The sequence below is a fragment of the Oncorhynchus clarkii genome, chromosome 17, assembly GCF_045791955.1.
Source record: "Oncorhynchus clarkii lewisi isolate Uvic-CL-2024 chromosome 17, UVic_Ocla_1.0, whole genome shotgun sequence".
NCBI classification, from domain to species: Eukaryota; Metazoa; Chordata; class Actinopteri; order Salmoniformes; family Salmonidae; genus Oncorhynchus; species Oncorhynchus clarkii.
In genome coordinates, this window is record NC_092163.1 from 53,894,618 (window position 1) to 54,181,706 (window position 287,089).

A 287,089-nucleotide genomic window follows, 5' to 3' on the forward strand; every position below is an offset into this window, starting at 1 on the left:
TTGTTTCCGTGTCTGTGTTTTTCACCATACGGTACTGTTTTGGTTTTGTTATTTCACGTATTCGTTTATTGTTTTTGTATTTTATAGTGTTCAGTGCTTTTGTTATTAAACTGGTCATGAACACTTACCACGCCGCATCTTGGTCCGATCCTTACTCCTCTTCGGACGAAAAGGAGGAAATCTGCCGTTACAGTAAGTATATTTTCCTTTATTATTTCCCCTAACTCTACACACACTCTCCTAATTTGAGTAAACTAATGGACAACAACACTTAGCCTTCTACTTGCAGTTTATAGATACTATATAAATTTCACGGACACAATGCACCTTACAACAGTTATCGTTTGTTTTTAATCCCATCCTTCAGCTACCAACAACCCCTCCCATCCATCTCTGAAGCCCATCCAGCTTGATTTCTACTTTGCCATATATTTTCAACTGTGCTGTTTCACAAAAGTTCCAAACCCGTGTACATTTTGCGCACACAGCATATTTTACATTAGTTATGTTGTTTTTAATCCCATCCTTCAGCCACACTCAACCCCTCCTATCTATCCCCCAACAGCATCCATTTTTTATTTCTATTTGCCATATATTTTTCAGCTGTAATGTTTCACAAAATGTTGTAAACCTTTTATATTCTCATAGTTTCTACAGATTGTAAATGAAAGAAACATATTTGCCAAAAGTATTATTATATTATTGATCGACTGACTATGGCTGTTCAAATCAGTCAGTTGGCTCCAGGTAAATGTTGCACTTCTTCAACCTTTCCTGGACCTGCGACCAAAAACAAGCTACATATGGACAGAACCAAAACAAACGATCTAATGATTGTCTCTTTGCAGCACAATCGGCAGAGCTGGGATGGTTGTATTCCCCATATGCAGTGCATGCGGAAAGTATTCAGACCACTTCCCTTTTTCTACATTTTGTTATGTTACAGCCTTATTCTAAAATTGATTAAATAAATAAAAACATCGTCATCAATCTACACACAATAACCCATAATGACAATGCAAAAACAGGTTTTAAGACACTTTTGCAAATGTATTAAAAATAAAAATCATAACTTATTTACATAAGTATTCAGACCCTTAGTTATGAGACACAAAATTGAGCTCAGGTGCATCCTGTTTCCATTGATAATCCTTGATGTTTCTACAACTTGATTGGAGTCCACCTGTGGTAAGTTCAATTGCTTGGACATGATTTGGAAAGGCATGCACCTGTCTATAAGGTCCCACAGTTGACAGTGCATGACAGAGTAAAAACCAAGCCATGAGGTCGACGGAATTGTCCGTAGAGCTCTGAGACAGGATTGTGTTGAGGCACAGATCAGGGGAAGGGTACCAAAAAATGTATGCATCACTGAAGGTTCCCAAGAACAGTGGCCTCCATCATTCTTAAATGGAAGAAGTTTGGAACCACCAAGACTCTTCCTAGGGCTGGCCGCCCAGACAAACTGAGCAATCAGGGAGAATGGCCTTTGTCAGGGAGGGGACCAAGAACCCGATGGTCACTCTGACAGAGCTCCAGAGATCCACTGTGGAGATGGGAGAAGCTTCCAGAAGGACAACCATCTCTGCAGCACTCCACCAATCAGGCCTTTATGGTAGAGTTGCCATACGAAAGCCACTCCTCAGTAAAATGCACATGACAGCCCTCTTGGAGTTTCCAAAAAGGCACCTAAAGGACTCTCAGACCATAAGAAACAAGATTGTCTGGTCTGATGAAACCAAGATGGAACTCTTTGGACTGAATGGCAAGTGTCACGTTTGGAGGAAACCTGGCACCATCCCTACAGTGAAGCATGGTGGTGGCAGCATCATAATGTGGGAATGTTTTTCATCGGCAGGGACTGGGAGACTAGTTGGGATCGAGGGGAAAGATGAACGGAGCAAAATACAGAGAAATCCTTGAGGCAATCCTTCTCCACAGCACTCAGGACATCAGACTGGGGCGAAGGTTCACCTTCCAACAGGACAACAACCCTAAGCGAGAATGGGAGAAACTCCCCAAATACAGGTATGCCAAGCTTCTAGTGTCATACCCAAGAAGGCTGTAATTGCTGCCAAAGGGGCTTCAATAAAGTACTGAGTAAAAGGTCTGAAATTGTATGTAAATGTGATAAATCAGTTGTTGTTTTTCTATACATTTGCAAACATTTCTAAAAACAGTTTTTTGTCATTATGAGGTATTGCGTGTAGACTTAGGAGGGGGGAAAAAAACAATTTTAATCAATTTTAGAATAAGGCTGTAACTTAACAAAATGTGGAAAAATTCAAGGGGTCTGAACTTTCCGAATTCACTGTATAACATTCTATTGGTTGCAAGAATCAAAGTTTGAATCTTGTGTGGTTTTGCGTATCAGTTCATAAACCATGTGCCGTGGAATCGAAAGTGAGAGGTTGTAATCTGAAAAAGGGGAAAGGCCATTCTTGAACATGGCCATTCTTACATTCTTACAACCAAGAGGTTGTCAGTTCTAATCCCAGGGGAGGACATATTAAATAATAAAGTACTGTATACATGCACAATGTGATCAAGTGTGTCAAATATATAAATTGAAAACACTGTATGCTAAATGCATTGTTTGTGTGTGATTGTCCCTTGCCAGCAAACAAAGAGCTGTGAATGAATCAGTGGTTCATCAATCAGAGCATTGATGGCTTGGCTGCAGTAACAAAGTGCTTTGGGACCATCAGGCAACTGATACACAGGTATTTTCTTGCAACGCTCCCATAAAACATGTCTAGAACATTAATATCTTATATTTTGAGAAGGTGGCAATCATGTTCTGTCTGTTTGGTGGGACGTTGATGGAATGTTCTCCTAACCATCAGAAAAATTCATGTTTCCAGTTTCTTGCAACGTTCCCATAAAAGATGTCTAGAACATTAATATTGAATATTCTGAAAACATGTCAACCACTTTCTGGGTAAGTTCAGTTTGACATTAAAGGAATGGTCTCTTGGAAATGGTCCTTGCACGTCACTGGAGCATTACTATTAAAACGTTAGATAATAACCTAATGAGACTCTAAAACAAACATTCTTTAAAGTTTTGGGAACGTTTGTTTTCTGGGTGACACCAGAACATCAGTTGTTCCCATGGTGCCATCCTCATTTTGAGCTCTGATTGGGTTTACCATAATGCCAACTGGCTAATAAACAGACTTATTAAAGCATATCACACATTTGACAGTTGGATAGGGTTGAATTAGTGGTTTGTTTGTGTCAATGAGGGCTTTGTGTCCTGTAGAGCTCACTCATTTTCCCCATTCTGTGGGTTTCCTTTGACTTTTCCAAATCCAATACAAAAACCCTCTGTGTCGGCTCAGAACTGAGCACAGATGCCAAAGCTCTGAAATGACAAATGTTTTGATGGTTTTCACAACAGCAGCTCTTAGCCTTTCTCTCTCTCTTTGTCTGTCGGTCTGGTCTTGTCTATGTCCTTTCTCTTGCTGTGTGGTGAAAGGAAATGCAGGTAAGGCTAGATTTGTAGTTTACCAATAAACTGCACCAAACACTTACTGTTTTCCTTTTTGCAAGTGCTTATGATACCCTGATTTTAAAGAACAGTGTCTACACAAAAAGCCAGTTACAACATGACATGCCATAGGGTTATGTCATGTTTACCTATTGGACAGGTAACTTATTGTTTTGCATAGGGATACACAATATGTGTCTTCTTTTCTTACAGACATACATTGCAAATTTACTGTATGCCCTGACACAAACTCCAGGGAAGTCCTTATATCAGTGTGCTTAGTTAGGGGGAGGGTACTGCAGGCCATGACAGGAAGATATACATTAGGCTACAGTATGAGAGTAGGCATGAAAAGAGAGCATGAAGTTTCCAACATCCCTCAATTAGACAATGCTCTTCTGAGAGACATCGCCTCTAACCAGAGATTAGGTAAAAGTGCTCGCTGCATGCTATTTTGTTGAGAAATGTTCTTGACAGCTCCATCAAGGTCGATGACACTTGATGTGACAATTCCACAAGAAAAGAAAATAGGAAAGATTCAGTGTCAAATGATGTCAGTGACATCCTCCAGACAGTTTCGCTATGGTATTTCCGTTCAAGGGTAATTCTAAACTAGGTATCCTTAAACCCTTTAACTATTTGACAAAGGGTTCCAAATCCCCATGTGACATTTATCTCCTGTGAAGGAATAATCCTCCATCTCCTTGTCAGTCAAGACAACAGGGAGCCTGGGAAGATGATAGCATGTTAACATGACAGTTACAATAGCTCTAGAGCAGCATTTTATCATTATAGTAGTAGTTTTGATTGTAGTGCTCACGAGCCAGAACGGGTCAACGAAAATTGTGCACAATTGTGTAGAACGTCATCCATTTCACGTCATCTATTTATTTTCTTGCAAGAAAATAAATATGTTTTGCAATTCGTATGATATGTTACAATTTTCAATTTATACAATATGTTACAAATGTTTAAGTGCTTAAGATCCTGGACTGTATCTGCCAGTGGCAACCTAATCAGCATGTAAATAATACAGTGGGGCAAAAAAGTATTTAGTCAGCCACCATAATTTGCAAATAAATTCATAAAAAATCCTGCAATGTGATTTCTGGATTTTTTTTCTCACTTTGTCTGTCATAGTTGAAGTGTACCAATGATGAAAATTACAGGCCTCTCATCTTTTTAAGTGGGAGAACTTGCACAATTGGTGGCTGACTAAATACTTTTTGCCCCACTGTACATGTTAAAAAAACATCACATATCCCTCCACTTCAGACTTGCTCTGAAACCCAGTTCAGTTTTTCTTTTTTTTACACAGTCCAATGCTAGAGCTTTGGATTTCATAATTCTGCACTTCTGCCCTGATAATAGAGTACCACTCCATGGTGAACTCAGAGCAAGAATTGAACCCCTGTAGGAATTCATACAAACTCCTTTAGGGGTTTTAAGCATGCACGCATATACATACGCTCTTACACATATGAACACTTACACACACACACACCAATTTACTCTGAAAATGGTATGTGAAATATACCCCAGTGTATAACTCCCAGTCTCACATGAGGAGAGTGAGAGGAGACCAGAGCGTTGCCTTATTTCCATTCTAAATTAAAGTTATTTTCACTGTCCTCCATGGACACTAAGCCCATAATGAGCAGCAGATGTGGACTGAGAAAAAGAAAACACACCCACGTGCACACAAAGGCACACACACTTTTTATTTAATTTATTCCCTATTTTCCCACGTGTGTGGACTGAGAAGATACATTCTCATTTACAGAAATGACCTGGGGAAAGCTATAAAGCAAAGTAAAAATACAGGTAACTGACAAAATAATGACACTATATGAGTGATACAAAGTATAGTTTAAGCAGGTGCTCCCACATAGGTATGGTTTCTGAGTTAATTAAGTAATTAATATCCCATCCACTTAGGTTCCTATAGAAAATTGTTGCGCCTGGCCATTATTTTGGCTACTGTCACGATCGTTATGAGAGACGGACCAAGGCGCAGCGTGTGTAGAGTTCCACATCTTTATTTCGGTGAAACTTCAAAACAAAACTATAAATCAACAACGTAAAGTGAAAGTAGTGGTGCACATGTCACGACTTCTGCCGAAGTCGACGCCTCTCTTTGTTCGGGTGGTGCTCGGCGGTCGACGTCACCGGTCTTCTAGCCATCATTGATCCATTTTTCATTTTCCATTGGTTTTGTCTTGTCTTCCTACACACCTGGTTCCAATCCCATTCATTATCCTGTTGTGTATTTAACCCTCTGTTTTCCCTCATGTCCTTGTCAGAGATTGTTTGTTCATGATCGTGTAGTTTTGTATTGGTGCGCGGCGGGTCCTCGTACCCACTTTGCTTTGTATTATGGTTTTGGAGCTGTGTTTTTAAGTTATTAAACTACTCCATTATACCAAGTTCGATTCTCCTGCGCCTGACTTCCCTGCCACCTATACACACGTCGATGACAGCACATGCACAAACACAAAACAATATCCCACAAACACAGGTGGGAAAAATGGCTACCTAAATATGAATCCCAATTACAGGCAACAATTACCAGCTGCCTCTAATTGGGAACCATACAAAACACCAACACAGAAATATTGAACGAGAACACCCCCTAGTCACGCCCTGACCTACTACACCATAGAGAACCAAGGGCTCTCTTTGGTTAGGGCGTGACAGTACCCCCCCCAAAGGTGCGGACTCCGGACGCAAAACCTGAAACGAAATGGGGGGGTGCCTAGTGTTGGTGGCGGCTCCAGTGCGGGTCGTAGCCCCCCCCAGACCCTGGCTCTGGCCCTGGAGCTGGGTTGGATGCCGTGCCTGGACTGGGCACTGGCGCAGAGGGAGGCCATGGCGCCGGGCTGAACACCGTGGCTGGACTGGGCACCGGCGCAGAGGGCTCAGGCCCTGGAGCTGGGTTGGACATCGTGCCTGGACTAGGCATCGGTACAGAGGAAGGCTCCGGCCATGGAGCTGGGCTGGCCGCCGTGCCTGGACTGGGCTCCGGCACAGGGGAAGGCCACGGCCTTGGAGCTGGACTGGACACCGGGCCTGGACTGGGCATCGGCGCCGGCCTTGGAGCGGGACTGGACACCGTGCCTGGACTGGGCATCGACGCAGAGGAAGGCTCCGGCCTAGGTGCGGGACTGGAGAGAAGCGCTGGAGACCTGGTGCGTGGAGGTGGCACAGGACTGGTGACACGCACTTCAGGGCGGGTGCGGGGAGCTGGCACAGGGCGAACTGGGCTGGGGAGATGCACTGGAGGCCTGGTGCGTGGAGCCGGCACAGGTGGCACCGGACTGGTGACACACACTTCAGGGCGAGTGCGGGGAGCTGGCACAGGACATACTGGACTGGGGAGGCGCACTGGGGGCCAGGTGCGTGGTGCCGGCACAGGTGGCATCGGACTGGTGACACGCACTTCAGGAAGGGTGCAGAGAGCTGGCACAGGACTCACCAGATTGCTGACAGGCTTTTCAGGTCGGATGCCGTGCAGAACACACCTACATAACATTTCTCTCATCTCGCTCTCTCTCCCAACTTCTCCATTGCCTCCCTGACGGTCTCTGGCTCTTCACAGGGAGCTGGCACAGATGGCACCGGACTGATGACCCGCTCTTCCACTCTCCGCTACTCCGCCGACCACCCCGCCGTGGCCGCTGTCCCCGGCGTCGTCGCTGTCCTTCCACCTTCCTTGGTGTCTCCTTCCAAGGAAGGGTCTCACAACCTCCCATAATTTCTTCCCAGGTCCAAAACTCCTTTACCTCCGTCACACGCTGCTTGGTCCTTGCTTGCTGGGATATTCTGTCACGATGGTTATGAGAGACGGACCAATAAATATGTAGAGTTCCACATCTTTATTTCGGTGAAACTTCAAAACCAAACAATAAACCAACAACGAACCGTGAAAGTAGTGGTGCACAAACACAAAACAATATCCCACAAACACAGGTGGGATAAATGGCGACCTAAATATGATCCCCAATTAGAGGCAACGATTAGCAGCTGCCTCTAATTGGGGACCATACAAAACACCAACATAGAAATATTGAACGAGAACACCCCCTAGTCACACCTTGACCTACTACACCATAGAGAACCAAGCGCTCTCTTTGGTCAGGGCGTGACAGCTACCATGGCTATGATCCCATAGGATGACAATGCCCACATCCATAGAGCACGAGTGGTCACTGAATGGTTTGATGAGCACGAAAACAATGTAAGCCATATGCCATGGCTGTCTCAGTCACCAGATCTCAACCCAAATGATCACTTATGGAGGATTCTGTAGCGGCACCTGAGACGCCGTTTTCCACCACCATCAACAAAACATCAAAATATGGAATTTCTCATGGAAGAAGGGTGTGGTGTCGCATCCCTCCAATAGAGAACCAGACACTTGTAGAATCTATGCCAAGATGAATTGAAGCTGTTCTGCCTCATGGTGGCCTAACACCCTGTTATTATCATACTTTATGGAGTGGGAAGGTGAACGGAAAGGCTCTGGAGCAACGAACCGCCCTTGCTGTCTCTGCCTGTTTGGTTCCCCTCTTTCCACTGGGATTCTCTGCCTCTAACCCTATTACGGGGGCTGAGTCACTGGCTTACTGGGGCTCTTTCATACCGTCCCTAGGAGGGGTGCGTCACTTGAGTGGGTTGAGTCACTGATGTGATCTTTCTGTCTGGGTTGGCGCCCCCCCCCCCCCCCCCCCCCCCCCCGTGTGTGCCGTGGCGGAGATCTTTGTGGGCTATACTCGGCCTTGTCGCAGGATGGTAAGTTGGTGGTTGAAGATATCCCTCTAGTGGTGTGGGGGCTGTGCTTTGGCAAAGTGGGTAGGGTTATATCCTTCCTGTTTGTCCGGGGGTGTCCTCGGATGGGGCCACAGTGTCTCCTGACCCCTCCTGTCTCAGCCTCCAGTATTTATGCTGCAGTAGTTTGTGTCGGGGGGCTAGGGTCAGTTTGTTATATCTGGAGTATTTCTCCTGTCCTATTCGCTGTCCTGTGTGAATTTAAGTGTGCTTTCTCTAATTCTTTCTTTCTCTCCTTCTTTCTCTCTCTCGAAGGACCTGAGCCCTAGGACCATGCCTCAGGACTACCTGACATGATGACTCCTTGCTGTCCCCAGTCCACCTGGCTGTGCTGCTTCTCCAGTTTCAACTGTTCTGCCTTATTATTATTCGACCATGCTGGTCATTTATGAACATTTAAACATCTTGGCCATGTTCTGTTATAATCTCCACCCGGCACAGCCAGAAGAGGACTGGCCACCCCACATAGCCTGGTTCCTCTCTAGGTTTCTTCCTAGGTTTTGGCCTTTCTAGTGAGTTTTTCCTAGCCACCGTGCTTCTACACCTGCATTGCTTGTGGTTTGGGGTTTTAGGCTGGGTTTCTGTACAGCACTTTGAGATATCAGCTGATGTACGAAGGGCTATATAAATAAATTTGATTTGATTTATGTTGGTGTTTCCTTTATTTTGGCAGTTACCTGTATATTAGCAAGCCAAAAACATAAACACAATAATAAAACATGTAACATAAGATCAAGAATATAATCATAAGAAACAAACACATTCTTTCTTAAAAAGGTCCTCACACAGCTGTCTGAACTAAGAGGCACCAATTCATCCAATTTCAGTGAACTCGGTAGAGCAAGGTGCAAAATAGCTAAAGGCAGACATACCTAAGTCTGTCGAGATCGAAGGGATCTCCAGGGTTAGCCATCCCTGAGACCGTGTCTGATAACCTTCAGAAATACAAGCTAACAGAGAAGTGGGGTATGGTGGTAGTTTATGGGCTTTATAAAAGAGTGTTAAATGCATCGATCTAAACTTCAGAGGGCCAGCCTAATATTTGATACAGCGTGCCGTGATGTGTGCTGAAACTACTGCCCATAATAAAACTGTGTCCAGTGGCTTCAATACAGTTGCACCTGCACTCATATAGACAATATCACCATGGTTTAAGACCAGAATACATTTTTACATATTTTTTTATTTAACCTTTATTTAACTAGGCAAGTCTGTTAAGAACAAATTCTTATTTACAATGACGGCTTACCCCAGCCATACATGGAAGACGCTGGGCCAATTGTGTGCCGCCCTATAGGACTCCCAATCACGACCAGATGTGATTCAGCCTGGATTAATGTTGACTGAATGATTTGCTTTCTGCTATTTAATGAATGCCATGGCCTCTTCCTATAAAATAAGCCCATAAACCCAACTTTATATTTTTAAGCGGGCACATGATCAATGAAGGTACCATCCAATATATGTATGCATAAATGATCAGATACATTTTTATGTGATTTGGAAAATATGTTATTTTATCTGCATTAAGCACCAATTTCAGTTCAACAAAGGCCTTCTGCAAGGCAATAAAGCACAGCAACATACCACTCTGGCCAGCAGAACACCACCCTGCATCCCACTGCTGGCTGCTGGTCCTGGATGAGAGACCAGATGCTGCTGGAAGTGGTGTTGGAGGTCCAGTAGGTGGAACTCTTTTCTCTGGTGTGAAATAATATCCCAATGCCCCAGGGCAGTGATTTGGACATTGCCCTGTGTAGGGTGCTGCCTTTCAGATGGGATGTTAAACAGGTGTCCTGACTCTCAGTGGTCACTAAAGATCCCATGGCACTCATCGTAAGAGTAGGGGTGTTAACCCTGGTGTCCTGACTAAATTCTCAATCTGGTCCTCATACGATCATGGTTACCTAATCATCCCCAGCTTTTAATTTGCTCATTCATCTCCTCTCCCCTGTACATATTCCCCAGGTCGTTGCTGTAAATGAGAATGTGTTCTCAGTCAACTTACCTGGTAAAATAAAAAAAATGACATATCTAAGTCTTTATATTTAGGCATGAACGAATCCCCATATTTTCCGAAATGCAACATATTGGGCCTCCTGACTGGCGTAGTGGTCTAAGGCACTGCACTGCAGTGCTAGCTGTGCCACTAGAGATTCTGGGTTCGAGTCCAGGCTCTGTCGCAGCCAGCCGCGATCAGGAGACCCATGGGGGGGCACACAATTGGCCCAGCGTTGTCTGGGTTAGGGCAGGGTTTGGCCGGCAGGGATCTCCTTGTCCTATCGTGCACTAGCGACTTCTGTGGCAGGCTGGGTGCAGTGCACACCGACACGGTCGCCAAGTGCACAGTGTTTCCTCTGACACATTGGTGCGGCTGGCTTCCAGGTTAAGCGGGCACTTTGTCAAGAAGCAGTGTGGCTTGGTTGGGTTGTGCTTTGGAGGGCGCACGGCTCTCAACATTCGCATCTCCCGAGTCCGTACGGGAGTGGCAATGGTGAGGCAATTGGATACCATGAAATTGGGGAGAAAACAAGGGTAAAAAAATAAATAACGAAAAGTATATCTGTAGTCATTACCTGATCATTTATCTATCTGTATTTCTCAAAAAAATCATAATTTCAATAAATATCCTTACATGATACAGTGGGGCAAAAAAGTATTTAGTCAGCCACCAATTGTGCAAGTTCTCCCACTTAAAAGATGAGAGAAACCTGTAATTTTCATCATAGGTACACTTCAACTATGAGAGACAAAATTAGATATAAAAATCCAGAAAATCACATTGTAAGATTTTTAATGAATTTATTTGCAAATTATGGTGGAAAATAAGTATTTGGTCACCTACAAACAAGCAAGATTTCTGGCTCTCACAGACCTGTAACTTCTTCTTTAAGAGGCTCCTCTGTCCTCCACTCGTTACCTGTATTAATGGCACCTGTTTGAACTTGTTATCAATATAAAAGACACCTGTCCAACCTCAACCTCAAATAGTCACACTCCAAGCTCCACTATGGCCAAGACCAAAGAGCTGTCAAAGGACACCAGAAATAAAATTGTAGACCTGCACCAGGCTGGGAAAACTGAATCTGCAATAGGTAAGCAGCTTGGTTTGAAGAAATCAACTGTGGGAGCAATTATTAGGAAATGGAAGACATACAAGACCACTGATAATCTCCCTCGATCTGGGGCTCCACGCAAGATCTCACCCCGTGGGGTCAAAATGATCACAAGAACGGTGAGCAAAAATCCCAGAACCACACAGGGGGACCTAGTGAATGACCTGCAGAGAGCCGGGACCAAAGTAACAAAGCCTACCATCAGTAACACACTACGCCGCCAGGGACTCAAATCCTGCAATGCCAGACGTGTCCCCCTGCTTAAGCCAATACATGTCCAGGCCCGTCTGAAGTTTGCTAGAGAGCATTTGGATGATCCAGAAGAAGATTGGGAGAATGTCATATAGTCAGATGAAACCACAATAGAACTTTTTGGTAAAAACTCAACTCGTCGTGTTTGGAGGACAAAGAATGCTGAGTTGCATCCAAAGAACACCATACCTACTGTGAAGCATGGGGGTGGAAGCATCATGCTTTGGGGCTGTTTTTCTGCAAAGGGACCAGGACGACTGATCCGTGTAAAGGAAAGAATGAATGGGGCCATGTATCGTGAAATTTTGAGTGAAAACCTCCTTCCATCAGCAAGGGCATTGAAGATGAAACGTGGCTGGGTCTTTCAGCATGACAATGATCCCAAACACACTGCCCGGGCAACGAAGGAGTGGCTTCGTAAGAAGCATTTCAAGGTCCTGGAGTGGCCTAGCCAGTCTCCAGATCTCAACCCCATAGAAAATCTTTGGAGGGAGTTGAAAGTCCGTGTTGCCCAGCAACAGCCCCAAAACATCACTGCTCTAGAGAAGATCTGCATGGAGGAATGGGCCAAAATACCAGCAACAGTGTGTGAAAACCTTGTGAAGACTTACAGAAAATGTTTGACCTCTGTTACATACCCTTTGTTGGCAATGACAAAGTATTGAGATAAACTTTTGTTATTGACCAAATACTTATTTTCCACCATAATCTGCAAATAAAATCATTAAAAATCCTACAATGTGATTTTCTGGATTTTTTTTCTTCTCATTTTGTCTGTCATAGTTGAAGTGAAAATGATGATGAAAATTACAGGCCTCTCTCATCTTTTTAAGTGGGAGAACTTGCACAATGGGTGGCTGACTAAATACTTTTTTGCCCCACTGTATGTAATATTCATCCTCACATGTCTGATCGAAAATGGGCTAAATCCTACTCCAGCGCCCAAATTATTTTACCTGTTCAGGCACCAAAAGTCATTGCGCTTCTTCACATGATGGTGGCATATCTGAGCATCCATTTGCACATATTCAGTAGCAGGCTCTACAAGGCACGGAAGGGCAAACATATTTAATCCACCTAGCTATTTCCAAAGCACATCTCTGTGCTTATTATTTCTGTTAAAAAATGCAACAGCAAATCCTGAGCTCCAATCACAACATGTTTTCTGTAAAGATGCAAACGTAGGCCAATCTTTTTATTTGATTTAACAGAAAATAAAAGTTGCACACTGTCGTGTCTTTACTATCATTAAATTGAAGACTTTAATCTTGTCAAAGATTCTCTGTAATTAGTATTACACGATCAACTGATTAATTGTGTAACTGTAATTAACTTGGAAGTCGGGGCACCAAGGAAAAATATTCAGATTACAAAGTTATCATTTCCTAATATAACCTTTCAGATATTTTCATATCTGTTCCATAGTCTTCTGATTAATGAATTATTTACTTTACCTCACGTTAGTCTCATTCCAAATTGTTGGTTATCTGCACGAACCCAGTCTTCACTATGAGTCATCCATACATCAATTGTATTAAATCATTTATTTTTTACTAAGTAATTCACAGAAATGCATAAACAAACAATAAATATGGTTACAAGAAATGATAGGAGAATATGCCCTAGTGGGCTAAACAGGCATGGCGGCTTGTTAGACAAAAGGGGAAATGGGGGTCAACTAAGAAGTCACTACAGAGTTAATAATTATAACAATTGAAATGCTAACCCTTTACAGATGAACGCTCACTCATTCAGGAAAAATTCCAATCAATATATATATTTACGCTCAGTGTGTCATCTTGATCGCTGGTGAAAAGTTTGTTTCTTTTGTAGAATTGTCCGTCTCTCTCCCACTCTCTCTTGGTTGTGGTTAGAGGGGATAGTTCAGAGTGACATTCATTCGTTTCGTTATGGAATGGATGTTTCGGCGGTTGTTGTTCTTCGCGTTCAATGATACCGAATTCCTAGCTGCAGACTAGTAATTAATATCAAAGACTTGTTCTTATTCTGTCGGTATCGATAGTCTAAGAGTTTAACCACGTGGTATGGTTAAAAGATTCAGCAATGGTCAACAACCTTCATCCTCTCCTAATGGAGAAAAACATGGTCTGGTGATAATTTCTCCAAGTTGGGTTTTATTCGGAATTGCAGAAAAGGGGCTGTCCCAGGATGCCTGACCCTCACTGTGCTCAGGGGCAGTCTTCTGATTTAGTTCAAATCAAAAGGGTATTGTACTTTCCTTCATTAAACAGTCCAAAATCATATTACACAATTTTACAAACAGTATCATACTCACTCATTCATCTTATACAACAATTGTAAACATCATATCTGAGGCTATTATATAAACAGCGTTATGGTAATATGGCCACACCGTCTACCATGAGCTTCCCCAAGTTGTAACAAACAAACCAGTTCGTAGCTGGATTCTTCACTGATCTTTTGTACTTTCTCCAGAACATGAAATTTGTTCGTACCTCAAGTTCTGTGTGGTGGAAGAAATTCCTTTGTGCTCTATGAAAATCTGCCTCTTATACTATGTGGCCATGTGGCAGGGTCTTCTCAGGAATTTATGACCTCTCTCTGACCACAGCAGCCTAGTTGAAGGAGGCAAGAGGGAGGCAGGGAGAGGGGGATGGGGCTTGCTATACCCAAAGAGGACAATGGATGCGTCAGTGGCAGTCCCTCACAATCCAGACCCAATGAGGTAGTGTTGGTCTGTGATCCACTCCAAACAGTCAATGCATTAATCAAAATTGTGTCGATATTGCACAAAAATACTGTAATTTTACATAACCATACCACAAGGTAACTAACCTGCTTCATTCATGACGTGAAAACTAACTGGAAAAAGCTAGCTAGCCATGTTGCTAAATTAGTTAGCTAGTTAGCTTATATTAAACAGTAATACAAAATAGGCCAAAATCTTTTAAAACGTTAGCTGTCACCTTGGGGCTTGAAAGGGGGTAATAATGTTTTTCCCTGAAGGGAAGGGAATTTTGTTATTTGTGAGCTACCTAGTCTAACAGTTAGCTTTAATTCCCATATCAGGACTAGCTACCTAGACCTACTGGCTGCTTGCCAAATTAACTAACATTCTTGATTCTAGTTACTAAGATAAATAAAATATCTCAAATTAACTACTCACTATAGCATTAACTTCTTTGAGGTATTTTCTTAACAGCTACTCACTTCTTTGTTTCTTCAGTTGTCAGTTCCACCAAACACTGTTTACACAATCATAGGCTACTAGTTACAAATCAAATTAAATATTATTAGTCACATGCGCCCAATACAACACCTTACAGTGAAATGCTTACTTATGAGCCCCTAACCAACATAACAATATGAATATAAATAAGAAGTAAAAGTAACAAGTAAATAAAGAACAGCAGTAAAGTAACAATAGCGAGACTATATACAGGGGGGTACTGGTACAGAGTCAATGTGCGGGAAGACCGGTTAGTCAAGGTAATTGAGGCAATATGTACACTACTGGTCCAAAGTTTGTCGTCACTTGGAAAGGTGCTTGTTTTTTTTAAAGAAAAGCAAAACATTTGGTCCATTCAAATAACATAAAATGTATCAAAAATACAGTGTAGACATTGTTAACGTTGTAAATGACTATCGTAGCTGGAAACAGATGATTTTTAATGGAATATCTACATAGGCGTACAGAGGCCCATTATCAGCAACCATCACTCCTGTGTTCCAATGGCACGTTGTGTTAGCTAAAAAAAATATCATATTAAAAGGCTAATTGATCCTTAGAAAACCATTTTGCAATTATGTTAGCACAGCTGAAAACGGTTGTGCTAATTAAAGAAGCACTGAAAATCATCAGTCTATTCTTGTTCTGAGAAATGAAGACTAAATTAAATGAAGGATATGCGAAAAATTGCCAAAAAACTGAAGATCACATACAACGCTATGTACTACTCCCTTCACAGAACAGTGCAAACTGGCTCTAACTAAAATAGAAAAAGGAATGGGAGGCCCCGGTGCACAACTGAGCAAGAGGACAAGTACATTAGTGTCTAGTTTGAGAAACAGATGCCTCACAAGTCCTCATATGGCAGCTTCATTAAATAGTACCTGCAAAAACAAGGACATTTCTAAGTGACCACAAACTTTTGAACGGTAGCGTACATGTAGGTAGAGCTATGCATAGTCACTTTCATAAATGATAACAACCGAGAGTAGCAATAGTGTAAAAGTGTGGGGGGGCAATACAAATAGTCTGGGTAGCCATTTGATTAGATGTTCAGGAGTCTTATGGCTTGGGGGTAGAAGCTGTTTAGAAGCCTCTTGGACCTAGACTTGGCGCTCCGGGACCGCTTCCCGTGCGGTTGCAGAGAGAAAAGTCTATGACTAGGGTGGCTGGAGTCTTTGACAATTTTTAGGTCCTTTCTCTGACACCACCTGGTATAGAGGTCCTGGATGGCAGGAAGCTTGGCCCCAATGATGTACTGGGCAGTACGCACTAACCTTTATAGTGCCTTGCGGTCGGAGGCCGAGCAGTTGCCACACAAGGCAGTGATGCAACCAGTCAGGATGCTCTCAATGGTGTAGCTGTAAAACCTTTTGAGGAGCTGAGGACCCATGCCAAATCTTTTCAGTCTCCTGAGGGCAAATAGGTTTTGCCCTGCCCTCTTCACGACTGTCTTGGTCTGCTTAGACCATGTTAGTTTGTTGGTGATGTGGACACCAAGGTACTTGAAGCTCTCAGCCTGCTCCACTGCAGCCCTGTCGATGAGAATGGGGGCATGCTCGGCCCTCTTTTTCCTGTAGTCCACAATCATCTCCTTTGTCTTGATCACCTTGAGGAAGAGGTTGTTGTCCTGGCACCACACGCCCAGGTCTCTGACCTCCTCCCTATAGGCTGTCTCGACGTTGTATCATCGGCAAACTTAATTATGGTGTTTGAGTTGTGCCTGGCCGTACAGTCATGAGTGAACAGGGAGTACAGGAGGGACTGAGCACGCACCCCTGAGGGGCCCCTGTGTTGACGGTCAGCGTGGCGGATGTGTTGTTATCTACCCTTACCACCTGGGGTGGCCCGTCAGGAAGTCGAGGATCCAGTTGCAGAGGGAGGTGTTTAGTCCCAGAGTCCTTAGCTTATTGATGAGCAGTGCTTTCAGCTTGATGTTTGTTTGCTCCTTTATCCAGAGGGAATACAAAAATTATAGCTAGTGTCTGAAAGAATGATATTGTTTTAATATTTGTCTAATTATTGAGCATGTCCTCAACTCAAATAAGGTTCAGAAAATGTCCTGGTTTAGCATATCAAAATGCATATCTAGATCCTGATATGGACATGTCAGCCTACTGTCAGAATGTTTCATCATATAGAGAAAATAAGATGTCCACATAGACATATCTCAGGATATCTAATGAGTCAATATCCAGCCATACCATGTATGATATCCAGAGGGAATCTAAAAATGATTTGTGCATGAAAGAAAAATACGGATTGCATATTTGTCAAATTATTGAGCATGTGCTGAAAACTCAGAAATGCATTAGAAATCATACGTATTTTCAACATATCAAAAAGCATATCAAGATCCGAATATGGACCTCAGCCAACAGAAGGATATCTGGAATCAAAATAACTTCATATTTTTAATGTGCTGAGAAAACACAGATATGCGATGTATACAGTCAATATTTGTCAACATGACAAGATAAAATAGGATGTCGTATGTCTCAGGATATTAAATGAGTCCATAGGAAATGTCCATGTGTGATATTCGGAGTAATCCCAATATCATATACTGGGATTACTAGGGTACTTGGGGTGGCAAGTAGCCTAGAGGTTAGAGCGTTGGACTTGCAACCTTTGCAAGATCAAATCCCCGAGCTGACAAGTTAGAAATCTGTCGTTTTGTCCCTGAACAAGTAAGTTAACTCACTGTTCCTAGACCATCATTGACAATAAGAATTTGTTCTTAACTGACTTGCCAAGTTAAATAAAGGTAAAATAAAAATAAATATACAGTGCATTCAGAAAGTATTCAGACCCCTTGAATTTGTCCACATTTTGTTACGTTACAGCCTTATTCCAAAATTGATTAAATTGCTTTTTTCCCCTCGTCAATCTACATACAATACCCCATAATTACAAAACAAAAACAGATTTTTAGACATTTTTGTCTATGTATAAAAAAATAAAATAAAATAGTGAAATATCACAGTTACATAAGTATTCAGACCGTTTACTCGGTACTTTGTTGAAGCACTTTTGGCAGTGATTACAGCCTCAAGTCTTCTTTAGTATGACGCTACAAGCTTGGCACTCCTGTATTTGGGGAATTTCTCAGATTGACCATCTGGTTCTTGGTCACCTACCTGACCAAGGCCCTTTTCCCCTGATTGCTTTGTCTGGCTGGGTATCCAGCTCTAGGAAGAGTCTTGGTAGTTACAAACTTCTTCCAATGATGGAGACCACTGTGCTATTAGGGACCTTCAATGCTGCAGACATTTTTTGGTACCCTTCCCCAGATCTGTGCCTCGACACAATCCCGTCTCAGTGCTCTACGGACAATTCATTCGCCCTCATGGCTTGGTATTTGCTCTGATATGCACTGTCAACTGTGGGACATCATATAGACAGGGGTGTGCCTTTCCAAATCATGTCCAGTCAATTGAATTTACTACAGGTGGACTCCAATCAAGTTGTAGAAACATTTCAAGGACGGTCAATGGAAACAGGATGCACCTGAGCTCAATTTCTATTATCATAGCAAAGGGTCTGAATACTTATGTAAGTAAGGTATTTCAGGCTGGTTCCGGCCAATTGAAGAAAGCATCTGAATAAGTAATGAGTGATCCACAGTGTCAAAGTCTTAGACAGGTCAAAAAAAAGGGCCGCACAGTGTTTCTTCTTGTCCATACAATTAATAATTTAATTTAAAACCATAGAAGCAGCAGAGATGGTGCTGTGACCAGGTCTGAAACTGACTGATGGTCTTTTAGAATACAGGAACATTCCCTGTCTTCTTGGTAAGCAACTCCGGTGTAGATTTGGCATTGTGTTTTAGGTTATTGTCCTGCTGAAAGGGGAATTCATGTCCCAGTGTCTGGTGGAAAGCAGACTGAACCTGGTTTTCCTCTAGGATTTTGCCTGTGCTTAGCTCCATTCCATATTATTTTTATCCTGAAAATCTCCCTAGTCCTTAACGATTACAAGCATACCGATAACATGATGCAACCACCACTATGCTTGAAAATATGGAGAGGGGTACTTAGTAATGTCTTGTATTGGATTTTCCCCAAACATAACACTTTGTATTCAGGACAAAAAGTGAATTGCTTTGCTACATTTTTTAGCAGTATCACCTTAGTGCCTTTTTGCAAACAGGATGCATGTTTTGGAATATTTGTATTCTGTACAGGCTTCCTTCTTTTCACTCTGTCAACTAGGTTGGTATTGTGTAGTAACTACAATGTTGTTGATCTATCCTCAGTTTCTCCTCACAGCCATTAAACTCTGTGTCCTTCCTCTCCGGCAACTGAGTTGGGAAGGACGCTTGTATCTTTGTAGTGACTGGCAGTATTGATATACCATCCAAAGTGTAATGAGTAACTTCACCATGTTCTAAGGCTTATTCAATGTCTACTTCTTTTTTTTGTCGTTGTTGCCATCAATAGGCATTAGAAAACCTCCCTGGTCTTAGTGGTTGAATCTGTGTTTGAAATTCACTGCTCTACCGAGGGACCTTACAGATAATTGTATGTGTGGTACAGAGATGAGGTAGTCATTCGGAAATCATGTTAAACACTATTATTGCACACAGAGTCCATTCAACTTATCATGTGACTTACTTAGCAAATCTTTGCGCCTGAACTTATTTAGGCTTGCCATAACAAAGGACTTGAATACTTATTGACTCAAGACATTTCAGATTTTCATTTTTTACAGTTCATATAAGAAAATCAGTCAATTGAAATAAATTCATTAGGTCCTAATCTATGGATTGCTCATGACTGGGAATATAGATATCCATCTGTTGGTCACAGATACCTTTAAGAAAAATCAGAAAACCAGTCAGTATCTGGTGTGACCACCATTTGCCTCATGCAGCACAAAACATCTCCTTCGCAAATAATTGATCAGGCTGTTGATTGTGGCCTGTGGAATGTTGTCCCACTCCTCTTCAATGGCTGTGCAAAATTGCTGGATATTGGCTGAAACTGGAACACACTATCGTGCACGTCGACCCAGAGCATCCCAAACATGCTCAATGGGTGACATGTCTGGTGAGCATACAGACCATGGAAAAACTGGGACATTTTCAGCTTTTAGGAATTGTGTACAGATCCTTGCGACATGGTGCCGTGCATTATCATGCTGAAACATGAGGTGACGGTGGCGGATGAATGGCATGACAATGGGCCTCAGAATCTCGTCACAGTATCTCTATGTATTCAAATTTCCATTGATTAAATGCAACTGTGTTTGTTGTCCATAGTTTATGCCTGCCCATACCATAACCCCACTGCTCTCATAGCGCACTCTGTTCACAATGTTGACATCAGCAAACCCCTCGCCCACACGACACCATACACAATGTCTACCATCTGCCCGGTACAGTTGAAACCAGGATTAAACTGTGAAGAGCACACTTCTCCAGCGTGCCAGTGGCCATTGAAGGTGATCATTTTCCCACTGAAGTAGATTGTGACGCCAAACTGCAATCAGGTTAAGACCCTGGTGAGGATGGCGAGCATGCAGATGAGCTTCCGAGACGGTTTCTGACCGTTTGTGCAGACATTCGTCAGTTGTGCAAAGCCACAGTTTCATCAGCTGATAGAAGGAGATTGCGAACTCAATTCTTCCCAGTCTGATATTGACGTTCTGAAATAGTGCATTCTATTTTCGTATTTACAATGTGTACGAGTTCATTATGTTAGATATTGGGGGCTTCCTGCGATGTGCTTTTGCATGTTGTTGCTGTAAGAGTAAGTTAGCTAGCATGCTCTAATTGTAATGGTTACATTAGCTCCCTGCTAACTCAGGGAAAGGGGATACCTAGTCAGTTGCAGAAATGAATGCATTTAAGCGAAATGTGACTTTTAAGCCAACCCTTCTGAATCAGAAAAATACGGGGGGGTTGCCTTAATCGGCATCATCGGCGCCCAGGAAGCAGTTGTTAACTGCCTTGCTCAATAGCAGAACAGCAGTTTTGCACCTGTCTGGTTTGGGGATTCGAACAAGCGACCTTTCGATTACTGGCCCAACACTATTAACAGCTAGGCTCTCTTCACCGTTAATTCCATGGTAACAGACAAATCACGAATCTACAGCCATCCTGCACATCTAATGTGCTTCTTCGTGTTTATCATCAGAAATAGCAATCAACTGGGACCGCTGGCTGGGCATTCCTTTCTTTAAAAACACAATGCAAGAGAGAGTAAAGATCAGATAAGTTACATTGGCGCCAACACCCGTCTTCTTGGCTTCGTGGGACATCTGTTACATAGACAAAACATAGACCATAGCTGCAGCCACCTCTTCCAGTTCAGCTTGAGTTAGTGGCATGTGGCATCCATCCAGCTCACTCATGCAAAGGAATAAAGGAAAAGCAGTATGAATCAAGACATGTAAAACCTTCAGTGATTCGGGGTTAATGCCTAAACTTAACCTTTAACACTCCAAAATTTGACATTTGAGAAACATGGATGAATGCCTAATTCAGACCATGGAAAAACTGAAACATTTTCAGCTTCCAGGAATTGCGCACAGGTCCTTGCGACATGGAGCCGTGCATTATCATGCTGAAAGATGAGATGATGGTGTCGGATGTATGGTACGACAATGGGCCTCAGAATCTCGTCACAGTATCTCTATGCGTTCAAATTGCCATTGATAAAATGCAATTGTGTTCCTTGATGGTAGCTTATGCCTGCCCATACCATAACCCCAATGCTACCACGGGGCACTCTTGTACACAACGTTCAGCATCAGCAAACCGCTCACCCACACGATGCCATACACACTGTTTGCCATCCGCCCAGTACAATTGAAACCAATTGAAACCAGGATCCATCTGTGAAGAGCACACATCTCCGGTGTGCCAGTGGCAATCAAAGGTGTGCATTTCCCCACTGAAGTCTGTTACGATGCCGAACTGCAGTTAGGTCAAGGCCCTGGTGAGGATGACAAGCCCGCAAATGAGTTACCCTGGAACGGTTTTCTGAAAGTTGTGCAGACATTGTTCGGTTCTGCAAGCCCACAGTCAGCATGCCAGTTACACGCTCCCTCAAAACTTGAGACCTCTGTGGCATTGTGTTGTGTGACAAAAATGCATATTTTAGAGTGGCCTTTTATTGTCCCCAGCACAAAGTGCACCTGCGTAATGATATGCCACATCTGTCAGGTGGATGGATTATCTTGGCAAAGGAGAAATGCTCACTAACTGGGATGTAAACAAATTTGTGCACAAAATTGGAGAGAAATAAGCTTTTTGTGCGTATGAAACATTAAAGGGATCTTTTATTTCAGCTCGTGAAACATGAGACCAACACTTTACATGTGTGGAACACACTCCTACCAAATACAATACCACCACATACCTTTATAACATACGAGCGTGGCTAATTGCATTTTGAGGTCAAGTGTTACAAATATTACAAAGAAAATTCCACCACTTTATAACCACTGCTCAAAAAAATAAAGGGAACACTAAAATAACACATCCTAGATCTGAACGAATGAAATATTCTTATTAAATACTTTTTTCTTTACATAGTTGAATGTGCTGACAACAAAATCACACAAATTATCAATGGAAATCAAATGTATCAACCCATGGAGGTCTGGATTTGGAGTCACACTCAAAATTAAAGTGGAAAACCACACTACAGGCTGATCCAACTTTGATGTATTGTCCTTAAAACAAGTCAAAATGAGGCTCAGTAGTGTGTGTGGTCTCCACGTGCCTGTATGACCTCCCTACAACGCCTGGGCATGCCCCTGATGAGGTGGCGGATGGTCTCCTGAGGGATCTCCTCCCAGACCTGGACTAAAGCATGATGTCCCAGATGTGCTCAATTGGATTCAGGTCTGGGGAACGGGCGGGCCAGTCCAGAGCATCAATGCCTTCCTCTTGCAGGAACTGCTGACCCACTCCAGCCACATGAGGTCTAGCATTGTCTTGCATTAGGAGGAACCCAGGGCCAACCGCACCAGCATATGGTATCGCAAGGGGTCTAAGGATCTCATCTCGGTACCTAATGGCAGTCAGGCTACCTCTGGCGAGCACATGGAGGGCTGTGCGGCCCCCCAAAGAAATGCCACCCCACACCATGACTGACCCACCGCCAAACCGGTCATGCTGGAGGATATTGCAGAGGGCAGAACGTTCTCCACGGCGTCTCCAGACTGTCACGTCTGTCACATGTGCTCAGTGTGAACCTGCTTTCATCTGTGAAGAGCACAGGGCGCCAGTGGCGAATTTGCCAATCTTGGTGTTCTCTGGCAAATGAAAAACGTCCTGCACGGTGTTGGGCTGTAAGCACAACCCCCACCTGTGGACGTCGGGCCCTCATACCACCCTCATGGAGTCTGTTTCTGACCGTTTGAGCAGACACATGCACATTTGTGGCCTGCTGGAGGTCATTTTGCAGGGCTCTGGCAGTGCTCCTCCTGCTCCTCCTTGCACAACGGCGGAGGTAGCGGTCCTGCTGCTGGGTTGTTGCCCTCCTACGGCCTCCTCCACGTCTCCTGATGTACTGGCTTGTCTCCTGGTAGCGCCTCCATGCTCTGGACACTACGCTGACAGACACAGCAAACCTTCTTGCCACAGCTCACATTGATGTGCCATCCTGGATGAGCTGCACTACCTGAGCCACTTGTGTGGGTTGTAGACTCCGTCTCATGCTACCACTAGAGTGAAAGCACCGCCAGCATTCAAAAGTGACCAAAACATCAGCCAGGAAGCATAGGAACTGAGAAGTGGTCTGTGGTCCCCACCTGCAGAACCACTCCTTTATTGGGGGTGTCTTGCTAATTGTCTATCATTTCCACCTGTTGTCTATTCCATTTGCACAACAGCATGTGAATTTTATTGTCAATCAGTGTTGCTTCCTAAGTGGACAGTTTGATTTCACAGAAGTGTGATTGACAATAGTTACATTGTGTTGTTTAAGTGTTCCCTTTATTTTTTTGAGCAGTGTATGACTCCCAGACTGCATTGCAACTACTCTAAATATACATGCTATTCCACATTTATTTTGGGTTATAATAATATTATAATTCTCGCATGAATATAATGCTGAATATATGTTCATACCATTGTCACCCAACAACAGCATTACACTCAAAATAATTCAAATGTTAATCTGGCTGACAACAAACCCATTATGATTGTTAGCTAGTATGCTAGCTAACCTGACTGCTACTATAATAATTGTGTTTGCAACAATAAAAGCAGAGTTTAATCTTAATGAATGTCTGAAACAACAGTCCAACACAACATATAAGCCTTAGAAAAATATATATATTATGAAATGTAAATGAAAAATAATGCTAACTACTATGGAATCAGTCCAGCTGGTTACACTTCTTCATCCAGTTGACCAGTGGCTCTCCTTGATGGAGACGTCCTTGCATCCCGTTCAACATCCACGTCTCTGACACAGACAAAAGTCCAGCTCGTTTCAATTATACATCCCGCTCAACATCCACTAGTGGGCTCTCATTGTACGTATAGCAAGCAGTTTAGCAGTTACACAGCGAAACCCTTTGGAAATAAATTCTTAAGACCAAACGCTAACCTTGACTTGGAAAATTTCCAGTGTTGGATAGCCTTAGTCAGCTAGCTAACATAAATAGTATTCCTCTCTGTTTGAGATGGCTGAATTAACTAGCTGCTACGCCAGGAAGTGCTGTTGAGGCCTCCATAGACCTTCATTGCAAAACAGTGTGTTTTAATCAGTTATTTGGTGATGTGAATATATTTTTTTTTATTATTATTTTAAGCAAGTCAGTTAAGAACAAATTCCTATTTTCAATGACAGCCTAGGAACAGTGGGTTAACTGCCTTGTTTAGAGACAGAACATATTTTTACCTCGTCAGCTCAGGGATTCAGTCTTGCAACCTTCCGGTTACTAGTCCAATGCTCTAACCACTAGGCTACCTGCCGCCCCAAGTTGAATCTAAAAAGGATAACTTAATTAATGTTTCACAATTTACTATTTTTTTTAATTCACTGAGTAGGATTTGTCCTCCCCTTCCTCCTCTAAATAGCCTCCACTGATATTGACACAATTACAATCTTTATGGAATAAAAATCTAATTTCATTGGATTTATATTTTGGAGAGGCGCATGTGCGTACCGATACTATGGGTGTATGAAGAAACCAGACAATTTATCTTAAATTAAGCCTTAGAATTGATAGATTAATATGTCACCAAGTAACCGGGAGTGAGTGATCAGTTATTCACAACAGCAAACCAGTCTGTGAGTAAAGCAATGCTGAGACTCAAAACCAAAACGTCATGGCTATGGAGATGCAAATGAGAACAGCGAACAGCTGCAGGATTTTTAGGAAAACATAGCTAAAGTGCTCTCAATGCTCACCAAAATAAACAAACTGTTACAATCTGTTGTTAAAAAAGTAGATTTGCTCAAAAGAAAAGTAGTCTATCGAGTCAGATATGTATGTATATGGTGGGCTCATGGATGAACAAGACAACAAAATGGACCTCCTGGAAACAAAGGTGCAAACTTTAGAAGATGAACTGGATCAGCCAGAAATCAGATCGAGACTAAATAATATGAGAATTTTGGGAATCTTTCCAGCTCCGTGATCAAGCTGATATCAGAGGATCTGGAGCGACGCCATCGGATCGGCGTGAAGCAGAAGAACGCTAAATACCCTTGCATGGTAATCTTTAATCTGTGGAACTATCAGACCAAATTTAACATTCTGAGGGAACAGAGATCAAGGTCCAGGGCCAGTCCATTTGATTTGTCCAGGACGTGTCTGCTAGACTGAGGAAAAAAACTCCAGCAATTCATTCTGATCATACAGGTACTGGAGGAAAAAGGAATCAAGTCTAAACTCAGATTCCCGGCAGTACTGTGGAAAGGGAACACAGAGATTAGATTTCACACCGCAGATGAAGCCCTGAACAGGATGCAGGAAACATTTCCAGTTGAAAAAGAGCCCAGTGCGCTGAGGAGAGGCAGAAGCGGAAAAAACAGATAAACACACTAGGCTACATACAGTGATGCCCAAGACCGGCTTATCGTAAATTGAGGCAATATTCCTTTCCGTCCCCCCAATATAATCTAGACTATTGTCCCCAAGTAACTGTTCTTCTCTAGGAAGTAATAATAGAATTGGCCGATGCCAATGAGATACATGGACATTGAAAAAAAATATATTAAATAGGAAATGTAGCATACAGTGCATTCGGAAAGTATTCAGTATTCCCCTTGACCTTTTCCATATTTTGTTAAGTTACACCCTTATTCTAAAACGTATTAAATGTTTGTTTCTCCTTATCAGTCTACACACTATACCCCATAATGACAAAGCAAGAACAGATTTAGACATTTTTGCTAATTTTTTTGCAAATAAATAACTGAAATATCACATTTACATAAGTATTCAGACCCTATACTCAGTACTTTGTTGAAGCACCTTTGGCAGCGATTACAGCCTCGAGTCATCTTGGGTTTGACGCTACAAGCTCGGCACACCTGTATTTGGGAGTTTCTCCCATTCTTCTCTGCAGATACTCTCATGCTATGTCAGGTTGGATGGGGAGCGTTGCTGCACAACTATTTTCAGGTCTCTCCAGAGCTGTTTGATTGGGTTCAAGTCCGGGCCCTGGCTGGGCCACTCAAGGACAGTAAGAGAATTGTCCCGAAGCCACTCCTGCGTTGTCTTGGCTGTATTCTTAGGATCGTTGTCCTGTTGGAAGGTGAACCTTTGTCCCAGTCTGAGATCCTAAGCTCTTTGGAGCAGATTTTCATTAAGGAATTCTCTGTATTATGCTCTGTTCACCTTTGCCTTGATCCTGACTAGTCTCCCAGTCCCTACCGCTGAAAAACATCCCCACAACATGATGCTGCCAGCATCATGCTTCACGGTAGGGATGGTGCCAGGTTTCCTCCAGACGTGACGCTTGGCATTCAGGCCAAAGAGTTCAATCTTGGTTTCATCAGACCAGAGAATCTTGTTTCTCATGGTATGAGAGTCTTTAGGTGCCTTTTGGCAAACTCCAAGTGTGCTGTCATGTGCCTTTTACTGAGGGGTGGCTTCCGTCTGGCCACTCTACCATAAAGGCCTGATTGGTTGAGTGTTGCAGAGATGGTTGTCCTTCTGGAAGGTTCTCTCATCTCCACAGAGTAATTCTAGAGTTTGACTATCAAGTTCTTGGTCACCTCCCTGACCAAGGCCCTTCTCCTCCGATTGCTCAGTTTGGCCGGGCAGCCAAACTTCTTCCATTTAAGAATGATGGAGGCCACTGTGTTCTTGGGGACCTTAAATGCTGCAGAAATGTTTTGGTACCCTTCCCCAGATCTGTCTTGACACAATCCTGTCTCGGAGCTCTAAGGACAATTTTTTCGACCTCATGGCTTGGTTTTTGCTCTGACATGCACTGTCAACTGTGGGACATTTTATATAGACATGTGTGCGCCTTTCCAAATCATGTCTAACCAATTGAATTTACCATAGGTGGACTCCAATCAAGTTCTAGAAACATATCAAGGATTATCAATGGAAACAGGATGCACCTGAGCTCAATTTCGAGTCTGATAGCAAAGGGTCTGAATACTTATGTAAATACGGTATTTATTTTTTAAATAGATTTTTTATACATTTGCTAACATGTAACAAAATATGGAAAATGTCAAGGGGTCTGAATCCTTTCTGAAGGCACTGTATGTAATTTGTACAATAACTATGTATGTATACTAGGATCTTCCCATTCTATGGAATGCCCACCGCACTCTGTTAATTTTTTTTATTGGGTTCTTCAATGATAGACAGAACAGATAAGAATAAGTTTGATTGTATACAAATACAGACCAACAAAATCCAATTTATCACATGAAATGTCCAAGGGCTCCATGATGGGGGAAAATAGCAAATAGTTCCCGAACACCTAAAGAGATTGTCAGCAGATATGTTTTTTTTGCATGAGTTACATAAAAAATAAAAAAAGAAGTTGAACATTTACAGAGCAGCTGGGTTGGAGAAGCCTATACCGCCAACTACTGTAGTAACAGCAGAGGTGTAGGTATCCTGATAAATAAGAATAAACCATTTTCCCTTATATCCCAGCATATGGACCAAGAAGGCTGTTTTCTAATATTGAATTGTACCTTACATGGTGAAAAATACACATTGATTTCATTGTATATCCCACCAGGAGCCATATCTGGTGTTTTTTATAGAATTCAAACTATATTAGAACAAATCCAGACAGGAAGTATTATTTTAGCAGGTGAACTAAGACATACATTTGATAAGATTGACAGACGTCGTAAAGCTTTTTTTACAGTCGCTTACACACTGAAAGTGGTACTTGAGGCACACTCAGTGAAACCATTAACTCATGTCCCTAATCCTCAGACCAAGTCTGCAAATCTGCAAGCACAGTATCTGCTTTACACTCCGTTTGTAATTGTAAAACACACTTTTTGCAAAACACTAAACACAGTTCTCTACATTAGACACATCATTCAAAACTAACAGGTCTTGTGTTTTATTTGTAAAACAGTGGCATTCCAAATGCCACACTCATTTACCGATTACCTTCACCCAGGACTCACGTGTGAAAACACTTAGAGCTAATTTCTTCACTTAGAAATCAGAGCTTGAGCACTATAAATAGGCTTCAGGTTGGCTTTCTTGGTTTGGACAACAATGGAGGCCAATTTTGGAGAGAGTTAGAGGAGGAGGAGAAGGACGACCAGGACGAGGACGAGGAGTGGGCCAAAGAAGAGGAGGAAGAAGAACAATTGCAGATGAGATCCAGGCCACTTTGGTTGACCGTGTGGTCAACCATGGTTTGAGTTTCAGGGGGGCTGGGCAGAGGGTCCAGCCTAACTTCAGCCGCAACACTGCAGCAACTGTCATTTGGGCATTTCGAAATGAGAACAGGTAAGTAAACCTACCCTCCATACCATGCTACTGTACGTACAGCACTGCAACACTTACAGCACTACAGTAACATTTTATTTCATACTGAAAGAAATCTTGCACCCTAACCATTCACATCATGTTTTTGCAGAATTGCTAGATGACCCTTTAATGGAGGAAGAAACCGGCTGTTGACAGAAGAGCAGGAACAACACATAGCGAATATGGTCATTTCAAACAACCGCATACGTTTACGACAACTGCAACACCACATCACTGACAACACAACATTCAGTAACATAAATAGGGTGAGTTTATCCGCACTTGGCCGTCTCCTGAAACGGCATCAGATTCATATGAAGCAGCTCCACAGAGTACTATTTGAGCAAAATTCTGACAGTGTAACAACTGCGCTATGAATACGTAAGCTATACTATCCTGTCATTGGTACTGTATTCCCGTGTATTGTGCTACATATTGACTACTCTATGTCTATTCATACTGTCATCCAATAATGTTTTGTCTTGTCTGTTTCAGGTGGTTATGAAATTAGATGCTGCTGCAGAGCATCATGATTTCGTCTACATTGATGAGGTCGGCTTCAACCTAGCCAAAACAAGATGCAGGGGAAGAAACCTCATAGGACACCGCGTCATTGTCAATGTCCCTGAAAAGCGTGGTGGCAACATCACAATGTGTGCAGCCATTAGTTAGAACAGGGTCCTTCATCATCATGCCACTCTTGGTCCTTACAATACTGCCCACATTATCACCTTCATTGACACCCTGCATAAAATTCTCATTCCCAATGACCAGAGGAATGGGCCAGAGCAGTCCAGGTTTGTTGTCATCTGTTGTCATCTGAGACAACGTAAGTTTCCACCGGGCTACTCTGGTCCGCAATTGGTTCATTGACCATCCGCAAGGTTTGATGCTCAACCTGCCACCATATTCTCAATTTCTAAACCCAATATCCTGCCTGTTTGGCCCTGTCCGGGGGTATCATCGGATGGGGACAGTCTCTTGACCCCTCCTGTCTCAGCCTCCAGTATTTATGCTGCAGTAGTTTGTGTCGGGGGGCTAGGGTCAGTCTGTTATATCTGGAGTATTTCTCCTGTCTTATCTGGTGTCCTGTTTGAATTTAAGTATGCTCTCTCTAATTCTCTCTTTCTCTCTTTCTTTCTCTCTCTCGGAGGACCTGTGCCCTAGGACCATGCCTCAGGACTACCTGGCATGAGGACTCCTTGCTGTCCCCAGTCCACCTGGCCGTGCTGCTGCTCCAGTTTCAACTGTTCTGCCTGCGGCTATGGAACCCTGATATGTTCACTGGACGTGCTACCTGTCCCAGACCTGCTGTTTTCAACTCTCTAGAGACAGCAAGAGGGGTAGAGATACTCTCAAAAAGAAAGTAAAAGCCAACTGACATTTACTCCTGAGGTGCTGACCTGTTGCACCCTCGACAACTACTGTGATTATTATTATTTGACCATGCTGGTCATTTATGAACATTTGAACATCTGGGCCATGTTCTGTTTTAATCTCCATCTGGCACAGCCAGAAGAGGGCTGGCCACCCCTCATAGCCTGGTTCCTCTCTAGGTTTCTTCCTAGGTTTTGGCCTTTCTAGAGTTTTTCCTAGACACAGTTCTTCTACACCTGCATTGCTTGCTGTTTGGGGTTTTAGGCTGGGTTTCTGTACAGCACTTTGAGATATCAGCTGATGTAAGAAGGGCTATATATATACATTTGATTTGAATAGAAGAGTTATTTTTGGCGTGGCGTTGGAAGGTATACGATCACCAACCCCACCAACGCATACCCCATTTCTAGGCGATGGAGGGGGCCTGTGGTGACATAGAAAGGGGGCATGCCAGGGCTGAATACGCCACTCCAGACGCTACTTCCCCCGCTGTTTAGCCAGAGAGAACATAGCTTGTGATGTTGATGAGGTGCTGTGGCCAGACCCAAATAGGAGACAGGATGCATTGTTTTTTCTTTATAGTAACTAGCCTATTTGTTTATCTTGTACTGTATTTGTTTTGTCTGTTACTGTTCATCCTGAAATATGGATGAAAATAATGTTTTGAGAAATAAATCAATTGTTGCATTTCTGTTTATAGTGTAAATATATGCTGAATATGCATACATACGGAATATATTTGTGTACGTGTGAGTGCTATGACAAACTGCCGTGAACTCCACTGAACATGGAAAAGACACAAGATTTTACATTTGTCACTTCCGTATGTAGTTGATGTGTATAAGAGCTTATCATTTCATGGTTTGTGTGTAGAGTTTTGATGCGAAAACACAATTTTGAGAAGAGTTAAAATAGTTTTGAATGAAGTCTTTGGTTTTGCAAGAGATGTGTGACGTTTTGCATGTTATGTGTGTGTTTTGGGGTTTTGTGTGTAGAGTCATAGAAAAGGAGTCATAGTTTCAGAAATCATGTGTCTGCATTTGTCAAAAACTGTAATAAGAAAAGCACATTTAGGGAGACTCCAAAGAAGCTGAAAAATGAAATCTCTACAAATAATTTACAGGACACCTAGAGATTACTATTCCCAACTACAAAATCCCTTTTTTTTTCTCAAAGTAAGAAAAGCTATTCAAGAATTGACTACATTTTTACTTCCAAAAATGCACTTAACAATTTACTTGATTCAAAATGAATTATATAGTGATATCGGATCATTCCCCGGTATAATGCTTAATTGCACCAATAGAAAATACATTTAGAATTGTATTAAATACGTAAATGGAAAAATAAAAATGTTTACCATTACAAATGTAGACAGAGGACAAAGAAAAGCCGACCCCCGAAATCATTTGGGATGCCTTTAAAATATATATTAGGGGAATGATATCATACTCTGCAAAAGTTTTATCTGATTTAGAAATTAAAATTTCAAAAATCTTTACAGGGTAAAGAAGAAAATAAAATGTCTGAACATAAGCAGGAATAGGATCCTTTACTGCTGAAGAGAGCCAACAACTATAGGTTCAACTCAAATAAAGCATACTATTTATTGGCAAAAAAACCTGCTAAATATCTTGCAGCTCTTACAGAATGAATACATGCTAAACCAGTCATAATTGTAAAAGATACAACAGCGGTAATTACAAACAACAATGTGATTAATGACAATTTTAAAAGTTTTGATGAAAATGTATATAAATCTGAATGAAACAATAGTGGGACGGATCCTAGAGCCTTCTTAAACAATCAACAACTCTGAAGCAACTATCAGCAGACAAAAATAATAATTAAAAACAGAGATAACCCAGAAATAAATATTAGATACTGTTAAAACATTTGCACGGAGAAAAGCACCCGAAATGGATGGCTTTCCCATAGAATTCTACTCAGCATTTTGGGACAAAGTAGCCCCCCTATTTACAACACACATTACTTAATTTAGTACTTCCTAGTTCCATGTATCAAACAGTTATTTCAGTTATATTAAACACCAGGAGGATTTGGAGAATCCCCTGCTGATTATAGACCCATAAATTTAAGAAAATGTGACAATAAATAATAGCAAAACTTATAAGCAAAAGAATGGCAAAGGTCTTACCAGACCTGATACATATCAATCAAATAGGGTTGATTAAAAATAGACACTTACAAGCAAATACAAGAACATGTTTCAGTTTAATACAATACATCAAGAAAACATATATAGATTTATCAATAATAGTTGTTGAGGCGGAAAAGGCTTTCAATCGTCTTGAATTGCCGTTTCTAGTCAAAATTTTGGAAGCTTTTCCATTTTCCAGCTAAAATTATAAATGAAATACAGATATTGTATAATGATCCTAAAACTAAAATATACACAAATAATACATCATCTGATTAAATTGCTTTAGAAAAGGGTACAAAACAAGGATTCCCCCTCTCCCCCCTCTTGTTTGCACTGGCAATTGAACCGCTTGCAGAAATAATCAGGATTGGTAAACATGAATATAAACTAAACTTATTTGCAAAAAGCCCTGGTTATAAAACTGGGGAAAGTGGGGGGAAATGAAATAATGGCAATAATGAAAATTCTTAGTAATAACTCACGATTTACAGCAATCCTTCAAGTGGACCACAAAAACATATTAAATACTTAGGATGCTTAATAAGTGACAACAAATATATAAAGATAACTTTATTCCACTACTCAACCATAAGAAAGCAGATTTAATTCAATGGAAGAATCTTCCCATAAATCCTCTTTAGAATAGCATGGCTGCCAAAGTTTGGTATTTATTTTCGGTAATACCAATTGCCCCACCAAAGACATTCCTTAAAAAAGTATACTCGGTCATAAGACTTTATATATATATTTTTTAAATGTAACCTTTCTTTAACTAGACAAGTCAGTTGAGAACAAATTCTTACAATGATGGCCTAGGAACAGTGGATTAACTGCCTTGTTCAGGGGCAGAACAACAGATTTTTACCTTGTCAGCTCAGGGAGTTGATCTAGCAACTTTTCAGTTAACTGGCCCAATGCTCTAACCACTAGGCTAGCAGCAGGTAGGGCAAATTAAACTCATAGAATAAAAAGTCTGAGGGTGGTTTTCAAAGGATAAAGCTGAGAACATTAAAAACTTCATAGTTAAGAACACTATAACTATATGGGAAAAATGAATTTTACAAGAACCAATATCCCTCCCTAGAAACACAACCTTAAGGAACAATCCTTGAATAGCTTTTAAGAATGAATCGACAAATTGCCCCACATGGAAAACTGAAGGCAAAGAAACCATAAATGACTTGGTAATGGGATAGATATATACTTCCATGACAGCTTTACAGTTTTTCCCAATTGTTTACACACTAAAATTGGACCTTGAAACACAATCACCGAAACCTGAAACTCTAAATCCCTACACCAAGTCTGCAAAATTGCAAGCACAATTCCTGCTTTACACTCAGTTTTCAATTCTATATCACACCTTTTGCAAAACACTACACACAGTTCTCTACATTAGGCACAACATTCAAAATTAAAATCTCTTTAGTCCCTTTGGAAAGCAATGCCAATCACAATGCCAAGCTCTATACACCAATTGGCAACACCCACTCCTCACAGGTGTAAACACTAGTTCCTGAATTGTTCACTTAGAAATCAAAGCGTTAGCTCTATAATAGGCCACAAATGAGCTCTCCTGTTTTGGAGGAAAATGGAAGTCAATGGTGAAACAAGAGCTAGAGGTGAAGGAGTGAAAGTAAGAGGAGGAAGAGGAGGACGAGGACGAGGAAGGACAGTTGTCTCAGACGAGATCAGGGCCACATTGGTTTACCGTGTGCCCAACCATGTATTGAGTATGAGGGAGGCTGGGCAGAGAGTTCAGCCCAGCCTGAGCCGCTACACGATTTCATCTATCATCCGTACATTCAGAAATGAGAACCAATAAGTTGCCTACCATCTACACTATGCTCTTTATGTATGTATACCGTAGTATACAGCAGTCCGGCATATCAGTAGGCCTATGTTACTCAGTGATTGTTGGCCAATGTTACGCTAATGTCATTTCATAATGAAAGAAAATATATTATTTTAGCTCACTGAAACCAGTCATATCATATTTGTGGATCTTCTTCAGAACTTAGATCAAATCAAATCAAATCAAATTTATTTGTCACATACACATGGTTAGCAGATGTTAATGTGAGTGTAGCGAAATGCTTGTGCTTCTAGTTCCGACAATGCAGTAATAACCAACGAGTAATCTAACTAACAATTCCAAAACTACTACCTTATACACACAAGTGTAAAGGGATAAAGAATATGTACATAAAGATATATGAATGAGTGATGGTACAGAGCGGCATAGGCAAGATGCAGTAGATGGCCAGACTATGGTGGAAGACACCGGCTGTTCACACCAGAACTGGAGACCGCTTTTGTGAACATGGTGGTGGCAAACAATACCATTACACTACGGGAAATCCAAAACCACATAATTGCAGACAACACAATATTCAATAACATTCACCAGGTGGGCTTGTCTACACACCAAATCCGGATGAAGCAGGTCTACAGGGTGCCATTTGAGAGAAACACAGAGAGGGTTAAGGAACAGCGCTATGAATATGTGCAAGTAAGTACTATACTGTGAATTTACTATCATATCGGCACTGTACAGACACATTACAGTACCGTAATCCAGTGTTTTGTGCCTCACCATATTGACTGCTCTAGGTCTATGTCACAATTCAGCACGTTTATATTTACATTGATAAGGCTGGCTTCAACCTAGCCAAAAGAAGGGGACGGGGACGGAACATTATTGGCCACCGTGCCATTGTGAATGTCCCTGGACAGCGTGGAGGGAATATCACCATGTGTGCAGCCATTAGACAGCAAGGCGTCCTCCATCACCATGCCAACCTTGATCCCTACAACACCGCCCTGGACACACTACATGTCATCCTCATTCCAGCCGAGCAGAGGGGTGGACCAGAGCAGCCCAGGTATGTTGTCATCTGGAACAACGTGAGTTTCCACCGGGCTGCTCTGGTCCGCAACTGGTTCATCGACCACCCACAATTTATTGTTCTATACCTCCCACCATATCCCTCATTCCTAAAGAGTTTTTTTCAGGACTATGACCTTCATCCCCTCCATGCCTCTTCACTTGTGATGTAAATGAGGTGATGTTTAGCCAGGGAGAACATCACTTGTGATGTAGATGAGGTGCTGTTTAGCCAGGGAGAACATCACTTGTGATGTAGATGAGGTGCTGTTTAGCCAGGGAGAACATCACTTGTGATGTAGATGAGGTGCTGTGGCCAGGGAGAACATCACTTGTGATGTAGATGAGGTGCTGTGGCCAGGGAGAACATCACTTGTGATGTCGATGAGGTGCTGTTTAGCCAGGGAGAACATCACTTGTTATGTAGATGAGGTGCTGTTTAGCCAGGGAGAACATCACTTGTGATGTAGATGAGGTGCTGTTTAGCCAGGGAGAACATCACTTGTGATGTAGATGAGGTGCTGTGGCCAGGGAGAACATCACTTGTGATGTAGATGAGGTGCTGTGGCCAGAGTGAACATCACTTGTGATGTAGATGAGGTGCTGTTTAGCCAGTGAGAACATCACTTGTGATGTAGATGAGGTGCTGTGGCCAGGGAGAACATCACTTGTGATGTAGATGAGGTGCTGTGGCCAGGGAGAAAATCACTTGTGATGTAGATGAGGTGCTGTGGCCAGGGAGAACATCACTTGTGATGTAGATGAGGTGCTGTGGCCAGGGAGAACATCACTTGTGATGTAGATGAGGTGCTGTTTAGCCAGGGAGAACATCACTTGTGATGTAGATGAGGTGCTGTGGCCAGGGAGAACATCACTTGTGATGTAGCTGAGGTGCTGTGGCCAGGGAGAACATCACTTGTGATGTAGATGAGGTGCTGTAGACAGGGAGAATTAATTTTGAAGTCATTCGGACATCAGAGCAATCTTGAGGGAATCCTATTCGAGTAAGAAAATTATATTCATATGATAGGTAAGCTATACAAAAGCTTGCAGAGAGCCTTTCCAACTGACAATCTCTTAGATATAAATATAAACTATTGGAACCAATATTTTAAAAGAACAAGATGGAGAAAATGTCAGAACATCACTAATGAGATTACATTTAACAAAAATGTACACTTAATCCAGTATAAATGAATGTACAGAATGTATTATAGAAGAGAAATTCTACAGCACAGGGGCAGAGTCATGTCTGAAGTGTAAAACTACTAATGACTCAATATGCCTTCTGGGAATGTTACAAAATTCAAAGGTTTTGGGTGGAGGTAGAGAGATAGATGTCAGAGGTATTGCAATGTAAATGTACTTTTATTTTGTCTGTCTGTATATTTCAAGACATGACATGTGAGGGTGCACTGAGATACCCGATGGGTTGGACAAAACTCTTTTCATCAATTATCTTTAAAAAACGTTGACTCAAACTGAAAATGAGCCAATCCTCTGTCGTTCATGCAATGGAAAGGTCAACTGCTTTATCTAAAAATGTAAAGTGCGTGGGCGACAGAGAGAAACAAAATCGTGCAGCTTGTGGCCATGTGGAGGAAAGTGATTAGGGCGCTGGACATAGGGGTGGAGGCTAGTGGGTCTGGGCAGGTATGCTTTGTTTATAAAATATGCTAATTCAATATTGTGTGACTGTGTAGAGTCCTGTGAGTGTGCATAGAGTCAGTGCAACAATCAAAATAAAAGGCTCTTAGGTGTTTATTGCAATGAATAGTTTGCTGCCACTCCACCCTGTTAGCCTGCATTGTCTCAGGACATGCCCGAACACTGCTCCTCCCATCCCTGAGTAGAGCACAAACCCTTTTACTGAAGGGGGTTCAGGTATTGCTATATATACAAAAGTATGTGAGGACCCCTTCAAATTAGTGGATTCTGCTATTTCAGCCACATCCGTTGCTGACAGGTGTATAAAATCGAGCACACAGCCATGCAATCTCCATAGACAAACACTGGCAGTAGAATGGCCTTACTGAAGCGCTCAGTGAGTTTCAGTGTGGCACTGTCATAGGATGCCACCTTTCCAACCAGTCAGTTCATCAAATTTCTGTCCTGCTAGAGCTGCCCCGGTCAACTGTAAGTGCTGTTATTGTGAAGTGGAAATATCTAGTAGCAACAAGCTCGCCACCATTGGACTCTGGAGCAGTGGAAACACGTACTCTGGAGTGATGAATCACACTTCACCATCTGGCAGTCTGATGGACGAATCTGGGTTTGGCGGATGCCAGGAGAACGCTACCTGCACCAATACATAGTGACAACTGTACATTTTGGTGGAGGAGGAATAATGGTCTGGGGCTGTTTTTCATGCTTTGGGCTAGGCCCCTTAGTTCCAGTGAAGGGAAATCTTAACAGTACAGCATACAATTACATTCTAGATTATTCTGTGCTTCCAACTTTGTGGCAACAGTTTGGGGAAGGCCCTTCCCTGCTTCAGCATGACAATGCCCCACTGCACAAAGCGCGGTCCATACAGAAATGGTTTGTTGAGTTCGCTGTGGAAGAACTTGACTGGCCTACACAGAGCCCTGACCTCAACCCCATCGAACACCTTTGGGATGAATTGGAAACACCGACCATTAGCCAGGCGTAATCACCCAACATCAGCGCCCGACCTCACTAATGCTCTTGTACCTGAATGGAAGCAAATCCCCGCAGCAATGATCCAACATCTAGTGGAAAGCCTTCCCAGACGAGTGGAGGCTGTTTTAGGGGGGACCAACTCCATATTTGTATTTTTATTTAACTAGGCAAGTCAGTTAAGAACAAATTCTTATTTACAATGATGGCCTACCAGAAGGCAAAAGGCATCCTGCAGGGACAGGGGCTGGGATTCAAAATAAATAAATAAATAAATAAATATATATATATACAAAACACAGCAGCACAACATGGTAGCAGCACAAAACATGGTACAAACATTATTGGGCACAGACCACAGCCCAAACGGCAAGAAGGTAGAGACATCAATACATCACAAGAAGCGTGTCTATGATTGAGTCTTTGAATGAAGACATGGAGATAAAACGGCCCAGTTTGAGTGTTTGTTGAAGCTCGTTCCAGTGGCTAGCTGCAGCGAATTGAAAAGAGGCGCGACGCAGGGATGTGTGTGCTTTGGGGACCTTTAACAGAATGTGACTGGCAGAACGGGTGTGTATGTGAAGGGCTGCATTAGGTATCTCAGATAGGGGGGAGTGAGGCCTAAGATTAATGCCCATGATTTTGGAATGATATGTTCGATGAGGATACTTTTGGTCATGTAGTGTATGAGTGTAGAGCGACCATAATAGCCTACTAATGAAGTCAATAAAGTTTTAATCACATTTGTGCTATTTAATGTGAAGTATCCTGGATAATGTCCGAAACAGGGACGAAGTCCAACAAAAGTGACGCCGAAAAACTATTGACTGTTGAGGGGAGGACGCTTGAGAAAGGGAAAGAGAAGGGGCAGTAGAGGACCAAAATATATTGGAGGGTGAAACAGTAGCAGAGCCGAGGAGGACATTAAATCGAAGAAGCACTTCCTTATCAGTTGATCTTGTGGAGAGGGGGGTAAATTCGTGCTGTGGTAGTGGGAGTGTCGCGCCTTCTAATACGTTTTAAATTAGGTAGTGTGGATAACGCGGTCTCCGCTGTCTGTGTGTGCGCACGCGAGTGCCCTTGTGTGTGTGTGTGTGTGTGGAGGGGGGGGGGGGGGGGGGGTAGTAGTTCGTAATGACTTTTCAGCCTTGATACAATTAGGCTGTACAACTAAAAACGGACTGATCCCTTGGCGCATGAGAAGCTCGAGGGAATGTGAAAGGGAAGGACAACAATGCCATGGACAGTGACATGGGAAGATCCCGTTGAGGGTGCACTTGTTTGATCAATTTCATCATAACGTATTTATCCAATTTATGATGGGGTGGTTTGGATTTTCCTGTTTGCTGTTCGGTGTGTTACTCCGGCCAAGCAACACACAAAACGTTGTGCCTGACGCAGGTGAGTTTAGCCTACCTTATACAGGTGTGTCACGGTTAGAGAGATGGCTTTTGCATATTTGGCGCTGATTAAAGTCGGGATACTCAGTCACATCATTAGATAATCATTACTTTTCGAACAATGACCTTAGGATGCATCGTAATATTTATCTGATCACATGGCCTATTAGTGTGGTATAGCCTAAACCCGCAAAATAGTAACTTATTTACTGGGTATAGTATAAGTGTATTGTATTATTGACAGAGTTAATATTTTTCATGTAAAGTGTTTGTGTGTGTGTGTGAGTGAGTGAGTGTGAGAGAGAGAGAGAGAGAGAGAGAGAGAGAGAGAGAGAGAGAGAGAGAGAGAGAGAGAGAGAGAGACTTCCCGTTCTTGGCATTACAGTTGAAAGGGAGACAATGGAAGCTCTGTCTTTCATTGATATTGCTGTCTTCAAGAAAAACATTTGCCCTGCTGACTTCGGCCAGAATTGTTCTGGAAACAGGTAACATTCTGTTTGCCAAATTACAGTAACAAAGCTGTAATAATATATCCACGCTTATGGTAGTCCCCAACTAATTAAAAGTAAACATTTGGATCTATGACTCAGGTTTATTTGAAAAATATTAAGCAAAGCCTTTGGAGACATTTTTGTACAGGTCATAAAGGTGGGAACAAAGCTTAATGGGTTTTTTAGCTACTTTTTAATTACATAAACAGAGACTTAGGGTTTGACGGAAAAGCCATACTTCTTCTCTATTACAACCCTCACGCAGTCTCTCTTGCTCACAAACAGCTCACTGTGGAATGCAGAGGGAAGAGAGCTGCAAATCCCTTTGATCTCTCTCTCTCATGATCCTTCTCTTTTTCTCGCAGTACTTACACTGTCCTTTCTCCAAATATTTCACGAAGCTTCTATCTATTTTATAAGGGGTTAATAGGAGATACCGCCTCTGCCTCCATTCCCATCCCTCCCTCGCTCTCTTCTCCTCTCTCCTCTCCATCTGTGTTAGTTACTATTGTATGGTTGTTTTCAGACATTGGCTGATACCTTTCTCCTGATTGCTCTGCTCTCCCTCATCTCTGTTCTCCTTCATTTCCTCTCATCCCTCCCTCCCTCTCTCTCCCTACCACCACCACCATCATTTTCTAGCGCTCTATACAAGTTGAATGATTGTGGAATGTTGTTCCAAGAGGGCTCTCTGAAAGGAACAGAGAGCTGAAGATTATGTGGGTGACAGAGAGAGAGAGAGAGAGAGAGAGTGAGAAAGGGATAAAGGGAGATAAAAAAATAACAAAGGCTCTGCCGGAAGTAGAATAAAATGTGTGGAAGAAGTGACGCAATATGCATAATATGTATATGTGCCTTTGGATGATGGCAGTCATCTGTGTATGTCTTTGTCTGTGCGTCTGCGTCTGTACCTCCATCAGGCGTCAGCTTGTGATTGAATGATACCTGTATTGTTCTTACTAGACCAGAGCATGTCAGTGCATCACCCCAATAGCATGTTAGAACAGCAAAATCATTGGGTTGCTCCTGCATTCCTGCAGGGTTATACACCTGTTACAACAGGTCATGACAGCTGATGGAAAAATAGATGGGTTTCATCTGACATGCCCTTGTCTCTGAGGTGACAGAGGTATGTCTACTGTTTTACCAACTATATACTGTATAGCTGTTGCCAACCTGCTTTGGCAGTCAGCCTCGTGGGCGTTCTATCACACCAGTAACACACAGCAGAGAGCTGAGTCAGACACAGGACAAATGAAAATGTATGAGCTACTATATTTGAATTTACTGCAAGTGTGTTTTTGTTTTGTTAGTAGAAGCTGGGGTGTAGAAACTGGAGTGTTAGGAGAAGCGATTTAGATTTTACTGGAAATGATTATTGTATGTAGACGGTTGAGAGAGCAACTGGGGCTAAATTGTTTCTGAGAATAAAGATCCAGTGACCATTATAATGTGCTCATCAGAGTGCGTCTGGCCAGACTGTGGCTATTCTCTGCACATAATGTTCTCTGTCTCTCTTTTTATATTTCTCTCGCTCTCTCTCTGTTTTTTTTTCTCTTTCTCTAGTTTGTGTCCGTTTTCTTCCAACTATCCTCAGTTTTTAATCTGTTTAATTTCTCTCACTCCCCTTGACAGTCATCTCTCAACCACATACCTTTATCCATATTTTAGCACTCGTCTCGTCATCCCTCTTTCCTTTCCTCTCTCTTGTCCTGTGTTGTCCTGTGTTCTATGGCTTGGATCCCAGTCTGTGTTTGAATAAAATGGCTTAAACCAATAAAGTTTATTTTGACTGATCACACAAAGAAGAGCTAATATTTAGATTTGGACATAGGAAGATTAGCAAGTAAAGAACTACCACGACAGGTAATAACATTGGCAAACAATGTGTTTTGAAAAGCTTTTCATTACAAATGTTTTTTTGTTGCCTTGTGGAATCTGTTCCTGGGCTTGCAGCCACATGCCTGCTTACAATTCTCTCTGTAGATATACAGTATCAGGGATAAATAGCTTTAGTGTGATCGCTCTCTCTCTCTCTCTCTCTCTCTCTCTCTCTCTCTCTCTCTCTCTCTCTCTCTCTCACTCTCACTCAGCTTTGAACTGTTGTGAAGGGGACATCCTGCTCCTGTTGGATTCTTCAGGAAGTGTGTCATCCTATGAGTTCTCTCGCCTGCTGCGCTTCCTGTCTGAGCTGCTCCTCCCCTTCTCACTTGGGCAGGGCCAGGTAAGGGTGGGGTTGCTGCAGGTGGGCACTGAGCCACACCTGGAGTTTGGTCTGGACACCCACAGCACCCAGCCTGGCCTACAGGGGGCACTGCAGAGGACCAGGCAGCTCCAGGGGGACACCAACACTGAGGCTGCCCTCATACTGGCACAGGGGCTGCTAGCCAGGACTGGAGTTGGGGATGAAACAAAGCTCCCTAAGGTGCTGGTGTGGCTAACGGATGGGGTAGAGCCGGGCGTGGTGGATGTACCAATGGCAGAGCTGAGAACGGCGGGCGTGTCCGTGCTGGCTGTCTCTACAGGACACGGGAACTACCAGGTGCTGCGGAGGGTGGTGACCGCACCCATCGAGTCCCACCTGTACTTTGTGGACATCGATGACATCAGCATCATCACAGAGGACCTGAGGGAGGCCATCATTGGTGTGTGGGGCGGGGGGAGGGAGGGAGGGGGTAGTGACTCACAAAGGGTGGATACAAAGACAGAGGAAATAGATGACAATATATGAAATAAAGCAATTTGCCCTTCAAACAGCACAGCATTGTATAAAACCATTCTGCACACATACCGTTTTCACTTCTAACACTACAGAGGTGGGACTATACTACTTGACTAGAACTGAGTTTCTAGACTCAAGTATTTATAGACAGTCCTGAGATTGCAGCCTCTGTAGTGTCCATGCAAACTCCCCACCTGAGGTGTATATCTCCCCGCACCCTCCCCCCCTCTTTCTCTCTCTTAGAGCTGATCCGTGCTGAGGGCCTGCGGGTGGTAGAGGTGTCCTCCCACAGTGCCGTGCTGCAGTGGCGTCCTGTCCTCAGCGCCAACACAGGCTTCTATGAGGTCCACTATAATTCTATGCTGCCAGGTGGCGGGAAGGGTCAGCCTAGTGGCGGGGCCAGCAGCGGGGTGCAGTACCACAGACGAACCCTCCCTGGGGATGCCAGCTGGATAAAGCTGAGTGGTCTGCAACCAGACACCAGCTACACTGCCTCCCTCACCCCAAAGTCCAACCAGGACTACCTCAACACCCTCAGTGCCAACTTCACCACACTACCCGGTGAGAGGGCAGGAGGAAGAGAGACTGGGAGAGGAGGAAGAGGGGATGGAAAGAAAGGGATTGGAATAGATGTCAGGAATGTGGGAGTGGAATATAAAGTTCAGTGATGCGGTAGAAATATGAAATAAGAATAGTCTAATAGAAAATCATCACTGGTAGACAATCTTTTTACATTATTGAACAACTTGTTGTGCATAATAATAATCTATTTTATTTTTCTGTCATCCCCCTCCCCTCTCCTCCCTGTCCTCTCCTCTCACACACCCTAGAGGTGTTGAGCCCAGCAGTGGTCACGGTGTCAGACTCAGGTCCTGACAGGGTGCGAGTGAGCTGGGGTCCTCTGCAGCCTGAGCAGGTCCAGAGGTACCAGATAGAGTATGGCGCTCTACCCAGTGGACAGGTCCACATGGTTATGCTACACGGACATCAGAATACCACTCTGCTCACTGGTCTAGAGCAAGAGACACAATACCTGGTCACCATCAGCGCCCTGTACTCCACTGGCAAAGAGAAGGCTTTGTCTGTCAAGGCCTGCACTCAGGAGGGTAAGATGTGTGTGTTTTTGTTCACCCTCTGAATGGCAGACATACACAATCCATGTTTTAGTTGTCTCAAGGCTTAAAAATCATTATTTAAACTGTCTCCTCCCCTTCATCTACACTGATTGAAGTGGATTTAACATGTGGCATCAATAAGGGATCATAGCTTTCACGTGGATTCACCTCGTCAGTCTATGTCATGGAAAGAGCAGGTGTTCTTAAGGTTTTGTATACTCTGTGTATTTATCGTAGTCATTTATAAGGAGTCCATCCCTCCCACTTTTACCTTTGGGCCTGGCCCCTCTCTTTTTTTGTTCTGTGATTTATGTATTTTATAACAAAGCACAGACACTAACTTGTCCTCTATCTCTGTGTGTATCTCAGTGCTGCCTGCCCTGGCTGACCTCCAGCTGACCCCAGTGGGGCGAGATGAGGTGCAGGTCCGGTGGCGAGGCCACGAAGAGGGTCTGAGGGGGTACTGGCTCAGCTGGGAGATGGGTGAGACAGAGATCCCCTCCCGCCCTGCGTCCTCTTCCCTATACCTGCTCCCTGGCTCCTTGTCCACGCTGCTCACACACCTGGCCCCCAGCAGCCGAGTGTGTGTGTCCCCTGTCTACCGCACGGCCCTGGGAGAGGGGCTCTGCTGCACCACACACACACAAACTGGTCTGACACTACGCACACAGACACACACACACACAGGTCTCCCAGCCTTATATTGGACTTGAACGATTTATTGAATCGACACATTATAGTCATTGTAATTATAAGGAAGTAGTCGTCTTCATATGTCTAACTGCACTCACTTTTTCTCTCTCTCCCTCTCTCTCACTTCGATAGAGCAGTATTTTGCGGTTATCAATGAGATTTGCCTGCAGTCAGAGAGCTGAAGTGGAGGAAATGTTTGAAATTTGATGTGCTTCATTGCCACATCAATGTGGTACAATGGAGTCACATCTCTATGTCGCTTCAAACCACTTGATTATCCAGTATTCACACCCCTTGACTTTTTCCACATTTTGTTGTGTTACAGCCCCAAATTAAATGGATTACATTTAGATTTATTTTGTCACTGGCCTACACACAATACCACATAATGTTTTTCAACATTTTTACAACTTATTTCAAATGAAAAGCTGAAATGTCTTGAGTCAATAAGTACTACAAAGATACAGGCGTCCTTCCTAACCATTTGCCTGAGAGGAAGGAAACCGCTCAGGGATTTCACCATTAGACCAATGGTGACTTTAAAACAGTTACAGAGTTTAAGGACTGTGAGGAGACAACTGAGGATGACTCAACAACATTGTAGTTACTCCACAATACTAACCTAATTGACAGAGTGAAAATAAGGAAGCCTGTACAGAATAAAACATATTCCAAAACATGCATCCTGTTTGCAACAAGGCATTAAAGTAATACTGCAAAAGTAATACTGCAAGCAATTACATTTTTGTCTGAAGACAAAGTGTTATGTTTGCGGCAAATCTAATACAACACACTACTGACTACCACGCTCCATATTTTCAAGCATAATTGTGGTGGCTGCATCATGTTATGGGTATGCTTGTAATCGTTAAGGACTGGGGGATTTTTCAGGATAAAAAATAAACGTAATGGAGCTAAGCACAGGCAAAATCCTTTGTCAGTCTGCTTTCCACTGGACACGGTGAGAGGAATTCACCTTTCAGCAGGACAATAACCTTAAACACAAATCCAAATCTACACTGGAGTTGCTTACCAAGAAGACAGTGAATGTTCCTGAGTGGCTGAGTTACAGTTTTGACATAAATCTATTTAAAAATCTATGGCAAGACCTGAAAATGGTTGCCTAGCAATGATTAAGAACCAATTTGACAAAGCATGAAAACATTTGAAAATAATATTTTTGTATTTCATTTTCGAAAATGTCTAAAAATATGTTTTCACTTTGTTATTATGGGGCATTGAAGGTACACAATACATTTAAGCCATTTAGAATTCAAGCTGTAACACAACAAAATGTGTAATAAGTAGAGGTATGAATACTTTCTGAAGGCCATGTAAGTGGATTATGTTGTCATTTCATAAGGGTCCTGGGTCATCTGGGTCAAGATAAAGAAGTGTAGCTTCAGCATAGAACTGTTGTGATCCAAATGGATGGATTCCATTTCTCTGACTCCAATGAGAAGGATTGCCACTGATGGGGGATAGGTAGATGAGGATGAAGAGAAAGAAGGGTGGATAGAGGGGAACAAAGAAGACATAGAACCTCCTAACTTTCTTGAATAACCGTATCTTCTCTCCCATCATCCATCTGGTCATAGTGTGGGCATGCTGTTACACATAGGCATTTTAACTATTTCTGATAACAATATAACTATATTCACTTCATAAACAAGATGTAAAATCAAAATGTACTTGTATGCTTTCTCACATATTTTTTATATTCAGTTTACAGTTTAGCTTCCACATAATAGGCTGCAGTCAACATATGAACCCATCAGCCTGGCTCTTGTGAACTTGCTTGTGAAGATCGCCATCTAGTGGGACACATCTTTTACCACAGGCTGTGACAATCAGGCCTATGTTCAACTTTTTCAACTCTTTCTCTGCTGCACAGTACACCCCTAAGTGTGAATATAATGCAAAAAACTAAGTCCATTTTCCAATTGAACAGCAATGCATTGGTCTCATATAGAGGGTAGATAAATTGCAATATCTGAAAACAGGAAAACATTTCCTCTCACATCTCATCTCCTGGGTCGTTCCATGTAATTTCAGCAAGCCATGACACAAACCATCTCAGATTGTTCCCGAAATAGTTTCTGTAGTAAAAAAACAGATTAGATAAGAATTCCAGCAAAAATATTTTGTTTAAATATAATTTTATCTCTGAGAAATTAAACTAATTGATTGCATCCAAATTGGCCATTTAAATGTATAGGATTCATATAATATTTAATAAATATAGTACCTAACATCCAAAACCTTTTTCTAACAATGAGTAAAACACGAGGAATCCAAAGAAATTGTCAAAAGTCACCCACAGACTCCCCACACCCCACGACAATCCAGAGAAGGCTGGTGGAAGGAGCCATAGGAGGACGGACTCATTGTAATGGCCGGGATGGAATCAATGGAACGGAGTCCAACCGGTCGTTTCCATGTGTTTGGTACCATTTCATCCATTCCATTCCAGCCATTATAATGATCCCTACCTTCTATATCTCCTCCCACCAGCCTCCTCTGCGCCAATCTCACCTCCAACAACTCTATGCAGCCTCAATGTTAATAAAGGGATAGTTCACCCAAATTACAAACTGATGTACTGACGTATTGGTTTCCTTACCCTGTAAGCAGTTTATGGACAAGGTATGACAAGGTTTTGTTTACCGAGCCACTGTTTCTTTTTAGCATTTGTGGCACATATCCAATGCAAGTCAACGGTACCTATATTAGCATTTTTACACTTCATATCTAAATAATCTGTAACTAATAACAGGAACCACATTTCCATCCACAATTTTTAGGCCAGTAAATTCCTAAATATTTAAAAAAACAAACATGACAGCTGTAATGGAAACAGGAAGTTTCGTTACAATTGTATAAATGCAGACAGATCATTAATTCGTTCGACATGGTGGGATCTTTTTGTGTATGAAAAATTAATTATGCAAGAAAAGGTGGTGCAAATTACAAATATCCATCATATCGAAGTAAACTTAGAGTCACAAAGTGATATGGTGTGTGGTCCTCCCTAGGGTTGTGGTGGTCATGACATTTTGTCAGCTGTGATTGTCAAGCGAATAACTGCCGGTTTCACGGTAATGGACCGTTAATTAACATAAACACATTTAGCATCTCCTGGCTTCCACGCATAACCTACAAGCCACTGATGCAGACCTTTGGAACATCTACATTTTAAAAAGTCTAATAAATCCATGTAGACGGGTCTAAAGAAGTCTATTTCAGAATAACAGAATAGCATACTCTTGAGTTGTCCTTGTGATAGGCCCTGATATGGCTATGCCATATTAATTTAGCAGACACGATTTTCTTAGAATTCCATTACATTATTTTATAGTATGAAGAAACCAATTGAATAAAATAGAAAATATATTTTCTCCAAAGATTTAAGGGTAAAATATTTGGTGGAAATCGGATTTGAAGTACTATATTTATTGAATATTATACGAATCTTATACATTTAAATGGCCAATTTGGGTGCAATCAATTCGATGCATTTCTCAGAGATCAACTAAATAATTTTGCAGGATTGCTAATCTAATCTTTTTCTATCTACAGAAATGATTTAAATACAATCTGAGATGGTGGGTGTCGAAATACTTTCTTGTACTTTTTCAAGTGGAACGACCCTTATATTCTATGTACTCAGTGTTAATATCATATGAGGTAATAAAACGAGTGTAAATTGCTTCTCCTTTTTTAAGTAATTTTATTTTGGAGTGTAAAAATCAATACAACACACACACACACACACAAGCAACTGTATGATTGTTGTCAGGTACAGTATGACCATTAATATCTCTAGACACCATTGTCAAATTGTCACATGCTGTAGCCTTGCTGCCCCAACATAAATTGATCTGCATTAAGATTTAGCCTATTAAACGGCAATTATTTTTTACACAAGTGAGCCCATTTTATCAATGATAGGTTCTTCCCTCAAGAGACAATAACCTTTTCAACTGCAACACGCTTAGAAATAACATTATGGTATCAAAACAATGCAAACTTTGACAAAACGATGAAAGACCGGAATTTGCAGAAATAAAAATTAACCGCTTCCACCCGTTTAAAAGATACTGCTATTATTGGTTTACGCAACGAAATTCAAGACCACAATAACCAATCACAACCCGTATGAAGAATAGCAAGGGGCGCGGTTTACATACGGCCCATCCAATCCGTAGAGGCTGTACTGGAGTCCCGTGCTGGACTGGGCCTCGGTCTTGCCTGGTGTCATGCAACCGACAATTGAATATGTGATGGCGGCAGAAGACTTGAGAATTCCCGGGGAGGGAATTCTTATAGGGGATAAGATATACTCTGGTGTAACCCTAACTTTAGATAACTGTCTCCTGCCACTGGAGCGACTACAGCAGAGTCCGTCCGCTGAACATGGGCTCTCCGCGGATACCGAGGAGCAGCTGCGAATGCGGGGCTGTGAGTTGATACAGGCCGCGGGTATTCTGCTTAGACTCCCGCAGGTTGGTAACAGCTATCTAGCTAACTATTGTGCCGAAGTTAAGTAGAATTTGCATTCAAAGTCAGACAAATCTAATTATACAGGTCAAACACGAGACCATGTCTAGAATCAACAGCTAAGTTAAAGACGCATGTTGTTTACCAATGAGGCAGGCCATGCGATTGATTTAAATCGTAGTTAGCAAGTTAATTGATAAACGTTCTCTCCAGGTAGCCATGGCCACGGGGCAGATCCTTTTCCAGAGGTTCTACTATTGCAAATCGTTCGTCAGACACTGTGCAGAGGTAGGACCCTCATTATCATGCTCTGTTTGGCAACAAGTTCCATTGCAAAAATCCTTTATCAGACTTAGCTCAAACATTCACCCCTTTACTATTTGTTCACACTGTTGCTGTGACAAACTAATCTCATGATGCTATTTGTCCTCTTTCCCCTTCTCAAAATACCCATCTACCTCCCTGCCTGCCTCTTTCCAGATGGTTGCCATGGCTTGTGTGCACCTGGCTTCAAAGATCGAGGAGGAACCGCGCAGGGTACGAGATGTTCTCAATGTGTTCTACCACCTCAAACACAGCAAAGGCAAAAGGTAAGGGGTTCTGAACTCCTCTTCCAGTTATCACAACCCTCTTGCGGTATTCTGTATATCGCTAACCATGTGTATCTTCCAGGGCCCAGGTCCCCATGCCTTTGGATGCCAGCTACATCAGTGCCAAGGCTCAGGTGATCAAGACGGAGAGGAGAGTACTGAAGGAGCTGGGCTTCTGTGTGCATGTCAAACACCCCCACAAGGCAAGCAGCAGACTCCTTACCTCACCACCTTCAATACATTCAGTGGCGCATTTGATCTAAAACAGGACAATTGATAACCACTGTGGTTTAGGCCCTGTTTGCTCTACTGGTTTCTTGTGATTGCTACTGTAGGCTTGGATTTGTATTACCATGACATGCCTAACAAATTATCTTGTCTACGGCAATTTACATTGCATCTGGTCTTGGGAACACATCCCTAACAGTTTTTGTGCTCCTCTGTCACAGATCATTGTGATGTACCTCCAGGTGCTGGAGTGTGAGAAGAACACCAAGCTGGTACAGACAGCTTGGTGAGTATCTTCTTGATATTTTGTTTAATCATTTCTCAGTGTATCTCAAATGTCATATTAGGAAGAGTTCTTATTTATCTATTTTTATCTCGCTCTCCACCTCTCTCTGCTGCTATCTGTTTTCTAGGAATTACATGAATGACAGTCTGAGGACAGATGTGTTCCTGAGGTTCAGTGCTGAGACCGTGGCCTGTGCCTGTATCTACCTGTCAGCCAGAACACTTCAGGTAGGACACTACAGTGTACACTTGTAGTGCTTTTAACATGCTAACACATAAGGTATTTTACAGTAATATACCATCCCAGGTTGTCATTCATACACCTGCACATATCAGCACACCTACTACACAAACCAAGATTTTATCTAAGGACATATGCTCAAACATGATTAGCTGGTCTATCTATATAGCTCCCAGATGTCCATAACAGCGACATGACCACCTGTCTGATTCCTCACCCTCCTCCCGTCTTCCATGCAGATCCCTCTGCCGGACCAGCCTCCCTGGTTCCTGCTGTTTGGTGCGTCTGAGGAGGACCTGAGGGAGATCTGTGGGCGGATCCTGAGGCTGTACTCACTGCCCAACGTCTCCCTCCCCAGTATGTTAAAAGAAGTGGACCAGTGTCACCTGGCCCTGGAAGCACGCATCGCCAAGGCTAAGCTGGCAGGAGGGGGACTGCTGGCTGTGGGCACCCCCACCCTGGACGTCCCCTCCAGCTTCTCCCCTGCCTCCAAAGCAGGTGAGACAGACGCACACCACTCACCCATAGGAAACACACTGTGTAATAAGTGATATCTTAATGTTTTATATCATGCTTTTTTGTTTCTATTTCCTTATTTTTGCATCCTGGCATCTTTAAAAAATATATATTATTACCATCCTCTCCACTTCTGTTTGTCTCATGTGCTCATCATTTCCTTTAGCAACCCTTTGACTTTGTAACCATTTCCTCCTACAAAGTTCCTTATTCTCATCTGTCTTTGTCCTAGCGTCGCCTGCTGTACCACAGACCAACAGGGAGTCTCCCCTAAATCAAGTCGCCCTAAAAAATGCCTGCCGGAAACTCACTAACGGAGACGAGTAAGTATTCTTCCTCTACTGGAGTATGGGGATATCTGTACTGAGTATATTTGTGCGATTGAATGGAGCTGCTTTCCCTCATGAAATGAAGACTCTTCTATTTTTCCTTTTCTTCTTCTTTTTTTTCTCAGGAAGAAAAGAGGGAGTCGTAGTGATGAGAGAAGAGAGACTCAGTCCATGTCTCCTTCCAGAAGAAGGTATGGAAGAAGCACTGTGCCTTACTCTGTTTCATACGGACTCCATATTGAGTCTCAGCTCTGAGACTAACTTCACTCTCTGTTTTCAGACGCAGTCGCAGTGTCTCTTCTCCTTTGCGCTCTGTCTCTCCCACCCACCGCCAGAAAATCAGTCGCCGGGATAGAGAAAGGGAAAAAGAGCGGGAGCGTCGGCGGGAACGGGAGAGGGAGCGGGGAAGAGGAAGGAGAGATGAATACTCACGTAGAAGATAACTCTCGTAGGTGTTATCAAGGAAGAGCTATCGTAAATGACCTATGGAACAGCACATCATGGACCAAATACAAGCCAGACTTTCCAATGTTTTCACTTTTGTAGATTGTTTGTGTTACATTATAATTTGGGAAACTATGCTCTAAGATCATAGTCCAAAGCTTTTGTCTGAACAATATTTTTGAAATAAAAATGCTTTTAGATGATCTGTTGTCTTGTTTTATGAATGGCATCAAGTGATTTAGATCACTTCATTGGTCAACCTCACACAAGGTTCAACTGAAATGTGACTTCCGCTTTTAACCCAAACCCTCCGAAAGGTTTTGATGCTGTTGTGGGGGGTTAAGTACCTTGCTTAATGGCTTCTAGGATTTTGATACCAACAACCCTCCGGTTGCTAGCTTTACGTTCTGCCAGGTTTTCCAGTCGTACCCGGGATTCAAACTGGCAACCCTCTAACTGCTAGGCTACCTGCCACCCATTCAGCGCCACAACCAAACACACCTCTACATCCCTCCCTAGGGAAGCTAGACATGATCATGAACCTAGCTGCTAAGGAAGCATGTTTTAATTAGGCTGACTGATGAATCTCTCGTGTAGCTGAACTCTGGGATTGAAACCCCCCACAATATCTCTGGCCTAGCAGAAGTTAGTTGAGTAACTAGGGAAAGTTACTCAAAGTTACTCATCTAAAAAAAAAAAAAAAAAAACTTTGAAAATAGGACCCTGGATTAGGATGCAGAGAGACAAAGTATTCTACCCAGGACTCAATCTAATTCAGTAGCTGAGATGGAGGCCCCAATGCCGGAGTTGAGAGGGCAGGGGCCGGTGGGGATGGGGCTCTCTGTCACCATGTCTCCCACTCAGACCGCCTTCTACATTATTCTGATCCTGCTGGGTATCACGGTTAACACCACAGTGGTTGGTGTGATCGGGGAGAATGTGTTCACAGACCCCAGTGGAGTACATAACTCAGACATCAACCTGGTGAACATGGCCCTCTCCAACCTGCTCATGTCTGTCCTGACGAACGCCCTGCTGGTCATCGCTGACCTGGAGCTGGATTGGTCTGGGACAGGTGTCGAGCACTGGAGTAGAAGATGCTGAAGAATAATGGCTTTATGTGGGTGCTCGAGACAAGGGTGAGGCAAGTATGGGGATTGTGTGTGGTTTGGGCTCTAAGTAAAAGGTTTGTGATTATGGGATTTGGTATTTAAGATATCAGAGGGTTTTGGGCTGATCTTTGAGAAATGGTAGTTTAAAATGCAAGCGCAAGGGAGGGTGGTGTGGTCTGTGATTGGAGATATGCTATGTGAAATGAAAGCAAGCTGACAATATACCGTGCCATAATTACTGGAATTAGTATTGTTCCGGTTGACACTATTGTGTACACACACACACAGACACACACAAAAACTGACACCCAGCTCTCTCTCTGTAGCTGTCCTCCTCCAGAGACTGGTGTTGCTTCCTGATGGGGGTGTGGGTGTGGCTTCACTGCCTTGTCTCCTCTCCCCTCCAACACTTCCCACCCCTCTGCTCTTTTCTCCTATCTTCTCATCCCCTCCCCTCTTCTCATCTCCTCTCTCCTCCCCGTCCCATGCAGACCCTGATGTTGTTCAACAGCACCACACACGCCCTGCTGGGCTGTTTGTGGAACTTCCCCTCCAGCTACGCGGGCCTGGCCTAAGCCACCACCTCCATGGTGATCCACAAGACAGTGCCCATTATGCTGATGGCCATCAACAACCTGGCCTCCCTCTACACGCTCTACGCCCATAGCAGGACCCGCTACCCCACACACATGACCACGGACGCACCCGCCCTGAAGAGGGTACCGTCCGAGAGACGAGCTGCCAAGGTGAGAGAGGCTGGACAGGATTCAGAATTATGCCATGTTATATGTACCCTGCTTACTATGGATGGAAGGATGGAGAAGTACAGCACATGTAATGTGTACCTGTAACATGAGGAATGTTGGAAAAAATAGCTTATGGGTTACCAAGGTGTTTCTGTACAGCACTCTGTGACATCTGCTGATATAAAAAAAGGCTTTATAAATAGATTTGATTGATTGATTGATGATCTAGGTTCGCTTTTAATTAACAGTGTTATTACAGAAAATGCATGTTTATGTGTATGTTTTATGACCCTTATGCTGAGAGAAGAAGAAAACAAGTAAATAGTTTCACAGTATTTCCCCTCCCTGCCCTCCCTCTTTCTCTAGGTGATTCCAGCCCTCATAATGCTCTTCAATGGGTCTTGGGGAACCAGCCTCATCTCTATAAACTACTTTAACTACAACCAAGGTTTGTCAGCCGAGTTCCTCCTGGTTACAGCTCGCTTTGCCAACACCATCTTCAATGCCATTTCGCCCATCGTGCTGGCAGTGGGTCACCGGCGGCTGCGTGCTGTCATTAAGTCTATTCTTACTCACTGACAGAGCCCACACTCTGACACACACACTGCAACTGACATAATGGGGAAGTCAGTGGAAAGATATTATACTTGCCCTCAACCTAACAGTAACATAGAATTATATGGTTGTTAGCATTCCTCTAACCATTGGCATCCATTTTGATCCTCTTCCTTAGGCATGCTATTTTAATATGGCCACTATGAGAGACAAACCCATTCATGTTTATGACCATTTCAAAGGATGCAATGATCAGTACTGAGGAAGAGCACTGTCACTTGTTTGGAGGGGTTTTGTAGTAAAGATTGTTGACTTCTTAATTGAAATAAAATGTGATACTCTGTACTTGTCAGTGAGACTACATTAACACAATTTATTTCTGGCAAGCTGACTTTTTGTGAGTGAGAAAATGTTTTTGATGTATTGACTGTACTTAAGAGGGCACTCCTAGCTGTAGATAGTTGTTGTTACATGTTCTGACTTGTTTGCTCTTTAATAAACAGTCAAATCCCATCTCCCAGCCTCTGAGACAGTTTATGCCCTGAGGTTCCTCTACATCAGAGTTTCACAAACTTCACAATATTTCAATACTCCAAATGTAGTAGAAGATCTTAAACATTCCAATACTTTAAAAGTACTATGGTATTTATTGGGTGGTTTATTACATATTTAGACAGGGTTTTATATACATGTTGACATTTAAACACAGACTGAAGGGGAGGTAAGCATTGGTATGATACCATACAGTGGTATGCCTTAATTCATTCATTCATTTATTTGCTTTAACTCTCTCCTCTTATTTGATAACCTCTCTCTCCTTCTGAATAGTGAAAACGGTTTGTTTTGCAGTCGTCTCCCTTGTGTCTGGAGCTTTGCTTTCATCTATTATTTTCTCCTGTTGACATTTCACTCTGTCAGCACAGCCAGCGATCATCTTCATGATCCTCTTCCTCAGCTTGCCGTGTCCCAGAGCCACCACCATGGGACTGAAGCCCACAAACACAGAAGCAGAGAAGTGGGCCACAGTCAGCAGCTCCTCCGCATGGAGCCCCCTGTTATGGTTATAGTATGTCACCGCTGCAACTTGCAGGACCCAGCACACCACAAACAGCATCACCAGCAACATAATCACATGACTGGCCTTGCGTTCACTGGACACATGTCTGTCCAGCTCGCCATGCGTCCCTCCCACTGCCTCGCCCGTCGAGGTGACGGCCCGGATGTGTTTGGCCAGCGAGTGCAGCGTAGCCAGGTTGGTGCCCACCATCAGCATCAGGGGAACCACCTCATTGAGGACCAGGGAGGTGGAGGCGAAGGCCGAGCCCTGCTCCTCCGAGGGGAATTCCCACATACAGCCCAGCAGGGGCCTGGTGGTGCAGCTGATCACCATCAGCTCCACCGTGGCATTGCCTTGGACATGTGTGGTGTAAACCAGCGCTGGCAAGGAAAAGGCGAGATTGAGTCCCCAGACAAGCCCCAGAGCCACCCACACCTTCCTCCTCTCATGCTCCTGTGCAAGGGGGCCCATGGCTACATGCTGTCGCTTCAGGGTGGCACAGTGGAAGGCACTGAGGGTCAGAGTGACCCAGCAGCCCACGGCCCGCCACCACACCCACAGCAACATGAAGAGGCGGCACCAGCCCTGGGACAGTGACACGTCCAGACCCAGATCAGACACAAAGATGGGTACTGTGCGGAACAGAGACGTCAGCAGGTTGGCCAGCGACAGGTTCACCAGGATGATGTCAGAGGGAGGGAGCCGACGAGACAAATTTCCAATGGCCGACTGGAACACCTTAGAGAGAGGGAGAGAGAGAGTATAATTAATTATTACACTTAACACTGTGTGATGTCCTCTTAAGCTGATATTCCATGGCTATCGGCAGTTAGGGTTCCATTTCTTTTTTTGATAGTTCTCTCCTCACCACATGGATGACCAGTATGTTTCCCAGGATGCCAGAGAAGACCAGAAACCCAAACAGAATAGCATCTACAGTGAGGACCTCCGACATCGCATCGTCCTCAGCATGGCGCCACTATTTATTTCTTATTCATTGCATGGATGTGTCTCAACTATCAAGAGTGGTGAGAGCTACTCTCCCTACTCTGTTACTCTACCAGGGTATCCATTGTATATCTGCCTTTATCCTGTTCATTGTGAACTATTTATATAGACACACACACTCATACACAAACAAAGCCATACCGTTGCTGACCCAGCTCAGGGTCAATTTACTCCAATAATTTGTCGCCTAGATACCATGCCCTTACCTGCTGCTAAGGTATGCAGATTTTTCACTCCATTGGCCAACTGCAAAAACACACACCTCTTATCAACTCATACCCCACAGACAGGCCACATCTACAAGAAATGTGAGGCTGACTAACACCTGAGACCATAAAGATATACAAATAATTTCAGCTCATTTCAGTGGGTGTCCAGACATGTATTTATTTTTTTGCCCTGTTACACAGCTGGCTGTAAATGGTTCATTCAAACAAATAAAACATAGTGAAATCTTCCTATTTTAACAGGGGTATGTTATTGTGTCAGATATCTGTTGGCCCATACATGTATATTTAGATGTTTGTTTGTTATGTTATAATCCATTCGTTTGTGCCCCATCCCATGAGTGTCTCTACCCCCTCATCGTTAGCTCCCATTGTTCAGATGTAGAGAGGCATCATCAGACTAATTTACCCAGCATACCCCAGGGGCTTCCCAGGGGTCTTATTAAAACCATCCCATCCACTGATGCTGCAGTATTATTAATTAATCACACTGTTCCTGTCCTCTCCCTTGGCCCTACTAGCTTGCCTATTGTTTCCTTTTGGGAATGGAAAAATAATAATTATCTCCAATAACCTTGTCAGTGAACTGCTGAGTCGAATTGATCAGAAATTAAAATTAAATGCTCTCAAATTCAAGATCTTCATATATATGAAGCTTTTTTGTGACCATTATATCTGCCAGTAGGTGTTGTTAGACTTGGAGTTGTATTACCTATAGGATGATTAGGCTCCTCATCAACACAGCAATCAATGTGTATTTAGATTGTTGTAATCGAGCTCTGGTTATCCATTATCTGATCGTTCTAACGATGATACTATTTTAAAGAGGTTAAAAAGAGGTTGTACAACTAACCAGAAATTAATGTTTCCGAAAAAAATCTTCAGAAGTGTTTGAGTGTGAGCTAAAGAAACCTAGCTCTCTACAAGGTCTGCCGTTTAACTAGCGCCAGAATATTGTGGAACGTTATAGACCTATTATCAACTATCACCACTTGAGGTCGCTGTAGGTTTGGAAATAGCATCACATCAAAACCAACTACAGCCCTGGGTTACCACTGACAATATTCAAATGTCCGCGTAAGTAACATATACTAATCTCATTAATGTGTTAAAAACTGTTACCAGAGTTAATTGCTGCAAGTTTCATAGTCTTCTACAATACATTTTTTTCCTGAAAATAGGGCATTTGTTTTACAGGATAAAGATGCACAAGACAATATCCTCTAATGCATTTCCAATAAACTGCCTTGATAGCATGGACAAAAGACTACACACATCAGCCTTGAAGACTACATACAGCCTAACACCAAATGTGGGAAAGAGGAGAGGGAGGAAGGACGGATGGGTGGAAGGAAGGATGGAAAGGCACAAAAAAGTAACGGAAATGGTGTCAGGGAAATTAAGATTGGAGTGGGGATTTGAAATGATGACTCATGATGTAATTGACTGCTGATGACTAGGCTACAAACATTCTGACAGACACACACAAACACACACTTCCTCACAACAACCATCAAAGAAAGGAGGACAAGACTGGGCCAAATGTGATTAAAAAGATAACTGCCGCGGTCCTCGTTCTCGAAAACCCAGACATGTAAGTTATTTTCTCAAATAGCCAAAATGCATCTTACATTGATTTCCGTTACATTAACAATTGTAATCAGCGATGTGACCTATTTATTGGTTGGTTTAGTTGTGTGCATAACTAACATTACGTGTATGGATAAACAGATCAAGCATGCGTATCCAAGTGATAGCAGTCTGGCTCATTCTGTAATAGTGTGGATTGTAAACTATCAATCATCCAACTAGGTATATGATTGTTATTGTCTGCTTTTGTTGCAGATTGTTTTCGTGCTCTGCACCGGGGAGAGGCTACACCGCATTGTTGGTGTAAGACTGTTATGGAAGCCACATGACCCGGTACCTCTCTTTCTCGCCTCGGATCTCCGCTGACAATAACGGCGTAGTCCACTATCAATTTGCACTAAATACAGTGAGAGTGAACCTGTAAAACGGGAAGACATGAGAGGCCAACCGCGGCTGTCCCTGGTCGCCTTCTCGGCAGTGCTTCTCTGTCTGTGTCGCGCAACAATCGCAGTTTCCAACCAGACACGCGGCGGCCGCGATGCGCAATTACCATCAGCGTCAGCATCTTCATCAGACGAGGGAAGCGAGAAGGACGTGGATGTCTCCCCAAACTCCTACCAACACCATAACTACGGTATTGATTATTTCAGTAAGAATGAAACTATGAGCACACCAAAGCTGGAGGGGGACCTCAGCTATAGGAATAGCACTTCATCCATCAACATCAGCAGAAGCAATACTGGAACCACTGTGATATCTGGCAGGCCAGACCATGTGCAAGGTGAAACAAGGTGGGTCAAGGCCATGGAGGGAGAAGTGGCACCAATATGTGCCTACCGGGTAACAGATGGGGGAATCGGGGGGCGGTTGTGTTTTCGACACACACAGCAGGGGTTCAGGTGTCATCATGGAGACTGCCGGACTGTTCCGTCTCCAGGAGGGTCCCTGGTGGCCAATGTTCTGACCAATGGTAGCGTGCTGCTACAGTGGACATACGAAGGTCTGAGGGGAGAGGTTCAAGGGACAACCAAAGGAAACACAGCTGGATATGACCTAGATAAACAAGAGACTAAGACTAGAGGAACAAGTGTAGAGGGACAGAAAGGGGCTCCTAGGACAGGGCTTGGGGTAGAGAGCAGGATTTTGATTGCACCACCAAAGAGGGTATTCAGTGGACGACGAGTCAGAAGAGGTGGGTTTGCGCTGAGCTGCTGGTGGAATGGGAGCTACACCCAGTTTGAGTGCGCTGGTCTTCATCTTGGCTCCGGTTGCAGGGACTTCCTGCTGACTGAGCTCCATGAGAACGTCCCCTACCGCATCTGCCTACATCCGCTGGCCTCCACCCTGACCCCACCGCCCCACTCAGGAGGAGCAGGCCAAAGACAGGACCTGGGAGACTGCTTGGAGTTCACCGTCTCACCATTGGGCATGCAGGACATTGTGATCGCCATGACAACAGTGGGAGGAGCCATCTGTGTGATGCTGGTCATCATCTGCCTGTTGGTGGCATACATCACTGAGAACATCATGAGCCCCACGACACAGCACTCACACTCCACATACCACACACACTCTCACCACTAATGTCACGCACGCACACACACGCACACACACGGGCACACACTTGTATCCTTGTTAAGCAATATCACACAAATTTATTTTACTCCCACATCTAAATCAATACACTAAAAACACATGTATGTAACATACAGTGATTGAACAACCACACACACATAATAGAAATCTCACACAGATTCAGGGCATCGCACCTTACACACGACTAAAATACATCATACCTGTGCAAGCTTGTGGAAGAACAATGAACTAAGCCTCAGAATAGACCACCACACTTTCAAATACTATTAAATACTTTTCAAATGATAGGGCTCAGATAATTACATCTCTGTTTGTGTGTGCATATTTTCCTCTCATGTGTATTTATCTCATTAGCCTTTCTGCTAGTAATCAACGTGTGCTGTGTTAGAGATAGTAAGATGGTAGTCGGTAGGCCTACCTAAGAGTGAAACATTGTCTACAGTTGAGCAGAGGAAAAACAAATGTGTGCCAACCAGTAAAAACCAGCATTTCTAAAGATGTCTCTATTTTTTTGGAGCCCAGTTATAGATTGGTTATGATTACCTCTGTTAAGTGCCAAATAATAAGTGCAAGCACAGTAGGTCATTTAATTAGTGCTTTCTTCATTTTTACCTCAGAGAGGATTCATTTAATTAATGTCAACAATTAACCCCCAGGCAGCCAAGAATGATTCCTATTGCCATATCTTGTCATGGCTGTATGTCATAGACCTTCAACAGGCTGGTCTGCTCTGCAGTCTGCCAAATACTGTACCAAACCTCTATTTTAGGAGGCTCCGTGGAATCAATAAAACACACCGAATATGTGTGTATGTGTACCCGTGTACAGAAAATATTATTAATATTTGTATCTATCCGTCCATCCATCCATCGTACAAATAAAATATAGATGCCTATGCCTAGACTGTGTGCAATTAATAACGGATGCATGTGGCACAGTTGCAGCCTGTTTTTCAGCATCATCAGGGCTTGAGGACTGGTCGGGTCAGACTGGAGAAGTTTATGTTTGGATGACGTCATGGATGCACCATAAATGGCTTTGGTGTGAAGCCCTGCCCCCATTTGACATCAGCTGTAAAACCTTGTGGATAAAACTCCCCGTCGCCATTTTAACAGGCTCACAGAAAGAAGGTTATCCGATTGCTTTGACTCATTTATATATACCCTGTTGTATTTGGTTGGTTAGTTAAAACGAAGGTCTTCCCTACAGTCTTTTTGTGATAGCTACATTTGTACCACGTTTAAACTAGTTGTGTGTAGTACTTTCTTAACATTCGATTGCTAGTTCTTTCAGAAAAATAGCATTCGCAATGCCGAGCCACCCGCTGCGCGTGGCGGTGGTGTGCTCGAGCAACCAGAACCGCAGCATGGAAGCGCACAACATCCTCAGGTAACATTACTGGAAGACAAACTACGACGACATGCCACGAAGCCGCAACTTTTGATTTTCAGCGGCCTGCTTTTTAAAAAACTTGGTTTGAGAGCTCACCCTCCTCCACACAACAATGCAGTCTTGCTACGCCGACCGCAGTCTGTTTGCGGCAAACGACGTGTCGACGCATTTTATTACACTAATATGGCTAACTTCCATATTTTACAAGACTAAAACGTATAGGTCTTTATGAAGCTCAACTAATTACGAGTGTCACACATGGAGAAAGGGCGAATTTATTTTTCCTCGCCGGTGTTGACTACCGGAAGTAGGGCATTTTTAACTCAGTCGGCATAGCCGTCAGTCACTAGCTGGAAGTAACTAGAACAAACTGGTGAGAACTAGGTAGGCAACGAACCAGTCAATTACCTGAAATTGTAAAAATATGATTAGAACAAAAATTTATACAAATAGTTAGACCTGCCATGCATCACCTAGAATTTACTTTAATGTTCTGGATTGTTCCATGAAAGGATCATAAAGCAATTGTCCCGCAACAGCCTCAAAATGAAATAACTTTTTAGGCAGGCTAACACTAAAATAATACATCTTACGACTAATTTGTCATTTCACTGAGCTAAAAAAACTGATGGAAAGAAAGGTAAGGAGAGCCTATTGGGTAATTACAGAAGATTCCTGCAATATGGCTCTTGTAATGAGAACTTCATTGATGATGACATCCATGCATTTCCCCTGCTGTGGTCTGTATACTTTTTGCATTGTATGTGCTGGTCTGAAAGTAACCATATTTTCCCGTTTCAATCTCTATTTCTTTCCGTTTCTATAGCAAACGTGGCTTTGACGTGCGCTCTTTTGGGACAGGGTCCCATGTGAAGCTACCTGGTCCAGCACCGGACAAGCCCAATGTGTATGACTTCAAAACGACTTATGAACAGATGTACAACGACCTGGTCCGCAAGGACAAGGAGCTGTATCCCCTGCACACTTGCATTCACACACACCTTAAACACAGCCCCATCTCTTCCATGTTTCCTTTCTTCAGTGAGTTATTCTCTTAATATTCACTGGAAATATACAAAATTATATGAATGAAAACATGAAGGGTCACCGAACATGGAGGTGCATGTTAAAGTTTGTGATTTTGTAGTAAAGGATGTCCTTCACTAACCTGATCCCAGATCTGTTTGTGTTCTTGCAAACACCGTTGCTGCACTTGTCGAGCCAAACATTGACATGACAGTGAATGACATGGGAGTTTGCTTGATGGCACATACAGACTGGCACTCAGGCTAGTCCTCACATTTTTTGTGAGATTTATCACATGCTGTCACATTGCTTTTTCTAACGAGTGGGCTGCATGAAAGATTTCACTTTTGACAGGTTCATGTAAACAAGTATCCATTTATCCTCTATAGCCAGGTAGGTTGTTTCTGGGCCCAGAAACCAGAAGATCTAGGGAATATATCTCAGTCTTTCCATATCAGGACTAGAATGTAGACTATAAACAAAACATAAATGCTGGTTTGTTGAGCACTATGTATTTGACCCAACTAGTAGTCTGTGTAGTTTAAATCTTGCATTGTAAATTGGCAAGGGCACTACTGTTGAATGTGAACATTCATTCCTTCTGTGCTGTTTTAGTATATGCTTCCACATGTAAATAATTTAACCCCCTCCTTCCACTACAGGGCTCTCAACCAAACTCTTCAGAAAAATAAATTTTCCATTGAAGCCAAGTTCTTATCTTTGAAAAGGCATCAATTCATATAACAACTCTGGAGCCCACATGGTTCAACCTTAAATGGACTCCTACTGCTACACTTGGGATCTGAATCAAGTGGATAGGTGTAAGCAGGAAGGTGAACATTGGAGCTATTATCATATTGTAGATGCCAATAAAATCCTATCACATTTACTGAAGTGCATAGCAGGGTAGGGGCTAGCAATCCATTTGGGTTTCAGCATAAGACTGAATTATTTGACACAGTTCTGTGTTAGAAGGTATGCTCACTTGTGTTTTAGATGGCAACATTTTTTGGGGGGTACAACTGAGATATCTGCATGCTTGTAAAAAAAGAAAGGGGATATGTATGAATTGTTAGTGGGAACTTAAAACTCCTTTCACTTCCCAAGTCCCAATTTTAGGAGTGTACAAGAGTTGACACGCATCCTTACAGTGCAGGCAAAGATTGGAGATAATTTCTGTAATATTTCTTGACTTCATCTCCCTCTTTCTTCCAAAACCCAGCATATTTTCTCCAAATATAAAATTGTTAGGCGAGGAAGGTGAGTTTATCTAGAATACTGTACTGGTAGTTTATTAGATGCCAGTTACAATAGTTATTTGAAGTTATTCAACTTCCAAAGATCATGTCTTTCATATGTTTTTATGAGTTTTGGCCTCTAGAGGGTGTCTAACTGGCGTGTCAATCTGAGACATTTGATATATTTTCATAGATCCCTTAATGTTTGAGGTCTTGTGTGTTGTCTCTCGTCTTGCTGTGTTCCTTGACCCTCAGCACCTCAGATACACGCAGAACGGAATCCTGCACATGTTGGACCGCAACAAGCGGATTAAGTCCCGACCGGAACGCTTCCAGAGCTGTAAGGACCAGTTTGACCTGGTCATCACCTGTGAGGAGAGGGTCTACGACCAAGTGCTGGAGGGTGAGGGGACTGGTGACCAGAAGGGTGGAGGGATTCACATGTCAAGTTATGAACTATTATAAATGGGGTTTAATGCATGTGAAATGCAACTGACATATTGAATACACTTCCATGAAAGCATGCATAACTATGAAGTTAGTCTAGCGCTAGGCCACTCTGTCTACATGTTGATCAACTATCACTACTCTCCCACTCAGACCTGAGCTCTCGGGAGCAGGAGACCTTCACGCCGGTTCACGTCATCAACGTGGACATCCAGGACAACCACGAGGAGGCAACACTGGGGGCTTTCCTCATCTGTGAGCTGTGTCAGTGTGTGAGTGTCTGTCTGCCTGACCCTACGCAGCTACAATCACACAGTTACTTTGTCATAGGGAATGCCAGTTTTTGTTATAGGAACATGGTATAATGGGGAGTCAGAGACTCTACTCCTGGGGTACATGGTGGTCTTTTTTTCTACAGTGTTGATTGAGCTCTGCTAGATACATGATGGTTACATACAATACATGTAATTGCAGATGGTACACATTTTGGAGTGTTGGGATGATTGTGTTGAGAGACAGCAATGGTGCATGAGTTAGTGGTATGTCTCTGTGATTCTGTTGAACTGGGACTTAAATTGTATTTGATGCATTTGCCTTGCCCAGTGTAGCAGGTGTTGTGTTCAGACTGTCCCTTCTCCCCTTCTCAGATCCAGCACACCGATGACATGGAAAACGAGATGGACGAGCTGCTGCAAGAGTTTGAGGACAAGAGCAACAGGCCTTTCCTTCACACAGTCTGCTTCTACTGATGCGCCTGCTACCAAATCTGCAATATCATACGCCCCCTGACCAAACATGCACGTTTATACACAGACTCATGTACACGTCCGTATGAACTTACTGATTACTTTTCACACAGACCTACACAATGCTCAATCTCTGCTGTTGGTCAGGGCCGAGGGTGAAGGGATGGTTGCTTTCTCTATTAAGTGGACAGGCTCATCCCTCCTGCTCTGCCTTTCCTCCTTGGGGCCAAGGTGGGTCCAAAGTCCTCCCCCGATTCTATAGTGAAACCACTGACCTGCCTCCCCACAGAGAAATGCCTCTTTTGTCAAACATCCTCTACCTCCAAAAGAGGATTTTTTTTTTGTTCAAGTGTTGCACAGTGATGTGGATTGCAAAGCAACATTGATTTAAGTTCCTTTTAAAGAAAGAATATATTTTTTATTTTAAGTATACTTTGTCACATTTACTCTTGATTGTGGAGAGTAGTAGTGTTTACGGGATAGAGTGGAGACGGGTTAGGTATGAATGTGTTTCAGTGTGTGACTGTATCTGAGTGTGTACCAGTAGTTAATTAGGAATTAATCTAAATAGGGGGCTGTATAATGAACAACCAAATAGAGACTTCAAGGTTCTCATTTTGCCCTCTTAATTTACGTTATGTATGATTCATATTTAAAAACAAGATTTGCTACCTTTTTCAGGGAGGAATGAAAACATTGTAATTATTTGCAAGCTGAGGACTCAGTCCATAGTGCCTGAATATTTCTGTATGTACATATGAATCCAATGAATGAATAAACATGTCTAGAAAAACAATTGAATAATTGACTGTCCTTTTTAGTGTTACACATTTTTTTTCTTAGTTTAGTCAAGTAGCAGAAGCTCTTATTCAGGGAGTACCAGTACCGAGTCGATGTGCAGGGGTACGAGGTAATTAAGATAGCTATGTACATATAGGTAGGGATAAAGTGTCTAGGCAATGGTATAGATAAAGTGAGCTGTAGCAGCAGCATAATTGGTGAGGGTGTGTGAGGCGTCAGTATGCATATGTGTGGATGTTATGTGTGTAAGGGAGTATGTAGTGTCAGTGTAAGTGTGTGTGGGTAGAGTCCACTGTTGTGCATAGTCAGTGCAAGAGTTCATCAACATTTTAAAAATCAATGCAGGTAGTTGAGGTAGCCATTTGATTAGCTATTTAGCAGTCTTATGGCTTGGGGGTGGAAGCTGTTCAGGGTCCTTTTGGTTCCCGACTTGGTGCACTGGTAGCACTTGCTGTGTGGTAGCAGAGAGAACAGACTATGGCTTAGGTGGCTGGAGTCTTTGACAATTTTTTGGGCCTTCCTCTGATACCACCTGGTATAGAGGTCCTGGATGGCAGGGAGCTCGGCCCCAGTGATATACTGCGACGTACTCACAACCTTCTGTAACGTCTTTCAGTCGGGTTCCTTGCAGTTACCTTACCAAGCAGTGATGCAACTGTCGTGCCCTCTTCACAACTGTGTGGGTGTGTGGACCATATTCATTCGTTAGTGATGTGGACACTGACGATCTTGACCCACTCCACCATAGCCCCATCGATGTGGATGGGGGAGTACTCCCTTTTCCATTTCCTGTAGTTCACGAACAGGCCCTTTGTCTTTCTCACGTTGAGGGAGAGGTTGTTGTCCTCTGCCTCATTGTCGTCAGTGATCAGTCCTACCACCGTTGTGTCACCAGCTCTTTGTGGGTGACAGGGAGTACAGAAGGAGACTAAGCACACACCCCTGAGGGGCCCTGTGGTGATGGTCAGCGTGGCGGATGTGTTGTTGCTTACCCTCACCGCCTGGGAGGCGCCCCGTCAAGAAGTCCAGGATCCAGTTGCAGAGGGAGGTGTTTAGTCCCAGGGTCCTGAGCTTAGTAATGAGCTTGGATGGGATTATGGTGTTGAATGCTGAGCTGTAGTCAATGAACAGCATTCTTACATAGCTATTAATTTTGTCCAGGTGGGTGAGGGCAGTGTGGAGTGCAATAGAGATTGCATAATCTGTGGATCTGTTGCTTGAGGCAGTATGCGAATTCTAGTGGGTCCAGGGTGTCTGAGATGACGGTGTTGTGAGTCATGACCAGCCTTTCAAAGCATTTCATGGCTATAGATGTGAGTGCTACAGGGCGATATTCATTTAGGCAGGTTACCTTGGTGTTCTTGGGCATGTGGAACATGGTGGTCTGCTTAAAACAAGTTGGTATTACAGACCTGGTCAGGGATAGGTTGAAAATGTCAGTGAAGACACTTGCCAGCTGGTCAGCACATGCTCTGCGTACGCCTCTCTGCATGCAGTTGGAAGATTTTAATCAACAAATGTACCTTGTCAAGGTTCTATAGCCCAATGACAGCATTCATAAAGAATGCAGTGAGAATCAATTGTATCCTCTTCCATCTGCTCATGTCCATATGGCAACATGATACTATGTGTACCATTTCAAATGTGTTTTGCCCTACTAGGCCATTTTAATCACTTACCTAAGACATTGTCAGCATGCCCAACTAACATTTTGTTCTGTCCTGATCTTACTCCAATTTCACTGATTAATGATAAGCAATACAATTGTTATATTCGGTGCACAGAAACAATTGAGTGGCTGGGACACAGTGTAGCCTGGCTCACCTTGAATTGCACATGGAACATAATAATGTCAGAGAGTATGATTTGATTGATGCGGCAGTTTGTTCATACTGATAGAGGGAAGGGTGGGAGGGCTGCAAGGTCACTGATTTATGGTTAATGCTAAAAGGAAATTCCCCAGAGACAAAGCTAGGGTTAAACTAAAGTGACAGTCCCATATCCTAACCTCCCTCTGTCATCTCTAGTAACATAAATGGATAAATGACTTTGTCCTTTCCATACATGAGCTACAATAGGACTATAGGACCAGGGTTTTTTGTTTGTCATAGGCTATTTAATAAACGTGATTCTGTGACATTTTAGATTTCACGTGACTGGCATACGAAATATGGTGGAAACTCGGACTTCCCATAGCCCATGCTAAACCAATCCAATGTGTTTGCATGCGTGGGGAGAACAGAGAACTTTGAGAGTCACTATACAGGCCTTCTGTCTACAAAGCCACACCATCAACAACACAGGTCCAATCTGGCTCATATTGGAGTTGACTGCAGTGCTGTCCACGACCGTGGTGCTGAATCCACATCCGCTGGTCGCGGTGCTGTCCATGTTGCTTATGTGTGCACCCTTATAAGGACACTGTGACACTTGGATTTCCTGCAGGTTTGAGAGTCAGGACAACATTAAGAAAAATCATTTAAATTTGTGACATTCTATTAATCCCTATTGGCCGGGCCTATTGAACGAGCTGGCATTCCCATGGCCCCAATCCACTCAAGCCTAATTCATCTTCCTCTTGCTTGCTTTTCCCTGATAGACATAAGCAATACAGTTAATTTTGTCACAAACGAAGCCTAGCCCCCACAGAATGGTGCGGCATACATTATTTGAACTGCAACGTCAGAGAGAGACAGATAGAGAGAGAGAGATTGAGAGAGAGATAGAGAAGTGTACATATCCGTTTATATCAATCGTTGTTTATTAATGTTGAAGCATGCTATCATCATCATTATCATACGCTCAAACCTTGACCTATGAATAGGCGTGCCTAGGCTACTAAACTGCTTCATTTATCTAAAGACAAACGGGCGGAAATTGATACAGCCTTTAAAAAAAATGCCTCAGCTAAATAAATACTGGAATGCACAAGGAGGGACCGTTCTTTCTTTCAGCTGCGCCAAAGTAGCACAGGTTGGACTATAATAATTTATAGATAGCATGACAGTAAACAAGCAACTGCTAGAGGGAGCTAACACGGAAAACGATTTGATACGAGAAGAAAACATGCATCGATACCTCCTTTCCTAATGCTAGTGGATGCGTCTAGGTAAATAAGCTAGGCTACACCAGGAACAATGTGCAGTGGCGGCGGTCATCACAACAACGCATGGATCGCGACCTCATCCTGCCAGCTTCTGTGTTGCGGTGCTCTGGAATTGCCTAATAACAATCTCATTTCTGACATAGGCTACAGCTTTCACAACGCACCACGCCTCCTCATCATTGAACGCACCTCGATTAACCATCTTCGCCAGTGCACAGTGTGCTTTTCAAAGGGGAGCGAAAGAGAGACTGATCCGCATCTCCTCATGTCGCGGAGAAAGGAACATTGGATAGATGAGGCAAGGATGGGTGGGTTGACACTGATTCTGCATCCATGAGCGCCTTCACTTCCAACAGAGTGTTGTTTTTTGGACCAGGTACCACTGGATAGTTCTGGTGAGAGAGAAAAAACTGCTGTTAAGAAGTTTGGATGCAAATGGCCACAACCACCATGATCTTTATGATTTTGGGGGCTTCACTTGTGATGGTAAGAACACCGTTATGCACATTCCCGCTCTCCCTTATGTGTAACAATGTAACGTTTTAAAAGCTGTCAAATTGATATTTCAATAAACCTAGACATCAACGTGGCCTAGCTACACGCGGCTACATAATCTATAAACAAACTGTCAATGGAAAACAATTTATCTGGAGTCAGTGAATTTTTAGAATGTACATTTTTGTTTGTCATTAACTTGAGAAGTCTGGCAACATATGGTGTTATGGGAATGTAGCTCGTTTTGTCCCAGTTTACTTCTATGGTTCTTTTCAGGCAGTAGCGTGTCTAACGGACATGAACGCTCTACTAGACCGCTTTCACAACTACATCTTACCACATTTACGAGGGGAGGACCGCGTCTGCCATTGCAACTGTGGAAGGTAAAACCAACTTTTAAAAAATTATGCAATTTAAAGTTGTGCAAAACAAGAGCATGAGTAAACCATTGCTTTGAAACGTCAGGTGATGTATCGTGCACTGTTTATGGCAATGGTCCATCGTCATTTCATGTTGTTTGTTATAGGACAAACATAGTTGACTCCTGTATTTGTTGACTCACCTCAGAGGTTTGATCACTGGTGAACTAGTGATGTAAAGCATCTGAGATAATGTGTTTTCTGCATGTTGTCTAGCTCCTATCACTTTCATCATCTAATTACAGTCTGCACATCAATGATGTATGGAACAGCTGTGACCTATGTTGAACTATGCTCCTGTCCATGATGGAAATTACTCTGGCTCAACATTCCTACAGTGTGACAGAGTCACATTGAAACACAGATCACCTGTTATGTTTTTAGTCTACTCCTTAGGCCCACATCTTAGTCGTCACTGACAGTTTAAATAAAATGAAAAACGATTTGTTTGGGGCTTTACAAAAAAAATGTAACTTCAATAATTGTAATGTTACTGAAAACAACTGTATCTGTCGGTGGGTTGATTTTCCTGTGAACAACATTACTCACTCCTGCAGGCAGCCATACCTCCCCCTCCCTCCCACTCAGACCTGTTATGAGCTATGGGATGTGAGTGAGTGAGTGAGTGAGTGAGTGAGTGAGTGAGTGAGTGAGTGAGTGAGTGAGTGAGAGAGAGAGAGAGAGAGAGAGAGAGAGATGATTAGACAGTGTAGGAGAGCAGCAGGGAGTATGTCAATAAAGCTTTGTGAATTTAATCATGTGTTTGAGTGGGATAGAGCTGAAGACAGGAAAAAAGAGAGAGGCATATTGAGACCTCCCAGATATTAATGAGTTGTCAGGGTTCTGGATAGCAATATCTTTCACTCTCTCACATGCTTCCTTAGGTTCACTTTTCCCACTTGTTTGTGCACTCCACATCCTCCTTTTTTGTTGCCACATACCTCTCTCCCTTGACCTTTCTGCCCACCTCAACACTCTCTTCTTGCTGCTATGGTTTCTCTCTACTGGAAGCGATGCCTGCAGCCCAGTAGGAGAGGGAGTTGGTCCACATGCATCCCCGCATCCCAACTCCCATGGGGCAGCGAGGCCAGCTGTTAGTGATGCGTTTCCTGTGCTGTCCTCCAGCTGCAGCTGTTCACCTCTCAGTGATGGGGCTGACAGCAGCACACCAACCCAACCCATCCATCCATCTCACTCACCCAAAGCACTACAGCAAAGCATATGGAACCACACACAGCCTAACCATATACAGTATGCTCTATATATGGTAGATCTAATTACTCCCTTATGTAATTGTCTCCCTCAATGCACTTTTTCTTCATTTTCTTTTCTACTTCTTCCTCTCCCCACTCTACCACTCTGTCCTCCCGTCCCTCCTCTCTTCTCTCGCTTTCCTCCCTCACCTTTTCCTCCCTTCCCTCTCCACTGTGTCCTGCGTTCCCTCCTTTCTTCTTCCCGTCTCCTCATCTCCCTCCATTGTCTCCTCTTTTCTACTCTCCTCTCCCTGTGTCCCCTCCCTCTGGGCTTCAGGCACCATGTCCACTATGTGATCCCGTACGATGGGGACCAGTCTCTGGTAGACTCGGCAGAGAACTACTTTGTGAGTGATAGCGTGACCAAGCAGGAGCTGGACCTGATGCTGGGGCTGCTGCTGGGCTTCCTCCTCAGCTGGTTACTGCTGTGGCTGGACGGGGCGCTGCACGCTGCCCTCAGGGCCTGGAGGGCCAAACAGCACCATGGTGAGTAAGCAGGAGGAACAACCACACAGGAGGGCTCTGACAGGCAGAGAGACACTTTGTATGGGGAGCTGGTCCAAAAATGCTGACACAACACTGGAGGAGCTCTGGGTTTGAAAACAGTAGCAGTAGAAAGTTACTAAGGAATACAGATTTATCTTCATGGGGTGGGGGGGAAATAGGATGCTCTTTGGGTGAGTGAGGGAATAGACAGGAGAATAATAGTCTGAAGGTGCAGAGGTATGATCTCTCAACTTTTAAACTTCTTTGGATTAGCTTTGTTTGATGAAAACTGCAGTGTCGTGGGAGCCTCAGTTCCAGAGACTACAGTACAGTGTGTAAACCTGTCTACGGTTCGATGGCATTTATGTGTGACTCAGCCATCGACCTACTTTATCACAGTATTCCCTAGCTCGCTGCTGTTTTTCTTTTGATTTTCTATATGTCATTTTAGGTCAGCATTGTTTTCAGGCTTAGGTATGGACAGCAGGATTTTTTTACTCCTCAGATTTCTATATGAAACTGTTGGCCTGATATAGTCATCATACATTCTTCTCATTTAGTCTAGTCACAGTTTTTCCCGTGTGTAGATTTTTCTCTTCATATTTCTATATTCAGTTGTGGGATTAGTATAATTCACACCCAGAGCTGCTTGTCGTGTAGGAAGTGATGGGGGTGGTTGGCAAAGAGGTGCAGAAATGAGTCATATACAGTATAGGGATTCAAAATCATATATTTTCAAATTGATATTTCCTCTCTTGCACACAAGCACACGCTTGCATGTTCACACAAACAGCGTTAATTTTATTGTCCGTAGTTTTAAAACTGTGAGTTCAGAGTAGACCTACTGCAATGTTTCAGTGTCTTGGGATTTCTCTCTCCTCTGTACAGATTCTGAATCCCTCTCCCATGCTTAAAATTCACTATTTCTCCCTCCCATCACACCAATCAAATTCATGTAATTTAATTCTCCCCCATCGCCTGTCTCTCCTGTGAAACGTCTGCGGGCTTTATTAGTATGGCGGAGATGTCTCATCCTCTCTCCATCTCTCCTTTCTGCTCTCCACTCACTGCTCTCCGTTTCCCTGCTCTTTTTCCCTGTCTCTCAGCCCATGGTGTCCTTAAATTAGATGAGTCAATTTGGATCACACCTCCATTCTCAGATATAAATACCCCACACCCATGAGCCACACACACATACACAAACTGCACACTCGCACACAAATTAAATGGAGGACAAATCCTTCATCTTTCAATCACACATTTAATGTTGTCTATGTCCCGTCTTCCCGGCCCCCTACTTTCTTTCCTTTACTGTGTCCAGATGTGTTCTCCTGGTCATGGGTTCCCCGCTTCTGTAACCTGAGAGACCTGGGGAGACGGGTGCACCTGAGGAAGCTGGAGGACTCCAGTGGGAACATGGTGCACATTAAGCAGAAGCTGTACCACAATGGACACCCCAGCCCTCGTAACCTCTGAGAGCCATTGCACATTGGACACCCCAGCCCACGCCACCTCTGCGAGCCATGGCACAACGGCCACCCCATTCCACATCACCTCTGAGAGCAATGGACTGGCTGAGACAGACTGAGACCTGCTGTCAACTGACCAACCAGACTTCAGCCGCATGGGCAACTAAACAATGACTATTCAAGATATACCCTTCAAACCATACTGTTTCTTATGGACACTGGATAGAGCACTTTCTCAAGTGACCCATGGTCTTTACGCACAGTGCACTCCTCACCCTCCATATTTTATGTAAAAAGATTGTAGTTAATGAGAATCCATTTAGGAGGGCGTAAGCAATTTTCCAGAGTGTGTTTGTTTTTCAAAATAGTTATATATATTATATATTTCGTTTTAGAATGTCAATTTTGCTAGAAGTGGGGATAGGGTGTATTCATTATTTTGCTTGGGTTTTGTCAGTTTGTAGAAAAATGTGTTTATTTTGCCTGAATATGTCAGTTTTGAAGTTAGAATATTTATTTTGCTCGAGGTTGTTTATTTTTGACAGGGGTTTGTGTATTGGAAGAGGTACACTATATTTGCAAAACTATGTGGACACCACTTAAAATTAGTGGATTCAGCTATTTCAGTCACACCCATTGCTGATAGGTGTATAAAATCGAACACACAATCTCCATAGACAAATATTGGCAGTAGAATGGCCTTACTGAAGAGCTCAGTTACTTTCAACGTGGCACCGTCATCATTCCAACAAATCAGTTTGTAAAATGTCGAACACCTTTGGGATTAATTGGAACGCCGACTGTGTGCATGGCCTAATCGCCCAACATCAGTGCCCGAACACACTAATGCTCTTGTGGCTGAGTGGAAGCAAGTCCCCGCACTAATGTTCCAACATCTAGTGGAAAGCCTTCCCAGAAGAGTGGAGGCTGTTATAGTAGCAAAGGGGGACCAACTCCATATTAATACCCATGATTTTGGAATGAGATGTTCGACAAGCAGGTGTCCACATACTTTTGGTCATGTATTGTACTTTGTGTCTATTTTAGAAACTTTTCATGTAAAAACTGTACTAAAAGGGGGCCTAGGGGACGGAATGGAATTATAAATAATTAGGGGTGGGTAAGAGGACGGAAATGCTGCCTGCTTGTCTAACTGTGTGGTGTGTACAGTATATGCAATGTGTTAATATTGAAGAACCATGAGTAAAGGCATGTGTGTGTGTGTGTGTGTGTGTGTGTGTGTGTGTGTGTGTGTGTGTGTGTGTGTGTGTGTGTGTGTGTGTGTGTGTGTGTGTGTGTGTGTGTGTGTGTGTGTGTGTGTGTGTGTGTGTGTGTGTGTGTGTTTGTTTTACGGGTTACAGAATTTCTTTGACATTTTGTCCAAAGGGTCATCACCATGGAAACCTGGAGACGAAATTCCAAGACTGAGAGTTTCACTCAGGAGCTCTATATAGTTGACAAAACACTTTACACTGAACAGCCAGTTGTAGAGCGCCTCCATCATGGTAGCTTAGAAAGGCACTTCCTGTGGTATATGTAAGCAATAAGGCCCGAGGGGGTGTGGTATATGGCCAATATACCATGGCTAAGGGCTGTTCATATGCACGACGCAATGCGGAGTGCCTGGACACAGCCCTTAGCCGTTGTATGTTGACCATATACCTCAAACCCCTGAGGTACCTTATTACTATTATAAACTGGTTACCAACGTAATTAGGGGAGTAAAAATACATGTATTATAATTATTAACTAATATCTAAAGTAGGTGCAACATGCCCTTGTCATGGCATTGGAGAGTGATGCTGTGTGAGAACTCGGTCACAATTACTGTGACACATTGGGATTCCGAATGAATTCCTTCATTTGTCTCTAGGGAGCGGAATGTAGACTCATTCAATTTTGACCCCCTTTCTCTTCCCTGCACCTCCCCCATCTTCCCTTACCCTGTGCCTCTCTTCCCCATCTCTGTCCAAACATTGGTGTTGTAAAGATTAAATGTTGGTTTCATTAAAAGGGACAACTGGGGTTTAACACTGACACAGGTTCAAGATGAAAGGTAAAGTTCACCATGATATCAGCATTTATTGGTCACGTTTTTACAATGACAATGAAACCCTGAGAAAAAAAGAAACCCGCACACTGCTCTTGAAAGTATCACTGCTCTTTAATAAGCTTTACGTATCGGCCTCAAGGCCTTCGTCAGAGCTTTTGTGAGTTAAAAAAAAAATGTGCACCCTCATCCACATCCGTTCCATACATCAAATGGGGTTGGAGTCAAGGGAAGTGTTACCAAATATAACAATGTGCATTTCATAAATATTCTAAAAGTGTGTACCTAAAACGTATTAACCACATCTGTAAAACCACAATGAGGACATCGACCCATCAAGCAAGTTTTCATAAATCATTGGGTGCCAGCCACTTTAAGAAAATGAGCCAGGCTCTTTAACGCCCTCTTCTGAATGGTAGCTATAAATGCAGAGGTTGCACACAGTGCAACAATATGAAGTGTGAATATCTCTGCCACCCACACACAGGAAAACGGTTCCAAATAAATGACATTATTACGTGCTCCACCACCCATGTTATCTACATGATTAATTGCCCATGTGGCTGTGTTATGTAGGTAAAACCTCTTCTCTCAAACATAATTTGTGAACATAAATGTTTAATCAGGAGAAACGACAGGGATTGGCCGGTCGCAGTACATTGATGACCAAAATGACCAAAAACATGACATTTCTTCCTTTAGATTTTGTGGCATAGAGAAAGTCAAGATATCAGACTGGGGAGGTGATATAAATAATACTCTGAGCAAAATAATGTTTTTGGATTTTCACCCTCCAGACATGATTTCCTAAAGGACTTAATGATGAAATGCCTGTGTGTGTTATGTTGTAAATGTGAACATGAATTAATGCCCCCATTTCAGATACTCAAGACGTTTTTCTTGCGCTGTACCCAATGATTTATGAAAACTGCTTGGGTGGGTCGATGTCCTCATTTTGGTTTTACAGACGTGTCTAATACGTTTTAGGTACACACTTTATTAGAATATTTATGACATGCATATTGTTATTTTTGGTAACACTTATTTTCCCTCGACTCCAACCCCATTCGATGGAATGGATGTGGGTGGAGCTGTCTACATAAGGGTGCTAATTCACAAAAGATCTGAGGAAGGCCTAGAGGCCGATACATAAAGCTTACCTAAGAGCAGTGATAATATCAAGAGCAGAATGCTGGTTTCTTCTTTTTTCTCATCTTATTCAACAGATACCATGCACTTGCAAAAAAAGATAGCTCAGCTGTGCGAGTGCCTTTTGAATGTCTATGAAACCATTCCTTTAGAAATCACAACAAAAATGCAGCCATAGTAAGAAACTTGGATTATTTTACTATTCATAAAAACAAAGTAATCTCCATCCACACTGTCATTTAAATAGAGTATTATCTCTTACAGTGCACATCAACATTAATACTATTACAGACATAGGGTTTCGATGTAAAGTACACTTTTTTTCTTACATTTTACACAAATCATATATTACAGCTCTCCTGCTTCTACAGGATTGCGTCGTAAAATGTTAGTGCCTCCATCCCTCCTCCCCCTGCCCACCAACTCTTTCAGTCAGACAGACAGATGTACACAGACCGAGACTACAGACAGTGAGGAGGAACAGGAGGCGTCCTCCCTGTCCTTCCTTTGGCCCCTAATGTTAAACTGGAGTCCCATCCTTGGGAGGAGCTTTGGTCTTCCCCTCCTTCCCTGTCCCACCCTCACTGCTTGGGGCTGCATCAGTCTGGGATACACCCTCTGCCACCTCCCCCTGAGGTGTTACCACCGTTTCTGCTTTGACACCCTCCCCCTTAGCCAGGACAGTCCCCTCCTCCACAGGCAGTTCGGCACCGTCTGATGAAGGTGGGGCTGGCACCTCTAGTTTCAGCTCCTCCTGAATGACATGGGCCTCTGGTTTGTTGCCCATCTCCAGAGCCGGAGTGAGCACATCCTGGGCCTGTGGCGGCTCCCCTAGAGGCAGAGTGAAGCCTATCTTGCTGCTGTCTGCTGGTCCAGCGCTGGGAGAGATTGTGCTCTTGGCCCCAGCCTCCTTAGTGTGCCCATGCAGCCAGTCCATCTTCTGGAGGTGCTGCCGCATGGCTTCGTCCACCCGAGCATCAATCATGGCCTCTGTCAGGACGCCGTCCTCTGAGGAGTAGGCTGCCGCCTGCAAGAAGACATGGAATACAAGGATTATTACATTACAGTCATCTGAACAAGGATTTTATCATTACACGAACAGTCCAGTAAATCTATAATAATGTATCTACAAATATACATTTACAGTATTAACTATCTGCAAGATCAGTGTATGAATATTGAGTAATGTATAAGGTAGTTAACAGACAAGGCCCACTTGTCCACAGAATGAGGCTAGCAGGAGAGATGACCATGACACAGCAGCATTGGAGATCATGGCATACATAGTGATCCACTTCCCAGCTCTGCGTCTATTAATAAGCCCATGGAGGGAGAATAAATGGGTCTAGACTTCCTGGGCTAACCAAATCACCTTGGGTCAGCATTGTCTGATTCTCCCATCCCTAACCAAGTTCCAGCCTGTGCACAGGCTCTCCTTCCAACCAATCATTTATGTCAAATTGGCTTAACTGGAAAATTCACCGCATCACGGTTGTTATCCATTCAGAAAGCATTGATGTATGAACAACAGGGGAAACATGTCACATACCTGCCAGGCCACGCCCAGTTTGGAGATCTCTCTGCCTGACATGCCCTCTGCCCGCTTAGCGATGTCCGAGCACTTCTTTCCATAGTCAAACTGAGCCAGCTTCATTCTCCTGCAGGGACAGAGGCAGAGGAAGATGCAGACATAGAGGGGGTTTAGAGACAGAAACAGGTCTGAATGGAATCCAGTCTGTCAGAGGAAACAGGTCTGAATGGCATCCAGTCTGTCAGAGGAAACAGGTCTGAATGGCATCCAGTCTGTCAGAGGAAACAGGTCTGAATGGCATCCAGTCTGTCAGAGGAAACAGGTCTGAATGGCATCCAGTCTGTCAGAGGAAACAGGTATGAATGGCATCCAGTCTGTCAGAGGAAACAGGTCTGAATGGCATCCAGTCTGTCAGAGGAAACAGGTCTGAATGGCATCCAGTCTGTCAGAGGAAACAGGTATGAATGGCATCCAGTCTGTCAGAGGAAACAGGTATGAATGGAATCCAGTCTGTCAGAGGAAACAGGTCTGAATGGCATCCAGTCTGTCAGAGGAAACAGGTCTGAATGGCATCCAGTCTGTCAGAGGAAACAGGTATGAATGGCATCCAGTCTGTCAGAGGAAACAGGCCTGTGTTATGAGGTCTGACTATGTCTGGAGAGACACTCCTTAAGTGGCCCAGCTCCTTCCACCAGCTGGCTCTGTTGTCAGCGTGTTGTTGTTGATCCTGGTCCAGTTCCCAGTGCCCTATGTGTAGGTCGCCCCCTGCCCCTCTTCCTCTCAGGCTCCAGGCCCTCAGAGACCCACTTTAATTAGTGACACCATGGCTACGGCTGGCTGGGCTCCTGCTTACTGCTGGGTCACCTGCTCTTAAATACCTGCTCCTGACACTCCACAGCTCTCAGCCAGAGGTCATTTACATGGAACAGGACAGAGAGAGGCCTCCCTCCTCCCAGGCACTCAGTGTTAATGCCTGTCCCCATGTGTGCGTGGGTAGGTGTGTGTGTGTGTCACTGTATGCAGATGACTCCAAGGCTGCATTTACACAGGCAGCCCAATTATTTTGCCACTAAAAAGAGTGACATTTTGACCAATCAGATTTTGCCAATAATTGGGCAAAAGATCAGAATTGGGCTGCCTGTGTAAACACAGCATAAGTGTCTGGGAGTATCTAGTTACTTGACATCAGAACAGTTGCATTATGCATCCCAGTATATGAGTGCTTGTGAAAGTGCCCTATTTAAACCATTGCTGCCATGTTGTGTGGGTGTAATGCTGTATGACTCACTGTCTCCCCCCTGTGGCAGGCTCCAGCACATATCTGTCAAAGTACAGACGCACCAGCCTCTCCCTCTCATCAGGACCCGGCAGGGCGAAGTTTACTATCTCGTCAATGCGGTCGTTGATGGCCCAGTCAAACTGCTCTGGCTGGTTACTGGCCAGCACCATCATGAACCTGGAGGGGGAGACGACACAACAGTGGTTAGAGCGCTGTGATATCTGAAGGACATGGTACATCAGAGGTCTTGGGCATAGATATGAAATGTCTAAATAGAAGAAGTAGTTGTAGAGAACTGACTTGTTGCTCTGCTCTCCAGTGCGATACAGGAATGCGTTCAAAGTGGCTCTGAGCTCTTCACTGATCTTTTCCTGCAAACAGAGAGAGACAACTTGAACTCTGTTTTCCAATATTTCTACAAGATCAGAGTTTTGGTTGTGCAATGAAATACAGGAAGGTAGAGAACAGACTTACAGTAGACCTCTTGCGAAGGAATGCATCGGCTTCATCAACAAACAGCAGCAGGCTGTGTCAGAGGAGAGAGAGGGTTGCATTAGCAGAGCTGCGCTGGTCTTACATCATTCTCTGTACATTGTTTAATGTGAATGTCTGTGTAATGCAAGTGCAAATGTATTTAATGTCAAGTTGTCTAGACACTTACGTTACATGGTTTCACACGGTTACATCATGGTTACATTTACATGAAGTTCTATAAATAGTGTGATGCTACTGCGAGTGAGGGTAGCATACCCACGGCGACTGGTGTTGGCCCAGTCAAAGACTTTGTGCATGGCGGTGACGCCCTCACGGCCCATGGGCGCCACATCTCCACCAGTCATGATGGCATAGTCCATCCCAGAGTGCACTGCCAGCTTCTACTCAGAGCACAGAGAGATAGTTACCAACACATATAGATGCCAAGATAACACCTCTTGTCATAGACAAAATGAGTCGGTGCAGGACCTACCTTGGCGAAGAGGGTCTTGCCAGTACCTGGTGGGCCATACATGAGGATGTTCCTGTAGAGCCCCTTGTTCTGACGCGTGTTCCTAGTTGCTATGGCAATATCACGTACACGTTCTTCTAGGTTAGGCTGTGCGGAGCAGAGGGAATAATTCATTTCAGGGAGATCAACATTTTGGCTCAAAGCAGGGCTGCGAAAACATACGTGTGCACAGCATTCTCTATGAATGTCCCTAGCCGCATCCTCAGACCAGCTGGCTGGTGTGTTTACCAACATATTCAATCTCTCCCTATCTGCTGTCCCCACATGCTTCAAGATGGCCACCGTTGTTCCTGTTCCCAAGAAGGCAAAGGTAACTGAACTAAATGACTATCGCCCCGCCCCGTAGCACTCACCTGTCATCATGAAGTACTTTTAGAGACTAGTCAAGGATCATATCACCTCTACCTTACCTGCCACCCTAGACCCACTTCAATTTGCTTACTGCCCCAATAGATCCACAGATGATGCAATCGCCATCACTCTGCACATTGCCCTATCCCATCTGGACAAGAGGAATAGCTATGTAAGAATGCTGTTCATTGACTACAGCTCAGCATTCAACACCATAGTACCCTCCAAGCTCATCATTGAGCTCGATGCCCTGGGTCTGAACCCCGCCCTGTGCAACTGGGTCCTGGACTTCCTGACGGGCCGCCCACCAGGTGGTGAAGGTAGAAAACATCACCTCGACTCCGCTGAACCTCAACACTGCGGCCCCACAAGGGTGTGTGCCCAGCCCCCTTCTGTACTCCCTGTTCACCCATGACTGCGTGGCCAAGCACGCCTCCAACTCAATCATCAAGTTTGCAGACGACACAACATTAGTGGGCTTGATTACCAATGACGACGAGACGGCCTACAGGGAGGAGGTGAGGGCTCTGGGAGTGTGGTGCCTGGAAAACGACCTCTCCCTCAATGTCAACAAAATGAAGGAGCTGGTCGTGGTCTTCAGGAAACAGCAGAGGGAGCACGCCCCTATCCACAGTGACGGGACCACAATGGAGAAGGTGGAAAGCTTCAAGTTCCTTGGCGTACACATCATGATGAATAACTGAAATGTACCACCCACACAGAAGGTGAAGAAGGCACATCAGAGCCTCTTCAACCTCAGGAGGCTGAAGAAATTTGGCCTGTCACCTAAAACTCTAAATTCTTTACAATTGCACAATTGAAAGCATCCTGTCGGGCTGTATCACCGCCTAGTACGGCAACGGCTCCGCCCACAACCACAAGGCTCTCCAGAGGTTAGTGCGGTCTGCACAACGCATGACCGGGGGCAAACTACCTGCCCTCCAGGACACCTACAGCACCCGATGTCACAGGAAGGCCAAAAAGATCATCAAGGACAACAACCACCCGAGCTACTGCCTGTTCACCCCGCTAACATCCAGAAGGCGAGGCTAGTACAGGTGCTTCAAAGCTGGGACCGAGAGACTGAAAAACATCTTGTATCTCAAGGCCATCAGACTGTTAAACAGTCATCACTTGCACATTAGAGGCTGCTGCCTATAGGCATAGATGAGAAATCACTGGCCACTTTAAGGAATGGAACACTAGTCACTTAATAATGTTTACATATCTGGCATTACTCATCTCATATGTATATACTGTATTCTACTGTATCTTACTCCGTTCCACTCTGATATACGTTGTCAATTTGTATATAATCTTAATTCATTCCTGGTAGCCTAGTGGTTAGAGTATTGGGCCAGTAACCGAAAGGTTGCTAGATTGAATCCCTGAGCTGACAAGGTAAAAAAAAATGTTGTTCTGTCCCTGAACAAGACAGTTAACCCACTATTCCTAGGCCATCATTGCAAATAAGAATTTGTTCTTAACTGACTTGCCTAGTTAAATAAAGGTAAAAAAATAAATAAAAAATCCTACTCAGATGTGTGTATATGTTGTGTAATTTGTTAGATATTACTGTCGGAGCTAGAAGAACAAGCATTACACTACACCTGCAATAACATCTGCTAATCACATATATGTGACCAATAAAATGTGATGTTTCTTTCATACATGTACTGGGTATAATATCGATACGAGACTCTAAGGTATGGTGCTCAGGTGTGTGCCGAGTGTCGGTACTCACACTGAGCACTACTCCCTCCAGTGCATCCTGAGGTTTACTTGTCAGGCGCTTTGACATCTAAGAGAGGGGAAAAATAAGAAGATGCACCTTCATCGTAAAAAATGTGTGTTTAGGAAATCACAATAAAAAAAACACCAAAGGCATCAGATCAAGGACATATACAGTGCATTCGGATAGTATTCAGACCCCTTGACTTTTTCAACATATTGTTACATTACAGCCTTATTCTAAAATTGATTAAATCAGGTTTTTCCCCCTCAATCTACACACAATACCCCATAATGACAAAGCAAAAACATGTATTTATAAATGTTAGCACATTTATAAATAAAATATATAAATATCACATTTACATAAGAATTTACTCAGTTCTTTGTTGAAGCACGATGACAGCCTCGAGTCTTCTTGGGTATGACACTACAAGCTTGGCACACCTGTATTTCTTCTCTGCAGATCCTCTCAAGCTCTGTCAGGTTAGATAGGGAGTGTCGCTGCACAGCTATTTTCAGTTCGATCAAGTTCAAGTCCGGCCTCTGGCTGGGCTACTCAAGGACATTCAGAGACTTGTCCTGAAGCCACTGCTGTGTTGTCTTGGCTGTTTGCTTAGGGTCGTTGTCCTGTTGGAAGGCGAACCTTCGCCGCAGCCTGAGGTCCTGAGCAGGTTTTCAACAAGGATCTCTCCTTTTTGCTCCGTTCATCTTTCCCTCGTTCCTGACTAGTTTCCCAGTTCCTGCCACTGAAATACATCCCCACAGCATGATGCTGCCACCACCATGCTTCACCGTAGGAATGGTGCCAGGTTTCCTCCAGAAGTGACGCTTGGCATTCAGGCCAAAGAGTTCGAACTTGGTGTCACCAGGCCAGAGAACCTTGTTTGTCCTTCAGGTGCCTTTTGGCAAACTCCAAGCAGGCTGTCATGTGCGTTTTACTGAGGAGTGGCGTCCATCTGGCCACTCTTCCATAAAGGCCTGATTGGTAGAGTGCTGCAGAGATGGTTGTCCTTCTGGAAGGTTCTCCCAATTCTACAGGGGAACACTAGAGCTATGTCAGAGTGACCATCGGGTTCTTAGTCACCTCCCTGACCAAGGCCCTTCTCCCCCGATTGCTCAGTTTGTCTGGGCGGCCAGCTCTAGGATGAGTCTTGGTTGTTCCAAACTTCTTCCATTTAAGAATGATGGAGGCCACTGTGTTCTTGGGGACCTTAAATGCTGCAGAAATGTTTTGGTACCCTTCCCCGGATCTGTGTCTTGACGCTCTACGGACAATTCCTTCGACCTCGTGGCTTGGTTTTTGCTCTGACATTATGTAGACAGGTGTGTGCCTTTCCAAACCATGTCAAATCAATTTAATTTACCACAGGTGGACTCCAATCAAGTTGTAGAAACATCTCAAGGATGATCAATGGAAACAGGATGCACCTGAGCTCAATTTTGAGTCTCATAGCAAAGGGTCTGAATACTTACGTAAATAAGGTATGTTTTTTATTTCCATAAATTACAAACCTGTTTTCACTTTGTCATTATGGGGTAGTGTGTGTTGATTGATGAGGGAAACATTTTTTTAAATCAATTTTAGAATAAGGCTGTAACTTAACAAAATGTGGAAAAGGGGAAGGGGTCTGAACACTTTCCGAATGCACTGTATAATGCACAGCAGGGCCTCTACCTTGATCGGGTGCTTGATCGCCTCCGCAACAGTGATGCGAGAAGTCTCTCTGACCAACGAGGGCTTCCCGAGTCGGGCCTCAATGTAGCGTCCCGCCACAGCTGTGGCGTTCCGGGCAGAATACACACCTACAGCCAGCAGAGTCAGTCCTGCCACCTGGTGGTGTGGGAGGGGAAATTACACTACATTTAGAGACGCTCCAAGGACAACTCAAATCAGATATAAACATGTAACATATACACTCAACAATTAGTTAGTGAGCATTTCTCCTTTGCCAAAATAATCCATCCACCTGACAGGTGTGGCATATCAAGAAGCTGATTAAACAGCACGATCATTACACAGGTGCACCTTGTGCAGGGGGACCATAAAAGGCCACTAAAATGTGCAGTTGTCACACAACACAATGCTACAGATGTCTCAAGTTGAGGGAGCATGCAATTTGTATGCTAACTGCAGGAATGTCCACCAGAGCAGTTGCCAGATAATTTGATGTTCATTTCTCTACCATAAGCCGCCTCCAATGTTGTTTTGGAGAATAGTACGTCCAACCGGCCTCACCACCGCAGACCACATGTATGGCATCGTATGGGCGAGCGGTTTACTGATGTCAACGTTGTGAACAGAGTGCCAAATGGTAGAGGTGGGTTATGGTATGGGCAGTTATAAGCTACAGACAACAAACACAATTTCATTTTATCAATTTGGAAATTTGAATGCACAAAAATACTGTGACGAGATCCTGGGGCCCATTGTGAGGCCCATTGATTTTTAGGGTATTTGTGACCAACAGATGCATATCTGTATTCCCAGTCATTTGAAAAACATAGATTTGGGCCTAATTCATTTATTTCAATTGACTGATTTCCTCATATAAACTGTAACTCACTCAAATCTATGAAATTATTGCATGTTGCATCTATATTTTTGTTCAGTATATTTATGAGTCATTGGCAGTTTGCATAAGGATGAGCATAAACAAGTATGTAGAGTGGAAGGTAGGTTTCACCGTAGCTGTAACTTTATCCCAGTCCGACACAAAAGCCCGGAATCCTTCCCCAAACACAGCACCTGCAGTCCTGAAAACACACAGATATACAGAGACAGTCAGGTCTCCAATAGTATCTATCATTATGGTCTGTAGTGTAATACACAAGGTGTGTCTCAGCATACAGCCTCTAGTACAGCATGTCTTTGCCTCAGCTTATAGTCTTCATAGAGTATGTTCTTGTCTCATCGTATAGTCTCTAGTACAGCATGTCCTTGTCTCATCATATAGTCTCTAGTACAGTATGTCCTTGTCTCACCGTATAGTCTCTAGTACAGCATGTCCTTGTCACAGCATGTCTTTGCCTCAGCGTATAGTCTCTAGTACAGTATGTCCTTGTCACAGCATGTCTTTGCCTCAGCGTATAGTCTCTAGTACAGTATGTCCTTGTCTCACCGTATAGTCTCTAGTACAGCATGTCTTTGTCTCAGCGTATAGTCTCTAGTCCAGTATGTTCTTGTCTCATCGTATAGTCTCTAGTAGAGTATGCTCTTGTCTCAGCGTATAGTCTCTAGTCCAGTATGTTCTTGTCTCATCGTATAGTCTCTAGTAGAGTATGCTCTTGTCTCAGCATATAGTCTCGTAGAGTATGCTCTTGTCTCAGCGTATAGTCTAGTCCAGCATGTCCTTGTCTCAGCGTATAGTCTCTAGTACAGTATGTCCTTGTCTCACCGTATAGTCTCTAGTACAGCATGTCTTTGTCTCAGCGTATAGTCTCTAGTCCAGTATGTTCTTGTCTCATCGTATAGTCTCTAGTAGAGTTGTCCTTGTCTCACCGTATAGTCTCTAGTACAGTCTGTCTGTGCTCTGCTGCCTTCAGGCGGATCTGCTCACGGATGATGTCTGCGTTTTCCCGCTCAACACGTGCCCGCGCTTTAGACTCCGCCTCTACGCGTAGCAGCTCATTCTTGTGCCTCAGCTGCATCTCGTGCTCAATTGTTGCTACGTGGAGAGGATACATTAGTGGACATTTTGTGATTGCCAGACCCCATATGGCTATATTGACCAGTGAATATTGAAGCAGAACCATATTCCTGGAGGCTGCGTGAGAATAGTATATGGGGTCAGTACCTTTCCTCATGGCTTCCTGTTTAAGCACAGAGTCCTCCTGTTTCCGAAGGTTGTCCTCATTCAGGGCTTGCTGAGGACACCGAGGAGAGGCCACACTCAAGTCAGTTGAACATGGCATTTTCACTGTACTTCTTTATATCCTAAACATGACTGAATTGATATTGCAGCTAATGGCAGTTGATATTACCTGTTGCTTGAGTTGATCCTCATACCTCTGTCTGGCAAGTCTGTCTTGGAACTGTGCTCTCTGTGAAGAGATAGAGAAGGTAACCATAGTAACAGATGTATGCTGGACAGATAGGTAATCACTTGTTCCACTCCCTCATTGTAGCCTCTGTTTCAACAGAATTAAAGCTAATTGTGCAAACAATTTCAAGCTTACAGAAAATTCTACTCTCTACAAACTCCTCAAGATCTTTTAACTACTACAGGGAAAATGCTTCCTTCTACAGTTTACCCATACATGATGATCCATGCTTTTAGCCCATCATTGACCACATACTATGTAGTACAATGAATACTACTGCACAATCACCCCTCTGCAGTACCACTTAACCCTGCCTCTGCTCTCCTCTCACCGATTGATGCTGCTTGGTCTCCTCGCCGACAGTTTTCCTCCTCTCCTCCCCTTGAATACGCAGCTGATCCCCCTTCAGCTGCTCCACTGCTGCCTCGTACTCCTTACACCATCACACACACAAAGGGAACAATTAGCATGATCAGATTTAAGATTGATAGTACTGTTTTTTGGTGGCCTACACATTACTCTGCATGCGCCTTGTTTAGTGCAACTGTACCTTGATTTTGGTCTGGTGTTCCATCTGAACAGATTGCTCCTGCATGCGAGCCAGATCCAGGGCCTCTTTGGCATGACCTGAAATTAAGACAAGGTATTGGACATTAGTCGTCCAGATATACGTTTCATTTAATGACGGTAGCTATATTCCAACAATACTAAACAAAAATATAAAACACAACATGTAAAGTGTTGGTCCCATTTTTCATGAGTTAAAATAAAAGATCCCAGAAATATTCCATAAGCACAAAACGCTTATTTCTCAAATATGTTTATTTTCTAAATTTGTTTACATCCCTGTTAGTGAGCATTTTATCCTTTGCCAAGATAATCCATCCACCTTACAGGTATGGCCTATCAAGAAGCTGATTAAACAGCATGGTCATTACGTTGTGCTGGGGACAATAAAAGGCCACTCTAAAATGTGCAGTTTTATCACAGAACACAATGCAACAGATGTCTCAATCGGCATGCTGATTGCACAAATGTCCACCAGAGCTGTTGCCAGAGAATTTTATGTTAATTTCTCTACCAGAAGCTGCCTCCAATGCTGTTTAAGAGAATTTGGCAGTACATCCAACCAGCCTCACAACCACAGACCATGTGTAACCACGTCAGCCCAGGACCTCCACATCAGACTTCTTCACCTGCGGGATCGTCGGAGACCCAGCCATCCGGACAGCTGATGAAACTGAGGAGTATTTTGGTCTGTAATAAAGCCCTTTTGTGGGTAAAAACTTGTTATGATTGGCTGGGCCTGGCTCCCCTGTGAGTGAGCCTGGGTCCCAAGTGGGTGGGCCTATGCCCTCCCAGGCCCACCCATGACTGCACCCCTGCCCAGTCATGTGAAATCCATAGATTATGGGCTAATTCATTTCAATTGACTGATTTCCTTATGAACTGTAACTCAGTAAAATAAATATTGTTGTATTTATATTTTTGTTCAGTATACTTTGAAATTCTAAGTGTAATGCTTGCATGTTTGACTAGAGCAAAGATTAACTATATACTGACTAGAGCTATTTGGCAAACGGTGTGAAAGAATGACCTTTGCACCTTTCACCTTGAATACACTAACTTCCAACATGAATGAAAATGTGCAGCACAACGTTCAAACCAAGCAGTGAAACCTGTGATTCTCGTTTACTACAGTGTTATGTTCTACTGACAGCTGTCATCAGGATTTGATAGTTTACTAGATTAGATACCCGTAGGAACTAGGAGAATATATATCAGACACTGGCCCGTGTTGCATCAGCATCACTGCTTAGGCTGTAAAGCATGCTGCGGGTGCATCGGTCTTTCTGGGGATGTAAACTAAATGTTTCAAGCTAGCTACTAGCTCTACAGTACTATATATAATATAGTTATCATGCAAGACACTTACGAGACTTGTCGAGCTCCTTCGCCGCTCGGGCCGCTCGCTCCAGCCCGGTTGGGTCGAAGTTGCTCCATTTGTCCTTGGGTTTATCTCCGCCACCTCCGGAGCCGCCAGCTGGTGGAGGGGGTGGCGGTGGAACCGGGAATTCCGGGGGAGCCTCGGGCTGCCCCTTATTCAGGCCGAACAGCCAGGACATGTTTAGGTAAACGGAGAATAAACTGCAGCCCAGGCCGGTAAAGGTGATCAGGTTTGGCTGTCAGTCACTACACTTCCTCCACACGCGTGTCACGCTGCAGTCTTTGCGCAAGTGCAGGAGAGGACAGATTTTCCCTGAAAGACAACTATGCTGATTGGTTACGAGGAAAAATATATTCCTCTCATTGGTTGTCCTTTGCAGAGGTTAAACACACAGTCACACCCATAAGAGGGTATGGTAGCCGCAATGGCCCAAAACAGGAAGGTCTTATAATTAACCTGAATAACTTCACAGGAAGGCCATGTCACAAAATGAATTGATAGTTGCATCATACGGAGTTTGTTGGACTTCGTTCAACAGAAAGCAGTTTTTAATTGGAATTTATTAGCTAACATTTTATATTCTGTTTGGATATCTACGTAATGCAATGCAGTAGCATTTTAAGGAAACCCTGAATTAAAATTTTGAACAAATTAATTGACAGTTACTGAATAATTATGAACATTCTACGTACAATTACGTTGGACAAAGTTGCACAGCACTAATTTAAAAATTAGTTATGTAAAGTGCTTTACATAACCTCATTTAGTAGTCAGTCTTGGAAACCCTAAATTGAGACCACCACTCGTTAGGAGAAAGTACATAATGTTTCATTGTCATATATTTGTGTAACATTAACAACAATATCAGAACACTGAATAGATAAAATGTTTTATTTACTAGACAATCATTTTCCACATGTATTGACAAATACACAACCACACATATATACAGACACAAGGCATTACAAATGAAGGTAAAGTATTTTCTCTGTAACTCTGGCCCCCGACCACCACTCAACCGTCTATGAATACCATCCCATTAAGTGTGGTTTGGAGCTGGATTCTGTCTGTATCCATTCAGTAGCCATGATTCAAAGAGGGATTAAATGGTTGCAGGGCAGAACTGTGTTGGTCGTATTGCAGGTAAGGAAAATTGGTTATTGGATGGGTGGGTCACTTGCAAAGAGGTGGTATGGTGTCCATTGCAATTGCCTATGGAGGTGGCTAGATCACTGTAGCGTGACAATGCGTGAGAAGACACCAGGAGGTTCTTTGCCGTCGCCCAGCGCTGCACCGAATCCCTCCTGTTGCCTCGCCCTGGCCAGCTTTGCAAGAGACAGGAATGACTTAGGTTCTGTGATGGCAAGGTCGCTCAGAACACGTCGATTCACCTCAACACTACTCTGTAACGGGGGAGAAAAGGGATGGAAGCGTAAATAAGTATACACCTTGAACTAACAAAAATCTAAGGAAATATTAGGAAAGAATGAGAGGATTTTAGTTACAACTTTAAGGAGTGGGATAAGAGGGTAGTGCAGAGGGTTTACAGTAAAGTACATACAATCAATCATGTAACATTCTATTTGTACCATTCATCCCTATTTGTTATTAATATATAACATTTTCAGTGAATCCCCTCCAGCTAATATTTTTCTTTTCTAAGTATCTTCTGTGCTCTGATTACATGTGGTTGCCCTCCTTATAGAGCCGCTGCATCATCGTAAATCAGACCTTGGGAACAAAAATGCCATACAGCGGTGTACTGAATTCTCACTAGCTGGAACAGAGTGGTAACTAGGTTAAGACATATACTGTAGGCCTAATGTACTGACCTTCACCAGGTTGTGCATAAGGGCGGGATACTTCATGCCGTGCTCCCGTGATGCTGCCGCGATGCGTGAGATCCACAACTGATGAAAGACATGTTTTAGGATCACACAATAGCAGTCATCTACATGTAGCTGATTATCATAACGATGAGAGGAGAGATCTTGATGACATGTTAGGGTGCACATATAGATCTACGGTATAGCATAGCTAGCACATCAGATTAGATGGATCAATGACATGGCTATAATTCTGAACATGCTCTTACCGTACGCATGTTACGTCGTTTTATTTTGCGAGCCTTAGTAGCATATACAAAGGCCCTTCGTACTGCTCTCACTGCCAGGCTGTAGCATCTGTTCTTTCTACCTCTGAAGTGCTGATGGACACACAGATAGGGGGAAGAGAAATACAGATGATGGGAATGGGCAAAAAGGGTGACACACTACAAGGGTATGAGGGTTCTTTTGGGCCAAGTTCATTTTAACTCTGACAATACAGGAAGTGAATTGAAATGAATGAATTGAAAAGTCCATGTATATAACATTGCACAATTTTAATTCATCCCCAGAATAAAAATGGAATTTAATTGAACCCAAATGGAAAGGTAGATTGGTTTTTACTTCATTGACGTTAATTGGCAGATGACCTCTAGTAACGTTACTCAGGTAAAATTTTAAAACATCTTTCTTAACCACCTAGCTAGGTTGCTAACTGAATAAAACGACTAGCTATAACGTTACCACACTTGTACACTGTATCTGCATGACATGTGCAAGAGGTGAGTAGGACTAGCTACATTTAGCTATAACAAGCCTAAAATTGGCACAGTCCTCCTCTCTTTGGAATGAGACTTGCCCTAAAATGAGTACCAGACAGCTATTTGGGAAACTAGCTGAAATGCTAATTTCTAGCTATCTTAACTAGCTAGCTATATAACGTTAATAGAGGAGTCACTTGCAATGTAAAACAGTCACTACGGTGAGTAAAGGTTGCATACAAAGCAGCTAAATTCTGTAATGTCAATTAAATAGAATAGCTAGCTAACTGTCAGTCAATGGCTGGCTAGCTAGTAGCTACAGTGCTAACTTACCCGTGCATTACTGAGAACTTCTTGAACCTTCCAATATCGATCAGGTCCACGATTGCGGATCCAGCAAGATAAAGTCAAAAACACCATCTTTCTTTCGTAAAGATTTTGCTACGATCCTGTAGTTTTCCCTTCGTCAACTTCAATGGATTAGATGACCTTTATGCAGCACGGGAAATCACATGTGTTCGCTGCCTTTTGCAGTGTTCTTGACTAGCTAGGATTATACCGGCAGCACAAATGATAATGTCAAATTGGAATGGTAAAAAGGAAACCTTCTAAATAAAATCCCGCATTTCAAAACATTACAGTGTGGATAACTAATTCAAAAGATATTGCATTTGAATCAATTGGCACTTATTATGCCAATAACAAAATACAAAAAGTAATAAAATACATTTTGAAATATGTGTTTGGACATGCCAGGGTTTTTCTATATTTATACTATTTTCTACATTGTAGAATAATAGTGAAGACATCAAAACTATGAAGTAACACATGGAATCATGTAGTAACCAAAAAAAAAGTGTTAAACAAATAAAAATATATTTTATATATTTTATACTTACACAGCCTGGAGATGTGTTGGGTCATTGTCCTGTTGAAAAACAAATGATAGTCCCACTATCGCAAACCAGATGGGATGGCATATTGCTGCAGAATGCTGTGCTAGACATGCTGATTAAGTGTGCCTTGAATTCTAAATAAATCACTCACAGTGCCACCAGCAAAACATCCCCACACCATCACACCTGTAGAAAGGCCCATGGAGTAGGTGGAATCATCCTTTAATTCATGGCCACTTGCTCAGCTGGGCCAGGGGCGCTTTAATTGGTATAGAATCATCTTGATCCCCTCTGTCAAATACGATTGGACCTTATTTTTTGGTATTTTCAGTAAAAATGAAAGAATGAAAGAAAATGAGAATTAAAAAAAGGTTCATTTCTGGTTCTACCGTGATCTTGTTACTACATCTCAAGAATTGCATTTGGTGAAAGGCTCAGTGTTCATACTCTTGTTCAGGCAAATGAGAAATAAGTGCACTCAGGCTACCCGGAAGGCCAACGTTAGTTACTTTAAGAAGCAGTTCACTCTCTGTGGGTCAAACCACAAGAAGTTCTGGGAAACGGTTAAAGACCTGGAGAATAAACCCTCCCCCTCACAGCTGCCCATATCCCTTAAAGTTGATGATATGGTTGGTACTGACAAGAAGCACATGGCTGAGCTATTTAATCACCACTTCATTAAGTCAGGATTCCTATTTGACTCAGCCATGCTTCTTTGCCCGTCAAACATTTTCTCATCTCCCACCCCTTCTAATGCAACTAGCCCCGATGCTCCTCCCTCTTTCCCCCCTGCCCCGCTACAAAGTATCTCCCTGCAGGTGGTCAATGAGTCCGAGGTGCTAAAGGAGCTCCCTAAACTTGACCCCAAAAAAACATCTGGGTCAGATGGTTTGGACCCTCTCTTCTTTAAGGTTGCATCCCCTATCCGCCAAGCCTATCTCTGACCTTTTTAACCTGTCTCTCTTCTCTGGGGAGGTTCCCATTGCTTGGAAGGTAGCCACGGTTCATCCTATATTTAAAGGGGGACATCAAGCTGATCCTAACTGTTATAGGCCTATTTCTATTTTGCCCTGTTTATCAAGTGTTGGAAAAACTTTTCATTAATCAACTGACTGGCTTTCTTGATGTCTATTGTATTCTCTCTGGTATGCAATCTGTTTTCCGTTCAGATTATGGATGTGTCACTGCAACCTTAATGGTCCTCAATGATGTCGCCATTGCCCTTGATGCTAAGCAATATTGTGCTGCTATTTTTATTGACTTGGCCAAAGCTTTTGATACGGTATACCATTCCATTCTTGTGGGCTGTCGAAGGAGTATTGGTGTCTCTGAGGCCTGGTTTGGCCTGGTTTGCTAACTACCTCTCTCAAAGAGTGCAGTGTATCAAACCAGAACATCTGCTGTCTCAGCCACTGCCTGTCACCAAGGGTGTACCCAAGGCTCGATCCTAGGCCCCACGCTCTTCTCAATTTACATCAGCAACATAGCTCAGGCAGTAGGAAGCTCTCTCATCCATTTATATGCAGATGATACCGTCTTATACTCAGCTGGCCCCTCCCCGGATTTAGTGTTAAACACTTTACAACAAAGCTTTCTTAGTGTCCAACAAGCTTTCTCTGCCCTTAACCTCGTTCTGAACACCTCCAAAACAAAGGTCATGTGGTTTGGTAAGAATAATGCCCCTCTCCCCACAGGTGTGATTACTACCTCTTCAGGGTTTAGAGCTTGAGGTAGTCACCTCATACAAGTACTTGGGAGTATGGCTAGACGGTACACTGTCCTTCTTGCAGCACATATCAAAGCTGCAGGCTAAAGTTAAATCTAGACTTGGTTTCCTCTATTGTAATCATTCCTCTTTCACCCCAGCTGCTAAACTAACCTTGATTCCGATGACCGTCCTACCCATGCTAGATTACAGAGACATAATTTATAGATCGGCCGGTAAGGGTGCTCTCGAGCGGCTTAATGTTCTTTACCATTCGGCCATCAGATTTGCCACCAATGCTCCTAAAAGGACACATCACTGCACTCTATACTCTTCTGTAAACTGGTCATCTCTGTATACCCGTCTCAAAACCCACTGGTTGATCCTTATTTATAAAACCCTCTTAGGCCTCACTCCCCCCTATCTAAGATATCTACTGCCAGTCACATTCTGTTAAAGGTCCCCAAAGCACACACATCCCTGGGTCGCTCCTCTTTTCAGTTCACTGCAGCTAACGACTGGAACGAGCTGCAACAAACACACAAACTGGACTGTTTTATCTCAATCTCTTCATTCACAGACTCAATCATGGACACTTACTGACAGTTATGGCTGCTTTGAGTGATGTATTGCTGTCTCTACCTTCTTGCCCTTTGTGCTCTTGTCTGTGCCCTAGAATGTTTGTACCATGTTTTGTGCTGCTACCATGTAGTGCTGCTGCTATGTTGTGTTGCTACCATGTTGTTGTCATGTTGTGTTGCTACCATGCTGTGTTGTCATGTGTTGCTGCCATGCTATGTTGTTGTCTTAGGTCTCTCTTCATGTAGTGTTGTGGTGTCTCTCTTGTTGTGATGTGTGTTTTGTCCTATATTTTTATTACATTTATTTTTATTTTTAATCCCAGCCCCGTTCCCGCAGGATGCCTTTTCCTCCTTTTATGGAGTTGAGATCTGTCGGACATTTCCACCTGACCTAATTAAAGCGCCCCTTGCCCAGCTGAGCAAGTGGCCATGAATTAAAGGATGATTCCACCAACTCCATGGGCCTTTCTTACAGCCATCCCGGGAATTTGTTAAATTCCACACTCCTCAAAAGGCTCATCGATCCACGTCCTCTGTCATCTCAGGGAGAGGAATTAGTTGGGCAACTGGTCGGATACAGTGCCTTGCGAACGTATTCGGCCCCCTTGAACTTTGCGACCTTTTTCCACATTTCAGGCTTCAAACATAAAGATATAAAACTGTATTTTTTTGTGAAGAATCAACAACAAGTGGGACACAATCATGAAGTGGAACGACATTTATTGGATATTTCAAACTTTTTTAACAAATCAAAAACTGAAAAATTGGGCGTGCAAAATTATTCAGCCCCCTTAAGTTAATACTTTGTAGCGCCACCTTTTGCTGCGATTACAGCTGTAAGTCGCTTGGGGTATGTCTCTATCAGTTTTGCACATCGAGAGACTGAATTTTTTTCCCATTCCTCCTTGCAAAACAGCTCGAGCTCAGTGAGGTTGGATGGAGAGCATTTGTGAACAGCAGTTTTCAGTTCTTTCCACAGATTCTCGATTGGATTCAGGTCTGGACTTTGACTTGGCCATTCTAACACCTGGATATGTTTATTTTTGAACCATTCCATTGTAGATTTTGCTTTATGTTTTGGATCATTGTCTTGTTGGAAGACAAATCTCCGTCCCAGTCTCAGGTCTTTTGCAGACTCCATCAGGTTTTCTTCCAGAATGGTCCTGTATTTGGCTCCATCCATCTTCCCATCAATTTTAACCATCTTCCCTGTCCCTGCTGAAGAAAAGCAGGCCCAAACCATGATGCTGCCACCACCATGTTTGACAGTGGGGATGGTGTGTTCAGGGTGATGAGCTGTGTTGCTTTTACGCCAAACATAACGTTTTGCATTGTTGCCAAAAAGTTCAATTTTGGTTTCATCTGACCAGAGCACCTTCTTCCACATGTTTGGTGTGTCTCCCAGGTGACTTGTGGCAAACTTTAACCGACACTTTTTATGGATATCTTTAAGAAATGGCCTTCTTCTTGCCACTCTTCCATAAAGGCCAGATTTGTGCAATATACGACTGATTGTTGTCCTATGGACAGAGTCTCCCACCTCAGCTGTAGATCTCTGCAGTTCATCCAGAGTGATCATGGGCCTCTTGGCTGCATCTCTGATCAGTCTTCTCCTTGTATGAGCTGAACGTTTAGAGGGACGGCCAGGTCTTGGTAGATTTGCAGTGGTCTGATACTCCTTCCATTTCAATATTATCGCTTGCACAGTGCTCCTTGGGATGTTTAAAGCTTGGGAAATCTTTTTGTATCCAATTCCGGCTTTAAACTTCTTCACAACAGTATCTCGGACCTGCCTGGTGTGTTCCATGTTCTTCATGATGCTCTCTGCGCTTTTAACGGACCTCTGAGACTATCACAGTGCAGGTGCATTTATACGGAGACTTGATTACACACAGGTGGATTGTATTTATCATCATTAGTCATTTAGGTCAACATTGGATCATTCAGAGATCCTCACTGAACTTCTGGAGAGAGTTTGCTGCACTGAAAGTAAAGGGGCTGAATAATTTTGCACGCCCAATTTTTCAGTTTTTGATTTGTTAAAAAAGTTTGAAATATCCAATAAATGTCGTTCCACTTCATGATTGTGTCCCACTTGTTGTTGATTCTTCACAAAAAAATACAGTTTTATATATTTATGTTTGAAGCCTGAAATGTGGCAAAAGGTCGCAAAGTTCAAGGGGGCCGAATACTTTCGCAAGGCACTGTATGTCCGGTTCTTTACCTGGATTTCCACTGATCTAACACAACCGTCAGTCCCAGGCATGGTCTTGGTGATATGGCCCACCAGCCAGGAGGCTTGAGGCACTTGAGGGTCCACTATCATTAATACTTGGCCAGTGTCCAGGCTGGCCATTTCTTTCCGCCATTTCCCTCTGTGCTGTAGGCTTGGTAGGTAATCCCGAATAAATCGGCCCCAGAAATGGTCAACCAAGATCTGACTGTGTCGCCACCGGTGTCTGCCAACGAGGTTGGTATCAGCATACATGGCTTGAGGAAGTGACGCATCTCGGCGCCTCATCAGGAGCAGATTTGGTGTAACAAGATCTGGGTCAGCGATGTCTGCAGAGCGATATCCCAATGGTTTGGAGTTCAGTATCCCTTTCACCTCTATCAGGACGGTCCGCAAGATAGTTTCAGTGACAGTTTGGTCCCCCAGGACAACTCATAAGGCCGACTTCAGAGATTTGATCCTGGAGGCTTGGTTCCATTGCTTGGAAGGCTTCCTTCAACCTGGCTTCTCCTGCCTTGAAGTTTGTGCCCGTCAGCCAGAATCTCGTAGGGTTTCCCCCGTCGGGAGATAAACCGCCGTAGGGCCATGAGGAAGGTTTCAGTATCCAAACTCTCTTGTAGGTCCAGGTGGACACACCTAGTTGTCAAACACTTGAACAGAATGCCCCAGCACTTCTCCACTTGACGACCTAGTTTGATCGTAAAGGGGACTAAGCAATCTACTCCTGTTGACCAGAAGTGGAGTTTGAGAACGCACAAGCGAGCAGGGGGCAAATCCGCCATTTTGGGCACAGTTGCTCCCGGCCCGCCATCTCTGACATTCCATGCTGTCGTATTGGTGCTTACGAATGGCTCCTCGTCCTCCAAGTATCCTGTACCTCCACCTCATCTTCCCATAGACTCTCTCTGGCCCTGGGTGGAGAAGCCTCTCATCATAACTCTTGAGATGAGGAGGCTGGTGAGAAGGTGTCTGGAGTCAAGGATAATTGGGTGGATAGCATCGGGATCCAAGACTTCTGCTTGGCGCAGCCTCCCTCCGACTCTGATCAATCCGAGGATTTGGTCGTACTCTGGGGCAAGAGAGAGAAGACGTCTGTCCTTAGCTACTTCCCTACCAGCTTTCAGAGCTTTTAGCTCCTCAGGGAAGCTGGCCCAGCTGAGCAAGTAGCCATGAATTAAAGGACGATTCCACCAACTCCATGGGCCTTTCTACAACTCCTCCTCAATGCTTCACGGTGGGAACCACACATAATAATCCGTTCACCTACTCTGCTTCTCACGAAGACACAGCGGTTGGAACGAAATATCTCAAATTTGGACTCATCAGAACAAAGGATTATTTTCCACCGGTCTAATGTCCATTGCTCGTGTTTCTTGGCCCAACCAAGTCTCTTCTTATTATTATTTAGTAGTAGTTTGTTTGCAGAAATTCTACCATGAAGGCTTGATTCACGCAGTCTCCTCTGAAAAGTTAATGTTGAGATGTGTCTGATATTTGAGCTCTGTGAAGCATTTATTTGGGCTGGTAACTCTAATGAATTTATCCTCTGCAGCAGAGGTAACTCTGGGTCTTCCTTTCCTGTGGCGGTCCTCATGAGAGCCAGTTTCATCATAGCGCTTGATGGTTTTTGCAACTGCACTTTGAAACTTTCAAAGTTCTTGACATTTTCCAGATTGACTGACCTTCATGACTTAAAGTAATGATGGACTGTAATTTTTCTTTGCTTATTTGAGCTGTTCTTGCCATAATATGTGTAACAGTATAACTTTAGACCGTTCCCTCGCCCATACCCGGGCGCGAACCAGGGACCCTCTGCACACATCAACAACAGTCACCCACGAAGCGTCGTTACCCATCGCTCCACAAAAGCCACGGCCCTTGCAGAGCAAGGGGAACTACTACTTCAAGGTCTCAGAGAAAGTGACGTCACCGATTGAAACGCTATTTAGCGCGCACCGCTAACTAAGCTAGCCGTTTCACATCCGTTACACTCACCCCCCTTTTGACCTTCCTCCTTTTCTGCAGCAACCAGTTATCCGGGTCACGGCACCAATGTAACAGTATAACTTTAGACCGTCCCCTCGCCCATACCTGGGCGCGAACCAGGGACCCTCTGCACACATCAACAACAGTCACCCACGAAGCGTCGTTACCCATCGCTCCACAAAAGCCGCGGCCCTTGCAGAGCAAGGGGAACTACTACTTCAAAGTCTCAGAGAAAGTGACGTCACCGATTGAAACGCTATTTAGCGCGCACCGCTAACTAAGCTAGCCGTTTCACATCCGTTACATATGGACTTGGTCTTTTACCAAATAGGGCTATCTTCTGTATACCACCCCTACCTTGTCACAATGCAACTGATTGACTCAAATGCATTAAGAAGGAAAGAAATTCCACAAATTAACTTTTAATAAGGCACACCTGTTAATAGAAATGCATTCCAGGTGACTACCACATGAAGCTGGTTATGAACATGCCAAGAGTGTGCAAAGCTTTTATCAAGCTGAAGGGTGGCTATTGTCATGGAAATGCTAACCAGAAAAGAAGAGATAGACTGTAGATTCCTCAAAACAACTTATTTTCTTATAAGATTTGCAAAAATGGAGCTGGTTAACAATCGCACAACAGGTGCAACAGTCACGAGGCCAAAAAACAAGAGTTGGGTCTCAGCCTTTATAGGAAAATACAACCTCTTTTGTCTATGTGACAGTTTAGCAGGTGTGTGAGATCATGGTGGGAGCATTGCGTACAAACAAGTGATAACACCAGTTTTGTTACTCCTTTCTGCTGACAGAATTGTCACTGCTGCTCAAGCTAGCCTCTGTTCTCTTCTTATCTCCACACAGTGGTGCCATTGAAAGATACGAAAATAACAGGATGACTAAGTTACTCAAAAACAAGAGAGGAAAAACACTGTCTTCTTCTTACATGAGAGAAACAGAGAGTGGAAATGTACAGGTTTTTATGCTTATACAAATGATATGTAAAACAGAATTTATAATTTTGTCACTATTCTACTTTGAAGAATCTAAAATCTAAAATAGATATTTAGATTTTTTTTAAACACTTTTTTGGTTACTACATGATTCCATATGTGTTATTTCATAGTTTTGATGTCTTCACTATTATTCTACAAAGTAGAAAATAGTAATAATAAAGAAAAAAGAAAAACCCTTGAATGAGTAGGTGTGTCCACACTTTTGACTGGTACTGTATATATATAGTTTCTATCTTATATATATCTCAGATATAGGACAGACAATTCAGAACAAACTTCCTTTAGATTTTTTTTTACTATCTGTTTATCCATGTATGAAGCTGTTATTCAATGTGTTTCTGTGGGCTAATAGCAGTAAGGCCAAATTCAATGTTTCATCATATCATTTTTGTATATATATTAGACCCCCCCCCCACAAAAAAAAGGGGTAGCAGTGCTGTGAAAAACAGTTGTACTGCACTGGAGTGCAAAACACTTAGATTTTCCTGATGTTTAATTAGCATGTCTTTGCAGGTGGACTCTTGTTTTGAAGAAAGAAATCCGAGATCGTGCTGCCAGCATAATATCCTGCTGCTAGGAGAGCGGTAGTGTCAAAGATTTTTATAACTAACCCAAGATAGACCACAGCCTGTCTTTTCCAACGGGACCAAACTACTCATAGCGGGCAGAATAAGCAAGGAGGTGGTCAGAGCCATGCACGAGTTAGCCAGATCCTATTGGCATGTATTTGCATATTTCCGTTAGGGAAATACTACTTTTTGAAGTGCGCGGGTGCAATAACTCCTTTCGCCCTTGCACTCCTTCTACATATTTAAAACTTTGGCAAAGAGAAAAGTCTACAGATCTTAGTCCAGTCTGTTCATACCAGATTTAAGTGTTGGGAATATAACACAGTATTGAGTTCAAATGTTTAATCTATTACAAAATTAAAAGAATATCAGCCAAAATCCATCTCGCACCATCTTCTCCCACTGCCGGCAACTGGGCTTCCTCTCATCACCATATTGGTGGTGAGTGGAAACGCCAAACAGATGTATCAGATTCATACATCAGGTGAAACATCTGAAACATCGTTTTATCTGTAGCAATGGGAGCGTTCCAGCAGATAACCTTTGTCAAGACGTTGATCACCACGATTCAAAGTGTGTTGCATTTTGGTTAAGAAAATTGTCAGACTTGCGATGACACGTTGATTGCATGACCTTTACAACAACCATGTGATCAAAGGTTATGAACTTTCCACTGCAGTTGCCTGGACATTTCTGCAGTTTCTCCTCACCAACTGTAACTTGAAGACCGAACCAAAGCAATGTGGGAGACAACCTTCTTTTTTCTTGGAAGCAAAAGGCACTACATGCTCATAAATGGTTGATGTCGCCACCTGTCATTGGTTATTAACAATGCATGTTTAATGTTTTGGGTGGATAACTATTTAGAGTTTAAATACATCTTTATCCTTACATGTGATCCAAATTTCTAACATAAATAAATGAAATATCCTACTTGCGACAAATATAGCTAATTAATTTATCTCGATGTTACTGTAATGTTGTGTCCCATGTTACTGTCACGACTTCCGCCGAAGTCGGAAGTCAGGCGGCGTTCGGCGATCGAGTGACTATGATGGGACGGCCACACAGTGCCAGGGATTCCAATTAAAACTGGACCTTTACCTGGCCACTGTGCACCCAGCTCCCTCGGGAAGGGAGAGAGTGGCTGCCCTCGTCTCAGGCATCTCATGGAGAGCTCTGGAGTGTGGGGAGAAGTGGGGGTGAAGATGTGGGGAGAAGCCGTGTGGGGAGAAGATGATGCGACGTTGGACCACTTCGAGGAGTTCACCCGTCACTTCCGGGCCGTCTTCAACCATCAGCCCGAAGGGAGAGTGGCGAGAGAACGGCTCTTTCATTTGAGGCAGGGGACGGGGGGCGCCCAGGAATTCGCCCTGGGGGGCTCCCGGGTGGCGCAGTGGTCTAGGGCACTGCATCGCAGTGCTAGCTGTGACACCAGAGAATCTGGATTCGTGCCCAGGCTCTGTCGCAGACGGCCGTGACCGGGAAGCAGTGCGGCTTGGTTGGGTTGTATTTCGGAGGACACATGGCTTTCGACCTTCGTCTCTCCCGAGCCAGTACGGGAGTTGTAGTGATGAGACAAGATAGTAACTAATAACAATTGGATACCACGAAATTGGGGAGAAAAGGGGGTAAAAATAAAATAAAATACATTTTAAAAAGGAATTCCTTGGCCGCCGGAGCAGGCTGGAACAACAGGGCCCTCATCGACCACTATCGGTGCAGCCTGTGCGAGGACGTCCGATGTGAGCTGGAGTGCAGGGATGCCACCATCTCCTTCGACCAACTGGTGGATTTGTCCATCCGGTTAGATAACCTGCTGGTCACCCGTGGACGTCCAGAGGGGGCTCTGTCTGTGCCATCTTCCAGCACCCCCGCTCCGGTGCCCATGGAGTTGGGAGGGGCTGCGCGTAGGGAGATTGGAGGAGGAGCCATCACGTGCACCATCTGTGGCCGCAGAGGGCACACTGCCGGTCGGTGCCGTGTTGGTTCCTCTGGAAGTCGAGGTAACAGGCAGGGCAATCTGGCGTCACCCCAGGTGAGTTTGCACCACACTCATCCAGAGTCCTCTGTTGACCACCTGTTTGTACATGTTTGTTTCCCTGAGTTTTCCCCGCATTCCCAGCATAAGGCACTCATCGATTCAGGCGCAGCTGGGAATTTTATCAACAGAGCGTTAGCCCTTAGTTGAGGGATCCCCATTATTCCTGTAGTTAGACCTTTCCCGGTTCACGCTCTGGATAGTCGACCATTAGAGTCCGTGCCAATCAGGGAAGCCACCATCTCCCTGGCCATGGAGACGCAGGGGGTCACGAGGAGAAAATCAGTCTCTTCCTCATTGACTGTTCTGCGTTTCCTGTGATACTAGGCCTTCCCTGGTTAGCTTATCATAACCCCACTATTTCCTGGCAACAGAGGGCCCTCACGGGGTGGTCGCAAGAGTGCTCAGGGAGGTGTGTAGGGGTTTCCGTTGGTGCTACCATGGTGGAAAGTCCAGACCAGGTCTCCACCGTGCGCATCCCCCCAGAATTTGCCGATTTGGCTCTCGCCTTCTGTAAAAAGAAGGCGACTCAATTACCACCTCATCGACAGGGGGGCTGTGCGATAAATCTCCTGGCAAACGCTGCACTTCCTAGGAGTCACATGTATCCCCTGTCGCAAGCGGAGACGGTGGCTATGGAGAAATATGTCTCTGAATCCCTGCGTCAGGGGTACATTTGGTCCTCCACTTCACCCGCCTCCTTGAGTTTATTTTTTGTGAAGAAGAAGGATGGAGGTCTGCGCCCGTGCATTGACTATAGAGGTCTCAATCAAATCACAGTGAGGTATAGTTACCCACTACCTCTTATCGCCACGGCAATTGAGTCAATGCATTGGGCGAGCTTCTTCACGAAACTGGATCTCAGGAGTGCGTATAACCTGGTGCGTATCCGAGAGGGAGACGAGTGGAAGACCACGTTTAGTACCACCTCAGGGCATTATGAGTACCTCGTCATGCCGTACGGGTTGATGAATGCTCCATCAGTTTTCCAATCCTTTGTAGACAAGATTTTCAGGGACCTGCACGGTCAGGGTGTAGTGGTGTATATTGATGACAATCTGATATACTCCGCTACACGTGCCGAGCATGTGTCCTTAGTACGCAAGGTACTTGGACGACTGTTGGAGCATGACCTGTATGTCAAGGCCGAGAAATGCCTGTTCTTTCAGCAGGTTGTCTCCTTCCTAGGGTATCATATTTCCACATCAGGGGTGGAAATGGAGAGTGACCGCATTGCAGCCGTGTGTAATTGGCCGACTCCCACCACAGTGAAGGAGGTGCAGCGATTTTTAGGGTATGCCAATTACTACCGGAGATTTATCCAGGGTTTTGGCCAGGTGGCTGCTCCCATTACCTCACTGCTGAAGGGGGGTCCGGTAAGGTTGCAGTGGTCGGCTGAGGCGGACAGGGCTTTTGGGCAACTAAGAGCTCTGTTTACTTCGGCTCCTCTGCTGGCCCATCCCGATCCCCCTTTGGCGTTCATAGTGGAGGTGGACACGTCCGAGGCTGGGATAGGAGCCGTGCTCTCACGGCGCTCGGGTATGCCACCAAAACTCTGCCCCTGTGCTTTCTTCTCTAAGAAGCTCAGTGGGAGTTTCACCTTCGCCGGCCGGATCGCCCTGCACCTTGCCCTCCGAATCATCCCCGAGGCCGGTGTCAGGGCTTTTGGGCAGGTGTCAGGGCTTTTTTACTGGTCTGTGAGAGACAGAAATCTTGCTTGTTTGTAGGTGACCAAATTTTTTTCCATCATAATTTGCAAATAAATTCATAAAAAATCCTACAATGTGATTTTCTGGATTTTCTTTCTCTCATTTTGTCTGTCATAGTTGAAGTGTACCTATGATGAAAATGACAAGCCTCTCTCTTCTTTTTAAGTGGGAGAACTTGCACAATTGGTGGCTGACTATAACTTTTTTGCCCCACTGTATATACACAGATGTTGCTCTCTGGTTTCATCAGACTGTTTAACAGTCCAGTCGCGGTGCTTGGGTAAAATCACTAAGGAAGTCAAGACAAGCCAGCAAAAAAATACATATTTCAACCTATGTTGTGATAGTTGTGATAGTTGTGATAATTGCCTCGTTTGCTCTAAAACCAATTTGTTCATACACCACCGTGATATATGTCTGTGACAACAAAAAGACAAGTCACACAGTGGCGGAATAAATTCAACTACACATACATTAGTTTCATCACAAAACCAGACAGCAACATCTGTCTGGTGAAGTCCACAAAGCAAATATTGCATGTAACAAACAGTTATATCAATCAAATGTATTTCAATCAATAAAATTTATTGATGAAGCCCTTTTTGCATCAACCGATGTCACTCAGCATCAACCGATGCTGTCCAGAAACCCAGCCTAAAACCCCAAACAGAAAGCAATGCAGATATAGAACCACGGTGGCTAGGAAAAACTCCCTAGAAAAGCAGGAACCTAGGAAGAAACCTAGAGAGGAACCAGGCTCTGAGGGGTGGCCAGTCCTCTTCTGGCTGTGCCGGGTGGAGATTAGAACAGTACATGGCCAAGATGTTCAAATGTTCATAGATGACCAGCAGGGCCAAATAATAATAATCACAGTGGTTGTAAAGGGTGCAACAGGTCAGCACCTCAGGAGTAAATGTCAGTTGGCTTTTCATAGCCGATAATTCAGAGTTAGAGACAGCAGGTGCGGTAGAAAGAGAGAGTCTAAAACAGCAGGTCCGGGACAAGGTAGCACATCCGGTGAACAGATCAGGGTTCCATAGCTGCAGGCAGAACAGTTGAAACTGGAGCAGCAGCATGACCAGGTGGACTGGGGACAGCAAGAAGTCATCAGGCCAGGTAGTCCTGAGGCATGGTCTTAGGGCTCAGGTCCTCTGAGAGAAGAGAGAAAAGAGAGAGAGTTAGAGGGAGCACACAGGACACCGGATAAGACTGGAGAAATACTCCAGATATAACAGACTGATCCTAGCCCCACGACACATAAACTATTGCAGCATAAATACTGGAGGCTGAGACAGGAGGGGTCTGGAGACACTGTGGGCCTGTCCGACAATACCCCCGGACAGGGCCAACAAGGCAGGATATAACCCCAATCACTTTGCCAAGCACAGCCCCCACACCACTAAAGGGATGTCTGTGCATAGTCAATGTTTTGGACAGTTTACTGAACATCTACCAATTTAGAACCATGGAATTACCGCAAGTCAGCACAAAGAAAACAGGAGAACTGCTTCTGCTATTCCAGCACCATTTCAACTTAAACATTTAAACATCATCAAATCAACAAGGATATATATGCTTAGTTTAATACACTTAAAACAAACTTTATGATACCAAAAACAATTTAGTCTAATCAATGTTCTAAATAGCATGTGGCTGTCCATGATCCATGATGCTGCAACAGGACCACCCACAGTTGAGCTCAGCTCAACACTGATTGGCTAATTTGTATTTATTTTATCAAAGGATGCCAAATGCTAGTCAAATATTTGGGAAAGCCTGGCTTCCCTTGGCATCCATGAATACACACCACTGTCTCGGTCCCAGCTTTGATATACCTGTACTGTCTCCGACTTCTAGATGGTAGTGGGTTGAACAGTCCGTGGCTCGGGTGGCTGAGGTCCTTGATGATTTTCGTGGCCTTCCTGTGGCAATTGGTGCAGTAGATGTCCTGGAGGGCAGGCAGTGTGAGTTGGACTGTCCGCACCACGCTCTGGAGAGCCCTGTGGTTGAGGGAGGTGTAATTGCCTTACCAGGCGGGGATACAGCCCGACAGGATGCTCTCAATGGTGCATCTGTAGAAGTTTGTGAGGATCTTGGGGGCCAAGCCAAATTTCTTCAGCCTTCTGAGGTTGAAGAGGTGCTGTTGCACCTTCTTCACCACGCTGTCTGTATGAAGATACCATTTCAGGTTGTCAGTGATGTCCACGCCAAGGAACTTGAAGCTTTTGACCCTCTCCACTGCAGCCTCATCTTCGATGTGGATGGGGGTGTGCTGTTTCTAAAGTCAGGCCTACCACTGTTGTCCTCAGCAAACTTGATTGAGTTGGAGACGTGCTTGGCCACTCATTCATGGGTGAAAAGTGAGTACAGGAGGGGGCTGAGCACGGATCACTATGGGGGCCCCTGTTTTGTTGGTCAGCATGGTGGAGGTGTTGTTGCTTACCTTCACCACTACATGAGGAATATCATGTGCACAGTACGTGCATGTGTCTATACAGAAGAATAGATTTAAACCGACAGACAATCATTTGTGAAATATATGATATTACTGTAACCACAGTATCTTGCCTACTCAAACGTAATTATTCCGTTGCGCTATGTTCGCTACATACTTCAGAATAAACTAACGACTGTTGGCTTGGCTTAGCATTTGGCTGGAGCAAGGAGTCCCACCTAGCAAAATGTGGTTGAAAAGACGACTATGCCCGACGTCGAATCTGCATTCGGTTGATGTTGAAAAGACGTCTTTTTCATGTCGTTGAAAATACATATTTTATGTCGTTTAAAATATGACTATACAAAGACGTCCGTCTACGTTTGCTTTTGGTTGAAAGTGAAAATACATCATACAATCATACATCACTGCAGTACTTACCCAGAGTATTTATTGACAACATTCAAGTGCTAAATGTCTTTATTCCACTACTGAAGAAGCATGACTCAAATCACCTACTCATGCTGTATTTCAAACATCCAAAAGATACATGTTTAACTATTCCATGCCTCACCATTATTATTGCCAATACATATTAACAAAAGGGGTTTCCATTTGGTTCATATTTGCAGTTCATGTAAATGTAGTAATCATCATTATTTATGCAACCAACAGAATTTATTTGCCCAATTATATTTATAAACAATGGAGTAAAACAAGCTTATATTTTGGATTGGACATTGCATCCTATTCTTTCTCTTTTAATCAATGGCATCAACATATTGGAAAACCAATGAACCGATCAATCAACCAACTCTTGCAAAAACCAATGAACAAGTTGGTTCATCTTAGTATCAAAAACAGTATAAATTCAGTATGCGTCTTCCACCTTGTCAAAATTGTGCATGGTACAGGATGTGCACTTAGTGTACAAAACATTATTTACACCTGCTCTTTCCATGAGACTGACCAGGGGAATCCAGCTATGATCCCTTATGGATGTAACTTGTTAAATCCACTTCAATCAGTATAGATGAAGAGGAGGAGACAGGTTGAAGAACCTTAGGTAGGCGTACCGGTTTGTGTCAAGAACTGCAACACTGCTGGGTTTTTAACACAACAATTTTCTGTGTATATCAAAAATGGTCCACCACCCAAACGACATCCAACCAACTTGACACAACCGTGGGAGGCATTAGAGTCTACATGGGCCATGTGGAACGCTTTCGACACCTTGTAGAGTCCATGCTGTGATGAATTGAGGCTATTCTGAGGGCAAAAGGGGGAGGCAACCCAATATTAGGAAGGTGTTGTTAATGTTTTGTACACTCAGTGTACGTTTAGTATCACTTTTAAACCAATTCAGTGCATTTTTATAGAAATGTGAAATGTATAGAAATGTGGAGAATCAACAATACGTCAAGGGATTTAAGCATTGATTGATAAGCTTAAAAGTCCATCTCCCACCCATAGAGAGACCTATATACTGTAGCTTACCCTCCAGTCTTGGAGGTAGCAAGGCAGGACGTCTTGGCTCATCTCCTGGTCAGTAGGGGGTGAGCAAATCATCACTGGTTCATACACACACAGGACAGTGACATAAACCTTAGTTAATACAACACTACTATAGAGAGAAATAGAAATGTCGTCTTTTTGTAGACACTGACTCCGCCATGGTTCGTTGGACAAAGCATACAGGTAGGGTTTTTAGATACAGTTGAAGTCGGAAGTTTACATACACTTAGGTTGGAGTCATTAAAACTCATTTTTCAACCACCCCACAAATGTCTTGTTAACAAACTACAGTTTTGGCAAGTCGGTTAGGACATCTACTTTATGCATGACACAAGTCATTTTACAACAATTGTGCACAGACTATTTATTTCACTTATAACTCACTGTATCATAATTCCAGTGAGTCAGAAGTTTACATACAATAAGTTGACTAAGCCTTTAACCAGCTTGTAAAATTCAAAAAATGATGTCACGGTGTTAGAAGCTTTTGATAGGTTAATTGACATAAATTTAGTCAATTGGAGGTGTACCTGTGGATGTATTTCAAGTCCTACCTTCAAACTCAGTGCCTCTTTGCTTGACATCATGGGAAAATCAAAAGAAATAAGCCAAGACCTCAGAAAAAATATTGTAGACCTCCACAAGTCTGGTTCATCCTTGGGAGCAATTTCCAAGTCTAGTGAGCGTAGAGGAGACCTCCCCACCTACAATGTGTGGGGCCGGCGAGCGCTGTAGCTGGGGAGATCCGTGAGATCCCGGCGCTCGTCCAGAGTTTTCGCCGCCAACCACCGGACCCAACCGTTCGCCCTACCCTCTGTAGCGCCTTACGGGCAGATGCCGAGCAGTTGCCACACCAGGCGGGGATGCAACCGGTCAGGATGCTCTCGATGGTGCAGCTGTAGAATCTTTTGAGGATCTGGGGATCCATGCCAAATCTTTTCAGTCTCCTGAGGGGAAAAGGTTTTGTCGTGCCCTCTTCACGACTGTCTTGGTATGTTTGGACCATGATAGTTTGTTGATGTGGACACAAGGAACTTGAAACTCTCGACCCGCTCCAGGTGGTGTTGTGCCCTCTTCACAACTGTCTTGGTGTGTTTGGACCATGATAGTTTGTTGATGATGTAGACACCAAGGAACTTTAAACTCTTGGCCCGTTCCACTACAGCCCAATTGATGTTGTTGTCCACGATCAGCTCCTTTGTCTTGCTCACATTGAGGGAGACGTTGTTGTCCTGGCACCACACTGCCAGTTCCCTGACCTCCTCCCTATAGGCCGTCTCATCATTGTCGGTGATCAGGTCTACCACTGTTGTGTCGTCAGCAAACTTAATGATGGTGTTGGAGTCGGGTTTGGCCATGCAGTAGTGGGTGAACAGAGAATACAGGAGGGGACTAAGTACACACCCCTGAGGGGCCACAGTTTTAAGGATCAGCGTGGCAGACGTGTTGTTGCCTACTCTTACCACGTGGGGGCGGCCCGTCAGGAAGTCCAGGATCCAGTTGCAGAGGGAGGTGTTTAGTCCCAGAGTCCTTAGCTTAGTGATGAGCTTCGTCGGAACTATGGTGTTGAACGCTGAGCTGTAGTCAATGAACAGCATTCTCACATAGGTATTCCTTTTGTCCAGGTGAGAAAGGGCCGTGTGGAGTGTGATTGAGATTGACGTCCTCTGTGGATCTGTCGGGGCGGTATGCAAATTGGAGTGGGTCTAGGATGTCCGGGAGGATACTGTTGATGCCTTTCAAAGCACTTCATGGCTACCGACGTGAGTGCCACGGGGCGGTAATCATTTAGGCAGCTTACCTTCGCTTCCTTGGGCACAGAAACTATGGTGGTCTGCTTGAAACATGTAGGTATTACAGACTCGGTCAGGGAGAGGTTGAAAATGTCAGTGAAGACACTTGACAGTTGGTCTGCACATGCTTTGAGTACACGTCCTGGTAATCTGTCTGGCCCAGCGGCTTTGTGAATGTTGACCTGTTTAAAGGTTTTGTTCACGTCGGCTACCGAGAGCGTTATCACACAGTCATCCAGAACAACTGGTGCTCTTGTGCATGCTTCAGTGTTGCTTGCCTTGAAACGAGCGTAAAAAGCATTTAGCTCATCTGGTAGGTTCGCGTCACTGGGCAGCTCGCGTCTGGGTTTCCCTTTGTAGTCCGTAATATTTTTCAAGCACTGCCACATCCGAATAGCGTCAGAGCCATGTAGTAGGATTCAATCTTAATCCTGTATTCACGCTTTGATTGATGGTTTGTCTGAGGGCATAGCGGGATTTCTTATGTGCGCCCGGATAAGTCTCCCGCTCCTTAAAAACGTCAGCTTTAGCCTTTAGCTCGATGTGGATGTTGCCTGTAATCCATAGCTTCTGGTTGGGATGATATATTGGTAGATAGTGTGGTCTACAGCTTATCATAAGGTACTCTACCAAAGGCGAGCAATACCTAGAGACATCTTTAATTTTAGACTTCGCACACTAGCTGTTATTGACAAATAGACACACACACCCACCCCTCGTTTTACCAGAGGCAGCATCTCTGTTCTGCCGGTGCACGGAAAATCCCGCTAGCTCTACAGTGAGAGAAAAAAGTATTTGATCCCCTGCTGATTTTGTGCGTTTGCCCACTGACAAAGAAATGATCAGTCTATAATTTTAATGGTAGGTTTATTTGAACAGTGAGAGACAGAATAACAACAAAATAATCCAGAAAAACACATGTCAAAAATGTTATAAATTGATTTGCATTTTAATGAGGGAAATAATTATTTGACCCCTCTGCAAAACATGACTTAGTACTTGGTGGCAAAACCCTTGTTGGCAATCACATAGGTCAGACATTTCTTGTAGTTGGCCACCAGGTTTGCACACATCTCAGGAGGGATTTTGTCCCACTCCTCTTTGCAGATCTTCTCCAAGTCATTAAGGTTTCGAGGCTGACGTTTGGCAACTCGAACCTTCAGCTCCATCCACAGATTTTCTATGGGATTAAGGTCTGGAGACTGGCAAGGCCACTCCAGGACCTTAATGTGCTTCTTCTTGAGCCACTCCTTTGTTGTCTTGGCCGTGTGTTTTGGGTCATTGTCATACTTGAATAACCATCCACGACCCATTTTCAATGCCCTGGCTGAGGGAAGGAGATTCTCACCCAAGATTTGACGGTGCATGGCCCCGTCCATCGTCCCTTTGATGCGGTGAAGTTGTCCTGTCCCCTTAGCAGAAAAACACCCCCAAAGCATAATGTTTCCACCTCCATGTTTGACGGTGGGGATGGTGTTCTTGGGGTCATAGGCAGCATTCCTCCTCCTCCAAACACAGCGAGTTGAGTTGATGCCAAAGAGCTCCATTTTGGTCTCATCTGACCACAACACTTTCACCCAGTTGTCCTCTGAATCATTCAGATGTTCATTGGCAAACTTTAGACGGGCATGTATATGTGCTGTCTTGATCAGGGGGACCTTGCGGGTGCTGCAGGATTTCAGTCCTTCACCGCATAGTGTGTTACCAATTGTTTTCTTGGTGACTATGGTCCCAGCTGCCTTGAGATCATTGACAAGATCCTCCTCATGATCATTGCAACTCCACGAGGTGAGTTCTTGCATGGAGCCCCAGGCCGAGGGAGACTGACAGTTCTTTTGTGTTTCTTCCATTTGTGAATAATCTCACCAACTGTTGTCACCTTCTCACCAAGCTGCTTGGTGATGGTCTTGTAGCCCATTCCAGCCTTGTGTAGGTCTACAATCTTCCGTCAAGCAAAATACGTGGATATGGGCCTGTTCCAGTGAAAGCAGAATGTCCTTCTCGTCAGACTCCTTAAAGGAAAAGGTTTCTTCCAGTCCGCGGTGAGTAATCACAGCTCTGATGTCCAGAAGTTATTTTTGGTCATTAGAGACAGTAGCAGCAACATTATGTACACAATTAATTTAAAAACAAGTTACACAAAAAGCAAAAAAACTAACTAAATAGCACAATTGGTTGGGATAATGTAAAACGCCAGCCATACATTTCCACGTTTATTAGCTTTGCAAAGCGAATTATTGTCCAAATCGTGAAAATAAGACCTGTGTAATGTTGTGTGTGACTTTTCCAACATCGTGGCACTTATTTGGAGTCTGTGGTTCAAGTGGTTTGAATGAACGAATATCCTTCGAAAGTCCAACCTGAAACTGTCTTTACCTCGGTGTCAATTTACCCAACCTAATTCCCCACTATTAGCGCCATTTGGCCTTCTGGTGTACCAAAATGCAATGACACTGCCAGTGTGATCTAGGCGTAAAGGAAATACCGCAGTGCATTCTGGTATAGCATATACAGCGAGAGGTCAGAGTAACGTTGCTCAAGATGTCGGTCGTTTGTCTCTCGTCCTTGGGTCGCTGTAGCGCCGTGGCATTCCGATCTTCCGCTGGAATGGTGGTAAGGCTGTGTTAAATACGTCTGTGTCCATTTTAACGATTACCTAAACGGAATGTGCTTTGTTGACCGTTTCAAACGATATGCGTTTGTCGGCTAGTTATCTAGCTGCTTGCTTCGTCCCTCAACGAACTATTGTTTACAGACCGCTCGTTGCGGAAGCTTCCGTAGCCTGACATACTTGATCAACCAAATCTAAACTATTCGGTTTTACCAGAATAACGTTTCCAGTCAGAGGCATATTCAGTATCTCCAGGAACAAAATTTAAGATTGTGTGGAATGTGGCCTTCGCTATCAAATAAGCGTTTTAAACACGCTTTTATCCGGTCTCCCATTTGACGCCCGTGGTGGGTGGGCTGTCATTGTAGTCCATTTTAGACTACGTTGTAGTTTACTCTCGCGTGACTACATCTCCCACTCCTACAGCCGGAAAATGGGAGACCCGCGATAACGTGTTTTAAACGCTTATTTGATAGCGAAGGACACATTGAATCGTAAGTGTTGTTCCTGCTGAGTATGCCTCTGACTGGAAACTATATTTTAGTGAAGCCGAATAGTTTAGATTTAGTTATTAATCAAGGATTGATCACACCTACAGCATCATAGCACAAAATGGTATGCAGCATAGATACGGTACCAGTCAAACGTTGACACACCTACTCATTCCAGGGTTGTTCTTTATTATTTTACTATTTTCTACATTGTAGAATAATAGTGAAGAAGTCAAAACTCTGAAATAACTCACATGGAATCATGTAGTAACCAAAAAAGTGTTAAACAAATCAATGTATTTTATATTTGATATTCTTCAAAGTAACCACCCTTTGCCGTAATGACAGCTTTGCACACTCTTGGCATTCTCTCAACCAGTTTCATGAGGTAGTCACCTGGAATGCATTTCAGTTAACAGGTGTGCCGCCTTCAAAGTACATTTGTGGAATTTCTTTCCTTAATGCGTTTGAGCCAATCAGTTGCATTGTGACAAGGTAGGGGTGGTATACAGACAATGGTCTATTACCAAATAGGGCTAAGTCCATATGGCAAGAACAGCTCAAATAAGCAAAGAGAAACAACATTCCATCATTACTTTAAGACATGAAGGTCAGTCAATCCGGAACATTTCAAGAACTTTTGAAGTTTCTTCAAGTACAGTCGCAAAAACATTAAGCGCTATGATTAAACTGATTCTCATGAGGACCGCCACAGGGCGGACCTCTGGGAAGACCCAGAGTTACCTATGCTGCAGAGGATAGGTTCATTCGCGTTACCAGCCTCAGAAATTGCATCCCAAATAAATGCTTCACAGAGCTCAAGTAATAGACACATCTCAACATCAACTGTTCAGAGGAGACTGCGTGAATCAGGCCTTCATGGTTGAATTGCTGCAAACAAACCATTAATAAAGGAAGAAGAAACAAGAAGCAATGGACATTAGACCAGTGGAAATCTGTCCTTTGGTCTGATTCCACATGTTTGGTTCCAAGGTGAACGGATGATGTCCACATGTGTGGTTCCCAATGTGAAGCGTGGAGGAGGTGGTGTGGGGGTGCTTTGCTGGTGACACTGTCAGTGATTTATTTTGAATTCGTGGCACCCTTAACCAGGAAGCAGCGACACACCATCCCATCTGGTTTGCGTTTAGTCCCACTGTCATTTGTTTTTCAACAGGACAATGGCCTCCACAATCCACTGACCTCAACCCAATTTTTAATTTACCTTCATTTAACTAGGCAAGTCAGTTAAGAACAAATTCTTATTTTCAATGACGGCCTGTTCAGGGGCAGAACGACAGATTTGTACCTTGTCAGCTCGGGGATTTGAACTTGCAACCTTTCGGTTACTAGTCCAATGCTCTAACCACTAGGCTGGGAACTCCTTCAAGACTGTTGGAAAGCATTCCAGGTGAAGTTAGTTGAGAGAATGCCAAGTGTACAAAGCTGTGTAATTGCTGGCGATTCTTTAGATGCAAAAAAACGTCTGAGCTCAAGTCCTCCCACACCAGTCACCGGTACACACCGGTCAACTCCATCATAAATCGTTGAGTTTAATCAACTAGAGTCAGAGCTGACAGTAAGCAAAGACTTGTGGATGTTTTAGCAACGGCTGCCAAAATAGCACGGTAATGTTAACAGGATGGCCGACTTTGCTTAGTCCTTTTTAAAGGCACTTTTGTTCTATTGTTTGATCTTGCTTCATCTGTTTCTTGTCAATACTTCATATTGTGTCCATTGGAGATGGTGCTATTGTTCACATGTTTAAAATTAAGTAAATGCATTAAGTGCGGAATGAGTTGGGTTAGTGGTGTAAGGTTAGATGATCCTGTAACACTTGATGTAATGTAGTTATGTGATCTGTAGGGGGACAGTATGGGAATAGCACAAAATATGTCTGACCTTGCTCCACCGGGTATTACGCTTCCTCTGATGTAGCATCAGCGTACCCTTCCCCATATCCTGACCTTAGATCATTGTCTAGGTGGGGCAACCACCCAATTCCCTCAAATCCCTTCTATAAACCTACTCTATGTGATGGACTAATGTTAAACAATTCACTCAACACTGTTTATACAATCCTCATGCAAGGAACATTGTCGTCATTCATGTGTTTTGTTATGACACGCATGGAAGAAGCAGTCCTCCTCACTCGCCTCTCTTACTGTTAGGCGGTTCGGTATGCCCAGACAGCAGCGGCCACAGCCCCACAGCCTAGAATCAAGAAGTTCCAGGTGTACCGCTGGGACCCAGACACAGTTGGGGACAAGCCCCGCATGCAGACCTTCGACATTGACCTCAACACGTAAGTACAGCCCACCTTATCAGCTGCACACTTCCATTAGGTTGTTGGACCAAGGACTTTGTCATTTATTGAACGTTATCACAAACCACGTTTCCATCTACAGTTTTTATGTGAGTAAAGTCAAGCCGTATAAATGTATGATGGAAAGAGGAATTGTTGGTAGTTTTTTAATAAATGTCGACAGACAATTTGTTAATTCGACATGGTGGGACATTTCTGTCGGTAAAATTAATTATGCAACGAATTGAGGTGGAAATTATTTCTTGTGCATACTTTTCCAAGAAATTGCACAGTTTAGGCTACTGGGTGGTGAAAGTGCACGGTTATGAACTTGATGCTCCTTTCCAATAAAATTGTGGGTCTTAATTTGTATGCTAGTGACATGATGATTGGTGCTTAAGCTGCCAATTCACAAACAAAAATGGTCTTGCTCTTATCCATGTCATCATTTAACCTAACCAGTCCAGTGCCCACTTTATCAGTAAACTGTTATCTCGAGAGTATGCACGAAAACCAGATTAAGTTTGTCGCAACAGTTTGTCTGGCAACTCTATCGGTATAGCAAAAAATACAATGGAAACTCATTTAGCTCCTATTTTGTTTATTCGGTACATGACAACTTAAGTGCAAAAGTGTTTTTTTTACTTTGTATTTTATGTGCATGACTTCATCACGCACAGCCTTTTATCCCTAACAAAGTCAGTCTGAACACCTCTGGTGTGGAATTGCAAGTACGATAAAATATGCGGTTAATTTGTTTGCATGAGAATCTGTCGCAAATTGAATAGAAACCTAGCTACTGTGCTAGATCTTTTTAGTACCGAGCTCTCCTTGTGTATGGTGGTGATGGAAGACTACCCCTCTAGATCAGACTGGCTGTTGACTGGTCCTGGGCATTGGCATGTTCTGTTGATGTTCATTTCCTTTCATTTAGGAGTTTGCGACTTGGGAGTTACAGAATGACTTCACATGTCTCAAGGCGGCCAACTATATCTCTCGATACAGTTCTCAGAAATAGAAGATCGTGTTGCAGTGGTGTTCAGGGCATTAAGTATTAACTCAAATGATGACACTGTTTGAGAGCGAATCATGAGCACCCTTCATATGGAATTAAGGAGGATAACCCTGATACTCTGGACAGGTTCCCAGTCCTACTTATGTTCTTTCTCTATCTGTTCAGACCTATTGGCTCACCTCTGGCAATGAGGCACCGTGACAGTACACCATGGTATTTTTGTCACAAGTTCACAGCATGGATATGTATAGTATGTGTCAATCCTGTTGTCATATTTCTTCAGTGTACAGCTGTCAAATCTAATTTCATTTGTCACATGCTTTGTAAACTGATGTAGACTAACAGTGAAATGCTCATGCCAACATGCAGAGAGAAAGAAAATAGAAAAGTAATAATATACAATGAGTAACGATAACTTGGCTATATACATGGGGTACTGAGTCGATGTACGGTGTGTGTGTCCTATCACTAGGCAACAGGATAGAAAACGCTGTAGCAGTGTATGGGATGAGTAAAAAAGGGTCAATGCAGATAACCAATAGTTACCCGGACTGACTATTTAGCAGTCTTACAGCTTGGGGGTAGAAGCTGTTCAGGGTCCTGTTGGTTCCAGACTTGCATCGGTACTGCTTGCCGTGCGGTAGCAGAGAGAACAGTCTATGACTTGGGTGGCTGGATTGTTGGACTTTTTTTGGGGCCTTCCTCTGAAACTGCCTGGTATTGAGGTCCTGGATGGCAGGGAGCTCGGCCCCAGTGATTTACTGGGCGATCCGCATTCATAGCGCCTTGCGGGCAGATGCCAAGCAGTGTCCATACCAAGCGGTGGTGCAGCCAGTCAAGATGCTCTCAATGGCTCAGCTGTACAACTTTTTGAGGATCAGAGGGACCGTGCCACACTTTTTATTTTATTCAGCCTCCTGACTGGAAGAGGCGTTGTTGTGCCATCTTCACGACTGTTGGTGTGTGTGGATCATGATAGATCCTGTGTGTGTGTGGACCATGATAGATCCTGTGTGTCTTGGGAAACAATAAGTTGACTGTGCTTCCCTCCTTTCCACAGCTGTGGCCCCATGGTATTAGATGCCCTCATCAAGATCAAGAACGAGATGGACGGCACTCTGACTTTCCGTCGCTCCTGCAGAGAGGGTCAGTGTGGGAAGGGAAGTGGGGTTAGTTTGGGACACTGATGAATAGATAAAATTGTTGGAATGATTCTAGTAATGAATCACTAAATGTTATGTGGGGAGTGAGAGAACAGCTGGGATTAGTGTTCTTAAAGGTTGACTTACTGTATTTTTGTTAAGTGAGGGGATTTGGGTAGCATCAAGGTTGGAAAAAGATTGGAGAAGAGATTGGGAGTTTGGTATGACTCGCTCAGTGATCGAAGACTGTAAAAATGGGACCCGTTGCGTCTCTGCTTGGCACTCGGCATTAAGGAGATAGATTGGGGCTAAGGCCCTGCGGTAGACTAGCGTCCTGTCCAGAGGGTGTAACTTGTACATCAAGTTGCCTCATGCTACAGAAACAGGAGATAGGCTCCTGCTCCTATGAGCCGTTACGGCTCACACACGCCAAGGCTACTAAGGTTGGAAAGTGTGTCCAGGATGGAATTATCTAAGAACAGGATGTCCAGGGATGATACCAGGGCAGCTTAGTTCTAGTGACTGGCTATCCTCAGATGGATATGCTCTAGCCAAGGAAACCTAACACGTGTCGATTCCTTCTACAACTTCATATAATGTCTAAGGGGTCTAATACAGTGTGTATGTGGGTTTGCTATGGATCAGGTATCTGTGGATCCTGTGCAATGAACATCAATGGAGGCAACACACTGGCCTGCCTCAACAAGATTGACACCAACACCAGCAAGGCTACCAAGATCTACCCTCTGCCACACATGTACGTGGTCAAGGACCTGGTGCCTGTGAGTGTCATGACATTCCATACAAGCTCTTCACAAACTGGCTGGATTCCTTTATACACCATTATGGCTTTCAATGTTAGAAATTGCAATGAGTTTTGTGATTGGGTTCTGTTTTGGTTGCAGGATATGAGTAATTTCTATGCTCAGTACAAGTCAATCGAGCCCTACCTGAAGAAGAAAGATGAGACAAATGAGGGAAAGGAACAATACCATCAGACTGTGGAGGACAGACAAAAACTGGTACACCCAAATTACCTTTGTTCAATTTGCAATGAGCATAATTTAGACGTATGAACTTAGGGCTGCTATTGTGTCCATTCTGCACTCTTCTCCCTTTCCTCCTCATGACTTGATAATTCTCTCCCTGCCAGGACGGGCTGTATGAATGTATTCTGTGTGCGTGCTGCAGCACCAGCTGTCCCAGCTACTGGTGGAATGGAGACAAGTACCTGGGACCTGCTGTCCTCATGCAGGTCTGTGTATTTGAGTTTAGACCAGTCTGAACTTTTTTGTTTAGAGTTGTATTTTGATCAACGGGACACTGATGGGTGAATGTGTGTATGCACCTTGGACTGTTTGTGAGCTCACATGTCCGTCCTCCCTCCAGGCCTATCGTTGGATGATCGACTCGCGAGACGAGTTCACAGAGGAGCGTCTTTCCAAACTGCAGGATCCTTTCTCTCTCTACCGCTGTCACACCATCATGAACTGCACTAAGACCTGCCCCAAGGTAACCTCAGTCTAGTAAACAGCACTACTCCCTTCCAAGGGCTAACAGTAAACCTCACTGCTTACTAGCACACTTCTTCCTCATTGTACTCAAATGCATCACTTCTCTCCTACTCTTACAGGGCCTTAACCCAGGGAAGGCGATTGCAGAGATTAAGAAGATGATGGCCACTTACAAGGAGAAGAAATCAGCTTCTGCTTGAACCCCCCCCATAAATTATACTATAATTAAGATTCCCTACCAGTAGGTTCTGCTGGGCCTACACACCTGTTCAACACCTCCACACTCTAGCACTACTGACTGACACTGGACTCCAAGGGCAATGGGTGCATGGTCCACGCCGGATTGGTGTGTGTGTACTGTAGCGCGAGAGCGTGTGTTTGTGTGTAAGAGAATGCATGGGTGCATACTGTATGTGAGACTTGACCCACTGACTTAAATTGTCCATTCCTTAGTTCATATACCCATTGTTTGGTCTCGTAGGTGTGTGTGGGTGGGTTTGAGTTCAGAGTGTGATGTATTCACAGATATTAAATATGTATATGATCTGCAGCTCTTCCGTCATACCTATATCTATCAGGAGTCTGCTTGTAATAAATCCAATGCTTTAATGCCTGCCGTTGTTTCCCATGTTATTACGCTTGCTTCAGACCAGATGTCTCTCACTTTATTCCTTTAGTAATAGTTATCACCCCTCGGCTTTATCAGCACCTTCATTGAGTGGCGTGATTCTTTGTACAGCATTTGAATGGTGATGGGTTTTTAGGATCAGCTAAATATAAAAAATACTGTATGTGTGCTACAGTGAGTAGTGCCGTAATTTCAATCTATATCCTCTAGGTGTCAGTCTTTCACATACTTAACTGGAGTTGCGTGAAAAGGGAGAACAAATAAGGACCCTGTCCAAAAAAAGCCCCTTCAGTGTACGCAATTTGGCGAGTCTCCCGAAGCCTATTGTTGGGCATGTCATTAATGCACAATGGCAAATTAATCAATAAAATAGAACCATGAATGTATCTGCCATTTTTAAATGGTTCATGTTCTGTCACACGGTACTGCCCTGCTAATTGACTGTCCCCTATCATGAACAATAACGTGGACAATCAAAATCATACACGAAAGATGATATGCCTTAAATCAATTATGTGTGTGTACTGCTTTCAAACATCCCTATATATCCATCCTTGAGGGATAGGGGGTTTATGTGCAGTCAGTGCCGTGGTCTCCAGTCTGTGGTTGGTGGGGGTCGGCGATGTGTCGACAGAGGCGGGAGAGGGGGCTTGAAGGCGGGGCGCTACAATGTGCGGTTCGGTCAGAAGTTGCTGAAGACGGACGCATTAAACTTGCGGATCGCCAGAGCTAAATTGAAATAGAGGTAAGAACTGCAAGTTGTTTAAATTAATATATTTAGAAATGAAATGATTGCAGTATTTGTAAGCATGTCCGCTTATTTTGATTACTTTGAATATTGACCATTAATCAATGACCAAGGAGTTGGGCTACATTTCTTAACTTTTACCATGTGTCAGGGTGGTGTGGGTTTTTGATCACTTATCAGTTATTTGAAATATACATATTTGTATCCATCATCAGTACCGAGTTATAGGCCTACCTGAAGAAAAAAAAACTATAAAATACGAAGTCTACAAGTTCAATAATAGCATGCAAGCAGTAGTGACCTGTCAACTAAGCTGATTCTGTGTCTTTTCTTTACAATTCACGACATGATTGGGCCTCATGTAATTATTCAACAGGTACTTAAATCTTTCATTTATTCAGATTGTTATAGGTTGACATGAGGTTGTCTGTTTACACTGTTGTGGAGAATGGGGCAATCTGCAATCCAGGGGGTGGGGTTATAGCTGGGGGCAATGACAATACAATGGAGAGGGGCTGGCCAACATAAATATAATGAGAGGACAAGGGAGAAAAAGAATGCGGACTAATGGGGGGTTGTTAAGAGGGGAGGAGATGGAGAGAGAAATCACATATATGTTATATATATATATATATATATATATAGTACTTGAAAACACACTGTGTTTAGTAGGAGGAGGCATGAAGAGTGGGAGCTCTCCCTCTTCATGTTTTCATTGTTCCGAAGTCCCCATGCTTTGGGGGAGGGGGGCAAAATGGGGTTGAGGAGGAGGGTGTAATAGCTCCCAGATGTGTGCTGTGAAAACATATGGTTTTCGATAGCCACTGTGATGCACAAGAGGAATATCTGAACACACACACTTTGGTGACATGTACCTTCATACATACATGTACACTCTGAAACACTACCGCCAGACCTCATAGTATGAAACATTAAATGTGATGATACTCACACATATACACACTGATGATCACATGATAGCACACTCGGTGCACAAAAAAACACACACAAGCTAGACTGTCTGATTGTGTGCAGTACAGAAGGGGATAAGTATTTGTTCATTCCACAAGGAAAGTAGCCTAATATTGTGGTCTGCACAGTTACTTATAAACAGTCTTATAAACTGTTCTCAGTATATAAGTGGTTTATGAACTTTTACCGTGCCATTGTCATGTACTTGAAAACTGTAATAAGCATTGGAGGGGGGTCTTATTGCAGCAGTGTACTGCTATCCTCTGAGAATACAGTCCTCTCTCTCTCTCTTCACTAACTCCCCCTTCCTCACTCTCTCTCTCTCTCTCACTCTGTCTTTTTGGCGTGGCATACAGTGGTCATACTGTACGAACTCAACCTGGCCAGCTCTCTGCTTGTTAGAGAGAGAGAGGAGTAGAGAGGGGGAGGGGTTCAGGGAAATGACAAGAGAGGGCGACATAGAGGAAATGAGAGACGTGGAGGGAGGAATATGGAAGATGGGGAGAGAAGGAGGGGTGGGGTGGAGGGGCTCAGTGGTTCTTTTCCTGGAATTTAGCCCCTGGTCTGTCTGCTTTAGAGTGTTTCGTAGTGGAATGGAGAAAAGGAGAAAAACAGAGGGATTGTTAAGAAAGACAGACGTGCCACATTCTTGCTGTCAAATTTTTCCTTTTTCCCCCTGACTGTTTGGGGCCAGGGGAGGGCAGAGTGGAGGGTAAAAGAGAGAGGGAAGAGGTGAGGTCAGAATGCAGGATAGGAGAGAGATGGAAGGGAAAAGACAAGAGGCCCATGGATAAAAGACTGTGATGAGGCCCATGGGTAAAAGACTGTCACAGTTGGGAGTCTGAAAAACGACACAGAAATACATCTGACACAGCGAACACTATGTAACAGATGTGTGTTTCTGTATCACTTGGAATCAGTAACCCTTTGAAAAGGTATACAGTCTTCTCTCTCCTCCTCAGTGTCAGTCTACCTCCACAGAGACAGCGATCATGAGAGTCCTCCTACTGCTCTCCATGCCAGGTGAGTCCAGCACAGTCACACTGAACACTGCATAATATACACAACACTCTAATGTACACACAGCAGTAGACTAACCCAATAAACATTCTATACAACAAAACACTTGTCCAGCACCTTTGCCTAAACATTTAGGCAACTTTGCCTCAACAGTCCTCCTGCTAGCTCAGCCCCCCCTCTACCAAGAACCATTTCCTTTCCTGGGTGAGTTCATCCATGTCATTATTACACTGTCTGTCCACGTGTACAAACACACCGTGACTCAGTACAGTGTCTCTTCACATGTGGTCATTATTTCAATGTCTTTTGTCTACCCACCCCGAGAGTATACCATTTTACCAGGTAGATGGAAACATTGAATGTCCTGTGTATTGTAATTTGTTTATTGTAAATACTTCAATGACCACTTACTATCTCAGCACTTGTTAACATCTTGATTATGAAGTCATGCACAAAGACAATCTACCGTACATTTCCTCCCAATTTTAAAAGCAGGTGGTCGATGTTATATTCTTGCAAGACTTGCAACAATCCCCACTGTGCTTGAGAAGATCTCTGCTATTCATCTGTCATATAAAGAGTTGCTTGCCTGTCTGTCAGTCTGCCTGCTGTACATTTATCACAATATGTTATCAATGTAACAAAGGAATATCTCATACTGTACCTTTGTTAATTTTGCTTCACAGAGGACTATGGCCCTGATTATTTCCCAGGTAAGATACTTGTGTGATCTTGTTACCTATTCTACTCCTGTAGTATCATTAGTTTTGATAGACTGATGTAGAGAGCTTCTCTGCCCTTTGGTGATGCACTGAAAGTTCTGCTCAGTACCTCCATTTTCCTTGAGAGAATTCAGCAATTCCCTTGTTGCTCACCATCTCTCTCTCGCCCCTCCTATCAGATAATCCTGACACGGATGTCCAGCAGCAGATTCTGTCACAGGTTCCCCAAATGTTCCCTGGTCCCGAACGTCCTGGTCTGTCTGGTACTCACACCTTTCATTATCTACTATTCAACATTTATTATCAACGGGTATGTTCAACATCTATATCCACTGTCCTGTTCTTCTGTCGTATTAGTAGGGTTATTCCATTAAAATGTGAGTTTCTGTTTTGTTTCAGAGCAAGAGACAGAGCCCACAGAACCTGGCCCCCTAGGTAAAAAACAGAGAGGGAGGGTCCGTGTGAATAGTTTTTGATGGATGACTGACCTGGACTATTATGCTGTGTGTAGATGATTGTGTTGGATGGCTCATATGTTTTCTGTTGTGTAGATTGTCGAGAGGAGCAGTACCCCTGCACCAGACTCTACTCTGTTCACAAACCATGCAAACAGTGTCTGAATAGCCTCTGCTTCTACAGGTCTGATATTGCACACCTAACCCTTAACTTATCATGGTTACATTGAACATGGATTATAAAGTGTTCAACATCCCACTAACACCGTTCCTCTCTCCTCAGCTTGCGAAGGGTGTATGTGGTCAACAAGGAGGTGTGTGTCAGGACCGTGTGTGCGCATGAAGAGCTGCTAAGAGGTGAGGTGTTCTTGTATACAATGCACAACCAGCTGTCCCCACTAAAGAAACACACACACCCGTTCAGTTTTGTATTCACCTCTGTGAAGGACAAAGGCTGTAACACTTCTCTCTCTCTGTAGCTGACATGTGCCGTGACCAGTTCCCTCGTTGTGGTGTAGCGGCGGTGAGTGGCCAGTGTGGGTCACTGGGGAGCAGCTGTGGGAAGAGCTGTGGAGGCTGTTGAGAACATGGGACACATCAGAGAACACCAGCCCAAATACTGCCACATCTCTAGGGTCCACATCCCACCTCCTTCCCATCCCATTTTCTGTTTAATCTTTGACTGTATTCCACTTTGGTACCAAAGAACTCCCATGTTTCTTCTCTTTTCATCTCTCCTCCCTTTCAGAATTCCATACATAATGAGAAGTGGGATCAGTAGAACGTGTGTATGGATAAATATATATTCTTTTATACTCAACAGAACATTGATGACTGTATAATGTCACTGGTGCTATAAAATCACTACCACACTGGTGCTAAGGAATGGAAATCAGCAATCAGAGGCACATAAAAAAGCAACATTTTTATCTTGTTTTTTATGCCTAATTTTATCCTATATTCTAAATCATTGTGTGATGTTTGTTGTTGTTTACTATACCTGTGTTGAAAAGCAGTCATAGTAATGAGGGGACAGCCAGAGTGACAGCTACTGCTTACTGACCTCAACAACAAAGGCATTAGCAAAACTCAATCATCCATAACCATCCCACTGCCTTGGCACTGACTGGGTGGCAAGCAGCGAAAATCAGACTTGAAGAGACGGGTGCTGACCCCTGACCTCTCGAGTGTTATTGTGTAACATGGTCAACGTGACTAGAGCTACAGTGGCTGGTGACCTTGCAGTGAGTGCATAGGTTCACATATCAGTGGCAAGAAGTGCTTTGAAATGCGGCTCACAAATTGTTACTGTACTACTGCTTTGTAAAACCCTTTCACTATACTGTATGAAAAAAATACAGGTTTTTTACTACAACTTTACCTTGGTGTGACTAATTCTGATGAGTTGGATTGTTTGTGCTTTATGTGGATCAAACAAACAAGCAGTGTTGTCAAAGATTCTTTATCAACATTCATTTCTTACAGAACACCACTGTTCTCTCATTTCAATTCCCTTACAATGTGTATCCATCCCCTAAACATCATCCTGATAGTTATCATAAATGTACCTCGATATGTGCTATTCCTAGTTAGTTACAAGTATATCAATCTAAATTCACAAACTGATATACATACAGCACATACATATTTAAGTGTTATGGCTTGGGGGTAGAATCTGTTCAGGGTCCTGTTGGTTCCAGACTTGCATCGGTACTGCTTGCCGTGTGGTAGCAGAGAGAACAGTCTATTGAATTGAATTGTTTGACCATTTTTTGGGGCCTTCCTCTGAAACTGCCTGGTATTGAGGTCCTGGATGGCAGGGAGCTCGGCCCCAGTGATTTACTGGGCGATCCACACTGCTCTCTTGTAGCGCCTTGCGGTCAGATGCCAAGCAGTGTCCATACCAAGCGGTGGTGCAGCCAGTCAAGATGCTCTCAATGGCTCAGCTGTACAACTTTCTGAGGATCCGAGGGCTCAAGCCACATTTTTTCAGCCTCCTGAGGGGAAGACGTGTTGTCGTGCCCTCTCCACGACTTGGTGTGTGTGGACCATGATAGATCCTGTGTGTTTGTATATCACAAACTGATATACATACAGCACATAAATACTTCATCTCATGTGGTCGCTTCATGTGCTCTACATATAATAGTGTCTATTGGTCCAGACAAAATAGTTGGTTCAATCTCAACCAGATACTAGCAAGATGGACAGTACAGTAGTTCCTTCATATGGCCGATCAATTTGTTGCCTAGTGCTCAAACAGTGACTCAGACTCGGTTCTCCCTTTGTATTCTGTTTTGCTGGTGTGTGTGGGAGGGAATCCAGGCCAACTGTATACTGGCAGCTGAGGATCTCATTCCTCCTCTGTTGTACCGGATGACACTTCTATCATCCACAGTCTCCTCCCGTGGTGTCGCTGACTTTCTCCCTGAGTAGGAGGCGTGTGTCAAATCATAGGAGATGATTGGATATTGGTTCTTGGAGCTGTTAGTGGGCTTTAGTACCCATGGAGGGACACAGGTGAACTGCTCAGTGCTCAGTTCCCCCCAGACATCAGGGAGGTGGGTAGAGATGGCTGCCTCCGCCTCATTTCCTGCTGCAGCTGCTCCTTCAGAGTGGACACCTGTGGGACAGACAAACAGACAGACGAGGTCAGAGACAGACATTAAGGGTATGTCTTCTTGCCCTTTGACCTCACGGCTGTATCTACCTGCTCCTCCAGCCCTTTGACCCGGTGGCGGTGGGCTCTCTCCCTGGCGGCCAGGGTCCTCTCTGCCTCCCTCTGGGCGACCCTCAGCCTCTCCGCCTCACGCATCACCTCGTCACGCTGCCTCACAGAGCTCTCACTCACATTGTGGGACTGCTCCATCTCAGCCAGCTGGGCCTGGATACACAGAGAAATATATATACACAGATAAAAGAGTGTTAGTCACTGGGCCACAGCAACACCAAGTCACAGTGTTAGTGACATGGTGTCACACTGACAAACTCAAATCCCAGACAGAGATATGTCTCAGTGTTAACACAGGGTTGGGGTCGTTTTCTAGATGCTAACAAGAGGTATGTCAACACTACATGGGATACCATAAACACACAGCTGGTGGGGCTGGGAGAGGTCTGACGACAAATGGTTAATAGCCCGTCTGTGGTGGTCACTGGTCACGTCTGCTTCTTGATTGGCTGACACAATGAAAGGAAAAGCTATTCTCATTGTTCACATATGACCTTGATAAATTCATCTGTTGACGAAGGATTGAAAAATAATCTAAAATGGACTAATCAGTAATATAAGGTGCATTCGGAAAGTATTCAAACCCCTCGACCTTCTCCACATTTTGTTACATTACAGCCTCATTCTAAAATGGATTTTAAAAATCCTCAGCAATCGACACACAATACCCCATAATGACAAAGCAAAAACAGGTTTTTAGACATTTTTGCAAAAGTATTTTAAAATAAAAAACTAAAATACATTATTTACATTAGTATTCAGATCCTTTGCTATGAGACTCAAAATTGAGCTCAGGTGCATCCTGTTTCCATTGATCATCCAGGTACAGATCTGGGGAAGGGTACCAAAAAATGTCTACAGCATTGAAGGTCCCCAAGAACACAGTGGCCTCCATCATTCTTAAATGCAAGACTCTTCCTAGAGCTGGCCGCCCAGCCAAACTGAGCAATCGGGGAAGAAGGGCCTTGGTCAGTGAGGTGACCAAGAACCCGATGGTCACTCTGACAGAGCTCCAGAGTTCCTCTGTGGAGATGGGAGGACCTTTCAGAAGGACAACCATCTCTGCAGCAGTCTACCAATCAGGCCTTTATGGTAGAGTGGCCAGACGGAAGCCACTCCTTAGTAAAAGGCACATGACAGCCTGCTTGGAGTTTCCCGAAAGGCACCTAAAGACTCTCAGACCATGAGAAATGGCCTGAATGCCAAGCGTCACTTCTGGAGGAAACCTGGCACCATCCCTACGGTGAAGCATGGTGGTGTCAGCATCCTGCTATGGGGATGTTTTTCAGCGGAAGAGACTGGGGGACTGGGAGACTAGTCAGGATCGAGGCAAAGATGAACGGATAAAGTACGGATAAACGGATAAAGCCTGCTCCAGAGCACTCAGGGCCTAAGACTTGGGTGAAGGTTAACCTAACAGGACAACGACCCTGACAACACAGGAGTGGCTTTGGGACAAGTCTCTGAATGTCCTTGAGTGGCCCAACCAGAGCCCGGACTTGAACCCGATAAAACATCTCTGGAGAGACCTATAATAGATGTGCAGCAACGCTCCCCATCCAACCTGACATACATTGAGAGGATCTGCAGAGGAGAATGGGAGAAACTCCCCAAATACAGGTGTGCCAAACTTGTAGCATCATACCCAAGAAGACTCAAGGCTCTAATCACTGCCAAAGGTGCTTCAACAAAGTACTGAGTAAAGGGTCTGAATACTTATGTAAATGTATGTATCAGTTTTTTATTTGTAATAAATTAGCAAACCTTTCTCATCCTGTTTTTGCTTTGTCATTATGGGGTATTGTGTGTAAACCGATGAGGGAAAAAACGATTGAATCCATTTTAGAATAAGGCTGTAACCTACCAAAATGTGGAAAAAGTAAAGGGGTCTGAATACTTTCCAAAGGCAACGTATGCTGAATAGTAGATCTTAAAAATGAAATCAAAAGGAAATGAAAACCCACAGAACACTATTCAACAGTGCCCTCCTACCTAGGCTATATCATGTAGTTTTCATACTACATTTATTTTCAACAAGTTGTGCACGTTCTTGTAAAACTTTCTTAACTTCATCCGTAACAGAAACCATAGGGGTCCAGATCAAGAACAAACAAGCCAAACAATTCTGCTCAACATTAGGGGTCTAACTAGCAGCAGATGCATTCAGAGCCAGAGAGCCCGGGGCTACAGCCATTTTGTACGGATCCCAACTCACTTAAGCCTGCATGAGGTTTCATTTGGCTGCCTTTAAAGGGAGCTCTGGGAACAACAGAAAGGCGCTGTGGGAGGGTTAAACTAATGAAAAAGAATGTACAATAATCTGCAACAAAAGCACTGTCTCGCCTGACTAACCCCTCACCTGAACTGAGGATTTCAGAGTAAAAACTACCAAGAAGAACACACTAGCCTCGTCTTCTCTTACAGGACATTCTGCTTATGGTGATCAACTGCTTATGGTGATCAACTGCTTATAGTGTTAAAATGGTTCTTCATGGATTTGATCACTCAAAGAGGAGTGCACTGACTGTATAACAATCACTTGAGAAATAGACACTCACCATAGAAAAAGTGATCTTCTTTCTTACATCCACCAACTCCTCCTTCCACAAAGCAGCCAAATAAAGAATAAACACCTCCAACATCAGCCAATCATGTCAGTAAATGAGGTTTGTTATTGTGGTTTGACTAGAAGATAAGTGGGGGAGAGGTTAAGTCTATTGGACCTTACTTTGATGAATGTTGGGCATTATCAAATGAGTTTGACCCCAGAAAAAGACTAGCGGGTGACTAGGGAAAATGGTAATAGAAATAATGATCTCCTATCTCATTACCATATTCCAGATACAGTTCATGGCCTTTTTGGACTCAAACTGAATTTGTTGTGATACTGACCTACACAGAAAACCAACTGACACAATTAACTAAAGACTGAATGAATAACTAAATCTTGACTCCTTTGATAATTCTGCCAAAGGGGAAATAAGCAGAATGACAAACTCAAATGCTGAAACTGAACTAGGGCTGGGTGATGGTATGGAGGTGTTTGATGTTTCTGAATAATAAAATCAGCAAAAAAAGAAACAGCCCTTTTTCAGGACCCTGTCTTTCAAAGATAATTCGTAAAAATCCAAATAACTTCACAGATCTTCTTTGTAAAGGGTTTAAACACTGTTTCCCATGCTTGTTCAATGAACCACAAACAATTAATGAACATGCACCTGTGGAACGGTTGTTAAGACACTAACAGCTTACAGACGGTAGGCAATTAAGGTCACAGTTATGAAAACTGAAGAGGCCTTTCTACGGACTCTGAAAAACACCAAAGAAAGATGCCCAGGGTTCCTGCTCATTTGCATGAAGGTGCCTTAGGCATGCTGCAAAGAGGCATGAGGACTGCAGATGTGGCCAGGGCAATAAATTGCAATGTCAGTACTGTGAGACGCCTAAGACAGCGTCTCACAGTGAGACAGGACGGACAGCTGATCGTCCTCGCATTGGCAGACCACGTGTAACAACACCTGCACAGGATCGGTACCTCCGAACATCACACCTGCAGGACAGGTACAGGATGGCAACAACAACTGCCTGAATTACACCAGGAATGCACAATCACTCCATCAGTGCTCAGACTTTCCGCAAAAGGCTGAGAGAAGCTGGACTGAGGTCTTGTAGGCCTGTTGTAAGGCAGGTCCTCACCAGACATCACCGACAACAATGTCGTCTATGGGCACAAACCCACTGGACCAGACAGAACTGGCCAAAAGTGTTCTTCACTGATGAGTCACGGTTTTGTCTCACCAGGGGTGATGTTCAGATTCACGTTTATCGTCGAAGGAACGAGCGATACACCGAGGCCTGTACTCTGGAGCGGGATCGATTTGGAGGTGGAGGGTCCGTCATGGTCTGGGGCGGTGTGTCACAGCATCATCGGACTCAGTTCGTTGTCTTTGCAGGCAATCTCAATGCTGTGCGTTACAGGGAAGACATCCTCCTCCCTCATGTGGTACCCTTCCTGCAGGCTCATCCTGACATGGCCCTCCAGCATGACAATGCCACCAGCCATACTGCTTGCTCTGTGTGTGATTTCCTGCAAGACAGGAATGTCAGTGTTCTGCCATTGCCAGCAAAGAGCCTGGCTCTCAATCCCATTGAGCACGTCTGGGACCTGTTGGATCGGAGGGTGAGGGCTAGGGCCATTCCCCCTGAAATGTCCGTGAACTTGCAGGTGCATTGGTAGAACAGTAGGGTAACATCTCACAGAAAGAATTGGCAAATCTGGTGCAATCCATGAGAAGGAGATGCACTGCAGGACTTAATGCAGCTGGTGGCCACACTAGATACTGACTGTTACTTTTGATTTTGACCCCCCTTTGTTCAGGGACACATTATTCAATTTTGGTTAGTCATATGTCTGTGGAACTTGTTCAGTCTATGTCTCAGTTGTTGAATCTTGTTATGTTCATACAAATATTTACACATGTTATGTTTGCTGAAAATAAACACAGTTGACAGTGAGAGGATGTTTCTTTTTTTGCTGAGTTTAGAAGTTCTAAATATGTTTTATGAGTAGTGCAACTTGTCATTTAATTTAGCAATGTATACAAATATTGTTATAGAATCCATACCGGTATGTGGATCAATAACGGTATTCACGATATACCACCTAGCTCTAAACTGAATCCAAATTTTCTCTGTCACCTTTCAGACAAGCGTGAAATCAACAGCAGCTGAGGAAACGCACTCAGTGGTAGTGCTCAACATGGTCAATGTCACCTCACTGTTATCTTAAAGTTAGCCTTCCTTTGCCTGACCCAATGGTCTTCACATAAAAGTTTCCAAGTCTTAACAGTTGGGGTTGTCCCACCTTCTGTAGGTTAGGGAGTCTCAAGTGTTTCTCCAATGCCTGTATCTCTCTGCCTACATGTTTCAGTGCTATGTCTCTACGCATCTCTCTGTCCAGCTGTAGCAGTGCTGTCTCTCTTTATCTCTCTGTCTACCTGTAGCAGTGCTGTCTCTCTTTAGCTCTCTGTCTACCTGTAGCAGTGCTATGTCTCTCTGTATCTCTCTGTCTATCTGTAGCAGTGCTATGTCTCTCTGTATCTCTGTCCAGCTGTAGCAGTGCTGTCTCTCTTTATCTCTCTGTCTACCTGTAGCAGTGCTGTCTCTCTTTAGCTCTCTGTCTACCTGTAGCAGTGCTATGTCTCTCTGTATCTCTCTGTCTACCTGTATCAGTGCTATGTCTCTCTGTATCTCTCTGTCTACCTGTATCAGTGCTATGTCTCTCTGTATCTCTCTGTCTACCTGTAGCAGTGCTGTCTCTCTTTATCTCTCTGTCTACCTGTAGCAGTGCTATGTCTCTCTGTATCTCTCTGTCTACCTGTAGCAGTGCTATGTCTCTCTGTATCTCTCTATCCAGCTGTAGCAGTGCTGTCTCTCTTTATCTCTCTGTCTACCTGTAGCAGTGCTGTCTCTCTTTATCTCTCTGTCTACCTGTAGCAGTGCTGTCTCTCTTTATCTCTCTGTCTACCTGTAGCAGTGCTGTCTCTCTTTATCTCTCTGTCTACCTGTAGCAGTGCTGTCTCTCTTTATCTCTCTGTCTACCTGTAGCAGTGCTGTCTCTCTTTATCTCTCTGTCTACCTGTAGCAGTGCTGTCTCTCTTTATCTCTCTGTCTACCTGTAGCAGTGCTATGTCCCTCTGTATCTCTGTCTAACTGTAGTTGTAGCTGTAACTGTAGCAGTGCTATGTCTCTCTGTATCTCTCTGTAGCAGTGCTATGTCTCTCTTTATCTCTCTGTCTACCTGTAGCAGTGCTGTCTCTCTTTGTCTCTCTGTCTACCTGTAGCAGTGCTATGTCTCTCTTTATCTCTCTGTCTACCTGTAGCAGTGCTGTCTCTCTTTATCTCTCTGTCTACCTGTATCAGTGCTATGTCTCTCTGTATCTCTCTGTCTACCTGTAGCAGTGCTATGTCTCTCTGTATCTCTCTGTCTACCTGTAGCAGTGCTGTCTCTCTTTATCTCTCTGTCTACCTGTAGCAGTGCTGTCTCTCTTTATCTCTCTGTCTACCTGTAGCAGTGCTATGTCCCTCTGTATCTCTGTCTAACTGTAGTTGTAGCTGTAACTGTAGCAGTGCTATGTCTCTCTGTATCTCTCTGTAGCAGTGCTATGTCTCTCTTTATCTCTCTGTCTACCTGTAGCAGTGCTGTCTCTCTTTATCTCTCTGTCTACCTGTAGCAGTGCTGTCTCTCTTTGTCTCTCTGTCTACCTGTAGCAGTGCTATGTCTCTCTTTATCTCTCTGTCTACCTGTAGCAGTGCTGTCTCTCTTTATATCTCTGTCTACCTGTATCAGTGCTATGTCTCTCTGTATCTCTCTGTCTACCTGTAGCAGTGCTATGTCTCTCTGTATCTCTCTGTCTACCTGTAGCAGTGCTGTCTCTCTTTATCTCTCTGTCTACCTGTAGCAGTGCTGTCTCTCTTTATCTCTCTGTCTACCTGTAGCAGTGCTATGTCCCTCTGTATCTCTGTCTAACTGTAGTTGTAGCTGTAACTGTAGCAGTGCTATGTCTCTCTGTCTACCTGTAGCAGTGCTATGTCTCTCTGTATCTCTCTGTCTACCTGTAGCAGTGCTATGTCTCTCTGTATCTCTCTGTCTACCTGTAGCAGTGCTATGTCTCTCTGTCTACCTGTAGCAGTGCTATGTCTCTCTGTATTTCGCTGTCTACCTGTATCAGTGCTATGTCTTTCTGCATCTCTCTGTTTACCTGTAACAGTGCTATGTCTCTCTGTATCTCTCTGTCTACCTGTATCAGTGCTATGTCTCTCTGTATCTCTCTGTCTACCTGTAGCAGTGCTATGTCTTCTCTGTATCTCTCTGTCTACCTGTATCAGTGCTATGTCTCTCTGCATCTCTCTGTCTACCTGTAGCAGTGCTATGTCTCTCTGCATCCCTCTGTCTACCTGTATCAGTGCTATGTCTCTCTGCATCCCTCTGTCTACCTGTATCAGTGCTATGTCTCTCTGCATCCCTCTGTCTGCCTGTATCAGTGCTATGTCTCTCTGCATCTCTCTGTTTACCTGTAGCAGTGCTATGTCTCTCTGCATCCCTCTGTCTACCTGTATCAGTGCTATGTCTCTCTGCATCTCTCTGTTTACCTGTAGCAGTGCTATGTCTTCTCTGTATCTCTCTGTCTACCTGTAGCAGTGCTATGTCTCTCTGTCTACCTGTAACAGTGCTATGTCTCTCTGTCTACCCTGTAGCAGTGCTATGTCTCTCTGTCTACCTGTAACAGTGCTATGTCTCTCTGTCTACCCTGTAACAGTGCTATGTCTCTAAGCATCTCTCTGTCTACCTGTAGCAGTGCTATGTGTCTCTGTGTCTCCTACCTACCTGTAGCATGGCCATGTGTCTCTGTGTCTCCTACCTACCTGTAGCATGGCCATGTGTCTCTGTGTCTCCTGCCTACCTGTAACAGTGCTATCTGTCTCTGTGTCTCCTGCCTACCTGTAACAGTGCTATCTGTCTCTGTGCCTCCTGCCTACCTGTAACAGTGCTATCTGTCTCTGTGCCTCCTGCCTACCTGTAACAGTGCTATCTGTCTCTGTGTCTCCTGCCTACCTGTAAGCAGTGCTATCTGTCTCTGTGTCTCCTGCCTACCTGTAGCAGTGCTATCTGTCTCTGTGTCTTCTGCCTACCTGTAACAGTGCTATCTGTCTCTGTGCGTCCTGCAGTTCCTGCTCTGCGGTGGTGAGGGAGCGATCCAGACGGCCTTTCTCTGCAGACAGACGCATGCTGCCCTCCTCCGTCTTTAGCTTCTGACGCTCCACCTGGAGAAACAGTCATACATAGTCATAATCACCTCAATATCATTCAACAGTAGATATTGGGGTCAAAACAGCAGCCATCCCCAATGGCGCCGGCGGGGATGGCTGCCGTTTTATGGGCTCCTAACCACCTGTGCTATTTAGTTAGTTTTTTCGCATTGTTTGTAACTTATTTTGCACATAATGTTGCTGCTACCATCTCTTATGACCGAAAATAGCCTCTGTACATCAGAAGAGATTACTCACCTCAAACTAGACGCAGTCCGACGCAAAGGATATACTGCTTCCCCGAGACCAGGCCCAAATCCATGTAATTTACATGAAGAAAAGGCAGAGATACTGGGGGCAGAGGTCGTGGTGCCTTGTGAGAATTCGTCGGCGAGTGGGTGTTTACCCACTACCACCCGTCCTATTTGCCAACGTGAAATCACTGGAAAAAAACTGGATGACCTACGTTCAAGACTATCCTAGCAACCGGACATTAAAAACTGTAATATTTTATGTTTCACCGGGTCGTGGCTGAACGACGACATGGATAATATAGAGCTGGCTGGGTTTGACGCAATCTCAACTGCACTCTGGTAAGACAAGGGGTGGGGGTGTGTATCTATTTGTCAATAACAGCTGGTGCACGAAGTCTCAAGGTATTGCTCGCCTGAGGTAGAGTACCCCATGATAAACTGTAGACCACACTAACTACCGAGAGAGTTCTCATCCATATTATTCGTAGCGGTATAGTTACCATCACAAACCGATGCTGGCACTAGGACCGCACTCAACAAGAAAATTCTCATCCAGAAGCGGCGCTTTACGCCACACAGAGGCACATACAAAGCTCTCCCTCACCCTCCATTTGGCAAATCTGACCATAATTATATCCTCCTGATTCCTGCTTACAAGCAAAAACTAAAGCAGGAAGTACCAGTGACTCGCTCAATACGGAAGTGGTGAGATGATGCGGATGCTACACGACTGTTTTGCTAGCACAGACTGGAATATGTTCCAGGATTCATCCAATGGCATTAAGGACTACAAAGGGAAACCCAGCCGTGAGCTGTCCAGTGACGTGAGTCTACCAGACGAGCTAAATTCCTTTTATGCTTGCTTCGAGGCAAGCAACACTGAAGCATGCATGAGAGCACCAGCTGTACTCAGAGCATGCACGGACCAACTGGCAAGTGTCTTCACTGACATTTTCAACCTCTCCCTGCACGAGTCTGTAATACCTACGTGTCAAGCAGACCACCATAGTCCATGTGCCAAAGAAAGTGAAGGTAAAATGACTACCGCCCCGTAGCACTCAAGTTGGTAGCCATGAAGTGCTTTGAAAGGCTGGTCATGGCTCACGACAGCAGGTAGCCTAGTGGTTAGAGCGTTGGGCCAGTAACCGAAAGATAAAATCCCCGAGCTGACAAGGTAAAAAATCTGTCATTCTACCCCTGAACAAGGCAGTTAACCCACTGTTCCTAGGCTGTCATTGTAAATAAGAATTTGTTCTTAACTGACTTGCCTAGTTAAATAAAGGTTTGATTAAAAAAATTAAATAAAAACATCAACACCATCATCCTGGAAACCCTTGACCCACTCCAATTCGCCTACCGCCTAAACAGATCCACAGATGACGCAATCTCAACTGCACTCCACACTGCCCTTTCCCACCTGGACAAAAGGAACACCTATGTGAGAATGCTGTTCATTGACTACAGCTCAGCGTTCAACACCATAGTGCCCACAAAGCTCATCACTGAGCTAAGGACTCTGGGACTAAACACCTCCATCTGCAACTGGATCCTAGACTTCCTGATGGTGGTAAGGGTAGGCACAAACACATCTGCTACGCTGATCCTGGACCTCCTGATGGTGGTAAGGGTAGGCACAAACACATCTGCTACGCTGATCCTCAACAATGGGGCCTCCTAAGGGATGCATGCTTAGTCCCCTCCTGTACTCCTTGTTCACCCACAACTGCGTGGCCAAGCACGACTCCAACATCATCACTAAGTTTGCTGACGAAACAACAGTGGTAGGGTTGATCAACGACAACGATGAGATAGCCTATAGGGAGGAGGTCAGAAACCTGGCAGTGTGGTGCCAGGACAACAACCTCTCCCTCAATGTGAGCAAGGCAAAGGAGCTGATTGTGGACAACAGCATCAATTGGGCTGTAGTGGAACGGGCCAAGAGTTTAAAGTTCCTTGGTGTCTACATCATCAACAAACTATCATGGTCCAAACACACCAAGACAGTCGTGAAGAGGGCACAACACCACCATTTCCCCCTCAGCATCCTGACCGGTTGCATCACTGCCTGGTATGGCAACTGCTCGGCATCAGACCGTAAGGCGTTACAGAGAGTAGTGTGAATGGCCCAGTACATCACTTGGGCCAAGCATCCTGCCATCCAGGCCCTATATACTAGGCGGTGTCAGAGGAAGGCCCAAAAAATGGTCAAAGACCCCAGTCGCCCAAATTGTATTTTTTACTTTAGTTTATCTAGTAAATATTTTCTTAACTCTATTTCTTGAACTGCATTGTTGTTACGGCCTTGTAAGTAAGCATTTCACGGTAAGGTTCTATTCGGCGCTTGTGAAAAATACTATTTGATTTCCATGTTTAATCCAATTAATTGAGGAAGTTAATTGAAAACCGGCCATTATTTTCAGAGGATTTTTTCATTCATGAATTGCATTTAAAATTAACTTCCTGAAATGAACTGATTGAAAATCAATACTCCCAACTTTTTTCGACAGTCATCATATTCATCTTAGGGGCTTGTAAAGTAAGCATTTCACTGTAAGGTCTACTACACCTGTTGTATTTGGCGCATGTGACTAATACAATTTGATATTCCTAATGTTCTGTGTGTGGTTCATATTTCTCTCACTCCTGTCTCACCTTGTCCAGTGTATTTCTCAGTGCGTTTTTGTCCTTCTCCAGGCGGACGGCCTGTCTCTCTGCATCCTTCTTCTCTGTCTCCAGCACGGCCACGGCCCTCTGCAGCCCGCGCAGCCTTTCCTCTGCAGACACCCTCTCTGTCTGGGCAGACTGGGCACTGCGCTGGGCTTCTGTCAGACTGGCAGACCGCTGACGCAGGGCCTAAAGGAGAGACAGGGTGAGGGAACAGCTATTCAGATGAGATACAGGCCTATGTCTCCCGCTCTTTTTCGTTACATGTTTTTTAATGTAAATTCTTCACATGCCCCCGCTATGTCCTTACCACTCTCCTCCTGTGTGTGTGTATAAGGTTAGTGTTGAGGAAATTATTATGTATGAGTAAAAGTCTCTTTCATTCTCGTTCTTTCTCTCCCTCCCTCCCTCCCTCTCACCTCCTGTGTGTGAGCCAGCTCTGCCTCCAGCTCTCCTCGTCTCAGGTCGCTCTGAGTCAGCTCAGTCTGTAGGCTCTGGATGCGCTCAGTGAGGGCCGTCATGCCTCTCTTCCCGTCCGTCAGGGACGCCCGCGCTCCATCCACTCGCTCCTGAAAACAGCAACACTACATTCAGTTTCATGGGTTCAATCTAGACTACTCATTACAATTTGCTCTAATCCTATTTAAATTACAGGGATGAACCTTGACAAAAACAAACACTTGAATTTCAGCCCACTGTCATATCAATGATTCCTCCTCCACCTACCTGTAGATGCCTGCGGTCCTGCTCGGCCAGCCCCAGGGTCTTCTGCAGTGCGACAAGGCGCCCCTGGGTGGTGCTGTGGGCAACGGTGGCCTCCTGGAGGCTCTGGGAAAGGCTCTGGTTCTTCTCTCTGAGACAGACCTCTCCCTCCTGGGCTTTAGACAAAGCCTGGCTCAGCCTGTCCACCTCTCTCTGGAGCGACGCCACACAGCTCTCCCCCTCCGCCACCTGGGACAGATGCACAACTGAGTGTGTGAGTGGTTTAAGTCAGTGTGTCTTAGTGTGTTTCCGTTTAAATCTGGTTAAATCTCAGGATGATGTGCCTCTATCGAGGGTGTACTTGTTCCTCTATAGTAGATTGATTGAGTTTTCATTCAGTGTGCTACCTGTTTGACTAGTGCATCATGGCGCTCCTGGGTGGCCTGGTTCTCGGCCTCCCTGTCCCCCAGGCTCAGTTTGAGTCTCTGCAGCTCCCCTTCCAGGCTGCGTCTCCCCAGCTCCACCCTGGTCCCCCGGGCCTCGGCAACCTCCAGGGCCTCCCGCAGACGCCTCCGCTCAGCCTCCAGACGCACCTCGCCCGCACGCTGCTTACTCAACTGGTCCTACAGGGAGGGGGAGGAGGGGAGGGGAGAGTGAGGTGAGAGAAAGGGAGACAGAGAGTTAGAGAGTGACTGAAAGAGAAGGAGCGAGCTAAAAGAGATGAAACTGGCAGACTGGCAGTCACATCAAGGTCACATGTCAAAGCCAGCCAGCCAGTCCATACAGTTACAGTATGTCATGGTGACCCAGTCTGGCAGCAGAATGGCAGCTCTGTAGAGAGATATAGAACTAGACACAAGGGGAAATCAGAGACACTCCACAAACACACTCTCAGAGAGGCCAGGTCAGATAGACAGTTGATCCACAGATGGCCACATCCCTTCTTTCTTCTCTCAACTCCCCATAATGCTGAACCCCCCCCCCTGCTCCCGAACTTCCTCCCCTCTCTTTCCAGCAACATAAATCATTTGAGTCTTTTCCCAGGAATACAGTCTATTAAATTATCTACTATTTGATTCTGTGGCTCCTAACTATAATCTCTATAATCATAAATACCTACCCTCCTTTCCCTTGGATCGTCTTTTCCATTGCACTTTATCCCACTAACCCTCTCAATCTCTCTATTTCCTTCTCACTCAGCCAGTCCCTTTCTCTCTCCCTCTCCCTCCTGCTCCCTCTGTTGTCGGCTATGGGGAGTGTCTTCTAGGGTGGTGTGAGGGTTGGACTTAGAGGACTGGACATATGGACAGTTGCTTTGCCCAGAAATATGACATGGAGTTTTGTTTAATGACTCAGTATTCTGTGGCATCTGTTGTTATGACAGTTTTCTGCTTCCACCTAGTGCTTCCTGCAGGGTCACCATATGGCAGTGTTGGCAGGTCAGTGGTCAGCACTGTGTGTTAGCAGACACTAGAATCCTTGTCAGGGAAGATATTCTACAGTAAGTATGTGTTTGTGTGTGTGTATGTCTACCTGTGTGTGTTTTTTCTCTGTCTCGACAGTCTGCAGGGCTCTCTCCAGCTCCTTGACTCTGTCAGTGAGGGTTCTCCTCTCCCTCTCTCCCCTCCTTGCCGTCTCCTCCTGCTGCTGGAGCATGGCCTGGGTGGAGCTCAGACGCCCGTCAACACCACGCTTACCTGGACGGAAACACAGACAGTCACAACACTGGAGCATTCACAGATAAGGTCTTTACGCTAACGTGTTCCTAACGTGTTCCTAACGTGTGCTCTCCCCGGGTCTTTGTATGTCTGTCAATGACTTCACTGTGTAAATGATTCTCTTGGCCTTCTTATGGTTTGCGTGCAACGTGTGTGTGTCTCACCCTCCTGGCACTCCTGCAGTGTGTTGTGTAGCTGAGAGAGGCGGTTCTGGGCGGAGTCTCTCTCCCCTGTCACCTCCTCCAACTCTCTCTGTAGCGCCCCCAACTGGCAGCGAGCCTCGTCCTGAAAACCAACACCAGGAACACATTTCAACAACATGCTGACAGACTTTTAGCATTTCCTACAGTCACATATCAGTGCTGCAGAAATGTTTACAGCACAATGTTGAGATAATTCATCTAAAAGTGAAGAGTGAAAAGGGACTTCAATCTGTTAGAATAGGAGAATGTGTATAAAATCTAAATATGTGTACTGCTCTGCCCATGTAGTGTGGCTGTAGTACCCGGTCTCTCTGAGCTTCTCGGAGCTCCTGGAGGAAGTCTCTGAGGCCGCAGCGCAGCGTCTCAGGGTCCAGCTCAGGCAGGGGCATGGGGAGGGGGGTGTCACCCTGCTCTGGGGAGATAGGCCTTGAGCAGCCCAACGTGTTGTCAGGGGTCGAGCCTCCAAAATCTGGAAGAAAAGATTATATACAGTATAACTCCTCACAATTTATGTCCCACTTTCACACTGTTTTGTGATATGTGAGCATTTTATCCTCACCTTTTGGGGGTGAAAGTGAGCAGCGTAGAGGCGAGAGGCTGCGGGGACGTGTAATGCTGCTGTAGGATGCTGCTGGGGGGCTCCCTCTGGGGCTCCTGCCCCTGCCCCCACTGGCACTTCTCCGCCCCCCTGCCCCAATACCCAGCGTACGGGTCAGTGCCGACTGCAAGCTGCCCAGGCGGAACTCTAGCTCCCTGCGTCCGGCCTCGGCCCGGGCCAGCTCTACCTCGGTGGCAGCCAGGCGGCCCTGGGCCTCGCTGAGCTGCAGGCTGGATTGAGTGAGGGAGTCCTGGGATGTCTGGGCCCGCAGGGACAGGTTCCTGGCCTCATCCTGGAGCTTCTTCTCACAGCCCCGGGCATCCTGAAGCTGGGCCGTCAGCTCCCTCTCACATCCCCGCCAGCCTGACTCTGACTCTGTCAGACGCCTCTGGAGGATGGACAGCTGGAGGGAGGAGGGAGGGAGGGAAGAGGGGGAAAGATAGAGATGGGAAGAGAAGTACAGTAGAGAGATGTGTAGACAGCAGTTGATTAAGTTTTATGTTTAAACAAGCATAAATACAATCTAACCTCTCACTCTACTCCACCCACACCTCTCCCTCCCTCCTCACCTCTTTCTTGATGGAAGTCCTGGCTGTGTCAGCCTCGGCCAGCTTCTGTTTGAGAGAGAAGATCTCCCGCCCTCTCTCCTCCTCTCTCTGCTCCTCCAGGGAGAGACGCGTCTGCAACTCAGCCACCTCCCTCCCTTTCTGTTCCTTCTCTCCATCCAGTACCTTCACCTGATGCAGTGATCGAACGGAGGATAATTTCTAGAATATGTCTAAGCCAAGCCAAGGCCTGGTAAGATCCAGTGGATAGCAAGAACTCAATGCCCTAGTGAAATTTTGAGTTCTCTACAGCAGGTAAGGTAAACCAATAAGTGTAAAAGAATAAACAAAGTGTTTCAGAGATGTGAGGGTATGTGTGACTGACCTGTCTGCGTAGCTCCTGCAGCTCTCTTCGGGCCTCCAGCCGTGACCTCTCCACCTCTCTCAGACAGCTGCGGAGCTCCGTCACCTCTCTCTGTGCAGATGACAGGCTCTCCTCCAGAACAGCCAGCCGCTGCTCCTTCTCCTCACACTGACGCTTCACACTGACACACACATATTTCGTCCTTTAGTATACAGTTGATGCCTTCTGTGTTTAATTTTTACTACCTAACAGAGAGTGATACTAGTAAATTAACATTTGAAAGGTGACAGTCAGGGTCAGAGGTATGCAGCGAAGTACTACCTGATTCTCTCAGTCTCTGCACTTCTCAGAGTCTCCCTCAGCTGGGTATTTGATAGGCTGAGAGTGTCTCTCTCCTTGGTGACATCAGTGAGGGTGCGCCGTAGCTCTACCCCATCCCTTCTGTACCCTTCCCCGGTGTCACGGGTTTGGTTGAGGCGCCTGTCCATCTCCAGCATGTCCCGCCTCACCTGGTCTCGGCTCTCCTCACTGGCTGAGAGAGAAGCTCTGCACTCCTCCAGCTGGAAGAGGAAGTTAGGGAGAGTGGTGAAGAAATGTTAAACCAGAAATGGTCACCGGCTCCATCCCTGACTCTAACTGCCTCTTACCTCTTTGAGGGCAGCATCAGTGTGTGTCTGCAGGTCAGAGCTGTTCTCCTGCAACCGGTGCAGCTCCCGCTCATGAACACTGCCAGCCTCCTCCAGCTGAGAGCGAAGCTCCAGTAACTCACTGGTCAGAGCTCCCACTGTGGCCTGCCGACAAAGTCAGGGAAACTTTAATGTCTTTAAAAAAAGTTAACGGTAGTACAGAATGGGAACAGAGTTCTAAAACGGTCTATAATTACCCTCTCCTGTTCTTTGTAATGTGCTGCCTCTCTGGCCAGTCTGTCCAGCTCCAGGGTTGCAGTACCCAGCTCTGCCTGCAGGATGGACACTCTCTCAGACAGCACCGCCTTCTCTGCCTCCTTCTGGGACAACATCTGAGAGAGGGAGAAAATAGAAAGGGCCTCTAGAAGTGGGGTTATGGATCACTACCTCATGAGAGTAGTCATCTCTTATCCACATTTGCTCTGCACTTCATTACAGACGAATGTAGCGCAATGTTAAATCTAAGCACTGGCAGTAGTGCTACAGGTCCAGGGGTGTAAGAAATATTTTTGCTATTTTCACAGACGGAATTAAGAGTGCAATAGCTGCAGGTGGCTCGAAATGGCTAGGTTTTGATTAATACACAAGTTGTAGGTGTGAGAAGGGCTTGGCGGCAGGTAGACTAGTGGTTAGAACATTGGACTAGTAACCGAAAGGTTGCAAGATCTAATCCCTGAGCTGACAAGGTAAAAATCTATCGTTCTGCCTCTGAACAAGGCAGTTAACCCACTGTTCCTAGGCCCTCATTGAAAATAAGAATTTGTTCTTAACTGACTTGCCTAGTTAAATAACGGTCAAATAAAATAAGGGTTTGGCCATTCTCTGGTTAAAATCCCTAAGAGTCTGATTGATGCACCCGTGCGTCAATCTAAGTAACATCATTTTAAAAATCTAGAGATGTAACCTAGAGATTTTGTTTTTTTTTGCATCGGCTACTTCTCAATCCACAACATCCTCCTATGTCTGACAACGATGTTTGTCAGACCCATCCGAAAATCGGTCTTCTCATGAAAGCGTCAGAACGATTTGGCATACAAACTAATGAGACACTCACGATAGTGTTCTCCGTTTTGCTCTACAACCCCCACAAAGGTAGCCCATGCAAATGAATGGATGTATGGAGGTAGTTTGTTCCAACAAAAATAAGGGGTTAAATATGTGTCCCAAAAAATATAGATATTCCTGAGCTTTCTTAAATCTCCTAGATATAGGACAGACACTTCAAAGCCTTGTTCATTATGATATGTTTTTACTGTCTCTTTGGGCCATTTATGAATGTGTTATTCAATGTGTTTCTATGGGCTATAGTAGTAAAGGCCAAATTCAATATTTTATTAAATCATTTTTTTAATATAATTGTTGATACCTAAAGGGTCCTAAAATTCCAAATCAAATAGCTAAATTATCCATGGTATGACCATCTTAAAACAATTACATATTTTAGCATTGCCCAACGGCTTAGACTTTTAGAGGTTTTAATCAACACATTCCATAGCTTAATACTGCATGTGCTTGTCTCAAGTTCTGTAGGTTACTGATGGTATTTGCGTTGCCCCCAACTTCACTTAGGCTGGGGGCTCGGATTATTTTCGTCCTGGTCCATTGTGTATTGATATACTACAGTTCATTAAATAGCATACGCTACAGTAACGTGTAGGCTAATAGCAACAGTAAAAAAACATTCAGTGTTTGCTTAATGCCCTATGTCTGGCATCAACGAGCTTAGACAAGCCTACATGTCTTTACGCATCACCCCTTCCCTGCTTTGGTAACCGGATGAGAGGCGCTCTTTGAAGATGGGGATGGATACTTGAACAAGCAAAATTAAGTATGCAGGTAGGCATATGTGTGTATGTTTAAGGATGTGCAGTACTGTATATTTTCAAATCAAGACACTCTGACGAATAGATGATTTAAGGCCGGCACTACAGGCTGAAATGACATTTTTGCAAATACCTATACATTTTGAGATTTGTTGGTATTTTGGCTCACTAATATTAGTATTTAAACACATAAAACGATCAAAATCTTGATGAAAATGTGTATTTTCTTTTATTTATCTTACCATCAAAGTTTCATGAATTTGATCCACTTTATAATGGTCATACATCCATAATTTCAAAACTCACTATTTTGAATTACACTTAAGTTAAAAGCCATTTTCATAGAGAATGTAACAAATTGGAATACATATATATAGTAACTTAGTTTAAAGAGATGGTGATTGGATCTAAAAAGGTGTTTGGTAGTCTAAATTCAGTGTACTTGCCTTTAACTGCCATTTCCTGAAAGTCAGACTCTTCCCACATGCAAACTACATTTCCTCAGCTTCAGTAGCATCTGCTTTCACCAAATTGTGTGTGGTAATACTTAGACATATTCTCGAGACTTGAACAGAGGGAATTGTTGATATGTTGTAAAAAATAAATAATCTCTCGATAATACATTTGCCAAAAATGCATTTTATAAACATGGCTTTAGTATTTTACAGCTAGAAATATGAAGAAAAAAAATATGTATCCACAATCTGCTCTGAGTCAGTCCTGTCCTAGAGGGTCTTAACAAAATGAAACCAAAATATTTAGGGTACACGTAATCCAGTGTCCAGAAAAATGGATTTGCAAATATGTGCATATTTAATGAGTTATTGCCTCATTTGCATATTTTACTACAATATTTCAGAACATTTCAGTAGACCATTTAAAACCTAATTTATTTATTTATATACTTGGTTAATGGCTAGGACAACAATATGCACCTATGTGATACCTCTAAACCAGCCTTGATTAAGGGGAAGGTAGGCAATGCTTGGTTTTTAATCTATTTAAACGGGATGGAAACCAATCATTTTTTGTTTCTACACTGAACAAAACTATTAAAAACGCAACATGCAACAATTTATAAGATTTTACAGTTCATATTAGGAAATCAATCAATCAATTGAAATAAATAAATTAAGCCCTAATCTATGAATTTCACGATTTATAGATACATGCATCGGTTGGTCACAGATACCTTTAAAAAAAAGGTAGGGACGTGAATCAGAAATCCAGTCAGTATCTGGTGTGACCACCATTTGCCTCATGCAGCGCGACACTCCTTCGCATACAGTTGATCAGGCTGTTGATTGTGGCCTGTGGAATGTTGTCCCTCCCCTCTTCAATGGCTGTGCAAAGGTGCTGGATATTGACGGGAACTGGAACACGCTGTCGTACAGGTCGATCCAGAGCATCCCAAACATGTTCAATGGGTGACATGTCTGGTGAGTATGCAGGCCATGGAAGAACTGGGACATTTTCAGCTTCCAGGAATTGTGTACAGATCCTTGTGACATGGTGCCGTGCATTATCATGCTGAAACATGAGGTGATGGCGGCGGATGAATGGCACGACAATGGGACTCAGGATCTTCTCACAGTATCTCTGTGCATTTAAATTGCCAGCGATAAAATGCAATTGTGTTTGTTGTCCATAGCTTATGCCGGCCGATACAATAACCCCATCGCCAGCATGGGACACTCTGTTCTCAACGTTGACATCATCAACTCACCCACACGATGCCATACACGCTGTCTGCCATCTGCCTGGTACAGTTGAAACCGGGATTCATCTGTGAAGAGCCCACTTCCCCAGCATGCCAGTGGCCATTGAAGGTGAACATTTGCCCACTGAACTCGGTTAAGACGCTTAACTGCAGTCGGGTCAAGACCCTGGTGAGGATGACGAGCACGCAGATGAGCTTTTTGAGATGGTTTCTGACACTTTGTGCAGAAATGATTGTGCAAACCAACAGTTTCATCAGCTTTCCGGGTGGCTGGTCTCAGATGATCCCACAGGTTAAGAAGCTGGATGTGGAGGTCCTGGGCTGGCGTGGTTACACGTGGTCTGTGGATGTGAGGCCAGATGGACGCACTGCCAAACTCTCTAAAACGATGTTGGAGGCGGCTTATGGTATAAAAATAAAAATGATGTTATCTGGTAACAGCTCTGGTGGACATTCCTGCCGTCAGCATGCCAATTGCACGCTCCCTCAAAACTTGAGACATCTGTGGCATTGTGTTGTGTGACAAAACTGCACATTTTAGAGTGGCCATTTATTGTTCCCAGCACAAGGTATGTCCAGTGTAATGATCATGCTGTTTAATCAGCTTCTTTATATACCACAGCTGTCAGGTGGATGGATTATCTTGGCAAAGGAGAAATGCTCACTAACAGGGATGTAAACAACTCTAGCCACCACATTTGGGAGAAATATGCTTTGTGTGTGTATGGAACACTTCTGGGATTTTTTATTTCAGCTCATGAAACATGGACCAACACCTTACATGTTGCGTTAATATTTTTGTTCCGTATAAATACAAGATTCACTGGCACAAAATGCACGTCTCTCTTCCATGGGCACTGTGCGTCGTGGCTGGATAGGCTACAACTTCCCATTAGCGCTGCATAAAATGGTTACTTCTGCGCTTGTTTTTAAGGACACACCTCAAATATTGCCATCCCTCCCACCTCAGTGCAAGCGAGCTGATTTAAGACAGGTTAATTGCCAAACCTGGCGTTAGGGCTGGAAAATGCCAGTGCACAGGTTTTAGATGACACTTGCCCCTCAGACCTTAGCGCCAGCTGAAAATAGATCCCGCATTGTGTTTGTATGGACTCTCAGATGTGCCTGACCTGTTGTTTCTCTGTCTCTGCCTGTAGCAGACTCTGGTCTCTGTCGTGCTGCAGACTCCTCACTTCATCTTTCAGGTCCTCCCGGTCTCTCTCGGCTCTGAGGAGCTGCTCTTCTGCCTCCTGTCTGACCTGTCGCAGTGCCCCCTCCTGTTCAAACTCCAAACTGCGACGCAGGGCCTCCTGGAGAACAAACACACTCAGTTGTTCATGTTCATTGCATGGGTTAAACCAGCCCAAATAAAGAACATGAACAACTGAGTAGAATCAAGACCTACAGTGAGACACCTTGGGCAAAGCAAGAAAAAGCAAGAACACATTTCTTCACAGTAAAACCATCCAAATAGTACTCTTACTGCTAGCACAAACACTTCTCCAAACAGGCCTAGACAGACAGACACAATCCAGCCTGAGCCCTCCTCACCTTTTCAGCGGTCAGTCTCTCTGCCTCCTCCTGGTGGTCAGTGATGGCGGTGTGGAGGGCCTGCTGGGACTCCTGCTGGGTGGTAGTCAGGGCCTGGCTCAAAGCCTCTCTCTCCCTCTCACTCTGCGCCAGCACATTCTCCCCATCCGCGCGCACACGTCTCAGCTCCGCTACACAGGACAATATCAGACATGATGACCAGTTTCACACCTGTGTTTATACAGACTCAGTCATACAACAGATACACCATCAAACGCAGCAACAGTTTTTAAATAAGGGCTGTAACCCTTTCCACTCACAGCCCCGTTCATACAGTGCCTTGCGAAAGTATTCGGCCCCCTTGAACTTTGCGACCTTTTGCCACATTTCAGGCTTCAAACATAAAGATATAAAACTGTATTGTGGGACACAATCATGAAGTGGAACAACATTTATTGGATATTTCAAACTTTTTTAACAAATCAAAAACTGAAAAATTGGGCGTGCAAAATTATTCAGCCCCTTTACTTTCAGTGCAGCAAACTCTCTCCAGAAGTTCAGTGAGGATCTCTGAATGATCCAATGTTGACCTAAATGACTAATGATGATAAATACAATCCACCTGTGTGTAATCAAGTCTCCGTATAAATGCACCTGCACTGTGATAGTCTCAGAGGTCCGTTAAAATCGCAGAGAGCATCATGAAGAACAAGGAACACACCAGGCAGGTCCGAGATACTGTTGTGAAGACGTTTAAAGCCGGATTTGGATACAAAAAGATTTCCCAAGCTTTAAACATCCCAAGGAGCACTGTGCAAGCGGTAATATTGAAATGGAAGGAGTATCAGACCACTGCAAATCTACCAAGACCTGGCCGTCCCTCTAAACTTTCAGCTCATACAAGGAGAAGACTGATCAGAGATGCAGCCAAGAGGCCCATGATCACTCTGGATGAACTGCAGAGATCTACAGCTGAGGTGGGAGACTCTGTCCATAGGACAACAATCAGTCATATATTGCACAAATCTGGCCTTTATGGAAGAGTGGCAAGAAGAAAGCCATTTCTTAAAGATATCCATAAAAAGTGTAGTTTAAAGTTTGCCACAAGCCACCTGGGAGACACACCAAACATGTGGAAGAAGGTGCTCTGGTCAGATGAAACCAAAATTGAACTTTTTGGCAACAATGCAAAACGTTATGTTTGGCTTAAAAGCAACACAGCTCATCACCCTGAACACACCATCCACCCTGTAAAACATGGTGGTGGCAGCATCATGGTTTGGGCCTGCTTTTCTTCAGCAGGGACAGGGAAGATGGTTAAAATTGATGGGAAGATGGATGGAGCCAAATACAGGACCATTCTGGAAGAAAACCTGATGGAGTCTGCAAAAGGCCTGAGACTGGGACGGAGATTTGTCTTCCAACAAGACAATGATCCAAAACATAAAGCAAAATCTACAATGGAATGGTTCAAAAATAAACATATCCAGGTGTTAGAATGGCCAAGTCAAAGTCCAGACCTGAATCCAATCGAGAATCTGTGGAAAGAACTGAAAACTGCTGTTCACAAATGCTCTCCATCCAACCTCACTGAGCTCGAGCTGTTTTGCAAGGAGGAATGGGAAAAAATTTCAGTCTCTCGATGTGCAAAACTGATAGAGACATACCCCAAGCGACTTACAGCTGTAATCGCAGCAAAAGGTGGCGCTACAAAGTATTAACTTAAGGGGGCTGAATAATTTTGCACGCCCAATTTTTCAGTTTTTGATTTGTTAAAAAAGTTTGAAATATCCAATAAATGTCGTTCCACTTCATGATTGTGTCCCACTTGTTGTTGATTCTTCACAAAAAAATACAGGTTTATATCTTTATGTTTGAAGCCTGAAATGTGGCAAAAGGTCGCAAAGTTCAAGGGGGCCGAATACTTTCGCAAGGCACTGTATATGGGTTGAAAATGGCATTGTAACATTTTGTCATTGTAACATGCTATATATGGCACCAGAGCCCCGGTTCTCCACTTCACAGAGCTGTATGGGTTTTGGCTGACAGCCTTTATAAACTTGAGCACCGTGCACGACTTGAACCCATCCCTCCGAATAATCAGCTACTTTTGCACATTTGTTGTTGTCCGAGCGAGGGAAATGCTGTAAATCGAGAGGAGTCAATGTGTTTTGAAAGAAGAGACGTTGAGAATTATAATAAATACCGCTTTGATGTCATACAAGCAAACCACACAGCCGTGAGTCCAAACGTTTACTTCACATTTCCGTATTAGAAAACTCATGTCCTTTACAGTATCAACGTTTATGATCGCTATGGCATGTGCTATACCCCAGGTTGTCCTGAACATGTGCTATACCCCGGGTTGTCCTGAACATGTGCTATACCCTGGGTTGTCCTGAACATGTGCTATACCCGGGTTGTCCTGAACATGTGCTATACCCCAGGTTGTCCTGAACATGTGCTATACCCCGGGTTGTCCTGAACATGTGCTATACCCCGGGTTGTCCTGAACATGTGCTATACCCCAGGTTGTCCTGAACATGTGCTATACCCCGGGTTGTCCTGAACATGTGCTATACCCCGGGTTGTCCTGAACATGTGCTAATCCCCGGGTTGTCCTGAACATGTGCTATACCCCGGGTTGTCCTGAATATGTACTATACCCCGGGTTGTCCTGAACATGTGCTATACCCCGGGTTGTCCTGAACATGTGCTATACCCCGGGTTGTACTGAACATGTGCTATACCCCGGGTTGTCCTGAACAGAATAAGCCTGTTTGTCGTATTGTGTCGAAAATTTGCCACAGAACAAGCACTTGAAAGCACTCATGACTCCATTTCTATGTGCACCAAAATTACAATCTGTTGGTCTGAAGTGCCTTCTGAAAGCCTAAAACTGTAAGATCGTATTTTATAACTTAGTTAGCCATGTTGGCAATAGAATAAGCTTTCAAATCATGCCCAACTGACCCAGATTGGGATTTACAGTATAATGGAACATTTTGGGATTGCGTGTTTTCTTATTTTGCACCTATTCCTAAATGTCAATGCATATTCCTATTATGTTACTGAATGTATTTTCAGATTTCGTTATTAAAAATGCTGTGATATGTCCAGTAAATGTAAAATGCACATAAAAGCAACAGTGTAATGTCTGGATTCAGTCTTGTGTCAGGTGAACTGTTGTGTTCTTTCCCCATAATCTCCAAAGTCTTTTCTTTCAATTGCTACCCTGGTCATGCTTTTTATAGTTCTGTTAGAACCATTTCAATTTGGCCATATCCATATAGCCCAATTTCCACGAGTGTAAGGGGTTAAACACAGGTTTCTAATTCCTGATCTATGGCTCTCTCCCTCAATGTTCCTTAATCATTTTCTTCCATTCTAACATATCCATCCTCTCCTCTTCCTTTCTTACTCTCACAGACTTTCTCTCTCTCCTACCTATCCTCCTCTTCTCACTCATTTATTTCATTTCCCTCCACATGGTCATTTATTTCTCATCCTCCTCTCTGTCTCTCTCCATCTCTCACCGGTGGTGGTCTCCCTGAGTAGCCGCAGGCTCTGGTTCTCTGCTTCTAGCTGCTCTCTGCGAAACTCTATCTGAACCAGCTGCTGCTGCACCTCAAACAGGCTGGTCTCCAAGGCCTCCCGCTCTGACCTGCAGGGGCATGGACACTAATATTAGGGACCAATTCGTCAACACACACACAGAAATACACACACCGTCGGTCAGACACACAGATCTCTCACCTGAATGCGGCCAACTCCTCTGTTAGTGTGGCGTTCTCTCTCTCCGATGCAGTCAGCTGGACCACCAGCCCCGCCCTCTCCCTGATAAGCTCCGCCCGGCCCCGCCCTACTTCCTCCAGAGCCACGCCCTGTCTCTGTTCCTCACCGCGGGCCATGCCCAATTCCGCCCCCAGAGAGCTCACCTCGCCACACAGCTGTCAGCAGAGCGATACACAGGTACATGCAGTAAAACTGTACACATTTACAGACAAATGTTCACTGGAACAATGAGGTTTCAGAACCCAGTGATTTTCATGCACTGTTAATTACTTATTAGTCCAGAGTGACAGAAGCTCTTTCTTGCCACATTCCCATTCAGAGTGGAGAGGACACTCATCATTTACCTGAGTGACTTTGTCCTGCAGCTTCACTCTGTCGGCCCTGAGGCTCTGAAGCTCCGCCTCCATCCCCACCCTGCTCAGCTCAGACTCCTGCAAGGACTGGTGGAGGGCGAGGCGGGCGGAGTCCAACTCTAGCCTGTCCTGTTCCAATCGGACGAGCTCATCTCTGATGGTCATCTTCTCCTGCTCCGCTTCATGTTTCTGGGCCTGCAGGTAGGCCTTCTCCTCTTCAAGCTGAGAGAGAAACATGGACACATATGAGAGACAGGACGGGTGTGCAAGGCTTACATTTAAAACTACAAGCAATCCTGATAGGCAATACGCATACCATGATACCATGGCTTACAGAAAACATATTAGCAAGGGTAATGCTTTGATTTGATGAAGATGACATGGTCACTCTTGCATCAGTTCTATATGACATCCACCACAAGTGTCAGTCAAATGTTGATCACGGTGTTGGTCCCACCTGGCTGATGATGGAGTTGAGGTCAGACTTGTCCTGGGCCAGGCCCTCATTCATGCTGCCCATCTTGGCCAGAGAGTCTCGGAGGGCAGCCTCCTCAGAGTGAAGCTTGTTGACCAGCAGAGAGAGCTCTGCATTACTGCTCTCAGCCTGGGGCACCGGGGACAAAACATACAAGGATATGTAACACAGAGGATAGGTAACCTTTCAACATAGAACAGAGAGGAAGTTAAAGGGACCAAAAATATGACAAGCAAACACAAGAGGAGCCAGATAGTTATAGTGACATCCGTATCCGTATCTGTGTGTGTCATACCCGGGCCAAAGCCTCAGTGAGCTGGGTCTTCTCTCCTTCCAGCAGCTGCCTCTCCACCTCTGCCTGGTGGTGAGTCTCTCTCACTGTAGACAGCTCCCCTCTCTGGACAGACGCCCGGCTCTCACTCTGCTCCCACTGCTTCTGACTGTGGGGACAGGTACCAGGGACAGAGGACAAGGATAGGAATACAGTTATATACAGTATACTTGCAATATCCTCCTTCTAATTCTCATCATTTCCTTCCCTTGTCTCCTTCTTTCTCATAATTTCATCATTTACTTCCCTCGTCTCCTCCTTTCTCATAATTTCATAATTTACTTCCCTCGTCTCCTCCTTTCTCATAATTTCATCATTTACTTCCCTCGTCTCCTCCTTTCTCATAATTTCATCATTTACTTCCCTCGTCTCCTCCTTTCTCATAATTTCATCATTTACTTCCCTCGTCTCCTCCTTTCTCATAATTTCATAATTTACTTCCCTCGTCTCCTCCTTTCTCATAATTTCATCATTTACTTCCCTCGTCTCCTCCTTTCTCATAATTTCATCATTTACTTCCCTCGTCTCCTCCTTTCTCATAATTTCATCATTTACTTCCCTCGTCTCCTCCTTTCTCATAATTTCATCATTTACTTCCCTCGTCTCCTCCTTTCTCATAATTTCATCATTTACTTCCCTCGTCTCCTCCTTTCTCATAATTTCATCATTTACTTATTTTTCCCCCCATCACTCTCTCCCTTCCACCTTTATTTTCACACATTCTCACTCACACTCTGTCGGTCTCTGCCTTGGCCCGGTCTCTCTCCTGCAGCGCGTCCACCTTCTCCTCTCTCTCGTGATCCCTCTCTCTCTGGGCCGACGTCACGGCCTGCTGCAGCTTCTCACAGTCCATCTGCAGAATCTGGGCCTTGATCAGAGCTGCCTGGGCTGCCTTCTCCACAGCCACCTTCTCACTGACAGGATAGAGACCAAGACACAGAACACAACAGGACAATGGATACATTAGAAATATCGACTGAAACGTAACCATTAATATACATAGAGTAAGTGTTCTTTAACTAGGGCACTGAGGGCAGACACTTCCTGGTCCTAAAGGGTTTTCCATCACCCAAGTTGTGTTAGAAGTCTGCCTGAGCCCTCCTGGTTGTACCTAGCCAGTGTGTCCCTGTCTTGTTTCAGACGGTCTCTCTCTCTCTGTGTGGTGTCCTTCTCTCTCTGAACTCCATCCCTCTCTCCATGCAGGGTCTGACTGCGCTGTTCCGCCTCCCGCTTGGCTGATTCCGCCTCTGCTAGCTGCCTGCGCAGCAATTGTACTGATGACTGGGAAGAGGAGAGACGCCCTCGGACCTCCTGTGGACCAGAGAGACAGAGGCAGATGAGAGAGTGGGACACTGAACACTGAAAGTGATACAGAGGAACGAAGAAACTCAAGATAACTTTTATAGAAAAAGTTTGTATAGGAACGTTTGACAATGTAACATTGGAATAAAGCAACCTCAATTTCCAATCCCAGAGAATAAATATAGTAAACCCATATAGATAGTAGTAGATGTGTTAATGTGTCCAGTTGCAACAGAGGGACAGTGTGGAGGGGGTACCTGCAGCTGGAGATGTCTGCTGTTGACAGCAGACCGCAGAGCTGACAGGCTGGCCTCTGGGACGGTGGCCAACGAGGAGTAACGTCTGGGAGAGGTGGATCCCCATGGTGATGAGGAGCGGTGAGGGGAGGAGCCACGGAGAAGAGCCAATAGAGGAGCCCCAGTGTTCTCCTGGTCTGCTTCTGATGACGAGTCCCCATCGGATAGGACAGTCTGGGAAGAGGATTCAATAAAGGTTTTGGTCAGAGTTTCCCTTTGTTTGTTTGTGGTGTGGTGTGGTGTGGTGTGTGTGTGTGTGTGTGTGATGGCTGTACCTGGGCAATGTCTCTCAGTGTGTCCAGTAGTGTTTCAGTATGAGCCCTCATCACCTGCATGTCTGTCTCATCGTTGCCACTCTGCTCCTGCAGGAGGATAGAACCATAGTGAGAAGGGAGGGGTATGATGGCTAATGGCTACAGGAAGTATCTCTGCTGGGTTCACACAGGCCAGTCTCTCACCTCCAGTCTCCTGGTCAGTGAGGCCACGTCCCTGTCTTTCTCCTCACTCTGGCTCTTCAGCCTCTCCACCTCTCGCACTGCATCTGACAGCCTGACCATAAACACACAGATCACTTAGCATACCATGGAATCTCTACGATGCACGTTACACTCCTGATTTGTCTACCACCACCAGGCAGATCAGGCTGCCACTTACTAAACACAAAGACACAGACAGACAGACAGACAGACAGTGTCTGAATCCCATAGGGCTCTGCTCCAAACTATTGTACTATGTAGAGTGCCATTTGGGACGCAGACAGTGAATGAGCAGTGTTCAGTTCTCTCTCTGACCAGGGGCCTCATTTATAAAACTGTGCGGAGGATTCACGTCAAAAGGTGCCGTACGGACGAAACGCAAACATTTCTTAAGCACAAAAATATTCTGATTGATAACACAGTGCGCACACATGTCCCATGCCGGTTTCCTTTTATGAATCACAATCAACTCGAAATTGGGCGCACGTGAGCGAGCGTCTTGTTCCACCCTTTTAACGCCTATAGTTGCCTATAAATAGTCAGCGAAACGCCCCTAATTCATTTTCATCGGGATTTGCCGACGATGACGGCAAATCCTGACAGAAAGGTCGAAATGCGCAGCCGCACACAGACAAAGTGTTTGTGCCAAGGTCGGGGGAAACGAACGACTTGCCGGTATTATAGGGGAATCCCTCCTGAGTGGAGTAGTGACGGAGGTGGAGGGGGACAGACGCACCGGATGATCCAGGTATTAGTATTCCCTACTTTGAAAAGAGTAAACCAAATGCATTCAAAGTGTGTTTAAAAATGTATTTACACAAACAATTGTGACATTTTCTATTGTTTTTAGTCACTGCGTGTTCTACCGGGGCAGTGGTGCTGCAGCTGAGCAGGAGCTGAGTGCGCCCAGCCCCGGCGACTCTACTGCACCTCGTGTGTCACAACCCTCCAGCGGCCGTGTCCTCACAGATGCAGTCCTGCAAACGCAAAGAGACACCATCGATGCTATTAACGAGGTTGCCAAGGAGTTGAAGTGGGACAGGCACGGCTAAATCTTCCATCAGTGCCAAAGCAGCCGTTGTGCGTCATTACGCGTTGTAATTGCATGACTTCTTATATCCAACCATTTGATTGTCAAAGCCACCCAGTTGCGTAACACCTTCAGGTGTGGTAATTACCCTGATTGTAACTGACAATGACAAGGCCATTACCACACTGACAGTTCTGCGCAACGAACATGTGATAATAATATATGAAACTGTATACTGGTATCTGCCCGACTGAGTCATCGTAAACAGCATCAGTTTAAATGTAATTTGTCCAACTGTTCACCTTAATATTCATGAGAATACATTTCATAACATGCAAGTATTGTTTAAGAATTACAGATCCAATTAAATATGATTCCCGATTAAACTGTACAACATATTTGAGGGGTTCTTTTGCAAAAACAGATATCTCCGTTTGTATTTATTATCCTAAATCATGTTTTTTGTCTGTTTTTTGTGTGCACTCCAGGGAACTCTTCATATATAATACGTGAGAGGTAATATTTTGATTTATTTTACACAATGGTATCAATTTCAAAGCGTTTCTCGAGTTTCATCCTTCTGCCATCAGAGTCGTAGTTTCTAATTCCTCCAGTTTATGTGCGTACGTATGGGTCATAAGTGTCCGTGGAGGACCGCACATTCTCCGGTCAAGTTTGTTTTTATAAATCCCAAAATTTGCTTCTAAAGTGGCATAGACCTTCTTTTGTGCCTACGTAACGTTTATAAATGAGGCCCCTGGTGTTCAGTTCTCTCCCTGACCTGGTGTTCAGTTCTCTCCCTGACCTGGTGTTCAGTTCTCTCTCTCTGACCTGGTGTTCAGTTCTCTCTCTCTGACCTGGCGTTCAGTTCTCTCTCTGACCTGGTGTTCAGTTCTCTCTCTCTGACCTGATGTTCAGTTCTCTCTCTCTGACCTGGCGTTCAGTCTCTCTCTCTCTCTGACCTGGCGTTCAGTTCTCTCTCTCTCTCTGACCTGGCGTTCAGTTCTCTCTCTCTCTCTGACCTGGCGTTCAGTTCTCTCTCTGACCTGGCGTTCAGTTCTCTCTCTCTCTCTCTCTGACCTGGCGTTCAGTTCTCTCTCTCTCTCTGACCTGGCGTTCAGTTCTCTCTCTCTGACCTGGCGTTCAGTTCTCTCTCTCTGACCTGGCGTTCAGTTCTCTCTCTGACCTGGCGTTCAGTTCTCTCTCCCCTGACCTGGCGTTCAGTTCTCTCTCCCCTGACCTGGCGTTCAGTTCTCTCTCTCTGACCTGGCGTTCAGTTCTCTCTCTCTGACCTGGCGTCCAGTTCTCGCTCTCTCTGACCTGGTGTTCAGTTCTCTCTCTGACCTGGTGTTCAGTTCTCTCTCTCTGACCTGGCGTTCAGTTCTCTGTCTCTGACCTGGTGTTCAGTTCTCTGTCTCTGACCTGGTGTTCAGTTCTCCCTCTGACCTGGCGTTCAGTTCTCTCTCTCTGACCTGGCATTCAGTTCTCTCTCTCTGACCTGCCGTTCAGTTCTCTCTCTCTGACCTGGCGTTCAGTTCTCTCTCTCTCTCTGACCTGGCGTTCAGTTCTCTCTCTCTCTCTGACCTGGCGTTCAGTTCTCTCTCTCTCTCTGACCTGGCGTTCAGTTCTCTCTCTCTCTCTGACCTGGCGTTCAGTTCTCTCTCTCTCTCTCTCTGACCTGGCGTTCAGTTCTCTCTCTCTGACCTGGAGTTCAGTTCTCTCTCTCTGACCTGGCGTTCAGTTCTCTCTCTCTGACCTGGCGTTCAGTTCTCTCTCTGACCTGGCGTTCAGTTCTCTCTCCCCTGACCTGGCGTTCAGTTCTCTCTCCCCTGACCTGGCGTTCAGTTCTCTCTCTCTGACCTGGCGTTCAGTTCTCTCTCTCTGACCTGGTGTTCAGTTCTCTCTCTCTGAACTGGTGTTCAGTTCTCTCTCTCTGACCTGGCGTCCAGTTCTCGCTCTCTCTCACCTGGTGTTCAGTTCTCTCTCTGACCTGGTGTTCAGTTCTCTCTCTCTGACCTGGCGTTCAGTTCTCTGTCTCTGACCTGGTGTTCAGTTCTCCCTCTGACCTGGCGTTCAGTTCTCTCTCTCTGACCTGGCATTCAGTTCTCTCTCTCTGACCTGGCGTTCAGTTCTCTCTCTCTGACCTGGCGTTCAGTTCTCTCCCTGACCTGGTTCAGTTCTCTCTCTCTGACCTGGTGTTCAGTTCTCTCTCTCTGACCTGGTGTTCAGTTCTCTCTCTCTGACCTGGTGTTCAGTTCTCTCTCTCTCTGACCTGGTGTTCAGTTCTCTCTCTCTCTGACCTGGTGTTCAGTTCTCTCTCTCTGACCTGGTGTTCAGTTCTCTCTCTCTGACCTGGCGTTGAGCTCAGCCCTTTCAGCGTCAGTCCTGGTCTGCAGGCTCATCATTTCAGCCACCCGTTCTCTGAGCTGCAGCTCCAGCTGCCCCCGCAGCGCCACCTCCCGCTCCAGGGCCAGAGCCGCCCCTCCCTCCCGGCTGCGCAGCGTGGAGGACAGGCCGGAGCAGGACGACTGGACAGAGTGGGAGGCCCGGGCCAGCTCGTTACGCATGTCTGACAGGTCCCTGGCAGGGAAAAAGGGGAAATATGAAAGAATTCAAAGACACAAGCATGCAACTATATAATGTAGTGCATTAATGCAGTGTGTTGTGAGTTAATTGTTCGGACCTCTCTGTGGCGCTCTTCAGCTCACAGATCTGTCTACGGAAGCCCACCACCTGTCGCCACACGGATAGCAGACGACTGTGCTCACTGCTGAAATAACTGTGGAAAGACTAAGTGAGAGAAATTGTGAAATGTCAATGTCACGTAACAGAAATAAGAGAAGTGCTTCTAATATGAAAATTGAAAACAGCCAACCACAAAAACTATAATACACACTTCCTCCTCCCTCCTCCAATCAGACTCCCTCTGCTCCAGCTCCTCCCTGGATTTGGACCAATCAGCAGTGAGTCTGCGTATGTCCTGGCTGAGTGCCTCATTGGCCAGTCCTGCCTGCTCCAACTGCTCTCTCAGCATGGCGTTCACTGCAGACAGACTGCTGCTCCTGTGGAACATAACACGGCATTGCATCAATTGCATTGAATTCTGTACGTCATTAGTTTCATTGCTGATTGGCCCAGGCAGATTCCAATCACTAACCTTTGCTGCTCCTCCTCCAACCGGATGAGAGCATTTTCCAGGTCGCCGCATGGATCCTCCTCGTCTCGATGGTGGCTGTTGCTGGACATATCACAACGACCCTAAAGGGAAATAAGAATGACAGTCATGCATCATATGTGAATTGTAGATTAACTCAATGTTGTTACTAAATGGCATGGTTAGTTGTTTCAGAATGTCTCCATAGGGGTGTAGAGCAGTACGAACACTCAGTCTGTGCTGCTCCAGCTCCGAGGACTTCTCCACTAGAGTCTGCTCCAGGTCTCCACACCTCTTCTTGTACTGCAGGACCTGGAGGGGAGGACACAGTGAGGTGATCTGCTCTCTGACTGGTGACATAATATAGACTAGGTAATCAGCATCAGGTTCCCATTTGTCAGCATCAAATGTTTTCATTCTTAGTAGGACAGTGATGTCATACAGGAAGACATCTATGAGGTTCATGAACTTATTACAACCACGAAAAGAAAACACTGCCACCACCTGCTTTATGTTCATGTGTGTGTTCTTCTGTTGACAACTGAGAGGGTTGACAGACAATTACGGGCCTATAAATGAACTAGTAAAACACCCTATAACCTCCAAATATATGGGAGGTGAATGGAAACAGATGCATCATAGTGTGATACCTTGGCCTGCAGTTTCTGCACCAGCTGAGCCTGTCTTTGCTGGCCCTCCTGGTAGGCTGTGAGTTTACGCTTGTAGGCTGCCTGTTCCTCGTCCAGACGCCGGCGCAGGTCCATGTTCTGCTGAGCCTGGCTGCGAGACTCTGGTGAATCCCGCTCCCCGTCACCTGTCTCCAGGCGGAGAGCCTGCTCTAGCTATGTGGATGAGAACACATGGTTGGGATGATTTGATTTGCAACCCCTGTCTTTCTTCAGGTTTGCCAGGTATGCTATAGAAAATAAATAAAATAAAATATGCTGAAATGTTTTACCATAATTCTATGTTATAAATTCAGAATTATTGCATGGTGCAAGGTAGTTACATCTACCTACCCGTATCTGACCAAAATGGTTTCTCCGAGGGCTCTGTGATTGAGGAGAGTTGTAAACAGCACTGTAATGAATGTTCAGGGCCTCTCCATGGAGAACACCACAGTTCAGTCTAAGCAGTAAACACAAACCTGTCTCCATAGGAACCTCTGTAGGTCTCAACAACTGGGTCTATACAGACAAGCCTCTCTGTATTCTACAATTTAGCCATAAAGCACTGACGTGGATTCATGTTATAGTAGCCTGGGTGTTGGATTTTAGCATTACATTTACATCAGTGTCATTTGTCAGAAGAGTCATTTTAACTGCAGGTTATCTGAATCACCATTTGAAGAACATTTGAAGATCAAAGGTAACATAGGAGATATATCCGGTTTGTTTTAGAGCTGACATCTTGCATGTACAACCACATTAAGTTAGGCTAAATTCTAACGCGATACTACTGACCCCCCCCCCTGGCCTGATCCCCCCCCCTCTCCTCCCCTCTGAAGCCTCTGTTTACAATCACCAGGGGTGACGAACGCCATAGCAACATGCCACTTCACTTCATTCCAGTCCCGTAACCAAGGAGACGGACAAAACTCTTCCAAGCAGACAAAGAAAATAGTAAAAGGAGAATTGAGATAGGGGTACATTGGTATTCCGTATATGTGCCTGTGAAATTGCCCCTACGGAATTCCCCTCTGTGGCCTACTTTGTCTTTAGTGTTTGGTGTATGGCAATTCCTCTGACTAGTCCTCTATGGGAAAGATTTCAGACTACATTGGTGGGTCAAGAATTTAAACCCACCACATATTTTTCTCTAGCAACCAGGTTAGTGTAGTACTACAACAAATGCATTCATTCTCCCTCTCTCAACCTCCATTTACTTATTTACTTCACATCTAATCCTGTTATCTTTTCCTGGATAATCTAATTTTATCTTTTACTTACTTCTCTCTCTCTCTCTCTCTCCCCCTCTCTCCCTCCCTCCACTCAATCTATTTTTCCTGCCTTCTCTTCTCTGTCTCTTACCCTCTCGCTGATGGCGCTGTATTTGATAGCCAGCTCATCTCGGTCTGCCCTGCTATGGGCCAGCAGATCCTCCAGCCTTCCCAGCTCTACCTGCAGCACCCGGTTCTCCTCTTGGACAGACATCACGGAGGACATGGCTCCTGGTGCTGGGGTGGGGAGGGGAAGGAGAGAGGCGCAGACAACCACTTGTGTTAATGAAGAGCACAAGTGTGGGTAGAGTACAGTGAGTGTGTGGGTAGAGTACAGTGAGTGTGTGGGTAGAGTACAGTGAGTGTGTGGGTAGAGTACAGTGAGTGTGTGGGTAGAGTACAGTGAGTGTGTGGGTAGAGTACAGTGAGTGTGCATAGAGCCGGTGCAAATAAAAAGGGGGTCAATGCAAATAGTCAGGGTAGATATTTGATGAACTGTTCAGCAGTTTTATCTCTATCCCACTCACGGCTCTCGTTGAGGTTCTTGGTAACGATCTCTCGGACTCGTGCAGGTAAACACGTAGGTGGGTCTTCAGGGGAGGCGCCTCGGACTGTCAGCCTCTTCTCTTCAGACAACACACTCTCCTCCAGCCTCTGGTAGAAGACAGACACAGAAGCATTTATATCGGAGAAAGGAGAGTTAGGGGGAGAGAAAGCGAGAGAGCATGTACATTGAAGATAGGATAACAGCTGTTGCCGCCACCTACTAGTATTGTGTGAGGCTACTTTGATTATCCTGTTGAATGTGGACACTTTTGACAAATAAAATCTCCAATTTCCATTTGATTACCCTTTCTGCAATCCTTATCTTATTTGTGAGTTCATGTCCTCAGAGACAGACTAAAGCTCAGGGCCCTGCAGTGCACAGTGCCATGAGGACAGGTGGTGTCTCAGCAGTCACTCCTGTCTACCACAGAGCTGTGTTCAGAATAGAACACTGACCTCACACTCTGCAGAGTGCACATACACATTTTCAGCACACAACATAGAGCAGAATGTATGGCATCTCTGTCGAAGTGTTAAACCATCAGCATCCCCAGTGAATAAGTCTATTGTAATTACAACTAGCCTACATAATTATAACATATTGGTGGCATATTGATATTTCTGTAAATCAATTATTTACAGGAGAATACCAATTCACCATAATAAAAAAAAAACGATAAATCAAAGTGCAATCATGCACTGGCCATGACATCACCTGTATGACAGATTCCAATTTGGAATCCGTGTTGGAATTATCTGTGTCGCTCATTGAGGAATATCTCAATAACAGCAATTTCTTCAGGCCTGAAAAAAACACTTTTGTCGTTCCAGTCCCGTGCGCTGGGAGCGTTATCAAATAGGATTAACCGTTCGATGTAGATCGCAATTAACGGATGCACGCGAGTAAATGCTTATCTAAATTAACGACACATTAGCAACTATAAAAATAAAAGCATATGTATGCTATACAGACAGTCCAGAACGCTGTGATAGTTTGCTGTAATCTCAGGATTTCTTACACGTCCCACAGGTGACTGCCCTGCTCGGTCCTTCTCTCCAGAACTGTCGAAAGATTGAGGACAGGGGGATTAGCAGATTTTAAATCCCCCCTCCCTCCCGAGGAGCGCTTCCGTTTGCATTCTTTGCCTGGCCACCCATGCAGTTTAATTAGATATATTTTTTTACAGTTGAGTGTAGGGCTAACTAAATAAATTGTTATTGGATAAAACAAATCTGCTGCAAATGTTAGTGGTTATCAACAAAATGTTGAGGAAATTTGTAGGCCGCACAAATTTCACAGTTCCTGCAGGATGTGCTTTGTATGGGTTTTTCAAGGCCCAGTGCAGAGAAAAACGTGATATATTTCAAAACTATGAGGTTGGAATAATACTGTGAAATTGATTATAATGCCCTTGGTGTAAAAGCTGTTTGAGAAGTTTTGGTGGGATGGAGTTCTGGCCTGCCTGGTGACATCAGCAGGGGGTGAATTAGTTAATAGATCAATAAGAAAGAGACTTCTCTGCCAATAACTATACTGTACAAAAATATAAATGCAACAATAAAAGATTTTACTGAGTTACAGTTCATATAAGGAAATCAGTCAACTGAAATAAATTCATTAGACCCTAATCTATGGATTTCACATGACTGTGCAGGGGTGAAGCCAATTAAAATGGTCAAAAAGACACAATAGCTTCACAAAAAAAAACGAATTCTGATTGGCTGGGCCTGGCTCCCCACTGGGCCAATCAGAATTAGTCTTTCCCCACAAAAGGGCTTTATTCCCAGACATAAATACTTCTCAGAACCTTACTGGGATTTTTAAAGAAGCTATTTTTGTTTTAAATTAAATTGGTCAAAAAGACACAATCACAGTAGGGTACATACTTGTTAAACAGAAATTATTTGATATTGAGATAAAAACAGCTGCATTGGACCTTTAAGAAGTCTGTGTGTCCTTTCATCAGGCCTATTAGTGACATACAGTACTTTCTTCTGTCATATAGAATTAGACAAGGAAGAGTTGTTAGGCTACACAGTATGAATAATGATGAGGGCGGCTACGTTAAGGGGCATCCATGATCCCTACACCCCTCTGTATAAATGGGAAATTTGGTGACAGTGACTACATATCGGTCACTGTTTATAATGTTACAATATATTAACACACACAACACATGAACAACAAGGAAGGAAAAGCAGAACAAATGTGTTCCCCTTTTCAGTATCTGGGGGCCCAGCTTGATCACTGTGCCTGCCACACCACTTCAATGCTTGAATTACCATGGTTACAGACATGCCTACAAAAGAGAGGGACTCAGAATGTCAATAACAGACCCCTCTATTCACAAAGCTCAGCCTTAACCACAACCTTCAGCATGTTGTCATTTTGAAAGGTGTGCATAAAATATTGAGACATTTTATACTGCCACATAACTACTGTATATTCGGACAATGTTAAATATTACAGCCCAACATTCAGTTGTTAGGGTTTGTTTTGGGTTAAGGGCCCTCTTGTGGTGTCCTGGCAGAGCTGCATTGTATAGAGGCAAGGGTAATAGATACTTTTTTGAGCATGCAAGATCAGCATTTGAATCTTTGTGAATAAGTTAACCTTAGGTTAATCATAAAGCACATCTTAAGGTCTACAACAAAGGCCCCACAATTTTTCCTGGTCAGGTCATGAGAGTAAAAACTCCAGGCCCTAAGTGATCCTATTACCATGCAATTACCAGTACTGTAACAATAAGCAAGTTAGCAAACTAGGCCTAGCCTATTATAGCTCAGACAGGTTTAACCTGGGTAATGAATCTGGGTGTGGGTCTGTTTTCTGTCCTCTGGTAAAGCATGTATAAGCTACCCGTAGGCTATAAGGATTCATTCATTTGTCAGTTATAGCCAAACTCTCTGCTGTAATCCCTGGAATGTCTATGTAATACTGTACAGTGGTATCTAAACTAGAACGAGCAAGAGTAGTCTTTGCATTCTACAAATGTAAGCTGTTCTGCTATAAATGATGAATAAATTGTGGTCAGGCAGAATTACAAACGACTAATACTAACTATTATTATTGTGAATATATAAATTAAGATAGTCTTTTGGGGAATATTGCATTGTTATAGGCTACAGTTAGGGTGTATTGTCAAAAGCTTCAAGTTACTTGGCTTTCACATCACTGAGCATTGGGCCAGTAACCAATCGAATCCCCAAGCTGACAAGGTAAAAATCTGTCGTTCTGCCCCTGAGCAAGGCAGTTAACCCACTGTTCCCATAGCGCTGAAGACGTGGATGTCGATTAAGGCAGCCCCCCGCACCTCTCTGATTCAGAGGCGTTGGGTTAAATGCAGAAGACACATTTCAGTTGAAGGCATTCAGTTGTACAACTGACTAAGCTTCCCCCTTTATGGTCCCGCCACACCGGCGAACAAGGCGCAATAGCGCCTCTTCAACCTCAGGAAGCTGAAGAAATTCTGCTTGACCCCTTCCGAGCCATGGCCTATTTACCCCACTACCATCTAGAAGTCGGAGACAGTTCAGGTGCATCAAAGATGGGACTGAGAGACTGTTAAACAGCTTCTATTTACAGACCATCAGACTGCTAAACAGTCATCACTTGCCACCCATGCCCAGTACCCTGCCCTGACACTGTCACTACCCTGCACCTTAGTATCTGCTGCCCTATGTACATAGTCATCCAACACTGGTCACTTTAATAATGTTAACATGCTGTTTTATATATAGGTTCAGAAATGTTGTGAAATAGCCCGGTTACAAATACAAATCAAACTGGATGGACGTAAGAAATAGAGGAAGGACTAAAAACAAAATAACTATTGTAAAATAGATTGTGTCTGTAAAATGTGCATGATATGTATTAGTTTACTCCAATTGGGGGAAGGGTAGTAGGGTTTGCAGGGAATAATAAAGGTATATTCTAAAACAAGTATGTACAGTGGGGCAAAAAAATATTTAGTCAGCCACCAATTGTGCAAGTTCTCCCACTTAAAAAGATGAGAGAAGCCTGTAGTTTTCATCATAGGTACAACTATGACAGACAAAATGAGAGAAAAAAAATCCAGAAAATCACATTGTAGGATTTTTAATGAATTTATTTGCAAATGATGGTGGATTGGTGGCACAATTGGTGGCTGACTAAATACTTTTTTGCCCCACTGTATATAGATATGTATGTACAGTGGGGAAAACAAGTATTTGATACACTGCCGATTTTGCAGGTTTTCCTCCTTACAAAGCATGTAGAGGTCTGTCATTTTTATCATAGGTACACTTCAACTGTGAGAGACGGAATCTAAAACAAAAATCCAGAAAATCACATTGTATGATTTTTAAGTAATTAATTAGCATTTTATTGCATGACATAAGTATTTGATTACCTACCAACCAGTAAGAAATCCGTCTCTCACAGACCTGTTAGTTTTTCTTTAAGAAGCCCTCCTGTTCTCCACTCATTAGCTGTATTAACTGCACCTGTTTGAACTCGTTACCTGTATAAAAGACACCTGTCCACACACTCAATCAAACAGACTCCAACCTCTCCACAATGGCCAAGACCAGGGAGCTGTGTAAGGACATCAGGGATAAAATTGTAGACCTGCACAAGGCTGGGATGGGCTACAGGACAATAGGCAAGCAGCTTGGTGAGAAGGCAACAACTGTTGGCGCAATTATTCGAAAATGGAAGAAGTTCAAGATGACGGTCAATCACCCTCGGTCTGGGGCTCCATGCAAGATCTCACCTCATGGGGCATCAATGATCATGAGGAAGGTGAGGGATCAGCCCAGGACTACACGGCAGGACCTGGTCAATGACCTGAAGAGAGCTGGGACCACAGTCTCAAATAACTTTTCTGCAAAGGGGACAGGACGACTGCACCGTATTTAGGGGAGGATGGATGGGGCCATGTATCGCGAGATCTTGGCCAACAACCTCCTTCCCTCAGTAAGAGCATTGAAGATGGGTTGTGGCTGGATTTTCCAGCATGACAACGACCCGAAACACACAGCCAGGGCAACTAAGGAGGTCCTGGAGTGGCCTAGCCAGTCTCCAGACCTGAACCCAAAAGAAAATCTTTGGAGGGAGCTGAAAGTCCGTATTGCCCAGCGACAGCCCCAAAACCTGAAGGATCTGGAGAAGGTCTGTATGGAGGAGTGGGCCAAAATCCCTGCTGCAGTGTGTGCAAACCTGGTCAAGAACTACAGGAAACGTATGATCTCTGTAATTGCAAACAAAGGTTTCTGTACCAAATATTAAGTTCTGCTTTTCTGATGTATCAAATACTTATGTCATGCAATAAAATGCAAATTAATTACTTAAAAATCATACAATGTGATTTTCTGGATTTTTGTTTTAGATTCCGTCTCTCACAGTTGAAGTGTACCTATGATAAGACTTCTACATGCTTTTTAAGTAGGAAAACCTGTGAAATCGGCAGTGTCTCAACTAGTTCTCCCCACTGTATGTATAAATGTTTATGTATGCATATGTTTGTACATGTATATATTTACCAAAAAAAGATATGGGGACTGGAAATGATGCAGACAATTACACTGATGGAAGCAACAATCTTTCCGCTATACTAAGCTGATCCACCCCAATTTAAAACAAAATATATATAAACTGTTTTACCCACTTTATATGTATATATTGTAGTGATGGCTCATCCTATAACTACTGCTGTACACCTATATATTAATATACTGTCTATACACAGCATTATATCCCTGAACAAAAATGTAAAAGCAACATGTAAAGTATTGGTCACAGATTGGAGAAATTTTCCATGCGCACTATAAGCAAATTTCGTGCACAAATTTGTTTACATCCCTGTTAGTGAGAATTTCTATTTTGCCAAGATGATCCATCCACCTGACGGGTGTGGCATATAAAGAAGCTGATTAAACAGCATGATCATTAAACAGGTGCACCTTGTGCAGGGGACGATAAAAGGCCACTAAAATGTGTCACAGCGGGATGCTGTTAGCAAGCTGGCTATGGCTATCCAACACTGGAACGCGTCCAAGTCAAGGTAAACTTTTGGTTTTATTAAGTTATTGCCACTGGGGCCTGCTGGTGTAATTGCCACGCTGAGTGTACTGCATGATTTTTGCGTTAGTTCTTTTAGCTATGTTGACTATGACGTTAATTTCTTAATGGGATTGTGTGTATTGGTAGATATTACTGCACTGTTGGAGCTAGAAAACACAAGCATTTCGCAGCACCTGCAAATCTGTGTACACGACCAATAAACTTTTGATTTGATGAAACCCAGACTTCCGTGACCAACCACAATGGCCCCCCACTGACGCGCCCAATCAACGTTTAAAAAAACTTGGAAACAATGTTGCAAAGCGAGAAGTTAGGTCACCCAGAGTAACGCCAGCCTACTGATGTTACAATCATCTTATTCGTAAAACACGCCTATTGCTTGTTAACCGGCAACATTGTTGCAGAATACATGGATTTCCAAAACACACCATTTCAGTGACAAATGTGATGATCCTGCGTGCACGACGGGTACGTAAACATGTCGTGCATTAAAATCGCATCACCGATACGGTTGCATCTGCCTGCCTCCATGGAGGCCATATGCCGCCTTAACGCTTCTCTGAATTTATGGACGATGGTCCCAATTAAACGCGGACATCCAGTGAAAATAGTATTTCCTTTCGTTTCCCGTAATAAACAGAGTAGCCGATACTCTGCGAAGGACATTCACCACTTCCTTTCCAAAATCACAGCCCATTCAAACGAGTGCCATTACCTTACCTAGAATGAATAAGGGTTGAGTGCATAGTTGTCAACTCCATTCGTATTCGAGAGCAGGATACTTGGACTACCGTTTCGGATTTTAAATGTTTTACTAGACTAGTCAGCCAACTTGCAGCAATATGCTGCTGACGTCGATTTGCTTCCAGCTCTCCCCCAAACCCTTTCCGGGGAGGGACTTGATACCCGAGATCGGCACTGTACTGTACCATAAGCATGAAAGTCTAAGTCCAGTAAATCATGAGCAATGTCTCTTCTAGGGCCAAGCAAATATTAAGAGCGATAGCCCAATGTTTTGTAGAAAAGTACTCAGTTGTATGTGACATGTAGCCTTCAATCCACCTTGCAGTGTCATTATTAGGCTAACAACTATCTAAAAGTAAATGTGTAGAATATGGTACATTTAATCTAATATATATATTTTTTAATACCCACTACTCACCCTAGCACCTTCTCCAGTTACCAGTGACAGTTTCAGTCCAAGCAGTCTTAACACCTTAATAAAACAATATAATCCTGAATTCTGGTGTCAGATGACATACACTGGCATAGTTCCTTCTCTTGTACACTGAAGCAAAACGTTTGCGGAGAGGCTTGTCAGTCATACTTCAAACAAACACCAGTCATGGAGACGGAACCAAGGAAACAGACCTCCTAGTCTAAAGTCAAAATAACTACCTGTTAAACACGCTTACCCCTGTTTCCTTACCTGTGTATTGGGAAGTCAACCTAACAATGAAAACAGAAAAGGAACAACAAATGGTTTATTTACAATAAAGTGTTGCTTTACATTTTATACAGGTGATTTTGATTTGCGTAAAAGGCACTTTTGGCTTTAATTTGTGACAAATATTTGCTCAAACATCCAACTGTCCGTTCGCTGAAAGGCACTATTAGGGTAAAGTATGGGTTGACAAAGGCCACTCAACAAAAAGGAACAGGAAAGGTAGCTAAAGATACATGATATGCTATGTAAACAAATAAAATAATTGTCAATGTTGCCTTTCTCCAACCTACCACCACATATTAACCAAAATCCAAACTAGACATTGGTTTGACCTGGCTGCCCAAGATAGACTGATATGAACAGATACTATACGTTCTCTTAAGCCAAGAGTACAGTTTGAAAGAGGTTGGAAAGCAACATTGAAGTAGACAACTCCCAACCTTGTGACCTGTCCTTCATAAGAGTGACATGTTATACTTGAACATAAAAACAAAAAATATTCACCCTATTCAACAACAAATAAGGCATACAAATACTAAACTTTACACCTAATCATGTTGGATGACTCAACGAGATGATGGTACTGGGCTGTAGCGAGGAGTAGTGTAAGGTGAAGGGTCAGATGACAGTTATGAGGAGAAAGGTTGACATCCAGATTTGTGTAAAATGGAGAGAAATTGAGGGAGGGACAGAGATGAGTAGACCACCTGAAGGTGTCATTAACATGGAATGCATCATTTTCAGGTGGTCAGAGTGACAGAAAAATAATACATACTTGATCAGCAACAACATGAAGGGTCACTTCTGACTGCATAGTTAAAGTATCTAAAAATAGTAATATTGTCTTTGTATCTAAAAAGGACGTGCTGGTCAATCACTGACTTGTGACAGTTTGAATCTATACATTTGTGTAGGCAAACAATGAGTATGTAATGTAGAGCATCATTTGTGCCAAGCAACCTGTCAGTTGACTGAGCTCCCCACATTTAATTTCTCACAATCATTCTGTCCAGGGAATGTTAGGAGCCTGTGTGTGTAGTCCATCTCACAGTTAAAACTGCACCCATCCTTTAGCAGTGTCTTGACTGGAGCTGTGGTGAGGGGGAGAGGATGATGTGTGAATGTGAGAAGGTTAACAACATGAATGGATGACAAAATGTTGATATATGCCCCCCCCATCAAACTGTTTAAAAGCTTCACCCAACGGGATGAGAGAGTTAAACTCATCATGGATTTGAGCTAGTAACCCTGTGATCTCTAGTCAGTTTCCCTTGCCACAACACAATGCATAAGGCCTGCCAACTTCCTCAGTCGGGGTCTTAACTTACTGTTGCCAGTTAGAATAGTAGAATACACAATAGTACAGTAATAGTGGCTCCCAAGTAATTTATGGCTCCCGAGTGACGCAGCGGTCTAAGGTACTGCATCTAAGTGCTAGAGGCGTAACTGTAGACCCTGGTTCGATTCCGGGCTGTATTACAACCGGCCATGATCGGGAGTCCCATAGGCCGGCGCACAATTGGTCCAGCATCATCCGGGTTAGGGGAGGTCAGGGTAGGCCGTCATTTGTAAATAAGAATTTGTTCTTAACGTACTTGCCTAGTTAAATGAATACAAAAAGGGTAACAGAATAGTAGAATACACAAAGTTGGTTGTGCATCGGCAGTTTCTTTTGTTATGAGTCAGTCAATTAGCCCATGTCAGCTAAAAACAAAGTCCGATTGCTAAGTCAGCCAGTTATCTAAACTTGTTATCATAGTTGAATTACCATCGGGGGGAAACCCCATTGATTTTGTTAGTCTCGCTCAGATATAATACTAAAAACTGCAAACATTTCCTGCCACTATGGCAAAATGTGTATAATTACAGGAAATTAGCTGTTTGTGTACGCAGAATTGTGAGCAACTGCAGCCCATCATGATGATTTCTGATTTGTGTGGCCTCCACGCCCATCAAAGTTGCCCATCTCTGGTCTAAACCATTAGCTCTAAGACTGACCTGGCACCAGCTGCTGTGAAGTCTCCCCACAGGTCTGCAGTGGGCAGGGCGGCAGGGACCGGGCCTCCAAAATCTAAAAGAGAGGCTGGAGGGGGTGGGATAAAAACAAAAGTAGATTTAGAATGATCCATGTTAACATGTGCTTGAGCAGTGGTAATGGAACATTGGGTCATTGAGCTCTATAGCCTAATGAGGTTACCTGTGTTAGACTGCGTAGGTGGAGGTGATTGCTGGCCTCCAGGAGGGGATACAAGGACTGCACCCTTAGCCATTGGTGGAGGAAGGAGAAGGCCACTACCCATGGGCCTAGACTTGGCACCTGGATCCTTCTTCTTTATGTTCTAAGACAAAGAAAATCCCTATCCCTTCTTAGCATGTCCGTATCACCTTTTCTTCATCCCATTTTTGTTTCTCCTCATTCCACCATTTATGCTCACCCCAATGCTGATCTTGATAGTCTGTCCGTCTTTAAAGCCTAGGTCCAGTTTGGGTGCTGTGCTCTGAGATGCTTCCTCTTTCGCCAGCTCACCTTCCTGTTTTACCCACCTGTAGAAAAAGGGGCAGATAGATTTGTTAGATTGTACGTAATGTTCCAATGTGAAAATGGATGTTGATGCCAAAACCAAAGAGAGGATAGACATGAGAGGTTGACTCACTTGAAGTGGTCTTGAAGAGCTACATTGAAGTCAAAGGAGTCCCCACGATCAGCAAACCCCAGGCCGATAAATGCATGTCGTCCTTTAAAAATAGAAGTGCATGAGAAGACCGATGTACTAGCTAGAATACTGTTTCGCAATTAACCTTTCAAACTACAATGGATTTTTTTGCCCAAAATATATATTTTTTTCAGCATATCAGATCGCATGGTGATGTATTTCTGCTGGTGTCTTTCTGATTGTGATGGCATCTTACCATTGCCGTCCTCTATCCGAACCACAAAGTATCTGCTGGAATCTGTGACTGCCTCCACCACACATCCAGGATACTGCTCCACTGGGGCTTGGGCAAACAACTCTCCTAAGAAATACAGAATTCAGTTAGACTAAAAGCTGGAAATCATGAGATATATATATCTATATACAGTTGAAGTCGGAAGTTTTTTTTTTTACCTTTATTTAACCAGGCAAGTCAGTTAAGAACAAATTCTTATTTACAATGACGGCCTGGGAACAGTGGGTTAACTGCCTGTTCAGGGGCAGAACGACAGATTTGTACCTTGTCAGCTCGGGGGTTTGAACTCGCAACCTTCCGGTTACTAGTCCAACGCTCTAACCACTAGGCTACCCTGCCGCCCCAAGTTTACATACACTTAGGTTGGAGTCATTAAAACTCGTTTTTCAACCACTCCACAAACTTCTTGTTAACAAACTATAGTTTTGGCAAGTCGGTTAGGACATCTACTTTGTGCATGACAAGTCATTTTGCTAACAATTGTTTATAGACAGATTATTTCACTGTATCACAATTCCAGTGGGGCAGACGTTTATATACACTAAATTGACTGCCTTTAAACAGCTTGGAAAATTCCAGAAAATTGTGTAATGTCTTTAGAAGCTTCTGTTACGCTAATTTACATCATTTGAGTCATTTGGAGGTGTACCTGTGGATGCATTTCAAGGCCTACCTTCAAACTCTGTGCCTCTTTGCTTGACATCATGGGAAAACCAAAAGAAATCAGCAAAGACCTCCACAAGTCTGGTTCATCCTTGGGAGCAATTTCCAAACGCCTGAAGATACCATGTTAATCTGTACAAACAATAGTACGCAAGTATAAACACCATGGGACCACGCAGCCGTCATACTGCTCAGGAAGGAGACGCGTTCTGTCTCCTAGAGATGAACGTACTTTGGTGCGAAAAGTGCAAATCAATTCCAGAACAGCAGCAAAGGACATTGTGAAGATGCTGGAGGAAACAGGTACAAAATTATCTATATCCACAGTAAAACGAATCCTATATCGACATAACCTGAATGGACACTCAGCAAGGAAGAAGCCACGGCTCCAAAACCACCATTAAAAAAAGGCAGACTAAAAGGCAACTGCACATGGGGACAAATATCGTACTTTTTGGAGAAATGTCCTCTGGTCTGATGAAACAGAAATCTGACTGTTTGGCCTTAATGACCATCGCTATGTTTGGAGGAAAAAGGCGGATGCTTGCAAGCCGAAGAACACCATTCCAACTGTGAAGCACGGGGGTGGCAACATTATGTTGTGGGGGTGCTGTGCTGCAGGAGGGACTGGTGCACTTCACAAAATAGATGGCATCATAAGGAAGGAAAATTATGTGGATATATTGAAGCAACATCTCAAAACATCCGTCAGGAAGTTAAAGCTTGGTCGCAAATGGGTCTTCCAAATGGACAATGACTCCAGTATACTTTCAAAGTTGTGGCAAAATGGCTTAAGGATAACAAAATCAAGGTATTGGAGTGGCCATCACAAAGCCCTGACCTCAATCCAATAGAACATTTGTGGGCAGAACTGAAAAGTGTGTGCGAGCAAAGAGGCTTACAAACCTGACTCAGTTACACCAGCTCTGTCAGGATGAATGGGCCAAAATTCACCCAACTTATTGTGAGAAGCTTGTGGAAGGCTACCCGAAACGTTTGACCCCAAGTATAACAATTTAAAGGCAATGCTACCAAATACTAATCGAGTATGTAAACTTCTGACCCACTGGGAATGTGATTAAATAAATTAAAGCGGAAATAAATTACAACATTTTTCTGACATTTCACATTCTTTAAATGAAGTTGTGATCCTAACTGACCTAAGACAGGACATTTTTTACGAGGAATAAATGTCAAATTGTGAAACTGAGTTTAAATGTATTTGGCTAAGGGTTATGTAAACTTCCGACTTCAACTGTATGCATGCATATATGAAGCAGACAAGGTGAGAGACATGAGCGCAGCAGCTGTATTGACAGATGTAGCCATGACAGTCTGACAGATGTAGTTACCTGAGTTTTTGTCCTCTAGCTTGATATAGGCAAGCTTTCCTATAGAGATAATTTTCATCCTGCCAGTCCATGCTGGTTCATCCAGCTTCCAGTCAGCAGCTCTGCAAAAACAAAGTGAAGCACCCTTCCTGCATGTCATGACTGCTTTGCTACAGAGCTTTTGGGCTTACTAAAACCCATCAAACTGTGTAATGCAATAATTGCAATCTCAAACCATGCAACAGAATGGGAGTCTTAGGCTACATAAAGAACATCAGTAGCTTGCTCTTTCTAAAGAGCATGGGATGCAGGGATTGACATGAAGAGTATTTTTTGGTTTCTCGAGTGATTATGATCACTTGGATGAAAATGTACCTTTTTCACCTACACACAGGGGAGGAACCAAAAAGCAGTGGGGTAAAGTACTACTTAAGTAGTTTTGGGGGGTATCTGTACTTTACTACTACTATTTTTGACAACTTTTACTTCACTACATTCCCAAAGAAAATGTACTTTTTACGCCATACATTATCCCTGACACCAAAAAGTACTCATTACATTTTGAATGCTTAGCAGGACAGAAATGGTATAATTCACACACTTATCAAAGACAACATCCCTGGTCATCCCTACTGCCTCTGATCTGGCGGACTCACGAAACGCATGCTGCGTTTGTAAATTAATGTCAGAGTTGGATCATGCCCCTGGCAATACGTAAATTAATAACAAAACTAAAATGTGGCCGCCTGGTTTGCTTAACATAAGGAAATTGAAAGGATTTATACTTGTACTTTTGATACTTAAATATATTTTAGCAATTACATTTATTTTAGATACTTAGTATATTTACAACCAAATACTTTTAGACCTTTACTCAAGTAGTACTTTTACTTGAGTCATTTTCTATTAAGGCATCTTTACTTTTACTCAAGTATGACAATTGGGTACTTTTTCCAAAACTGACAAAATGACTAACCTTCTGGAATTCTTTGTATATTGGTTGTTATCAGGAGGAAATAAATCTAAAAATCACCTGCCCAATGGAGTAACCACAAAGCAGGCTGAACTTGAGGTCATTTGCCCTGGGAAATAGGGCAACTCCTTAACCTAATTAACTTTACCTGCTACATTAAGTATACTAACCTGATATGAAAAAGTCGTAGCTGTATCGAAGTGGCATGCTTAAGGAACCTCAAACAAATCTGCTCTCAAATAATGTGACAGGAAATGTTAGTGTTAGCTGGGAGCACGGGACATTCTACAGAGGCTCAAACATGCAGACAGTCAGTCATGGTTGGTAAGTGGTTGTTACTGTTGGTACAGTCATGCAACATTACATAGGAAGGTGGGAAAGTGTTTCTTGTGAAAAGCAATTTTGGTTCTTATGTAAGATATGTAATACCATTATAGCTAGATCTATATTCTCTAGAGTACAGTCACCTTTTATTAATTTCAATGTTGAGTTTCACCCAACTGTCCATTAATTGTCCCAACTGTAAACCCCCAAAATGTTTCAAATCTTATCCGTCACAAGCGCCGAATACAACAGGTGTAGACCTCAGTGAAATACTGTGAAATACTTACAAGCCCTTAACAGCTTCTACCCCCAATCCATAAGACTACTGAACAATTACTCAAATGGCCACCCGGATTATTTACATTGATACACATTTAGGCCACTAGATTGCGGCAGTCTATGTGCAAAGTTTTAGAATGATCCAATGAACCATTGCATATCTGTTCAAAATGTATCAAGACTGCCCAAATGTGCCTAATTGGTTTTTAAATACATTTAAGTTCAGAATTATGCACTCTCCTCAAACAATTGCATTGTATTCTTTCACTGTAATAGCTACTGTAAATTGAACAATGCAGCTAGCTTAAATTGTTGTTAAACTTTCTGCCCTAGCCTTTAGATGTCTATGTCCGGGGATGTTTTGTTTAGTTACCTCACGCTAATCACATTAGCCTACGTTAGCTCAACCGTCCCGCGCGGGGCCGACGACACTGATCCCATAGATGTTAAGGAGCCTTTTGGTCCTAGACATGGCGCTCCAGTACCGCTTGCCGTGTGGCAGCAGAGAGAACAGTATGACGGTTGACTGGAGTCTGACAACTTTTGGGGCCTTCCTTTAACACTGCCTTGTATATAGGTCCTGGATGTCAGGAAGCTTGGCCCCACTGATGTACTGGGCCGTACACACTACCCTCTGTAGTGCCTTATGGTTGGAAGCCGAGCAGTTGCCATACCAGGCGGTGATGCAACCGGTTAGGATGTTCTCGATGGTGCAGCTGTATAACTTGAGGATCTAGGGACCAGTGCCAAATCTTTTCAGTCTCCTGAGGGGGAAAAGCTGGTGTCGTGTCCTCTTCACAACTGTCTTGTTGTTTGGACCATGATAGCACCACTTCAGCCCTTTCAATGTTAATGGGGGGCCTGTTCGGCCCTCCTTTTCCTATAGTCCATGATCAGCTCCTTTTCGTCTTGCTCACATTGAGGGAGATGTCCTGGCACCACACTGCCAGGTCTCCGACCTCCTGTGTTGTTGCCTACCTTTACCACACGGGGGTGGCCGGTCAGTAACTCCAGGATCCAGTTGTAGGGGGTGTTGTTAAGTCCCTGGGTCCTTAGCTTAGTACTGAGCTTTGTGGGCACTATGGTGTTGAACGCTGAGCTGTAGTCAATTAACAGCATTCTCACATAAGTGCTCCTTTTGTCCAGGTGGGAAAGGGCAGTGTGGAGTGCGATTGAGACTGCGTCATCTGTGGATCTGTTGGGGCGGTATGCGAATTGGGTATTAGACTCGGTCAGGGAGAGGTTGAAAATGTCAGTGAAGACACTTGCCAGTTGGTCCGAGCATGCTTAGAGTACATGTCTTGGTAATACATCTGGCCCCGCAGCTTTGTGAATGTTGACCTGTTTAAAGATCTGGCTCACATCAGCTACGGAGACCGTGATCACACAGTCGCCCAGAAGAGCTGGTGATCTCATACATGCTTCAGTGTTGCTTGCCTCGAGGCGAGCATAAAAGGCATTTACCTCCATCTGTAGGCTCACATCCCTGGGCAGCTCGCTGCTGGCTTTCCATTTGTAGTCCGTAATATTTTTCAAGCCCTGCCACATCAGATGAGCATCAGAGCCGGTGTAGTAGGATTCAAGCTTAGTCCTGTATTGACGATTTGCCTGTTTGTCTGAGGACATAGCGGAATTTCTTATAAGCGTCTGGATTAGTGTCCCGCTCCTTGAAAGCAGCAGCTCTAGCCTTTAGCTTGGTGCGGATGTTGCCTGTAATCCATGGCTTCTGGTTGGGAAATGCACGTACGTTCACTTTGGGGACGAAGTCATCGATGCACTTATTGATGAAGCCGGTGACTAAGGTGGTATACTCAATTTCATTGGATGAATCCCAGAACACATTCCAGTCTGTGCTAGCAAAATAGACCGAGTCATCTGTCCACCTACCTCTTCGTTATCGTTCAGGGGACGTGCTGCTGTAAGTTCTGGCAAACTTCCTTTCCATTCCCCCGCTGTCTTTCCAGAGCGTGCACTGATGATGTAACTATCAAATTGGTTGTCTCTTCTCTTCAGTCTCGTGCTGCATTCTGTTGTGTGAACCTTGAATACAGACAGTATTGGTCCAAACGCGCATCACTCGTTCGCATACAGCCAGTAGTCATCCAAAGCCCCCCCCCCCCCCTAAACTTCTCATCGGATCTACACGAATCACGTAGGTCACCTATTTTGGATTCAAAATGGCAAATTTCATCAAAAGGTGACTAGTTGGCATCCTTGTAACTACCATCAAAGTAGATCACGCAACACTACAAATCCCTGCAAGCTTCTACACGTCATCTCTACCTGACACCTTTGCTAACAGGTATTAGAATTGTCCATTCAAAAGACATTTAAACAATGTATTAATTACTACATTTAGCTAACATTGGATAGTTAATCCAGAGATATTCGCCTTGATTTGGCATTTGTAGTTAATGATCATTTATTTTTGGGGGGTAAATACAGGCAAATATATTGTTTAGTCACCTTGTCCTAGCTAACATTGGACGCCCTTTAACTTCAGACACACTAGCGGTTGGAGGATTAAATCACCTGTAGCTCAACATTTAAAACGGCTTGGAAAATACCAGTATGTTTTGCAACTAAAGACACCCTTCTAGCTAGCTGACCACCAATTTGTTGCAGTTTAAGTTACTTTTTTGAAAACTCAATTAAAATTACACATTTTGTGGGACATGCTGTATATTGTAAAATGTGACTGCGTGACAGACCACACCATTTTATATCCAACTTTTTACCTAAATGATTCACTCATGTTAGTAATAAACTGTTATCTACCTTCTCAAAACATAAGATTAATCTGTAAAACAAATGAGACACTATTTGGTTACGACACTGAAGATGTTGGTGAAGAACCATTTAAGAGTCTACAGGAGGGCACACCAGGCTACGCAATGAAAAGTTGACAGGCAAGCCTTTGTATTTTTTACTGGAAGGCTAGCCAACTAGTCAAATAAGCCTACACAAAACACAGCCCTTATTTTAAGTTCCTAAAATCCCCTATGGGAAAAACTAATGGTTGAAAAACGATTGGAACCATTTCCCTGTTTGACCGCTAGGTTTTATGGGTATTATGACTCATACTGTGGTACTCTATTAAGGGTATGGGTTAGCGAAAATACTTTCCTAACCTGTTACAAGTCACTTGTACCTAAGTGGCATGTTTTAGGGATTCACGATTTATTTAGCATTGCACACACTCCAAAATAAAGCAGACTTGCCTACTTGAACTTGTTAACTATGAACAAACCATATCAGTCTAACTACTCGTTACAGGGTTATAGCTAACTAACTCGTTAAAGTTAATTGCTAACTTAACTCACCTGGCTAGCATTATTTAGAAGCTAGCAAGTTAGCTAGCCAAACAAAGGTGCCACCTCACAGCATATTGAAAGTTAACTTGCTGCATAGGTAGCCTACTAAATGAATACAAAACTTTATCCCTGAAACAATATTCATCTACTCTCCATTTTATGCATTCAATAATTTAATAATTTCAAATTAACATTAGCTAGCAACAACCTTGTCTTCCTGGATCATCCAGTTTCCACTTGTTCATGATGATTTGCTAACGCATTAGCAAGCTAGCTAATAACGAGTAGTTAGAAGAAAGTTCATCAACAAAGTGGGGTCCATAAAAGAACTCACCGATATCCACGGTTAGTGGCACGGGGTGGGATCTTGTACACATGAACCTCTGGCTTTACACAGATCACTGACTCGTAACTACCGTCGTCTGCCAGTGCCATTTTGGCAAGTAAAAAAACTTCCAAACTTCTAACTGCTATAGGGGGAGAATGAACCCACTGCACCGTAACGTTTACAGCTCAAGAGCGCCTCTCTTGGAGAGGATGACTACTACAGTCACCTTCTCAATTCAATTTAAGGGGTTTATTGGCATGAGAAACACATGTTTACATTGCCAAAGCAAGTGAAATAGACAATAAACAAAACAAAAAAATGCACTGTAAACATTACACTTACAAAAGAATAAAGACATTCCAAATGTCATTGCATGTATATATAAAAACACACGCATATCTTCTTTGGTATTATGGCGGTCCGCAAACAAATGTTATAGGTACATGCCGCCACCTACTGCATTGGCTGTATATCAGCCTACTATTCCGCAGGATGCAGTCATTACACTGTATGAAATAAAAATGCTCTACCTACTAACCCTGCACCCATTAACCTCACCACTATTCCACTACTTTGTTCCTATCTGATCCTACTCCAGGCCAGCAGCCTGGGAGGACGGGACACTTTCGTTCAAAACATCTTGTAACTTCTGCAGCAAAATCTCATACACCCAAGTGCTTCTCTGCATTTGCCACCACATCTATCATCTGTGATTTACATTCCATTCCTGAAGCTCAATTGACAACCATGGCCATGAATGCCAAAAAACAACCTTACTGAAGCAGATGTTATTCCCATCACTCTCTATTGGCCTCGGCTTACTCACAGGGATCCTCTTAGGATCCCACTCCCTGGACCCATCTTCCTCTACTACTCTCTTCACTGCCTAAGCATACGACACCTTCTGTTCTACTCTGGTCCTGTCAACCTCAACCTGCCTTTATCTCACCGACCTCTGATCTCCAGCACCATGGTTACCTCTACAGTTTACACACACAACTTTTTCCACCGATACTACAAATTCCTTTGTCTCATGTCCTCCTGCACACTTCTCACATCTATGAATCTCCCTCCTACACACTGCTGCCACATGAGCATAAGCTTGACACCTAAAATACCATCATGGATTCGGAACAAAAGCTCTCACAGGATAATTGACACATCCTAACTTTACTTTATCTGGTAAAGACTGCATCAAAACTCAGAAGTACAGACAGTGTTTCTGTGTTTCACAGCACCTGTTTCACCACACTCTTCACCGGGTCTGCGTTGCACCAAATGGCGGGGGTCACAGACACCAGGAATCTTCAACTTCAGTTGGTCCTTCTCAACACATAATGCCTCTCCAGTTATCACTCCTTTCAACAGCGCCCTGCTCCGGAGAGGAAAGCAAATCACAGTTCTTGACCCCAGTCGCATGGTGTGGAGCGCCCGCTCTTTCTGGATGGCAGAAATGCTAAAAATCTACACGATTCTACATCGAGTCAGCTGTCTTACTGCCTCCACCTTCCAATAAACTACACCTGATAACTGATACTCACACAATTTACATTGGGATTATGAAATGCTATAGAGACTCAGCTCTCAATGAAGGCTCCTCTCACCTGTGAGGTAAGGCAATGCTTCATGTCCTCTATGGTGACATGAGGAGCAAGCTTGTTCTGGGCCTGCAAAGCCATGAACTCCATCAGGGCTTTTTCTGCAGAACAGATCACAAGAAGTTCTCCATGAAGAAGAGGGAACTTACTGTTAAGGTATGACTCAGAGTTCTGGATAAAGCAGAAGTTTACGCAGGAGGAGGGTCCAGTCACGCAGTTACATGTGACAAGCTGACACACTTAGAGTGACAGCTGTCATGACAGTCCCGAAAACCTAATCTCCAGTAGTCAGGGCTTTTCTCAGGGCAGTGGGGCCACCAGCCACACTCAACAGGTGTGGCTGAGGTATCACAGTAAAAAAAATATAACAATAAACAATATTCTAATAATTAACTTCTATAGCACTTTTCATAATAGAAATCTCAAAGTTTCTTAAGCAAAAAACAAACAAGCAATATATATATATTTGGTTTGCAATCAAGTTTCATTTTGTTTATTCTCTTCAAGGTTTACTATTTTACCTGTTGGGCATAATAAGATAATTCCCAGCACAGATCTATGCTCCTCAGGTATGTATTACTTTTAGAGCAAATTACCTGGAATAGAAACATGGGGATATAAGCAACAACAAAACATTTATGCAGAAAGTAAGTAGAGCTGATTTTATAGTAGTTAGCTTTATTCCTCCTTCGGGTAAATACTTTTTTTTTTTTTTTTAAACGTAAAACCTAATATTGGTGCCACCTGCAGTGCTGGAGTCCTCAAATCAAAGTTTATTGGTCACATGCACAGGGCAATTTATTTAACCAAACAAGTCAGTTAAGAACAAATTCTTATTTACAATGACTGCCTACCAGGCCAAACCCTCCCCTAACTCAGACGACGCTGAGCCAATTGTGCGCCGCACTGTGACTCCCCGTCACAGCCAGTTGTGATACAGTCTGGAATCGAACCCGGGTCTGTAGTGACACCTCTAGCACTGCGATGCAGTGCCTTAGACCACTGTGCCACTCGGGAGGCCTACAAAAGGGTGCAAACAGTACAGTGCAATGCTTACATGCAATCTCTCCTCAACAGTGCAATAGATATTTATATAGTAAAACTAGAAATAATAAAAAGTAGTCAAATAAAAATAGTAATGTCCTGAACCAAATGTGTGTCTTTTAACTATTGTGGCGGCAGGTAGACTAGTGGTTAAAGTGTTGGGCCAGTAACCGAAAGGTTGCTCGATCGAATCCCTGAGCTGACATGGTAAAAATCTGTCATTCTGCCCCTGAACAAGGCAGTTAACCCACTGTTCCTAGGCTGTAATTGAAAATAAGAATTTGTTCTTAACTGACATGCCTAGTCAAATAAAATAATGGTAATAAATTATTACCAATCCCACAAGGTATGACTCCAAACACCCAGATAAGGCTACTCTCCTTGATGTTATCCTCACAAATAATCCTGATAGGTATCATTCTGGTGTTTTCTGTAATGACCTTAGTGATCACAGCCGGTGTTCGTAATGGCTGCTCAGTGAAACGACCTGTCCTGATTTGTCATAGACGCTTGCTAAAACCTTTTAATGAGCAAGCCTTCCTTCATGACCTGGACTCTGTAAATTGATATAGAATCAGCTTGATCCTCTCTGTCGAAGACGCTTGGAACTTCATTTTTTAAATAATTTCAGTGGTATTGTTAACAAATATGAAAATAAAGAAAATTATCTGGCAGTTACTCCACTCCATTCTATTTGGCAACAGGCTCTGCACACGCACACTCTTGCTGACTGGCTCTCGTTCAGGCAAATGAGATAAGTGCACTCAGGCTATCCGGAAGGCCAAAGTGAATTACTTTAAGGAGCAGTTCTCTCTACGTGGGTCTAACCCAAAGGTTATGGAAAACGGTTAAAGGTGGAGAATAAACCCTCCTCCTCACAGCTGCCCATGTCCCTTAATGTTGATGATATGGTTGCTAAGGAGCTGTTTAATCACCACTTCATTAAGTCAGGATTCCAATTTGACTCAGCCATGCCATTTCCTCATCTCCCACCCCTTCTAATGCAACTAGACCCGATGCTCTTCCTTCTTTTTCAATGTTTCTCCCTGCAGGCAGTCACTGAGTCCGAGGTGCTAAAGGAACTCCATAAACTCCAAAAAACATCTGGGTCAGCTGGTTTAGACCCTTTCTTCTTTAAGGTTGCTGTCCCTATCATCGGCAAGCCTCTGACCTTTTTAACCTGTCTCTCCTGTCTGGGGAGGTTCCCATTGCTTGGAAGGCAGCCATGGTGCATCCTTTATTTAAGTGGGAGATCAAGCTGATCCTAACTGTTATAGGCCCATTTCTATTTTGCCCTGTTTATCAAAAGTGTTGGAAAAACTTGTCAATAATCAACTGACTGGCTTTCTTGATGTCTATAGTATTCTCTCTATATGCAATCTGGTTTCCGCTCAGGTTATGGATGTGTCACTGCAACCTTAAAGGGCCTCAATGATATCACCATTGCCATTGATTCTAAGCAATGTTGTGCTGCTATTTTTATTGACTTGGCAAAGCTTTTGATACGGTAGACCATTCCATTCTTGTGGGCTGTCTAAGGCGTTTTGGTGTCTCTGAGGGGTCTTTGGCCTGGTTTGCTAACTACCTCTCTCAAGGATTGCAGTGTATCACATCAGAACATCTGTTGTCTCAGCCACTGCCTGTCACCAAGGGCGTATGCCAAGACTTGATCCTAGGCCCACGCTCTTCTCAATTTACATCAACAACATAGCTAAGGCAGTAGGAAGCTCTCTCATCCATTTATATGCAGATGATACCGTCTTATACTCAGCTGGCCCCTCCCCGGATTTTGTGTTAAAACGCTCTACAACAAAGCTTTCTTAGTGTCCAAAAAGCTTTCTCTGCCCTTAACCTTGTTCTGAACACCTCCAAAACAAAGGTAATGTGGTTTGGTAAGAAGAATGCCCCTCTCCCCACAGGTGTGATTACTACCTGAGGGTTTAGAGCTTGAGGTAGTCACCTCATACAGGTACTTCGGAGTATGGCTAGACAGTACACTGTCCTTCTCTCAGCACATATCAAAGCGCAGGCTAAGGTTTAATCTAGACTTGGTTTCCTCTATTCAATTCAATTCAAGGGCTTTATTGGCATGGGAAACATGTGTTAACATTGCCAAAGCAAGTGAGGTAGATAATATATAAAGTGAAATAAACAATAAAAATTAACAGTAAACATTACACATACAGAAGTTTCAAAACAATAAAGACATTACAAATGTCATATTATATATATATATATATAGTGTTTTAACAATGTACAAATGGTTAAAGGACACAAGATAAAATAAATAAGCATAATCATCAGCATAATAAGCATAACCTCTATCTTAGGCCTCACTCCCCCCTGTCTGGGATGTCTACTGCAGCCCTCGTCCTCCACCCGTTCTGCCAGTCACATTCTGTTGGGGGTCCCCAAAGCACACACATCCCTGGGTCGCTCCTCTTTTCAGTTCACTGCAACTGGAGCGAGTTGCAACAAATTCTCAAGCTGGACAGTTTTATCTCACTCCATTCAAGGACTCAATCATGAACACTCTTGCTGACAGTTGTGGCTGCTTTGTGTGATGTATTGTTGTCTCTACCTTCTTGACCTTTGTGCTGTTGGCTGTGCCCAATAATGTTTGTATCATGTTTTGTGCTGCTGCCATGTTGCTACCATGCTGTGTTGTCATGCGTTGTTGTCTTATGTAGTGTTGTGTTGTCTCATCCTATATTTATATTGTATTTATTAATTTGTATTAAATCCCAGGCCCTGTCCCCACTGGAGGCCTTTTGCCAGGACGTCATTGTAAATAAGAATTTGTTCTTAATGGACTTGCCTAGTTAAATAAAGGTTGGATAAATAAATATATCGTAATTGCTCCTCTTTCACCCCAGCTGCTAAACTAACCCTGATTCAGATGACCATCCTACCCATGCTAGATTACACAGACGTAATTTATAGTTCAGCAGGTAAGGGTGCTCTCGAGCGGTTAAATGTTCTTTACCATTACCAACATTCGGCCACCAATGCTCCTTATAGGCCACATCACTGCACTCTGTAAACTAGTAATCTCTGTATACCCGTCACAAGACCCACTGGTTGATGCCATTTACAAACCTTAGGAAACCAAATTTGAAGAAGACAATGGTCTTATCACTGGCGGAACGATCACAACCCATAGGAATCCCCACCCAGTTAACTTTAAAATTAAGCCCTCAATATTCATGCTAAAACGAATTACCTCGCTCAAGGGCCGCTGCCATGCAAACGGCTACCTTTATTTTGAAGCACACTTAGCGCCATGTGATATCTGATCACATGACTACTAAGACAAGGAAGTGAAACATCTCTAAAAGTGTGATGATGATCGTTAGTGCGGGTGAGGTGAACATAAGCAGATGAGTACGTAAGAAGCTAGCTATGTGATAATAACAACCGTCGGTGTGGTGTGATTGCACATAAAAAAGGTATGCTGTGAAATACGGATGACAATCGCTTTGAAGACATCACAACACATTGTTTTGCAGGTCGATAAAAGCTTTGCCTGATTTCGCAGACCGTAATCACAGTTGTAGTCGTACCTCTGGTCGTAGGCTACCAACCTTAACTAAACAGAGACATTGTGCAATAAAGGTAAGTCATTTTTTACCTGTAGGCTATATACGGTTCAACCATGTCAGCGAACTGGCCCGAGAGGATCTCCGCATTCTTGCGCAGCCCGTCCCAGTTCTTGTGCAGCACGACATCGGACATCTTCCTCGCAGAGGTCCTGCACGAGCTGCGAGATGACAGGGCCAGTGACCACATCAAGGTACATTACGTTTTCAGGGCACAATTATTGTATTGAAGCCTCCCGAGTCCCTTCCTATGTATCCACAGGAAGTTCCAGAGCATTTGCTATGGAGGAAGGCACTTTCATTATTAAAGTGTTTAAAAGTTAAACCATTAAACTGCATTATGTCCTGTGTTCCGCCTGCCTCAGGTCCTGCTGTTGTCCCCACTACTTGAGCACCCTACTCTGCTGTGCCCCTCTGTCTTTGTGGGCGAGGAGACCGCCCTGGAGCTCATGTCTGTGTTTGCCCAGTGCTCCCCCAAATCCCTCCCGCTCCGCTGCCACCTTCTCCTGGCCCTCACCTCCGTGCTCCTCTGCTCCTGCTGTGTTAGCTCACACACCAGCGCCTCCCAAGACTTCCTGGACCTTCTCTTACAGATGGCCCAGGACACCAACGACGCACAGGCTGGGGCTGCATTACACCCATTGAGGACAACAGCCTGCGACTGCCTTAGGGAGCTAGAGGCTTGCCTCCCGGGCCTACTATCCCAACGCTTGGAGCTCCTGAGCAGCCTGAGGCAGCAGGAAAACTCCAGGCTTCACCAGGCCTACACGGGGCTCCATGCCCTGGCACTGAGGAATGCTGTGTATCTGCTCACCCAGCAGAAAGAGGCTGGGGCTGGAGACCTGAAGGCTGCACTGGGGAGCAACGAGGGGTTTGTGTGGGGGGAGGGTGCAGACTCCGCACACCCGAACTCTGAGTCACACTCAGACTTGGCCCTGTTCTCGCCCCTCACTCTGGGCACCATGGGAAAAGTTCCTTCCCTGCAGACGGGCCTAGACTGTAAAGAGCTGAGATCGCTACTCTCCTCCCTCTTAGAGGAGTCCTACCTGCTCACATCCCTATCCCAGGCTGCCCTGCTGCGACGGCTGGTGGAGGTGCTTGCCATGGTGCCCGCAGTCTCCCCAACGATATTCAGGGCACAGTTGCTGCGTCTATTGGGCACATGCAAGGTTAGTAGCAGTCTACTTTTCTAGGATGAGTTATGGAAGAAATAGCAGATTATCCACAGATCTAACCATGCTTGTGCTGTGGTAGAACATTATCAAACCTAGCTGTAAAATCTTAAGATTTATGACCGCATTGTTTAATCTCGCTTGTTGTTGCAGGTGTGTCTTCTTCATACCACTCTGCTGATGAAGGCTGCTTTCACAGACAGCCTGTTCAGCGCAGAGGATGAATCCTTCCTTCTAAAGCGTCTCGTCGGCCTGTCCCAACACCCCCTACTGAGCACGCCTGAGAAGCTCTTCTACATTGACTGCATCCTGCACTTCCCAGAGAACCGACCTATCAGCAGTGGCGACGAGAGCCTGCCCGTGCTCTTGACCCCTCGGCTGGCCGCAGCCCTAGTGCCCACTGTGTTCAATGATAGTGTCAGCATGCTGGCTAGACTGAACCTACTCTCTCTGGTCTACCTGGAGGAAGGAGAAGAAGATAAGGAGGGACAGGGGGGGAGAGGCCTGGCCTACCTGTACGATCACCTAACCTCCCTTCTCCGTATCGTGGAGAACCAGGCCAGTAGGGAGATGGTGGTGACCTTCTTCAGGGCTTCCTTCCTCTTCCTCCTTCACTTCTGCCACGTGGAGCGCTACTCTGAGGACCTGTCTCAGAGGCTGTGTGACCTGTACCTCAGACGCACTCGGCTGGCCCCTCACCTCATCAACCTGGCTGACCGGACCCAGGACCGGCTGGAGGAGTCAGGCTGGGCTGTGGCACTGCTTAGAGCCCTGCAAAGAACCATCACAGAGGCCCCACTGTCCCAGCTCACCTTGCAAGACCTCCGCTGGCACCTCAGGATCCTGGCCCGTGTGGCAGAGGAAGGGGAAGTCCTCCAGAGGGCCACTCTCAACTTTCTGCTGTGCGTCATCACTTCCTCTTCATCCGCGCTGTGTGTGAGCGGGGACTGGCGTCTGGGGAACAGCGTGCTGGGGGTGTGTCGACGCCTGCTCCTGCACCCCAGCTTAGACTCCCTTCTCACACCGCTGGCTGATCTCCTACAGCACCTTACCTGCCATTATGGTGAAACAGACATCCAGGACCACGCCCGCTTGTACTACACCCTCCTCACCACTCTTTCCCAGGAGAAGCTGGCTGGGGTGTTAGCACAGAGGGGAACAGAAAGGGGGCGGCAGGCCAAAGTGCGCTCGCTGTCTGCCATCATGGGCGAGAACGAGGAACTGACCAGCGGTCTGACCGTGCACCAGACAGAGCGACCGCTGCTGAGGCTGGTCAAACTGGACAAACATGAACCAGATGAATGCAGACCAGAGCATAAACCAGACAGTGAACCAGCCTGTGAGACTGAGAGTTCCCCAGGACAGGGTGGGATAGAGGACTACAGAGCCCAGTTCCAGAGTTCCAGCTTCGCCTCTGAAATCACCCTCCAATACCACCTCACACACACTGGAGTTCACGACCCCCATTTCGACAAGCTCTTCAGCATCCGCTTGCACTTTGATCTCACAGACGGCCACTATGAGGAAGTGAGTGACATCAGCGTGCCTTGCCTGTTCAGGACCAGGAAGCCCCCTACAGTGAGGCTGAGGCTGAAGCCCAAGCAGCCGTACCACACCACCCTGAGAGCTAGCGCCATCTTCACCACGGAGGACGGCCTCTCCTGGCACTCCCCGCTGGCAGACCTACATGTGGCCTTCCCTGAGGTGTTTCTGCCCCTCCTCACACCCCTAGGGTGGGCCAGGGAAAAGAAGCAGAGGGTGTTTGAGGGGATCTGGGGTGAAATATGCTCAGGGCAGTCTGAGGGGGATTTGACCAACACTGCAACTAGCCTGTTCTGTGATCAGTTGGAGGATTCGGCTGTGGGTGAGCTGGTGGAGAAGTACTTTCAGAGATATCTGGTCTCAGACTTGGATAAAGGCAGGTGTAATGTGCTCTTCTTCCTCCCACCCCAGTCTCACGTGCTGCTGAAGGTTATCACAGAGGAGGATGCCGTCCAGGTTCATATTGCTACAGACAACTGGAAGCTTCTGCCTTATATTAACTCTTATCTAGAGGACATTACCAAAGAGATTCACAGCACACAGCAAGTCAATGGTGATGTCTGATTCTGAAAGTGGTGGGCTCCATAAAAGAGATGGCTTGTTTTTATGAAATAATGCCCTTTTAACACTTGTCTGATTTCAGTGCTTCCTTTTGTCTCTGCTTTTGAAATGTTGCGTGATACATTTACTTATGACAATATGTTTCGAAGCTGCACTCAGTAAACTGATAATTTGAATCATGGATTTTTGAAAACATTTTAATTTAACTTGTAAATAAAGTCAATGTGTGACTGACTTCTGCTTGTTAACCTCATGCTTAACACAAACATTCCATACTTAAACATTTTATTACAGCTGTACAATCATTTTGCAGGTCCCAAAAAACAGAAGATTATTATTAGAGATGGTCATTGGAGTGATCTAGCAGAACAAGAATTTTCCATTGTGTGAAAAGGAATATGCTTTAATTTAAGGAAGTAAATCAAATGCATTCCTTGAAAGACCTTTGGTGCAAAACTGGAAAGTATTTTGAACCTTGAATTGGTTCCTAATGCTATTGTACATGGGGTATTTCCCATTTGGGCAGTTTGAAGACTATACTCAACTGTCTTTGACACAACAAAACAGTTCTGTATGACTAAAGTTTCACATTAAAACCCTAATGGGACCAGATTTACTGAGCTTGCCTAAAGGTTTGTGCCAGATGAATAAGAACTAAATGAATTGTTTTACAATACACATTTGCCTCCCAAGTTAGCTTATGTTTCTCAAGCTATTAAATCTGCCCCTGTATGTCCATTAAGACCATTTAATGCCACTCAATGTGGCCTCTTTAAGACAGTCCTGTTCCAGGTTGCAGCTCTACTTTGAGATGTTCTCAAAGTTGGGCTCTAAGCAAGGAGGCAGGGCTGTCTGCTGGCTCAGGATTTTGTCCATGATGGCGATTTCAGCGTCCTTCTTCGCAACGTCATCTATAGGGGTCCAGGACATGTCGTATTGAAGCTTGAACGCACCACAATGCTTGTGAGGGCAGCCGGCACCCCAGTCCTTCAAATGAGAGATGGGTGAGAGGCCATTACGCAATTTCATAAAAGAAGCCAAAAAAGTATAGTGGTGGGTCTGCATAAAAAAGTACTTCCAGCCTTACTCCACTAGGCTTTTCTGAAGAGAGATATTTTAGTGGACCTACACCAGTTATTGAGTAACCAGTAGAGTAAATATTAGCGCCATCTTTTGCTAAAAGGGTTATGGGTTTGGCAGACACCCAATGGGCCATTTCGTTCCTATATTCAAATTAAAGTGGGACTATGTTAATCTTCCTATATCCATTAAATGTTCTGTGTGTGCTACTGTGCTTACACAACCATGCTGTGGCCAATGCATGTGCACAAAAAGACCCAAGTGGTCAGTCAGCACCACCTCTAACCGGCTAAAGAGAACATTATCAACTCCCTTCAGGGTCACATGCAGACTGAGCATCTAAATGTCCAAACTCATATCATTATGCGCCACATGGTGGTAGACGTTCTGTAACAGTTACTCAATCTTTCAGCTGCTGTATGTGCTGGGGGCTTTCCCGGGTGATTGACATTTTAGAAGTGTTGCAGATGGAAATGTGACGTGATCTTTAGGAGTAGAGTAATATCTCAACGCTCCAAAGTATTGTGCCCTGCTGAAAGCCGCCCAGGTGTGATGTACTTACCTGAGGCGAGAGGATAGAGAAGTATTTCTGTCCGGAGGGCCGCTCGTACAGGTAATACATGTTCCCTGGCTTCTTGACTACATTACATGCAGCGTGGTGCAGCTCAGCATCCTTCTTGGCATCCTCTAAAACCTACACCAGAGAACAAAATCATTCAGATCAAACCAACTTGCATCACTAATGCTACTTAATTCTTTCCCTATATCAATTACATAGATTTGTTACATAAAGTCAAATATAAGCCATCACCTTTCTGGCTTGTTCCTGCAGGTATCTAATTTGATCAGCAATGACTGTCAGTCTGTTGCAGGCGTTGGCTCTGACAAAGTCATCTCCCTAGGAACCAAACAAGGTTAATCTCAAACAGAATGTCTTCATCATTATGAAACATTCTTTATGGGGCCACGTCAAACCAAAGTTAAGGTTCAGAATAGCTCAGTTGGCAGGGGAATGCTCCTGGCAACACCAGGGGTTTGTACAGTGTCTTGCAAAAGTATTCATCCACCTTGGCGTTTTTCCTATTTTGTTGCATTACAACCTGTAATTTAAATTGATTTTTATGTGGATTTCATGTAATGAACACACACAATAGTCCAAATTGGTGATGTGAAAAAATGAACTTGTTTTTTTAAAGTCATAGGTATTCACCCCCTTTGCTATGAAGCCCCTAAATAAGATCTGGTGCAACCAATTACCTTCAGAAGTCACATAATTAGTGAAATAAAGTCCACCTGCGTGCAATCTAAGTGTCATATGATCTGTCACATGATCTCAGTGATCTATATATACACACACACACACACCTGTTCTGAAAGGCCCCAGAGTCTGCATCACCACCAAGCTAGCAGTACCATGAAGACCAAGGAGCTCTCCAAACAGGTCAGGGACAAAGTTGTGGAGAAGTACAGATCAGGGATGGGTTCTAAAGAAAATAATCTGAAACGTCGAACATACTGCAGAGCACCTTTAAATCCATTATTAAAAAAGGGAAAGAACATGGCACCACAACAAACCTGCCAAGATAGGGCCGTCCACCAAAACTCACAGCCCAGGCAAGGAGGGTATTAATCAGAGGAAACAAAGAGACCAAAGACAACCCTGAAGGAGCTGCAAAGCTCCACCTCAGAGATTGGACTATCTCTCCATAGGACCACTAAGTCGTACACTCCATAGAGCTGGGCTTTACTTAAGTGGCCAGAAAAAAAAGCCATTGCTTAAAGAAAAAAATAAGCAAACATATGGAGCCCAATAAGCAAGATGTTTGGTGTTTGCCAAAGGGCATGTGGGAGACTCCCCAAACATATGGAAGAAGGTACTCTGGTCAGATGAGACATTTGAGCTTTTTGGCCATCAAGAAACTCAGTCTGGCGCAAACCCAACACCTCATCACACGAGAATATCATACCAACCGTGAAGCATGGTGGTGGCAGCATCATGCTGTGGGGATGTTTTTCCATCAGCACGGACTGGGAAACTGGTCAGAATTGAAGGAATGATGGCTGGTGCTAAATACAGAGAAATTGTTGAGGAACACCTGTTTCAGTCTTCCAAAGATTTGAGACTGGGACGGCGGTTCACCTTCCAGCAGGACAATGACCCTAAGCATACTGCTAAAGCAGCACTTGAGTGGTTTAAGGGGAAACATTTAAATGTTTTGGAATGGCCTAGTCAAAGCCCAGACCTCAATCCAATTGAGAATCTGTGATATGACTTAAAGATTGCTGTACACCAGCAGAACCCATCCAACTTGGAGGTGGAGCAGTTTTGCCTCGAAGAATAGGCAAAAATCCCAGTGGCTAGATGTGCCAAGCTTAGAGACATACCCTAAGAGACTTGCAGCTGTAAATACTGCAAAAGTTGGCTCTACAAACGTGACTTTTTTTTGGGGGGGGGGGGGGGGGGTGTATGCACGCTCAAGTTCTGTTGGTCTTATGTTTGTTTCACCAAAAATATTTTGCATCTTCAAAGTGTTAGGCGTGTTGTGTAAATCAAATGATACAACCCCCTCCCCCCAAAAAAATATTTTATGGCAACAAAATAGGAAAAATGCCAAGGGGGGTGAATACCGTCGCAAGCTACTGTACATGAGTCTGCTTACTATGATCATCCTTATCATTATTCCATTAGGATCATTGCAATGCCATTCATTTAATTACCCTCTGTACTTGTGTTGCCAGAGCAACCAGGTCCATGGGGTCTCCCACCCTGTTGGTCTGGTAGGTGCTGACTAGTTCCAGCCCATTGGGGTTGCTGCTGCTCTCCACCAACTGCACTGCAAACACACAGGGACACTTGAAACTTGCATAACACAAACTGAGGAAAGGTGACAAAGCTAGACATTTTTGTGAAGCTTTCTGCTAGTCTAGACTACATGGATTTACTGATTGCAACACCCATTTACGTAGGCCTGTAGTCTTAAATGTCTGTCCTCCCCTCCACCAATAATCTCAGCCAGACTGACTATAATACATAACCTGCTCCACATCTCATGATTTGAGTGACTTGTGCCTTGCTTCCTGACCTGCAAGCAAACACTTTCTGTTCACGTTTAGCAAAAGCCAGCTGCTAAAACGTAGGCAAAATTGCTGACACCGAACCAGGTGTATGACGGTGGAATATCCTATTGTAAAATGTGAAACTGTAATGTAAAAAAAGTTAGTGTTAAATAAAAATTCCCTTTGAATGTGACCAGCTAGAACGAATAGTCGAGCTAAAAGCCTACAAGAGTTCTAAACTACAACAATGAATCAAATGATACTTAAGTTAACATTCCATTCACACCCTATACAGGACATTGATTGAGAACAATTAAAAATTACTATCAATGCTAAACAGCAGGAAGTCTTACCTGTGGTTGTTTTGTCTGGTTGATTCGGGAGGCTAACTGTCCTGTCCATTTTCTTTACTGTAACTAATTTGGTGTACAATGTAGCAAAATGCTCTCAGAAATAACCAGTTGCAACTGGAGCTCAGTAATAGGTTTTGTAACCGCTGTGCTGTGTGAAAGTTTGACTGGCCAGCAGGGGGTTGTTTTAAGGTCTTGCGTCTCCACCTACCTACAATAGTAGGCCATTTAGTTGCCAGTCTGAAAATGATTACAAAACGTTATTTCAGTATAATTGTTGAACAATTATAATAATAACAATAATTTAAATATCACATTAAACGCTAGATATAATTAATTGCCATGCTGGCGGATGTTTATTGTCATTATTGAGTGAAAGGGAGACTTTTATTGTAGGGCTTAGAACACAGGGGAAGGTGTAACTTGTGTAACAAAATTGTTACATACATACGCTATTTTGGAAGGAACGTGGAGAAAGATCTTATGAAATTCAATTGCAGTGAAATATATAATGCGTGAGACCGAAATCCTGCAAAGTAAACAACCAATAAAAAACACAGAATGAGGACCTGACATGAGTGTGGTCAAGACTCATGACTGAGACTGGTTTGGGAACGTGGACTGTTCCCAGACAGGAAAAAAATATTTGCTGTTTATCACTGCAGAGTGCATGCTCTTCTCTCCTAGGTTTCAATGCACATGTAGTAGAAATCTACTTTAAAATGGAAATGTCGAATATTAGGGATGGTACATTCTGACAGGCCTAATTTCTCAGCCTATTGCAAGAAGGCTACATGTAGCCTAACTGAACATATTAGTCATTAGTCATTTTGGGACAATAGGTCGATAGGCTATAAGGGAGCTTTGGCTCTTGACGAGGTTGTGCTAGTTTTTGTTATTTTTCCTTCAAAAAAAGTTTTATATGGCTATACAGACGAGTATGGCACAATATGGGTGTCACCTTATCAACAGAACATTCCAAATGATGCATTTAAACCCATAGGTGTATTGTGACAGATTCGGGTCCAGGTCATGGACACCAACATTTATTTTGGTTGTGGGTAATAACAAGTGTCAAAAGTCTAGGTGAGGTCAGTCACACTGCACAAAAATAGATGGGAGCTGTTGTCGAACCAGCTGTGGGACGACTTTTTCTTGAGCAGATGGTCTGGCCGGAACATAATTATATGAGGGGCCTGCCATATACACATTCACAGTTGTATATGCTCCTCTGGTTGCTTCAGCTTTGTGAAAAGACAATATTTTATTTAACTAGGCAAGTCAGTTAAGAACACATTCTTATTTACAGGGGCAGAATGACAGATTTATATCTTGTCAGCTCAGGGATTCGATCCACCAACCTTTACAATGCTTTAACCACTAAGCTACCCCCCTTGACATCATATGTAATTGACTCTGACCTCCAGAAACTTTGTAACAACATTGAGCTGACTGCAAATGTCCCCTCTCAACCACAAAGCTCTTGATGACCTACACCAGGGATCATCAACTAGATCCAGCTGTGGGACGACTTTTTCTTGAGGGGATGGTCTGGCCGGAACATGATTATAAATATTATTTTTTTGGGGGGGGGGGGGGGGGGGGGGGGGGGGTTTGAGAACCTTATGTTCTCCAACACTTGTAAGGACTTGCAATTATAAATGTCCAGACATGATTTACAGGTTGAGTATCACATTTATTTATTGTAATAATGTGGGATATTTATCATGTGGAATATATTACCTTCAACCTTTATTGAAGTTGTATTGTCAATTTGGTAATTGGTAGGGTTTGTGATGCATTATGGGTATTGCTACAAGAATCTTGTCATTGCTTTGTTTGTTAGACGAGATGAGACAGATGAACAGGCAATTATTGAGTCTGGGTTTTCATTTGAGTTTATTATTGCCTACTTTTGTTAATTGTCGTTGTCACCCCCTGACCTTAGAGAGCCGTTTTATTTCTCTATTTGGTTAGGTCAGGGTGTGATGTGGGGTGGGCATTCTATGTTTTGTATTTCTGTGTGTTTGGCCGAGTGTTGTTCCCAATCAGAGGCAGCTGTCTATCGTTGTCTCTGATTGGGAATCATACTTAGGCAGCCTGTTTTTCCACCTTAGTTGTGGGTAGTTGTCTTTGTTAGTGGCCTGTAGCCCTAGTAAGCTTCACGGTCGTTTTTATTGTTTCTAGTTTTGTTGGCGACATTTAAAATTAAGAGAAATGTACGCTCACCGCGCTGCACCTTGGTCCGGTCATTTCCCTGACGACGTTGGTGACAGAACTACCCACCACAAACGGACCAAGCGGCGTGGCCGGGAGGAGCAGCGTTTTCTGGAGGAATGGACATGGGAGGAGATCTTGGAAGGCAAGGGACCCTGGGAAAAGGCTGGAGAGTATTGGCATCCAAGGGAGGAGATAGAGGCGGCGAAAGCAGAGCGGCGGCAATACGAGGAGTTGGCACAGCGGAGCAGGCACGAGAGATTGGCTGAGTCAGGTTGGAGACCTGAACCAACTCCTCGTGCTTACCGTAGGGAGCGTGGTACTGGTCAGGCACCGTGTTATGCGGTGGAGCGCACGGTGTCTCTAGTGCACGTTCAAGACTGGGCTTTGGCTGGGCCACTCAAGGACTTTCACATTCTTGTTCCCAAGCCATTCCAGTGTTGCTTTGGGTGTATGCTTGCAGTCATTGTCCTGTTGGAAGTCAAATCTTCAACCCACTATAAGGTCGTTTGCACTCTGAAGCAGATTCTCATCAAGGATTTGCCTGTATTTGGCTCCATTCATTGTCCCCTCAATCCTTACCAGTCTCCCAGTCCCTGCTGCTAAAAAGCATCCACATAGCATGATGATGCCACCATCATGCTTCACGGTAGGGATGGTGGTAGACGGGTGATGAGCTGTGCCTGGTTTCTCCAGACATAGCGCTTTGCATTCAGGCCAAAGAGTTCAATTTTTGTCTCATCAGACCACAGAATACTTTGCCTTATGCTCTGTCTTTCAAGTGCCTTTTTGAAAACTCAAGGAACTTCTGAGGAAAGGTTCTTCGCTCAGACTGTGCTGTCTTCTGGAGTAGTAAAGGCCTAGTTCACTAATACTGTTGGAAAAAACACGACTGGAGCAGTGGTGTGAAAAGTACTCAATTGTTATACTTGAGTAAAAGTAAATATACTGTACTTTTAAATTAATAGAAAATGACTCAAGAAAGGTAAAAAATCCCCCAGTAAAATACTACTTGAGTTAAAGTCTAAAAGTATCTTGTTTTAAATGTACTTAGGTACAAAACAAACGTTTTTAAAAAAACAAAAAAGTATTCAACTATCATACTTGAGTAAAAGTAAATGCTTTACATCAAATTCCTTATATTAAGCAAAACCAGACGGCACAATGTTCATTATTTTTTCACGGACAGACTGGGGCACACTCCAACACTCCAAAATAATTTAGAAATTAGTATTTGTGTATAGTGAATCCGCCAGATCATAGGCAGTAGGAATGACAATGCGTTATATTGATAGGTGCATGAATTGGACAATAATTCTGTCCTGCTTGAGCATGAAATATAACATGTACTTTTTGGTGTCAAGGAAAATGTATGGGAGTAAAAAGTACATATTTTCTTTAGGAATGTAGTGGAGTAAAATTAGACAGAAATATAAATAGTAAAGAACAGATACCCCCAAAAAACTACTTAAGTAGCAGTTTAAAGTAGTTTTACTTAGACCAGTATAATAAAGGCCTAGTTCACAAAATGAGGCAAATATATATATATATATATATATATATTGTGGTATCCCAGGAGGTCTACCCCAGGGGGTGGTAATAGAGGGGAGGTATGTGATGCGACGTTGGCTCCCTCTGCTGGGAGTACACGAGCTGGGCACCCTGACACGGATAGCTCCACGAGGAGGTAATTAGGGGAAAGTGCCAACCAGCCGGGGAGGCCACATAAAAGAAGCACTGTGGCACACAGTGAGAGAGAACCCGGGAGACACAGAGCCAAAGCTGAGAAGAAGGACCGATTTTCTTTGTTATGTCTATTTTATGGCCTACTAAAGTTGTGTTTGCGGACTAAAACCTCCCTGTCCCTGTGTTAATCTCTGCACGCTCAACTCAATATCCCACAGTTTACCACATATGGTGGAGAATGCTGGCAACTCAGCAGCTTTGGGTGCCATGGGGTCGAGAATACGGAGATTACCAAGGAGGAGCTGGTGGCTCAGTTTATCCTCAGCCAGCAGAAGCAACAGGCTCTCCAGGAGCAAGCACTGGAGGAGCAGCACCAACAAAACCAGACTGGTAGCAGAGATTGCCCAGTTGAAGGTTGGGATGGCTCAGGAGTCTGACTCGAATCAGTTCCTGGCTAAGGGAGGAAGATGACGTGGAGACGTGTTTGTGCACCTTCGAGAGGACGGCTCAGAGGGAAAGATGGCCCAAGCCCAAGTGGGCCAGCCTGTTGGCACCCTACCTCCCCGGGAAGTCCCCAAAGGCCTACTTTGACTTAAATGCTGACCAGGCCATGAATTATGAAGGACTCAAACGTGAGATCCTGAGCCGTTATGGATTCAGCCTCGCATGCCGTGCACAACTGGTCCACAACGGGGCCTTTTACCCCACCCTTTTCCCCCGTGCTCAGGTGAGCGACCTGGTGCGTATGACCAAGGGCTGGCTACTGACGGAAGTACCGTCACACCCGATGATCGACAAGCTCGTCCTGGATCGATACCTTCGGGCCCTGCCATACGAGATGAAGAAGACGTTGAGCATGCAGAACCCCCAGAGCCCTGAGGAATTGCTGACTGCTGTGGAAACTCACCAGAACACCCTGGACCTGCTGAGAGGGGCCCGGGCGGAGAGAGGGGATGGGGCGAGGGGAACGAACAATACAAAGAGAGGCGAGGGGCTGAAGGGGGCGAACCAGCTGAGGCCGTGAAGCAGGAAGGAGGGTGACCTAAACCGACTATGTCGACCGCTGCTGGCCCTATATCAGAGATGCTGCTATGAGTGCGGTGAGCCGGGACACCTTGCACGGAATTGTCCCGGCTGGAAGGGGGTCATGCCCTCCGCATCCCCCAGCTCGGGGGTAACCCGGATGGTGAGTTGTCACCTCCTGTTGCCCGGAGTGCCAGATCACAGCTCTGAGGGTACATTATAGAAACCCTTTGGTTCCCTTGCCCATTATAGGAGTGCCATTTGAGCGGGTGGCAATGGATCTGGTGGGTCCATTGGTGAAGACCGCGAGGGGACACCAATACATCCTGGTAATCGTGGATTACGCCACCCGGTATCCTAAAGTAATCCCGTTATGCACGGTGGCAGCAAAAGGTATCGCACGGAACATTTATTTAGCTGGATGTGTGTTCCGCGGGAAATTCTGACGGACAAGGGGACTGCATTCATGTCTCGTATGATGAAAGATGTCTGCAATCTATTACGAATAAAACAGGTAAGGACAAGTCTGTACCATCCACAAACGGACGGGCTAGTTGAACGCTTCAATAAGAACCTAAAGCAGATGCTGAATTAGGTCATCGAGAGAGACGGGAGAAACTGGGACCAGCTGCAGCCCCACCTGATGTTCTCAGTGCATGAGGTACCCCAAGCCTCCACTAGGTTCTCCCCCTTTGAGCTCTTGTATGGCCGTCGGCCCCGCAGACTGCTGGACCTAGCCAAAGAGGTCTGGAAAGAGCAGCCGACCCCCCTCCCCCTTTCACATTGTTGTAGAACATGTGGAGGAGATGAGGGAGAGGATGATGGCAATTTGGCCAATGGTGAGGGAGCACATTGCACAGGCGCAACGCGCCCAGGAGTGTGTCTACAACTGGAGGGCCCAACCGTGAGAGGTCCACCCAGGTGAGAAGGTCTTGGTGCTGATCCCTACAATGGAGAGTAAATTCCTGGCTACATGGCATGGGCCATACAACATTGTTGTGCGGGTAGGCGACGTCAATTACAAGGTCCGCCAAACGGGGTGGAGAAAACTCCTCCAGCTTTACCATGTGAACTTGTTGAAGAAATGGCATGCACGAGAGGCGCTGTGCGTAAAGTGGACCTGGCCACAGCAGAGCCTGCCCTCTGTCGAAGTTGCAATGGGGGAAGACCTCAGCCCGACCCAACGTCAAGAGCACAGAGAGTTGGTCCAGCAGAATACGGCCGTGTTCTCAGAGGTGCCGAGGCGCACGGATCTTGTGGAACATCTTATCCACACACGTCCGGGAGAAAAAGTGCGTAAATGGTCATACCGGATACCAGAAGCCCGGAGGGTGGCGGTCCAGCTGGAAGTGACGACAATGCTAGAGATGGTGATACTGGAGGAATCCCACAGTGAGTGGTCTAGCCCTATAGTGCTGGCACCTAAACCGGACGGAACCGTCCGCTTCTGCAATGACTTCCGAGGTCATTAAGTTCGACGCCTATCCCAAACCCCGGGTGGACAAACTGATCAACCGCTTGGGTAGGGCGAGATACGTCAGCACGTTGGACCTGATGAAGGGGTACTGGCAGGTGCTGCTGGCAAGCGGCCTCCCGGGAGAAGACAGCCTTTTCCACCCCGAGGGTGGGGCTATACCACTACCGGGTTCTTCCTTTCTGGCTCCACGGGGCACCAGTGACCTTTCAGCGACTCATGGGACCGCGTCTTACGGCTGCACAGTGAGTACACAGCTGCTTATTTGGATGACAATATTGTGCACAGTGACAGTTGGGAGTACCATCTTTGTAGGTTACAGGCAGTGATGGATGCGCTAAGGGATGCAGGTCTGACCGCGAACCCCCACAAGTGCAAGCTGGGCTACGCCGAGGTGGAGTACCTGGGCTATCAGATAGGGATGGGAAATGTGAAGCCCCAAGAAAAATAAATCGCTGCCCTTAGGGAATGGCCGGTCCCCCGAACCAAGAAGCAGGTGAAGTCATTCCTGGGGTTAACAGGCTACTACAGTCGATTTGTACCTAACTTTGCCACAATAACTTCTCCCCTCACAAACTTAACGAAGGCACGACAGAGGCGGCGTTCCAGGCCCTGAAGGATGCACCATGTTCGCACCCAGTACTTGTCACCCCGGACTTCTAAAAAAACCTCCTGGTCCAGACAGGCGCGGGGGGGGGGGGGGGGGGCTTGACCCAAGTTAAACAATTTAAAGGCAATGCTACCAAATACTAATTGAATGTATGTAAACTTCTGACCAACTGGGAATGTGATGAAAGAAATAAAAGCTGAAATAAATAATTCTCTCTACTATTATTCTGACATTTCACATTCTTAAAATAAAGTGGTGCTTGGCTAAGGTGTATGTAAACCTCTGACTTCAACTGTAAACTGTTTGTGTATATACAGTGAGTTTGGCAAAAAAGTATTTAGTCAGCCACCAATTGTGCAAGTTCTCCCACTTAAAAAGATGAGAAAGGCCTGTAATTTTCATCACTTCAACTATAACAGACAAAATGAGAAAAAAAAATCCAGAAAATCACATTGTAGGATTTTTAATGAATTTATTTGCAAATTATGGTGGAAAATAAGTATTTGGTAACCTACAAACAAGCAAGATTTCTGTACCTATGATGAAAATTACAGGCCTCTCTCATATTTTTAAGTGGGAGAACTTGCACAATTGGTGGCTGACTAAATACGTTTTTGCCCCACTGTATATATATTTTAATTATTATATTTTTGGATTTATCAGGGGGTGCTGCAGCACCCCTTCTTCCCGCGGCTATGTCCACTGGTGGGAGAGAGTGGGATCTATGCCACCTAAGAGCCAACATCATTTTTGTGGCAGTGCTGTCTGCCAGCAGTAATCATCTCTGATTGATTGAGAGATTCAAGGAGAGGTCATCATTAAGTAACATAGTAGATGTAACACAATGAATATTTACATTTATGCACTTCGAATTAAAAAAAAAAACTTTGTTCCAGATACATTTAATTGTGGGGCACTCCTACATCATATGAAGGATTTAGGGGACACTTTGAACAGCTAGGAGTTGGGGCCAATTACATCGTAAAACTATTGTTGGGTTTTATATACAGTCTGTGAACACATTTAAAATGTATAAGTTAATGGTTCGGATTACGGGATGCCAAGGTCATATTTTTCCATATTCTGTTGCAGTTAAAGGGTTATTCAGATTCACTTAGATCTGTGGACCATATTTTCTTAATGGCTAGCTCAAAATGGGCTTTTAAAAATGTGTTTATATATTATAGAGATCAGTTTCGGGAGCCAAGATCATTTATTTATAAATCCCATCATTGGATGGTTCGGTAGTTGGATTTCCCAAGGGAAAACAGGCCAGCATAGCTGACATAAATTGTAAATATAGAAAAAAAGAATTTCCTTGGTAATATGTGTTTGGCTTTCAAATCTTGGAATGTATTCCAAGTACAGACCGAGACCGGGAGGCGGACAAGGGGTCTGAGACTGAGACAAGACCAAGACCAGAAAAATGCAAGTCCATTTCAAGACCATGATTGTAATTTTGTCAAATCACCACCAAAATAATGTTCAAAATGTCCAGTATATCTGTGTTCATATTTCAGAACAACATATGGATTCTTTAGACATTCCGAAAAGTATTTTTTTCCCCCAAGATGTTCCGATTTAATCTATTCAGTTTTTGTTGGAAAGGAACGGGTTAACACGGAAGAGAAAAAAAGTTCCAATTAGGATTTATCTTTCCTGGTCTATCTAACTAAATCAACCATCAAAAGCTAGATAAAGGCATCTGCCATTCAACTTTATTAGGGCAAACATTTTGGAGTGACAATGGAATCAACCAATCACATTTTGACTTAATGGTTGGGACCTTAATGGAGGACACTTAGAAGAAGAAAAAAAAGATTTGACAAGCGACCACTTAGATATGGTCAATTTAACTTTTTCATAAATTCTTAGAACGTTAGGGAATTTACGTATACTTGTGAAAATTCTATAGCATTATAGAATGGGAAAGCGGCCATCCATTTGGATAATTTAATAGACACTGCAGTAAATAAAACCAAATAAAAACCTCTGTCTTGTTCAAGACTGGAGTCTACACAGACCGATGTGCTATAGCCAATCAGAGCAACAGTAGTTCTTTATACAAACAAGCAATTTACCACACGGGCCTGCCATCATTCACTTTGAACTGGACTGTGTGTTTACAGGCAGTTGCCTGTCACGGGTTACTTTGTGTGCTAAACGTGAAATGTGTTTTTGCAATGGGAAGTAATAGTTCTACCGATGTAATTCTTCTGTGAGCTATCAGCATGTTAAATGTGCAACCAGAGGCAAAAAAAAATCTGGACCACATTTACGCCACACACAGAGACTCATACAAAGCTCTCCCTCGCCCTCCATTTGGCAAATCTGACCATAATTCTATCCTCCTTATTCCTGATTAAAGCAAAAATGAAAGCAGGAAGCACCAGTGACTAGATCAATAAAAAGTGGTCAGATGAAGCAGATGCTAAGCTACAGGACTGTTTTGCTAGCACAGACTGGAATATGTTCCGGGATTCCTCCGATGGCTTTGAGGAGTACATCACATCAATCATTGGCTTCATCAATAAGTGCATCGATGACGTTGTCCCCACAGTGACCGTAGCTCAACCAGAATCCATGGATTACAGGCAACATCCGCACTAAGCTAAAGGCTAGAGTTGCCAGTTTCAAGAAGCAGGACTCTAACCAAGAAGCTTATAAGAAATCCCGCTGCCCTCCAATGAACCATCAAACAGGCAAAGCATCAATACAGGATCAAATCGTACAACACCGGCTCTGACGCACAGCTTGCAAACCATTAGACTACAAAGGGAAGCACAGCTGAGAGCTGCCCAGTGGCACGAGCCTACCAGACGAGCTAAACTACTTCTATGCTCACTTCGAGACAAATAACACTGAAACATGCATGAGAGCACCAGCTGTTCCGGAAGACTGTGTGATCACACTCTCCGCAGCCGATGTGAGTAAGTCCTTTAAAACTTCTTACGGCTGAAATCCCGTTAATGGGATCGATTTGACAACAACCAGAGAAAGTGCAGGGCGCCAAATTCAAACAACAGAATTTTAATTCCTCAAACATACAAGTATTATACACCATTTTAAAGATAAACCTGTTGTTAATCCCATCACAGTGTTCGAATTCAAAAAGGATTTACAATGAAAGCATACCATGCGAATATGTTAGGTCAGTACCTTGTCACATAAAAACACAGCCATTTTTCCAGCCAAAGAGAGGAGTCACAAAAAGCAGAAATAGAGACAAAATGAATCACTAACCTTTGATGATCTTCATTAGATGGCACTCATAGGACTTCATGTTACACAATACATGTATGTTTTGTTCGATAAAGTTCATATTTATATCCAAAAAATCTCAGTTTACATTGGCGCGTTATGTTAAGTAATGTTTCACTTCCAAAACATTCAGTGATTTTGCAGAGTCACATCAATTTACAGAAATTCTCATCATAAATGTTGATGAAAATACAAGTGTTATGCATGAAATTAAAGATATACTTCTCCTTAATGCAACCGCTGTGTCAGATTTCAAAAAAGCTTTAGAGCTTTCTAGGTCCCAAGAAACAAAGAGATCTTCTGTTGAATCTGACAATTAATCTTAATGGTTGTACAGTCGTCTCAAATAAAACTGTGAAGGACCTCGGCGTTACTCTGGACCCTGATCTCTCTTTTGAAGAACATATCAAGACCATTTCAAGGACAGCTTTTTTCCATCTACGTAACATTGCAAAAATCAGAAACTTTCTGTCCAAAAATTATGCAGAAAAATTAATCCATGCTTTTGTCACTTCTAGGTTAGACTACTGCAATGCTCTACTTTCCGGCTACCCGGATAAAGCACTAAATAAACTTCAGTTAGTGCTAAATACGGCTGCTAGAATCCTGACTAGAACCAAAAAATTTTATCATATTACTCCAGTGCTAGCCTCTCTACACTGGCTTCCTGTCAAAGCAAGGGCTGATTTCAAGGTTTTACTGCTAACCTACAAAGCATTACATGGGCTTGCTCCTACCTATCTCTCTGATTTGGTCCTGCCGTACATACCTACACGTACGCTACGGTCAAAAGATGCAGGCCTCCTAATTGTCCCCAGAATTTCTAAGCAAACAGCTGGAGGCAGGGCTTTCTCCTATAGAGCTCCATTTTTATGGAACTGTCTGCCTACCCATGTCAGAGACGCAAACTCGGTCTCAACCTTTAAGTCTCTACTGAAGACTCATCTCTTCAGTGGGTCATATGATTGAGTGTAGTCTGGCCCAGGAGTGGGAGGGTGAACGGAAAGGCTCTGGAGCAACGAACCACCCTTGCTGTCTCTGCCTGGCCGGTTCCCCTCTTTCCACTGGGATTCTCTGCCTCTACCCCTATTACAGGGGCTGAGTCACTGGCTTACTGGGGCTCTCTCATGCTGTCCCTGGAGGGGGTGCGTCACCTGAGTGGGTTGATTCACTGATGTGGTCATCCTGTCTGGGTTGGCGCCCCCCCCCCCCCCCCCCCCCTTGGGTTGTGCCGTGGCGGAGGTCTTTGTGGGCTATACTCAGCCTTGTCTCAGGATGGTAAGTTGGTGGTTGAAGATATCCCTCTAGTGGTGTGGGGGCTGTGCTTTGGCAAAGTGGGTGGGGTTATATCCTTCCTGTTTGGCCCTGTCCGGGGGTGTCCTCGGATGGGGCCACAGTGTCTCCTGACCCCTCCTGTCTCAGCCTCCAGTATTTATGCTGCAGTAGTTTATGTGTCGGGGGGCTAGGGTCAGTTTGTTATATCTGGAGTACTTCTCCTGTCCTATTCGGTGTCCTGTGTGAATTTAAGTGTGCGTTCTCTAATTCTCTCTTTCTCTCTCTCGGAGGACCTGAGCCCTAGGACCATGCCCCAGGACTACCTGACATGATGACTCCTTGCTGTCACCAGTCCACCTGGCCGTGCTGCTGCTCCAGTTTCTTTCAACTGTTCTGCCTTATTATTATTCGACCATGCTGGTCATTTATGAACATTTGAACATCTTGGCCATGTTCTGTTATAATCTCCACCCGGCACAGCCAGAAGAGGACTGGCCATCCCACATATGCTCTCTCTAATTCTCTCTTTCTTTCTCTCTCTTGGAGGACCTGAGCCCTAGGACCATGCCCCAGGAATACCTGACATGATGACTCCTTGCTGTCCCCAGTCCACCTGACTGTGTTGCTGCTCCAGTTTCAACTGTTCTGCCTTATTATTATTCGACCATGCTGGTCATTTATGAACATTTGAACATCTTGACCGTGTTCTGTTATAATCTCCACCCGGCACAGCCAGAAGAGGACTGGCCACCCCACATAGCCTGGTTCCTCTCTAGGTTTCTTCCTAGGTTTTGGCCTTTCTAGGGAGTTTGTCCTAGCCACCGTGCTTCTACACCTGCATTGCTTGCTGTTTGGGGTTTTAGGCTGGGTTTCTGTACAGCACTTTGAGATATCAGCTGATGTACGAAGGGCTATATAAATAAATTTGATTTGATTTGATTAGAGCGAAAGCACACCATGGAATAATCTTTGTACAGCGCTCAGAGACCAAAACAAGCTATACAGATACCCGCCATGTTGTGGAGTCAACAGAAGTCAGAAATAGCATTATAAATATTCACTTACCTTTGATGATCTTCATCGGAATGCAATCCCAGGAATCCCAGTTCCAAAATAAATGTTTGTTTTGTTCGATAAAGTCCATCATTTATGTCCAAATACCTCCTATTTGTTCACGCGTTTAGTTCACAACTCCAAATTCACAAGGTGCGAGCACTAGGTCCAGACAAAAAGTCAAAAAAGTTATATTACAGTTCATAGAAACATGTCAAACGATGTATAGAATCAATCTTTAGGATGTTTTTATCATAAATCTTCAATAATGTTCCAACTGGACAATTCCTTTGTCTTTAGAAATGAAAGGGAACGCAGCTCGCTCTCACGGCCGCGTGCGTGATTTATCTCATGGCATTCTGCCAGACCCCTTAGTCAAACAGCTCTTATTCGCTCCCCCTTCACAGTAGAAGTCTGAAACAAGGTTCTAAAGACTGTTGACATCTAGTGGAAGCCTTAGGACGGACCAAATTTACACTGTATCTTGGATAGGCAAAGACTTGAAAACCTACAAACCTCAGATTTCCCACTTCCTGGTTGGATTTTTTCTCAGGTTTTTGCCTGCCATATGAGTTCTGTTATACTAGCAGACATCATTCAAACAGTTTTAGAAACTTCAGAGTGTGTTCTATCCAATACTAATAACATGCATACAGTGCCTTGCGAAAGTATTCGGCCCCCTTGAACTTTGCGACCTTTTGCCACATTTCAGGCTTCAAACATAAAGATATAAAACTGTATTTTTTTGTGAAGAATCAACAACAAGTGGGACACAATCATGAAGTGGAATGACATTTATTGGATATTTCAAACTTTTTTAACAAATCAAAAACTGAAAAATTGTCTGTGCAAAATTATTCAGCCCCTTCACTTTCAGTGCAGCAAACTCTCTCCAGAAGTTCAGTGAGGATCTCTGACTGATCCAATGTTGACCTAAATGACTAATGATGATAAATACAATCCACCTGTGTGTAATCAAGTCTCCGTATAAATGCACCTGCACTGTGATAGTCTCAGAGGTCCGTTAAAAGCGCAGAGAGCATCATGAAGAACAAGGAACACACCAGGCAGGTCCGAGATACTGTTGTGAAGAAGTTTAAAGCCGGATTTGGATACAAAAAGATTTCCCAAGCTTTAAACATCCCAAGGAGCACTGTGCAAGCGATAATATTGAAATGGAAGGAGTATCAGACCACTGCAAATCTACCAAGACCTGGCCGTCCCTCTAAACTTTCAGCTCATACAAGGAGAAGACTGATCAGAGATGCAGCCAAGAGGCCCATGATCACTCTGGATGAACTGCAGAGATCTACAGCTGAGGTGGGAGACTCTGTCCATAGGACAACAATCAGTCGTATATTGCACAAATCTGGCCTTTATGGAAGAGTGGCAAGAAGAAAGACATTTCTTAAAGATATCCATAAAAAGTGTTGTTTAAAGTTTGCCACAAGCCACCTGGGAGACACACCAAACATGTGGAAGAAGGTGCTCTGGTCAGATGAAACCAAAATTGAACTTTTTGGCAACAATGCAAAACGTTATGTTTGGCGTAAAAGCAACACAGCTGAACACACCATCCCCACTGTCAAACATGGTGGTGGCAGCATCATGGTTTGGGCCTGCTTTTCTTCAGCAGGGACAGGGAAGATGGTTAAAATTGATGGGAAGATGGATGGAGCTAAATACAGGACCATTCTGGAAGAAAACCTGATGGAGTCTGCAAAAGACCTGAGACTGGGACGGAGATTTGTCTTCCAACAAGACAATGATCCAAAACATAAAGCAAAATCTACAATGGAATGGTTCAAAAATAAACATATCCAGGTGTTAGAATGGCCAAGTCAAAGTCCAGACCTGAATCCAATTGAGAATCTGTGGAAAGAACTGAAAACTGCTGTTCACAAATGCTCTCCATCCAACCTCAGTGAGCTCGAGCTGTTTTGCAAGGAGGAATGGGAAAAAATGTCAGTCTCTCGATGTGCAAAACTGATAGAGACATACCCCAAGCGACTTACAGCTGTAATCGCAGCAAAAGGTGGCGCCACAAAGTATTAACTTAAGGGGGCTGAATAATTTTGCACGGCCAATTTTTCAGTTTTTGATTTGTTAAAAAAGTTTGAAATATCCAATAAATGTCGTTCCACTTCATGATTGTGTCCCACTTGTTGTTGATTCTTCACAAAAAAATACAGTTTTATATCTTTATGTTTGAAGCCTGAAATGTGGCAAAAGGTCGCAAAGTTCAAGGGGGCCGAATACTTTCGCAAGGCACTGTATCTGGGCCTGAGTAGCAAGCAGTTTACTCTGGGCACCTTATTCATCCAAGCTACTCAATACTGCCCCCCAGCCATAAGAAGTTAAACAGGTCAACATTCACAAGGCCGCAGGGCCAGACGGATCACCAGGATGTGTACTGCGAGCATGAGCTGACAAACTGGCAAGTGTCTTCACTGACATTTTCAACCTCTTCCTGTCCAAGTCTGTAATACCAACATGTTTTAATCAGACCACCATAGTGCCTGTGCCCAAGAACACTAAGGCAACCTGCCTAAATGACCTTCGACCCGTAGCACTCACGTCTGTAGCCATGAAGTGCTTTGAAAGGCTGGTCAGGGCTCACATCAACATCATTTTCCCAGAAACCCTAGACGCACTCCAATTTGCATACCACCCCAGCAGATCCACAGATGATGCAATCTCTATTGCGCTCCACACTGCCCTTTCCCACCTGGACAAAAGGAACACCTATGTGAGAATGTTGTTCATTGACTACAGCTCAACATTCAACACCATAGTGCCCACAAAGCTCATCAATAAGCTAAGGAACCTGGGACTAAACACCTCCCTCTGCAACTGGATCCTGGACTTCCTGATGGGCCGCCCCAGTTGGTAAGGGTAGATAACAACACAATATATTTCACGTGCTTTGCGATTGTGTAGGCTACTTTGTGTATGATTTCTCTATTGTACTACAGAATTGATAAGTCTTATACCGACACTACACTACTTTGATATGCATCAATGGGGATTAAGAAGTGAGTATATGCAATGCCCACTGACAAAAAGTGGTTATATGTCTTATACATGCGTACAGTGCATTCGGAAAGTATTCAGACGCCTTGACTTTTTCCACATTTTGTTACGTTACAGCCTTATTCTAAAATATATCCGTGAAGACAACCTCTTCCATGGCAATAGGAGACACCATATTTATCTCTTTACTCAACCAGGGGGCGGAATAATCGTGTATAAACCAATTTAGAATGAGGCGAAATGCTAGTGCCTCGAAATACTACGTATTTAAGGTTTGGGACGGATAGTAATAGCTGTGGGAAGTAGGGGTGCTGAGGGTGCTGCAGAACCCCTTGATAAATCAGAATTAAAATATTTTTTCTCTCCAAATTAGTGTACTAAAAAAATAAAATACAATTGTGCCATTTGGTTTGTTAAATATATAAGCAATTTGAAATTATGTATACTTTTACTTTTGATACTTAAGTATATTTTTCATTTGGGGCGGCAGGGTAGCCTAGTGGTTAGAGTGGTGGACTAGCATCCGGAAGGTTGCAAGTTCAAATCCCTGAGCTGACAGCACCCTAAGTCTGTCGTTCTGCCCCTGAACAGGCAGTTAACCCACTGTTCCTAGGCCGTCATTGAAAATTTGAATTGGTTCTTAACTGACTTGCCCAGTTAAAAAATGTTTTACATTTTCTTTTGATACTTAAAACCAAATACTTTATTACTCTTGTATGAGCAGAGAAAAATTATCATCAGCAGAGTAGGGTGAAGAACTTCCTCAGCTTCTTCATCTTCCCCTTTCCTACCTTTTTATTAATTTTATCTGGGATTGCTTACCTTGCCATATGAATTTTGTAACTGCACTATGAATTTTATCCCAAAAGCCAGAAGGGGGAGACATGGAAAGCATTGGATTACAGAAATTCAGCCATGGCAGAATATTCATTTTGACATGAGATATTCTGCCATTTAAAGCCAACAGATATAATATTTGAATAAAACATAATAATTTCAAACCCTGCTTACATTTGTATACGATCACAAGTCTCTCTATTAGAACTATGTGTGGGAACAGATTTCCAAAATTAAAATCACTTGGAGCTGAATTCCTGGTGTTTTTACAGTCTTGTATATCCAACAATGAAAATGTTTTGGGACAAATACAGGCTGTATCACAACCGGCAGTGATTGGGAGTCCCACAGGGCGGCGCACAATTGGCCCAGCGTCGCCCAGGTTTGGCCGGTGTGGGCCGTCATTGTAAATAAGAATGTGTTCTTAACTGGCTTGCCTAGTTAAATAAAGGTTAAATAAAAAATAGATATAATAATTGGCTGCCATTTGGGAAACCGTGACCTACACCAAAATTGTTGTGAGACTTTGTGCCTATTTTTCTTCTGCGATGTTATCACACTGTAATAGTGAAGTCAAGCAATTGGATATGAGCAATTTATTATTTTTCTACTGGACCTGGATGTTGTCTTGCAGCTGCTGCTGCAGAATGAACAGGGGCGCTGTGCGCCCTGGGCTGTTCAGCTCAGCGGCTCTGCGTTAACTCCACCCCCGACAGAAGTTTGCAGCCCCGGATAAACTTCCAGTTCCCCTCTCTACCGACGAGTGCTCTTTTCCAGTTTACCATCCCACGTAGAGGCCCCATTTTCCAGAATGGAGTGCCGGTTGGGTTTAGCGATTTTAGTCGTTTGCCTCATCTCTTATGGCCTTTCGGATGTGCAGCTCAGTAGTAATGTTATTCTCGAGCCGTATGATCTGCTGTTCGACACAGCGGTAGAAGCATACTACAAGGGTGACTGGATGACCGTCATCCTGAACATGGAGCGGGCGCTTCGGAACAAGGCTGCGATACGCAGGGTGAAGGCGCATTGCCGGAAAATTTGTGCAAACCAGAGCGCTTTCGGAGAGCCTTTATCCAGCATAGTTGTGACAATACCAGGCGCTGGTTCTGTGGAAGATCTTGGTTTTTTTCAAAAAATTATGAAAAGGGCTGATTGTGTAAATACCTGTGAAAGTGATAAAATTGGACCACCAACTATCCATAAAATCACTGAAGATGTGGACCTCGAGTTTAAGAAGAGAACCCCTTACAATTATCTGCAAGTCGCATACTTCAAGGTAAAAATTGTCGATCAAATGGGTTCTATGCATAATACATGTTCATATCTTTCATCGTGAAAAGAGTCGACAATATAGGTTCTTTGCATAATAAATGTTCAGACATTGTATAGGCTTGAAACAAATACAGCCAGTAGTAGCCTATTCAATGTTGTGGATAAGATTCGCCTGCGTCATCTTATTGCACTTTTTGAAGTGGTCTACCATGCACATTTATCAACCACACTTGCATGTCAATATAAGAGCAATGTCACTTTTTATTTTGTCCAATTTCATTTAAACTAACACTAAGAAGCAAGTCGTTCACTATAAGTGCTCTGTTTTCCCCAACCCCCCAAGCCAAGCCGGCCGTGCCACGTCTCTAGGTGGAGTCTAGCTGTGTAGACAATTTACGTCCTACACTGGATTCTTCTCGATTTTGGGGCTTGTCATCAACATGCGCTGTAGATCTCATGCATGCTACTGTGCCATTCAATAATTTATTCAACTTTTGACAGAATAGTCATGTTGTCACGCTCTGACCTTTAATATCTCTGTTTTCTTTATATTTTGGTTAGGTCAGGGTGTGACGAGGGTGGGTATGCTAGTTTTGGAATTGTCTTGTAGGTCTAGGTATTTATGTCTATGGTGGCCTGATATGGTTCCCAATCAGAGGCAGCTGTTAATCGTTGTCTCTGATTGGGGATTATATTTAGGTGGCCATTTTCCCTTTTGTGTTTGTGGGTTCTTGTTCTATGTTTAGTTGCCTGTCTGCACTACTCATATTAGCTTCACGGTTCGTTTTGTTATTTTGTTTGTTTGTTCAGTGTTCGTTCTTATAATAAAGAAGAATGTACGCTTACCACGCTGCGCCTTGGTCCGATCATTATGACGAACATGACACATGTATATATTTATTTGTGTTGTCTGTTTATAAAATGGTTATTACGTTGTAATAAGAGTAGTTGGCCCTATAAATTAAGTAAATACATGTAGCCTATAAGATGTTCCTGAATGTCAAAGGTCATATTCATAGCCTGTTTACGAATTTCAATAGATATGGGAAAAAATATGTAGGCCTTATGGCTTACATATTGGCTCCAATGTAGTCGTTTTTAACTTAACTCAATATTAAATAATTTCTGGATAACTATTAAATACCTTACTGTGAATGTTATCCATCAAAATGGTGAAAAAGAAAAAAAAATAGCTTCTTAGCAAAGAGCAATTTCTCAAGGAATAATTATGACTGTGAGTGTTCTGAGTGGGGTCTCGCTGTTATAGTAGTTTGTTTCTGTACACCACTTACTGACTTTGTCAGGTATGGGTGTGTGCAAATCAAGGATGCAGAAAGACTGCCATCCCATCTGCCCCCATTTAATATAGCGTACGTTAACATAATTATTACTTCTAAACAAAAACACCTTTTGCGTTCTTATACGCTTACATGTTGGTATTATTGCAGTCGCTAAGATTATATTTGATTATATTTGCAGTCACTAAGATTATATTTGCAGTCGCTAAGATTATATTTGATTATATTTGCAGTCGCTAAGATTATATTTGATTATATTTGCAGTCGCTAAGATTATATTTGATTATATTTGCAGTCGCTAAGATTACCCATTTTGGACGCAGCAATTGTTAGCTAGACTGCTAACGTCATTGGCTGTAGCAAAGGCAATCGAAGAGCCATTTTACTGGTTGAAGACAAAGTTGATTATGTTTTTATGTATAATGCAGTTGATTTGTGATGATGACACAAACATTATGTTAAGCAGGACATTCATACAAGCCTTAAATTACAATTATAATGCACTCATAAGCAACATGTAAATGGAGGCTTTTTTTGCTGGCATTCTATGGAAACTCCCAGAATGATTATTATTTTTTGACTGAACTGGGCCTTCAAGTTAAACCAACAACTATAAAAGAGACATATGGCCCCTGATTGAAGACTACTTACTATATTAAATAGGAGATTGACTAGTTTCCGAAAACAGCATGTTGGTGATTGCAGCTCACACATTTCTTACACCATTCCAGGGGGTCTTGTAAAATACTTCTGAGACGTGGAGCATTTAGGGAAGCCTTTGGAGTCACAATGTGTATAAGGTTTATACAGATACAGTATACTGTATTAATGATTTGTTCACTAAATATCTCTCTTCCCTATGTAGATCAATAAGCTGGATAAGGCTGTGGCAGCGGCCAACACATTTTTCCTGGCCAACCCAGACCACATGGAGATGAGGCAGAACCTGGACTACTACAGGATGATGTCCGGAGTACAGGAGGAAGACTTTAAAGACCTGGAGGCCTGGCCTCACATGGTGAGACTGACACCACTAATCCCCAGTAATGCACCCATTATCCCAGTGACAATGCACCTGTTATAACTATGCACCAGTTATTCTAGTGACAATGTATCAGTTATCCCAAGAACAATGGACCAGCTATATACCATTTACAACATTTGGAACTGCACATAGTCAGACAGTAACCACTTAACAATTTGCCTACTTGGAACTGCCAAGCATATGGGACAGGGAAAGGGGCAAGGGACCTTATTGGCACCAGGTTAGGTAGTGTCAACGGGTTGAATTAGAATGTGGCTGGGCTGCTGACTCCCTGCTTTGCTCTTTACTCTATCTCCCAGGCAGAGTTCCTTGCAGGGAAGCGGTACTACAGCTCAGACTCGTTCGGTCTGGCCATCGACCACTTTGAGGCAGCGGTAGAAGAGTACTTCAGCGCGGACCAGGAGTGCCGGGCGCTCTGCGAAGGAGCTTACGACTACGACGGATACAACTACATGGAGTACAGTGCTGACCTCTTCCAGTCCATGACAGGTGTTAAGACAGACTAAATCCCAAAAGAACACCATGCTAACATTTTGGATAAAAGCTTCAACCTTGTACTCTTGTGTCTGCCCATGTCACTGTCAGACCACTACATGCAGATTCTGAACTGTAAGCAGAGCTGTTCTGTGGAGCTAGCCTCCACCGCAGGAAAGGACAAGCCATTTGAGGATTTCCTCCCTTCCCACTTCAACTACCTACAGTTCTCCTACTACAACAGTGAGTCTCAGTCCCTATTCACTCTGCACATACATGCCTTTTTAGAATCAGGGTGATTTGCTTTCACAAATCAATGTGTCCTCTGCCTGGCTGTCTGCTCGTCTGTCTGTTTGATGTCTCTCTTTCTCTCACCCCCCCCCCATACTATTCAGGTAAAAAGTATGAGCAGGCCATAGAGTGTGCTAAGACCTACCTGCTGTTCCACCCAGAAGAGGAGGTAATGAATCAGAACCTGGCCTACTACTCCGCTGTGCTGGGAGAGGACAAGGCTGCAGCCATACCTGCTAGACAGGTACACACACACACACACACACACACACACACACACACACACACACACACACACACACACACACACACACACACACACACACACACACACACACAAACAAACAAAACCTGCACCTTCCTACCTATCCCTCATGCCTCCAACCCACTTCTCTCCATCTCTTCTCCCTCCCAGGTGGTAAAACAGCACATTCAGCAGTCCCTGTTGGAGAAGGAGCTGCTTTACTTTGCTTTTGAAGTGTTTGGAATCACCTTTGTTGATCCAGTAGGTTACCATGTCTCTTATCTTCTCTTGTGTCTCACTGTTTCTACCAGCAAGACCCTGATCACCCTGATAGGGGACTGCTGTCAGGTGGGTTTTAGCATGTGTGATCTCACATCCTTCCCCTTCCTTTGCAGGATTCCTGGACCCCTGCAGACATTATGCCCCTCAAACTGAGAGAGAAGCAGAAGTAAGAGAAACACACACTTACAGACTAGAAGAGGCTGCTGAAGGGAGAAATTGGAAGAATGGCTAATTTTAATGGCTGGAATGTAATGAATGGAAATGTATCAAACATGCTGTTCCATTCATTCCATTCAAGTCATTACAATTATCCTGTGCACCAGCCTCCACTAGTACATGCATGCTCTCAATATCAGACTAGGATCTGCTCCCCATTATGTTTGGGCTCCCGAGTGGCGCAGCGGTCTAAGGCACTGCATCTCAGTGCTAGAGGCGTCACTACAGACCCTGGTTTGATCCCGGGATGTATCACAACCGGCCGTGATCGGGAATCCCATAGGGCGGCGCACAACTGACCCAGCATCGTCCGGGTTAGGGGAGGGTTTGGCCGGGTTAGGACGTCATTGTAAAATAAGAATTTGTTCTTAACTGACTTGCCTAGTTAAATGTTATATAAAAAAATAAAAAAAAGTTGTATCTTGTAACCTCTTCTTTGGCGCCCTCTGCAGGGCAGACAGGGAGACTGCAGCAAGGATCACTGAGGAGATTGGGAATCTGATGAAGGAGATTGAAACTATGGTGGAGGAGAAGAATAAGGAGTCGACTGATATTGCCAAGATCGTACGAGAAGGTAAGATTTCCTGATAGCATTCTTTGTCCATAGTTTTTTGGAGGGTCACAGCATGAAGTTTGGGAATGTCAGTGGACTGTCTAGCACACTCTGACTGTACACTCTATATTCATTCCCCCTGTTTCCCTTCCAGGTGGTCCTCTGTTGTTTGATGACATCAAGATTACCATGTCGTCTAAGCAGCTGAATGGGTCTCAGAGGGTTCTACTGGATGGATTTATCTCGGAGGGCGAGTGCAGAGAGCTCACCCGCCTCTCTAATGTGAGTGGGAGCCCGGGTCAGGACTATCTGTCTGTGTGTTATTGTGTGTGTGTATGTTGACTGTGTGTTGGAGTGTGAACTTCTGATGGTCTGTGTGTTAAAACTGTGTGCATGCTTCTGTCATTGTGTGTGCTGATGCTGTGTGTGTGTTTGTTTGTCAGGCGGCTGCGCTGAAAGGTGATGGGTACCGAGGCCTTCCCTCCCCACACTCCCCCAGCGAGAGCTTCCAAGGAATCACAGTCCTCAAGGCTATTAAGGTACATCACTGACCCTACACACTAAAGCCCTGATAACCCAACCATAACCAAAACACCACCAGCCCAGCACTGCCAACACTGACTCTAAACCAGCATGGTCAACTTCACCCAAACCCAACCCCCAACTAGTTTCATCTCTTAGCCTCAGCTTTATCTCCAACCTTTCTAAAGCCTCAGCCTAATGGCATCCATGTATGTACCAGTGAGTTGTCTATAAGAAAGCACCTATTTCTGATGATATTGTCCTGTTCTACAGTTTGGACAGGAGGGTACTGTGCCCCTGAAGAGTGCCCGTCTGTTTTTCGACATGAGTGAGAAGGCACGTAGGGTCCTCGAGTCGTACTTCCGTCTGGACTCTCCTCTCTACTTCTCCTACTCCCACCTGGTCTGCCGCTCCGCCATCGACGGTGAGAAACTCCACTACGACGGCCCTCAGGGGACAGTATTGTTGTGTATATCGAATCCAATATGGGGCATTTAACCCCACATTAACCACCTGTCTGTATGAGTATATAGACATACAGTAAGATATGTTTCCATTCCTCTGTCTGTACAGAGAAGCAGGATGACCGTGACGACCTGAGTCACCCGGTTCATGCAGACAACTGCCTTCTGGTCTCTGAGCTCAACAAGTGCATCAAAGAACCACCCGCATACACACACAGAGACTACAGGTACACACACACACACACACACACACACACACACACACACACACTGCATATGCTTATAACATAGGTATCAGCAGCAAGTCTCATCATGCACCACTGTCTTTAAGACCCTTCTCTTGTTCCTGTTGTGTTTTAGCGCCATCCTCTATCTAAATGATGACTTTGAAGGAGGAGATTTCATTTTCACTGAACTGGATGCCAAAACTGTCACAGTAAGTTTCAATCAATGATGAAGGATTGAGGGATGCAGAGTAAAAACAGTTGATTTACTCTAAGGTGCAAGTTAATTGACTTGACTGATGACTGATGTCACTGCCCTGTGTTGCCCAGGCGGAGGTGCGTCCTCAGTGTGGTCGTGTGGTTGGTTTTGGGGCTGGGGAGGAGAATCCTCACGGCGTGAGAGCGGTCACTAAGGGACAGAGGTGTGCTGTGGCCCTGTGGTTCACCCTTGACCCCAAACACGAGGAGAAGGTAACATATCTATTAGTCAATCCATCTGGAGTTAAGTATAGTCTTTGTTTCTATCATGCTATATATTGTTTTCTAATCTGAGAGAGGGAGAGAGCAATGCTTTCCACTTATTGATTCATCTACATTTCATCAGTTTCTCTTGCTTCAGTCTTAGCTAATTTGTGTGTGTGTGTGTGTGTGTGTGTGTGTGTGTGTCTCCAGGAGCGGATCCAAGCTCAAGAGATGCTGAAGATGTTCTCCACTCCTACGGACGCAGAGTTCACAGAGACAAAGACAGAGAGCTCAGAGCCACAGCTCACACTTCCTGACCAGGCTGTGCTTCTTGGTCAAGCTGCACCCCCAGTACAGGTGCAGGCAGACAAACCAGATGACAAACCAGCAGAGAAGAAGCCCGAGGAACCAGCAGAGAAGAAGCCTGAGGAACCAGCAGAGAAGAAGCCTGAGAAACCAGCAGAGAAGAAGCCTGAGGAACCAGCAGAGAAGAAGCCTGAGGAACCAGCAGAGAAGAAGCCTGAGGAACCAGCAGAGAAGAAGCCTGAGAAACCAGCAGAAACAGTCATTGAAAACCCAGAAGATAAAAAGGATGAGAAGCCGACAGAGAATCGGGCAGAAAAACAAATTGCTAAAGAGGGTGAAAAACCTAAGTTGAAAGAGGCGGTCAAAACGAAAGCCAAAGCAGCCGACGCATCAAAGGCCAAAGCGAGGACTAAAACAGCGGCTAAAGCAGGGGACAAAGCCAAGGCTCAACCAGCAGCCAAAACAAACGTCAAACATGCAGCAAGCAAAATGAAACCTAAAGCGACAGACAAAAAAGAGCAGAAGCCAGCTACAAAGAAAGCAGAGAAAGCCCCTGTCAAAAAGGTTTCCAAGGACTCTAAAACTGAACCCAAATCAGCCTCGGACTCACAGACAGACAAGGTTGAGCTATGAGACCAACAGCACCTGTGACTCTTACTCTGTGGTGTCTCTATTTTTCTACCGTTTGAATATATTTGCTAAGGCTTTCTCTGTGGGTGTGCTGGATAAAGATATGTAGTTGTTGATGGATATTGTTTTGGATGTTGTTTGTCTGCCCAGTGGCTGTGAAAAATGAACCAGGATAAGGTGTTGTAATGTAAGCCATACCATAATACCAAGGGACTGCAAACTCACTCTGATGGCTGATATCAACTAACCAATCAATCAAATCAATGAATCAACCAATCAAATTGGATTTGTATAGTGCATTTCACAAATGCATATGTCACAAAGTGCTAAATAGTAACCACCTTTAAATTCATATCCCAGACTCATGTGAACACACTGTGTTGTTTTTATAGTGTTACTTTTTTGTATGATTTGGAATTCTCTGTGCTATTTTGTACTGATTTTAAATAAACTGTTCTTTGCCTCAGGAATGGAAAGATATAATCTCCCAACAAAAAGAGATACAAAAAAACAGGAAAGACTGAAACTTGGATTCATGTGGATACATTAAAAAAGTCATGTTTTCATACTGAACAAAAATATGAACGCTACATGTAAAGTGTTGGTCCCATGTTTCATGAGCTGAAATAAAAGATCCCAGAAATGTTCCATATGCACAAAAAGCTTATTTCGCTCAAATTTTGTGCACAAATTTGTTTACATCCCTGTTAGTGAGCATTTCAACTTTGCCAAGATAACAGGAGTGGCATATCAAGAAGCTGATGAAACAGCATGATTATTAATTACACAGGTGCAAATTGTGCTGGGGGAAATAAAAGGCCACTCTAAAATGTGCAGTTTTGTCACACAACACAACAATGCCACAGTTTTGAGGGAGCATGCAATTGGCATGCTGACTGAAGGAATGTCTATTTGTTCATTTTTCTACTACAAGCCACCTCCAATGTAATTTTAGAGAATTTGGCAGTACATCCAACTGGCCTTACAACTGCAGACCACGTGTAACCACGCCAGCCCAGGAACTCCACATCCTGCTTCTTCACCTGCGGGATCGCCTGAGGAGGGGGAGGGGTGCTGAGGAGTATTTCTGTCTGTAATAAAATCCTTTTGTGCCGAAAAACTCATTCTGATTGGCTGGGTCTGGCTTCCCAGTGAGTGGATCTTGCTCCCAAATGGGTGCCCATGGCTATGCCCCTGCCCAGTCGTGAAATCCATAGATTAGCGCTTAATGAATTTGTTTACATTGACTGATTTCCTTCTATGAACTTGAAATTGTTGCATGTTGCGTTTATATTTTTGTCCAGTATACATTGGTGTTGCGTTTTCATGTAATAACTCAAGAGAACACTAGGTGGCAGAGAGGAACTACCATGCCATCTCATGTACATCAGACAACACACATTTTTCTTTCTACTGAATATGTTGTATGTATGGACCCTCAGGGTTTAACTTCATCCTTAGGGTCCGGTAACTCCTTAAATCATAGCTATGATTTTGTTATGGCTTTTAGGAGGCAATTTGAACTCCCAGGAGACCAACATAAGTTGTATGAAAGCCTGTTCAGACTATTGAGATGGCCCCTGGCCAACATGTCTGTTGTTGATCTCTGGTTAGTTAGCTACAGTATCTCCTCTCTTAGGATCCTGTTTATATCAAAATGCTGCTCCACCCTACGACCACTTTCTTAGTTTTAAATAGTTGAGCTGTATCAGGTCATGATAAGGTCTTTGGGGAAGTGAGATGAGCTGCTGAGTTTCCCTACATAATTAGAATGAACAGAATGAACATTCCAATTCAAAGCAAATTTCCATGGTGTTGGCAGACATACTGGTTGTGAACAGTTTGAAATTGATCAATTAATGGTTATCTTCATAGAAATTAATGGAGATACCAGAACAGTCATGGATGTTCCGTGGACATAACAGCAGAACAACCATATCCAGGTTTCCTTGTCAAGACAATCAGCAAGTAATATTGACATACTTGTCTGTTGGCCATATTGGTTGTGTCTAGAAAGATCATATAGATTTGAGTTTGTCCATTCTGGGCATTGTGTTTCTATGGTTTCCTCAGCCCTGAGCCTGTGGGTGGAACAGTAATAATGCTGGGTCCTGTGCCGGAGCGTCTGTGTGGGTTTAGCATGTGGATGAAGTCATGCCTGCACAGAGTAGAGCAGCTATCTACACACACATGGACGCACTCACGAACACACATGTACTGTAACAGGACAAACATCCCAGTTATTCAGCAGCGCAGAAAAGGAGACATTTGTCAGACCTATTGCCCATGTGGAGATTAGTGTGTATGTGTGTGTTAATGTCTATGTGTATGTGTGTGTTAATGTCTATGTGTATGCGTGTGTGTGCATGTGTGTGTGTGTATGCGTGTAGACTTGTGGCTAGTTATTTTGAAATCTTCATCATCTCCCTAAAGGAAAGCCTTGGGGTGGTTGAGGGTGATTTGGGTGGCTTCAATGAAGGTCTTCAAGCAGCTGTGCTGGGTATGAACTGGCCCTCTTCCCCTACTGCCTGGGTGGTGGCCTCCTGTGAGTGAGTGAGTGAGTGAGTGAGTGAGTGAGTGAGTGAGTGAGTGACAGAGTGACAGAGTGAGAGAGAGAGTTTGACTGTGTGTGTCTTTGTCTCTGTATCTCTCTCTGTGCTTTCTTTGTGTTTCTCTGTGTTCTGGGTTCTGATCCAGAAAGAGACACAGGCCACTTTGTCTCTCTGTGTGTTTGTGGTGTATGGGTTTGACCATTGTTCCAAAGACCTGCAAAGAGAGAGGAGTGTGAGAGAAAGCGAGAAACAAGAGTACAGTAGACATAGAAGGAAAATCTGAGATTAGTACAAGTCTTGCAGGCCGATGTTGGAGCCAGCTTTCTCAAGTGTCTCCATGTGTGTGTATCTGTGTGTGACTGTATCCGCAACTGTGGATATCAAACATTGTGTTGTTGCACGTACATTACTTTTACATGTGTATTTGTGTGAGTGTGGATTGTGGTGTATCTGCATGTGTGTGTGTGTTGTGAAGTGAATTCCCGTTGCTCTAGGACAAGGCCACATATGAAAGACAAAAAAGTAGAAAATTCCCCTTTCTGGTTTCCATGGAGATAGAGTGGGCATGGAGACGGCAGTGGCAGGATTGGGCCGCAAACAGCGGGATGTGGTGCTGAGATTAACTACGACTTTTTGTGTGTGTGAGAACGAGACCCAACTCCGAGACATACTGTAACAGTGTTCAAATTGGGCTGGACACAGCAGGAAGAGGCGCTGAGATTAACTCCCACTCTCCTACTCTGTGAGTGTGAAAAGTGGAGACTAAAGTGGAGGCTAAAGTAACAGGCTAAAGTGGAGGCTAAAGCAGTAGGCTAAAGTGAAGGCTAAAGTAGAAGGTTAAAGTGGAGGCTAAAGTGGAGGCTAAAGCAGTAGGCTAAAGTGAAGGCTAAAGTAGAAGGCTAAAGTGGAGGCTAAAGTGGAGGTTAAAGTAACAGGCTAAAGTGGAGGCTAAAGCAGAAGGCTAAAGTAGAAGGCTAAAGTGGAGGCTAAAGTGGAGGCTAAAGTAACAGGCTAAAGTGGAGGCTAAAGTAACAGGCTAAAGTGGAGGCTAAAGTGGAGGCTAAAGTGGAGGCTAAAGCAGTAGGCTAAAGTGAAGGCTAAAGTAGAAGGCTAAAGTGGAGGCTAAAGTGGAGGCTAAAGTGGAGGCTAAAGCAGTAGGCTAAAGTGAAGGCTAAAGTGGAGGCTAAAGTGTAGTCTAAAGCAGCAGGCTAAAGTGGAGGCTAAAGCAGTAGGCTAAAGTGAAGGCTAAAGTAGAAGGCTAAAGTGGAGGCTAAAGTGAAGACTAAAGTAACAGGTTAAAGTGGAGGCTAAAATAGAAGGCTAAATTGGAGGCTTAGGTGGAGTCTAAAGCAGCAGGCTAAAGTGGAGGCTAAAGTAACAGGCTAAAGTGCAGGCTAAAGTAGAAGGTTAAAGTGGAGGCTAAAGTAACAGGCTAAAGTGGAGACTAAAGCAGTAGGTTAAAGTGGAGGCTAAGGTGGAGACTAAAGTGGAGGCTAAGGTGGAGGCTAAAGTGGAGGCTAAAGCAGCAGGCTAAAGTAACAGGCTAAAGTCGAGGCTAAAGTGGAGGCTAAAGCAGTAGGCTAAAGTGGAGGCTATAAAGTAGAAGGCTAAAGTAGAAGGCTAAAGTGGAGGCTAAAGTAACAGGCTAAAGTGGAGGCTAAAGCAGCAGGCTAAATTGGAGGCTAAAGTAGCAGGCTAAAGTGGAGTGACATGGCCTCCCATGACACCTCCTTTTGGGGAAGACAAGAGGACCGAAAGAAGACTTTCTGTTGTTGATAAGGGAGGCTGGGTGGACTAGTACTGGTTCTTGGTTTGTATTGAAGAAGCATTGCAGTCACTACATTGCCCCAGGGTATAAGTGTTTAAAGTGCAGTACTGAGCTCTATTTGATCTGTATTCTGTTTCACTGAACGGTTTCCTGTGTCCCCTCTAGCTGTGTGGCACAAATTTCTGCCCATATCCACCAGTCCACCAAGAGAGAAGCACTGCCCTTCTACAGACCACACCAATCCAGAACACTGCCCCTCTACACGCCACCCCAATCCAGAACACTGCCCCTCTATACACCACCCCAATCCAGAACACTGCCCCTCTACACACCACCCCAATCCAGAACACTGCCCCTCTACACACCACCCCAATCCAGAATAGGTACACTCCCTTAAGCTTCAGACAGCATTTTGAAGACTATTCACACTCAGACATGAGCAGTTGCAGTATGGTTGAGGACATCCCGGTCAGTCCAGATCTGCTGTAAATCATCACTAAAGCTGCCTAGCTGCCTGGTCTCATATCTAAAACCAACCTTCTGTTAGTGGGACAGAGGAGCTTATTGTTGGCTGTTTATTCGGACGGATGCCAGCTCGATGACTTCAGGCTTTGCCATGAACTGTCTCCTTATTCCCCCTAAGACTGGGATCACGGCCGTGCCGGCTTCGGGATGGGACCAGTGGTATAGGCCTGGCTGCCTGGGGCTGTCTTACAGCTCTATGGAGCTGGGTTAGAAGGGTCCAGGAGTGGGCCTGGGGATGGAGAAACTGGGTCATAACGGGCTTGGGCTGGGATCACACTGGTATGGTTGGGGCCTGGTTTATAGAGGTCCATGGAGGGTCAAAGGGGTTGAGGACATACAGTTGAAGTCGGAAGTTTACATACACCTTAGCCAAATACATTTGAACTCAGTTTTTCACAATTCCTGACATTTAATCCAAGTAAAAATTCCCGTAACAATCACCACTTTTTCAGTTAGCATCACCACTTTATTTTAAGAATGTGAAATGTCAGAATAATAGTAGAGGGAATTATTTATTTCAGCTTTGATTTCTTTCATCACATTCCCAGTGGGTCAGAAGTTTACATACACTCAATTAGTATTTGGTAGCATTGCCTTTAAATTGTTTAAACTGGGTAAAACTTTTGGGTAGCCTTCCACAAGCTTCCCACAATACGTTGGGTGAATTTTGGCACATTCCTTCTGACAGAGCTGGTGTAACTGAGTCAGGTTTGTAGGCCTCCTTGCTCACACACGCTTTTTAAGTTCTGCCCACACATTTTCTATAGGATTGAGGTCAGGGCTTTGTGATGGCCACTCCAATACCTTGACTTTGTTGTCCTTAAGCCATTTTGCTACAACTTTGGAATTATGCTTGGGGTCATTGTTAATTTGGAAGACCCATTTACGACCAAGCTTTAACTTCCTGACTGATGTCTTGAGATGTTGCTTCAATATAGCCACATCATTTTCCTACCTCATGATGCCATCTATTTTATGAAGTGCACCAGTCCCTCCTGCAGCAAAGCACCCCCACACAATGATGCTACCACCCCCGTGCTTCACGGCCGGGATGGTGTTCTTCGGCTTACAAGGCTCCCCCTTTTTCCTCCAAACATAACGATGGTCATTATGGCCAAACAGTTCTATTTTTGTTTCATCAGACCAGAGGACATTTCTCTAAAAAGTACAATCTTTGTCCCTATGTGCAGTTGCAAACCGTAGTTTGGCTTTTTTTATGGCGGTGTTGGAGTAGTGTCTTCTTCCTTGCTGAACGGCCTTTCAGGTTATGTTGATATAGGACTCGTTTTACTGTGGCTATAGATACTTTTGTACCTGTTTCTTCCAGCATCTTCACAAGGCCCTTTGCTGTTGTTCTGGGATTGATTTGCACTTTTCGCACCAAAGTACGTTCATCTCTAGGAGACAGAACGCATCTCCTTCCTGAGCAGTATAATGGCTGCGTGGTCCCATGGTGTTTATACTTGTGTACTATTGTTTGTACAGATGAACGTGGTACCTTCAAGCATTTGGAAATTGCTCCCAAGGATGAACCAGACTTGTCGAGGTCAACCATTTTTTTTCTGAGGTCTTGGCTGATTTTTTTGATTTTCCCATGATGTCAAGCAAAGAGGCACTGAGTTTGAAGGTAGGCCTTGAAATACATCCACAGGTACACCTCCAATTGACTCAAATTATGTCAATTAGCCTACCAGAAGCTTCTAAAGCCATGACATAATTTTCTGGAATTTTCCAAGCTGTTTAAAGGTACAGTATATGTAAACTTCTGACCCACTGGAATTGTGATACAGTGAATTATAAGTGAAATATTCTGTAAACAATTGTTGGAAAATTACTTACATAAATAAATTACTTACACAAAGTAGATGTCCTAATCGACTTGTCAAAACTATAGTTTGTTAACAACACATTTGTGAAGTGGTTGAAAAATGAGTTTTAATGACTCTAACCTAAGTGTATTTAAACTTCCGACTTCAACTGTAAATGGTGGGGGCTAGGGATGGGTCTGGGGAAGGTACCACGGCAGTTGGTTCCCTGTGAGGGTACTCTGAGACAGTGTCTAGTGCACTTGAGAAACAGGGCTGCATAGTTTTTGAAGGTCTTTGTGATATATTACTCGTATTTCCTGGTGTCACCCTCCATCACCAAGCCCATGGTATGGTGTAGAACAGTGTAGAACAGGGGAAAATATACACAGGCCCCTGGAGAGCAACCGGGATTCTGGGAGCTTCTTTGTTTAACAGAAGATGTCACCACTGGTTGTTATGACAACAGCATAACGATGTCTGGCCCTCTGTCAAAAAGCTAAAGAGACAGATGGCAGGAAAATGGCAGAGGAGAGAGAGGGAGAGGGGGAGGGAGAGAGGAATGTGTGAGAGATAGAAGAGAACATGTTAAGTATAGAAAGGGTTATTGCCTCTAAACGTACACTCTGGAAATATTCATACAGTGCCTTCAGAAAGTATTCACACCCCTTGACTTTTTGTGTCACTGGTCTACACTCAATACCCAATAATGTCAAAGTGGAATTATGTTTTTTGAAAATGTTAAATTAGTCAATTAAATTAATAAAAAATGAAAAGCTGAAAAATCTTGAGTCAATAAGTATTTAACCCCTTTGTTATGGCAAGCCTAAATAAGATCAGTAGAAACAAATTGCTTAACAAGTCACATAAGTTGCATGGACTCACTGCGTGCAATATTGTGTTTGACATGATTTACAAAGTTTAATGGTTGTGATTGGAGAAAACGGATGATGGATCAACGACATTGTAGTTACTACACAATAAGGAAAAAAAAAATAAAATAAGGAAGCCTTTACAGAATACAAATATTCCAAAACATGCATCCTGTTTGCAACAAGGCACTAAAGTAATACTGCAAATAATGTGGGAAATAATGTCCTGAATACGAAGTGTTATGTTTGCGGCAAATCCAATACAACACATTACCGAGTACCACTCTCCATGTCTTTAAGCATAGTGGTGGCTGCATCATGTTGTGGGTATGCTTGTAATCGTCAAGGACTGGGGAGTTTTCAGGATAAAAAAGAAACAAATGGAGCTAAGCACAGGCAAAATCCTAGAGGAAAACCTGGTTCAGCCTGCTTTCCACCAGACACTGGGAGATGAATTCACCTTTCAGCAGGACAATAACCTAAAACACAAGGACAAATCTACACTGGAGTTTCTTACCAAGAAGACAGTGAATGTTCCTGAGTGGCCGAGTTACAATTTTGACTTAAATCTACTTGAAAATCTATGGCAAGACCTGGAAATAGTTGTCTAGCAATGATCAACAACCGATTTGGCAAGAATAATGGGCAAATGTTGCACAATCCAGATGTGGAAAGCTCTTAGAGACTTCCCAGAAAGAGTCACAGCTGTAATCGCTGTCAAAGGTGCTTCTACATAGTACTGACTCAGGGGTGAGACTACTTATGCAAATTCGATATTTCTGTATTTTATTTTCAATAAATGTGCAAACATTTCCAAAAACATGTTTTCACTATCATTATGGGGTATTGTCATTATTTAATCCATTTTGAATTCAAGCTGTAACACAAGACAATTTTGAATAATTCAAGGTGTATGAATATTTTCTGAAGGCGCTGTAGATGCATTTTACCAAGCAATTGCTACTCAAGCCATCAACCGCAACTCTCTTCACTCTCTTTCTGATATCAGCTACATTACACATATTTGGGATGGCAACGAATAAAAACGTAGTGTGGAGTGTGAGAAAGTTCATGCAGACTGCCATGGGTCACGTACACACACACACACACACACACACACACACACACACACACACACACACACACACACACACACACACACACACAATCAATCTAGGGACGTGACCATCCATTCTTTTGTTTACATCCAACATAACAAATAAAACCCTTTTCAGGGATTTGTGGATCTTTGTTAGGTGGATGGAGGTAAGGCAGACGACACAGACCTCCCCCTTCCTGGTCTCCATATATTGTTTTCCTCCTCATTTCTCTCTCTCTCTCTCTCTCTCTCTCTCTCTCTCTCTCTCTCTCTCTCTCTCTCTCTCTCTTTAAACATGAAGTTTAAGGAGGTATGTGAGGATGAGAGAGGAGGGTAGGCAGTAGGATAAGGATGAGGGTATTCCTCCAGTATTTGGTTAAGGCCAGATGGCTGGAGAATGGTGTCTGTAGCCCCTAGTCTGTGTACTCTGCTCCGAGGGCAGAGAGAGGAATGCTTGTCTTTTCTTTGGTCTTTGGCTGAGTGGAGAGTTTGAGGGCTGCTCTATAATACTGGATTAGCATCCACATTCCCCCCTAATCTCCCCATTCTCAGCCTCAGCTGTTCACCCCCAGGCCCATGCCACTATACCACCAAGACCTGCGTGTTGATGTTGGGACTAGCTAACCCCCTCTCTGACGCTCTCCCTTAGCAGCCGGAGAGCCAGAGCCAGGTGGACCCACTAAAGAGAGGGCTTCCAGAGGTGAAGCGTGGTAGAGACAGGTTGGAGAGGGGCAGAGTGGGTGGAGGAGAGCAGAGATGGGGCCAGAGAGTGGTGAATGGAGGGCAGAGAGGGTTGGAGAGGGGCAGAAGGGGTGGAGGGGGCAGAGAGGGTTGGAGAGGGGCAGAGAAGGGGTGGAGGGGGGCAGAGAAGTGGTGGAAGGGGGCAGAGAGGGGCTGAAGGGGGCAGAGGGGATGTCTGAAGAGGCATCCTCCAGACTAAAATAGGCTTTTCCGGGGAGTAGGGTAAGAGTGGGGCCCCAAGGGCCTCGGATGAACTGTTGGCTACAATGGCTCCATCCGGCCCCAAACAAATGTACCTCAGCCCCCTATGAAAGGGCCCCCTCTTACCCTCTTTCTACCCCTCTTATTCTCCCCCTTTCCTCCTCTATTGACCCTTCTTCTCTCCTCTTCTCCACTCCTCCCCCCTCACACACTTTCACACTCACCACATATGCTGCTGCTACTGTCTATTATCTATCCTGTTGCCAAGTCACTTTACCCTTGCCTATATGTACAGTACATACTGTAGCTACCTCAATTACCTTGAAACCCTGCACACCAACTCAGTACTGGTACTCCCTGTTGTCATGTTCGTCGTATTGAGGAGACCAAGGAGCAGCGTGATATGAATATATATTACTTTTAATAAAGACGGACACTAAACAAACTATACAAAATGAACATGACACTATACTACAAATGTGCAGACACAGGCAACTAGACATAGACAATAACACATGAAATACCCAAAGAAGATGGCTGCCTAAATATGGTTCCCAATCAGGGACAACGATAAACACCTGCCTCTAATTGAGAACCAATCTAGGCAACCATAGACATATATGAACACCTAGATGATAAACAACCACATAAACCTACAAAACCCCTAGACAGTCCAAAATACATACATCACCCATGTAACACCCTGACCAAACCAAAACAATAAAGAAAACAAAGAATACTCAGGTCAGGGCGTGACACCTGTACATAGCCATGTTATTTTTGTTTGTTATTCACTGTGTATTTATTCCTTGTGTCTCTATTTATATTTTTTATTGTATTTAAAAAAATCTTATCTTTAACTCTGCATTGTTGGAAAAGGACCCGTAAGCATATCACTGTTAGTCTACACCTGTACATTTTATTTTATTTTGATTTGATTTGATTCTCCTCCAGGTCCCTTTGAGAGGTCCCCACTGCCGAGGGCTCTCAGAGTCACTGGGAAACAGATGGAGTGTACACTCCCTGTAGTAGAACCCTTTTGAGTTCCCTGTAGAACCCTCTGTGGAAAGGGTTCTACTTGGAACCAAAAAGGTTTCTTCAAAGGGTTATCTTAAAAGGGGACAGCCGACGAACCATTTTAGGTTCCAGATATCACCTTTTAAGACACTCAGCCTGCACACGATGCAGAGAGCAGAGAAAGTCCGGAGATGGTCTGGAGATGGGGAGGAGAGAGAGAAGAGGAGGAGAGGAAGGGGTGGTGAAAACAGGCATGGGGATGAGAAGAGTAAGAGAGGGAAGAGAAGGAGGAGATGGGGGATGTGGAGAGGAAGAGGAAGACGAGAGGGAAAGGGAAGGAGAGGAAAGAGATTTTTGTGCTCTTTCCCACGTAAAGGAGCCAGCGGGGCAGTGAGGTGCGACTCAGACCCTAGAACTACAGTTAGTAGAACTAACGTTCCCTTTGAAAGCATTGTTCCATGGTGGGTGGACCTGCTGCACCAGTCAGTGTACCCTTCATCTCTCAGACATCAGCCTTTTTTCTTAGCATTCTGCGCCTGCAATAAAGGCAAGTTCTACTAATGCCAATATTGGTGGACATTGAGAATGAATTAGTCCACCTGGACCATAGTCTCTTTCTGCTCAAGGTCAAGATGAAAAGTTTTGTTGACCATTTGAAATTGATATCTTTGTCTGGTTTCATTACATGCCTCAGTCACATACAGTACATAGCATGTAGTGCTGCGCGATTAGTGCTTTTTGAGGTTTGTTCGGTTATGGTTCAATTCTTTAAAAATAATCACAGTTTTCATTATTCTTTAAACATTAAATGCATTATGAAATAATGGTGTTTTAATGATTTTAGAGCTTTTTAAAATAAATTCCAAAGCCACGAATAGTGAATATTTGTCAGGGATTTCCTCCTCTTCTTCCGAAGAGGAGAGGCAAAAAGGATCGGAGGACCAATATGCGGCGTGGTAAGTGTCCATGGTTCTTTTAATAAGAAATAGTACACATGAACAACTGAATACAAAAACAATAAACGTGGAATGAACGAAACCCAAAACAGTACCGTGTGGTGAAAAACACAGACACGGAAACAAACACTCTCAAACACACAGTGAAACCCAGGCTACCTAAGTATGATTCTCAATCAGAGACAACTAATGACTCCTGCCTCTGATTGAGAACCATACTAGGCCGAAACATAGAAATCCCCAAATCATAGAAAAACAAACATAGACTGCCCACCCCAACTCACGCCCTGACCATACTAAATAATGACAAAACAAAGGAAATAAAGGTCAGAACGTGACAATATTCAATTGTCAAAACACATTTTCCATTCTCTGTCTGGCCCACATTAGGTAGACATCAATAGAAAAATATGAAATTACTATGAAATAATAAAATATTTCAGATAGTGTATATTACTTAGTTTATATTTGATGACTTTATTATTTTTAATTCCTTAAAGTCATCATCTCATCTCTGCTCAGGCAGTAGCAGTCAGCCAGACAGTTATGTGCTCCCTGTACTGTACTGTCTTTAGTCATCCTATTTAGTTAGCCCGCCTAAATATGCTGCAGTGCAGAGCTGTCTGACAAAATCATTTTACTAGTTCTTCAAAGTCTCTGGCCTCATCATTGTGTTGTGTACATTCCTCTCTCATGCGGTCTATGCAGTCTGTGTCTATCTAACCTAATGTAGTAGGCATAAAAGTGTTTCCGTCCAGAGATCTGTATATAATGATGAGATGCTCATGTCTCCGCCATAACAATAGAAGTTGTTGTCCCAAAGGCAGGAAGGCAGTTAAAAGTTTATTTCCAAAATAAACCAATAGAAATGCATTGGGATTATTTTGGACAATTTTTTGGCAAGAGTGAAACCTCTTGCTTCGCCTCTTCCTCTCTGATCCATCTCTGCCCTAGCTGGAAAAAAATTGCGCAATCGATTATGGTCACTATCGCTTATAAGAATGTTTACGTGATGAACTAGGTTGAATATTTGTTCAATGAAAACTACAACTCCCTTCAGCACAGCGTCCCATATAGTTCTAGAGTTGATTTTTCTCATTAATTATTTGATTTCTCCCTAGAGCTCACAAAACTAAAAAACGAAATGGAATTCAATTCAATTATTAGTTGATTAATAACCAAACCCCCCCATAATGTTGCCACTACCGTCTCTTATGACTAAAAATAACTTCTGGACGTCAGGACTGCGATTACTCACCACAGACTGGCAGAATCCTCTTTTTCCTTTAACGAGTCTGACGAGCCCGACGCAAATGATATACTGCTTTCACGAGAACAGGCCCAGATCCCCGTGATTTGCGTGAAGACAAGGCAGAGAAAAAGGGGCCAGAGGGCGGGCTGACTTCTGAGAATTCGTAGGCGACCAGATAAACCTCCACTTCCTTCCATTCTGCTAGCAAACGTGCAATCTTTGGAGAATAAAATAGATGACCTACGCAAAGATTAAACTACCAACGGGACATTCAAAACAGTAATATCTTATTCTTCACGGAGTCGTGGCTGAACGACGACACTATCAAAATACAGCTGGCTGGTTATACGCTGTACAGGCAGGATAGAACAGCAGCGTCTGGTAAGACAAGAGGCGGCGGACTAGGGCTGGGCGATATATCAAGTTTTTTAGAGAAATATGGAAAATGCCTATATCGCAAGAATCAAGGTTTTGTTATAATGTTGTATGTTTTACAAATGCAGCATCTCACTGTCTCTTCTCTGTCAGCCCAATGTCGAATCATGTCCCAATTGCGTGACAACACGTGCACAGAGGTTATCCACCAATTACAACCCTAGACAGCCTTTCACAAATTGTAACCACGCTGGAGAAGTGTAGCGGTGGTAAAACTTCCACCAAAATGGAAAGTGAAGAAGCCAGCTCAGCCTCTCGTGAGGATGAAATCATCCCCAAAAAGGGCAGCAATGTTTTTTCAGTAATATGGAAGTGGTTTGTGTTGAAGAGGTCTGATGTTCAGCAAACAAATGTCCTGTGCAAAATGTGTCAAAAGACAATTGCTACGTAAAGCAGCAGCACAACAAACCTCTTCCATCACCTGCAACTGAAACGTGCTGTGGAATGGGAGGAATGCGTGAGACTACGCAATGCCGATTCCAGTTTCCAGCTGCATGCTGTACTTGTCACATTATTGAAAATGCTGCCATTCTTCATTCTTTTCAGAGAATGGTGTGAAAGACTCCCGAGTTGACCGCTCCATTGGGTTGTGCAAGAAGGTGGTCAGCACCTTTTCCTTCAACTGGAAGAAGAGGAGAGACTTGTCTGTAGCACAGGCTGAGCTCAGTCTACCCCCTCACCAGCTCATCACAGAGTTCACAACCAGGTAGTTGTCAAGACAGAAGATGATAGAACAAATCCTGGAACAATAAAAGGCCATAGCCCGAGTCCTGGCCTCAGAGAAGAAAAGCAGGCACCTGGTGCCCAACTATCAGGTTTTTGATGTGTTGGAGTCAATGAACAAAGCCATAGGCCCACAACAGGAATTCACTGACGTGCTGTCAGGGGAGAACTATGTTAGCGTCTCCTACCTCAAGCCTGTGCTAAACCTGTTCAACCGCAGCCTCCTGCAGCCAGAGGAAGGTGAGGGCACGCTCACAAAGAATATCAAAAGTGCCACACTACAGTATCTCAACGACATGTACAAAGATCCTGCCACAGGTGAACTCCTTGATATGGCCTTGCTGGTGGATCCCCAGTTCAGGACAACATATATAGCAGATGACAAGATTTAGAGCATTCAAACAAAGAGCTGTTTTGGAGCTGAAGTCTCTGCTAGCGGAAGAAAGCACACATCACCCTGGCACAACTGTTTGCCAAGAAGAAGAAAGCGAACCTGTGTCTAAGAAGGGCAAGAAAACACTTTCAAGCTTCTTCAAGAAGACAGCGCTGTCAGGCCCACAGTCAGAGGAGGACAACATCAAAACTGAGTTGTCAAGTTACTTGATGACGTCCCCTGACACAGACTCAGACAAAGACCCACTTGAGTGGTGGAGGCTCCATGAGGCCAACTTCCCAAGACTGAGTAAGCTTGCTAAAAAGTACTTGTGCATTCCTGCTACAAGTGCTCCTTCGGATAGGGTCTTTAGCACAGGTGGGAAAATTGTGACATGTCACAGGGCATGCCTCAAGCCAGAGTCAGTAGATAGGCTTGTTCCTCACCAGAAACGTGTGAAGAACAAAGTAAAGGAAGATATTTTGTTTAACAAAATGTTATAATTTGCTTTATTATTGTGCAAATTCTTCTTAGGGATACATTTTTTCATTCATAATTTTTTATTTGATTTGCATAAAATTATGACAGCCTGTCAAGCATTGTTGTTAATTTGTTTTGCACAATAGGCCTTGAGGCCTTATATATATATATATATATATATATATATATATATATATATATATATGTATATATATATATATATATATTTTTTTTTTAATAAAGAAAATTAAATTAAGGATTATGTCTTGGGCTTTTTTTATTTGTTTAGAGAAAAAACTGAAAAATCGAGATATATTTCGTGAATCGTTCAAACCTCAGATTTTTTTTTTTAGATATTACTTTTAGGCCATATCACCCAGCGGACAATGTATTTTTGTAAATACAACTGGTGCATGATATCTAAGGAAGTCTCTAGCTATTGCTTGCCTGAGGTAGAGTATCTCATGATAAGCTGTAGACCACACTATCTACCTAGAGAGTTTTCATGTGTATTTTTTCAGACCACAGTCTGAGGCTGGCACTAAGACAGCATTGAATGAGCTGGCATAAGTAAACAAGAAAATGCTCACCCAGAGGCAGTGCTCCTAGTAGCTTAAATCCTCCTAGTAACTTAAATCCGTTTTACCAAATTTCTATCAGCATGTTAAATGGGCAACCAATGGGGAAAAAACTCTGGACTACCTAACCGATTCCTGCTTACAAGCAAGAATTAAAGCAGGAAGCCCCAGTGACTAGATCAATAAAAAAGTGGTCAGATGAAGCAGATGCTAAGCCACAGGACTGTTTTGCTAGCACAGACTGGAATATGTTCCAGGATTCCTCCAATGGCTTTGAGGAGTACACCACATCAGTCATTGGCTTCATCAATAAGTGCATTGATGACATTGTCCCCACAGTGGACTGTACGTACATACCCCAACCAGAAGCCATGGATTATAGGCAACATCCGCACTGAGCTAAAGGCTAGAGCTGCCGCTTTCAAGGAGCGGGACTCTAACCCGGAAGCTTATAAGAAACCATCAAACAGGCAAAGCATCAATACAGGACTAAGATCTAATCGTACTACACCGGCTCTGAGGCTCGTCGGATATGGCAGGGCTGTAAACCATTACAGACGACAAAGGGAAGCACAATGACACGAACCTACCAGACGAGCTAAACTACTTCTATGCTCGCTTCGAGGCAAATAACACTGAAACATGCATGAGAGCACCAGCTGTTCCGGAAGACTGTGTGATCATGATCTCTGCAGTAAGACCTTTAAACAGGTCAACTGACTACAGCTCAGCGTTCAACACCAGTGGCGGATGTTAGGGGAGATGGAGAAAGGTGAGGGTTGAGTTATAGTGGGAATGGTGAGGGGTAAAGGGATAAGGTAGAGGGAGAAGAGAGGGGTGGATAAAGCAAGGAACTCATTTATCCATGCCTCCAAATTGTGTATAGCAGTGGTGTAAAGTACTGAAGAAAAAATACTACTTATATGTTTTTTTGGGGTATCTATACTTTACTATATTTGCAAACTTTTACTTCACTACATTCCTAAAGAAAATAATGTACTTTTTACTCCATACATATTCCCTGAAACGCAAAAGTACATTTTGACAGGAAAATGGTCCAATTCACACACACCAAGAGAACATCACTGGTCATCCCTACTGTCTCTGATCTAGCGGACTCACTAAACACAAATGCTTCGTTTGTAAATTATGTCTGTATGTATTGGCTATCCGTCCAAAAAAAATAATTTCAGTTTGGTTTGCTTAATATAAGGAATTTGAGATGGTTTATACTTTTTATTTTGATACTGTAACGGTCGTCGTCGGTGGAAGAAGGTGAGGACCAAGGTGCAGCAGGGTGTGTGTCCATATTTATTAAATGAACACGGAAATAACAACATAACAAAGAGAAACGACAGAAAACAGTTCTGGCTGGTGCAGACACACAACAGAAAACAATCACCCATGAAACACAATAGAAAATAGGCTACCTAAATATGGTTCACAATCACAGACAACGATTGACAGCTGCCTCTGATTGAGAACCATACCAGGCCAAACACAGAAATAGCAAATCATAGAAAAACGAACATAGACAACCCACCCAACTCACGCCCTGACCATACTAAATTAAAGACATAACAAAAGAACTAAGGACAGAACGTGACAGATACCTAAGTACATTTGAGCATTTCCATTTACTTTCGATACTTAAGTATATTTAAAACCAAATACTTTTAGACTTTTACTCAAGTCGTATATTAGTGAGTGACTTTCACTTTTACATGAGTCATTTTCTATTAAGGTATCTTTACTTTTACTCAATTATGACTATTTAGTACTTTTTCCACCACTGGTGTATAGTGCACTCACATGCCCCCCCCCAACCCCACTAGTCCAGTGGTAAAGGGAATGATATGGAAGGTCAGCTACAGAAAGTTTGGTGAAAATTAGGATGAGAGAATTACTCTAAGAAGTAAGAGTAAGGGTAAATAAATTATAAATAAGAGTTAGGGTAAGGTGTGGGTTAGAGTAGACATAGTATTTGCAGCTGTAGTCAGAACGCCCCAATAACACAGTCCTTTCCAGCATGTCAGATAGCGATAGCAGTTTAGAAAACTGACTGTACAGTTATGACCTAAACCTCTCCCAGTCAGACATCTCAGACAGGGCAGAACGACAACATTATCAAGACAATCACGGCATTAATTAACAACAGAACCTCCAAAAACCATTCAACCCACTGGGCAAAAACTGGTTTAATCAACATTGTTTCCACGTAATTTCAACTCAAAATATCTATGTAATGACCTTAAATCAACGTGGAAAACTAATTGGAGTGCAAAAATTCATCAACAAAAGGGCATTTTGTATTTCTTTCACCCATTTTTAACTTAAATCCAATGACATGGTGAAATGTTGTTGTTGATTTCACACTGAATTCATGTTAGTTGACAACTCAACCAAATGTAAATCAAAACTAGACGTTGAACTGATGTCTGTGCCCAGTGGGAAGCCTCACATTGTTGATGATTGGTTAAGTGAGAGGTCCAAACTAAGCCCTAGTCCTTCATTGTATTGTCATCTCACTGCTCTTGTTGCTGCTCTTCACATTAGTGGAGGGAAACAATGTTGACCTGGTGAATGAACAGAGCAAACAACAGTCTCTTCAGAGCTACTTGAGGGCAATTCCACAGTAACAGAGTGACGCTGAGACTCAGATCTTTCCCTTTACAGATGTAAGATCTTAATTTGATCAACCTGTTGCACAACTTTCCTACAATGCAGGACATTTCAAACTTGTAGTGAATTTGAAGTTTTAAGAGGCTTCTGAAGTTTGTAAAATCCACTTAGACAAAGTTTGGTAACATTGCATCTGCAATGTTCTTCAAGTAAATGTGTTTTTGTAAAAATGTCTGTTTAAAAAAATCTTAGTCTTAGCATCACTCTGTTACCATGGAATTGCCCTTGACCCCTATGCTCCTCCGCTAGCAGAGGAGAGGAGTCCTCCTCAGGACACAATCATACATTATTCATCACTGGCCTCAATTAGGAAACTGTTCATTCAAATGGCTGCTCCTCCTCTGTAGGTTGTGTGTTCTGGATGTAATACATTCAACTCTACTGCGCAGTACTGTAGATTCCGTGTTCTGAACATAATGTTAAATTCTACAAGTTTCATCCCTAGTAGGGCCAGATTTCCCAGCTGACCACATGGCCATTGTCCTTGTTATAAGAATTTCACAAAGTGAATAATACATGTTACATCTTGCTTGTAGAAAACAAAATGTAAACAGCATTAATTAACTGGATGAATGCTGATACCTACTAGAATTTCAGAGTTATGGGCCAACCTCAGTACAGGCAATGGTTCAATTACTAGAACAAAACTTAAAGTCAACTTGTAAAGACGCCTCTGTCTTTCTACCATCTCTGAGCTCTGACTGTGAGTTCAGGGGAAACACTCTTTTCACATCACTTCGATACCGGAGTGACTTTTCGTAGCAGGTTAGGAGAACTGACACAGCAGGTTATGAGAATTAACATAGCTGGTTAGGAGACTGAGGTTAATGTTAGGAAAAGGGGATGTCTAGTCAGTTGCACAACTGAATGCATTCAACTGAAATGTGTCTTCCGCATTTAACCCAGCCCCTCTGAATCAGAGAGGTGTGGAGTGCTGCCATAATCAACATCCATGTCTTCGGCACCCAGGGAACAGTGGGATAACTACTATTTTTTGTTAGCAAAAAAATGCTCTCCTAACCTGCTACGAAAATCACTTCTTGTCGAAGTGGTGTGAAAAGAGTGTGTCCTTTGAGTTCAGCTAATCCAAAACCAAAGCAGCTCAACAGCCAATGAGAATGGCCCGGTCACTGATGTTATGCAATCCCACCCCAATAAGGTTTACATGTACACACACACACCTCGCAGTAACCCTGACAACCATAGCACGGGCTAATTTGATAGGGCTGTAAATCTCTAACCTTGTCTGTCTCATTAGCTGGTTTCCTGTTTAGGAGAATAACCTGCAGGAAGGAAGCCTGGGAAAACAGCCTGGATGACTCCCAAATGACCCCCTTCCCCTTGCCTCTCCATTTGCGCGTTCATGCGTGCCTTTGCCATTTGCACAAGTGTCCCAAAGCTGAGGGAGTGAAAATGGTCAAGGGGGTAGGGGCTAATTAGTCCATAAGACAGCCACCTCTGACGAGCCAACAAGACTGCAAGTTTAAGATCCCAATATTTTTGCTTAAGAGCGAAGTGCTATCCCAATATTTGTAGAGATCGCACAATTTCATAAAGAATAATGGAGAGGGCTGCCTAATTATACTGCACAAATATATAAATGCAACATGCAACAATTTCAAAGATTTTACAGAGTTACAGTTCATATAAGGAAATCAATCAATTGAAATACATTCATTATGCCCTAATTTATGGATTTCACATGACTGGTAATACAGATATGCATCGGTTGGTCTGTACATTATGCGTTGAATCTACTATACATCGCCCAGAAACCTGCTCCTTTCACTCTCTGTTCGGAATGTACTTGACGACCAGTTCTTGTAGCCTTTAGCCGTACCCTTATCCTACTCCTCCTCTGTTCCTCTGATGACGTAGAGGTTAATCCAGGCCCTGCAGTGCCTAGCTCCACTCCCATTCCCCAGCTGCTCTCATTTGTTGACTTCTGTAACCCTAAGTTTGTTTTATTCAATGCTTTCTTTAGCACACTCTGCCAACCCGGATGTCCTAGCCGTGTCTGAATCCTGGCTTAGGAAGGCCACCAAAAACCCTGAAATTTCCATCCCTAACTATAACATTCTCCGACAAGATGGAACTGCCAAAGGGGGCGGAGTTGCAATCTACTGCAGAAATTGCCTGCAGAGTTCTGTCTTACTATCCAGGTCTGTGTCCAAACAATTTGAGCTTCTACTTTTAAAAATCCACCTTTCCAGAAACAAGTCTCTCACCGTTGCAGCTTGCTATAGACCACCTTCTGCCACCAGCTGTGCCCTAGACACCATATGTGAATAAGATTGCCCCCCATCTATCTTCCGAGCTCGTGCTGATAGGTGACCTAAACTGGGACATGCCTAACACCTGGTTATTCTTTAAAAGTGCTTTCCTCACCATCTTAAATAAGCATGCCCCATTCAAAAAATGTAGGACCAGGAACAGATATAGCCCTTGGCTCACTACAAGCCTCCCTACCATTGACCAGCACAAAAACATCCTGTGGAGTTCTGCATTAGCATCAAATAGCCCCCGTGATATGCAACTTTTCAGGGAAGTTAGGAACCAATATACACAGGCAGTTAGGAAAGCAAAGGCTAGCTTTTCAAGCAGAAATTTGCATCCTGTAGCACAAACTCCAAAAAGTTCTGGGACACTGTAAAGTCTATGGAGAATAAGAGCACCTCCTTCCAGCTGCCCACTTCACTGAGGCTAGGAAACACTGTCACCACCGATAAATCCACTATAATTGAGAATTTCAATAAGCATTTTTCAACGGCTGGCCATGCTTTCCACCTGGCTACCTCTACCCTGGTCATCAGCCCTGCACACCCCACAGCAACTCGCCCAAGCCTCCCCATTTCTGCTTCACCCAAATCCAAATAGCTGATGTTCTGAAAGAGCTGCAAAATCTGGACCCTTTACAAATCAGCCGGGATAGACAATCTGGACCCTCTCTTTTTAAAATTTTCTGCCAAAATTGTTGCAACCCCTATTACTAGCCTGTTCAACCTCTCTTTCGTATTGTCTGAGATCCCCAAAGATTGGAAAGCTGCCGCGGTCATCCCCCTCTTCAAAGGGGAGACACTCTAGACCTAAACTGCTACAGACCTATATCTATCCTACCTTGCCTTTCTAAGATCTTCGAAAGCCAAGTTAACAAACAGATCCCCGACCATTTCGAATTCCACTGTACCTTCTCCGCTATAAAATCTGGTTTCCAAGCTGATCATGGGTGCACCTCAGCCATGCTCAAGGTCCTAAACGATATCATAACCACCATCGATAAAAGACAGTACTGTGCAGCTGTATTCATCGACCTGGCCAAGGCTTTCGACTCTGTCAATCACCATGTTCTTATCGGCAGATTAAATAGCCTTGGTTTCCCAAATGACTGCCTCGCCTGGTTCACCAACTACTTCTCAGACAGAGTTCAGTGTGTCAAATCGGAGGGCCTGTTGTCCGGACCTCTGGCAGTCTCTATGGGGGTGCCACAGGGTTCAATTCTCCGGCTGACTATTTTCTCTGTATACATCAATGATGTTGTTCTTGCTGCTGTTGATTCTCTGATCCACCTCTACGCAGACAACACCATTCTGTATACTTCTGGCCCTTCTTTGGACACTGTGTTAACTGACCTCCAGACGAGCTTCAATGCCATACGCCTCTCCTTCCGTGGCCTCCAAATGCTCTTAAATGCAAGTAAAACTAAATGCATGCTCTTCAACCGATCGCTGCCCGCACCTGCCCGCCCGTCCAGCATCACTACTCTGGACGGTTCTGACTTAGAATATGTGGACAACTACAAATACCTAGGTGTCTGTTTAGACTGTAAACTCTCCTTCCAGACTCTTATTTTATTTTTATTTTTTTGCTCCTTTGCACCCCACTTGCACATTCATCTTCTGCACATCTATCACTCCAGTGTTTAATTGCTAAATTGTAATTATTTCACCCTATGGCCTACTTATTGCCTTACCTCCCTTATCTTACCTCCTTTGCACACACTGTATATATACTTTTTCTATTGTGTTATTGACTGTATGTTTGTTTATTCCATGTGTAACTCTGTGGTGTTGTTTGTGTCACACTGCTTTGCTTTATCTTGGCCAGATCGCAGTTGTAAATGAGAACTTGTTCTCAACTAGCCTACCTGGTTAAATAATGGTGAAAAAAAACCCTTAAATTAAAGGTAGGGGCATGGATCAGAAAACCGGACAGTATCTGGTGGGCAGCCTCATGCAGCACTACATATCTCCTTCAGAAAGAGTTGATCAGGCTGTTGTGGCCTCTGGAATGTTGTCCCACTCCTCTTCAATGCCTGCGCAAAGTTGCTGGATATTGGCGGGAACTGGAACACACTGTCTTACATATCGATCCAGAGCATCCCAAACATGCTCAAAGGATGACATGTCTGGTGAGTATGCAGGTTATGAAAGAACTGGGACATATTAAGCTTCCAGGAATTGTGTACCGATCCTTGAGACATGGGGCCGTGCATTATCATGATGAATCATGAGGTGATGGAGGCGGATGAATGGCATGACAATGTGCCTCAGGATCTTGTCACGTTATTTCTGTGCATTCAAATTGCAATGGATAAAATGCAATGGTGTTCATTGTCCATAGCTTATGCCTGCCCATACCATAACCCCACCGTCAGCATGGGGCACTCTGTTCACAACGTGGACATCAGCAAACCTCTGCGGTTGTGATGCCGGTTGGACGTACTGCCAAATTCTCTAAAACGACGTTAGAGGCGGCTTATGGTAGAGAAATTAACATAAAATTCTCTGGCAAAAACTCTGATGGACATTCCTTCAGGCAGCATTCCAATTGCATTATTCCTTCATAACTTGAGCCCTTTTTTTTGGTACGCCAGGACCATTCACAGCTGAGCTCACTCAGTTTAGCTCAATGCTGATTGGCTATTATGTAATATTTTTTTTATCAAGGGAGACCACGCTCACTGGCTTCCCTTGCATTCTATGCTGTGGGCGACAACAGTTTCATACTCTTTTTGACCAGACAGAATCAGATAGATGGGCTACACATACTGAGACAGAGGGGGCACTGTTTCGTTCACTCGGATGAGATACTTTCAGGAGTCGCCTCTTCACTGTTGACGTTGAGACTGGTGTTTTGCGGGTACTATTTAATGAAGCTGCCAGTTGAAGACTTGTGAGGTGTCTCTCAAACTAATGTACTTGAGGTGAGGTGTTTCTCAAACTAGACACTCTAATGTACTTGTCCTCTTGCTCAGTTGTGCACCGGGGCCTCCTACTCCTCTTTCTATTCTGGTTAGAGACAGTTTTTGCTGTTCTATGAAGGGAGTAGTTCCCAGCGTTGTACAAGATCTTCAGTTTCTTGGCAATTTCTCGCATGGAATAGCCTTCATTTCTCAGAACAAGAACAGGCTGACAATTTTCCGTAGAAAGTTCTTTGTTTCTGTCCATTTTGAGCCTGTAATCGAACCCACAAATGCTGAAGCTCCAGATAGAAGGCCAGTTTTATTGCTTTTTTAATCAGAACATCAGCTTTCAACTAAGCTAACATAATTGCAAAAGGGTTTTCTAATGATCAATTAGCATTTTAAAAGGATAAACTTAGATTAGCTAACACAACGTGCCATTGGAACACAGAAGTGATGGTTGCTGGTAATGGGCCTCTGTACGCCTATGTAAATATTCCTATAAAAATCAGCCGTTTCAAGCTACAATAGTCATTTACAACATTAACAATGTCTACACTGTCTTTCTGATCAATTTGATGTTATTTTAATGGACAAAAAAATGTGCTTTTCTTTCAAAAGCAAGGACATTTCTAAGTGACCCCAAACTTTTGAAAGGTGTGTACATAATGTTACATAATGTCTAGTCTTGTGCCGATAAAATTCAAAATTTAAGGTAGGCTTACACATTGTTTAAAGGATCGCTTTAGATAAATGAACAGAAAACAAACTAATTGAGCAAAAACTCTCTGATCAAATTGGTAGGCCCCCCAATGGGTGTGTTTTCTGGGGTTTAATTAAACGTATTCCGTGCGTGCAAGGGAGCCACACCCGCAAACCTCGGTACTCACCTCCAAGATGAGTCTGAATACCAACTACTGAGAAGTGTTTAGGAAAAGCACTTGCAGGAAAGGCGTACATTTCTTAATACTAAATCGGCTCCCAGGTGAAGGAGGTGACGAGAATACAGTGAAACGTATTGTAAAATGAATGATCACCTTTTCTTCTTCAAAGAAAAACACTACTCATTTCTTTTGGGTTATAAAAAGTCAGCCTCCTGCAAAGTCCCCAACACAGCTGCATCACTCATAAAGTGGGTTCAAAAGACAAGTGTGAAAACATGTCCCACTGGCCACACACTGGTTGAATCAACGTTGTTTCCAAGTCATTTCAATTAAATTACGTTTAACCAACGTGAAATAGACGTGGGGTGTGTCATTGGATCAGTGAGGTCAGGTGTTTGTTCACGTGTTCAGGTTCTGTGTTATGTGGTCATAAGGTAATAGGGTAAGGGAGAGGGGAGAGGGAGAGAGGTAGAGGGTCTAGAGAGATGAAAGACAGAGAGAAAATGAGAGAGGGTAAAGGAGTCTGGAGAAAGGAATGACCAGGAACAAAGAAGGGAGAAGAGAGAGAGGAGAGGTGGAAGAGAGGGATGATCAGGGGGCCAAGGAAAAGGAAGGAAAGAGAGAGTGGGGAGAGGGGGTGTGTCCATCCAAAGCTGCACACTACAGTGGACTCAACTCAAACGTAAACATGGGGTAAGTAGAGCAAGGAGGGGAGTGTCAGTGTGTGTTTGGGGTGCAGCTGGTCTTGTGATCAAGATCAAGATCATGAATATCTGGGTGATTAACTCCTCCCCACTGTGAGACCAACCAATCCCCATAGCCCCAGCCTGTCTCAAGACCCCGGCGTGTTTAAAAAGTTGGTGAAAGGGTATGACCGGTGTAGATTGCCTCTAGGTTGTGTTTGGACCGGCGTCCATATGACCACTGGCAAAAATGTATAGTATAGTATACAGTAGACTACATACAGTGGGGCAAAAAAGTATTTAGTCAGCCACCAATTGTGCAAGTTCTCCCACTTAAAAAGATGAGAGAGGCCTGTACTTTTCATCATATGTACACATCAACTATGACAGACAAAATGAGTAAAAAAACAACAGAAAATCACATTGTAGGATTTTTAATGAATTTATTTGCAAATTATGGTGGAAAATAAGTATTTGGTCACCTACAAACAAGCAAGATTTCTGGCTCTCACAGACCTGTAACTTCTTCTTTGCGAGGCTCCTCTGTCCTCCACTCGTTACCTGTATTAATGGCACCTGTTTGAACTTGTTATCAGTATAAAAGACACCTGTCCACAACCTCAAACAGTCACACTCCAAACTCCACTATGGCCAAGACCAAAGAGCTGTCAAAGGACACCAGAAAAAAAATTGTAGACCTGCACCAGGCTGGGAAGACTGAATCTGCAATAGATAAGCAGCTTGGTTTGAAGAAATCAACTGTGGGAGCAATTATTAGAAAATGGAAGACATACAAGACCACTGATAATCTCCCTCGATCTGGGGCTCCACGCAAGATCTCACCCCGTGGGGTCAAAATGATCACAAGAACGGTGAGCAAAAATCCCAGAACCACACGGGGGGACCTAGTGAATGACCTGCAGAGAGCTGGGACCAAAGTAACAAAACCTACCATCAGTAACACACTACGCCGCCAGGGACTCAAATCCTGCAGTGCCAGACGTGTCCCCCTGCTTAAGCCAGTACATGTCCAGGCCCGTCTGAAGTTTGCTAGAGAGCATTTGGATGATCCAGAAGAAGATTGGGAGAATGTCATATGGTCAGATGAAACCAAAATAAAACATTTTGGTAAAAACTCAACTCGTCGTGTTTGGAGGACAAAGAATGCTGAGTTGCATCCAAAGAACACCATACCTACTGTGAAGCATGGGGATGGAAACATCATGCTTTGGGGCTGTTTTTCTGCAAAGGGACCAGGACGACTGATCCGTGTAAAGGAAAGAATGAATGGGGCCATGTATCGTGAGATTTTGAGTGAAAACCTCCTTCCATCAGCAAGGGCATTGAAGATGAAACGTGGCTGGGTCTTTCAGCATGACAATGATCCCAAACACACTGCCCGGGCAATGAAGGAGTGGCTTCGTAAGAAGCATTTCAAGGTCCTGGAGTGGCCTAGCCCGTCTCCAGATCTCAACCCCATAGAAAATCTTTGGAGGGAGTTGAAAGTTCGTGTTGCCCAGCAACAGCCCCAAAACATCACTGCTCTAGAGGAGATCTGCATGGAGGAATGGGCCAAAATACCAGCAACAGTGTGTGAAAACCTTGTGAAGACTTACAGAAAACATTTGACCTCTGTCATTGCCAACAAAGGGAATATAACAAAGTATTGAGATAAACTTTTGTTATTGACCAAATACTTATTTTCCACCATAATTTGCAAATAAATTAATTAAAAATCCTACAATGTGATTTTCTGGATTTTTTTTCTCATTTTGTCTGTCATAGTTTAAGAGTATCTATGATGAAAATTACAGTCCTCTCTCAGCTTTTTAAGTGGTAGAACTTGCACAATTGGTGGCTGACTAAATCCTTTTTGCCCCACTGTATACATATACAAAAGTATGTTGCAATAAAATGCACATTAATTACTTAAAAATTATACATTGTGATTTTCTGGATTTTTGTTTTAGATTCCGTCACTCACAGTTGAAGTGTACCTATGATAAAAATTACAGACCTCTACATGTTTGTAAGTAGGAAAACCTGCAAAATCGGCAGTGTATCAAATACTTGTTCTCCCCACTGTATATATATCTGCTCTGTCTCCAGCACACATGTCTCCACCTACACAATCACACACACACACAGAGAGGGAAAGCGAGAGGGAGAGGGAGAGAGCACTGGGGAGTGGCGGCAGGTCAAGGAGACACAGGATGAGCAGTAGTGTCACGACTTCCTCCAAAGTCGGTTACTCTCCTTGTTCGGGCGACGTTCGGCGGTCGACGTCACCTGTCTTCTAGCCATCGCCGATCCACCTTTTATTTTCCATTTGTTTTGTCTTGTTTTCCCACACACCTGGTTTACATTTCCCTCATGTCTTTAACCCTCTGTTCCCCCCATGTCTGTGTGTGGAATTGTTTATTGTTTTGTGTATGCGCACGTTAGACTGGTTGCACGGGGTTATGTCAACCTATATTGTGTTTAGTGTTGTTTGTGCCGTGTGTTTTGTTCGCCTAAATAAAAGGCTCCGTTTGCTACCCAAATTCTGCTCTCCTGCCTGACTCCCTTACAGCCAGTTACGCATACCTAACAAGTAGAGGGCGTGGCAGGAGCAGATGTAACAGCTGCCCTTATATGCCAACTCCTCTCTTCCATATGGGTACAGTAGACAGGGCGCAAAATAACAATAATCTCATGACTAACAGTACAATGTAATGCAAACACAATGTACAGTATGAAATAGAAATGTACAGTATATCCTATAGACCTAGGCTTGCCAACATTCCTCATGACAGCCAGGCGTTATGTATAGTACAGTGACGAGCACTTATGGAAAACTAACAGTAAAATGTTGTCAACCTAGTTCAACAAACAAAAACACATGACATACCTGATAATGACAGAAAAAACGTCCATAAACACATGCTGTGCTGCACTTATACGCCAACTCTTCTGCAAAGTACAAATCAACAACATGGGGACAGCTATGGTCAATGACGACACGCACAGTAAAATGTGCAGTACCTAGCTAGCATGTACATTATTCAATAATCAACAGATAAAAAGTTAACGTTACCGAAATGACTGAACACGCCCCCATTCACATCGACAGGACTGCAGTGGAGCGGGTCGAGAGTTTCAAGTTCCTTGGTGTCCACATCAACGACAACCTATCATGGTCCAAACATACCAAGAAAGTAGTGAAGAGGGCACGACAACACCTTTTCCCCCTCTGGGGACTGAAAAGATTTGGCATGTGCATCCTGACCAGTTGCATCACTGCCAGGTATGCTCGGCATCCGACTGTAAGGCTCTACAGATGGTAATGCGTACGGCCCAGTACATCACTGGGGCCAAGCTTCCTAACATCCAGGACCTATATACTAGGTGGTTTCAGAGGAAGGCAATTTTTTTTTCAAAAACTCCAGTCAACCAAGTTATAGACTGTTCTCTCTGTTACCGCACGGCTAGCAGTACCGGAGCGCCAAGTCTAGGACCAAAAGGCTCCTTAACAGCTTCTACCCCCAAGCCATAAGACTGCTGAACAATTAATCAACTGGCCACCCGGACTATTTGCATTGACCCCACCCTTGATTTGACACTGCTGCACTCGCTTTTTATCATCTACAGTGCCTTGCGAAAGTATTCGGCCCCCTTGAACTTTGCGACCTTTTGCCACATTTCAGGCTTCAAACATAAAGATATAAAACTGTATTTTTTTGTGAAGAATCAACAACAAGTGGGACACAATCATGAAGTGGAACGACATATTTCTAACTTTTTTAACAAATCAAAAACTGAAAAATTGGGCGTGCAAAATTATTCAGCCCCTTTACTTTCAGTGCAGCAAACTCTCTCCAGAAGTTCAGTGAGGATCTCTGAATGATCCAATGTTGACCTAAATGACTAATGATGATAAATGCAATCCACCTGTGTGTAATCAAGTCTCCGTATAAATGCACCTGCACTGTGATAGTCTCAGAGGTCCGTTAAAAGCGCAGAGAGCATCATGAAGAACAAGAAACACACCAGGCAGGTCCGAGATACTGTTGTGAAGAAGTTTAAAGCCGGATTTGGATACAAAAATATTTCCCAAGCTTTAAACATCCCAAGGAGCACTGTGCAAGCGATAATATTGAAATGGAAGGAGTATCAGACCACTGCAAATCTACCAAGACCTGGCCGTCCCTCTAAACTTTCAGCTCATACAAGGAGAAGACTGATCAGAGATGCAGCCAAGAGGCCCATGATCACTCTGGATGAACTGCAGAGATCTACAGCTGAGGTGGGAGACTCTGTCCATAGGACAACAATCAGTCGTATATTGCACAAATCTGGCCTTTATGGAAGAGTGGCAAGAAGAAAGCCATTTCTTAAAGATATCCATAAAAAGTGTTGTTTAAAGTTTGCCACAAGCCACCTGGGAGACACACCAAACATGTGGAAGAAGGTGCTCTGGTCAGATGAAACCAAAATTGAACTGTTTGGCAACAATGCAAAACGTTATGTTTGGCGTAAAAGCAACACAGCTGAACACACCATCCCCACTGTCAAACATGGTGGTGGCAGCATCATGGTTTGGGCCTGCTTTTCTTCAGCAGGGACAGGGAAGATGGTTAAAATTGATGGGAAGATGGATGGAGCCAAATACAGGACCATTCTGGAAGAAAACCTGATGGAGTCTGCAAAAGACCTGAGACTGGGACGGAGATTTGTCTTCCAACAAGACAATGATCCAAAACATAAAGCAAAACCTACAATGGAATGGTTCAAAAATAAACATATCCAGGTGTTAGAATGGCCAAGTCAAAGTCCAGACCTGAATCCAATCGAGAGTCTGTGGAAAGAACTGAAAACTGCTGTTCACAAATGCTCTCCATCCAACCTCACTGAGCTCGAGCTGTTTTGCAAGGAGGAATGGGAAAAAAATTCAGTCTCTCGATGTGCAAAACTGATAGAGACATACCCCAAGCGACTTACAGCTGTAATCGCAGCAAAAGGTGGCGCTACAAAGTATTAACTTAAGGGGGCTGAATAATTTTGCACGCCCAATTTTTCAGTTTTTGATTTGTTAAAAAAGTTTGAAATATCCAATAAATGTCGTTCCACTTCATGATTGTGTCCCACTTGTTGTTGATTCTTCACAAAAAAATACAGTTTTATATCTTTATGTTTGAAGCCTGAAATGTGGCAAAAGGTTGCAAAGTTCAAGGGGGCCGAATACTTTCGCAAGGCACTGTATGTATAGTCACTTTACCCCTACCTACATGTACAAATTACCTTGAGTAACCTGTACCCCTGCACAGGGTACGTTGGATTCAATTAAACTATGTTGAATTGAATAACACAATTAATTATCAAGGGAAACCTAAGTACTGACATAGAGAGTTAGACACACAGGGATGGACTTGGTTTCTATCTATCTATCTATCTATCTATCTATCTATCTATCTAATTTCTCTTAAATCAAATCAAATCAAATCAAATCAAATTTTATTTGTCACATACACATGGTTAGCAGATGTTAATGCGAGTGTAGCGAAATGCTTGTGCTTCTAGTTCCGACAATGCAGTAATAACAAGTAATCTAACTAACAATTCCAAAACTACTGTCTTGTACACAGTGTAAGGGGATAAAGAATATGTACATAAGGATATATGAATGAGTGATGGTACAGAGCAGCATAGGCAAGATACAGTAGATGGTATCGGGTACAGTATGTACAAATGAGATGAGTATGTAAACAAAGTGGCATAGTATAGTATAAAGTGGCTAGTGATACATGTATTACATAAGGATACCGTCGATGATATAGAGTACAGTATATAGGTATGCGTATGAGATGAATAATGTAGGGTAAGTAACATTTATATAAGGTAGCATTGTTTAAAGTGGCTAGTGATATATTTACATCATTTCCCATCAATTCCCATTTATTAAAGTGGCTGGAGTTGAGTCAGTGTCAGTGTGTTGGCAGCAGCCACTCAGTGTTAGTGGTGGCTGTTTAACAGTCTGATGGCCTTGAGATAGAAGCTGTTTTTCAGTCTCTCGGTCCCAGCTTTGATGCACCTGTACTGACCTCGCCTTCTGGATGATAGCGGGGTGAACAGGCAGTGGCTCGGGTGGTTGATGTCCTTGATGATCTTTATGGCCTTCCTGTGACATCGGGTGGTGTAGGTGTCCTGGAGGGCAGGTAGTTTGCCCCCGGTGATGCGTTGTGCAGACCTCACTACCCTCTGGAGAGCCTTACGGTTGAGGGCGGTGCAGTTGCCATACCAGGCGGTGATACAGCCCGCCAGGATGCTCTCGATTGTGCATCTGTAGAAGTTTGTGAGTGCTTTTGGTGACAAGCCGAATTTCTTCAGCCTCCTGAGGTTGAAGAGGCGCTGCTGCGCCTTCTTCACGATGCTGTCTGTGTGAGTGGACCAATTCAGTTTGTCTGTGATGTGTATGCCGAGGAACTTAAAACTTGCTACCCTCTCCACTACTGTTCCATCGATGTGGATAGGGGGGTGTTCCCTCTGCTGTTTCCTGAAGTCCACAATCATCTCCTTAGTTTTGTTGACGTTGAGTGTGAGGTTGTTTTCCTGACACCACACTCCGAGGGCCCTCACCTCCTCCCTGTAGGCCGTCTCATCGTTGTTGGTAATCAAGCCTACCACTGTTGTGTCGTCCGCAAACTTGATGATTGAGTTGGAGGCGTGCGTGGCCACGCAGTCGTGGGTGAACAGGGAGTACAGGAGAGGGCTCAGAACGCAACCTTGTGGGGCCCCAGTGTTGAGGATCAGCGGGGAGGAGATGTTGTTGCCTACCCTCACCACCTGGGGGCGGCCCGTCAGGAAGTCCAGTACCCAGTTGCACAGGGCGGGGTCGAGACCCAGGGTCTCGAGCTTGATGACGAGCTTGGAGGGTACTATGGTGTTGAATGCCGAGCTGTAGTCGATGAACAGCATTCTCACATAGGTATTCCTCTTGTCCAGATGGGTTAGGGCAGTGTGCAGTGTGGTTGAGATTGCATCGTCTGTGGACCTATTTGGGCGGTAAGCAAATTGGAGTGGGTCTAGGGTGTCAGGTAGGGTGGAGGTGATATGGTCCTTGACTAGTCTCTCAAAGCACTTCATGATGACGGATGTGAGTGCTACGGGGCGGTAGTCATTTAGCTCAGTTACCTTAGCTTTCTTGGGAACAGGAACAATGGTGGCCCTCTTGAAGCATGTGGGAACAGCAGACTGGTATAGGGATTGATTGAATATGTCCGTAAACACACCGGCCAGCTGGTCTGCGCATGCTCTGAGGGCGCGGCTGGGGATGCCATCTGGGCCTGCAGCCTTGCGAGGGTTAACACGTTTAAATGTCTTACTCACCTCGGCTGCAGTGAAGGAGAGACCGCATGTTTTCGTTGCAGGCCGTGTCAGTGGCACTGTATTGTCCTCAAAGCGGGCAAAAAAGTTATTTAGTCTGCCTGGGAGCAAGACATCCTGGTCCGTGACTGGGCTGGGTTTCTTCCTGTAGTCCGTGATTGACTGTAGACCCTGCCACATGCCTCTTGTGTCTGAGCCGTTGAATTGAGATTCTACTTTGTCTCTGTACTGGCGCTTAGCTTGTTTGATAGCCTTGCGGAGGGAATAGCTGCACTGTTTGTATTCGGTCATGTTACCAGACACCTTGCCCTGATTAAAAGCAGTGGTTCGCGCTTTCAGTTTCACACGAATGCTGCCATCAATCCACGGTTTCTGGTTAGGGAATGTTTTAATCGTTGCTATGGGAACGACATCTTCAACGCACGTTCTAATGAACTCGCACACCGAATCAGCGTATTCGTCAATGTTGTTATCTGACGCAATACGAAACATCTCCCAGTCCACGTGATGGAAGCAGTCTTGGAGTGTGGAGTCAGCTTGGTCGGACCAGCGTTGGACAGACCTCAGCGTGGGAGCCTCTTGTTTTAGTTTCTGTCTGTAGGCAGGGATCAACAAAATGGAGTCGTGGTCAGCTTTTCCGAAAGGGGGGCGGGGCAGGGCCTTATATGCGTCGCGGAAGTTAGAGTAACAATGGTCCAAGGTCTTTCCTCCCCTGGTTGCGCAATCGATATGCTGATAAAATTTGGGGAGTCTTGTTTTCAGATTAGCCTTGTTAAAATCCCCAGCTACAATGAATGCAGCCTCCGGATAAATTGTTTCCAGTTTGCAGAGAGTTACTGTTTCAGTCTCTTATAGTATAAGACCCCCTCTCCCACTCAAATCAAATCAAATTTTATTGGTTGCATACACATTTCGCAGATGTTATTGCAGGTGTCGCGAAATGCTTGTAGCACTCTTCTCCCCCCCCCCCCCCCCCCCCCCCCCCCCATCTGCCCCACCCTCTCTCACTCCAGGGACTCAATTGTACAGGTTTCCATGGGGACGGGAAGAGCTTTTCTGGGCCAGACCATCATTTCCAAAGTGGTTGTCTGGGTGTGACATGTCCTTTTCACACTCTCGTCGGTTTAATGCTGACTTTTATGTGTATTTGTCAGCTTATGGTGCCGATGCTCAGACAACAGGGTTCAAACATTTACAGGGTTTGACACAGACATCATCTAACATCTGGTAGACCAGACAACATCTAATATCTGATAGACCAGACAACATCTAACACCTGATAGACCAGACAACATCTAATATCTGATAGACCAGACAACATCTAATATCTGATAGACCAGACAACATCTAATATCTGATAGACCAGACAACATCTAACATCTGGTAGACCAGACAACATATCATATCTGATAGACCAGACAACATCTAACATCTGGTAGACCAGACAACATCTAATATCTGATAGACCAGACAACATCTAACATCTGGTAGACCAGACAACATCTAACATCTGGTAGACCAGACAACACAACATCTAACATCTGGTAGACCAGACAAGATCTAACATCTGGTAAACCAGACAACTTCTAACATCTGGTAGACCAGACAACACAACATCTAACATCTGGTAGACCAGACAAGATCTAACATCTGGTAAACCAGACAACTTCTAACATCTGGTAAACCAGACAACTTCTAACATCTGGTAAACCAGACAACTTCTAACATCTGGTAACCCAGACAACTTCTAACATCTGGTAGACCAGACAACTTCTAACATCTGGTAAACCAGACAACTTCTAACATCTGGTAAACCAGACAACTTCTAACATCTGGTAAACCAGACAAATTCTAACATCTGGTAAACCAGACAACTTCTAACATCTGGTAAACCAGACAACTTCTAACATCTGGTAAACCAGACAACTTCTAACATCTGGTAGACCAGACAACATCTAACATCTGGTAAACCAGACAACTTCTAACATCTGGTAGACCAGACAACATCTAACATCTGGTAGACCAGACAACATCTAATATCTGGTAGACCAGACAACATCTAACATCTGGTAGACCAGACAACATCTAACATCTGGTAGACCAGACAACATCTAACATCTGGTAGACCAGACAACACAACATCTAACATCTGGTAGACCAGACAACATCTAACATCTGGTAGACCAGACAACTTCTAACATCTGGCAGACCAGACAACTTCTAACATCTGGTAGACCAGACAACATCTAACATCTGGTAGATCAGACAACATCTAATATCTGGTAGACCAGACAACAACTAACAACAGACGAAACAAAACACTACAGAATGCAAAGACAACTTTCAGAAATGTGTACTTTCAATTGCTCCTAGTCATAGGAGTGGCAGTTAGAGCGTTGGACTAGTAACCTAAAGGTTGCAAGATTGAATCCCTGAGCTGACAAGGTAAACATCTGTCGTTCTGCCCCTGAACAAGGCAGTTAACCCACTGTTCCTAGGCCGTCATTGAAAAGAAGAATTTGTTCTTAACTAACATGCCTAGTTAAATAAAGGTAAAAACATGTAAAAAATAAATATATCATTATAGACTTTCCTTAATATAAATTATATTGTGTAATGGAAGTTGAGAGCATAGAAAGTCTACAGGCATTGGTAAAAGTTGTGATGCTTTGGGTTTGACTGCTATGGGAGGTCTTCTTGCTTGGAAAGAGAGTTTTGTGTTGTGTGGTTTTGCTTTACCTCTGAACTCCACTCAGTATAATCTCTCTCTCTCTCTCTCTCTCTCTCTCTCTCTCTCTCTCGCTCTCTCTCTCTATCTCACTCTCTCTCTCTCTCTCTCTCTCTCTCTCGTGCTCGCTCGCTTTCCTTAAACCCCCCTTACCCCCATCCTGCCCCCTATCCTCTTCCCTTCCCATTGGGCGTTCCTAGAACACTGAAGGGCCAATCAGAGCTCAGCTCTTGACCCCTCTGTGCCCAGCCTGTTAGGGGATTTCTGTGTACATAAACTTTTTCTATTTTTTTTCTCTAAACCCTTGTTCAGCCCTCGAAGTGCGGAGCAGATGGAAAGAGTGTTGATGAAAGAAAGAGAGAGATAGAAAGTCAGGGTGAAACCATGCCGTATCTGAGGAAGCCTAGTGAGCGTAGTGACCGAGCCTGACGACCTGATCACCCCAGACAACCAGGAAAGAGCAGTCTGGTCAACCTCAAGACCCGGACATACACACTTCCAACAGGAGAAAGAGAAATAAACAGAGAGAGAGAGTGAGAGAGAGAGAGAGCGAGACAGAGATAGAGAGCGCGAAAGAGAGAGAGGAGAACGCCAGATGTGTGAGAGAGAGCAGAGAGAAGGAGATGCTCAGAGAGAGCGGACAGTGACCAGAAAGGAGACCAGAGGAAGAAAGAGAAACGAAAGAGACCACTGAGAGAGTGCCTGGGGTAGTGCTGAAATCTGGATTGTCTGTAAAGGGGTGTTTGACTTTTGCTTCTGTGGCTCTGATAGACAACGGGAGCTCTGAGAAACAGTTTGGGGGAGTTCTGTGTTTCACTCTGCCAACAGTATTACCTGTGTGTGGAAGCGAGACTGCTTCAGGTGTTCTGAAGAGGACAAAATAGTAGCCAAAGAAAAGGAGGACAGAAAGAGGACAGATAAATAAAAAGGAAAGAAAGCTATACATTTAGAAAGAAAGAACAAGAAGTAACCAGAGAGTAAGAGAGAAAAACAAAGCTAGAGACAGTCTATAACAGATAGACATAAAGACAGGATGGCAAACTCAGGATTCCAGTTACTGGGTTACTTCCTGGCATTGGGTGGTTGGATAGGCATCATCTCCACCACGGCTCTGCCCCAGTGGAAGCAGTCTTCGTACGCGGGCGACGCCATCATCACGGCGGTGGGGCTCTATGAGGGCCTGTGGATGAGCTGTGCCTCCCAGAGTACAGGACAGGTGCAGTGCAAGGTGTTTGACTCCATGCTGTCACTGGACGGTGAGTAGGACATCATAACGATCACTCCTACACTTGTGACCTGTCATTATCTGTCTTTCTATATTTCTCTCTCTCTTTCCCTGCCCCAGCATTGCATCTTGAACAAATCCGCTCTCTCTCTCTCTCTCTATATGTATATATATATATGTATAGAGAGAGAGAGAGATCCTGTTATGGACAGTTGTGTATCTGGAGTTGGTCATTATGAGATGCCTTATTCACTCATAACAGATCTGTTTACCCGATTCCCAACACGGGCAATTAACTGGGTTGATTTATAGAGGAAGTGTTTGAAGAAACATCATGATCAAATGATCAATTAGACTATTTGTATGATTCAGCAACTGAATGCATAAACAGTTCATAAAACAATCTAACTAATCCAACTGTCTGGAACACATTAAAGTCAGGCATAAATCTATTAGATAAAAAGTGCTGCTGTTGGCATGTTTAATTAGGAGAGGGAGGGAAGGAGGTAGGGAGGGCGGGAGGGAGGGGTGAGAAAGAGAGAAAGAGGTAGAGGGAGAGAAAGAGAGAGAGAGAGGGAGAGAGAAAGAAAGAGAGAGTGGGAGAGAGAGAGGGAGAGAGGAATGTGGGGTTCAGGCATAAATTAGCCCTGAATATGAGGTTCCTGGCATCTCCAATCTGTTTAGCATAGACCTACTGACTCATAATTAATGGCAGGCAGATGACATAAATTCACCCGTCTTTTCTCTCCACTGATTACCCCATTAGGGTAATGAAAAGCTACAGGGGGAGGACTTGGTCAAATAATTTGTCTGTAAATCAGAATGGTCGACACCCTTTGGAGTTTTCTGTTTTTGTTTTAGTTTTATTAAGAGACACGGATACGCATGTTACTCCCTGTGACCCACACCGCCCCAAAACAACAAATCAGGCTAACGTTTGGCCGCTGTGCAATTCATTATATCAAAACATTTTCTGCGAGTGGTGAGCTCGAGCTTGGTCTCCTTTGCTCATCGGAGTAATAAAAACAGAGTATTGTCCCTGTGATGAATAGTGGTTGTTTGGAGAAGAAAAGCCCAGTGTTGAGCCAAACATCAGAGATATTCTCAGAATGTGCTCTGTCTTCCCCACACACACGCATTGTTCCTGTCCGGCCCTAACACACCCTGTGTGTGTGTTTGTGTGAGTGGAAAACGAGCGAGTGAGAGCAAACAGCATAACACACTTTGGTACCAACTTTTGAAAAGTTTACCCCATGCAATACTAACATGGCTTCTGCTACTTGTTGCTGTCTGGTCAAGCAAGGCATGTTGTTGAGTGTAGGTCAGGTAACAAATCAAATTTCAATCAATCAAATTCATTTTTAAGCCCTTCTTACATCAGCTGATGTCACAAAGTGCTGTACAGAAACCCAGACTATGAGGGGTGGCCAGTCCTCTTCTGGCTGTGCCGGGTAGAGAGGAACCAGGCTATGAGGGGTGGCCAGTCCTCTTCTGGCTGTGCCGGGTAGAGAGGAACCAGGCTAAGAGATGAAATCAATGAACTGAACCATTTGGCACGTACTCACTCTTTTCCACTGTTGAGTGAACTCATGGTCTTACCAACATCTCTTCCTGTTATGGTATTTCAGACTCAGTACTGGTCTTGGATACAAAGTGTGTGTGTGCTCAAGCATGTGTAATGGTGTGTGTGTGTGTGTGTGTGTGTGTGTGTGTGTGTGTTAGGCAGTTCCTGCAGGTGCTTTTCATATTGTGCTAAATGAACCCTTCTCCTTCACTACACAGCATGAGGAACATGTGATGAGGTCTAGTTGTTCACCAGACTGTGTTGTTGCAGTGGTGGAGTGTACCAAAGCACTGCAGTGGAAACTGATGGACTTTTTTCAGATTCTGATTAATTGCCCTTAAAAAGGCAATTCATTTTCAAAACCTGTGACAATGTAAACATATCGAAGCTGTGAGAAACTGTTCGGAGAGACTTATGTCAAGATCTGCACACTAGAAGGATATAAATCAGGATACTACTCCTTGTACAGATAGAACAATTCCAGAAGTATCTTGAGGTTTTTTACACCGTCTTATCCTGCTTTGTTTCACTATAGTCTGAACAGTGGTGCTGAATGAACAGTTCTTCTACTTGTTGCTGTCTCAGAGTCTCAGAGGCAGATACTGCCTGGTATTGGTCACAAACCATCGAAGCTCTCAGTTCTCTGGGCTCTGCAGTGAATGAAACCTCTGTACTGCACTAGGCAGTGTACAATACCACACAAGCACTGGTGCTATACAGGACACAACAGGGTCATTAAACAATATACAGTTGAAGTCGGAAGTTTATATACACTTAGGTTAGAGTCATTAAAACTCGTTTTTCAACCACTCCACAAATTTCTTGTTAACAAACTATAGTTTTGGCAAGTCGGTTAGGACATCTACTTTGTGCACAACACAAGTCTTTTTCCCAACAATTGTTTACAGACAGATTATTTCACTTATAATTCACTGTATCACAATTCCAGTGGGTCAGGAGTTTACATACACTAAGTTAACTGTGCCTTTAAACAGCTTGGAAAATTCCAGAAAATTATGTCACGGCTTTAGAAGTTTTTGATAGGCTAAATGACATAATAAGAGTCAATTGGAGGTGTACCTATGGATGTATTTCAAGGCTTACCTTCAAACTCAGTGCCTCTTTGCTTGACATCATGGGAAAATCAGAAGAAATCAGCCAAGACCTCAGAAAAGACCTCCACAAGTCTGGTTCATCCTTGGGAGCAATTTCCAAACGCCTGAAGGTACCACGTTCATCTGTACAAACAAAAGTACGGAAGTATAAACACAATGGGACCATGCAGCCGTCATACCGCTCATGAAGGAGAAGCGTTCTGTCTCCTAGAAATGAGCGTACGTTGGTGCGAAAAGTGCAAATCAATCCCAGAACAACAGTAAAGGACATTGTGAAGGTGCTGGAGGAAACAGGTACAAAAGTATCTATATCGACAATAAAATGAGTCCTAAATCGACATAACCTGAAAGGTCGCTCAGCAAGGAAGAAGCCACTGCTCCAACACCGCCATTAAAAAGCCAGACTATGGTTTGCAACTGCACATGGAGACAAAGATTGTACTTTTTGGAAAAATGTCCTCTGGTCTGATGAAACAAAAATAAAACTGTTTGGCCCTAATGACCATCGTTGTGTTTGGAGGAAAAAGCCGGAGGCGAACAAGCTGAAGAACACCATCCCAACCGTGAAGCACGGGGGTGGTAGCATCATGTTGTGGGGTTGCTTTGCTGCAGGAGGGACTGGTCCACTTCACAAAATAGATGGCATCATGAGGTAGGAAAATTATGTGGATATATTGAAGCAAATCTCAAGACATCAGTCAGGAAGTTAAAGCTTGGTCGCAAATGGGTCTTCCAAATGGACAATGACCCCAAGCATACTTCCAAAGTTGTGGCAAAATGTGTGTATGTAAACTTCTGACTTCAACTGTAGGTAAATTGTAGCCAACTTCAGAGATGGATGCCATATTGCTGCTTCTGTTCAATCACTAATGTGTCAACATTTTCCAGAAGATGCTAAAATGGCTGCCATGGAATCATGTTATGTCATCTCAGTGACATCATGCTTTTTGGATGACAGAATAATGTCCAAACTCTCCCTATCTGGCTCTGGGGAAGAAGAAGCACTGTACAGCTAAGTTACTGTACTACTGTTAGATGAGTGCAACTGGTTTTGCCAGGTTTCAGGACCAGGGTATCCTTTTGAGGTGAACATCAAAGAGGGTTCTCTTTTCTTGACAGCTTAGTGTTGAATACTGTCCAAGTCGTAGAGCACTCTCTCCTACAGTCTAATGAATACACAGACTATGGTGTGGTCGGAGATACAGAATAACCTGGGCAGGAGACTCCATATTGGCACAATGACATCTATACTGACATCAACGATATTTACAGTATTGTCTAGGTAAACATTTGAACTGTCAAATAATGTTTGGTGGCAACATGGAGGGATAGTTTGAACTCTATACAGCTCTGGATATTACAGTGGAATATCTTACCACCAGCCCACACAGACTGATGAGATGGTGGATGGTCTGATGTCCCCCCTCCCATCACACCATGCTCTCATCCCCTGTTATCCTGCTGGCTATTGTGAGGTCATCAGTAGAGATAGTAGCAGCTATGTACGTGCACACATTGTTCATCTCCCTCTCCTACCCACCCTCCCTCGCTCTCTCTCTCTCTCTCTTTCCCTTTCTCTCTCTCTCTCTCTCTCTCTCTCTCTCTCTCTCTCTCTCTCTCTCTCCCTCACTCACTCACTCACTCACTCACTCACTCACTCACTCCAGTAGTTTGCTGTCTTTCTATCCAGTATCCCGCTCTCTCTCTCGCTCTCTCTCTAGTAGTTTGCTGTCCCTCTCTCTCTCTCTCTCTCTCTCTCTCTCTCTCTCTCTCTCTCTCTCTCTCTCTCTCTCTCTCTCTCTCTCACTCCAGTAGTTTGCTGTCTTTCTATCCAGTATCCCCCTCTCTCTCTCTCTAGTATATCGCTCTCTCCCCCTCTCTCTCTCTCTCTCCCTCTCTCCAGTATCTCTCTCTCTCTCCAGTAGTTCGCTGTCTCTCTTTCTCTCTCCAGTAGTTAGATGTCTCTCTATCCAGTATCTCTCTCTCTCTCTCTCTCTCTCTCTCTCTCTCTCTCTCTCTCTCTCTCTCTCTCTCTCTCTCTCTCCAGTAGTTGTCTGTCTCTCTATCCAGTATCTCTCTCTCTCTCTCTCTCTCTCTCTCTCTCTCTCTCTCTCTCTCTCTCTCTTTCCAGTAGTTCGCTGTCTCTCTCTCTCTAGTATCTCTCTCTCTCTCTCTCTGTCTATAGCTATTCAGTTTGTGTTTTGTTCCCCTCCTACTGGACAGGAGTGCTGCTATGGCCCTTTGTGCTGTAGATGTCAAATATGCTTCTAAGGCTGAAGGCTCACATGACAATCATCATCCATATATCAGTGCCCCTAAGCTTATTCTACACTATTCCACAAAGCTTGTGTCACACTGACATTTACATTAATAGAATGAAGGTAGTTGTTTGAATGTTTTTCTGTTTTAATGGAGTGGGCAAACCATTGTTACGTATGAAGTCCCAAATCATCCCACAAAGGACAATTTCCATCGTCCATATCCACACACACACACACACACACACACACACACACACACACACACACACACACACACACACACACACACACACACACACACACACACACACACACACACACACACACACACACACACACAGCTTGTGCCTACCAGCATTGACACAGGGTAGAGTATAGTGGGAGGAACACACACACGTCCTTGACTCCTCTATTAGTCCGTTGATCAGAGTGGTGCCTTGTACAGCCAGCCCAAACTCCCCACACACTGGATGAAAGAGAGAATGGAGAAAGAGAAAATAAAACCTCTTTCTCTCATAAACCATTAAAATTCTCCTTGAAGTAGATCCTGCCACACATAAATCTAAGTTCAAAGGCCATCTTCCCATCACTAGCCCTTTCAGAGTGTTTTCCCATCAATGTAAATTATGACTTAAGTTTGTTGGAAAGGCTATTGTTCTCAGTGGTATTTTACATATATTTTCTCACACTGTCAGTGTCAGTATTCAATTTTACTATGTAGTTCTCCTATTCTATTCTATTCTATCATATCCTATTCTATTATATTCTATCATATCCTATTCTACAGTAATTTGATCTGCTGAGAGATTACAATCCAGTGTAGCTCAGTTGGTAGAGCATGGCACTTGCAACACCAGGGTTGTGGGTCAAATTCCCATTGGGGACCATTACGAAGAAAGCATGAAAATATACGCACTTGCTACTTACTGTAAGTCGCTCTGGATAAGAGTGTCTGCTGAACGACTCAAATGTAAATAATTGTAGTTTTGCACTGTCAGTTCTTGGCAGTAGCTGTGGTTTTACAGTCTGTTGTCTTGTGTGTTGTTAGGGGTGATGTTCAGGGATTGAAAGGGCTCTACTAGTGGCAAATGAATCTTTATATATTGTTGTAGTTTCATTTGTTGGCAACACTGTAGAAATGTGTAATGTATGATGCAGATATGTGTTGCTGTGTTCATGGTTAATGCTCGTGTTGATCTAACATTGAGCTGTGAACTTGGTGTCTTGTCTGCAGTTTGTAAGGTCTTGGTGAGTGCATTAACGCAGTATTAGTGTTGTACTGGTGTTTTTTTTCACATTCTGTTAGTGGAGTCTCTGTTGTCAGGGCTGCTGTGTGAGTGTGTGTTGCAGGCCGCAGTGTCTGATCACCGTGGCGACAACCCTGTGAAAACAATCCCGCTTTGTGACAAAGCCACACTAATCCCACTGTGTGAAACATGTAACACGGGCCCTCCTACAGTGTGTGTGTGTGTGTGACAGAAAATGAGTATGTATGTTTCTGTGTGCACGTCGTTTCCTCCCACAGAATGTATCCGTATGTTTATGCATTTGTGTGTGTGCGTGTGTGAATGAGTAAATATGTCAAATGTCCCGCCCACTGAGTTATGTGTGTGTTATCCATGGAAAACTGAGCGGTGAAACCCCTGTGGTTTGATTTTGAATGATTGAGTGGGACAGTTAAGTCTAAGACTGATGTTATTATTCCATTGTGTACCATGGAAGTGGGAAACAAAATGAGTTCTTAAAGAGAAGAGAGGGAGAGAGAGCGAGATAGAAGGATAGAGAGAAAGACAGAGAAAACAATAAGGAGATGAGAGACAAAGAGGCAGATAGTATGAGTGAGGGAGAACGAAGAGAGGAGGATAATATGTCTTTTTTTTGTCTCCAGTTTTGTGTTAAAACGTTTTCTTAAGAAGTTGACTTCTGCTTTCATATTGGTTTACAATGTGGTGGTTGTGTTTTGATTGGTTGCTTTTCCAGTGATGTTTTGCACAGAAATCTCTGTTCCTGTTAGGTCCGTCGTTGAATGAGTGAGACCAAAGCGCAGAGTGGAAAGTGTTCATGATAATTTAATAATGAAACACCGACAAACCAACAAAACATATACGACCGTAACGTTCTGCAGGGCTAGACAGCTGCTGTGAAAACTCAAGACCCCACAAACTAGGGTGGAAAACAGGCTGCCTAAGTATGACTCCCAATCAGAGACAACGATAGACAGCTGCCTCTGATTGAGAACCCTACCCGGCCAACAAAGAAATATAAAACTAGAATGCCCACCCAAATCACACCCAGACCTAACCAAATAGAGAAATAAAAAGTCTCTCTAAGTTCAGGGCGTGACAGTTCCACTCCTGTTCTGCCCCAATTTAACCCATGAGAAATCTAGACATTTAATATGTGTAGATATGATATACCTATATATATACCAGGCTGTGTAGATATTTTATATGTGTATACCAGGCTGTGTAGATATTTTATATACCAGGCTGTGTAGATATTTTACATGTATATACCAGGCTGTGTAGATATTTTAAATACATATACCAGGCTGTGTAGATATTTTATATATAACTTTAACTTCCTGACAGATGTCTTGAGATGTTGCTTCAATATATCCACATCATTTTCCTCACTCATGATGCCATTTATTTTGGGAAGTGCACTAGTCCCTCTCGCAGCAAAGCACCCCCACAACATGATGCTGCCACCCCAGTGCTTCACGTTTGGGATGTTGTTCTTCGGCTTGCAAGCATCCCCTTTTTCCTCCAAACATAACGATGGTCATTAGGGCCAAACAGTTTTATTTTTGTTTCATCAGACCAGAGGACATTTCTCGAAAAAATACGATCTTTGTCCACATGTGCAGTTGCAAACCGTAGTCTGGCTTTTTAATGGCGGTTTTGGAGCAGTGGCTTCTTCCTTGCTAAGCGGCCATTCAGGTTATGTCGATATAGGACTCCTTTTACTGTGGCTATAGATACTTTTGCACCTGTTTCCTCCAGCATCTTCACAAGGTCCTTTGCTGTTGTTCTGGGACTGATTTGCACTTTTCGCATCAAAGTACGCTCATCTCTAGGAGACAGAATGCGTCTCCTTCTTGAGCGGTATGACGGCTGCATGGTCCCATAGTGTTTATACTTGCGTACTATTGTTTGTACAGATGAACGTGGTACCTTCAGGCATTTGGACATTTCTCCCAAGGATGAACCAGACTTGTGGAGGTCAACAATTGTTTTTCTGAGGTCTTGGCTGATTTCTTTTGATTTTCCCATGATGTCAAGCAAAGAGGCACTGAGTTTGAAGGTAGGCCTTGAAATACATCCACAGGTACACTTCCAATTGACTCAATTGATTCCAATTGATGTCAATTAGCCTATCAGAAGCTTCTAAAGCCATGACATCATTTTCTGGAATTTTCCAAGCTGTTTAAAGGCACATTCAACTTAGTGCATGTACATTTCTAACCCACTGGAATTGTGATATGGTGAATTATAAGTGAAATAATCTGTCTGTAAACAATTGTTGGAAAAATGACTTGTGTCATACACAAAGTAGATGTCCTAACCGACTTGCCAAAACTATAGTTTCTTTCCAAGAAATGTGGGGATTGGTTGAAAAACTAGTTTTAATGACTCCAACCTAAGTGTATGTAAACTTCCGACTTCAACTGTATATACAGTGCCTTGCGAAAGTATTCGGCCCCCTTGAACTTTGCGACCTTTTGCCACATTTCAGGCTTCAAACATAAAGATATAAAACTGTATTTTTTTGTGAAGAATCAACAACAAGTGGGACACAATCATGAAGTGGAACGACATTTATTGGATATTTCTAACTTTTTTAACAAATCAAAAACTGAAATATTGGGCGTGCAAAATTATTCAGCCCCTTTACTTTCAGTGCAGCAAACTCTCTCCAGAAGTTCAGTGAGGATCTCTGAATGATCCAATGTTGACCTAAATGACTAATGATGATAAATACAATCCACCTGTGTGTAATCAAGTCTCTGTATAAATGCACCTGCACTGTGATAGTCTCAGAGGTCCGTCAAAAGCGCAGAGAGCATCATGAAGAACAAGGAACACACCAGGCAGGTCCGAGATACTGTTGTGAAGAAGTTTAAAGCCGGATTTGGATACAAAAAGATTTCCCAAGCTTTAAACATCCCAAGGAGCACTGTGCAAGCGATAATATTGAAATGGAAGGAGTATCAGACCACTGCAAATCTTTGCAAATCTAAACTTTCAGCTCATACAAGGAGAAGACTGATCAGAGATGCAGCCAAGAGGCCCATGATCACTCTGGATGAACTGCAGAGATCTACAGCTGAGGTGGGAGACTCTGTCCATAGGACAACAATCAGTCGTATATTGCACAAATCTGGCCTTTATGGAAGAGTGGCAAGAAGAAAGCCATTTCTTAAAGATATCCATAAAAAGTGTTGTTTAAAGTTTGCCACAAGCCACCTGGGAGACACACCAAACTTGTGGAAGAAGGTGCTCTGGTCAGATGAAACCAAAATTGAACTTTTTGGCAACAATGCAAGACGTTATGTTTGGCGTAAAAGCAACACAGCACATCACCCTGAACACACCATCCCCACTGTCAAACATGGTGGTGGCAGCATCATGGTTTGGGCCTGCTTTTCTTCAGCAGGGACAGGGAAGATGGTTAAAATTGATGGGAAGATGGATGGAGCCAAATACAGGACCATTCTGGAAGAACCTGATGGAGTCTGCAAAAGACCTGAGACTGGGACGGAGATTTGTCTTCCAACAAGACAATGATCCAAAACATAAAGCAAAATCTACAATGGAATGGTTCAAAAATAAACATATCCAGGTGTTAGAATGGCCAAGTCAAAGTCCAGACCTGAATCCAATCGAGAATCTGTGGAAAGAACTGAAAACTGCTGTTCACAAATGCTCTCCATCCAACCTCACTGAGCTCGAGCTGTTTTGCAAGGAGGAATGGGAAAAATGTCAGTCTCTCGATGTGCAAAACTGATAGAGACATACCCCAAGCGACTTACAGCTGTAATCGCAGCAAAAGGTGGCGCTACAAAGTATTAACTTAAGGGGGCTGAATAATTTAGCACGCCCAATTTTTCAGTTTTTGATTTGTTAAAAAAGTTTGAAATATCCAATAAATGTCGTTCCACTTCATGATTGTGTCCCACTTGTTGTTGATTCTTCACAAAAAAATACAGTTTTATATCTTTATGTTTGAAGCCTGAAATGTGGCAAAAGGTCATGGAGTAATGCAATGCACTGTATATATACCAGGCTGTGTGTAGATATTCTCGCTCTCTTTCTCTCTCTCTCTCTCTCAAATGCAAATTACTTAAAAATCATACAATGTGATTTTCTGGATTTTGTTTTAGATTCCGTCTCTCACAGTTGAAGTTTACCTATGATAAAAAAATTATAGACCTCTACATGCTTTGTAAGTAGGAAAACCTGCAAAATCGGCAGTGTATCAAATACTTGTTCTCCCCACTGTATGTATACATATATATATATATATACCAGGCTGTATGTAGATTTTGTACATAAATATACCAGGCTGTGTAGATATTCTGTTTGTACCCTGTAGTCTGTCTGATCTCCTTGCCATCTGAAGCCGAGTACCACTGCCTTAACAGTCCCATTCTGTTGTCCTCTCTCTTCCCCTCTTTCTGTCATTCCCTTGACCCTCTCAACACTTGTTTCTCTCCCTGCTACCACTCTGCCCTATATTCATATATTTCCCCTCTTTTCTTTTCTCCTCTCACCTCTTCTCCCATCTCTCTGCCTTCATCTATTCTTTTGTCTTCTCTCATCCTCTTCTTTCACCCCTCCCCCTCTATCCACAGTTCACATCCAGACGTGTCGTGCTCTTATGGTGGTGTCCGTGCTGCTGGGCTTCATAGGAATGATAGTGAGTGTGGTGGGGATGAAGTGCACTAAGGTGGGCGACAATAACCCCGCCTCCAAGGGGCTCATCGCTGTGTCTGGAGGAGCCCTCTTTCTACTCGCAGGTGAGACCACTATCAGGTGACCACCATGTGACTGTCATGTGATTAAAGAAACAAACAGAACTCTGGAGCAAGGGTGTGGGCACCTGCATGATAACACTGATTTACACTGTGTAATGTTAGTCATGTGACCACTATACTGTGTAGCTTGCTGTTTTTTTTACCACCTCAACACCCACAAATTAATCGGCTATTAGAAAATATATACTGGTGAAGTACCACTCCCTAAGTTTAAGGTTCAGGCACTACAGTGAGTTGTACTTAAGAGCTTGTTATCTCTATCATTTATAAGTGTTCACTATCTTACTCTCACTTTTACTGTTTGAGTGGAACCAGTCTTTCAGGGCTCATGTCTTGCATTCCTCTGATCAGAAACTCTCACCAGCGGTCTTCTGGGTAATAAGGGTCCCAGCTGTAAACAGGAAGTGGTGATTTTTGGACACATTAGCTCCATGACCTTAGAGACAACCATGAGCCTGACAGAAAGAATAACAACCTCAGAGTCATTACACAGAGTGCTTTTACTGCTGCACTGTGTGTGTGTGTGTGTGTGTGTGTGTGTGTGTGTGTGTGTGTGTGTGTGTGTTCTTGTTTAGATTCATAATGTGATGTTGTTCCCCCCTCCTCTCTCTTTCTCTCTTCCTCTCTATGCAGGTCTGTGTACGCTGGTGTCCGTGTCCTGGTACGCAACTCAGGTGTCCTATCATTTCTTCAACCCAAACACGCCGGTCAATGCCAGGTAACCCTATCACACTGGTCACACACTGTATCTACCACTCAGTTTGTCTCTGAGTAATAGATAACATGTCTAATAGTACTGTAAAAAAGGATATTAAAGACAGATTTGACCATTTACACTGCAGGTATGAGTTTGGGTCAGCCCTGTTCGTGGGATGGGCGGCGGCCAGCTTGACGGTTTTGGGTGGATCCTTCCTGTGCTGCTCCTGCTCTAATGAGGAGAGGCGAGGGCAGCAGTACTACCGCCAATCACAACCATCCACAGCCAGGGAGTACGTGTAAACTTGCCCCCTCCCAGCAGCCACCCAAACAGAGAGTAGAGGCCACACTTTGCTCCTCCCTTTTTCTCTTTAACTGATGTGTAAAGCTTACACACACACACACACACACACACACACACACACACAAGCACAGTCTCCACCTTTGGATTTTAGAAACTTTTAGGAATTCAGAGGCTTTTATTACATTACATTACATTACATTACATTACATAATGCCATTTATTCTATGGAACATATTCTTGAGCTGAAACTTGTACATTTTATTGCAATACATGTCGTTGAGAGAATGGTCATTTTGCTCAATTATCCTTTTAAAGCGTTTTATGTTTATCACATCTGGCATGTGGCTTAAAAGTAATTAAATGTAACTAAATCAAGTATTGGAAAAGTAATTACTGTGTAGAGGAGACATAGGAATTGTTTTATGGCAGAATGCCTGAAGGTAAATTGTGGGACAAACACGATCATAGAAAAATTAAACAATTTCGTGGTTTGGTTAGCATGTCCTATACTTGCTGGTTGGAGCTGTGTCTATGTGTGTGTTGCTTTGTGTCTTCTAACACATTTTAACATTCCAATCGAATATAGTTGACATCATACAGGGCTGACATTCCAAATAGAACAGAAAATCTTCTCTGGGCTATTTTGATGCGGTTTGGATAAGCAGCATTTTATGATGTCATCAGTTCGAATCAGATATACAGAAAAGGGTCAAATATGTGAGCTAAAATAAATGTTGTTTTAACGAGAGAGAGTCGCCGGTCATTGCATGCCTTAACGTCACGTTCCATTTGTTAACACATCCGTGCAAGTCTACCCAATATCCATCATCCATGTGTTCTATACCTCAGAGACTGGCTGACCTCTTATAAAAACCGACTGTTATAAAAACCGTCAGATTCAGTTAAACTCATGCTTTTATTCCTTGTGTGCTCTATAGGCAAACACTCTTAAATAAAACATACATTTTTAATGGACATTGAAATTCTATTTTATACTACTCTATTCTATGCTAAATACTGTACTTTCAGTCACTCACTGAGCCTCTGCTCAGGCCATCTAGACCTCCTGAACCCCAACTCAACCCACGCATTTCTCTGCTTGAATCCACCACCCACAACTCTGACTCTTCATCGCTCTTGATCATAATTAATTTGGGTAAAAGGGTTGGTTAAATGTGCTTCCGTTAACAGAACCATTGAACTTTTAAAAGAACTGTTCCATGCCCCCCGTTTTCTGGTCATCTGGCCCCTCTCCTTAGTAAAGTCCTTGTGTATGGAGTGTTCCATTGTACTCAGAATGAGGGTACATAGGTCTGAAGGACCTCCTACACTTCTGCTAAATGAAAGGGGGAGGCTGACCATTACAAGCCTGTCAACAACAGATGTCCTCTAAGAGTCATTACCAAATTACAAATGTGACTGAACTAGCTAAAAGCCAAAAGAAAATAAATAAATATTTGTTATGTTTTTTGTAACTTTGTGTGTACCTAAAGTAGGTCTTACTGATCTGAAACAGCTAGTTTACTTACTAGCCATTACTTTTTTCTTATTTTCAATGATTTTAAATATGTTTAAGTGTTTTCAAAATGAACAATAAAGTGCTGAACCACCATCAACAATATTATCCAGAAACGTTTCTATTAAAGACCTCAACTCCCAAACCTCAAATGAATAGGTATATGTCAACAATAAGCCAAGAGTTGCTAGCTGTCAGATTAACATGTTTCTGGTTTCAACACGACCAGTTTCTTTATTCAATGTAAGAGAAAGGTTCAGCAACTAGTTGGAAACCTGGAAAGGTTACGTGTCTAACACCCTGCTTTATGGTTTATAAAACATGGCCCTTTATTGGCTTTTATTAAGAATAAAAACAGAAAACAGAAAAACAAAGCAAAACCAGCCATCATAAACCCAACACATTTGGACATAATATCTGATCAATTCCATGCCATAGAACAAATTACATTACAAATGATCTGTGCGCTGTGACTCATCAGCATCCACCAATTTCTCCATCCTTAACCCTTAATTTAGGATCAACAACCTTTCTCTTTCAAAAACACTTCAACCATCTTCACTCAGTAACTAATCACAGAGCTAGCGCAGCCTAACTAGCATGCACCTCTTCACATCTAGGGCAGCCTGGATAGCTAGCATCTCTTCTAATTTTTCCTTACCTAGCATGCAATATCAAGCACTCATTCACCCACTAATACCAGAGAGCTTCCTGTAACGGTGAATCGGTGAGGTCTTGATGTGTGTCTCTCTCTCCTCTCGTCTCCTCTCGTCTAATGCTGTTCTTCTCTGCCTGTCTTCTTCTCTTCCCTAATTCAGGGCAGAGTTGTTGAGTGAGACTAGTTTCCCTGACTGACCAACCCCTGCCTGTCCCCCAGGACTGTCCGAGTTCCATTCACTGTCTCCCCTTTCCCTGTTCCTTCCTAGATTCAAAATTTGGACCTTTGTCTCTCCACTATAGTATTTGTTGCTCTTCCTCCCTCCCTCCCTCCCTCCCTCCCTCCCTCCCTCCCTCCCTCCCTCCCTCCCTCCCTTACCTCCCTCCCTCCCTCCCTCCAACCCCATACCCCATTCCTAAATGTCTGCTCCTTATCAGTGTCTGATATTAAGGGTCGACACAATGTCCGCCACCCCTTTAAGAGATTGCTTCTTCCCTTCTCCCACTTCCTGAGCCTGTTTGTAAATATAGACTCTTAAAGGATAAGTGTGGTTAGGTGGTTAGACCCCCCCCCCACCCCTTATGACTAGAGGGGCAGTATTTCACTGTATTTCAACCTGTGAACCCTTTACTAGAAAGTCCATGATATCCTTTTATCTTTTATTGACTGGACTTTAACTGAACACGTGAGACTTGTCGTGTCATTATGTTATGTTGATTTCTGCTTCACTAATATCCTGTGATTTCTGGGTTGGTAGAAATGTGCATTTTGGTTTTGTTCTCTAAGTATTCAAATGTACATTTACTGAAACATGTTTTTTCTTTTAAATTGCAGACCAAATGTTAAACATTCCCCACCAGAGAAAAAGGAGGAATACTTATAGTTTGGGCGACTCCTTTGGCCCCACGATGTGTTAGATTTTTGGCAACAGGCAAGACACTGTCTAACACAAACAGACAAGACACACTCTCTCAAAGAAAATAGAAGCAGACAAGACACTCTCAATAGAAAACATAAGCAGACAAGACACTTTCAATAGAAAAGACACTTTCAGAAAGCAAACAAAATAAATCCAGAATACACTGAATACATCTGCAGACCAACCCTAATGGGTAGCTAGTACTGTATCTTTCTTAAAGATGCCCATGTGTTAAATGTTTGTCAATGTATTTTAGAATCAGTTTTGTACACAAGCAATATTAAATGGTATTCTGCACAGGTGTTATTTGTGCTCACACATGACAAATAACTGCTATTTGGATAATTGAAAGCCAGTAAAACTGAATCTATGATTCTTTCTGTCTGTAGTCTGTCTTTAGTTTCTGGGAGAGGAAGTCATTCAGGGTGTGTTTATAGAACATAGAATACAGAAGTGCCCAGATGTTTCTACCACCACCTCCAGCCTTTCTACTACATATTCCCTACTGCAGTGCCTTATAACATGTGTTTTTGACTGTTATACACGGATCCCACAGTGTCACATCCTATGTGGACATCTGGTAAAACATATCCGTGGACGTCTTTTTCTCTTGCATGAAATGTACCATTCAGACAAACTGTTGCATGTAGTTATATCTCTGAACATGAATATGTACTGTACTGTAGCTAGTACACCACTTAGAAAACAACAGACAGACAGATTCCTAAACGTCCCTAACTGATGAGAGCGATGGCACGCTTTGTAAAAGTTGTGAGGCGGTTTGGAAGAAGTACATGTACAGTAGCCCAGATGGAGGATATTACTATACATGCATTCGATTTAGTTAAGTGCCAATATGATTTAGTGTGGATGGAAGATGTGTTTTGTTATTGACTACGGCAATTTATTCTGTACTCCGGGTGCTGAAAGCACAGTCTCCTGTACAGGTACTGTACTTAGTAACGGCCAGTTTGCTGAATGTAATCAGGTCAAACGTGTTTTTCTGTTGCCTACATTTATTTACCATGCATTTTCTTCATCTAATATTCATTATTATTATTTTAAGTATCATTTCTTTTGAAGTATACTCATGTATGTTTCTTTTAGAATAAAGTAAGAGCATAAAAACGTTGTGTTCATGCTTTGTTTGGCACACATACACCATCACCACCATCACACGCACGTAGGCACACACACACACACACACACACACACACACACACACACACACACACACACACACACACAGAGTAGTACGAGTCAGGAGTCTACGAAGGCCTCCTCCTGGGGTTCAGATATGATTTCACACCTCCTTACCCCTCCTTTTCAACCTCCCTCTCTTTCACCTCTCCCACTTTCTCTTCCACCCCAAATACCTTTCCTGCTCCCCGTCGTTCAGTAATTGCAGACGGTGGAATTCCAGTTCTGCCTCAGTAGCTCTGAGAGTCATTCTCAAAGTTAACATGCACGACCACCACATATATTCATCTCTCAGTTATCATCAATGATAAAATGACTCCCACACACATTTATCTCTGCAATGAATTTCTGTAACAATCTTTCAGTCAAGTCGACCTTTATGAAGACATTCAAGGACATGATTTACTTTTCTGGGATTAGGGAAGAAGGATGAGGGTACGGTAGTAAACAGAGTCATATTGTACACTACATCTGACAGTTTCTGGATGGATTATGGATCAACAAACAATCTATAAGAGACCATCTAAATATAGTGACACAGTTACAGCATGTACCAACCCACAGCACTAGACTGAATCCAGATACAGTGGGGCAAAAAAGTATTTAGTCAGCCACCAATTGTGCAAGTTCTCCCACTTAAAAAGATGAGAGAGGCCTGTAATTTGCATCACAGGCACACTTCAACTGTGACAGACAAAATGAGGAAAAAAATCCAGAAAATCACATTGTAGGATGATCTCACGATACATGGCCCCATTCATTCTTTCCTTTACAAGTTGGGTGAATTTTGTCCGATTCCTTTTGACAGAGCATGTGTAACTGAATCAGGTTTGTAGGCCTCCTTGCTCGCACACACTTTTTCAGTTCTGCCCCAAAATTTTCTACGGTATTGATGTCAGGGCTTTTGTGAAGTGCACCAGTCCCTCCTGCAGCACATTGGCTAACCGGGCTATCTGCATTGTGTCCACCACCTGCCAACCCCTCTTTTTATGCTACTGCTACTCTCTGTTCATCATATATGCATAGTCACTTTAACCATACCTACATGTACTGTACATACTACCTCAATTAGCCTGACTAACCGGTGTCTGTATATAGCCTTGCTTCTCCTATTTTCAAATGTCTTTTTACTGTTGTTTTATTTCTTTCTTTACGCACACACACACACACACACACACACACACACACACACACACACACACACACACACACACACACACACACACACACACACACACACACACACACACTTAACTACATCAAGTTGTTTACTCTGCTTGTGGTTGTAGTAATTCTCATTTGCTGGCTGCCATTATACAGTACCCTTTTCACACTATTGGTTAGAGCCTGTAAGTAAGCATTTCACTGTAGACCTGTTGTATTCGGCTCACGTGACAAATAAACTTTGATTTGATTTGAAATAATCTGTCTGTCAACAATTGTTGGAAAAATGACTTGTGTCATGCACAAAGTAGATGTCCTAACCGACTTGCCAAAACTATAGTTTCTTAACAAGAAATTTGTGGAGTGGTTGAAAAACGAGTTTTAATAACTACAACTTAAGTGCATGTAAACTTCCGACTTCAACTGTATATAGGGCAGGTAATCAAGGAGGTGGTGGAGTCCAGGTGAGTGTCATGAGGCGCTGGTGTGCTTGACGATGGTGACAGGTGTGCGGGATAATCAGCAGCCTGACGACCTAGAGACCGGGGAGGGAGTATACGTGACAGTTCTAGAGTATTAGTAAAAATGTGATCAAAACATGTGGATGATCTTGTTCCTGTAGTGTTTGAAAATATGCTGGTAGGTTGATTGATATCCTGAACCAGATTACAGGCACTGGTTACAGTGAGAAGCTTCCTCTTGAGCGGACAGCTTGAGGAAAACCAGTCAATATTCAGGTCACCAAGAAAGTAGACATATCTGTTTACATCACATACACTATGAAGCATTTCACACATATTATTTAGATATTGACTGTTTGCCTATAACAACACCACAAAAGAAAAAGTGTTAGACGTGCCAGGTGAACCTGCAACCACAACACTTCAATAACACTTGACATAAGATTTAGTAAAAGAGCGTCTCAGTAAATGAGGACTGTGTGTATGTCTAGACAAACCGGTGCACCTGGCATACATACCCTGTTCAAAGGTACATAAATATTTTGTCTTGCCCATTCACCCTGTGAATGGTACATATACACAATCCGTGTCTCAAGGCTTAAAAATCCTTCTTTTAACCGGTCTATTCCCCTTCATCTAAACTGATTGAAGTGGATTTGACATCAATAAGGGATCATAGCTTTCACCTGTATTCACCTGGTCAGTCTGTGTCATGGAAAAAGCAAATGTAGTTAATGTTTTGTGCACTCAGTGTATATCTATTTATATGACTCACAAGGGGCCAGACTCACAATTTGAGGTGTATGATTAATATGGACACATCTAGGTGTAGCTCTTATCGATTGTTATCTGCTCGACATGTTGACCATTGGTGTTAATCCGGCGCCGTCTTATGACCTCACTCCTGTTGGACAGACGTCTGGTGGTCAACAGGGTGACTGCTGAGGTCAGAGTGCAGGCTACACCCCCAGCAGTCAGCCAATAAGAGTTGCCCAGCTCATATGTTATCCCTGGTATCCCATAAACCACCTGTAGTAGACAGAGAAAGAGAGATCAGTCAGTGATTCCTCTCAATGATACTGTGAAAAAACAGTTATAACAGTATCTTAATAATCAATGATAGTTTACACACCTCTTCTCTGTATCTGGCGAAGGTCTCCACACCGGTCTCCACACCACAGCAGACCTCCTATTCCAAGCAGACCTGTGGGATACAGTCACACATTGATACACTGATAAGACCAACAGGCTGAACAGGTCACACGCTTTATGGCATGACAGGGAGACTGCATAGAAATGGTCTACAGAAAATAAAGATATAAACAGCAAGATACAAGCATGCATTGTGTTGAATTGTGTTTCCACCATAAGTATGATTTGAATTTAGTGTGACAGCCAGCAAATGAGAATTACCACAACCACAAGCAGAGTAAACAACTTGATGTAGGTAATCCGAGTGAGTGTGCATGCTTTGTTTCATTTAATTTTATTTGTTTGGTCAGAATAGTCCACTCAGTAAAATTGTTCACTGTTTTCCAGGGAGTCCTGTGCTGTGTGTGTTTGTTGGCCTGCAAAATTCACTTCCACACACAAAGAGGGCAACAGAGAGCCAGCCTGTCCTTCTGACCTGCAGAGTCACATAATAACTTTGTGCATCTCAGCCCAATTACAGTGGCCAGCATGGACAGAGGAGCCATCACACAGGTCAACACTAACACAGCTCTCATGATCAGGGTCTCAGCTGCAAGGACAAAGATACATACAATAGATCAACTTCACACAGATGTAATGGAAGCACTGTATAGATTGCCCTAATCAATACAATTACAAGAGTTCAACAAATGATCTTGGGCCAGATGCATAGACCTAGTCCTGGACTATCTGGCTAGCTAGCTGCCAGTGTTACAAATGGACAAGCTAAGCACATGCATGTAATTTGTTGAATATTGTGTCATTATTAAGGTATGTTGCATAAATAATGTTAAAACAAATATGAATGGTTGAAACCATAGAAATATAATTACTAGAAACTGAAGGTAGTCCCAATGCTGTTTTTGCAGTTTTAATTTGAAACTGGGTTAGAAGGAAATCCGGTGGACGTGATCTCACTTGGCAGCTCTTCCAGGTAGGTTATGGTGACATCACAGGTCCACAGTCTCGCTATGCTGTCATGGAGACACTCACCCCACAGCCCCCTGCACCGCGAGCTCAGGCCCACTGAGGAGAACTGGTCCTTAGCATCCCGCTATCACAACACACACCAATTATATCATATTCACACATATTGCCAATGGCACAGAGATTTCTCTGTAAGACTCTGGGAAGTAGAGCGCACCCTGGTGGTTATAAAGCCTATAACAGTTTAAGGACAACTAGGCTCTCTGCAACATAAACACATCTTTGAGTGTTGGTTTTTCAAATACAGATGAAGCCTAGTCTGATTGAAAAGCATGCTCAATCATTTCAATCTAAGAATCAAACAATAACGTGGTCACCCTGACACTTTTTTGGTAATTAGCTGAGGGATTGGACTGGAGGAAATGTAACCACTCTCAAATTCATAGACAGTCATAGACCGAGCTGTGGAATCAAGGCCTGACCATCCATGAGATGAAAATTATAGTTTTTAGGTTGTAATGCTTTGGAGCCATACAGTGTTTGTTTTAAACAAGGTTATATTTTGGGTTCTAATGAGGTAAAACAGATGCACTATATTCTTCATGTTATATTTTTCAAGAATAAATTGCTATTCATTAAAAAGTACAACAATTTATGTACTAATCCAAAATTGACCTTTTAATCTGTGCCCAGGGAATCGCCCCCTGGAGTTTATCTCAAACAATAAAGAATGGTGTTAATCCGTTCTCTTACCCTCCAGCAATCAGTAACACCAGCCGATACCAGCAGCTTGGCACCAAAGATCCCCAAAAGCAACCCAAGTACCTCAGTCACAGCCTCACTCATTCCCATGGCTCAGTCGGTTCCCAATGACATGGGCGATGTAGAACTTTAAGATCTACTTTACTTTACTCTACTCAGCTATAACAATAATCTACAGTATAACCGATCAGATATGTATCTGTTCATAAAAGAACACCTTCCACTGGTTCGAGTATTATACTATGGTCCATAGTATTTATAGTCTGTTCTGTCTTGCATGACAGGGAGACTACATAGAAAAGGCCAACAGAAAATAAACATATAAACAGCAAGAAACAAACCAACACTATGTGTTTCAACCATGGTATGATTTGTCTGTATAATGGCAGCCAGCAAATGAGAATTACTACAACCACAAGCAGAGTGAACAACTTGATGTAGGTAAGTATGTGTGTGTGTGTGTGTGTGTGTGTGTGTGTGTGTGTGTGTGTGTGTGTGTGTGTGTGTGTTGGCCTGCAATATTCACTTTCACACAGGAAGAGGACACCAGAGAGCCAGCCTGTCCTTCTGGCCTGTAGAGTCACATTTCTTTATTCATCTCAGCCCAATTACAGTGGCCAGGATGGACAGAAGAGCCATCACACAGGTCAACACTAACACAGCTCTCATGATCAGGGTCTCAGCTGCAAGGACAAAGGTACATACAATAGATCAACTTCACACAGATGTAATGGAAGCACTGTATAGATTGCCCTAATCAACACAATCATATGAGTTCAGCAAATGATCTTGGGCCAGTTGCATAAAACATAGTCCTTGACTTTGACTTACGTAAGAGAAAGTAGCCGCTGATTAGTGCATCAATTTAGCATGAGTGACTTTCAGCAACTACAACAAAATTTAGCATGGAAGCTTGCAAATAATGTAAAAAACATTAATAAATCTGACATTTCATCTTAGCCTTGCTTCCAAAATATGAAATGGTATGGTTGTCCCAGGGGGTCCTGTTATGTAAAGGTTAAAGTTGATATTCTAAAGGCGTTAAGCACACATTCCCTTCCCAACACTGTGACCTCCACTGTATTTCCACCCTGTCCGTTCCGCTCTGTTCTGTTCTCTCTCTTTAGCCCCTTTCAGTCTTTCCCTCTACCCCCCACTGCTAACAGTGATGACTTCACCTTTACAACTTCTTATCCTCAAATAAAGAAATGCTGCTGAAGGAACATTTGTTTCACTTCAAGACATTCTCTTCTATTTAAGAATGTTCAAAGGTTCTGAGATAATCTTTATGCTGAAGCGATGATAAGATAAAACAGGAAATAGTACATTTTAAGACATCAGAGAGACAGACGCAGGCAAACCATATAGAGATGTTTCGATTGATTACCACTGAATTAAAATGCCATCTCTGTCACTACGTGGCACGCTGAGTTTTTCTGATGCCCTGTAGAGGGCAGTGTTTGTCTATGATCTACATATTCCTGGTCAGAAAACCCAGCTCTACACTCCCCAGTACAAATTCCCTGACTGAAAGTCAGTGCAATGTATGATTCGCTTCAGTTGTGTGGCTGGGAAGTGACACTACAGATACTCAGAGTTGGCTCACAGTAAGAGAGAACTGTCTGTACTGGTTATTCTGGGCAACCAGCCGTGTGTGTGTGTGTGTGTGTGTGTGTGTGTGTGTGTGTGTGTGTGTGTTATGAGAATTATGTTCTCAAGGTTCATAACCCACTTCAATTATACTACTCAGTATGCAACTCAGAATTTGTAAGATACTGGTCGAATGAAACAGACGGAGGCCCAGCTAAAATAGTCAAAAAGGTTTATTCAGGAGAGCGCTGGTCTGTTGTACAAAACCATACATTTTATACTGGCTTCTTACGCACATACAATGGGGCAAAAAAGTATTTAGTCAGCAACCAATTGTGCAAATTCTCCCACTTAAAAAGATGAGAGAGGCCTGTAATTTTCATCATAGGTACACTTCAACTATGACAAATTAGAAAAAAATTCCAGAAAATCCCATTGTAGGATTTTTTATTTATTTATTTGCAAATTATGGTGGAAAATAAGTATTTGGTCAATAACAAAAGTTTATCTCAATATTTTGTTATACACCCTTTGTTGGCAATGACAGAGGTCAAATGTTTTCTGTAATTCTTCACAAGGTTTTCACACACTGTTGCTGGTATTTTGGCCCATTCCTCCATGCAGATCTCCTCTAGAGCAGTGATGTTTTGGGGCTGTTGCTGGGCAACACGGACTTTCAACTCCCTCCAAAGATTTTCTATGGGGTTGAGATCTGGAGACTGGCTAGGCCACTCCAGGGCCTTGAAATGCTTCTTACGAAGCCACTCCTTCGTTGCCCGGGCGGTGTGTTTGGGATCATTGTCATGCTGAAAGACCCAGCCACATTTCATCTTCAATGCCCTTGCTGATGGAAGGAGGTTTTCACTCAAAATCTCACGATACATGGCCCCATTCATTCTTTCCTTTACACGGATCAGTCGTCCTGGTCCCTTTGCAGAAAAACAGCCCCAAAGCATGACGTTTCCACCCCCATGCTTCACAGTAGGTATGGCGTTCTTTGGATGCAACTCAGCATTCTTTGTCCTCCAAACATGACGAGTTGAGTTTTTACCAAAAAGTTATATTTTGGTTTCATCTGACCATATGACATTCTCCCAATCTTCTTCTGGATCATCCAAATGCTCTCTAGCAAACTTCAGACGGGCTTGGACATGTACTGGCTTAAGCAGGGGGACACGTCTGGCACTGCAGGATTTGAGTCCCTGGTGGCGTAGTGTGTTTCTGATGGTAGGCTTTGTTACTTTGGTCCCAGCTCTTTTGACCCCACGGGGTGAGATCTTGATCGAGGGAGATTATCAGTGGTCTTGTATGTCTTCCATTTCCTAATAATTGCTCCCACAGTTGATTTCTTCAAACCAAGCTGCTTACCTATTGCAGATTCAGTCTTCCCAGCCTGGTGCAAGTCTACAATTTAGTTTCTGGTGTCCTTTGACAGCTCTTTGGTCTTGGCCATAGTGGAGTTTGGAGTGTGACTGTTTGAGGTTGTGGACAGGTGTCTTTTATACTGATAACAAGTTCAAACAGGTGCCATTAATACAGGTAACGAGTGGAGGAAAGAGGAGCCTCTTAAAAAAGAATTTACAGGTCTGTGAGAGCCAGAAATCTTGCTTGTTTGTAGGTGACCAAATACTTATTTTCCACCACAATTTGCAAATAAATTCATAAAAAATCCTACAATGTGATTTTCTGGATTTTTTTTCCCTCATTTTGTCTGTCATAGTTGAAGTGTACCTATGATGAAATTTACAGGCCTCTCACATCTTTTTAAGTGGGAGAACTTGCACAATTGATGGCTGACTAAATACTTTTCTGCCCCACTGTACTTTCACACACAAACATTAGGTATCCTACGCACACACTGTCCTGCTACCCAGCCGACAAAGATTAGGGGAGTCCGTGAGAATAACTCCCCGTCCTCCCTCAAGATAGGGAGATCCTGGGAAGTACTCTCAGTGGCCCCCAGCGAAGGTCGGCACCGAATCCTGCTCAGACAGTCTGTTTTTAAAATACTATAATAGACATATTGTACAGATATATTGTTATATCCTAATTCTGCCTAAAAACTACACTCACGGATATATAATTCTACTGACGAAAACCATTAATCTCATGACTCTAATCAATTTCATACAATCATATGGTTTCAGGGTGGAATATTCTAATCATTCATTTAAACATATAAATCCCATTAACAGTGTGTGACAGAGAGAAGGGACTGTCTGAATTGTTTAACCTGGGTAACCAAAGAACAGAAATAGGACAGAACTCAGGTAAATACACTTAGATGTACAGTTTTTTTTGGCCGCACAAATATTTTGAGTATAAGCCCTTTTTCAGCGTGCAAGGCAATGTCAGAACAGCAATACCACACACAGCTGGGCAGAACTATAAATTCACAGTCAGTATTGGCCCAATCAAGAGAACCCAGCAGAGGGAGCTGTAGGGGAAACATGAACATCAAATGAATGAAGATATATAGACACGAAATGAAAATACATTATGAAGTCATTACCTAAATGTTTGGCCTACTTATAACCTAGTACAAAAAACATACTACAAAAAAACAAGAAAAACAACATTACTCATTGAGGCCTGCTGGGGCTAGAGTGGCCAAGCTGTCTATCCAATGTGCCTCTCTCTGGAGGTCATTTATCCCTGTCTCCTCCCCTGTGTGGTTCCTTCACCAATTCATTACACATATAACGTAAGACACTTAGTTCATTATTATTGCTATTGAAATGCATGGCAACAGGAGATCTTATGCTCACATATCCTTGTCTTAAGTTCACGTTTGGTCTCACCCACATAATCAAAGTGACAGGAACACTTAAGGAGATACAGTATACAACATATTTTGTATTACATGTTATTCTATCTCAAACCTTTATCCTCTCACTGGAATGGGGATGAATACGCCTGTTCCCTCTGATAATGGCATAGCAGTGAATACAGTTGTGACAAGGGAAATAGCCATCAGGAATGACAGACAAATCTGGCCTTACTAAAAAATCCCGTAAATTTGAGGGTCTCTTATAGCAAAACCTCGGGGGTGATTCAAACGCTGTAATTCTGGCTGCACTGTTTGATTGCCATTGCCTTTTGCATTTCATACCTGAAATGTTTGTGGCAATAAAAATACGTAATTGTACGTTTATTTACCAGAGTGCTGTCCTTTTTCTGTTCTTTGGATTTTATACGAGGATCCAGCACTCGATTTACATATATATAAGGCATGTTCTTTCTCTTTTCATAACCTGGATAACCAGCTATTTGCAGCATAAGAAGCTCTCCTACGATTATGCGTATTTGGGTGTGTGTGTGTGTGTGTGTACAGTATGCGTGTGTGAGCATTGACAACATAAGCACTTCAAAGTTGGTTTCAAAGCAAAGACAAACTCATTCCAGAACGCAGCAGATGCTATTCACAAACTGTGTGTGAGCAACAGCAATAGCAAGCGGGATATCTGCCTAAATCAATGGCAACTACAATGTGTGGGCTTTTCATTACCAACGTCTGCCTGTATTACATTTAATCTGCTTACATTATGGCCAAGGCCTTATAATGAGGTATTGATCATTACAGTTTCTACTGTATATGAGATGCTGATTTGAGTGTGGGATTGAGGTGGTGTAGATATCTGGACTGCTGATCTCAGAACAAGGTCAGAGGAATCGATTCCCTTTGATATAGGAGTTACATGCAGAACAAACAAATCTCCAAAGACACTTTCAACAGCCCACAGATACATGCATAAATTCACAGGCATGCACACAAGTGCACACATGTAGCTAGTCGTAGTTGATCATCATGCAGAGGTGTAACCTTCCCTGAGACCTGAGGGAACTGACACCCCGTAGCAGAACTGATGGGAGCTTTAGGGTGTGTACCATCTGGAGAAAGTAATCAGAGTTTCTCCCTCTCTCTCTCTGTTCTTTCTCTATCTCTCTCAAGAACACACACACCATCCAGTTGAAAGTGTGTTGAAGAGCTTTCTGCAGCTGCAGCCAAGTCCAGCAGCTGACAGCTGGCGCGAATGCTGGTGTTGGAGTGTGTGTGTGTGTGTGTGTGTGTGTGTGTGTGCGTGTGTGTGTGTGTGTGTGTGTGTGTGTGTGTGTCACATGGCCTTGTCCAATCTCCATGTAAGGGTCTTAGAGACAGAAATACATAGTATCAAGGTTTCAGTGGCAATGACAATGACCCTCTGAACAGATACCTGTCCTCCATACCGCCACAGTGTCCTCTTCTTCCTAGTTAGAGTTCTAACATGATGGCGAACACACATATACACACGTTCAATAAGCATGGTACAAGCACAAGCACAGCACAGCACACTTAATCTAATCTGTGTGTTTTTTTCTATTGCAATAATACAGCTGTCTAATTGGCTTTGACAACCTGGCCAACTCAATTCCACCCAGCTTCTCCCAGAATGCTTCGCTATGTCTCTAATTAGGTCCAATCAGCTGGAGTGGTATTTATCGATCCACCTCCCTCTTCTCTCTCTCTCCCTTTCTCCCCCCTCTCTTCCACCCCTTCTCTCTTTCCCTCTGTCTCTCCCTTTCTCTCCGCTCTCTTCCACCTCTTCTCTCTTTCCCTCTGTCTCTCCCTTTCTCTCCGCTCTCTCTCTGTGTGAATGAGACCGTGCTCTCTGCCGCTCATTTTAGCATCAGTAAAATAATTATGATAGATGCAGGTGTCTTTCTTTCCTTCAAAGCCTTAAATGGATAAAACAAAATGAGCCCAGAAACTAATTAACGTGTGAGGATGAGCGCAGGGGAGAGAAGCTTATCAGCCTGCTATCAGCCTGCCTGCCCTACAGCATTAAATATCATATTAGATATCTTAATCGTTTACTCCGACAGGAGCGACGCGACAAACTTTCTCATTTTCCCAGTCAATTGATGTGGCTTATGCTTCTCCCTCTGGCTCCTAAACTTTTAGAGGGACATAGCCTTTCTAAACACGTCAGGAATATGTAATGTGTTGTTTCATCTGCTCAACCCTTCAACCCTTTGACTGAACCAAACGTTACATAGATATGTCTCTGAGTAGAAATGCATAGACGTCTCAGCACATGACATAATCAAATCAAAGTTTATTTGTCACGTGCGCCGAATACAACAGGTGTAAACCTTACAGTGAAATGCTTACTTACAGGCTCTAACTAATAGTGCAAAAGAGGTATTAGGTGAACAATAGGTAAGTAAAGAAATAAAACAACAGTAAAAAGACAAGCTATATACTGTACAGTAGCGAGGCTATAAAAGTAGCGAGGCTACATACAGACACTGGTTAGTCCGGCTGATTGAGGTAGTATGTACATGTAGATATGGTTAAAGTGACTATGCATATATGATGAACAGAGAGTAGCAGTAGCGTAAAAGAGGGGGTTGGCAGGACACAATGCAGATAGCCCGGTTAGCCAATGTGCGGGAGCCAATGTGCGGGAGCACTGGTTGGTCAGCCCAATTGAGGTAGTATGTACATGAATGTATAGTTAAAGTGATTATGCATATATGATAAACAGAGAGTAGCAACAGCTTAAAAATCGGGGTTGGGGGCGTTGGGGGGGGGGGGGACACAATGCAAATAGTCCGGGTAGCCATTTGATTACCTGTTCAGGAGTTTAATGGCTTGGGGGTAAAAACTGTTGAGAAGCCTTTTTTGTCCTAGACTTGGCACTCCGGTACCACTTGCCATGCGGTAGTAGAGAGAACAGTCTATGACTGGGGTGGCTATGGTCTTTGACAATTTTTAGGGCCTTCCTCTGACACCGCCTAGTGTAGAGGTGATGTACTGGGCCGTACGCACTACCCTCTGTAGTGCCTTGCGGTCAGAGGCCGAGCAATTGCCATACCAGGCAGTGATGCAACCGGTCAGGGTGCTCTCGATGTTGCAGTTGTAGAACCTTTTGAGGATCTTGGGACCCATGCCAAATCTTTTTAGTATCCTGAGGGGGAAGATGCTTTATTGTGCACACTTCACGACTGTCTTGGTGTATTTCGAACATTCTAGTTTGTTGTTGATGTGGACACCAAGGAATTTGAAGCTCTCAACCTGCTCAACAGCCCCGTCGATGAGAATGGGGTGGTCCTCCTTTCCTGTAGTCCACAATCATCTCCTTAGTCTTGGTTACGTTGAGGAATAGATTGTTATTCTGGCACCTCCCGGCCAGGTCTCTGACCTCCTCCCTATAGGCTGTCTCGTCCTTGTCGGTGATCAGGCCTACCACTGTTGTGTCGTCTGCAAACTTAATGATGGTGTTGGAGTCGTGCCTGGCCATGCAGTCGTGGGTGAACAGGGAGTACAGAAGGGGACTGAGCACGCACCCCTGGGGGGCTCCAGTGTAGAGGATCAGCGTGGCAGATGTGTTGCTACCTACCCTCACCACCTGGGGGCGACCCGTCAGGAAGTCTAGGATCCAGATGCAGAGGGAGGTTTAGTCCCAGGATCCTTTGCTTAGTGATGAGCTTTGAGGGTACTATGGTGTTGAACGCTGAGCTGTATTCAATGAATAGCATTCTCACATAGGTGTTCAGGTGGGAAAGGGCAGTGTGGAGTGCAAAAGAGATTGCATCATCTGTGGATCTGTTTGGGCGGTATGCACATTGGAGTGGGTCTAGGGTTTCTGGGATAATGGTTGATGTGAGCCCTTACCAACCTTTCAAAGCACAGACGTGAGTGATATGGGTCTGTAGTCGTTTAGGCAGGTTGCCTTAGTGTTCTTGGGCACAGGGACTATGGTGGTCTGCTTGAAACATGTTGGTATTACAGACTCAATCAGGGACATTTTGAAAATGTCAGTGAAGACACCTGCCAGTTGGTCAGCACATGCCCGGAGCACACGTCCTGGTAATCCGTCTGGCCCCGCAACCTTGTGTATGTTGACCTGTTTTAGGTCTTACTAACGTCGGCTACGGAGAGCGTGATCACACAGTCGTCCGGAACAGCTGATGCTCTCATGCATGCCTCAGTGTTGCTTGCCTTAAAGCGATCATATAAGTGATTTAGCTCATCTGGTAGGCTTGTGTCACTGTGCAGCTCGCAGCTGTGCTTCCCTTTGTAGTCTGTAACAGTTTGCAAGCCCTGCACATAAGACGAGCGTCGGAGCCGGTGTAGTATTATTCAATCTTAGTTCTGTATTGACGCTTTGCCTGTTTGATGGTTCGTCGCAGGGCATAGCAGGATGTCTTGTAAGCTTCTGGGTTAGAGTCCTGCACCTTGAAAGTGGTAGCTCTACGCTTTAGCTCAGTGCGAATGTTGCCTGTAATCCATGGCTTCTGGTTGGGGTGTGTATGTACACAGGGGATGACGTCCTCGATGCACATATTGATAAAGCCAGTGACTGATGTGGTGTACTCCTCAATGCCATCGGAAGAATCCCGGAACATGTTCCAGTCTGTGATAGCAAAACAGTCCTGTAGTTTAGCATCTGCTTCATCTGACCACTGTACAGTGCTTCTACACCTGCATTGCTTGCTGTTTGGGGTTTTAGGCTGGGTTTCTGTACAGCACTTTGAGATGTCAGCTGATGTAAGAAGGGCTATATAAATACATCTGATTTGATTTGATTTTATGTATAAAAAAAAGACATTGAAATGAGATGCTTGTGAGGTCTTTTAGATCTTTGATGAAGTTAACTGCCAGTAAAACTTGTATTAGGATGAATGTATTAGGATTTTTTTCTCCAACTTGGTTAAGAGTATCCAGTATTGGTAGGAAGCAAAATAGTAAAAAAATGTTTGAACGGCCTTTTTACTTATGCTGTCCCTGCATGGATGTGCAGGAACACAACTATGTAACAGGTAGGCTCTGAAAGGATAAACCCTTGGCGGCCATTTTACGTTCAGGCCCTACTTAAGCTAGTTTCAAGCTGGCATTCCAAAAGTACTACTATACAGTATCTCGGAATGTATCCAGACCCTTTGACCTTTTCCACATTTTGTTACGTTACAGCCTTATTCTAAAACTGATTAAATAGTTTCCCCCGCTCAATCTATACACAACACCCCATAATGACAAAGCAAAAACAGGTTTAGAAATGTTTACTAATTTATAAAAATAAAAAAAACTCAAATATCACATTTACATAAGTATTCAGACCCTTTAGCATCGAGTCTTCTTGGGTATGATGCTACAAGTTTGGCACATCTGTATTTTGGGAGTTTCTCCCATTCTTCTCTGCAGATCCTCTCAAGCTCTGTCAGGTTGGATGAGGAGCGTTGCTGCACAGCTATTTTCAGGTCTCTCCAGAGATGTTCGATTTCTGGCTTTGGCTGGGCCACTCACGGACATTCAGAGACTTATCCCAAAGCCACTCCTGCGTTGTCTTGGCTGTGTGCTTAGGGTCGTTGTCCTATTGGAAGGTGAACCTTTGCCCCAGTCTGAGGTCCTGAGCGCTCTGGAGCAGGTTGTCCTCAAGGATCTCTCTGTACTTTGCTCCGTTCATCTTTGCCTCGATCCTGACTAGTCTCCCAGTCCCTGCCGCTGAAAAACATTCCCACAGCATGATGCTTCACAGTAAGGACGGTGCCAGGTTACTCCAGACATGATGCTTGGCATTTAGGCCAAATAGTTCAATCTTGGTTTCATCAGACCAGAGATACTTGTTTCTCATGGTCTGACAGTCTTTAGGTGCATTTTGGCAAACTCCAAGCGGGCTGTCCTGTACCGTTTACTGAGTGAGGAGTGTCACCCGTCTGGCCACTTTACCATAAAGGCCTGATTGGTGCTGCAAAGATGGTTGTCCTTCTGGAAGGTTCTCCCATCTCTACAGAGAACGACTATCAGGTTCTTGGTCACCTCCCTGACCAAGGCCCTTCTCCCCCGATTGCTCAGTTTGGCCTGGTAGCCAGCCCTAGGAAGAATCTTGGTGATTCCAAACTTCTTCCATTTAAGAATGATGGAGGCACTGTGATCTTGGGGACCATCAATGCTGCAGACATTTTTTGGTACTCTTCCCCAGATGTGTGCCTCGACACAATCCTGTCTCGGCAGTCTATGGACAGTTCCTTCATCCTCATGGATTGGTCTGAATACATGTAAATAAGGTATTTTTGTTTTAATTATTTTTTTAAATACAAAAAATGCCAAAGACCTGTTCTTGCTTTGTTGTTATGCGGTATGGTGTGTAGATTGCTGGGGAAATGTTGGGAGGAGGGAAGTGGTCACACAGCGAGGACTGTGATTAGTTCAAACTAGCGCACCCAGGTCACCTCCACACAATGGCCTAACTCGGAGTGATGATGCTGGGCATGTGTTTTATTAGAATAGGGGCAGGTCACACAATATATATTATTTTAAAGGAAATGTAGGTGAAGGAAGTGGTCACAGAGCGAGGACTGTGATTAGTATTAGCTAAAGGGATATTTTGGGATTTTGGCAATAGTTCCCCAGAGTCAGATTAATTTGTAGATACCCTTTTTATATCTATGTGTCCAGTTTGAAGGTAGTTAGAGGTAGTTTAACAAACCAATGCTAACTAGCTTTAGCGCAATGACTGGAAGTCTATGGTTATCTGCTAGATAAAGGGCCTCATTGCCAAAGTACTGAAGTATCCCTTTAAATCTAGCTCACCCAGGTCACCTCCACACAGGGGCCTAACTCAGAATGATGATGCTGGGGCATATATTTTAATGGAACAGGGACAGGTCACACAATGGAGTGGGTCAGTGTCATTACTCTGACTTAGTCTCATGTTTACACTGACCTGCTTTGCTTAACTGGCCCTTCCACTCTGAAATGCAGACTATAACCTCTCCTTTTGTTCTAAGGGGGAAGTGGAGTGCTCCACATGGGCCTATGTCCTCCACATAACCCCTATTCTTGGTCAAAGATGGTCTCTCTCTCTGTTTCTGTCACTTCTCTCTAGCTCTGTGTTCCCTCTTCCTCTCCCTCTGTCATAGTGTATTGCAGTATGTTGGGTGTTTGTGTGTTTGTTTGTGTGTTTTTGTGTATGTTGTCAGGATGCAGTGTTGTGTTTGTGTTCCTACAGACTGACAGATCAGGTCTGAGCCCTTGGGGCAGCACGGCCTCTAGTCAAACTCTTTCTCTCTCTTTCTCTTTCTCTTTCTCTTTCTCTATCACGCACGCACACACACACACACACACACACACACACACACACACACACACACACACACACACACACACACACACACACACACACACACACACACACACACACACACACACACACACACACACACACACACACACACACACACACACACACACACACACACACACACACACACACACACACACACACACACACACACACACACACACACAGAGCTCCATATGCCCATTCCCAGCCTAGACAACCCCCTTCTGTGTCTGAACCAACAGCAGCCTGGACCTTACAGAAGTAAAACCTTTGATGTTAAAACACATGAGAAAGAAGTGGTGTCCCTCAGGACAGACGGGGTGAGAGGTGATTGGGTGAGAGGTGCCTGACACTTCAGTCCTGATTGGGTTTAATTGGCTTTGATGGGAAGGGGCGGGATGTGTTATGACGGTGTCACTTCCTCTCGTGTCCAGACTGACACTGTCTAACCTCTCGTCCCCTCTGGCAGATGAACACTGCACTCTCTGCCTGGTTCAGAGCAGCCACCCTGCTGTGATGATTAGTGCTTCCATGGCCTGGGTGTGTGTGTGAGTTGTGATTTAAAGTGCTTAAATTGGCTGTTCAGCTGCCCATGTCCTGACCCACTCAAACAGGCAGATGGATTTTGAGTGGAGAGACAGGGGGTGGGAGGGAGGGAGGGGGGTTGGGGAGAGAGGTCAGTCACTCAGTCCATTAGGCCACTCATGGCCGTATGTTAGTGATGGAAGTGTTTGGGGGATTAAACTACCTGTAGTTTCAGTTCCTTCCACCTGAGCTGAGATCTCCTGCTGCTCAGTAGGTGGCCATGTCTGGACAGATCACTCACCTCTACCTATCTTTAATAAATTCCAATCAGCGACAGTCTTATCTAATTTGTATTCAATTAGGATATATGTAAATTAACATATAGATCTGACAGAAAACGACCTAAGTTCCTGTGTTCCCAGCCTGCTGTTTAATAGCACATTTCCAGAGTTGATGCTGGCCCGTAGATTATGTTTGTGGACTGGTGCTGTGTAATTAAGACATTTGTCTTTCCACAGGGAAAGGCAGGACGTAGCTTCAGCCCAGGGTGATTTTCCTCCTCGGTAAATGTTGTCTAAAGCAGCCAGATGGGTCAGATCCAGGTTATGGTTGAGCCAGGCCAGTGGGTTCTCCAGAAGGACACTAGCAGGTGTCTGAAATAACACACACCCATGTCTAACCATTACACTGGGTCGCTTTTGTCTTGAGATATTCAGAAAGGAGAGAGGAGGGAATGAGGGTGTCAGCCAAGCTGTAACAGATGCATCAACTGGCCATGGCATTGTTAAAGATGAACATTTGAATTCTGCTCATATTATTTAACATAGTTATATTTCACCCAATGTCCAAACAGGCCAATGTATTCACGTCACCACAATGGTCGAAACAAGTAGGCTGTCATTTAAAGTCTATGTAGTTACATAGAATACTGTAATTACATGTAACTACACAGTAAGTAATAACTATGCCCATCTGATTAAAAACAACATTTGGCCAGAAACCTTATTAGTTTGACTCTCCTCCATTTTGGCACAAAACCACCACAACAATAGCACTCTAATTTGCATTGTCACTAGAATGTCAACGTCTTGGAAGTTCGGATGCCGACATGACTCCTATTAAAATCTTGAATGTCAAATAGACCAGTGCTCTGGTTAAGATGCCACTGTTTGCAGATGGAAAGTTTTGATTCACTTGTACTCTCTGATGTGGCTACGGACTGTCAGGGGAGGGGGTAGCCTAGTTACTGATGGTTTCGACGACACCTGTGTTTCACCCATCTGCCACATTCTGGCCTGAGTCTACATCATTCATAGGAAGAGAGGATGGAGCAGAAAAGGAGAGAGAAGGAGGAATTTATATTACTGTGAGATTATATATGTCTGTTTATTTAGCTCCAGTTATCCAGATTATAACACGATGCTTGCTTAAAATGCCTTTGTTCGGCAATTTCTTCTGTACAGTATGTATGGGACAATACAATTAAGTATATAAAGTATCAGTCAAATGTTTGGACACATCAACTAGTTTAGGGGTTTTTCTTTATGTTTACTATTTTCTTCATTGTAGAATAATAGTGAAGACATCAAACTATGAAACAACACACATGGAATCATGTAGTATTTTATATATTTTATATTTGAGATTCTTCAAAGTAGCCACCCTTTGCCTTGATGACAGCTTTGCACTCTCTTGGCATTCTCTCAACCAGTTTCATGAGGTAGTCACCTGGAATGCATTTCAATTAACAGGTGTGCCTTGTTAAAAGTTCATTTGTGGAATGTCTTTCCTTCTTAATGTATTTGAGCCAATCAGTTGTGTTGTAACAAGGTAGGGTTGGTATACAGTAGATAGCCCTATTTGGTAAAAGACCAAGTCCATATTATGGGAAGAACAGCTCAAATAAGCAAAGAGAAATGACAGTCCATCATTACTTTAAGACATGAAAGTCAGTCAATCTGGAAAATTTCAAGAACTTTGAAGGTTTCTTCAAGTGCAGTCACAAAAACCATCAAGCGCTATGATGTAACTGGCTCTGATGAGGCCCGCCACAGGAAAGGAAGACACAGTTACCTATGCTGCAGAGGATCAGTTCATGAGCGTTACCAGCCTCAGAAATTGCAGCCCAAATAAATGCTTCACAGAGTGAAGAATCACCATCAACTGTTCAGAGGAGACTGCGTGAATCAGGTCTTCATGGTTGAATTACTACAAAGAAATCCCTACTGAAGGACACCAATAATAAGAAGAGTCTTGCTTGGGCCAAGAAACAAGAGCAATGGACGTTAGACCAGTGGAAATCTGTCCTTTTGTCTGATGAGTCCAAATTTGAGATGTTTGGTTCTAACCGCCGTGTCTTTGTGAGGTGCAGAGTAGGTTTGTGCTTAGTGGGACTATCATTTGTTTTTCAACAGGACAATGACCCCACACCTCCAGGCTGTGTACGGGCTGTTTGACCAATAAGGAGAGTGATGGAGTGCTGCATCAGC

At 43.8% G+C, this 287,089-nt stretch overlaps 16 protein-coding genes and 1 pseudogene across 21 annotated transcripts; 11 read left to right on the forward strand and 6 right to left on the reverse strand.

Moving 5' to 3' along the window:
* Positions 1-38,734: 38,734 nt before the first annotated feature.
* LOC139371119 (von Willebrand factor A domain-containing protein 1-like) lies at positions 38,735-48,035 on the forward strand. The gene is made up of 5 exons (XM_071111197.1): positions 38,735-39,305; positions 41,889-42,440; positions 42,761-43,078; positions 43,348-43,623; positions 44,002-48,035. Exons 1-5 carry the CDS (start codon positions 39,221-39,223, stop codon positions 44,343-44,345), a joined length of 1,575 nt encoding a protein of 524 aa, XP_070967298.1. The 5' UTR covers positions 38,735-39,220; the 3' UTR covers positions 44,346-48,035.
* A 435-nt stretch (positions 48,036-48,470) lies between these two features.
* On the forward strand, positions 48,471-51,661 carry LOC139369828 (cyclin-L1-like). Its single transcript, XM_071109104.1, has 10 exons — positions 48,471-48,830; positions 49,039-49,113; positions 49,306-49,415; positions 49,498-49,618; positions 49,865-49,929; positions 50,057-50,156; positions 50,409-50,667; positions 50,918-51,008; positions 51,140-51,205; positions 51,295-51,661. Exons 1-10 carry the CDS (start codon positions 48,585-48,587, stop codon positions 51,455-51,457), a joined length of 1,296 nt encoding a protein of 431 aa, XP_070965205.1. The 5' UTR covers positions 48,471-48,584; the 3' UTR covers positions 51,458-51,661.
* A 1,394-nt stretch (positions 51,662-53,055) lies between these two features.
* Positions 53,056-53,895, forward strand: LOC139369458 (olfactory receptor class A-like protein 4; annotated as a pseudogene).
* A 772-nt stretch (positions 53,896-54,667) lies between these two features.
* LOC139369459 (olfactory receptor class A-like protein 4) lies at positions 54,668-55,953 on the reverse strand. The gene is made up of 2 exons (XM_071108720.1): positions 55,797-55,953; positions 54,668-55,666 (listed from the first exon to the last, which is right to left on the reverse strand). Exons 1-2 carry the CDS (start codon positions 55,881-55,883, stop codon positions 54,668-54,670), a joined length of 1,086 nt encoding a protein of 361 aa, XP_070964821.1. The 5' UTR covers positions 55,884-55,953.
* A 2,399-nt stretch (positions 55,954-58,352) lies between these two features.
* Positions 58,353-59,623, forward strand: LOC139369829 (fibronectin type III domain containing 10). Its single transcript, XM_071109105.1, has one exon. The coding sequence runs from the start codon at positions 58,417-58,419 to the stop codon at positions 59,335-59,337; it is 921 nt and encodes a 306-aa protein (XP_070965206.1). The 5' UTR covers positions 58,353-58,416; the 3' UTR covers positions 59,338-59,623.
* Positions 59,624-60,448: 825 nt separating this feature from the next.
* Positions 60,449-64,994, forward strand: LOC139371120 (SSU72 homolog, RNA polymerase II CTD phosphatase). The gene is made up of 5 exons (XM_071111198.1): positions 60,449-60,738; positions 61,568-61,711; positions 63,269-63,408; positions 63,606-63,724; positions 64,100-64,994. Exons 1-5 carry the CDS (start codon positions 60,659-60,661, stop codon positions 64,199-64,201), a joined length of 585 nt encoding a protein of 194 aa, XP_070967299.1. The 5' UTR covers positions 60,449-60,658; the 3' UTR covers positions 64,202-64,994.
* A 3,146-nt stretch (positions 64,995-68,140) lies between these two features.
* LOC139369830 (transmembrane protein 240-like) lies at positions 68,141-73,445 on the forward strand. Its single transcript, XM_071109106.1, has 4 exons — positions 68,141-68,591; positions 68,877-68,983; positions 70,550-70,758; positions 72,080-73,445. Exons 1-4 carry the CDS (start codon positions 68,535-68,537, stop codon positions 72,232-72,234), a joined length of 528 nt encoding a protein of 175 aa, XP_070965207.1. The 5' UTR covers positions 68,141-68,534; the 3' UTR covers positions 72,235-73,445.
* Positions 73,446-75,608: 2,163 nt separating this feature from the next.
* Positions 75,609-87,703, reverse strand: LOC139371121 (ATPase family AAA domain containing 3). The gene is made up of 16 exons (XM_071111200.1): positions 87,305-87,703; positions 85,919-85,995; positions 85,700-85,801; positions 85,309-85,368; positions 85,122-85,191; positions 84,827-84,992; positions 84,012-84,081; positions 83,003-83,158; positions 81,338-81,394; positions 79,204-79,329; positions 78,987-79,111; positions 78,711-78,762; positions 78,537-78,607; positions 78,246-78,413; positions 76,976-77,084; positions 75,609-76,453 (listed from the first exon to the last, which is right to left on the reverse strand). The coding sequence occupies exons 1-16, from the start codon at positions 87,492-87,494 to the stop codon at positions 75,947-75,949; spliced, it is 2,106 nt and encodes a 701-aa protein (XP_070967301.1). The 5' UTR covers positions 87,495-87,703; the 3' UTR covers positions 75,609-75,946.
* A 424-nt stretch (positions 87,704-88,127) lies between these two features.
* On the reverse strand, positions 88,128-90,447 carry LOC139369831 (mitochondrial ribosomal protein L20). Its single transcript, XM_071109107.1, has 4 exons — positions 90,237-90,447; positions 89,412-89,522; positions 89,149-89,226; positions 88,128-88,719 (listed from the first exon to the last, which is right to left on the reverse strand). Exons 1-4 carry the CDS (start codon positions 90,321-90,323, stop codon positions 88,546-88,548), a joined length of 450 nt encoding a protein of 149 aa, XP_070965208.1. The 5' UTR covers positions 90,324-90,447; the 3' UTR covers positions 88,128-88,545.
* Positions 90,448-110,866: 20,419 nt separating this feature from the next.
* On the forward strand, positions 110,867-118,069 carry LOC139371122 (succinate dehydrogenase [ubiquinone] iron-sulfur subunit, mitochondrial-like). The gene is made up of 8 exons (XM_071111201.1): positions 110,867-110,991; positions 113,652-113,785; positions 115,861-115,946; positions 116,588-116,724; positions 116,848-116,964; positions 117,096-117,197; positions 117,332-117,454; positions 117,576-118,069. Exons 1-8 carry the CDS (start codon positions 110,920-110,922, stop codon positions 117,654-117,656), a joined length of 852 nt encoding a protein of 283 aa, XP_070967302.1. The 5' UTR covers positions 110,867-110,919; the 3' UTR covers positions 117,657-118,069.
* Positions 118,070-118,703: 634 nt separating this feature from the next.
* LOC139369832 (microfibril associated protein 2) lies at positions 118,704-123,376 on the forward strand. Of its 2 annotated transcripts, none has more exons than XM_071109109.1 (9): positions 118,704-118,829; positions 120,767-120,827; positions 120,978-121,028; positions 121,511-121,537; positions 121,726-121,809; positions 121,946-121,981; positions 122,098-122,185; positions 122,285-122,358; positions 122,481-123,376. In XM_071109109.1, exons 2-9 carry the CDS (start codon positions 120,797-120,799, stop codon positions 122,582-122,584), a joined length of 495 nt encoding a protein of 164 aa, XP_070965210.1. In that variant the 5' UTR covers positions 118,704-118,829; positions 120,767-120,796; the 3' UTR covers positions 122,585-123,376. The 2 variants fall into 2 exon arrangements, with proteins under 2 accessions (XP_070965210.1, XP_070965211.1); XM_071109110.1 differs by having other exon boundaries at positions 118,749-118,829; positions 120,748-120,827.
* Positions 123,377-123,447: 71 nt separating this feature from the next.
* On the reverse strand, positions 123,448-165,986 carry LOC139371123 (rootletin-like). 4 transcript variants are annotated; one of them, XM_071111204.1, is made up of 38 exons: positions 165,833-165,976; positions 159,027-159,153; positions 158,591-158,736; positions 157,580-157,612; positions 157,211-157,402; positions 156,789-156,872; positions 156,564-156,664; positions 156,303-156,468; positions 156,090-156,196; positions 155,759-155,986; positions 152,359-152,449; positions 152,176-152,262; positions 151,862-152,074; positions 151,414-151,613; positions 151,034-151,216; positions 150,267-150,411; positions 149,954-150,100; positions 149,488-149,718; positions 149,105-149,298; positions 148,885-149,012; positions 145,370-145,539; positions 144,949-145,128; positions 140,473-140,607; positions 140,237-140,380; positions 139,911-140,149; positions 139,611-139,770; positions 139,250-139,417; positions 138,642-139,083; positions 138,385-138,551; positions 138,044-138,164; positions 137,695-137,858; positions 136,569-136,784; positions 136,186-136,410; positions 135,879-136,028; positions 135,448-135,648; positions 132,425-132,556; positions 124,712-124,885; positions 123,448-124,624 (listed from the first exon to the last, which is right to left on the reverse strand). In XM_071111204.1, exons 3-38 carry the CDS (start codon positions 158,723-158,725, stop codon positions 124,538-124,540), a joined length of 5,940 nt encoding a protein of 1,979 aa, XP_070967305.1. In that variant the 5' UTR covers positions 158,726-158,736; positions 159,027-159,153; positions 165,833-165,976; the 3' UTR covers positions 123,448-124,537. The 4 variants fall into 4 exon arrangements, with proteins under 4 accessions (XP_070967305.1, XP_070967303.1, XP_070967306.1 ...); XM_071111202.1 differs by lacking the exon at positions 165,833-165,976 and adding an exon at positions 159,761-159,938; XM_071111205.1 differs by lacking the exon at positions 157,580-157,612 and having other exon boundaries at positions 165,833-165,986.
* A 592-nt stretch (positions 165,987-166,578) lies between these two features.
* Positions 166,579-176,913, reverse strand: LOC139371124 (adaptin ear-binding coat-associated protein 2-like). Its single transcript, XM_071111206.1, has 8 exons — positions 176,727-176,913; positions 171,524-171,624; positions 169,470-169,574; positions 169,214-169,295; positions 168,995-169,103; positions 168,757-168,898; positions 168,558-168,642; positions 166,579-167,650 (listed from the first exon to the last, which is right to left on the reverse strand). The coding sequence occupies exons 1-8, from the start codon at positions 176,825-176,827 to the stop codon at positions 167,611-167,613; spliced, it is 765 nt and encodes a 254-aa protein (XP_070967307.1). The 5' UTR covers positions 176,828-176,913; the 3' UTR covers positions 166,579-167,610.
* A 5,749-nt stretch (positions 176,914-182,662) lies between these two features.
* LOC139371125 (adaptor related protein complex 5 subunit beta 1) lies at positions 182,663-186,470 on the forward strand. The gene is made up of 3 exons (XM_071111207.1): positions 182,663-183,155; positions 183,327-184,130; positions 184,287-186,470. The coding sequence occupies exons 1-3, from the start codon at positions 183,018-183,020 to the stop codon at positions 186,237-186,239; spliced, it is 2,895 nt and encodes a 964-aa protein (XP_070967308.1). The 5' UTR covers positions 182,663-183,017; the 3' UTR covers positions 186,240-186,470.
* Positions 186,418-190,899, reverse strand: c17h1orf50 (chromosome 17 C1orf50 homolog). Its single transcript, XM_071111208.1, has 5 exons — positions 190,727-190,899; positions 190,035-190,150; positions 188,128-188,214; positions 187,879-188,010; positions 186,418-187,223 (listed from the first exon to the last, which is right to left on the reverse strand). Exons 1-5 carry the CDS (start codon positions 190,773-190,775, stop codon positions 187,038-187,040), a joined length of 570 nt encoding a protein of 189 aa, XP_070967309.1. The 5' UTR covers positions 190,776-190,899; the 3' UTR covers positions 186,418-187,037.
* Positions 190,900-207,897: 16,998 nt separating this feature from the next.
* Positions 207,898-216,123, forward strand: LOC139371128 (prolyl 3-hydroxylase 1). Its single transcript, XM_071111209.1, has 15 exons — positions 207,898-208,468; positions 210,628-210,780; positions 211,107-211,296; positions 211,393-211,524; positions 211,677-211,816; positions 211,988-212,077; positions 212,212-212,264; positions 212,767-212,888; positions 213,022-213,149; positions 213,311-213,406; positions 213,663-213,813; positions 213,963-214,080; positions 214,214-214,289; positions 214,408-214,548; positions 214,750-216,123. Exons 1-15 carry the CDS (start codon positions 208,004-208,006, stop codon positions 215,476-215,478), a joined length of 2,784 nt encoding a protein of 927 aa, XP_070967310.1. The 5' UTR covers positions 207,898-208,003; the 3' UTR covers positions 215,479-216,123.
* Positions 216,124-250,598: 34,475 nt separating this feature from the next.
* Positions 250,599-267,799, forward strand: LOC139371129 (claudin 19). 2 transcript variants are annotated; one of them, XM_071111210.1, is made up of 5 exons: positions 250,599-251,629; positions 262,396-262,560; positions 263,212-263,296; positions 263,421-263,567; positions 266,587-267,799. In XM_071111210.1, the coding sequence occupies exons 1-5, from the start codon at positions 251,407-251,409 to the stop codon at positions 266,633-266,635; spliced, it is 669 nt and encodes a 222-aa protein (XP_070967311.1). In that variant the 5' UTR covers positions 250,599-251,406; the 3' UTR covers positions 266,636-267,799. The 2 variants fall into 2 exon arrangements, with proteins under 2 accessions (XP_070967311.1, XP_070967312.1); XM_071111211.1 differs by lacking the exon at positions 266,587-267,799 and adding an exon at positions 265,913-266,080 and having other exon boundaries at positions 250,698-251,629.
* The last annotated feature ends 19,290 nt before the right edge of the window (positions 267,800-287,089 follow it).

Coding starts and splice junctions, on each gene's coding strand:
- LOC139371119 (XM_071111197.1), top strand. CDS start 39,221: ATGATGGGGTGGTTTGGATTTTCCTGTTTGCTGTTCGGTGTGTTACTC. Junction 39,306..41,888: donor AAACGTTGTGCCTGACGCAG/GTGAGTTTAGCC, acceptor ACTCTCACTCAG/CTTTGAACTGTTGTGAAGGG. Junction 42,441..42,760: donor CCTGAGGGAGGCCATCATTG/GTGTGTGGGGCG, acceptor TCTCTCTCTTAG/AGCTGATCCGTGCTGAGGGC.
- LOC139369828 (XM_071109104.1), top strand. CDS start 48,585: ATGCAACCGACAATTGAATATGTGATGGCGGCAGAAGACTTGAGAATT. Junction 48,831..49,038: donor TTCTGCTTAGACTCCCGCAG/GTTGGTAACAGC, acceptor CGTTCTCTCCAG/GTAGCCATGGCCACGGGGCA. Junction 49,619..49,864: donor ATGTCAAACACCCCCACAAG/GCAAGCAGCAGA, acceptor CCTCTGTCACAG/ATCATTGTGATGTACCTCCA.
- LOC139369459 (XM_071108720.1), bottom strand. CDS start 55,883: ATGTCGGAGGTCCTCACTGTAGATGCTATTCTGTTTGGGTTTCTGGTC. Junction 55,667..55,796: donor ACATACTGGTCATCCATGTG/GTGAGGAGAGAA, acceptor CCTCTCTCTAAG/GTGTTCCAGTCGGCCATTGG.
- LOC139369829 (XM_071109105.1), top strand. CDS start 58,417: ATGAGCACACCAAAGCTGGAGGGGGACCTCAGCTATAGGAATAGCACT.
- LOC139371120 (XM_071111198.1), top strand. CDS start 60,659: ATGCCGAGCCACCCGCTGCGCGTGGCGGTGGTGTGCTCGAGCAACCAG. Junction 63,409..63,605: donor CTACGACCAAGTGCTGGAGG/GTGAGGGGACTG, acceptor TCTCCCACTCAG/ACCTGAGCTCTCGGGAGCAG. Junction 63,725..64,099: donor TCTGTGAGCTGTGTCAGTGT/GTGAGTGTCTGT, acceptor TCCCCTTCTCAG/ATCCAGCACACCGATGACAT.
- LOC139369830 (XM_071109106.1), top strand. CDS start 68,535: ATGCAAATGGCCACAACCACCATGATCTTTATGATTTTGGGGGCTTCA. Junction 68,592..68,876: donor TGGGGGCTTCACTTGTGATG/GTAAGAACACCG, acceptor GGTTCTTTTCAG/GCAGTAGCGTGTCTAACGGA. Junction 68,984..70,549: donor TGCCATTGCAACTGTGGAAG/GTAAAACCAACT, acceptor TCTGGGCTTCAG/GCACCATGTCCACTATGTGA.
- LOC139371121 (XM_071111200.1), bottom strand. CDS start 87,494: ATGTCCTGGCTGTTCGGCCTGAATAAGGGGCAGCCCGAGGCTCCCCCG. Junction 85,369..85,699: donor AGACCAAGCAGCATCAATCG/GTGAGAGGAGAG, acceptor ATCTCTTCACAG/AGAGCACAGTTCCAAGACAG. Junction 84,082..84,826: donor ACTGTACTAGAGACTATACG/GTGAGACAAGGA, acceptor GTGTGTTTTCAG/GACTGCAGGTGCTGTGTTTG.
- LOC139369831 (XM_071109107.1), bottom strand. CDS start 90,323: ATGGTGTTTTTGACTTTATCTTGCTGGATCCGCAATCGTGGACCTGAT. Junction 89,523..90,236: donor AAGTTCTCAGTAATGCACGG/GTAAGTTAGCAC, acceptor TGTGTCCATCAG/CACTTCAGAGGTAGAAAGAA. Junction 89,227..89,411: donor AACGACGTAACATGCGTACG/GTAAGAGCATGT, acceptor GTCTTTCATCAG/TTGTGGATCTCACGCATCGC.
- LOC139371122 (XM_071111201.1), top strand. CDS start 110,920: ATGTCGGTCGTTTGTCTCTCGTCCTTGGGTCGCTGTAGCGCCGTGGCA. Junction 110,992..113,651: donor GATCTTCCGCTGGAATGGTG/GTAAGGCTGTGT, acceptor TCTTACTGTTAG/GCGGTTCGGTATGCCCAGAC. Junction 117,198..117,331: donor GACCTGCTGTCCTCATGCAG/GTCTGTGTATTT, acceptor TCCTCCCTCCAG/GCCTATCGTTGGATGATCGA.
- LOC139369832 (XM_071109109.1), top strand. CDS start 120,797: ATGAGAGTCCTCCTACTGCTCTCCATGCCAG. Junction 120,828..120,977: donor CCTACTGCTCTCCATGCCAG/GTGAGTCCAGCA, acceptor TTGCCTCAACAG/TCCTCCTGCTAGCTCAGCCC. Junction 122,359..122,480: donor GCATGAAGAGCTGCTAAGAG/GTGAGGTGTTCT, acceptor CTCTCTCTGTAG/CTGACATGTGCCGTGACCAG.
- LOC139371123 (XM_071111202.1), bottom strand. CDS start 159,814: ATGAGCGACACAGATAATTCCAACACGGATTCCAAATTGGAATCTGTC. Junction 149,013..149,104: donor GAGGAGTTGGCCGCATTCAG/GTGAGAGATCTG, acceptor ATGCCCCTGCAG/GTCAGAGCGGGAGGCCTTGG. Junction 145,540..148,884: donor ACTCAGGGAGACCACCACCG/GTGAGAGATGGA, acceptor TGTCCTGTGTAG/CGGAGCTGAGACGTGTGCGC.
- LOC139371124 (XM_071111206.1), bottom strand. CDS start 176,827: ATGGCACTGGCAGACGACGGTAGTTACGAGTCAGTGATCTGTGTAAAG. Junction 169,575..171,523: donor GCTAGAGGACAAAAACTCAG/GTAACTACATCT, acceptor TGTATTTCTTAG/GAGAGTTGTTTGCCCAAGCC. Junction 167,651..168,557: donor TTCACAGCAGCTGGTGCCAG/GTCAGTCTTAGA, acceptor CCCTCACCACAG/CTCCAGTCAAGACACTGCTA.
- LOC139371125 (XM_071111207.1), top strand. CDS start 183,018: ATGTCAGCGAACTGGCCCGAGAGGATCTCCGCATTCTTGCGCAGCCCG. Junction 183,156..183,326: donor GGGCCAGTGACCACATCAAG/GTACATTACGTT, acceptor CGCCTGCCTCAG/GTCCTGCTGTTGTCCCCACT. Junction 184,131..184,286: donor GTCTATTGGGCACATGCAAG/GTTAGTAGCAGT, acceptor TTGTTGTTGCAG/GTGTGTCTTCTTCATACCAC.
- c17h1orf50 (XM_071111208.1), bottom strand. CDS start 190,775: ATGGACAGGACAGTTAGCCTCCCGAATCAACCAGACAAAACAACCACA. Junction 190,151..190,726: donor ACCAGACAAAACAACCACAG/GTAAGACTTCCT, acceptor GTGTGTTTGCAG/TGCAGTTGGTGGAGAGCAGC. Junction 188,011..188,127: donor TGCAGGAACAAGCCAGAAAG/GTGATGGCTTAT, acceptor TCTCTGGTGTAG/GTTTTAGAGGATGCCAAGAA.
- LOC139371128 (XM_071111209.1), top strand. CDS start 208,004: ATGGAGTGCCGGTTGGGTTTAGCGATTTTAGTCGTTTGCCTCATCTCT. Junction 211,297..211,392: donor CCTCTTCCAGTCCATGACAG/GTGTTAAGACAG, acceptor TGTCACTGTCAG/ACCACTACATGCAGATTCTG. Junction 211,525..211,676: donor ACAGTTCTCCTACTACAACA/GTGAGTCTCAGT, acceptor CATACTATTCAG/GTAAAAAGTATGAGCAGGCC.
- LOC139371129 (XM_071111210.1), top strand. CDS start 251,407: ATGGCAAACTCAGGATTCCAGTTACTGGGTTACTTCCTGGCATTGGGT. Junction 263,297..263,420: donor AACACGCCGGTCAATGCCAG/GTAACCCTATCA, acceptor TTTACACTGCAG/GTATGAGTTTGGGTCAGCCC. Junction 263,568..266,586: donor CAACCATCCACAGCCAGGGA/GTACGTGTAAAC, acceptor TTTAAATTGCAG/ACCAAATGTTAAACATTCCC.